At 41.8% G+C, this 283,383-nt stretch overlaps 1 protein-coding gene across 1 annotated transcript; it reads left to right on the top strand.

The window, feature by feature from the left end:
• The first annotated feature begins 95,809 nt into the window (after window positions 1-95,809).
• Window positions 95,810-216,282, top strand: PARM1 (prostate androgen-regulated mucin-like protein 1). Its single transcript, XM_062198674.1, has 4 exons — window positions 95,810-96,055; window positions 180,063-180,773; window positions 202,246-202,324; window positions 215,116-216,282. The coding sequence occupies exons 1-4, from the start codon at window positions 96,013-96,015 to the stop codon at window positions 215,198-215,200; spliced, it is 918 nt and encodes a 305-aa protein (XP_062054658.1). The 5' UTR covers window positions 95,810-96,012; the 3' UTR covers window positions 215,201-216,282.
• The last annotated feature ends 67,101 nt before the right edge of the window (window positions 216,283-283,383 follow it).

The following is a 283,383-nucleotide window of genomic DNA, read 5'->3' as shown; positions in this document are numbered from 1 at the left end:
AAATGAGATTCCAGCTATGTAATAATTAACTATTTCAGTTAAGAGTTATGTAAAAGCTGGAGAGTAAGTCACACATTCAAATGTCAAAAAGAGTGATTCTCATAGACCAGTAAAAACAACATCTGAAAGGACTAAGCTGTGTGGAAGTGGCTTGGGACCACAGAAAAGATGACCTAATTATTATGTTCATAAGGGGTCTATCACAAAGGGATTTGGTCCTTTGCTCTATGTCAATGTTTTGCCATACAAGGGCTCATCCAAAACTTCATAAGAAATGCATATTATGAAAAAGCTATGCATGACTTTCTAAAGTTTTTATCATAAGAGGAACTTACTTTCAGTTCAATTTTACATAGATATTTTGAAGTACCTTGGTATATGAATGAATTACACATACACACACACACTTTATAAAATTTTTAGTGTATTGTGGTTTCATTTTTTCTTCCAAGGATAACAAAAAAAAAGCTAGCTGGAAGTTATGAAAACTCAAGATGGGTGCAGAGATTTTAAAGAGAGTTCCAAACTCTTTGGATGAATTCAAGTGTTTTGATTCTATTCCAATTATACTCCAAGACACTAGAATGAGGGAGGGGTGGAGGAAAGTTCTTAGTAATCTATGTGAAATCAGTTCCAAAAGACGGAAACAAGGAAAAATATTTTAGTGATCCCCAAATGGAGCACATTTCTATCATAAATGATAGGTTGTTCAATGTCACAGCTTTTACCAGGTGGTTATCCCTAAGCAGAGGGAGCAGGGGCAAGGAGAAGGGGTGGGAGGGATGGAGCGAGGAAAGAAGCATTCAAGATAGACATCTTCAAATATTTAAAGAATTGTCAAACAGACTATAAGTTGTATCCATACTGGTTTGTCCTGGTGGTTCCAACAAGAACCTAAGGGCTTGGGCAGATGAATTAGAACTCAATATTTTTAAAAAAGATGTATCTAAAATTATAATGAAGGGATAATGGGAAATGATGAGTTCTTCAGAACTGGAAATGTCTGTGCTGTGTATTGTAAAGGAAATTCAAATAATTTCATCTCCCTCCTAACCTGGACATTTGGGGATCCCAAGACTAGAAGACCTCAAACGACCTTTTTTAATTAAGAAATGCCAACAAGACATGTGGAGATTTCTTCATTTAATGTAGCTTTACAGTGACCAGGTGATCACTAAAATCATTGTCTAAACTCTCGAGGGCCAGTGGTTTTTCTACTTACTACTTGTTTAATTCTTTATTTAATGGAAGGTTAAGCTTGTAAGTTTAAGATAAGCTGAAAATATGTCATTGTGAAAGTTAAAAGAAAAAATAAGAAAGAAAGGAGGAAGGAGGGTGGGGCCTAGGGTAGGAGAGGGAGTAGGGTGAGAAGTATCACTATACTCTTAAATCTGTATATATGAAATACATGAAATTTGTTCACCTTATATAAATTTTAAAAATTTTAAAAAGAAACCATTTCTGCTGAAATCTATCATAAACCTAGACATTTAACATGTGATCTTTAAAAAATAATTAACATGAAAATGCTGAAAAGTCCACATATTCTAGCTCATCCTTAAGTTGCAACTTAATTTAAAACTGATCATTTTGGTTTATGGTCCACAATATTCACACACTCACTGCTTCCATTAAAATGAAAAAGAAACGCTTAAGTGTTTTACTCCAAATCATGGTCTATTGGTCTCATAACACAATTTAACAATTTCTACGCTCTGTAGTCTATCAATAAAAGTACAAGCTGATATCAATTATCAAATAATTTAAATGTGAGTTACATAAGTTAAGTTTTGACACAGTCCAAAGCAGCAACTTGAAGCTATCTAGAATATATTTTTAAATGTATGCCACACAGAATGGAGATTTGACACAATGGTATGAACATAAGATGGCATTTAAATGAAGTAAATATTCCCATGAACAAAGAAAGAAAAAGGAAAAAAAATTTCTTTCTTTCTTTTATTTATTTATTTATTTTTTTGACAGGCAGAGTGGACAGAGAGAGAGAAAGAGAAAAGGTCTTCCTTTCCGTTGGTTCACCCCCAAAATGGCCACCACGGCCGGCGCTGCGCTGGTCCAAAGCCAGGAGCCAGGTGCTTCCTCATGGTCTCCCATGCGGGTGCAGGGCCCAAGCACTTGGGCCATCCTCCACTGCACTCCTGGGCCACACCAGAGAGCTGGCCTGGAAGAGGGCAACCGGGACAGAATCCAGTGCCCCAACTGGGACTAGAACCCGGGGTGCCAGCGCTGCAGGCAGAGGATTAGCCTATTGAGCTGTGGCGCCGGCCGGAAAAAAACATTTCTTATTTTTAAATTTATTTTGTTTATTTGAAAGACAGAGTTACAGAGAGAGACAGACAGACAGACAGAAAAAGAGAGAGAGAGAGGTCTTCCACCTGCTGGTTCACTCCCCAAATGGCTGCAATGGCCAGAGCTGAGTCGATCTGAAGCAAGGAGCCAGGATCTACTTCTGGGTATCCCATGTGGGTGCAGGGGCCCAAGGACTTGGGCCATCCCCTGCTGCTTTCCCAGGCACATTAGCAGGGAGCTGGATTGGAAGTGGAGCAGCCAGAACTTGAACTGGTACCCATATGGGATGCCTGCAATGCAGGCCGGGGCTTTAACCAGCTACTCCACAGTGCCAGCCCCAGAAAAAAAACATTTCTAACTACAGTCAATGCCCTAAGATAAAGGGTAAGATTCTAAAGATTGTCTATGATGAAGAGTTGTCATTGAGAGAGACTTCCAGCTGTGACAACAAATGACATTTGTAAATCATAATAACTTCTAACCGTTGTATCCCTTTCTTTGGGCAAACTGTCAAAATGGTAAAATCAATAGAAAATCTCCTACAGTGAGTAAAGTACTTTCAAATATTCATAATTGGAGATTTTGGCTTTTCATTATGCACTTTTTATTCATTTTGTATATTTTCATCCTTAAAACGTCTTGGAGACATCCATTCCTCTTGGTGTCTCTTGTCTTTGTTTTATGAATAATGCACAAATGAGTTTCATAACCTGAGTCTCAGTATCAGAATCAAGGCCTGTTGGGATCATATCCAGTACACAATCCAGCACACTGAATTCCTCTGTCGCCTCAGTACTGACACCTTCATTAATAAAACCTCTCGGGATTTGCAAATTGTCATGCCTATCAGGTCAAAGATCAGAAAAAATTATGTTCTCACTCAGAAATTACTTTGTGGAAGAGACTATGGTAAATAAATTAGAATATTTATTATTATTATTATTATTTTTGACAGGCAGAGTGGACAGTGAGAGAGAGACAGAGAGAAAGGTCTTCCTTTTGCCATTGGTTCACCCTCCAATGGCCGCTGCGGTAGGCGCACCGCGCTGATCCAATGGCAGGAGCCAGGTGCTTCTCCTGGTCTCCCATGGGGTGCAGGGCCCAAGCACTTGGGCCATCCTCCACTGCACTCCCTGGCCACAGCAGATAGCTGGCCTGGAAGAGGGGCAACCGGGACAGGATCGGTGCCCCGACCGGGACTAGAACCCGGTGTGCCAGCGCCGCAAGGCAGAGGATTAGCCTAGTGAGCCGCGGCACCGGCCTAGAATATTTATTATTAAAACTTCCCCTCAACCCTATCAATTTTTATACTATCAGCATTTCTCTCATTTTAAGGGTATATTTACAAGGCAGTCATTCTCAATTATCTCCTTTATTAACATCTAAAATACTTCTCCCTAAGAATAAAAGCGATGTAGAAAGTGTTAAATGTGGAGAAAGGTCAGGGCTCTGGCCAGAAGCTGACAGAAGCATGGGGCAGCCCCTCATACCCGCTGATAGGCACATGGAAGTCAGGGTAAGGTCCTATCTGGACCACCTGGATCTCTCTCCTGAGACTCCACTTAGCCTCAGGAACTCTCTCGTGACACCTTCCAACAGAGGTATGGAGGCAGGAGAGGGATGTTCACATGGGAGAGGATGACACTAACAAACTTCCAGAGTGGGTGCTAAATAAAATGCTGAAACCGGTACAGGTCGAGAAGCCAGGAAGAGAAATGCAAAGAAAAAGGAAAAAAGAACTTTTATCCTGTGTTTCCTCCACCAAAACTGTCCTCATGAAGCCCTGGTTGCCATTAATCCACTTCCTTCCCTGAGCAGAGTGCCTGGTCGCTTGTCCACTAAGCCTTTGGTCTTTATTACTGTCCCTAGCAGCCTCCCCTCTCCCCCCGATCATAAACCCTCTTCTTGGTCCAGGCATTTTCTTTGTTTTTTAATCTATTCCTCAGGCCAGGGTCACATAACATGCTGACTAAGGTTAATTACTTCATTAAGTCGCCTCCTTTCCTGATGCACGGTATTACTTTTATCACCTTCTGTTCAAAGATGAGCTGAATTCATTACCAGGATTTTGCGCGTGAAGGTCAGTTAAACTTCAAGAGACAGGGATAAGGAAAACCCACAGTACTACTGTTGAGTGATTTTCCCCAAATTTGATTCAGTTCTACCCTCAGTTTATCCCAGTGTCCACATTATCACACCCTGAGCACAGCTCCGCCTCCCTTACCCTGACGCTTCCTGTAAATTAGCCATCTTCAGCACAGAGAGACCAGGAGAGTCCTCTGCCCTCTTTTCTGGGTGTCTCCTTCACACTCAGAAACAATCATCAGTTCGTTTACTCAACAATAGGAGGTGGGAAGACTCACTTTGTGCCAGGTGCATTGCAGGGCTCCAATCATATCATATTAACTAAGACTTGGCTCTGCTCATAGAATGTACAACCTACAATAGAAAAACAGAAAAATGCATCAAACATTTTTGAGAAGTATGGTAAATAAAATGATAATAAGAATCAGAACAGTAAAAGTGACTAAAGTTTGTTCAAGCCTTACTATATGATAGCCACACATAACTTATAAGTGGATCAACCCAAGCCCTGATTTAAATTTGGACAATCTTATACATACCCTGGGACATTTAAGGAGACACAGTGATCCTGGATCCCCCTTCCTCAATTTGTCGCTGTGTTTGTGAATCCACCTGGCAGTCTCTGCTCATCACCTCTGCAGTGTGCACTGAGTAGTTACCATGTGCTACTCAGAAAATCCACTCCTCAAACTCACAATGTCAGTGGAGTAGAGAGCCAGGAGAAGATGCAACCCTACAAAGGCACATGTAGCCCTTAAGAAGGGCTTAAATAGCTTGCAGAAGGAGCATGGTGCAGTGGGTATGCATGTGATCCACAATAATGCTTACAGAGAGGTCACATGGAAGGGGTTTGCCTGACAACAAGTGGGAAGGACTTCTGGGCTGACATTCAGGACAGAGGGAATTCCCTGACACTCTCCTTTACACGGCTCTCTTTCAAAATCATCCTTAGAATCTTCTTCAAGAAGCATGCTCCTAACATGTGTGATGGTCAATTTTTTTGTGTCAACTTGACTGAGCCACAGGGTACCCAAGTACTTGGTTGAACATTATTCTGGGTGTATAGGGGGAAGGATGTTTCTGGATGAGCATTTCTGATTTAGGAGACAAGTCCTGGCTGCTCTACTTCCAATCCAGCTCCCTGCTAATGTCCCTGGTCAGCAGAAGATGGCCCAAATCCTTGGGCTCCTGCACTCATGTAGGAGACCCAGATGAATCATCTGGTTCCTGGCTTCAGCCTTGCCCAGCCCCAGCCATTGCAACCATTTGGGGAGTGAACCAGTGAATAGACGATTTCTCTCTCTCTCTCTCTCTCTCTCTCTTCTCTCTGTAATGCTGCCTTTCAAAAACATAAATAAATCTTCAAAACACAAATAAAGTTCCAAAATGTGTACATCATCAAATTCCACTTTAGAAAAGATAGGTCAGTAGGTTGCTTGACAGCCTCTACTTTCAGCTGGCTCATTCACTGAAGACCCACTAAAAAGCAGACTTCTGTTCCACAGGGATTCTCTTTAATTCACCTGGAATCCTTCAGTGTCATTCCATTTCCCAACAGTCCCAACACAAGTTAGAAAAATACACAAAGAAGCATTACGTTCTTAGTTATTCTTCAAGCTAGAACTTGTCAAACCTCATTGTGCATATAAGCCTCCCGGAGAATCATTTTAATGCATGGCCCCAGGCCCTGATAGCCAAGCTTCTGCTTTCAGAAGTCCCACATGGGACCCAGGATTCATGATCATGGACCCTGGGTGATTCTGATGCAGGTGCTTGATTCTCAGATCATGCAAGAGAGAAGATCTCCAGTCATGCTCACATCTCCGTTCCCAGGCTGGAGTTGTAAAAACTGTTAGGTTTCTACTACGGTTTCTCCAGAATTATCATCGATGTTCCCTGGGGTTCTACTAAGTGCCTTACTGATGTCTCAACCACGAGGGTGACAGTGTTAGTGAAGCTTCCCTGGCCTCCTGCTTCCTATCTTTCTTCTTCTGTTTTTGTTCCTTTCAACACTTTTTCTCACCTTATTTATCCCATTTCTCCCTGTTTGTGTTTATGAAGCTGACTGCTGATTCTAGGACTGTAGCTATTAAGGAGAAAGTACAGGATTTCCTTTTATCTTTAACTGCCTTTGGTTCCTACCAATGCATCGTGAAGAATTGAGCCATTGCCCAGAGCTCCGTGTCACTTTGTTATCATCAAAAAAAGACATGCGAACTCTTGAGACTCTAGTTAGCTTGGTCAATAGATTGAGAGGATTTCAGCTCATTGAAAGGATGAGCCTGGGGGCCAGCACTGTGGCATAGTAGGCTAAGCCTCCACTTGCAGCCCCAGCATCCCACATGGGCACCAGTTCTAGTCTCGGCTGCTCTTTTTCTGGTCCAGTGCCCAGCTATGGCCTGGGAAAGTAGTGGAAGATAGCATGGGAGACCTGAAAGAAGCTCCTGGCTCTCGGCTTCAGATCAGCTCAGCTCTGGCCATTGTGGCCATTTGGGGAGTGAACCAGTGGATGGAAGACCTCTCTCTCTGTCTCTCCCCCTCTCTGTCTATAACTAACTCTCAAATAAATAAATAAACCTTAAAGAAAGAAGAAGGAGGCCGGCGCCGTGGCTTAACAGGCTAATCCTCCGCCTTGCGGCGCCAGCACACCGGGTTCTAGTCCCGGTTGGGGCGCCGGATTCTGTCCCGGTTGCCCCTCTTCCAGGCCAGCTCTCTGCTATGGCCCAGGAAGGCAGTGGAGGATGGCCCAAGTGCTTGGGCCCTGCACCGGCAAGGGAGACCAGGAGAAGCACCTGGCTCCTGGCTTCGGATCAGTGAGATGCGCCGACCGCAGCAGCCATTGGAGGGTGAACCAGCGGCAAAAAGGAAGACCTTTCTCTCTGTCTCTCTCTCACTATCCACTCTGCCTGTCAAAAGAAAGAAAGAAAGAAAGAAAGAAAGAAAGAAAGAAAGAAAGAAAGAAAGAAAGAAAGAAAGAAAGAAAGAAAGAAAGAAAGCTGATCCTGCAGTCAGGCAGAGAGAACCTAGTGGGAATGTCTTAGTTCATTTTCTGTTGCTATCACAGGTGGCTTGATCCCGAGTTGTTTATAAAGAAAAGAGGTTTAGTTTAGCTCATGGGTCTGGAGGTAGGGATGTCCAAGACTGGGCACCAGCATCTGCTTGGCTCTCAGTGAGGGTCTTGTTCTCTATTGGCATGCATAGAAAAGAGAGAAAACAGAGGAATGCTTGCTTTGTAACCACCCATTCTCACAGCAACCAATTCTGTCTGGCAAGAGCAAGGACTCATATAAGCACAAGAAAGGCATCAATCTATTCATTTCCCCAACACCTCCCACTAGGCCCCACCTGTCCACACTGTTGCACTGAGAAATTAAGGTTCCAGCACATGAACTTTAGAGAAACATACTGAACTCATAGCAGAGGTCTTAGTTTTCATAAATCTGTGTTATACCCCTTTACTGAATCTGACTACACTTTAGTTAAAAAAAAATGAAGAAGTTCAAGTCTAATGGTCTAATGTGTCCATTAAAGTAAACTGGCTCATATTTGCTCTTTAAGTTAAAGAAATTCTGACCTTGAATATCTTTAGTTCTTGGGTGAACGTCTCCTGCCACTGGCATGGAGACGGCTGTCACTGCCACATTTGCTGCCACTCCCAGAACCCAACACTCACCTGTGCTTCATCTCGCATAGTTTGTGTATGGTGCTCATCTTATTGTTGCTTATTCCTTCAAGGTGGTTCCTTCTCATTCTTTTTTTTTTTTTTTTTTTTTTTTTGACAGGCAGAGTGGACAGTGAGAGAGAGACAGAGACAGAGAGAAAGGTTTTCCTTTTCCGTTGGTTCACCCTCCAATGGCCGCTGATCCGAAGGCAGGAGCCAGGTGCTTCTCCTGGTCTCCCTTGCCGGTGCAGGGCCCAAGCACTTGGGCCATCCTCCACTGCACTCCCGGGCCATAGCAGAGAGCTGGCCTGGAAGAGGGGCAACCGGGACAGAATCCGGTGCCCCAACCGGGACTAGAACCCGGTGTGCTGGCGCCGCAGGCAGAGGATTAGACTATTGAGCCGCGGTGCCAGCCCTCATTCATTATTATTCTTACTTTTGCCCCCAGGTCCACCCCATCCCCCAGGCACACCCACACACACAGATAGACACACACACATACACACATGCCACCACCACCACCAATACACCCCACGTGAGCTTCCTCACAGGGAAGCTCCCAGACTTGGCAAGAGTGGGCCCAGCGCTAGACTCATTAGAATGGCTTTTTGCTAACAGGAATAGGGGGAGAATTGGAAGGGAAGATTTGATGTGTATTTATAGAAAAATGAAGGGTTGGGGTGGGGTTTCTATAGATGTAGAAACAGTTTGCAGCCACAGTAGAACGATTCCTAGGCCCAGAGCAAGGGTAAACATGGGGACCCATCATCATGTGTCTAAATGCAATAAGCATCGAAGTCAACCTTGAAAGCTACTAAATGAAATACACCTTATCCTCCTGTCTTTCTTACATGCACTCACAACAACAAAATAAAACATTTCTGTGAAACTTTGCTCTGTTTCTGATTGGGGACGACTGAATTTGTTACTGAACAACTCTGAGAATTGTGGCGATGGCTCAATGCCATGTAATTGAATGGTAAAATGAAGGCATGCATAATTTATACATTATTAATATCAATCCTTCAAACTTATTTTTCCACAAATTTTCTTTATTTCTACTGTCATTAAAGTTATGCTGATATAATCAAGTTGTCCACATAATTTGAGTTCTGTTGACAGTTACCATCTAAAGGTTTAAAAAGTAAAGCATAATTATACTTCCAATGGAAACAATGGGTTTCTCCCCAATAGGCCAGTGTTAACCCTTATAGACTTGACTGGCCACATGTTTACCATGAACCTATCACTGTGGCCTGGGGGGAAGAAATGCTCTGATTAGTTAGCTCTGTGTCATCTCACAGTCATAGAGCCAAGGGGAAGGTCCCACCCCTTTCTTGTCACTCCTCCCCCCTTCCATCTTCATTCATCCCTCTCTTCCACCCACATAACAGAGGGACACAACAGGTAGTTTGGCTACAACTTAAGCAATGCAGCATTGCTATTGTGTTTTTTCTGCCAGTGTACACTTAATGAAAAGGAGGGAAAGGGGAATTTTTTTTTTCTGAAATAAGATGTGGTTGCAGTTTTGTATAAAACACATTCATAATAACATTTCAAAATGAGGCATATAATCATTATAAATCTTGCTCTATATTTCTAAAGTGTGCAGAAATATAAATATATGAAGCAACTTATATATGGGATGAAATTTATAGAGAAAAGCAAGAAGTTAAAGCAATGAATTCTAGTCAAAGAACAGGGGAGGTCTTGGCTCAGAAAAGGCATACAGGAGGCACCAAAACAGCTGTGTATATTCCATTTCTGAAGCTGGCGCCAGGGACATGGGGTGTTCATTGCCTGATTATTCTTTATTTTTATGTATATTCAAATATAATTTTGGGTACTTTTAATATTTAATTTTTGAAATTAAAGAAAAATAAAGTCTAGCATAAGTTTAATTTGACAATTTTGTCACCAGGAGTTACAGAGTTGAAAAGGAATGTGCTTTGGCTAGAATATCTTATTATTGGAGGAGGTATTCCAGAGGCCCAGGGCTCTGCCTTTTCTTCACTTTTTGCTTCTATTCAGCTGCTAGAACCTTCCCCCACTTCCATTAGTAAAGCTGGAACTGAGTGAATTGAGTGATAGCAATGCCACCATCCTGCCAGCAGTCTGATCACCACCTATGTCAGTAGAACTGCTCACTAAATCTTCACGAAAGGTGAACACTGAACCAGGTACCACTCCAGAGTCTGTGGAGTAATGCAGCTGAGGAAGAAGAAACAAGAAATCTCAGAGTGTGTTCTCTTCTGCAGGCTTTTTTTCTGATGCCCCTGTAAAGTCTGTGTGCCATGGGTAAAACACACAATCAAAAATCTCAGGTGCTCAGCACAGATGAGCCTGTTGTGACTGCACCTTTGTGTTCCCAAAGGACAGATACTGAATGATGACAGACGCAACAGGATGATATTTGGAGATGGCGACTTTGGGAAACAGAGGATGATGCCCTTGCAATGGAGTAAATGCGCTGTAAGAAGACACTAGGAATTTGATCTCTCTCTCTCTCTCTCTCTCTCTCTCTGTCTATATATATATATATATATATATACATATATGAATATATATAGAAATTTGAATATATAAAAATGTATTATATATATTTATATATAATACATTATATATAAAAATATAGAAATTTGAATGTATATAGAAATATATATAGAGAGAAATTTGATTCTCTCTCTCTCTCTCTCTCTCTCTCTCTCTATATATATATATATATATACACACACACATAGCAAGGCCATATGAGCACACAGCAGTGAGAAGCCATCCATCATCCATGAAGAAAGCCCTCCCCAGAAACTGAACATTATCAGACCTCGATCTTGAATTTTCCAGGCTCCAGAATGATGAGAAAATAAATTTCTGTTGTTGAGGCTATCCAGCATGTTGTTATTATTTACCCAGAGGACTGATATAATAACTAATTATATATTAACAGGCTAATTACATTAATGTAATGACTAATTCTACACTAATCCCATGACTAATAATAATGAAATCCTTACTGTTAATTAAACAGAAAGGGGATGTGTGATCACAGTAAGTGATGGCACAAAATTTCATAGTCCTGAATATACATACATCATCCATCAATAAAAAAATGCTGGTTTTCAAATAATTTTTGGGTAGCGTTTTTGTTGCATTTTATGTGTGACTAATCTCATTGGGAGGAAAATGAGATAGTTTGGTGCACAGCATGATTTCAGCCTTCCTGAAAGAGCTCAAGGGCCTTGGAGCTATGCAAATCCTCTTCCACCACTTGCCAGCTGTGTTTATTTAATCTCTGCTCATATGAGTTTTTGCACTGGTAGAACTGAAATAGTAATTTCTACCTGGAAGGCTGTGGTAAGGACCAGAAATAATCTATGTAAAGCAGCTAGTGCAGTGCCTGACCTACAGTTAGTATGCAACACCTGCAATCTCTCTTCTTGCTGCAAGGATTTCATGGCCGGTGGTGTAGTCTATTTCAAGCCCTCCAGTGTCCAGCCATCCTTATCACAGAGTATATGCCCAGAAATGTTTGAATAATGAAGAAATTAATAAATCAAGAAATGTATGGTTACTGGGGAGGCAGTAATCTCTTTGATAAGTTATCTTCCACAATGCTATTGACCTCTGATAACCCAAGAACACATGTGCAGCTGAGTGGATTGGATTTATTATCGCTGCAGCAAGGAAAAGAGTATATATGGGAAACCATGGAGCATCTCAGCGAGAGAGTGCAGAAGAATTTGTTGTTAGATTTGGGCTTTCTTTGTTAGGAAGCCTTGGAGGATGGTTTAAGGAAGCAGGGCTATGGTCTAGACTAGGTATTGTCAGTAAATGGGCATAAATCTCTGACTGGGTATCCATGACAAATCTCATCTAGATGGAGGGAAGACCAAAGTCAAGTGAACACTATAGCTGGTAAAGCAGCAACAGTCAGGGGACATGAGGCACAGTAGAAATGTTGTTCAGTCACTAGAAAAGAATTCCATTTTGATTTTCCAACTAGCAGACTGTGCAATAGTTTTAGAAATGCAAGAGGTTCATTGGAAAGCTGAGGGAAAGGGAGGATGCCCTTGAAGCCAAAAACAGAAGAAGCAGAAATGACAGAAAAAGGCTTTACACGCTGATGCTGACCCATCACTGCAAAAAGAAGTGGACAAGGAAGCTGCATTGGACCAGGAGAGCTTCAGGCAGCAATAAAGGTCTGACAGGTCTCTGCCAACCCAATGGGACATTCAGAACCACCAGGCAGAAACAGTCATTCCTTGTAAACTGCGCCCTCCCACTTCTTCTCTGGAGGCTGTCCAGAAACAGCACAGTCTCCACTCACAAGATTTGTTGACTCCTGAGGGCATGGCAGTGAGAGACTGTCACCCAGCCAACCACTCTGCAGCTGGAAAGCGACTTCGTCATGAGAGGGGATCCAAGCGGTCCATCCCATGGCTGCCATGGGTGTGCCCTAGGAGTCCGGGCTCTTCCTCAAGGTGCACTGCAGCCAAAGTGCAGTATCTCTGAGCACATTCCCTGCTTCAATGCTGGGTTCACTCCCACCAAGAAGCATTCATATGGCTCATTTTGTTTAGGAGAGACCCCAATACTGGAAAAGAAGTAAGGGAGGAAGCCTACCATCAAAGCGAGCAAATAGACCATCACAGTAGTATGGCTACTGGTTCCCCTCCTGATTGTTCAGGTGAGGAAAACAGTCTACAGTTCAGTGAAATCACTTGCCTACAGCCATTCTACCTGCTCATTCTCTTTAAGAAGCATCATCCCACAATAGACCCACCTACCTGGCTAGAAATTTTGTTTGTAAACATGAAAAGTTAACCATCTATTCAGATACTGTTAATCATGTCAGAGCTTAACAACCCATGAGGCTCCCCAGAAACAGCTTGTTAAATAAAATTCACACATATCACACCTTGCATTATACAAGACATTTTTAATAGCTTTGGATTTTCAGTCCATTAAACTTGCTACTGCTAAAGCACAGCCACAAATGTCAAGATAAAATTTTTCCAGAGGTCCTCTTTGGCTGGTTTTCTAGCTTTCCCAGGCTTCATATTTTTAAAGCTTAGTAGAAAATTCTGGAGCTCCTAAGTGGAACAGTGGTGTCTTGCATGTCTTAATGTCTCACCCTACTTTGGGTCATGGCCACGGGTCGTATATATCTTATAGCAAAAATTTCTGAGTTACTCACAGAGGTGATAGGAAAGTGTTTCCCTGTTAAGCCAGTCCTTTCATGTACTATTTCCTAGGAACCTCCGAATCATGGTTGTTTGTAGAGGACTAGTAATCTGTGCACATTTATCACACATCTATAGAGTTAAAGAATTAATTAGTAAATACTCGTAATCTCTGATGATTATCCCCTTAACAGTTTTTAAACAGTTCACTGTGTTTGAGAGACTCAGTAGTCAGACAAGGGAGAGTCAAGTTCCATTTAAGGGAGATGGTATTTCTACTTTCTCTTTCTGCTTTCTCACAACTTCAAAAAAAAAATCAAGTAATTTTGCCATGCTGATAAAAATAGCAGGCAGAAACCTAAATATTGTATGGAATAATATGCATGAAAAGCCCACTAGGCCAGGGACATCTGAAGCCAATGGTCAGCACAGTGTAGATTCCCTTGCTGTGCATATAACACTACCATGAACATTCCTGTTTCTTGGTGCCATTTCCCAGATCACTCACTTTCTCCTCCACCAGGTCTGCAAGAGAAGAGGGTACAGTTTGATAGTCTCTCTCCTCCCCTCTCATTGCATTACAAAAGGTGCTTTTTTGCTAAAGCATTAACCACTCTCTTAATGTATTATCTTTTAGGATCTTACTTATTAAATGTGTGTCTCCCCCACAAAACCATTGGATCCTTGAGGGCAAGAACTGTGTTTCCCTTGTTTTCTGCTATATTTCAGGGCCTTGTCTTTATAGAAGTTTGCTAAATACAGTTTTCTTCTTCAGACTCCAATTTAGGTCAATGTGTTCCCTTAGCTTATGATCCATGTTCAATCTGGCCCATGCCAGGTCTCCCTTAGTCTATCCCACTCATGTTTCCCACTCACAGTTAATTTATTCCCACTCACACTTCCTCTACCCCCATATGCATTTCTCTTACTTCCCATAAGACATAATCTGAGTGCACTTTGTACATAGTCTGCACTTGATGTCACTGAGAAATTATTGGTATTTTCTAATTTTCTGACTATGCAATGGTTACTTAGATTGTTACACATACTCTAAAATTATGTCACTTCATTTTGTACATACAGTTATGATTAAGGTAAGTTTTATGCAAGTGGAACGTACATAGCAAAAGTTAGGCAAGTCAGAAGTATACAGCTCAATGACTTCTCCAAGAGGAGCAGCATCCATGAAAAGCAGCATGGCCAGCACCCCTACGAGCCCCCTGGCACCTCCTTCTAGGCACTACCCTCTTCAAGCAAGAGTAGGCACTCTCCTGATTTTTAACACCACACATTCATTTTGCCTGTTGTTGCACCTTTTTAAACTGAATCATCTATTGTATCTTCTGTTGAGACTGGTTCTTTCTTGCAACATGATGTTCATGAGATTCATCCTTTGTTGTCTATAGTTGCACTTTATTTGTTCTTACTACTACATCATCTTCTATGATATGAATATAATTGGTCTATGTATTTGTATTACAATTGGATATATATGTTGTTTTGTTATGTGTAGTATCTGTACAAACAGAACATACACATGTATTAATATTTCAATTTACACACCTTCTATCCATTATCTTGGGAGCCAGTAGTCAGATGTGAAATTGCTGGGTAAGGAAGTATCTTTGTAGCTTCACTAAATTGTACTACACTGTTCTTCACAGTGACTGCACCAGTTGTCATTGTTCCCACCACTCAAAAGGATTACACGCTCTCCTTATTTTGTACAACTAATGTTATCTAATTTTCTAATTCTTGACAAAATAATTAATGAAAAGTGGTAGCTCTTCGTTATTTAATTAGCATTGTCTTGATTAACATGAAGTAGAGCATTTCTTTCTCTGTTTTGAGTACTTCGTTTATCTTTCAGTCATTCAGTTTTCTACCTCATGAGTTAACTACCCATATCTCTACTGTTCTTTGCTTAAATTTCCCTCCTTCCTATTGATTTGGATAAACTTTTACATGTACTAAATGTTAATCTCTTTTCAGTATTTAAAATATGCCCCTCTGAGTGTTAACTGTTTACTGTATTCCTTATGGTTCAGAAATTACCTAGTTAAACTCATTGGTGTTTTTGGTTTTTTTTCTTTTTTTGTATTGATATTTGAATTTTTAAGTCTTATTTAAGAATCTTTAACCTACTATTATATCAACAACGCCTTTGAAGTCTTATTTTTCATAATGAAATCTTGAATCCATTTCCTTAAGGCTGTATAAAGACTCTACAATTTTATTTGTTTCCATACAGTGAACACATTTGCCCTGATATGTAAATTGTCCTTGACATATAATAACTAGCCATATACATGTGGATCTGTTTCAAGACCCTACTTGTGCTCTAGTACTATACTACTTATAAAGAGTAACAAGAAAGGTGAATCCCTGCTCTTTGATTTTTCTTAGTTATTTTTGTTTTTTTTTTATTCATTTATCTATATAAATTTTAAGATTAACTTTTCCCTAACAGACCAAATAGTACTGCGATTGGAATTGCATTGAATTTATAGAATATTTTCAGACAATTTATACATTTGCAATATATATTTCTACTCTATGAATATGGTCCTTTTCTATATTTTACTTTAAGAGTTTATTAAACTGTCAGACTGTGGTTATACTATGGAGAAATACACAAGTATAAATCTTTTATAGGATTTTATAGGAAAGATCTTTTATAGGAAAGATATGTTTATCAGAATATCATCCTTATTTCTGTAAACTGTACACAGTGATTGTACCTATTTGTGCTTAGAGAACATAAATGTGTTGAAAAAAGCAGGAACAAGAAAGTTACAGATAAAGGCAGGTGTGGAACTGATTTCCAGATTCTTTACTTCCTGGCTATGGGAAGCTGAACAAATCATATAACTTCTTGTGCCTCCATTTCCAAGTCTCCCAAATAGAACTAATATCCACACTTAAATAAGATAAGCAACATACCTGATGCATGGCATGAATGTGCTCTCCTAAGAATTAGTCCCACATAAACACTTTAACTCTTTCGTTCTGCAGCTACCTAGAGGAAGGTGGCCTCATCTTTAGCACTCCAACCCCAGTCAGCTCTCACTCCCAGAGTGAGAAAATCAAATTTATTTGAGCTCAGAAGAAGGCCAAAATAGACATCTTTCCTTCAACTTCTGCCTGAATCACTCAAGTACTAAGTCATCAGGCCTTGAACACAGACGACTAAGACTTTAAGTACACATGTATCACTAATGTACACGTACAAAAGTCCCCTTCCTGACACCCTGGGAGAAGTCTGTGTGTTCCGTTCTTACCCATATGTGCAATTGTTTTTGGTATTTCATGTGTAAGTAAGTAGTTTTCCTACTACTATTTGTCACATTGTCCATTTGAATTCCTGCATTTATTTTTTGAGTTGCAGTTATATATTTGTGGGCTTATGCATTTGTTGTCTCTCTCTTCCACTAGATTATAATTCATAAGAAGTCTAAATGTTTCATTCATCATTATATTCAGAGGGTGTGCACCCTGCCAGGAGTATGTGTTTTATAAATATATGTTGAGTGGGAATGATGAAGCTTTTGATTAATTGAATATCTGAATCTGGACATCAATTGATTATCATCAGATAAAGGATATTTCCTCATTTGCAGATCCTGTAAATTAATACACAATATTTTTATATCTACATTACCCAAACAGATCCTTTGATTTTGCAACATAGGTAGAGATTTTAAATGGTGAAATTACACACAAAAATATAGAAACCATGGCTTCAATAGAAGGCAATTATTCTTCTTCATATCATTTATTTATAAGTATAGTACAACCATAATGTATATTTCTATGTACTGAATAGATATTCAATAATTTTTGTTAACCAAATAATTTAAGTTATCAAAATTTAGATTCTAACAAGATTATTACTAGGAAATGACAGCACAGTGTAAAGAGAAGAAAGTTTTGGACTCCTGATTATTAGATCTATAGGAATCTGTCAAGATTCCAGAAAATGTAAATAAGATGGATGCCTGGGTCATGATGTTTCTGGTGAGACATTAATACAGTAACTAAAAAAAATGCCATTAAATTTTCCTAACACACACACACACATACATACTCACATATAAAAGCTCAAATTAAGTTTCCTTTGGTTGTTGCATTTGTATACTAGGGAACCAGGCTTTGGGGATCTTAATTAGTGCAACTTTCATTTGAAAGCTGTGAATGCCAGGTACAAGGGCCTGGTGCAAGTGCGCCCCTGGGAATCCCTAAATTCCCACACCCTCTGAGTTATGGAGGTCACCATAGCAACATCTGTGTACATCACTGCTCCAGTGTGGATAGCCCACAGCTGCTAAGCCCTACTGGGGATCCATCACACCCTGTCTGGCTGCAAATTAAGTCACAGTTTTATTCCAGGCTTTCTGAGAATCTCTCAACCCTTGAGCTCATCCCAGGAGAAATAATTAAAGTCACACTGAGTTGAGAAGCATGTGGGACAGCCATATGTCATCAGCTATTTTATGGTTTACAATGACAGTCATTTCTGAAGGCAGCTGACTGCACCTGAGAGGCGTGGCCCCTTTGAGTGGCCCAGAGGAAAATGATGTCTGAGATTGAGTTATCTAGGCCAAGGAGGCTGAGCAAAGCCCCATGGTGCCAGGTCATTGATCACACTTTTTGTTAGAGGTCAGGAGCCTTTTCTGATTGCTGTGCCTTAAATTTAAGAAATACAGGATGCTACTCAGGTAGCTGGGTAAATGCCTCTGAGATTGACCAATTCTGAAAATTTTTGCACACAATTGAAAAAAAATATACACTATGAAGACATTCCAGTGGAGGAAAAGAGCTCCTATATGTTTTTCACAGGCTGCTACATTTAATCTATTGCATTATCTATTGTCACTGAAGAAATAGATATTAGCATGGTTTTCATTTCTCAGGTACCAAGATTGACATAGGCTTACTTATTAATTCCTTTACTTGGTTATACTGAAAAAACAAAACCATCCATATCTTCCAATGCATACATTCAGGTTGTACACTGCACAAGTGTGAATGAGGGTCTCATTAATATCATGAATACAAACTAATGTTCAAGAATACACGGATAATGTACAGATTCAGCCTATGAGCCAAATCTTAGATCATCAGGCAAGACCTCTGCCCACCACACACACAAAGTCACACATGTAAACTCACACTGGCACACATGGTCATGTCCACAGCTGGGCGAGAAGGCACCTACACACTCAGTAGCACCCATAGATGTGTATGGATGTACCTTACTGGAAGCTCAGTGTGACATTCCCAGAAGTCATATTTCTTGCCCCTTTTGCCCACCACTTTGAATCTTCATTCTCTACCTGACATCATGTCAGCCTGACCAAGCTCCTCAACCTGCGGTACCGAGGAACTGTGTAAATCTCTGGTGTCCAGTGTCTGTCATCTGATATCCAAGATTATTGAGTCATCCAGAGAGCAGATGCTTGTCCATGCATCCAGCACTGTAGCCTGCTGGAATCCAGATAACAAATATCTGACCAGTCAAAAACTTTTGAAGAAAAGAATATTCTACAGCATAACATCAAACAGAAAAGCCTAAAGAAATGAATTTTTGAGGACTTAATCTGAATGGATGCTTAGGAAGAAAGACACAGAGGGCTTGGTCAGCAGGCCATGTACACTAAGAGCCTGTCAGTGAGCCTGTGTCAAAGAAAGGAGAGGTGGGCTGTGCCCCGGATCTGGGGTGGAGATGGAACAGCAGCAAGTGCTGTGCCAGTGATGCCAGGTAGGCAAGCTGGGGCTGCTGGGAACTCAAGAAAGTGACCAAGGAAGCGATGAGTCCTTGAGCTGTCAGAAGCTTGAGTACTTGTTTAAGGTCACATCGACACAGGTAGCGCATAGGAGAGCCAAAACTTGAGCCCAGGTCCCTGCTACCCTGCTGGCAACACCTCCTGCTCCTCACATCCAACCCATAACAAGCCCACCTGGTCATCTCTGCTTTTATTCAGGATCTTGGATAAATAACTCCAGTTCCTTGCCCTCATTCTTTGTTGAAATCCACTCCATGTGACTCACCTAAACTAGAGAAAGTTTCAGAAAGTCTGATCACATCACTCTTCCTCAAACTCTTCCAGGGATTTCCACTTGCTTCTGAAATGGGATAGGCAGCCTTCCTTGGATCGACCCCCATGTCCTCTAAAGTTTCAGCTCTTGCCCCTGCCCTCTAACCAACACATGGAGGTGGAAACCCTGCACCTCTCAAACTGAAGCAAGAACACAGCCTGCACCTCAGCTGGTTCAGCAAGAGCATGGCTACAGCGCAGATGCCTACCCCATTCAGGACCAGTGTTCAGCAACAGAGACACCACAGGGCTGGAACCAAAACAATGGGTCTTGGGGACTGACAAGGCTTGGCAATGTCCTCTCTCCGCTTGGCCTATGAGACTGGAACTGGCCTTCTTGAAACCAAAGAAGACTTTAGGATTCTGTAACCCTTATAAGGGATAGAAGAATGGAAAACAAGCAATGGGGCAGAATGCCAACAGATCAATCAAAAAGGATTACCAAAATACCTGGGCGCCACCTTAATTAATCTGGTAAATAAACGGGGAGATTTGGTCTGTTATTTGTAAGAAGTTGATGAAAGAAATTGTGTTTGCTAGAGTATTAAGCATTTAGTAGGCGGGTGAAGAATATTACTTGTATTGAGGATCTACTCTGATAATTAGTTACCAAGCACCTGGAGTGTCCAGGGTACAGAAATACATGAGTACTAGCATTATTATTGACAAGTAGTAGTAGAGAACTCAAACAATGTTAATTGTACAAGTATTTGAATGGCTACACTGTTGAAAACTAGGTCAGTACGATTTTCTCAGTTCTCCTCGTAGGCAAATTAAAAAGCTGGACACCCTCCACCAAAGCACTGAAGTTGTGTCACTAGTATTATATAGGGGAAAGGTTACGTCAGTTTCAAGGAAATTCATGTCCCTTACGTAATAGCTTTCCCTAACAAAATAATATAGGCTTTATTCAAGTGAGTGAGTGACTGCACTGCTCTCATTTTGAAGTCAATCCCCTCCTCTATAAAAAGAAGGTAATGCCTACCTCACAAGCATTTTATGAGAATCAAATGAGATAATGTTTGTCAGCAGCACATAAACGTCAGATTTGTGACTATAATTGCTAGTTGGCTGCAGAACACACTCACTTTATGCTTTGAAAAGGCACCTTTGCGTGAAGTGATGTGCTTGGACGCCTCTGAGAGACAGATTAAGCAGACACCTGGGCTCCTTTTCTGACTGCCTGGCAACTGTGCAATGGAAGCAAGTTATGTGAATGTCCCATTCACAAAGTTTTGGCACGGTTTGGCATGAAATACACCATACAATGGTACAAACACTGTTTTTTACTTTGATCCTAGGGAAAACGTGGACTTCCCAGAGGCATTACTAAATCTGAGTTGATTGCACAGTGCAAAACAACTATGCTGACAATGCACCTGCCAACGTCGCTACAGTGTGTTACTCAAGTGCACATTAATAAAATTCTGCTACGTAAGTAATTCAATGGGAGGAATATTAAAGATAATTATGGATGGCTTTAGAAATCAAATAATCACAGGTTCTTTGCAGTTGGGATTTTGTGATGGGTTTTTATAATTTTTGTCTGTTTTTATTTTGTTTTCTTGTTAAACAAAATATTGTAACGCTTGAAGGGTTTCCCTACTGTTACCTTTAAGATATGGTTGCACGATTTACCTCTTTTGATTAGCTGATCACTGATTATTGTTTTAACCCAGAACAAATGATTCTCTGTAAAAGGTATATAGGAAAGAGAAATGATTCATATTTTAAGACAGCAGTAAATTTACACTTTCTACATAGATTCGCCTATAATGGGAAGGAAGTAAATGTTTTAAATAGTCATATAACCAGAACTTCACTGCAGAACAAGAGTTCTAGAATAGTGTGTCTGACAGCTAGAAACCCACGAAGCTAGCTGAGAGTCTGATCAGGGAAGGAAAGGGATCTGATGATCAAAAACAGAAATAGAAAAGAAACAAAGCAAATGGTGAATCTACATAGCCAAGCACTGACTCAATGAGGAAGAAAAAAGGAAATTAAATACCGAATGTAATTCTAGAATTTTTTTTTAAGATTTACTTATTTATTCAAAAGTCAGAGTTACACAGAGAGGAGAGAAAGAGAGAGAGAGAGAGAGAGGGCTTCCATCCGATGGTTCACTCCCCAGTTGGCCGCAATGGCTGGAGCTGTGCCGATCCGAAGCCAGGAGCCAAGAGCTTCTTCCAGGTGTCCCACAGGTGTGCAGGGGCCCAAGGACTTCAGCCACCTTGTACTGCTTTCCCAGGCTATAGCAGAGAGCTGTATCGGAAGTGGAGCAGTCAGGTCTCAAACTGGTGCCCTTATAGGATGCCAGCACTTCAGGCCAGGGCATTAACCTGCTGTGTCACAGCAACAGCCACTGTAATTCTAGAATTCTAAGTCTGGAAGAGTACAAGGCCCACTCAAGGAAAATGAGAAAAATCAGGAGAAAAGGTTGATTTTGAGGACAATGACTGTAAGAGATCTTTAGAACTTAGAGAATTAAAATGAGTATTAGTTGAGCTTACTAGAGTTAAGGGCACATGAGTTTATATGTGGACTTAGAATGCCTTAAATATGTAAATTCCAATACAATCCCATCAATGTGGCATGTACCAATGCCATCTCACTAGTCCAAGTGATCAATTTCAGTTCACAAGTGATCACACTGATAGGTCTAAGAGTCAAAGGGGTCACACAAACAAGACTAGTGTCTGCTAATACTAACTGATAGAATCAAAAAGGGAGAAAACGATCCATCATGGGAAGTGGGATACACAGCAGACTCATAGAATGGCAGTTGTCCTAAACAGCACTCTGGCCTCAGAATCAGCCCTTAAGGCATTTGGATCTGGCTAAAGAGCCCATGAGAGTATTTTAGGCATGGAAAGCCAAGACACTCTGGGAAAAAAAAAAAAAGACCTAAATGAAAGATCTCTGTGAGTGAGATCCCAGTGGAAAGAACAGGGCCATCAAAGGAGGTACCTTTCTCTGAAGGGAGGAGAGAACTTCCACTTTGACTATGACCCTGTCGGAATAAGATCGAAGTCGGCAAACTCAAAAGGCTTCCATAGCCTTGGCAACTCATGACTAGAGCCTAGGGAGATTACTGACACCATAAATAAGAGTGTCAAATTGTTAAGTCAACAACAGGAGTCACTGTGTACTTACTTCTCATGTGGAATCTGTCCTTAATGTGTTGTCCAATGTGAAGTAATGCTATAACTAGTACTGACACAGTATTTTACACTTTGTGTTTCTGTGTGGGTGCAAACTGATGAAATCTTTACTTAATATATACTAAATCGATCTTCTGTATATAAAGATAATTGAAAATGAATCTTGATGTGAATGGAATGGGAGAGGGAGTGGGAGATGGGAGGGGCATGAGTGGGAGGAAATTATGGGGGGGGGAAGCCATTGTAATCCATAAACTGCACTTTGGAAATTTATATTTACTAAATAAAAAATAAATAAATAAATAAATATGTAAATTCCAAGAGTGGGTATTGTGTCACAGTGTACTAAGTTAGCACCTGGGACACCTTCATCCCATAAGGGAATGCTTGGGATTAAGTCCCTTCTCTTTTTCTGGTTCAGCTTCCTGTTAATGTGCCTGAGAAGCATCAGATGATGTCTGGGTTCATGCTACCACCCACAAAGGAATCCCAGATGCAGTTCCCAGCTTCTGCTTTCAGCCTGGCCCAACCCTAACTGTTGCAGGCATTTGGGAAGCAAACCCCTCCCCCGTATGTATGTGTGTGTATGTGTATGCCACTCTGCCTTTCAAATGAATAATAAAATAAATAAAATATTAAAAATGAGTAATCTTCCAATAAAAGTAGAAAACATATGCACTTAGGCACATGCAAACATACACACAAAAATGTAAACATAAAGAAAAAATTATATAATTTTTCATGCATGTAAAGTTCTGATTGTAACTTTACCCATTTAACTTATATTCCTTCCAAGAAAAGAAAAACAAACGTTAATATTTCTTAACTTGCTCAATCTGCACAATATTTCTTAAGCAGTGACTCTGAGTCTTGCAATAATATGAAAGCTGGGGACACAAAGAGGAGGACAGATGGACTTTGCCCTGGTGGAAAATAGCAAGCACAAAACAAGAGGAAGTGCATGAACACACGGCACCATTCAGGAGGTGATCAGCAGCAGATGGAAAAGAACACAGGATACCACTGAGAATGGCTGTGCTCCTGGGAATCTTCAGAAGGGAAAGTCAAGGAAGGGATCTCTGGCAGCACAATCTTAGAAAAAGTTCTCGGATAAAGCAAGGAAATGAGCTCTGGAAGGAATGAGGCCTAGAAAGAAGGAGTGGTAGCAGCAAAGTCTCTGAGGCCAACGATGCAGAGAGTATGATTTGCTCACAATTCTCTGTCCTTCCCACACTCGCCATGGCTTCACCCTGGGCAGAATTTATTCCCCTTGCCCTCAACCAGCTGCAGGCTTGCATGGATGTCTTGGTTTCCATCCAATGGTATGAGATGACATGTGGCAAATTCATGTGCAACCACAAGTTTTTATGATTCTTCCATGATTTGGCTCAGCCCCCAGGGTTCCTACAGTCAGCCAATAGAAGAGCACATCCTGAGTGGCTTCCGGTTCTGGACTCAATAGCATCCACCTGAAGAGGACCTGCAGCCCAACACAGAGGTGTCCCAGCTGGTTATTATGATGATAAGGAACATGTTATATAAGAAATAGCTTTGTTCATATGCATATACAGATTTGTATAACTATACTTTCTTCTTTTTCTCTCCCTTTCTCATGCACACACACAGACACACAATTTTAATTATGATTTATGGGTACTTTAAGGAGTACAGACACTGAGTCTGTGTGACATACTCTAATTCAAAATAAGATGTTAGTTGCTATTAGCCAGAACTAAAAGGATGGGACAAGTGGGAGAGACACTACATGGAAATTAGTGCTGTATTTGTGTAAGAAGTAAAGCAAATATTTAAGATGTTATGTATGGACAAGTTGAACAAGATGTGCTCTGAGGAAAGGAGAGAGAAAGACCAGTTGGGGGAGGGAGATAATGTTGAATTTTATGTCTGTCATGTTCAAGATGATAGCAGGGTATTCTACAAAAATGAGTAACTGTACCCAAAGAGAAAGGACTGGAATAATAATAGCATTCACTGAATAGCAATTTTGAAAAACTTACTGGTTGCTGTGCATTGTCTAAGAACTAGATGTGTATTATATTGTTTAATCATGTAAACCCTCCGAAAAATCAGGTTCTCGCAGGGAGACTGGCTCAGGGTGTCACATAGCTTCCCGAGGAGAGCCAGGCTGCTGGAGCCAATCTGCTTCCAGAATAGTGCTGTAGAGGCGGGACGGAGGAGGTAGATGTGCATAGCTTTATGAACTGAATGTACTCTGGGCTACTGCTTTAGCCACAGGTGGATGGGCTTTCACTGGGACTATGCCAGTCATCTGCTTCAGGTTTGTCCTTCCTCCCCACCCACACTAGAGAAATGTCATGTTCTTATCACTCTCCTTCAATGCTTAAAATAGTAACAGACATCACGTGTTCACCAATTCACACACACAACAAACATGTGTTGGGCTTCACTGATGGAAGTGGCACATGCTAGGGGCAGGGGAAGATCCACGGGATCATCAAAGGTTCTCGTCTGTAGTGCAGTGCGATTGTAGTGACTGCTGCAATACAGGCGGCGTGCTACAACCTCCAGCACTGCCACTCAGAAAAGCAAGGGTGCTTTTGTTCTCTCTGATCAGCTACAATAGCATATATTCACCTCCTAGAACTGACATCCCCAAAATCACTACAAACCAGATGTCAACAGAAGTCAAGTGGTCTACAGGGTCATGCTCCTTCCCAAGGAAACTCTGTCCTTGCTTTTCAGCATCTGCTGATTCCTGGTTTGTAGCGGTGTAACTATCTCTGCCTCCCTCTCCGCGTGGCCTCCTTCTCTGTGTGTCTGATTGTGTCCTCTCTCTTTCTTATAAAGATGTTTGTCATTGAGTAACTGGGCACACCACACCCTAGAGCCAGGATGATTTCTTTTCCAGATGCTTTACTATTTATATCTACAAAGACCCTATTTCCAAATACATACAGCATTGTTGGTTTTAAGGTTCACATTCTGACCAAAAAAAAATTAATAATATGTTAGATCAGACTATATTCAAAGGAACAACTTTTTTTGCACATAGAAAAAACCCAGCTGGAGCTAACCTGAACCCAGGGGACTCACAGGAGCAGAAATGGCAGTCACATGAAGCAGTAGCCCAATGCTACTACTGTTTCTCCCTCCCTGATGCATGTTCGCCCTGGTCTAGCTCTATGTCAGCTGCGTTCTCTCCCTCCAAAGACAGCTCCTCTACAAGGCTGAAGTCAGGAACATTGGGAGCATAAGCACTCAGCACCTCCATCTTCACAGTCGGGAAAGAACAAGGCATGTTGTCCAGCTCCAGCACAGAAAATCCCAGGGAAGAATGGACTGTGCTGTTTTTTCCCAGAAAGACAGAGTTATCTGTGTAAATCTTGAAAACATGTTAAAAATGTTTTCCTCAGAACTCTCAAAAGGGATAGAAATGGCTGAGGCCATTGCCAAACTAAAGAGTCAAACAGAAATTTCATGACTTGGAATTTTTGATAACTGTGAAAGTGACTGTCATTCTTCTGATAAAGTGACAACTTAAGGCTTTTTAAAACATTAAGGAAAAAGCAAAGGGAATAATTAACTGGTGGGAAAATACAAGATCTTTGAAGGTGGGTAGACCAGCACTCTCTCTGGTAACCAAAGCCTGTCCCATGGATTTCTATTTTGAACTTCCTGGGTAGGACGTGAGTAGTATGTGGGTCACCAAGCATTTTCTGTAGAAAGCTGGTTAAGGCCAAGAGGCAAAATTAAATACATTATGCAGGCACTTACATAACCATTTAAAATATAATTATTTACAATTACAGAGAAGAAAAGATAATTTTCTTAACTCACAGATCATGCAAAACCAGATGGCAGAAGGCCAGAGCACAGTAACCCTGGGTGTTATCTTTCAGGCAGTAAGCCTACAGAGTCTCCCATTTAGGATTATTCTTGGTTCTGTTTAAATACACTATCAAGCAGCTTTAAGAATAGCTAAGACTGTGGCCATCATCTAGTGTAATTTGGAGACCCAAATATGTGAAGCAATCTGTTCTGGCCTATAACAGAACCCACACAAGAACAACAGCTGAGCCTCCTGATCCAAGATCCTTTCCTCTATTGCAAGGTGCTTGTTACAGATCCATTCATAACAAACAAAAGCAAACTACTCATTTAAATACCCAGCACCCCTGCCAAGTTGCAGTTGGCTCCAATTCAAAGATTGATGGGAATAACACGGCAAACTTGAGCCAAGAAATGTGACAGCTATGGGAAGGGAGCTGTCCCCTTTGAGAAGCGCAGTTTGTCAAGTCTGCAAGGAATCTAGTGCTACAACCTAGGACACCAGCCTCCCCAACCAAAAATGGCAACAACACCATTAGTTATGACCACAGTTAATGCTCTTGAACACTTACTTTGTGCTAAGCATGTGTGTGACATTTTATAAACATTCATTCACTGTTTTAGGATTCCCAAGAGGACAAAATCTTTGTAGATTTCCTTTGACACACCTTCAGGAGACAGGTACAGCCTGAATGTGTTGATAATACACATGGCATGACTCAATTTGTTTATCATGATCGGTGCTGGTTTTTGGAGCATGTAATTTATGACTCTGGCACCATAAATTAAAACAGGGTGGGTGTCTAATGCAGCACACAGAAATGGCGTTCCACCCATGAAGCACAAATGCTCAAAGGTGGAGTGCAGCCAGCGTGACATGTGAAACCTTACTTGTGATAACCTCCTGTGCTCCTTGATGTGTTTCCCAACACAGACACCTCCCCGACCCTCTCCATTGGGAGATCTGCTCTCTCATCTGTTGTGAACTTCCCAGAATTTCACTGGGATCCAGCACCTGGAACCAGAGATGCTCACAGCCAGACCACCATGGAAACAAAGCGTTGCTAAATGGATTTTGAAAATTCAAGCTTGTTTACTGGCAGAAAAGAGACAAATTAAAAAAAAAAAATCTTGGTTTAAGACAGTAAGTGTAGAAAAGTCAGCTTGAAAGTATTTTAACAAACCAGCAAAATTATTCTAAACTATTACAATAAACACTCAAGCACCTAACTCCTCTCCAGCTTCTCCATTCAGTCAGTCCACCCTGCCATGCCCTTCTTATGTCACTTGTGGTTTCCAGCCTTTATCCCTTCCAGCTACTATCACCACCTAGAACGCCTCTCCTCTATCCCAATATTGTAATCAGTGTATCTCTATTTTTTCCATCTAAATGCATAAAAGGGTTCAATGCATGTGTGGCAGTTGATAATGGCTGACCTCAGGAGGAAGAAGAAACAGAGACAAGTCCCCAAAGGACCATACCTTGCTTGAAAATTTCCCGGAATGGGGAATGGGATAAGCACGCTCCCATTTGAGACTCGCTAGTGTTTGTCACTGCTTCTCAACTTTGGCTGTACAACAGAATAAACTGGAGAGCTGAAAACAAACAAAAAACAAACAAAAAAATCTGGCCCCCAAGTCCAATTCCAATTCAACTGAAACAGACTCTTAAGAGGTAGTACAAGGGCGGTGCTAAGTTTAAGGGCTTCCAGGTTCTACCAAGTGTAAGAACCACTGACCTAAATTCTAAATTCTGCCTTATTCCTTGAGATCTCAGCTTTCGTAAAACTCCAGGTTGAGCATCAATAAATACTGCTTTACAATACCTTCTATTGAAGCCCTGGAGTCATATGTGTTTCAGAATTCAGAATTATTTTGGATACCTGTGTGTGTGTGTGTTAAAATATGTAACACTCAGAAGAGTCTTGAGCAACACCCATAATCAAACACATTAACATTCTGCAGCAGAACAATCATGCATACTAAGTGGGATAAATAAAGACTATAAATAGCCTTATCTTCATCGAGGTCAGGTTTTGTTTCCAAAGGAGTTAAGAAACATTTTTCCATTTTCAGAGCTTGGAGAGCTTGGAATTGTGCGTCATATATTGCAAACGTGGGTTAATCACGCACTCCCTTTACCCAAAGGATTGAAACTCATCACAAAGATGACTAACATGGAGATTCCACCCTTGGACAAGCTTACATTGAATTGGAGGAATAGCTTAAGAGGTAATGTAAACAACCAGCTATGGTCTGCCAACTTTTTTCAAGCCATGCATAGTACAATGATTCTTAGTTCTAGCTGTGTTTACTAATCACCTAGGATATTGTAAATATACTCCCATCACAGTTAACTCCCAGGATAATTAAATCAAAACTAGGGACCCAGGCATGTGCATTTTAAGCATGAATAACAAAGTTTAACATAATCATGAGACAGGAACGACCACTGGAAGAAAACAAGCAGACTGATATTTTAGAGCTGATTATTAGTCAAAGTGGTTTTGGAATTTGTGCTTTTGGATTTTGGATATTTGAGTACTTGGATGAAAAAGTAGGCTAGAAAGATATATAAAGCAATGAGAAGACATTTCAAAAGGAGAAAATTGGTTTTGCTAAAAAATAAATTGATGTGCTTTGATCTCAATCAGCACCTCTCAGTCACACTGGCCAGAAGAGAGATCCAGCAGCTGAAGGGGTTGCAGGAGCATCTGCCCTGCTTCTCCTGTTTCCCACATTTCCAGTCCTATCCCAGCATCACTTCAGGGCACTGTCCCTAACTCTTCCACTGTAAGGTTATAATTCATCTATTATCATTTAGGAACCTCTCATAAGTTATTTTAGCTACTGTAATTCCTCTTTGATTATGAATTAACTTTTTTCATGTTTATATATTGTCTCTCTAGCTAGATGGTATGTAAGTAGAGAACAGGAATTCTTTATATTTTGTTTTTTAAGGTTTTTTTGGTTTTTGTTTTTTTTTTTTTTTTTTTTTTTGTCTGTATGAAAGGCAGAGTAGCAGGGAAAGAGGGAGAAACAGGCAAAGAGAGATCGTTCATCTGCTGGTTCACTCCCCAAAGGATTGCAACTTCCACTTTTATTTTGTATTCAAATCATGGGCCTGCACTGAGACTGACAAGACCAGACACAATATAAATCTAAGAAAGTAAGAAATATACGAATGGGCATTTTTCCCTGGGGTTTAAAATTATGAATGTTCACCTTTGAGCAGAAAAGCACTATGAGAAATTTTTTTTAACTTTTATTTAATGAATATAAATTTCCAAAGTACAGCTTATGGATTACAATGGCTTCCCCCCAATAACTTCCCTCCCACCCACAACCCTCCCCTTTCCCGCTCCCTCTCCCCTTCCATTCACATCAAGATTCATTTTCAATTCTCTTTATATACTGAAGATCAGTTTAGTATATATATTAAGTAAAGATTTCAACAGTTTGTCCCCACATAGCAACACAAAGTGAAAAAATACTGTTGGAGTACTAGTTATAGCGTTAAATAACAGCACATTAAAGACAGAGATCCTACATGATATTTTTTTAAAAATAATTAATTTTTTATGCCATTTCCAATTGAACACCAGGTTTTTTTTTCGTTTCCAATTATCTTTATATACAGAAGATCGATTCTGCATATACTTAGTAAAGATTTCATCAGTTTGCATCCACACAGAAACACAAAGTGTAAAAATACTGTTTCAGTACTAGTTATAGCATCACTTCACATTAGACAACACATTAAGGACAGATCCCACATGAGATGTAAGTACACAGTGACTCCTGTTGCTGACTTAACAATTTGACACTCTTGTTTATGGCGTCAGTAATCTCCCTAGGCTCTAGTCATGAGTTGCCAAGGCTATGGAAGCCTTTAGGGTTCGCTGACTTCGATCTTATTCCAACAGGGTCATAGTCAAAGTGGAAGTTCTCTCCTCCCTTCGGAGAAAGGTACCTCCATCTTTGATGGCCCCGTTCTTTCCACTGGGATCTCACTCGGCAGAGATCTTTCATTTAGGTCTTCTTCTTCTTTTTTTTTTTTTTTTTTTCATGGTATCTTGGCTTTCCATGCACAGTAGCACAGTAACTTATTTGGCAAAGAAAAAACTGAAAGGAGCTTTTGAATGCTCATTCTGAATCCAGATGACTTCTGCTGTTTGGTGGCTAAAAGTAGCTGAATACACAGTCCTTCAGCAATGGAGGAGCAGCTTCAGCAGAATTACTAGATCTTAATTAGACTAACGGTTAACAGAAAGGGCGACAGTCGGGGTGAGCACTGGCATAATAGTCAAGACACCAACATCCCGCACCAGAGTGCCTGATTTCTATGCCCTGCTCCCATCCTGACTCCAGCTTCCTGCTAATACAGACCATGGGGGCAACAGGTGATGGCTCAAATTGTTGGGTTCCTACCACCCACATGGGACACCTGGGTTGAATTTCTGGCTCCCAGCTTCTGCCCACGCCCTTCTCCTGCCCCTGGCCATCATGGATGCAAGAATCCAGCAGATGGGAGCTCATGCTCTCTTGCTACCTTTACCTTTCTCTCTTGCTCTCCCTCTCATTAAGTAATAGATGAATAAATGGGTTTTAATATAAAAAGACAGCAGTCAACTTAGCAAACAAAACTGAAAAACGTAGAACACAGGCTGATATCAATGAAATCAGTGAGAGTCTAAAAGCGACAGCTTGAGTAATCTCTCTATCTAAATCACACTGAAGCACCTGGAACATGGAGAAAACTGCTGGGTATACTCTGAGATGTTAGAAAAAATCTTAGGTGATGGCACCACATCAGTAGTTACAGTGGCTCCCTCTGAAGAAAGACCTAGAATTGATGAGGGAAGACAAAGTAGGGCACAGCCAGAAGCAAATCACTACAGAAAAAAATAAGACAAAAATATCAATCTTTCTGTTTATGCATATGTACACACATATGGATTTTTTTTATAAAGTTTGAAATAGCAGTTGTGAATAGATGATAGATATTTTAGAAAAGAGCAAGAACAAACTGGAATCTGCAGCCACAAACTGCAAGCAGAAAACAGAGAGAGCAAATTTGGAGAAATATAGTTCAGCCTAACCACATTACACAGATGACCGTGAGAAAACCCCCAGCAGGGTTTTCATTTACGTTATTTAAATGATTTTAAAAGGAAATGATATTTTATTTAAAATTATCCTTTAAATTGTTTTAAAATCCAACCTAAATCATTAAAATGCCACATGAAATAGAAATTAGTAATTTATTAAGGCTGTTATGACTCTGATAACATCCAAACTGATCATTTGGATCAATAATCAAAAACCAGAAGAGATACAAAACCTGGATGTGTGAGAATATCTGAATTATTGAGCGAATTTCCTCAACCAAGGATAGCATCACAATGGCATCTCCTTCACAGTGGTCCATATTCTCACTCAAAGGCAAGATGCTCTGTGTGTATTCTGTAGGCACCCAAGTTCTGAAGTAGAATATTAATTCGCCACAAAGATGTTTATCTTCAGCAAACTTCCCATGACATTTGCATAGAATTCCTTTTCAACTAACTCTATACTTCTTTACTTCTCAAGGAAAATGGCACTTGTCAAAAAGGAGGACCCTATGCCTTCAACCAGCTGCTTTCTATCAAAATCAGCCTTTTTGTGAAACTTGAAATAAAAATATTGACACTTCTAGAAAGCTTCTTTAAATTGTGATCTGATAATCCGTTGTTAGTATTGCTTTTGTGCAGCCCAAATAGAAGTGAAGACTGCGTGATGATGGGGCAGTATGACGACAGGTCCAGTCACGAGACGTCATTGTATTCCTAGCGATTATTAGTATCCTGCACATTTATATAGCATTGACATATCAGTGTGAAGAGCCTTGAGTATCAGGTTTTCTGAGTCATGGATCAACACTCCTGTTGGTTTTGCCAAATTGTGAATTGTTGATCCAATCCTTCATATGTAAGCCCACCCATCCCATGGCTAACAGCCAAGGAAATCAGGCCATGGGCCCTGCATTTATGTTTATTTTAACCTGTAACAGGCAGCAAAGTACTAAGCACTTCATATACAGTATTTAATTTCACTTTCACAGCAAGCCAGTGAGGTAATTATCTCTGCATCACTAGGAAGAGAAGGGCTCAGTAACTTTTCCAAAACAGTCTGACTCCAAGGCACATGTGTGGCTGCTGTTATCATGCCTTCGTTTGTTCATAACACCCCAGAGTCTTCCTTGCCTTAGCAATAGAAACCAGTGTTCACAGGGCATCAAACTGTAGCTGATACTGGTCTAAATAATTGACGCATTCTAATTACTTCAATCTTTGAGCTAGAGACTACTATTACCAGGATTATAGGAGAGGTCTTCACAAGTTCATGAAAAATGTGCATCACCTTTTAATATTTTTCCAGAAATTTTTTGAAATACCCTTGTATACAAAAAGAAAGAGCCTCAGTGAATTTCCTGTAGTGAGCAAAGGAAGAAGGATTTGAATCCTATAGTGAGAAGAGGCAGAAGAGGGATTTGGATCCTGAGACAGGTTCAAGGCCTTATTTAATCTTCTATGTTATTTCTCAACTAAAATAAAATATCCCAAGGAAGGGCATTGATCTGCTAGCTTGAAGTTGCTTTATTTCTAGCTTTGCCCTCAATATACTTAATTGTCTCATGCTCTTGGTCCATTCCCACTTTCGAGATTGCTCTTCCCTTTGACCTTATCAAATTCAATTTTTCTTACTTGACCCTCTATGCCCTCTATGAACATGGCCTGTCAGCTTCCAAATAAAGGCATTCTTGATGCAAGGTGCAAGATATCCCACTTCAGTGCCCAAGGCCTCAACCTCTGGATCTGGTCCTTGCCTCTCATGAGCAGAATGAGGACTTGGGCCAGCCCAAACAGTACTCAGGTGCCCTGAGGGTGTCTCTTAGCCTCCGAGACCCCCACTGGCAAATCTCCAAAACAATATTTGTCAAGTCAAAGCATTGTTAACTTTACATTTTTGTTACTGTTTTATCTGAAAATAGTATTCTGTGTCAGTTGTATACTGCTTAATGTTAGAAATTTTGCTGGCAGGCACCGCCGTAGCTCAATAGGCTAATCCTCTGCCTGCAGCGCCGGCACACCCAGTTCTAGTCCTGGTCGGGGCGCCGGATTCTGTCCTGGTTGCTCCTCTTCCAGGCCAGCTCTCTGCTATGGCCCAGGAGTGCAGTGGAGGATGGCCCAAGTGCTTGTGCCCTGCACCCGCGTGGGAGACCAGGAGAAGCACCTGGCTCCTGGCTTCGGATCAGCGCAGTGCGCCAGCCGTAGCGCACCGGCCGCAGCGGCCATTGGGGTGTGAACCAATGGAAAAGGAAGACCTTTCTCTCTGTCTCTCTCTCTCTCTCTCTCACTGTCCACTCTGCCTGTCAAAATAAATAAATAAATAAATAAAAAGAAATTTTGCTGCCATATCACAGTACCTATCAGCCCTAACCTTGTCTAGTCACACATTTTGCTTCCGTTACAACATCCTATCTATGGCAATATCATAGCAAGAATAAGAATATAACACTGAAGCAGCCCAAAATTTAATTAGTATCACTTTTGCCTATGGAAAAATTCTGTATTTTATCTAAAAAAGACACTACTCCATTTTTAAAGCAAGTATGGGCTATAACTGCTTTCCTCCTTTTTGACAGAGATGATTTGTTTGTTAAATTAGTTTGAATGCTCTTTATTTATAGCATCTCTCTTTCTGGCATACTTACATACAGAAGATATTTGTATAGTGTAAGTTCTTAACTAATTACATTTTTCCTTAAAATTTTGATAAATAAGAAACATCAGAAAGTAGCCAAGTACAACTCAGCAAAAAGGATTGTGGCAGTTTCTTAAAGGTCAAAATGTCATTTCAGATCAGAGCAGGAGAGGTCTATGAAGAGTCTAAACTTGAAATCTGAATTCTGTTGTCCCTGATTTTCGTTACTCTGGCACTGATCCACTGCTTCACCATCTTACAAATCCTGATGACAATGACAGAACTTGACCTTGAGTTACAGTTCCCAAAGCTATCTGTAAAGTGAATATGCATTGGCTCTTATCTCCCAGGGAATGCTATTTGAAAGTATAATTCACTCATATAAAAGAAAGTAGCACCAATACATAAAACAGCTAGTATTTTTTGAATTCCTGACACATACCCAACACAAGAGGAAGAGCTACTCTATAACTAAAAATTTCTAACATTCCTTTTAACACGTTCTGTCTTGTATATTCATTTGTAAAGTCTGGTAAGATAATAGTCACATGAATGATTGAGTCCGTTTATCTTTGCACATTTATTTGATAAACAGATGCATAATATATGCCAGTCAACGTTGATTTCTGCTTCTCAGAAAATGAATAAGCAGCAACACTGACTTGCCTTAGCTAAGAATTCTGCAGAATTAATTTAGTAAAGATCCCTAAGGAGACCTATTTCTATCTAGAACTGGAAGACTCAGGGGAATCCTGTTTGTCAATCTAATAGCAACAGTGTTAGTGCCTGTAAGTGTGGAAGTCATAAACTACTCCTGCAATAGCCATTTAAGTTCTGTTGACCAAATGGCTAAGTGAAAAAACAGGTTAACCTTCTCATTATGAGACCCAAAAAGTGTTGATTGGGCCAGAAGGGAGGTCTGAAAATGATTTTCCTCTTGAAGCTGCCAGCTGGTGCCCTTAGAATAGACAAAAGTGACATACGGGTCATGTATATGGAAATTTGTCCAAATGTATTAAGCAAACAGATGTGAAATGCAAAGCTCCCTGAGAGGAATATCTTGTGGGTGGGTTTGGCTGCCACACAGCTGATCTCAGGACCCAGGGTAGCTATCCTAGCTCTCTTTAAGAAAATTTGTGAGATCCCCTCCCCCTTCTCTTTCCAGGGTAATCAAGTAATCAGACCAGCAAAGCAGTCTGCTTCTACCTTTCCATTGTACAATGAAAAATCTCAAAGCTGTGACTTGAAAATGCTTGAAGAAAGGAACTGTGTTCAATTATAAAGCAAGCTCTGGTTACTGCACATTATGCCTGGTGTCTGCTACCTTCTTCCACATCCCCACCAGCAACTCTTGACAGTGAACTATAAGCCTTAGAACAAATTAGTGTAGCTTTAGGGTCATGCAAGAAATAGCATGTGGTTTGTCCCAGCCACAGGACCCATTAGCAGACCTGGAAGAGAAGCTGCACACTTGAGCTTCCTGGATTATCCCTGCTCCTGAGAACAGTGAAGCAATTGTTCACAGGCCATCACATCAGTATGCTATAGGATCATGTTTAAGTTGCAAAGTTTGGGGAGAGATATGATATCTTAAAGGAATTTTTTTTTGCCTTGAAGGAAATTGACAGAGATACTCTACTATGCAGATAACCAAAGTTATAAAATATTTATGATTTGTTTCCTTTATGGTTCCAAAAATATTACATGCTCCTGCCTTTGAAAGAGGAAAACAGATAGAAAGCTAAAATCAAGATTGTGAAGTTTTACTTGCTTTTTAATTGCTTTCCTTTACTTCTTAATATATCATAAACATTTTCCCATGTCATGAAATACTCTTCTAAAGCATGAGTGAACAGTGAGTGCTGTGCAATGCTAACTTCAACAATCCCTATTTTTGAACATTTGGGGTAGTTCCAAATTTGCTGTTATGAATCACACTTTGAGAAGCTTGTTTATGCATAAATCTGTCTGCATATGTTTCTTTGAGGTACATTTATAAAAGTGACAGTGCCAGGTCAAAATATTTTAAATATTTTTAAATATTTTGGTAAGTGTGGTCAAATTCTGACAGCCACCCTAATGTATGTGCAACAGGAAAGGAGAATAAATCATCATGCTTTTGGAGTATTTACTGCCATGACCTGAACACAAAATGGCCAAACCTATGCTGTTAGAGAATTCTTAACTGTGAGGTCAGTGGCTGATCCTGCATGACCACCAGATGTCAGTCTAAAACAGAGCAAACCACACTGCTCTAGAAGGCAAGCAGCAGAAACCACCTAGTCATATATACGTGGACACCTTGTTTCTTCCACAGTGGGGCAGTTGTGCTTCTGCTAACAGCTCCTCAAATGGGTGCCTACCACTTACCAAGCCTTACACACTCTCAGAAGCAGCACCTGTTTCCAGGTTCTGCAAAGGCACAGTGTAGGCTACTCAATGCCATCTTCAAAAATTACCATGAGATCTGACCAACAATGGAAGGGTTGTTTGCAATGAAATGGTCTCATCAAAGTCTTTATGTGTCCTAAGTAACCATTTTGGCTACAATGTTATCAATACTTTAACCCAAGAGTAAAATGATCCACAGCTATCCCTCCAGTTTTAAGACATATGAAAAGTCAGACACCAACCAGGAATTACAAACGTAAGCTATCACATCCAAGGAGAGGGTTGTAAAATGAAGTTTTAAGGAAACAGTTATAAGGAGGATACTATTATTGCATTGGTTCAGGTTAAGATGCCAGAGCCTTGAATTCCTTATGAAAGACTAAAGCACAAGCCAGTAAAGCTTCAGCAGAGAGTATGAGGGTAGGGACCTCGTGCAACTTTGATGAAAAGAGTATTGATTGACTTTCTCAGAGGCAGGAGGAAACACGCTCAAGTCAAACAGAACCAGTTTTATTTTAGAAGATTTTTATTTATTTATTTGAGAGGTAGAGTTACAGAGAGAGGGAGAGACAGAAAGATAGGTCTTCCATCTGCTGGTTCACTCCCCAAATGGCCCCAACGGCTGGAGCTGGGCTGATCCAAAGCCAGGAGCCAGGAACCTCCTCTGCTTCTCCCATCTGAATGCAGGGGCCCAAGCACTGGGCCATCATCCAGTGCTTTCCCAAGCCATTAGCCGAGAGCTGAATCAGAAGAGGAGCAGCCGAGACATGAACCAGTGCCCATATGGGATGTCAGCACCACAGGAGGAAGCCCATGCTCCATTCCTTCCTCCTCCTCCTTCTCACATTCCCACTCTTAGATTTTACAAAGATCTATTTTCATTTTACTTAATGATTGTCTAGATAACTCTCTACACTTAGTAAAAGAGTTCAACAAATAGTATAAAGAAAAACAGAAAACAAACAAACAAACAAACAAAAACACTGTTCCTCGAGGAAAGAGACTATTTCACTCCTTAAGAGCCAAGAATGAAAGATACTTGACCATTTCCACAAAGTGACTTTGAGAACACTGAGAAAAATCAAATGCATTAAAAATCCTTTTTAAACAGCTGTTGGAATGCATATTTCAATAATGCAAGTTTTTATAAAGAGGATCATTATCTCCATACTGAAACTCTTTTTTTTCTTCCATTTTGCAAGTATGCACTTTCCCAGTTCTCTAACAGTTCTTCAAGCACCTAGTTCACTTGTCATTTCCCAAACAAAGCATCATCTGAGGTTCAGTATTCTGACAATGGCTCTCTCTTCTCCCCAAGCAACCTTGGATGTCACCATCCTGTGAATAGTGGTGACTTTGCACATCTAAATTCCAGACCAAACACCTCCTGGATACCTCTGCTCCAATGTTTCAAGGTCCTTGCAATAGCTAACATGTTCCTAAAGAATACAGTGATATCCTTTCTCACACTATACCATCAGGCAGGCCTGCTCCTCTCTCTGTTGTGATGATTTCCATAAATGATACTAAATTCCACCAACTGCTCAAGCTAAAACCCACACTTACCATAATTTCCCTCCATCTTGCTCAACCACAAGTAATGCTCCATCTCGCTCAGCCACAATATCTAATCACTGAGTTCGATGACTCTAGTTCTTAAGTTCATCACATTTTTCTTTTCATCCCCCACTTGTATCCTGTTACTGTATATGTCAAGCCTCATTGCTGCTGGCCTGTTTCACCATGACATTGTCCTGTCTGAGTGCTTGGAAAATGCATCTACAAATTCTACCACTCTTCCCTGCAAAAGATGGAACCCAGTTCCACTGCCTTCAAATATGGACAGAACTTTGTAACTAGCTTTTAATAAAAGTAGGGAAAGTGACTTTGTATGGTGGATTTACTAGAGTTTCACTGTTCTGTTCTGTGGAAACCATCTATGGATTGGATTAAGAGCCAAGGAACTGAAGCCTCCTGCCAGGAGTCAACGAGTTCAGAAGGCCTCTAGACAGATACCATAGGAGTCTTTAAGAAAATGGATCAAAGGCAGTGGGGAGGGCAGATTTTTCCCTCTGCTAGAATTTCTGGATCACACGCATACACAACAGCCACTGGCCAAATGTTGCCCTTTCCCGCCAGTTGCACTGGAGCTGCTCCTTGCATTGCTGCTAGGAAGATGGAGTCCCGTTTCAGCAGTTGCTGTGTTCGCACACAAGGGCCTCTGCAGCTGCTGCTTATGCCCAAAATGGCGCCCGCCCTCTCTCAGCCAGTTGCTGTGTGCTGTTGTAGCAGGGATTGGGTGAGAGAAACTTGCTCCTTTTTTTTTCACTGTGCGAGTATCCTGTCCCCCTTAGGGCTCCACGCTGGACCCACACCATGTTCTCCCTCTCGCTATATCACCATAGGTTGCTGCAGTCTGAGCTCACCTCTGTCTCCAAAGCTCATGCTCTCTCCAGCTCTCTACTGCTGGAGTCGTGCATTGTGTCCATATTCCTGTTACACATCCACACTTCCCACACAGGTCCTTGGCATTCCTCTTCCTTCATAGAATTTCCACTGCAGTTTTCTAATTCTCCCCTAAGAATGCACCTCCTACACTTTTTTATTTTCCTTTTTAACTCTAGCCTGGCACAGTACGTTATTCCCTGTTCTGCCATCTCCTTACCTGCCACACAAAGTGCCATATATTTGCTATTTCACAAATATGTTCATCTACTAGTGCTGCTGTAACAAAATATCATAGCCTGGATGGATTCAATGACGGAAATTTATTTTCCTACCATTTTTGGTACTGGGAAGCCAAGATCAACATGTCAGAAGATTTGGTTTCTCCTGGTTGGCAAATGGCAAAGGGAGGGGAGGCTGGGCATTATTATTATCTGCAATTTTTCTAGTGACAAAGATTGTGCACCAGGGAAGTAAGTGATAAAAACTATGGAAGTTTGAAGTTGCCATGATGAAGGGAAGAGGGAATTGATCAGAGATATATAAGCATGTTTCTAAATAATACCAAGGACCTTTGGGGCTGGAGACCAAAACTTAGCAGTGGTTCCAGTCTAGAGGATGGATTGCTTCATCTTGGAGCTCTCATCAGTGCTGGATGTTATAACAAAGAAGGCAAATGCTTAGATAACCCAAGGCCAAGGGTCTCCAGAGTAGAAGTGATAGATACAGATCCGGTGAGGAAGTAGAGTGTTGGTGAGAAAGTAGCTGAAGCTGGTATGATGGTCAGCATAGAGAAACTTTGCACTCATTTTCAACCCTCTTCTCTTTTGTGTTTGTTTCTGTTAAAACTGAAATGCTAAGTATTCATGTAATATTGCTATTGTCAGCAAGCGATCTAGGACTTGCTCCCTCATTTCTCTATTCTAAGCCCAACTTATTCTTTCATTTCTCTATTCTCTTCAAGGTAGGAAACTAATTCTATTATGAAGGAATCTGTAGGACGTACAATTTAATCTTTAGACCTTATAAAATAGATGGCTAACATTTTTTTGTAATAGCATAGCCAAAATAAGAACTTAAATAATAATCTCATAACTAGATTCACTTCGCCATCAGCGAAGTATACAGTAAGTAGAAAAAACCTCCCTTTCAGACCAAAGGGAAAGAAAGTTTTAAAGTGAGAATATAATTTTCCTCATGGGCATTGTCTACCTTAGAAAAACTACTACAGAACATGCCTGTGACTATAGACTTGTAGTTCAGGCCACCGAAGATTAGAGATGGGACATGGGCACTCCCTTGACTTGCATCCTCTGGTCTGCTTTAACACAAACCAGGAGGAAAAGAAAGCTAGGCATCAGAAGCAATGGGTGGCAGGCCTATTAATGGCTGATCTGTACAGTGATCTGCCCTCAAGGAGACCCAACAGGCCAGTCTACTGCAGTGGCTTTCAATGTGGTAAGCTGGGCTTCAGCAGAAGTCAGCTTGTGAAGAGCCCTGGCAGCTCTGCCAAGAGTTGGATCACTGGAAATGGACCTGCCCTGGAGTCGAAGGATGCCCAGGTCAGAGCCACAGATCTTATTGGCTCTAAGCTGAAAAGCCCTTCACTCAGCCCAACTTCCAAAGTGACCACTGCAGCTGAGGGGACGGCCAAGCAGAGTCAGCAACATTGCAGGCAGAACTGTAAATTTCTTGTTAGAGATGCCACCTGCCTTTACCTGGCCAGCTCTCCTCCCAGCCCAGCCAAGTAATGAAAGCCAACAGAGTGCCTTCCCCTAGGAGGTTCACACCTCCCTTAGGATATACCCCATGTGAAGAGATAGATAGGTCTGGGCCTCTTAACTTACAAGGCCTAAAGCCCACCAGATTATTATCAAGCCCCTTCTGTCAGGTTCTATTTGCCTCTCAATCAGAAAACTTAATTGTAGCTTAGACAGCACCTTTCTTAGCTCCTCTAATAATGACTCTGTCCTTTGTTCTAGACCCTATCTAGCACACTTGGGCCTCATTCCTTTGTAATCATAACCTCTACTCTACCACCAATGGCTCTACTCCCAACCTGTGTGTACTGATGGTCCTCTTCCCCACTTAATGCTGTATAATTGTTCAAACCTGGTAAATGCCACTCTTAGGATCATTGGTTACTATCCTCACTCTGTCTTTTATGACTTTGTCTAAATATGATCAGAGTCGGTAAACTTGGAAGGCTTCCATAGCCTTGGCAACTCATGACGACAGCCTAGGGTGGTTACTGGCGCCATAAACTAGAGTGTCAATTTGTTGGGTCAACAACAGGAGCCACTGTGCACTTGCTCCTCATGTGGGATCTCTGTCCTTAATGTGCTGTACATTGTGATTTAATGCTATAACTAGTACTCAAACAGTATGTTTCACTTTGTGTTTCTATGTGGGTGCAAACTGTTGAAATCTTTATACTAAATTGATCTTCTGTATATAAAGAGAAAAAAAAAACTGAAATCCTAAATACCATATTTCCCAGTTTTCTTTTCATCTGGAGGAGCTATCTCAACATAGTTCTGGCCAATAAAAACTTGAGGCAGGCTTTTCTTTCCTAATAAAAAGGAGTAGATATGGGGAGTGTGAATCTTTTTCACTTCCTTGTGCATCCTATTGGAAACATGGAGCAATCCATCCTGGTGGTGCAGGACATGTCTGTTAAACACAAGACGAATGGCTTGAGAATCAAAGCAAACAAGCTAGGGGTGTTGGAGAAGAAAGTTTGAAAATTCCCAGCTCCGTTGTAACATTAAGGAATGTGTTATGGCTTGAATTGTGCCCTCTCCCAAAATCCTATGTTGAAGTCCAAATCCCTGTTATATCACAAAGTGAACTTTTTGGAAGATGGGGTCTTTACACAGGTAAGAAAGTTAAAAACCACTAAGGTGACTCCTGACCCAATGTGACTGGTGTGTTTATACAAAGGGGAAATTGATCAGACACACAAAGAGACACGGAGAATATCATGTAAAGATGAGGACAGAGGCAAGAGTGATGCTTCTAGAAGCCAAAGGAGCCAACAATTGCTTGAAAAGTACCAGCAACTAGAGGAAGGATATGGAACAGTTTTGCCTCAACAGTCTCAAACAAAACCAATTGTGTCAATCTTTTTATCTTGAACTCCCAGCCTCCAGAAATGGGAGACAACAAAGCCCTATTGTTGAAATCGCTCAGTCAGCAATACTTGGCTAACCAGGCTTAGCAGATGAACACAAAGCATCTAAAACTTTGAGTCATCTGCTGTCTCTGAATTTTCTGCTACATGACAAAAAAAGGCAATTGTTTCTTTTAACCAAACTACTGGTTGAATTTTCTGTTTCCTATAGTGGAAGGATATCCTAGAAGATCCAGAATTGTGCGGGGAGGAGACTAAATCATAAGCAGGGTGAAAACTGAGATGAAATGGTTGGGCCAAAGTGAGGTCAAATTAAGGTCAAAGACAGATGCAGTTGGAGCGCAGAGGTTAGAGTGAAATGTAATGTAGGGGGTACAGATATATGTAACAATATGATCATCTGTGGATCCAGAGTGCTGCGGTTTAGATGATAAATATTTAAGCTAAGGGTATCAGAGAACTTTGAGGCCACATTGGTATATTATCAAAAGACATGGTCCCTGTTGTCACTCATGATGTGAGTGATGTGAGAAGATGACATGGGAAGATTGAGCCCACAGAGAAAGATCAAGACTAAGCAGACTTGAATGCCACCAAGGAATATGGTACAATCATCAAACACAATCTTACGATTATGTCACTTTGATGATTATTATTCCCTCGAATGAGGGAAGGGTTTTACTCAAATAATGAAAAGTAACAGTTTAGAATGGGTTATGATATCTGATCATTATTAGAATTACATCACTAACTCCAGGCTCCTTGGTAGATGAGATATGGGAAATCAAGTTAATTCAACTCAAGAGAGCTATAAGCGAAAGAATGACCTTGAATCATGCCCTCATCTCAAAATGTCATTGCTTGAATTATGTAAATAACCAATGCCAAAGCAAATTTAAAAACCTTAATTACTAAGCAATCCTCAAATTTGAAAGGGGTTTGATAGATATTGAGTTCAATCTCATACCAGTTTAAAGGTACTAGTCCATAAATTTTCATTTTAAATTGGACATGTCATCTGGTTTTAGAGTTATCCTTGGTTATATGACTGCATGTGAGAGAACAGGGTGAGAAAAAGGAAAGTTGATGACATTTTGTTTCAAGTATGTTGACTCAGCAGATTATTTTTAAATATGCCCAATTTAAACTCCATTTCCCTTCAAATTCCAGTCCAAAAGGCCTCTTTGCAAAGAAAAGAATTCTATGACTATAAATATACACTGACAAATTGCATTCAGAGTGCCTTAGAAAATAGGTCAGAATATCAGACAGCCAGCATTCCACAATTTGCAAAAGATAGTAGTAAGTATATGTTTACTACACATCATTTCACTCTTAACGTTTTGATATCTTACCATCGCCCTTGAGAAGAGAGTGAAAGAAAAAAAATGCAGCTTCAAAATGAGGCTGAATGCTTTGATGTGCTCCTGGCCTTTCAGAAATCTACCAGACCTGGACTGCACTGGGAATAGCAGCTCTTTGCATTGGGAAAAATTCTTGACTTAGAACTAAGTGACTGCACAAAGTGCATTACTATCGTCCCTGCCTCTTCCTCCTGCATCGAAACAAGGAAAAAACCTTAAAAGAAATTGATCTGAAAAGTGCTCACTGCTGGGAGGTGAAGCTGCTCTGGGTTTGCCAATTTGTCACCCTGACATTTTTTGCCAGATGAACACCAGCTCCCTGGATTTTACAGAGCAAGGCTGAGTGTAACAGACCTCCCAAGCTCTTAGCTGGAGAGCTCATAAACTTGGATACACTTTTGGATTGGATTGTTTTAAGAATAAAAAAGAAGGTACTGATTAAGTACGTACCAATTATGTGGTGGAGAAGGCTACCACAGGTTATAAATGCTGGAGTTCTTTTAAGTGAGAAATGCTCTCAGAAATCACTAAACTTGAGAAACCTCTTTCACTCCCATGGAAGCATAAAGGGTTAATATGACAAGGCAAACATCTCTGTTTATAGACAGTAACCAGTCTCCACAAAAAAGTAAATTTTATTTTTAGAGTGTCAAAAAATTAAATTACCCTAGATGTGATATATTTTCAGAAATACATGGTTCTGAAATGAACTAAAGCAGCTGATAGTTGCAACACCTTATAACTTTCTATGCTTTTTTATACCTGAAATTGGCTTTCCAGTCCCAGTTTTTATTGCAAAGAGAAATATTTGCCTGTGCATTTCAAGATAATTCTATCAGTTTACTACTCTGGTTCTTCTGCTTGATTTCTCCCCAGTTCATGGTTTTCTTCTTCCCTTAATGTCAGGTGGTGTCTGGATCTGGGGAAAGCTGATGTAGCAACCAAGCCCCAGTTTGTGGGGAAGTGGGGTGCATTGAGTCTCTGCTCCTTCCTCTATGATGGTGACACTTGTTAAGATGGAAGGAAGACTTTATTCAAGACTAATGCAAAATAGGCTTGTCATACGGGAAAAAATCAAGTTCAACTCCACATACAACAAGGACAAGTGGGGACATCTAGTCAAGGAATAAAAGGAGGATCTCATTAGACAGAAAATTACTAAGACAAGACACGAAAGGAACAGGGATTCTAGCGAACATGATTTAACAGAATTCCTACTTCCTATAGGCCAAGGACTTAAAACATATCAAAAGTGGGAATTAGGTCTGATCAGACATCAAGAAAAATGAGATATTAAAGGTAGGGGTATGACTTAGCAGGGTTCCTTACCAAGACTGAGTGGATTAGGCAGGCCAAAGGCAGGACAGTGACAAGATCAAGGCCAACTCAAAAAGAGGCCTCCAAGGTGGATGACTGAAGTTTGGTTGAGAAGGGAGCTTTTTCAGTTTTTGTCAACTTTACTAAGACACAGTACATCCTGCCTGGCCTTGGGTCAGTATCACTGTCCTCCCCACAGGTGCTGCTGAAGCCTTCAGCCCATAGCTTCTTCTACTTTGCAGTCCACTCATTTTATGACCTTCTAGTTCCAGCCCTGAGGACTTCCCTAGTGAACCACTTCTGCATATCCCATAGGGGCACCAGGACTCCGCTCTGCATTTGCGCAACACATTGGGGTACACAGGACCCTGGAGGGATGCCTTCATTATCAACCACCCAGCTGCCATTACTCTACCGCATGAAAGCCTTGAAATTTTCAAGACCAGCATTCTCTTTGCCTGTATTTTGGAATACTAGAAGTTGCCTTTTTTGTTCAAAAATGTCCCATAATTAGCCAGGGGATTCCACTCCTCTGGACTAATCATAAAAAAAAAAGCAATCACCCTATATCTGCCAAGCTTTGCCTCAGATTTATAGAGAATAACTGGGAAAAGCTCATCATGCCATTGAAAAAGAAGAAAGAAAGAAGAGAGCAAATGTTTTCTTCTCTTCTGGAAATATTTTCAATTGGCAAAATCACCATAGGGCTGGTAGACAGTTCATATATATTACATTGCTCTATATATTCATTTTTTCTACCTTTTTGTGAAACCAATGTTACTTATTCTGAAAATAGGGAGAGATTTTCTGAACATAACATTCTGTATGCATAATTTCAGCATATCATCTGAAAGGACAGGCAGAACACTGAAGTAGAGAGAGCATTTGTCAAGACATCAAGAGATCCAGGTTTTGTCTTAGTTCTGTCACGAACTAGCTGGATGCTCTTGGCCAAAGTATTGTACCTCTCTCAACTGTGGTTGCTCCATCTGCCAAATGATAGAGATCTGAGCATGGAAATTTCTTTCTCATTGTAATATTTCATGACTGTTAATGGGAGCTGGGCTTCTAGCTTGAGTGGGTGGACATGTCTGTGCATGTTTGACCAACCACTGTGACAGTCAGCCCACTGCACATTACACAAGGGCCCAGCTGCTTCTTGAAATAACTCATCCCTGAAGACGAGCAAGCCAGACCCTACAAAGCCTAGATTCACAGAAAAGTCAGATGATTAGTTTGAATGCATAACAGTGTTGATTATTATTATTTGCCTCCTTATCCATGTCTAAATTCAGAGAATAAAATAACTAATTGGTCAATAAAAATTGAAGGACAGAGTCCAGTGAAGCACTCTAAAAAATATGGAGTCAAAATTGTGTTTTGTGACTCTTTCAACAAACTGACACAAATAGAGAAGAAATTTCTCCACTTTCCTCCAGAAACAGTGGAATGCCAGCACTGAGAAGCCTCCAGTGCTTCGGCATTGTTGGTTGGTAAAGGTAAAGCTGCAAGCAGAAATTTGGGTGCCACCTGAGCAGGTAAGACAATTAATGTTCAATAAATGGTCCCCAGAACTTGGCACTGCCTAGCCTAACCACCTAAGTCCATGGGTTCTTAAATTATGTCCCCTAAGACTACCAATAATCTCTTAAAGAATTTGCTAGAAGCTGGAGGTGCTCAATGAGCTCGGACATGGTCCACAAATGTTGCTTTTGATGGCATAACACACTTTTCTTCAGGAAACCATCCCTCTCTCACTTTCATTCTTTCTAATTTGGACACAGCTCTCTGGTTCCCTAGCTTCATGGGGGCACAAGTCCTAAATTTGTGGATGAGATATGATTACCAATAAGAAAGCTTAGAATCAAAGAAAACTACATTAAATTTCAAAAAAAAATTCATACAGAAATCTGGTTGTGGTTCATTAATTGTGACAAATATGCCAACATGAAATAATAATAAGGGAAGCAGATGAAGGGTATATGGGAATTCTTTGTATTACTACCTCATTTTTTTCTTTTGTAAATTTAATTATTCTGAAATAAAATCTTAAAAAACTAAAAGACAAAAATAGGAATTAAATAAATATGTATAAATGTTTTTTTAGGGTTTGACACATGGTACATGCTGATTAAATAGTATTGATTATTATTTTTTCTTACAGTGAATAATCTGCTTACAATAAAGATGAAGTACTGGCTTTATTCTTATTTGCATGTGTACCTGTGTTCTTGGGTCTGTGCATTTTGTTTCAGGCTGAAAGGATTGGGTCTCAGTCATTCTGTGCTAAAATATTCCTGATATCCTTTAGCAAACTTGCCACTACTGGATCCAGAAAACCTCCAGATACAGTAGTTTTTGTGACAGTGATACCAGGATACTGCTCTGAATGTATTCAATTGGTGTGAACTTTGCTTCCCCACTACATTTTTTGTCAACCATTCTACCTTTAGGAGACAGTGTATTTCTGTTTTTAAATGAATCCACTGTGATGTAAGGGAAATTTCTTCAGGAATCAGAACAAGGATGGGAATGGATGTAGGGAAAATCCTGTCTTGTCCCAGTCCAGTGGTATAGGTGACATGGAGAATGAACAGAGAAGGAGAGGAATCAGGAGTCAGTTTTGCAGGCTTTGCAGAAACCCATCCCAGGCAGGAAACCTGACTGAGAAAGAGTATGACTTAATCGGAAAAGTCAGAGTTAAAGTACCTTGTGCCATGTTGTCTTTGTAGTTCTGGAGGAGACAAAGTATAGTGTGTCCACATGACAATAGTAACATGATACCAACAGAGTAAAAATGTTAGCAAAGCATATTTAAAGGGATAAGGAAGATGTGTAAGCCAGCACACCAAACTCTTTGGTTGTCATATAGCAGAAAGGACTAAGACAGAACTCAGCAGCCTAGCTGCACAGCATAACCTCAGAACCATTACTGAAACAAGGTACAACTCCCTCTGCCCCAATCTCTCATTCAAGAAACCCAGATTCACTCCACTGCCTAAAGGGTCCATCCACCAAAGCTGCCGTTTGCAGAAGGTCAATAAGCCACACAGACTAACTCCTTACTCAGTACCTCCATTGAGACATGGGACACAGGGCAGTAAGTCTTCCTGGGCTGTCATGGGAATCTCTTGTATGCACCTCATCAATGGGAAAACTAAGGAAATGACCATGTGGGAAGAAATGTAAAGACATAGGAGATCTCTTAAAAATGAGCAATGCAACTTTTAAAGTTTATGGTAAAATTTAGGAACATACCTCTAAGTGTTAGATTTCCTTCCTTTTGGTTCATAATAAAGACAATCTCCTTGCACACCTGAATGATAAATAAGGAAAATTTGTGAGTGAGTCCATATCACATTCTCTAGGAAAAATGAATTGAGATTTGCTTAATCAAAAATCCTACTACAGGGGCCAACACTGTGGTGCAGAAAGGCTAAGCTGCCACCTGCAGAGCCACCATCCCATGTGGGTGCCAGTTTGAGTCCTAGCTGCTGCATTTCTGACCCAACTTCCTGCTAATGTGCCTGGGGAAGCAGCAGAAGATGGTCCAAGTCCTTGGGCCCCTGAACCCACGTGGAAGACCCGGAAAACACTCCTGGCTCCTGGCTTTGGTCTGGTCCAGTCCTGGCTTTTGTGCCCATTTGGGGAGTGAACTAGTGGATGGAAGACATTCTCTCCTTCCTCTCTCTCTCTCTCTCTCTCTCTCTCTCTCTCTCTCTCTCATCTCTCTTTCTCTCTCTCCCTCTCTCTCTCTCTCTCTCATCTCTCTTTCTCTCTCTTCCTCTCTCTCTCTCTCTCTCTCTCTCTCTCTAACTCAGCCTTTCTTTTTTTAAAGTTTTATTTATTTATTTGAAAGAGTTTCAGAGAGAGGAGAGGCAGAGAGAGAGAAAGAGGTCTTCCATCTGCTGGTGCACTCCCCAGTTGGCCGCAACAGCTGGAGCTGTGCTGACCTGAAGCCACGAGCCAGGAGCCTCTTCCAGGTCTCCCTCGCAGGTGAAGGGGCCCAAGGACCTGGGCCATCTTCCACTGCTTTCCCAGGTCATAGCAGAGAGCTGGATCGGAAGAGGAGCAACTGGGACTAGAACCAGGGCCCATGTGGGATGCTGGCGCTTCAGACCAGGGCTTTGTGTAAAATGTGAGCCATAACATTGGAGATTGAAAACAGAAGGAGGGAGAAATGTAGGGAGATTGAGGAAGGACCAAATGACAAAGCAACCTCTATATAACCTCTACATAAGGGAAACAATGGAGCAAAATGTCCAGCTCCTAGTAGTAGAGATGGCCCAAGAGATTCTAAAAAGAGTGTAGGCTGGTGCCATGGCTCAATAGGCTAATCCTCCACCTGCGGTGCCAGCACACAGGGTTCAAGTCCCAGCCGGGGCACCGGATTCTGTCCTAGTTGCCCCTCTTCCAGGCCAGCTCTCTGCTATGACCCAGGAGTGCAGTGGAGGATGGCCCAGGTCCTTGGGCCCTGCACCCGCATGGGAGAGCAGGAGAAGCACCTGGCTCCTGGCTTCAGATCAGCGCGATGTACCGGCCACAGCGTGCCGGCCGTGCCAGCCATTTGAGGGTGAATCAACGGCAAAAAGGAAGACCTTTCTCTCTGTCTCTCTCTCATTGTCCACTCTGCCTGTCAAAAAAAAATTTAAAAAAAAAAGAAGAGTGTAGATATCATTCACATGGAATTATTCTCTGTGTGATCTTTTGTCATCACATCATCTCCAAAACTTTATAAATATAAACCACATGCACCTTATATTTTGAAGGAAATCGAGGAAGGAGGACAGAATTCCACATCTGGGCCTATGAAAGACATAGAAAACAAAATGGTCGTGAGAGATGAGGTGCAAGAAAAATCAAGTTATTGGAGTAACCAGGAAATTGGAATACGGTGAACATGAGACTGGAAGTCCATGCACTCTAAAGCAACAACAGCAATAACAATAAAACCTTGCCAAAGACAAAGCGTTTCCTCCGAGATGCACAAGAAGTGCATTTGAACATTGTTTCTTAAATATCCAAGGAAGAAGATCCGAGATTCCATCTGGAAGTCACACACTGGTCTCCACTAGCGGACCTTGAGTTCCTCATGACTAGAGTGAGGCCCTCAAGGGAAGGACATATATCTTAACATCTTTGCATCCAGGCTGCTTAGCAGAGTAAACGACAGGTAGTAATAACTGTTAAATAAATGAGTAAAAATTTGTGGATTTAAGAAACTCTATTTTATTCTAACAAGAAGCCCAGATAGCTTCTTGGTGGTATGAGAAAGTTTCAAAAATGCAAGGAGAAATGTAGAAGCAGGAGAGCAAATCTTAAATTTCACCTTCAAAGACCAGTAGCAGGACAGAGACTCATATATTTATGTCATGTTCTGCACTCAGAAAGTATTAATAATGAAACTGGGAGTCTAACACTGCAGTTATTAAGGAGAAAAAGGTAAAATACAGTGGGAAACGAAGTTCTTTTTAAAGACTATAAGAGTGTGCACAGGTTATAGAAAAAGAAATAATGACCAAATTGAAAAGCATAACCTTGTCAGTGCAGGGTCACTTAAGTAATTAATTCTTACATCACCTCTGTAGGTAACAACATGTCTGCAAAGAGGAACCCAGGGAAGGGAGAGGGGAAGCAGATTAAGCCAGGCTGTAACATTCTACAAGTCCAAGGTGATACCCAGATCTCCAACACTGGCAATGAGGAAATCAAGACCACAAAGAAAAGACTATTTTCTTAAAAAAAAAAAAAAGATTTATTTATCTATTTGAAAGTCAGAGTTACACAGAGAGTGAAGGAGAGGCAGAGGCAGAGAGAGAGAGAGAGAGAGAGAGAGAGAGAGGTCTGTCATCCGCTGGTTCACTCCCCAATTGGCCACAATTGCGCCAATCTGAAGCCAGGAGCCAGGAGCTTCTTCCAGGTCTCCCACATGGGTGCAGGGGCCCAAGGGCTTGGACAATCTTCTACTGCAAGGAAAGACCATTTTTAAAGCTCGGAAAAGGGGTTGAACATGTGGCCTGATGGCTAAGATCAGAGTACCTAAGTCTGACTACCTGGCTTCAGGTTCTGACTTCAGCTTTCCGCTAACACAGATCCGCAGGGGCTACAGTAACAGCTCTAAGTATTCGGGTACCTGTCTCCCACACAGGAGACCTGGACTGAGCTTCCAGCTTCCAGCTTTGACCTTGGCCTAGCCCTGGCCAGTGCAGGCATTTGAGGAATGAATCATCAGATAGGAGTTCTCTCTTTCCCTCTTTCAAATAATTTTTTAAAAAATGTTAAAAATAAATAAAGAAGATTCTCTACCAGCCTTCCTGAAATTATAAAAACCTGTTGACATTTTATTTCACTACCTACCTCTCTACTATAAGAAATTCATTTGGCATACATTTGCTATTTTTTTTAAAAGATTTGTCTATTTATTTGAAAGTCAGAGTTACACAGAAAGAAGGAGATTCAGAGAGAGAGAGAGAGAGGTCTTTCAACCGCTGGTTTACTCTCCAACGGACTGCAATGGCCAGAGCTGCACCAGTCCAAAGCCAGGAGCCAGGAGCTTCTTCCTGGTCTCCCACGTAGGTGCAGGGGCCCAAGGATTTGTACCATCCTCTACTGCTTTCCCAGGCCATAGCAGAGAGCTGAATCAGAAATGGAGGCGCTAGACTCGAACTGGTGCCCATATGGGATACCGGCACTGCAGGCGGCAGCTTTACCTGCTACGCCACAGCGCCAGCCTCTTGCTGTTGTTTTTAATATTAGCCTTCAGAAATTTTCAGAAGCATTCTAGAAAGTCAAGAATCATTATACTAGTAGTAAATTTTGATTTAAAAATAATACATTTCATACACCTAAGTTTTTTCAAAAAAATACATATATATATATATAAATATATAGTTCTGATGGAATTCAAAGTAATAAGCCTGAATTCAAAAAATTAGATTTACAGGCCACATTTATAACAGTAAAGCACTCTTCCAGACTAACGCAGAAAAACGAAGATTATGAAAAAGGTTTTTCTTCCCCTATAGAATCAGAGAAAGAAGAGCAAATTCCAGATGATAGAAAATATTGTCCACAAGATAGGGCTGGGGCATCAGGTGCACATTCAGCCACAAACTCAATTCACATACACATGTAACTTCAGGGCCAGCTTTTTTTACATAATAGGAAGAAAGATTAAATTTAAAAGTCAGTAAGGATTTTTTTTTTTTAGGAGTTGACATAGCATACACAATATATAAAAGCCTACCGTAAAGACTAGCTTATTATTATACCAAAATAAGTATTCAAATACATGTATTTAATGGGAATTACAAAAATCTTTATTCTACTCTCCTGAAAAAAATCAACAATGTTCCCACTTCTCATTTTTGAAAAAGGATTTACAATACTTGACACCAGATGATTTTTGCAAAGTGCTTTTAGAATCTGGGTAAGAAGATTGCTCATGGACACAAAGCACTGAGCATTTTTTCGCTTTCTTTTCTTAGTGCAAAAAAATAAAGATTCCATCCAGCCCATCACGTCATTTTATAAAGCCCAACAAATCAATGCTTTTCCTCCCCTTTGTATGCTCCAGAAGATTTCCAGGCAATTTTTCAGAAGCTGCTTGTCCTTCAGCTTAACAAGAGAACCTTCCTCCCTACCCAACTCATATCTGAGACTGATTTTATAATTTTACTGACTTTATGTCCATTGTCATAAATATCCTAAAACAAAGCTAAGCCACTGATTGGAACCTGTAGAAATAAACAAAGCCTGCTGAAATGAGAACAGACCCTTTACCCAGTGTTTGCCACTTCAAGGAATTCAGACTCCATAACTTACATGAAGCAGGGATTCAAAGATAGGCAAGGAAGTAGAAAAGCTGATAATTTAAAAAAGCAGGGCGGCACTGTGGCATAGCAGGTAAACCGCTGTCTGCAGTGCCAGCATCCCATGTGTGTGGGTGTCAGTCCAGCTCTCTGCTATGGCCTGGGAAAGCAGTAAAAGATGGCCCAGTTCCTTGGGCCCCTGCACCCGTGTGGAAGACCAAGAAGAGGCTCCTAGCTCTTGACTTCAGATTGGCTCAGTTCCAACTGTTGAGGCCATCTGAGGAATGAACCAGCAGATGGAAGACCTCTCTCTCTGTGTCTCTATGCCTCTCCTTCTCTCTCTGTGTAACATTGACTTCCAAATAAATAAATAGATCTTTTAAAAAAGGAAGGCTTTAAGGCCGGCGCCGTGGCTTAACAGGCTAATCCTCTGCCTTGTGGCGCCGGGTTCTAGTCCCGGTTGGGGCGCCGGATTCTGTCCTAGTTGCCCCTCTTCCAGGCCAGCTCTCTGCTATGGCCCGGGAAGGCAGTAGAGGATGGCCCAAGTCCTTGGGCCCTGCACCTGCATGGGGGACCAGGAGAAGCTCCTGGCTTCGGATCGGCGCGATGTGCCGGCCGCAGCGGCCATTGGAGGGTGAACCAACGGCAAAAAGGAAGACCTTTCTCTCTGTCTCTCTCTCTCTCTCACTATCCACTCTGCCTGTCAAAAAGAAAAAAAAAAAAAAAAGAAAGGCTTTTTTCTCTAATCTGATTGAAGATTGTTGGCACTGGAAGCTGGAGAAGGGATAACTAAAACCAGAACATTGCTTGTAATTAGTTTGAGGAACATATTTGGTTTACTCTGGTTCATCCTAAAGTGGAGGCCTAGGCCAAAAAAAAAAAAAAAAAGTAGCTGGTAGTGACTGACCCTGCCCTGACTATTGTGGAGAAATTGCTTTGGAGGTTTTAGAGGTTACAGGTCAGGGCCTGTATGGTTTGCTCACCAACTGTTTGTACAATACATTCAGTTTTTCAGGCCCCATTATTGGTTAGTCTCTCACTTCTGAGAAACCACTTCATAGAAGGCTAAGATCTAAATCTTCATTTCATAGGGCTCATCTCCCCACCTCCATAGTCAAGCAAGATCGCCTTGACATTTTTGCTAGATCATTATGGCAACCTGATGAGAGAGCAGCCATTCTGGGCCAAATGCAATGGACCGATGTAATGACCACTATGACAGAAAGAGGAACAATGATTAATTCCTAAAGGAAGCATGAAATCAGGAAGTCCAGTTGCCAAACCCAAGCCAAGAACAAATGAAATTAACCATGAAGATCAACCTTAAAGAATCAAGTAGCTTTTTCATTATAGTGATGTATATAACCTGTAATACCTTGGCTGTTTCATTTATATAAGTAGAGCGAGAAGTAGCAGTGGCACAGATGTGACCATGACTAGCCAAGAAGAAACCTAGGGCAATGTGATTGTCCATCACTACTCGTGCCAATGAATTGGGACTGATCTGCTTTCCATCTAAAGCACAGGTGATGTCATTAATAACTTCTGCCAAATTAGTGATAAGTTTCATGCATTATTTTTTATGTGTATGATTCCCACAAGTGGGAACACTACTTTAATTGTTTGCATAAATAACGAGTCAGTAATTTCCCAGGTAGAATACCAAATAATCAAAGGTGGCATTGTGTTGGAGCTTGTGTCTGAATCAGAATTTCCCAGGCTTAGTGATTTGTGGAATTAGAGCCTCTTTGTACAGACAAGTCTCAGAATACTATTCATAAAAGTGTATGAAGTATTGATTTGAAGCAAACAGGATGAGACATCCTCAGCATAAAAGAGGTATTATCCAGTAGAGGAACCTGGAGAGCCAGGAAAAAAAGAGTCATTCGTGGCACAAGGTCAAAATCAAGGTCTTACAGTAGTTGTGTTACATATATGTGTCTCTATTAGTCTCATAGGTGATAAACGTTTGATCCACCACAAGATGAAGGCTACCAAATCAAAATTTAGAATATATTAGCATCATATCAGTGGAAGAGATGGAGGTGGCAAATTCACAGATATAGTTGGTGAAGGTCATTTGCCCAAGCAGATGCAGGTGGAAACACCTTCAGCCATAATTTCCTATGAACTCATTTAATGAAACCAGAATTTACCTCAAAGGTTTTATCATGGGTTCCATGATAGATATAATGTCCAGGAATAAAAATACTGAGGTCAGTTGCTATATCCAGTGATAATCTAATAAAGGCATTAGAAAGGTTATATTCTGACATGATGGCTGTCATAAAAAGGAGAAAGAGAAAGCAGCATTAGGGACAGATTACGATCAGGGATTTATAGAAAATGAGAGAATTATTTTAAGCAAGCAGTGGAAAGCAGAAGAAATACTATATGGTTCTGATTCATCTTGAGGGGCACCTGCTCCCTACCTGGCTTATCCTTTTTTTTTTTTTCCATTTTCAATTATCTTTATATACAGAAGATTGATTTAGTATATATTAAGTAAAGATTTCATCAGTTTGTACCCACACAGAAACACAAAGTGTAGAATACGATTTCAGTACTAGTTATAGCATTAGTTCACATTGGACCCTAATTTAAGGACAGATCCCACATGAGAAGTAAGTACACAGTGACTCCTGTTGTTGACTTAACAATTTGACACTCTTATTTATGGCGTCAGTAATCTCCCTAGGCTCTAGTCATGAGTTTCCAAGGCTATGGAGGCCTTTTGAGTTCGCCGACTCCGATCTTATTCTGACAGGGTCATAGTCAAAGTGGAAGTTCTCTCCTCCCTTCAGAGAAAAGTACCTCCTTCTCTGATGGCCTGGTTCTTTCCACTGGGATCTCACTCACAGAGATCTTTCATTTAGGTCGTCTTCTTCTTCTTTTTTTTGTTTTGCCACAGTGTCTTGGCTTTCCATGCCTAAAATACTCTCATGGGCTCTTCAGCCAGATCTGAATGCCTTGAGGGCTGATTCTGAGGCCAGAGTGCTGTTTAGGACATCTGCCATTCTATGAGTCTGCTGTGTATCCCGCTTCCCATGTTGGATCTTTCTCTCCCTTTTTGATTCTATCAGTTAATGTTAGCAGAAACTAGTCTTGTTTGTGTGATTCCTTTGACTCTTAGACCTATCAGTGTGATCATTTGTGAACTAAAATTGATCACTTGGACTAGTGAGATGGCATTGTTGCATGCCACCCTGATGGGATTGTATTGGAATCCCCTGGCACATTTCTAACTCCACCATTTGGGTCAAGTCCAATTGAGCATCTCCCAAATTGTACATCTCCTCCGTCTCTTATTCCCACTCTTATATTTAACAGGGATCACTTTTCAGTTAAGCTTTAAACACCTACGAATAATTGTGTGTTAATTACAGAGTTCAACCAATAGTACTAGAACAAAACAGTGAAAAAATACTAAAATGGATGAAGTATTACATTGTACATCAGCAGTCAGCACAAGAGCTGACCAAGTCACTGTTCCTCATAGTGTCCATTTCACTTCAACAGGTTTCCCCTTTGGAGCTCAGTTAGTTGTCGCCAATCAGGGAGAATATATGATATTTGTCCCTTTGGGACTGGCTTAATTCACTCAGCATGATGTTTTCCAGATTCCTCCATCTTGTTGCAAATGATCGGGTTTCATTGTTTCTTACTGCTGTATAGTATTCTATAGAGTACATGCCCCATAATTTCTTTACGCAGTCTACTGTTGATGGGCATTTGGGTTGATTCCAGGTCTTAGCTATTGTAAACTGAGCTGCAATAAACATTAAGGTGCAGACGGCTTTTTTGTTTGCCAATTTAATTTCCTTTGGGTAAATTCCAAGGAGTGGGATGGCTGGGTTGTATGGTAGGGTTATATTCAGGTTTCTGAGGAATCTCCAGACTGACTTCCATAGTGGCTTAACCAGTTTGCATTCCCACCAACAGTGGGTTAGTGTCCCTTTTCCCCCACATCCTCTCCAGCATCTATTGTGGGTAGATTTCTGAATGTGCGCCATTCTCACCGGGGTGAGGTGGAACCTCATTGTGGTTTTGATTTGCATTTCCCTGATTGCTAGTGATCTTGAACATTTTTTCATGTGTCTGTTGGCCATTTGGATTTCCTCTTTTGAAAAATGTCTATTGAGGTCCTTGGCCCATCTCTTAAGTGGGTTGTTTGTTTTGATGTTGTTGAGTTTCTTGAGTTCTTTATAGATTCTGGTTATCAACCCTTTATCTGTAGCATAGTTTGCAAATATTTTTTCCCATTCTGTCGGTTGCCTCTTCACTCTCCTGACTGTTTCTTTTGCAGTACAGAAACTTCTCAGTTTGATGCAATCCCAATAGTTAATTTTGGTTAACTATTATTAATAGTTAATAGTTAATTGACTGCCTGAGCCTGCCAGGTCTTTTGTAGGAAGTCTTTGCCGGTCCCAATATCTTGCAGGGTTTCTCCAATGCTCTCTAATAATTTGATGGTTTTGGGTCATAGATTTAAGTCTTTAATCCATGTTGAGTGAATTTTTGTGTAAGGTGAAAGGTAGGGGTCTTGCTTCATGATTCTGCACGTGGAAATCCAATTTTCCCAGCACCATTTATTGAATAGACTGTCCTTACTCCAGGGATTGGTTTTGGATCCTTGATCAAATATGAGTTGGCTGTAGAAGTTTTGATTGATTTCTGGTGTTTCTATTCTGTTCCATTGGTCTATCCATCTGTTTCTGTACCAGTACCATGCTGTTTTGATAACTACTGCCCTGTAGTATGTCCTGAAATCTGGTATTGTGATGCCTCCGGCCTTGTTTTTACTGTACAAGATTGCTTTAGCAATTCGAGGTTTCCTGTGCCTCCATATGAATTTCAGCATCATTTTTTCCAGATCTGAGAAGAATGGATTTGGTATTTTGATTGGTATTGCATTGAATCTGTAAATTGCTTTTGGGAGAATGGACATTTTGATGATATTGATTCTTCCAATCCATGAGCATGGAAGATTTTTCCATTTTTTGGTATCCTCTTCTATTTCTTTCTTTAAGGTTTTGTAATTTTCATCGTAGAGATCTTTAACATCCTTGGTTAAGTTTATTCCAAGGTATTTGATTGTTTTTGTAGCTATTGTGAATGGAATTGATCTTAGCAGTTCTTCCTCAGCCGTGGCATTGCTTGTGTATACAAAGGCTGTTGATTTTTGTGCATTGATTTTATATCCTGCTACTTTGCCAAAGTCTTCTATGAGTTCCTATAGTCTCTTAGTAGAGTTCTTTGGATCCCCTAAATAAAGAATCATATCATCTGCGAAGAGGGATAGTTTGAGTTCGTCCTTCCCGATTTGTATCCCTTTAATTTCTTTTTCTTGCCTAATAGCTCTGGCCAAAACTTCCAGAACTATATTGAATAGCAGTGGTGAGAGTGGGCATCCCTGTCTGGTACCAGATCTCAGTGGAAATGCTTCCAATTTTTCCCCATTCAATAGGATGCTGGCCGTGGGTTTTTCATATATTGCTTTGATTGTATTGAGGAATGTTCCTTCTATACCCAGTTTGCTTAGAGTTTTCATCATGAAAGGGTGTTGTATTTTATCAAATGCTTTCTCTGCGTCTATTGAGAGAATCATATGGTTTTTCTTCTGCAGTTTGTTAATGTGGTGTATCACATTGATTGTTTTGCGAACATTGAACGATCCCTGCATACCAGGGGTAAATCCCACTTGGTCTGGGTGGATGATCTTTCTGATGTGTTGTTGTATTCTATTGGTGAGAATTTTATTGAGGATTTTTGCATCTATGTTCATCAGGGATATTGGTCTGTAATTCTCTTTCAATGCTGCATCTTTCTCTGGCTTAGGGATTAAGGTGATGGTGGCTTCATGGAAAGAATTTGGGTGGATTCCATCTTTTTCAATTGTTCTGAATAGTTTGAGAAGAAATGGAATTAATTCTTCTTTAAATGTCTGGTAGAATTCAGTGAATCCATCTGGCCCTGGGCTTTTCTTTGTTGGGAGGGCCTTTATTACTGTTTCAATTTCTGTCTCAGTTATGGGCCTATTTAGGTTTTCTATGTCTTCCTGGTTCAATTTAGGTAGATTGCATGTGTCCAGGAATCTGTCCATTTCTGATAGATTTCCCTGTTTGTTGGCATACAACTCTTTGTAATAATTTCTGATGATTCTTTTTATTTCTGTGGTGTCTGTTGTTACATTTCCTTTTTCATCTGATTTTATTGATTTGGGTCTTTTCTCTTCTTTTTTTAGTTAGTTGAGCCAATGGTGTGTCAATTTTATTTATTTTTTCAAAAAACCAGCTCTTCACTTGGCTGATTTTTTGCAATGTTTTTTTGGATTCAATCCTGTTGATTTCTTCTCTGATTTTAATTATTTCTCTTCTCCTACTAGCTTTGGGTCTGGTTTGCTGCAGTTTTTCTAGATCCTTGAGATGCGCTGAAAGCTCATCTGTTTGGTGCCTTTCCAATTTCTTGATATAGGCACCTATTGATATAAACTTTCCTCTCAACACTGCTTTTGCTGTATCCCATAAGTTTTGATATGTTGTGTTGTTATCCTCATTTACTTCCATAAAATTTTTGATTTCTCTTTTGATTTCTTCTATGACCCATTGTTCATTCAGGAGCATGTTGTTCAGTCTCCATGTGTTTGTATACTTTCTAGGGATTCCTGAGTTGCTAATTTCCACCTTCATTCCACTTGGTCTGAGAAGCTGCATGGTATGATTCTAATTCTTTTAAATTTGCTGAGACTTGCTTTATGGCCTAGTATGTGGTCAATCCTAGAGAAGGTTCCATGCACTGCTGAGAAGAATGTAAAATCTTTAGATGTAGGATTGAAAGTTCTGTAGATACCTGTCAGATCCATTTGGGCAATAGTTTCGATTAAATCTGCTGTTTCTTTGTTAATCTTCTGTCCGGATGATCTGTCTATTTCTGAGAGTGGAGTATTGAAGTCTCCCAGTACTATTGTATTGGGGTCTAAGTCTCCCTTTAAGTCCCTTAACATATCTTTTAAATAAACCGGTGCCCTGTAATTAGGCACGTATACATTTATAATAGTTACATCTTCCTGTTGAATTGAACCCTTAATCATTATATAGTGCCCCCTTTGTCTCTCTTAACAGATTTTGTGTTAAAGTTTATTTTGTCTGATATTAATATGGCTACACCTGCTTTTCTTTGGTTTCTGTTGTTGTGGAATATCTTTTTCCAACCTTTCACTTTCAGTCTGTATGCTTCTATGTTGGAAAGATGTGTTTCTTGTAGGCAGCAAATAGATGGGTTTTGTTCCTTAATCCACTCAGCCAGTCTTTGCCTTTTAAATTTAGTTTTCAATCCATTAATGTTCAATGTGATTATCGATAGGTAGTAACTTTGCCCTGCCATTGTCCCAAAGATATTTTCTAGTATATGCTTTGAGTTTTCTATGATCTTTTACTGGTAGGTTTTCTTCCTTTACCTTCTTTCATATAGATGACCATGTTTCTGTGTTTCTGTGTGTAACACATCTTTTAGCATCTTTTGCAGGGTCGGACGAGTGGTAACAAATTCTTTCAATTTCTGTTTGCTGTGAAAGGTCTTAATTTCACCATCATTCACAAATGAGAGCTTTGCAGGATATAATATTCTGGGCTGGCAGTTTTTCTCTCTTAGCACCTGGGCTATGTCTCGCCATTCCCTCCTAGCCTGTAGGGTTTCTGATGAGAAGTCTGCTGTAAGTCTAATTGGGGATCCTCTGAGAGTAATCTGGCGTTTCTCTCTTGCACATTTTAGAATCTTTTCTTTATATTTCACTGAGGTGAGTTTGATTACAACGTGTCGTGGTGAGGGTCTCTTTTGGTCATGTTTACGAGGGGTTCTGTGAGCTTCCTGTACTTGGATGTCTCTGTTCTTCTCCAAACCCAGAAAGTTCTCTGCTAGTATCTTGCTAAAAAGGCCTTCTAATCCTTTCTCTCTCTCCATGCCTTCAGGAATTCCTAGAACTCGTATGTTGGGTTTTTTAATAGTATCCTGTAGATTCCCAACAATATTTTTTAGATTTCTAATTTCCTCTTCTTTTCTTTGGTTTGACTGTATGCTTTCCTGTGCTCTGTCTTCTAAGTCTGATATTCTCTCTTCTGTTTCACTGACTCTGTTTTTAAGGCTCTCTAATGTGTTTGTCATTTGATCTATTGAGTTCTTCATTTCATTTTGATTTCTCTTCACTATCACACTTTCCTGTTCTACTAGTTTCTGCGTTTCATTTTGGTTCCTCCTTAAGATTTCATTTTCACGAGAGAGATTTTCTATCCTGTCCAATAAGGATTTCTGTAGTTCAAGAATTTGCTTTTGAAAACTTCTAAATGTTTTTATCATAAATTTTTTGAAATCCGTATCTTGCATTTCTTCTATCTCATCATCTTCATAATCTTGGCCTGGGGTGTTTTGTTCATTTGGGGGCATCATAATGTGTTCGTTGATCTTGTTCCCATGGTTTCTGTGTTTATTGCTTGGCATTTTGGAGGAATTCTTTGAATTATTTCCTTACAGTGGTTTTTTTTTTTTTTTCTTGTTATACTATGACTATGTAAGTGGGCTGTCTGCTATTGGAGTAGCCTTGGTGGCCTGAGATGTGTGAGGGCAGAGAGCTCTGCTTAGTTCTTCAGGGTTAGGCATTGTAGATCTCTCTCTCTCTCTCTCTCTCTTTATTTATTTATTCCTTTATTTTCAGGAGGGAAGTAATACCACACAGCTGAGCAGAATTGATGGTAGTTAGTTTCCAATCTCTGGCTTCTGTGGGTGTAGGAATCGTCTGCTTTTTTTTTTTTTTTCCCCACAGATCACCCAAAGTATCTGTGCTGTGCTCAGTGTGGGTTCGTTTCTCCTTCAGTTTCCCACCGGGTTGCTAAGGTTACCGAATTGTAGCGTCTCTGGAGAGTAGTCACATGACCTCCATGAGCACTCTCACCCCATCGTCTCTCTATTTTTTTCCCCCCACCTCAGTTCATTAGTTATGCCCTTTTATTAAATCCTAACCTCCTGGTATTTCACCTCCCCCTCCCCCCCAGTGTCAGGATTTTCTGTTTGACTTAGTTTGAGCTCAGCTCTGAGTTCACGTGCGCGGCCCTGTTGTGCACAGCTCTGACGTCATGCACAGCCCTGAGGGCGCGCACCTTTTACTTATATCGAGAATGGCGCCTGCTCTTTGTCTCTTGCACACCTTTGCTAGGTGGGCGGAGAGAGAAACTCGTCCGTACTGGCCCCACCCCCCACCCCTATTTCTTTTTCTTCTCTCCTGAAGTTAGTTTGGTGAGCTCTCCCTGCGCAGCTTCCAGCCCAGTTCCCTCTCTGTCTGCTGCTTCTCCAGCCAATGTCTCGGATTACTGAGCTCACCTCCCCCTCCAGTGCGAATGTGAAGATTCGGAGCCAGAGCTGTGAGCGTCCTTGCTCTCACCGCAGGTTGTCTGTGTCTCCTCCACTAGATCCAGACGAGTTTCCTCTGCATTTTTTCCCCTGGGCCTTTCCCTGTATTTACTGTAATTCCTCTTATATCAACCTCTCTTTCCCAGACTATCAATGTGCGACCTCACTATTCGCCATCTTGGCTCCGCCCCTCTACCTGGCTTATCCTTAAAGTTGGGTCGGCAATTTGCTCATGAAGATTAGCTACTTATAGAGGACCTCTGAAAATGCGCATTCTGAGAGCCCCTTTTGAAGTACTCTTCTAATTGTGTGGAATTCTGGTTGCTAATTTACTTTTGCAATGTGAACCCAAGAATTGACAGCCTGTAATTTCACTGTAAATGTGAAGAATACCTGATAAGCATCTCATTCAACGAAGTTCAAAAGTAATTTATTCTGCTGCCTCTCCCAGTAAAAGAAATCTATTGGTTGAAGATCAGAGAGGCTGCTTGGGAAGAAGTTGTAGGAGGGCAACCTTCTTCTCGGTGTTGAAACTGACTATAATGTAAATTCATTACAGTTTTTTCCATGTCTGTGTGCAATAGGATGGAGTCTAGTATCAGAGGTTAAATTCCTAAATATATGTGCTTTCCAGTGACCCATTCACATAGGTAGGACCAGCGTCCCCAAGGGAGTGGATTATTCAGCCATGAAGGGTATTGCAAGTACTTTGTCCATGGGAGTGAATGGATTCTGAAAGCTTTGTTAATTTAAATATGCAAATGACACCATTCCCTACAATTTTCCCAGAAGATTGTGAACAGCAGAAGCAGTATACTATCAGAGTAATGAGTAATGACTCACTAAATTCTTTTATAATAGATCCCAAAAATGTGTAGGTTGGTCACTTGATATAAGAACTGTTTTCTCCAAGTTGGATACACCAAATCTAGCTACCTTTTTTAGCAATTGTAAGTGCTGTTACTTTAAAGCAAGGAAATGTTGCTTCAACTCTTATCAGAAAATCAACAGGCAATAATTATGACATATTTGAAGGCTAAAGAGAATGGAAGTTGAATAAAGTCATCTGGTGGTGTTCAAATGGTCCTTAATGCTTTATTCCATGGCCACACTCTCCATTTACAGCTTCCTTGTGCCATGTTTTAAACAGGTGATACATGATCTGCAGCTATCTTTCTAATGTTTCCTCATCTCCATTGATTTAACACATCTGTGTCAGCATGAGTACTTTTATGGAGGTGTTTAACTAGTATCTATTTGAAATCATCTGATGGTATCAAACAGCTAACTTGACAGCACCAGAGATCATCTGAATGACACAACTGTATTTTTTCTTTCTTGATTTTCTAAATCATAAGCTAAATATCTGATTATTTTTTAATGATCTCTTAGAAGTCCTCCAGAGATTATTTGTCCCACAGGAATCTAGTTGAGATCATAACTGTGGTTAAAACTGTGTGCTTAATGCATTAATCAACAACAGCATTTCCTGGGCCACTCTACTAGCTCCTTGGCATGAGCCTTAACCTTTATAATAGCCCATTCTAGGAAGGAGGAATGCATTTCAAGTCCCTTCAGTTGGTGTCCATTCTTGACAAGGGTTTGGCAGCAGTGAGAAATTCTTCTCCAGAGTGTCCCAAAGTCATGTACTACTTTAAATGCACTACCTGCTAAATGCACAAATATTGACATGTGTTTTTACTTTCCAGGCTGGCTAGTTGATAAACTCCAGAAAGCCCAAGATAAATTACCATCTGATCTGATGATTTTGCCCCAGATAGATGATTATATTCCAATATAAAGGAGAGCTTAAATTAATGATCATTCATCCAAATTGATTACCTCCTGTTTTAGATTTAGTTTTGTGGTAGGACCCATCAACAAATAATGTTGCTTCAAAGTTCTCAATCAGAGTCTTTAATAAATCTAAGGTGAGGTAAAGGAGTTTTCTAACAGAGGCAAAACAATTGGGAGAGAGCCCTTCTTCAGGTGGGGACAATAGAGTGGCAGGGTGACACAACAGTGAGCTGCAATGTGAGAGGATGAGAGTGATGAAATCTCAGCAGTAGTGATGTCTGTACTGAAAAGGATCCAGGAGGGGAACCTTGGACTAGTTCAACAGAAGCACCCGCAAATAGTTTAGTGATCAGACCTTTGCAATCAGGTCCAGATAGAGGCTGTGGTAATAGCTATAAGATATCCATCTTGTTCATGCAAAAATGGACAAGGTATTTTGTAGTCAGGAATGCTATTGCGGCTTAAATTGTGCAATACACCTTCCTTAAAAAGTTAAGTTTAAGTCTTATGCCTTAATTCTCTGAATGTGACCATATTTTGAAATAGGTCACAGTAGATATTAGCAAAATTAAGATGAGGTCATACTTCAGTGGAATGCACCTTTATTTATTCTTTAATTTTTAAAATACATTTTTATTTATTTTATTAGAGAGAGAGAAAGAGACGAAGTTGCACGAGCTGGTTTGCTTCCCAAATGCCTGAAATGGCCAAAGCTAGGTCATGTCAGAGCTAAAAGCTAGGAACTAAACCCATGTCTCTTAGGTGGGATGCAAAGATCCAATTACTTGAGGTATCACCACTGACTACCAGAGCATACATGATTAGCAGCAACCAGTAAAGAGAAGCAGAACTGAGACTCAAACCCAGACACTCCACTTGGGATGTAGATATCCCAATTGGTGTCTCAACCATTGGAGTTTTCCCTTAGTCCAGGAAACTAGTATAAGAAGAGAAAAGAACACACAGTAAGAAAATGGTCAAATGACAGCAAAGGCAGAAATTGAAGTGACATATCTAAAAGACAAGGAATGCCCAAGACTGCTGATGATCACCAGAAGCAAAAAAGAAGCAAGAAAGAATTTTTTCTACAGGTTTCTGAGTGATCATGACCCTAACAACTTAATTTCACATTTCTAGCTTCCAGAACTGTGAGACATTAGACCTCTGTTATTTAAAACAACCACTCAAAGTACTTTTTGGTACTTTGCTACAGTAGCTCTCAGAATATAATACAGATGCCTAGAGTAGGAGACTATTGAAGATTCTACTTCAGATTATAGAAGACCCAGGCTCTTGGAGAAGGAGTCTCTTACTGAGGATTCAGTTGATCCATAAACAGGTGTAACATTCTCAGAAAAAGTTGACCCTCATTGAGTCAGGATCACACTAGCAAAGCCATGTTTCATTTCCTATATTACAAGAAGTATTTCAGGATCTTTATCTCATCTGAAAGCTATTTTTGTCTGCAGCTGCCTAGGCTCAAAAGTTTGGGCACCCATTGAGCAGAAAGTTTGATTGACTAATTTTTCCTGCAGAATTGTGTAAGCTGAACCTATTGAGAAGTCTATGGTGTTGGCTAGTGTTTATGCTGTGACCCAGGAAGGCAGTGGAGGAGGGCCCAAGCATGGGGCCCTGCACCCATATGGGAGACCATGAGAAAGCACCTGGCTCCTGGTTTCAGATCAGCATAGTTCTGGCCGTAGCGGCCATTTGGGGGGTGAACCAACAGAAGGAAGATCTTTCTCTCTGTCTCTCTCTCTCACTGTCTAACTCTATCTGTCAAATAATAATTAAAAAAATTATTGTGGCTATGACTACCCAAAATTTTGGCAAACATAAAATTTTTATAGTTTAAGAATCTGATTTAGTGGATGTCATGCTGGATCAACAGGATTAGTTGTAGTCCTAAAGGCCAACTGAGTTGGTTTTTACAGGAATTACTGGAAATAAGTATCTCAAAAATAATATTTCATTTAAAAATTTAATCTAATACTCAAGGTTCTTAACAACATGTTTTGTCTGTTTAAATGTGTTGTCTGTATCACAATGAATTTCTTTTTAAACTTTTATTTAGTAGATATAAATTTCCAAAGTACAGTTTATGGATTATAATGGATTTCCCCCCCCATAACTTCCCTCCCACCTGCAACCCTCCCATCTCCCACTCCCTCTCCCATTCCATTCACATCAAGATTCATTTTTGATTATCTTTATATATAGAAGATCAATTTAGTATATATTAAGTAAAGATTTCATCAGTTTGCCCCCACATAGAACACAAAGTGTCAAATACTGTTTGAGCACTAGTCATATCATTAATTAATATTGAACTACACATTAAGGACAGAGATCCTACATGGGGAGTAAGTGCACTGTGACTCCTGTTGTTGACTTAACAAATTGACGTTGAATATGAGTGTTTACAGTCCTTGCCTCTTAAGTAGAGGAATATTATTTTTTTTCTCTTCATACTATTTGTTGAACTCCTTTACTTAGTGTAAACTGAAAATAGATCTTTGTAAAACTTAAGAGTAGGAATGTGAGAGGGAGAAGGGTTGGAGCATGGGCAGGAGGGAGGGAGGATAATGGGGGAAGTGACATTATGTTCTTAAATCTGTATATATGAAATACCTGAACCTTGTATAACTTAAATAAAATTTAAAAATTAAACCAGCTATTTACTACATCCTTAAAAATATGAATGTCCTGGAGTCAGCATTGTGGCCTAGTGAGTGGGTTAAGCAACTGCCTGTGGGCACTGGTTGAAGTCCCATCCGTTCCACTTCTGATCCAGCTCCCTGCTAATACTCCTGGGAAAGCAGTGGGAGATGACCCAAGTTTAGTGGGATTTGTGCACAGGGATCAGACACCAAAGCCTTTTAACAAGAAGTAGCTTTTAATTATTTATGCTGGGATAAGGTGTAGGTGGAATTTTTATGCAAAAGCCTGAGCCCCAAAGAGTGGTATTTCCTTATGTATAATTTTAGCTCTTGTCACTTATGCATCTACATGCCTCTATTTGATTGGATTTTCTAATATTACATGGCTGCCACAGGAACTGACACAATAGTGCACATACCTACACAGTTACTGATGATTTTTTTCCACACACATATAGTGAGCTGTATGCTGTCTACAAGGCTTAACGTCATTGCTTGATGCTAACAAGCAAAATAATCCAAGTAGATAGTAATCCGACAGGCAAGCAAATAATAGCCACATTTTATTCTTAGGCAGGTTCCTCTTTTTCTTCTTCTGACCTTGGGAAGGCTTCTACCACAGCTTTAATCATGTTGGTTAGAAACAAGTATAATTAGAAGACAGAGGCCTCTACCACACAAGTACCTGGGCCCCTGCATCCCCATGGGAGACTCAGATGAAGCTTCTGCCTCTCATCTTCGAACTGGCCAAGTCCTGGCTATTGCAGTTATTTGGGGAGTGAACCAGAAAATGGAAGAATTCTGTTTCTCTCCTCGTCTCTCTGTAACTCTGCCTACCAAATGAATAAAGGAATCTTAAAAAAACAAAACAAAAACAAACAAACAAAAAACCTGTTTTAGGAATGTAATCATGTCAAAGGCATTGTTTTTGATATTAATAACTGAAGAAAAACAGGTGCCCCTGAAAGAACTTTCAGGGTTAGGAAACAAACTATAGAAGTCAAATTAATTAATTAATTTGAAAAAAAAAATTATGTAGGATCTCTGTCTTTAATGTGCTGTACATTGCTATTTAATGCTATAATTAGTAATCCAATGGTAGTTTTTTCACTTGATGTTGCTATATGGGCAAAATGTTGAAATCTTTACCTAATATATACTAAACTGATCTTCTGTATACAAAGAGAATTGAAAATGAATCTTTACATGAATGGAAGGGGAAAAGGAGTGGGAAAGGGGAGGGTTGCGGGCAGGAGAGAAGTTATGGGAGGGGGGAAGCCATTGTAACCCATAAGCTGTACTTTGGAAATTTATATTCATTAAATAAAAGTTTAATAAACCCCCCCCCCAAAAAAAAAGAAGTCAGGAGGAGCCAAATCAGGACTTTAAGGTGGATGCCCAATGATACCCATCAAATTCCTCACAAAATTGCCCTTGTTTGATGAGAGGAATGAGCAGCGACATTGTTGCAGTTGAGAATGACTCCAGGGTGAAGCTTTCCTAGGCGTTTGTCTCCTTTTCCTTAAAACATCTCATAGCAATCAGATGTTACCGTTCTTCAGTCCTCTAGAAAGCCTACAAGCAAAATGCCCTGAGAATCTAAAAACTGCTGCCTAGAACTTTGCTCTTGCATGGTCCACTTTTACTTTCGCTGGACCACTTTCAGCGAAGCCATTGCTTTGCTTTTTCTTTGTCTTCAGGATCAACCTGGCAAAGCTATATTTTATTTCTTATAATACAAGAAATGTTGGAGGATCTTGATCTCACTGGAAAGCTCTGTTTTTGTCTTCAGTTGATCTGGGCGAAACAGTTTTTGGCATCCATTGGGCAGAAAGTGTGATCGACTTTAATTTTTCCATCAGAATTGTGTAAGCTCAGAAAATTGAGATATTTGTGATGTTTATTATTGCTTCTGCTGCTCATTGTTTGTCCTCTTTAATTAGGATGTAAACAAGATTAATCTTTTCCTTGCAAATTGATGTAGGTGATTTGCTGCTATGGGGTTTAATTTTAATATCTCTCATCCCTTCTTAAAATGAATTATCTATAGCAAACTGCTGATTTCTTTGGGGAAGTGTCCCCATAAACTTTTATAAAGCATCAGTGACTTTACCATTATCCCACACATGCTTCAACATCAATTTTATGTTTGTTTTTGCTTCAATTTTAGCAAAATTCATGCAGCTCTGATAGGAGCTATTTCCAAACTAATGTAGTATCCTTCTTAGTTCCTCAAACTAGCTCCTGGTTTTACAAGTTATAACAAATTAGTATGAGCTCATTTTGGTGCAAATTTTTTATATCCATGCATAGTATCTTCAAACACATTTTTAACATGAAGTTCCTAAAGACCTTTTGAATACTGTCAGAACTTTTAGATATAACTTTATCGGTCACCATTGGTGATAATGGAGTTTGTAATTTATCAAAAAATATTCAATATAAAACAAGTACTACTTTATGATAGTTAATGCAAATGTATTTTATTCAAATATAAATCTCTAGAGTTTGTCTTTTTCTTTTCAACATGATTTGATTGATAATATTGTTGCATATTACTAAAATGATTTTCTATATCAGAATATCTTTTTGTTATAAAAAGTTAATGCTCAGAGAAAAAGAGAATGCTTGTGATGAAAATGGAGCATATGGAAACTTTATGATACTTCAGCAGTGACTTATAGAAAACTACTTGATATTGTCTGAATGTTTGTGTCCCTTTAGTACATAATGAGTACTTCAAAAAGTTCCAGGTAAACTATTATTTCGAAAAATAATTTTGGTCTCCAAATTTTTGAAATCTTTGCATAGTTTTTCCATAACATGCATTTCCATGAACTGATTGAAGTCTTCTTGTATGCATGAATTTAGAAAATCTTCTGTACCCAAATGAATATATCTTTAATTACATTTTCCATGAACTGTTTGAAGTCCCCTCATGTACTGAAAGCTCACCACCAATGCGATGGTATCAAGAAATGTGAGGCCTTTGAGAAATGATTAGGTCCTGAAGGGAGAGCCCTCATGAACGAGATCAGTGCCCTTAGAAAGAAGCTCCAGGAGCTGCCTGTCTCCTCTATGATGTGAGAACACAGCGTGAAGGCACCATTTTGAACCAGAAAGCAGGCCCTCACCAGGGACTGAATCTGCCAGCACCATAGTACTGTACTTTCCAGGCCCAGAACTGTGAGAAATGAATTTCTGCTGCTTGTAAGAACCCACCCCATCACTGTATCCATTTCAGCAGCCTTAATGGTTGTGAACACCACCTTTGTGACTTGGGACTGAACATGTGGGAGGGAATTTAAACTGAGTCTTCAATGATTTAATTTGTGAGTTTTTTTGGAGTTATACTTCCATTATTTGCCTCACAGTTTATTAAAAACTTTTATTCTGTGAAAACAAAAAAAAAATCAAAAGATTTTGATTTGGAGGCTGCGGCAAACTAACAAAAGAATAGTGCCAGGGGATTCCAAGAGGTGGAATAAGGAAAGGATGTACTGCTTTAGACTAGGGGACGACAGTAGCAAAAAAGTGGAGAAAGTGCATTCCCAGTGGAAAGTTGGAGAGAAATCAGCAGTGGAAAATTTACAGAGTGGATCAGCGTGGAAGTTGTGGACACAACACTTGATCCCTGCAGCTGACAGCCAGTCTGTGAGGTCAGCTGTAACAATAGGTCCTATGTTCATTTCTTATGAAACAAAACTGTAGCAGATAGCACCATATAAAAAAGGAAACACAAAGAGGACCAAAGGGGATGAAAAGAATAGCTTGATTTTAGTAAGGATGACAAGCAATTACAAACCAGTAAGAAAACCTGATTATCAAACTGTGTGTAAATTGCTGAGGAGTACAGCACAAAGACAGCTGTGAGTTCAGACCTCCTGAAAACTTACTGTGTTGGCATGAACTTGACACACATAGACAGAAAAGATTATGTGCCAGGGACATGATACTATGACCAAGGCTTTGTCCACAATATTGTAAGTACATACTATGTCTTGGTGGGATGTTAAGCAACACACCCATAAACAAATATCACCCAAAAGAGAACAAATTCTGGCTGTTCATGCAAAATTTACTGTAACAAAAGAGTCAGTACTATTACTAGCACATGTGTTTGGGAGAGACACAAAGATAGGAAAGGACTAGGAAATTTTTTTAGAAGATTTATTTATTTAAGATTCAGAGTTACAGTCAGACAGAGGAAGAGACAGAGAGAGAAAGTGGTATTCCATCCACAAGATCACTCCCCAAATGGCAGCAATGGCAGGAGCTGAGCCCATCTGAAACCAGGAGCCAGGAGCTTCTTCTGGGTCTCCTACATGGGTGCAGAGGCTTAAGCAGTTGGGCCTTCTTCCATTGTTCTCCCAGGTGCATTAGCAGGGAGCTGAATCAGAAGAGGAGCAGCTAGGATATGAGATGCGTCGATATGAGATGCTGGTGCAACAGATGGAGCTTTAACGTGCTATGCCACGGGACCAGCACCACTAGGAAATTTTATAATGATAAAATAAAGGGGTGGCTTCAGGTATCATCTCTATGGAGGGGGTTTGGATACAGAAGCTGGAGGAAGGCTAACTAGAATTAAGAAATATTACATGATTGGTTTGGGGAGCCCATTCACTTTCCTTGGTTGATCCTAAATTGATATATGGGCAAAAAATAGGGAAGCTGGCAGCCATTGATTAAATGTTGACTGTTCTGGATTGGTTGCTGGAAAGGTTGTGGATCAGAGTTCTGTTATCATATATGGTTTGGGCATTGATCCTATATATATTTGATATCTCAAACTAAATTATTTGTTTTCTTGTGTGATTCTTTATCCTTTCTTAAAAATAATTTGTTCTACTTAATACCAATGGTTGACCTATGTAATTAACACACAATTATTCTTAGGTGTTTAAAGTTAACTGAAAAGTGATCTCTGTTAAATATAAGAGTGGGAATAAGAGAGGGAGGAGATGTACAATTTGGGACATGCTCAAGCTGACTTGCCCCAAATGATGGAGTTAGAAATGTGCCAGGGGATTCCAATACAATCCCATCAAGGTGGCATGTACCAATGCCATCTCACTAGTCCAAGTGATCAATTTCAGTTCATAAGTGATCACACTGATAGGTCTAAGAATCAAAGGGATCACACAAACAAGACTAGTTTCTGCTAGCATTAACTGATAGAATCAAAAAGGGAGAGAACAATCCATCATAGGAAGCGGGATACACAGCAGACTCATAGAATGGCAGTTGTCCTAAACAGCACTCTGGCCTCGGAATCAGCCCTTAAGGCATTTGGATCTGGCTCAGGAGCCTATGAGAGTATTTTAGGCATGGAAATCCAAGACACTCTGGAAAAAAAAAAAAAAGAAGAAGAAGAAGACCTAAATGAAAGATCTCTGCAAGTGAGATCCCAGTGGAAAGAACGGGCCATCAAAGAAGGAGGTACCTTTCTCTGAAGGGAGGAGAGAACTTCCACTTTGACTGTGGCCTTGTCGAAATAAGATCAAAGTCGGCAAGCTCAGGGGGCTTCCATGGCCTTGGCAACTCATGACTAGAGCCTGGGGAGATTGCTGACACCTAGTAAGAAGAGAAAGAAAAAAAAAAAAAAACACTGTTTCTCTACTTAAGAGACAAGGGTTGTAAACAATAATCAAATCTCAAAAATGTCTATTTCACTCCAATACATTACATTTCAGATATTTTATTGGTTACCTCAGATGAGAGAATACATACACTATCTGTCTTCTTAGGACTGGCTTATTTCACTAAGTATAATGGTTTCTGGTTGCATCCATCTTCTTGTGAAAAACAGGATTTCATTTTTTTTTTACACCCAAGTAGTTCTCCATAGTATGTGTGTATGTATATATGATTTCTTTATCCAGTCAACAGTTGATGGACATCTGGGTTGATTCCATATCTTAGCTATTATAAATTGAGCTACAATAAACATGGGGATTCAGATAACTCTTTCAAATGCTTATTTCATTTCTCTTGGGTAAATTCCCAGGAGTGGGATGGCTGGGTCATATGGGAGGTCTAAATTCAGATTTCCTATGTATTCCATACTGTCTTCCATAGTGGCGTCACCAGTTTACATTTCCACCAGCAGTGGAGCAAGGTACCTTTCTCCTCACATCCTCACCAGCATTTGTTTTCTTGATTTCTGTATGAGAGCCATTTCATCTGGAGTTAGATGAAACCTCTCGTTGTTTGGATTTGCATTTCCTTGATGGCTAGTGATCCTGAGTATTTTTTCATGTTCCTCTGGTCCTTTAAATTTCCTCTTTTGCAAAGTGCCTGGAAAAAAAAGAAAGAAAGAAAAGAAAAAGAAAAAGAAAAACGCTTACTCAAGTCCTTTGCCCATTTCTTAACTAGATGTTTTGTTTTCATGTTGTTGAATTTATAGATTCTGGATGTTAACCCTTTATCATTTGCATGGTTTGCAAATATTTTCTCCAGTTCTGTTGGTTGCCTCTTCACTTTGCTGAGTGTTTCATTTGCATTACAGAAGGTTATCAGCTTGATGTAATCCCATTTGTCAATTTTGGCTTTGATTGCCCATGCTTCTGGGATCTTTTCCAAGAAGACTTTGCCTACCCCGATGTCTTGCAGAGTTTTCCCAATGTTCTCTAGTAATTTGATGGTATCAGGTCATAGATTTAGGTAATTGATCCATTTTGAGTGGATTTTTGTAGAAGGTGGAAGGTATGGGTCTAGTTTCATACTTCTGCATGGGGAGATCCAGTTTCCCCAGCACCACTGGTTAAAGAGACGGTCCTTGCTCCAGGGGTTGATTTTAGCTCCTCTGTCAAAGATAGTTTCATTGTAGATGCATGGACTGATTTCTGAAGTTTATATTATATTGCATTGGTCTACAAGTCTGTTTTTGTGCCAGCACCAGACTGCCTTGATTATAACTGCCCTGTGTTATGTCTTGAAATCAGGTATTGTGGGGCCAATGCTGTGGCACAGCTGGTTAGAACTCCAGCCTGCAGCACTGGCATCCCATATGGATGCTGGTTCAATTCTAGGCTGCTCCATTTCTCATTCAGCTCCCTGCTAATGTGCCTGGGAAAACAGCACAGGATAGCCCAAGTCTCCCTGCACCCACGAGGGAGACCCAGAAGAAGCTCCTGGCTCCTGGCTTTGGATGGACACAGCTCCAGCAGTTGTGGCCATTAAAGGAGTAAAACTGCAGATGGAAGACCTCTCTCTCTCTCTCTCTCTCTCTCTCTCTCTCTCTCTCTACCTCTCTCTGTAATTCTGACTTTCAAATAAATAAAAAAATAAATCTTAAAAAAAAAGAAAAACAAATCAGATATTGTGATGCTTCCAACTTTGTTTTTGTTGTATATGATTGCTTTAGCTACTCAGGGTCTCTTCAGTTTCCATATGAATTTTAGCATCATTTTTCCTAGATCATCAAAGAATGTCATTGGTATTTTGATTTGGATCCCATTGAAGCTATAAATTGTTTTCAGTAGTATGAACATTTTGATGATGTTGATTCTTCTAATCCGTGAACATGGGAGATTTTTCCATTTTAATGTCCTCTTCTATTTCTTTCTTTAGTGTTTTTTAATTTTCATCATAGGATATTTGGCATCTTTGGTTAAATGTATTTCAAGGTATTTAAAACTTTTTGGAGCTATTGCAAATTGAATTGATCTTATAAAGTTCTTTCTCAGCCCAGACATTTTCTGTGCATACAAAGGATACTTATTTTTCCATACTGATTTTGCATCCTGCCACTTTACCAAACTCTTTTATGAGTTCCAGTATTCTCTCTGTGGAATCTTTTGATTCTCCTATATATAGTAGCATGTCATCTGCAAACAAGGATACTTTGATTTCCTCCTTTCCAATTTATACCCCTTTAATTTCTTTTTCTTGCCTAAATGGCTCCTGCTAAACTTCCAGAACTATATTAAATAGCAATGGTGAGAGTGGGCATCCTTGTCTGGTTCCATATCTTAGGCAGAAGGCTTGCAGCATTTCCCCATTCAGTGAAATTCTGGCCATGGGTTTGTCATAAATTGTCTTGGTTGTGTTGAGAAATGTTCCTTCTATACCCAATTTGCTTAAGGTTTTTAACATGAAAGGATGTTGTATTTTATCAAATGATTTCTCTGCATCTATTGAGATAACCATATGGTTTTTGTCTTTTCAGTTTGTTACTGTGATGTTGAACCATCCCCACATACCAGGAATAAATACCACTCAATCCAGGTGAATGATCTTTCTGATGTGTCATTGGATTTGATTAGCTAATGTTTTGTTGAGGATTTTTGCATTGATGTTCATCATAGATATTGGTCTATAGTTCTCTTTCCTCTTGTATCTTTTTCTGGCTTAGAAATTAAGGTGATGCTGATTTCATAGAAGGAGTTTGGGAGGATTCCTTCCCTTCAATTATTTTGAATAGCTTGAGAAGAATTGGAATTAGTACCTCTTTAAATACCTGGTAGAATTCAAGAGTGAAGCTGTGTGGTCCTGGGCTTTTCTTTGTTTTGGAGGGCCTTTATTATTGATTCAATTTCCATCTTGGTTATTGGTCTGTTTAGGTTTTCTATGACCTCATGACTCAATTTTGGCCCAAGGACTTGGGTCATCCTCCACTGCACTCCCGGGCCATAGCAGAGAGCCGGCCTGGAAGAGGGGCAACCGGGATAGAATCTGGCACCCCAACCAGGACTAGAACCCGGTGTGCTGGCACCGCAAGGTGGAGGATTAGCCTGTTGAGCCACGGCATCAACCTGGCATATGGTTCTTTGTAGTAATTCCTGATGATTCTTTTGATTTCTGTAGTACCTATTGTTACATTTCTTTTTCAGCTCTCATTTTATTGATTTGGGTCTTCTCCTTCTTTTTCGGTTAGTTGGGCCATTGTGCATTAATCTTGTTTATTTTTGCAACAAACTCTTCATTTCACTGATCTGTAGTATTTTTTTATTTCAATTTTGTTTATTTCTTCTTTAATTTTTTTTTGACAGGCAGAGTTAGTGAGAGAGAGAGACAGAGAGAAAGGTCTTCCTTCCATTTGTTCATCCCCCAAATGGCTGCTATGGCCAGCACGCTGCACTGATCCGAGGCCAGGAGCCAGGTGCTTTCTCCTGGTCTCCCATACGGGTGCAGAGCCCAAGCACTTGGGCCATCCTCCACTGTCTTCCCAGGCCACAGAAGAGAGCTGGACTGGAAGAGGAGTAATCGGGACAGAATCCAGAGCCCCAACCGGGGCTAGAACCTCGGGGTGCTAGTGCCATAGGTGGAGGATTAGCCTAGTGAGCCGTGGCGTCTGCCTCTTATTTAATTTCAATTGCTTTCTCCTACTAATAAATTTTAGGTTGGTTTGTTATTGGTTTTCCATGTCCTGAGTTGCACTGACAGCTCTTGTATTTGGTGCATTTCCAATTTCTTCATTTGTGCTCCAATTAGCTATAAACTTTCCTCTTAACAATGCTTTTGCTGTATCCCATAGTTTTTGTGAAGATTTATTTATGTATTTGAAAGGCAAATTTACTGAGAGGCAGAGGCAGACAGTGAACCTTTCACTGGTTCACTCCCCAGATGGCTGCAATGGCCAGAGATGTGCCAATTTGAAGCCAGGAACCAGGAGCTTCTTCTGGGCTTCCCATGCGGGTGCAGAGGTCCAAGGACTTAAGCCATCTTCTACTGCTTTCTCAGGCCACAGCAGAGAGCTAAATTGGACGTGGAACAGCCAGGACTAGAACCAGCACCAATATGGATGTCAGCACTGCAGGCAGTGGCTTTACCTGCTATGCCACAGCACTGGCCCTATCCCATGAGATTTAATATGATATATTTTCATTCTCATTTGTTTCCAGAAATTTTTTATTTCTCTTCTGATTTTTTTCTATGACTGAACAGTTCATTTAGCAATATGTTGTTCAGTGTCCATTTGTTTGTGTATGATGTAGAGATTATTGAGTTGATTTCTAGCTTCATTCCATTGTGGTCAGAAGATTTTGATTATTTTGAAGTTGTTGAGACTTGTTTTATGGCCTAACATATGATCTATCCTAGAGGAAGTTCCATGCATTGATGAGAAGAATGTATATTCTGCAACTGTGGGGTGAAAAGTTCTATAGATATCAGTTCCATTTGGTCCTTAGTGTCAATTAGCGCTTTTGTTTATTTGTTGATTTTCTGTTAAGTTGCTCTTATATTGATGAAAGTGGGGTGTTGAAGTCCCCCATTACTATTATATGGGAGTCTATGTCTCCTTTTGGATCCATTAACATTTCTTTAAAATAGCCAGGTGACCTATAATTGCGTGCATATACATTTATTATAGTCACATCTTCCTGTTAAACTGACCCCTTTATCATTATCTAGTGCCCTTCTTCATCTCTTTTGGCAGTTATTATGTTAAATTCTATTTTGTCTGATATTAGGATGGCAGCACCAGCTTTTTTTTGTTTGGTTTCTGTTAGCATGGACTACCTTTTTCCATCCTTTCACTGTCAGTCTGCATGTATCTTTATTGGTGGGATGTGTTTCTTATAAGCAGAATATAGATCAGTCTTATTTTTAATCCATTCAGCCAGTCTGTACCTTTTAAATGGAGAATTGAGGCTATATACATTCAAGGTGACTATTGAACTACTTAACCTTTCCATTTTTCTATAAATATTCTTACTGTTTACTTTGGATTTCTTTTGTTCTTCTACTGGTGGATTTTCTGCCTTCTCATTCTTTCATAATGATGGCTATCTCTCTGTGTTTCTATGTGCAGCACATCCTTAATCATCTTTTGTAAGGTTGGATGAGTGGAAACAAATTCTTGCAATTCCTTTTTGTTATGGAATGTCTTTATGTCACCTTCATTCCTAATTGCGGTCTTTATAGGGTACAGTATTCTGGGTTGATAGTTTCTTTTTCTTAAGACTTGGACTATTTCTTGCCACTTTCTTCTAGCCTGTAGGGTTTGTGATGAGAAGTCAGCTGTGAATCTAATTGGAGATCCTCTAAAGGTGATATGGCATTTCTCTAGTGCATGTTTTCAAATCTTTTCTTTATGTTTTACTGAGGAAAGTTTGACTGCAATGCGTCATGGTAAAGATCTTTCCTAGTCATGTCTGTTAGGAGTTCTATGTACTTCCACTACTTGGATGTCCCTTTCTTTCTCCAAACTGGGAAAATTTTTTGTAATTATTTCACTAAATAGGCCTTCTAATCCATTCTCTCTTACCACACCTTCAGGAATTCCTAAGACCTGTATGAGGGTCATTTGATAGTATTGCATAAACCTCCAACACTGTTTTTAAGTTTTCTATTTTCTTCTTGTTTTTTTTTTCTGACTGTAAGATTTCTAAAGATTTGTCTTCTAGTTCAGATATCCTTTCTTCTGTCTCTCCAAGAATGCTGTTAAAGCTTTCCACTGCATTTTTTATTTGATCTGTTGAATTCTTCACTTCTAATATTTCATTTTGATTTCTCTTTTTATAGAAAACTTTTATTTAATAAATATAAACTTTTAAAGTACAACTTTGGGTTATAGTAATTCTTCCTCCCATAACCACTCTCCCACCCACAAACCATCCCATCTCCTACTCCCTCTCCCATCCCATTCACATCAAGATTCATTTTCAATTATCTTTATATACAGAAGATCAACTCTATACTAAGTAAAGATTTCAACAGTTTTCACCCACACAGACACACAAAGTATGAAGTACTGTTTGAAGACTAGTTTTACCATTATTTCTTATAGTACAACACATTAAAGACAGAAGTCCTACATGGGGAATAAGTTCACAGTGTCTCCTGTTGTTGATTTAACAATTAACACTCTTATTCTTGACATCAGTAATCACCCAAGGCTCTTGTCATGAGCTGCCAAGGCTATGGAAGCCTCTTGAGTTCACAAACTCTGACCTTATTTAGACAAGGCCATAACTAAAGTGGAAGCTCTCTCTTTCCTCCAGAGAAAGGGACCTCTTTCTTTGATAGCCCCATTCGTTCCACTGGGATCTCACTTACAGAGATCTTTTTGGGTCATTTTTTTTGCCAGAGTGTCTTGGTTTTCCATGCCTGAAATACTCTCATAGGCTTTTTAGCCAGATCCAAATACCTTAAGGACTGATTCTGAGGCCAGAGTGCTGTTTAGGGCATTTGTCATTCTATGAGTCTGCTGTGTACATTTTGATTTCTCTTTAAAATCTCAAGTTCATGGGAAAAAATTTCATTCATGTTATGTATCATTTTTTAGTTGGTGGATTTGCTTCTATTGCTTCTGAGTAATCCTATGATTAATTGTCTGAATTCCATTTCTAGTATTTCCTCTATGTCTTCAACTACACATTCTAATATTGAAATGGTGTTATGTCCCTTATTCTTGTTTCTTGAATTTCTGCATTTGCTTTTAGTCTTTTGTGGAGTTGATTTTTGTTTTCTCCTCTTGTAGTTTTTATCTTTGTACTATGCCTCTGTGGCTTAGTGGAATATCTGCACTTTCAGTGAGTACCAAGAGGTGTGTGGTGAGTGTGGCCAGGAAGCTCTGATCAGTGTTCCAGGGTGAGGTAAATATCCAGGTTCACACCCAAGATGGGCATGGTAGATCTCCATGCCTGGGTGTTAGTCCCTAATGTGTTCCATGCCACTGTATGAACCACACAAGTGATCTGTGTAGTCCTTACTGTGAGCATACTTCCCACCACAACCATCTGCTCTAAACAACCAAGGAGCTGTGCATCTGTGGAGCTGCATGCCATGATTGCCCAGAGACCCACCTCCTCCCTGCATCTTCTCATGTAACCACCAAGTCCCCACAGTCTCAACAGACAGGGCTACTACAGTCTCTGGGTGCAGAGGTTTCTCTTTCCTGCCAACCTGTCCAGTCAAGAGAGACAGATGTTCTCTGAGACAGCTCCACCTTGGCATCTAGATCCTAGGAATCTGCGGGGACCTCACTGTCCTAGATGGTGGCCCAGCCACCTCCCAACCTGGCTCAAACTCAGTGGGGACTGCAGATTGTTTCCTCCGCAATAATCTCTGGATCATACGAATACCCAAGAGCCGCTGGCTGAATGCCACTGCCATTGGTACTGTTGAGAAGATGGCATCCGTTCTCAGTCAGCTGCTCTACACGTGCACCAAGTCTTCCACAGCTCCCACCCATGTTGCCCACCTTTTCTCAGCAGGGCAGTGGACACTGTTGTGGAGAAGTTAGGGTGAGATAAACATGCCCCTCTACTTCCACTGAGTCCACTGGCAATCACTAGCAACTGCTAGCCCCTAGGATTCCAATCCAGTCGTATGCTACACTCTCCCTCCAGCTGTAACACCACAGGTTGCTGCAATCTGGTTTCATCTCCGTATCCACGCTGCCACCCACTCTGGCTCTCAGCTGCTGAAGTTGTGCTCTGTGTTTGAGTCACACAGGTCTATGGCATTCCTTTTCCTCTTGTAGGATTTCCAGTGCAGGTTTTTCTCCAATTCTCTCCTGATAGTGCACTTTCCTATGCTTTCTTTTTCTGTTTATCACTAGCCTAGCACAGTGTGTCATTCCCTAATCAGCCATCTTGGAATCCCTCATTTTCTGGTATTTTAAAAAGTAGAATAAGGCCGGCGCCACAGCTCACTAGGTTAATCCTCTGCCTTTCGGTGCCGGCACACCAGGTTCTAGTCCCGGTCGGAGTGCCGGATTCTGTCCCGGTTGCCCCTCTTCCAGGCCAGCTCTCTGCTGTGGCCAGGGAGTGCAGTGGAGGATGGCCCAAGTGCTTGGGCCCTGCACCCCATGGGAGACCAGGAGAAGCACCTGGCTCCTGCCTTCAGATCAGCGCGGCGCGCCGGCTGCAGCGTGCCAGCCGCGGCAGCCATTGGAGAGTGAACCAACGACAAAGGAAGACCTTTCTCTCTGTCTCTCTCTCTCTCTCACTGTCCACTCTGCCTGTCAAAAAAATGAAAGAAAGAAAGAAAGAAAGAAAGAAAGAAAGAAAGAAAGAAAGAAAGAAAGGAAGGAAGGAAGGAAGGAAGGAAGGAAGGAAGAAAGGAAGGAAGGAAGGAGAAGAAAACATGTTTTGAGCTTGATGGAGCTTATGTTGAAAAGTAAAGTTTAGATTTTTACTTTTATCTTTTAATTTCATTTTTCATAATCTAATAATCATAACCAAAAAAGGAGAAGTAAAGGATATAGTTGGATTTTAAACTTATTTTCTCGCAGTATAATAGAACAAGAGAGTTGAGCTTGGTGCGCCGAAGATTCTTCTTTCAGAGGACCGGTGTTGCAGCACAGTCACTGCCTGCAATACCAGCATCCCCTGGCTGAATCCTGTTGTAAGTCCCATCTGCTCCACTTCTGGTCCAGCTTCCTGCTAAAATGCCCAGGAAAGCAGCAGAAGATGGCCCAAGTACTTGGGCACTTGTCGCTCATGTGGGAGCTCCAAATGGAGTTACAGACTTGGCCATTGCAGCCATTTGGAATGTGAACCAGAAGATGAAAGATGACTTTCTCTCTCTCTCTCTCTCTCTCTCTCTCTCTCTCCCTCTAACTCTGACTTTCAAATAAAATAAAAATAAATATCTTTTTGAAAACAAAGATTTATCTTTAGCACTAAGTTAGATTGATAGTTCACCTTTCTGTAAAGTTTATTATATTCCAGATTCAGTTCTAGGCACGTTAACTTTTTGAATCAGGCAATTCTATTAGTGGTCAATAAGCTAGTTAACTGCCTAAATTCCACATAGGAGTGCCTGGATTCAATTCTGAGCTCCAGCTCCAAATTCCTGATTATGCACCTTGAGAGGCAAGTGATGGCTCAAGTAGTTGGGTGTCTGCCACCAACATGGTAACATCTGGATTGAATTTCTGGCTCCCAAATTCAGCCTGGCCCAGCCCTGGCTGTTGTAGTCATTTAGGGAGTGAACCTGCAGATGGGAGATCTCAATATGTCTCCCTACTTCTCTGTATAAGTCTCATTCTGTCTCTGATATAAAAAAATAATTTTTAAAGATATGAACTTCTTCAATGTGATTCTGATAATCATTATTTATTGAGTGTCTGCTATGTATTGGATCCATTTTAAATTATTCTCTCTTTAGTCTCCAAGAGAAAATGGTAAACTTGGTGCTATTTTTTTTCTTCTTTTTTTCACGAATAATCAGTGCAACTCTGGAAAGATTAAACAACTTGATTGTAAGTCCATGCCTTTTTTTGCTTTACCAGCCTTCCGTTGCTACCTCACTGCAAGTTGGGGGAAGGGATGAAGTGGGACTGTGGGGTCTGATGATAAGCAGGAGACCAGGTCAGGCAGTGTACTGGGGCTGAAGCCAGATCAGGAGTCTTGTCTCCATGTGCTGGGATGACACCAAGCCATGTAAGCCACAAGTGGGAACGCTGAATCCAAAGGCAAACCAATTACACCTTCAGGAACCAAGAAGCTCAGGCAGAAGCTGGATTACCAACCCCAAAAAGGGAAACCTGAGGTAGCCTCAGGTTTAAATCTCGGTTTAAGCCTCGATTTAAAATCTTGGATTGTTATGGCCAGAGTTCAGTGAAAGGGCCCAATAGAGAAGGAAGAATGTGCAGAGCTGGTGAGTGACCAACCACCTTGCTCAACGTCCATTCTTGTGTTCCAGACAAGGAAAAATCCGATTGTGTGCTCACAGAGCACCTAATAGAGGGCCTAATGGAATGCAGGAGCCCTTGAAAACACAGCTTTCAGAAGCAGTGCTGCTGAAGGCAAGAGTCAGGGCTTAGTAATGTTCTGGGTCCTGCCACTTGCTCGATGCGTGGCTTTGGAGAAAGCCATTGAGTCTCGGTTTCTTCATTTATAAAATAGAAAAAATAAAACCAAAACATTTTAATCCACCTAAAAATAATCACACCGACAAAAAGTAGTAACTAAAACAACAAATCTTGTCCTGTTGCTGACCTCCAGCCTACTTCTGGCCTAGGCTGCATCAAAACAGTGCTGTCTAAACAATCTGCTTTGCTGGAGAAAATAAATGCAATAGGACTGAGAACATAATGGGAATGTAATCATTAGGAGCTGTTGTAACTGTGGCTTTTGTTGTTATACACATAGGACCATGGAGAAAACAGGGAGACACCACCAGGCATAACTCTCAGGCAGGTGGGGATTCAACTGGTTTCTCCTAATTTTTACTAGATCTACTCCAGGTCAAAGAAAACTCAGCATGACTCTTTTTCAAGAGGCAATTTTTCAGCTGCTTTGTGCTTCTTTAAGTTTGAAAACTATAGTGAGATTCAGCACAGACACTTGCTAAATTGATTTTCTTCTTAGGTTCTGTGCCTGTTTTGTTTTGTTTTGTTTTTTATTTAATAGGTAGAGTTACAGAGAGAGAGAGAGTGACAGAAAGAGAGAGGTCTTCCATCCATTGTTTCACTCCCCAGATTGGGGCAACGGCCAGAGCTGAGCTGATCTGAAGTCAGGAGCAGGATAGATTTCAATATAATAATAATAGAGGTTTTATTTTAAAAAAGATTTATTCATTTATTTGGAAGGCACAGTTACAGAGAGGCAGAGGCAGAGAAAGGTCTTCCATTCGCTAATTCACTCCCCAAATGGCCCAATGGCCGGAGCTAAGCCAATCTGAAGCCAGGAGCCAGGAGCTCCTGGGTCTCCCATGCTAGTGCAGGGACCCAAACACTGGGGCCATCTTCCACTACCTTCCAGATCACAAGCACACAACTGGATTGGAAGAGGAACAGCTAGGACACAAACTGGCGCCCGTACAGGATGCCAGTACCACAGGCAGAGGCATAGCCTACTAGCCACAGTGCCAGCACCCTGTGCCTGTTTTATACATGAAGAAAACAACGTCCAGAAAGGTAATGATAATGTACAGATTTGATGAAAGAGAGATCTTAAGAAGGAATATCTTTAGATGATAAATATTTCTAGTACCCAGTCATTCAAGACAAAAATAGGTGAAATAGTGGCTTCTATCCACTGTCAGATGTTTTTTGTTCTCTGTGAGCTCCTATGGATGTACCTAATTCAAAATATCCTCTGCTTATAATAATTTTTTCCCAAAGAAATAAAGGAATTGAGAAGGATGAAGAGGAGAGGAAGAAGAAAATGGGATCAACATAACCAATTCTGGTTTCTGATTTAGAGATGTATTTATATGAAAAATAATAGGACAAAATATTTAAAACAGATGCTGCTGGGGAATCAGGGATGCATCACCGCCACACCAATCAAGGCTCCTGCTCAAGATCCATTGCTAATTAGCTGGCTCATTCCTAGCCTGCCACAGCAATAGGACAGCTTATAGAAAAAAAGATACAGGGAGCCAGGCGATAGTAGCCGCTCTCATTAACTTCACATTCCAGATCACACTGAACTAATGTCGGACTTAAAAGAACCACATGCCCAAAACCTCTAAAGATGCCCGTGCTTTAATTCGCTTGTCCACTAAAGAATACTGGAAACAATATAATATACTAGCTGTTATCTTTATGTTGCTGGATGCCATACCTGTCCCTAGTCCAAGGGCTTCTGCACATGCTGTTGTCTATTACGACTCTATGCCGACCCTGGATTCTCGGCCTTTGTCTGGTTATTTCCTTACCAAACTTTCAATTTCTTTTTTTTTAATTAAACTTTTATTTAATGAATATAAATTTCCAAAGTACAGCTTATGGGTTACAATGGCTTCCCCCTCCCAAAACTTCCCTCCCACCCACAACCCTCCCCTTTCCCGCTCCCTCTCCCCTTCCAATCATATCATGATTCATTTTCAATTCTCTTTATATACAGAAGATCAGTTTAGTATATATTAGGTAACGATTTCAACAGTTTGCCCCCATATAGCAACACAAAGTGAAAAAAAATACTGTTGGAGTACTAGTTATAGCATTAAATAAGAGTGTACAGCACATTAAAGACAGAGATCCTACATAATATTTTTTTAAAAAATTAATTAATTTTCTATGCCATTTCCAATTTAACACCAGGTTTTTCGATTCAGTATATAATTAGTAAAGATCTCATCAGTTTGTACCCACGCAGAAACACAAAGTGTAAAATACTGTTTCAGTACTAGTTATAGCATCACTGCACATTAGACAACACATTAAGGACAGATCTCACATTGGTTGTAAGTACACAGTGACTTCTGTTGCTGACTTAACAATTTGACACTCCTGTTCATGGCGTCAGTAATCTCCCTAGGCTCTAGTCATGAGTTGCCAGGGCTATGGAAGCCTTTAGAGTTCGCTGACTTTGATCTTATTCCAAGCTCATTTGCTATTTTGTTCCTCAAATGCCCCCAGTGGCTGTGGTTGGGCCAGGATTGAAGCCAGAAGCTGGAAATTCAACCCTAGTACCGCACGTGGGTGGTGGGAACCCAACTACTTGAGCCACCACCGATGCCTGCCAGGGACTGAATGACCAGGAAGGTAGAGTCAGAGCTGGCAATCGAATCCAGGTACTCCAACATGCAGTTGTTTTAGCCAGCAACTTGACCACTAGGGAAAACAATTTAATAAGTTGAATGTACAATGGTCATGTTGAGTCTATAGTACTGGCTACTGCACTAGCTATTTCTGCCCTGCTGAATAATTAATGTGCTTCAGTCTAGTGACTGCTGATGCAACAAAGAAGCAGCCAATCATTTCCTCACCCATGACCTCTCACATCCTATTGCCTCAGGGGGTAGATATTATGCTCATCAACCAAAGGCAAATGGGTTGACTCTTTAATTTACATGGCCTTATTTTTCTTCCAGACATCTGACTTGTTGTTATTTTAAGGATTAAGTGATATAGGACTCAATTTTTCTACAAAACCTAAACAGCTACAAGTTTTCTTTCTACTGTGTGTTCCATTTTGGATGGTAATAGCATTAAAAATGGTTGCATATGGATATTAGGTTTAGAATATTGCAGCCATCCACCCCATTACTCAAAGGGGTATGTAATCATTGGCTGATAAGGAAGACAGTTAAACAATTTCTGTCTGTGGGAGACTGTAGAGTCAATTTCTTTAGGCTTGTTAGTTTCCCACTTTGATGATAGTAGTGTCTGTTTTCTTCCTGGGAACTCCATGCCCAAGGAGTGAAACTGAACACAACATATTCAATCAGATGCATTCACTTAAAATTTTCAGTCTTGCATGGAAAGTCTTAGCAACTAAGAATGGATGAAGGTCTTCCTTCTTGAACATCCCTGGGGAATTTGCAGAGGAAATGTTCCTTTAGCTCTTGTCTATTTTCTCTGGAGGATCCCTGGTTCCAAGGCCTAATGTTCAACTTTTCTTTCAATTCCGAGATACCCAAATCCTTCAAATGAACTCTTATTTTTTTCTTTTTCACTTGAGCTAGCTAGAACTCATTTCTATGATTTGAAATTCAGGAATCTGACAGCAGATTAGACTTTAAGATCTGTGATCAAATAGTCATTCACAGACATGAGATTTCTAGGATTCAACCTGATGTCATTTTTTATAGTTTCAATAACTGAACAGTGCTATCAAATCGACAAAATGAAAGAAGCTTTGCCAAGTTTAAAGGATTTACAGCCATGTGAAGAGCCAACGAAATGCCAAATTCAGGCAAGTTGCCTGGGTGGGAATAAAGAAGTGTACTACAGGGGTAACACTTCACACTGCAGAGTCCTTGCTGTTCCTCCTGTATTGCACACAAGATCCCGCCATCACCCCAGCTAAAGTATCCCCAAAAGGTCTTAGGCTTTGAAATTTCTACAGTGGGTAAACAGATTTCAAACCTAGAAAGGTTTAGAATCAAGTATAAAAATATTTCAGAGAGTCAAATCCATAAGAACCCTAAAATTAAAGTAACATCTGCAATTTATTAATCTTTGTATATTTTGTGTTTATATACTTCCACTGCTTCATAGAGCATGGTCTGTGAGTATAGTCCTCACAATTATATTTTTAAATAAATATATAATTTAGATTAATGATTTTGACCAGAATGTTTCTTGTTTATATATTATATTTAAATGAATTTCAGAGCCACTATATTTGTGAATTTAATTTACTGGATTTAAATGAATTATTCAAGAATACAGAAAAATTCTTTTCTAATTAAGCCTGACAATAGAAACATCTAAAAGGAAAATAAAAATTAGAATTACAACTGCAATTTAAAATGTCTTAAATGATTAAGTTGCTCATATATGAGGCTGAATATTAGCCAAAAACTCAAGAATAATTTATAAAATTTGATTAACAAATATAATAAAACTTGTAAACAGAATATTGAAAATTCAGCATTTGTAACTTTAACAAATAGAATGATCTTTTTCTCCTAACAATCAAAAAAACTCACATTGACAGAATCTAATTTCTAAGCCAGTACGTTAATTGCAATGAAAATGTATTATTTGATCAGATAGTTTTGTTTCATTTTTCTCAGCCCTGAGATTAAACTTCTCCAGTGCTTTTCCAATAAATGATGTATCCTGAAGACCCAGATGAAACGATTAGGGTTTAAATTTATTTTCCTGGAGCAAGTGATCTGCAACACCCTCACAGACTGCCTACATCCAAGAGGCAAGAAGGAGGAAAAATTACACCCAATTAAAAGACGTAGTTATTATGGGTCTCCTGAGTTTGCTCTTGAAAAAAAGTCATTATGAAAGAACAAGCCTAGTCACTCTCCAGTCTCTTCAATTTCCTGTCCAGCCACATGTTCTCTCCTGCTCACACATGTTCCCACCAGTGTGATGCCTCACCCTGAGGTCTTCACCAGTGTCGAGCTGATGCCAGTGCCATGCCTGTGTGTGTCCAGAACTATGAGCCAAATAAAACTTTTATCTTGATAAAGTTGCTCAGTCCCAGGTATTTCAACATAATAATGAAAAATATAGTATAGTAAAAGATAAAAACCAAAATTTACAAGCAATTTTATTATACAAATCCATGCAAATCCAATTTAAAGGGGAGAAAGAAAGCATGTTTCAATCATGAATGTCTTTGATGAAGTCATACAAATAAAATTTTCATTTTATTAAATCTTGATCTTCAACACATATCCTTTTGAAAATCTAAGTAAATAAAAGGGAAATATACATAAAGGATTTTCGTTGCATGCTAGAGTTATATGGTTGTCTCAAGGAAATGCGCTTGTGTGATGTTTCGAGTTTTAAGCTTACGTAACCACTTTCTTCATGAAACACAATTTTTTACTTGAAAGAACAACTGACAGACAAACCATTGTTATTTACACTTGAGTGCTTATGAGGTATTTTCTCCATGAAGTTAGCTTATTACATCAAGGGAAACAATTGATAGTATTTGGTGCCAATGATAAGTTTCAAGCTTTCAAGAAAAAAATAAGAATTTTGGGAAATTTGCATCTCATTATTACCATTACTGCTTCCCAACACTTAACAGACCTTTCTGTTGATTTAGTTGCAGATATTAACAAATGTGGTCTTTTGCTACTGAATGACAAAATCCATTGAAATTCAGATGAACTTCCTAACTCAGTGAACCAATTTTTTTCATGTGGCCAATGTTTGATATTACAAAATCATGTATGGATAAAAATATTTTCAAAGTGCAAGATAGACCAACAGATTTTTTTTAATTTTTTTTTATTTTTTATTTTTTGACAGGCAGAGTGGATAGTGAGAGAGAGAGACAGAGAGAAAGGTCTTCCTTTTTGCCGTTGGTTCACCCTCCAATGGCCGCTGCGGCTGGCACATCGCGCTGATCCGAAGCCAGGAGCCAGGTGCTTCTCCTGGTCTCCCATGCGGGTGCAGGGCCCAAGCACTTGGGCCATCCTCCACTGCACTCCTGGGCCATAGCAGAGAGCTGGCCTGGAAGAGGAGCAACCGGGATAGAATCCGGCGACCCAACCGGGACTAGAACCCAGTGTGCCGGCGCCGCAAGGCAGAGGATTAGCCTGTTAAGCCACAGCGCCGGCCAACAGATTTTAATATGATAGAATATCAAACTGATGTTGACTTACTTTCAGATTCTACATTGCTGACTCTTAAGAAAATGCCTTGTGTTTAGTACTGTTGCAGAAGGAAAACCACACTTACCTGAGGGAGATCCTAAAATGTTCCTCCTACATAAATGTGCATTTAGGAGTGCAAATGACTCCTGAAATCAAAAAGTTTGAGAAATGCTAGCCAAGACCATGCATATATAGCCTTCTAGGGACAAGAATATTATCAGTGCCTTCAAATAGTGAGGAATCTAAATATTCTAAATATTACAATGAGGCATGAGCATTGTAAAAAGTGGGTTAAGCTGCTACTTCAAACACCCACATCCCATATGGGGATATCTGAGTTTGAGTCCTGCCTCTGCTTACCGTTCATCTTCGTACTAATATGCATCCTGGGAGGCAGTAGATGATGGCTTAGGTAGTTGAGTCCCTTCCATCCACATGGGAGACTCAGGTTGGGTTCAGGATTCCTGGTCCATCCTTGACTGCTAAGGGTATCTGGAGAGTGAATCAGCAGGTGGAAAAACTTTGCTATCTCTTGCTCTCTCCCTTTCCCTCTCTCTCTCTCTCTCTCCTTTTCTCTCACAGACATGCTTCCTTTAAAATAAAAAAGCCTAAACTTTAAATATCTGTATGATTTTACTATTAATCACAATTTTTCATCATTATCATAATCATTTCTTGCAAAAACAGCAAACATGTGTCAAAGGTCTGCTGTGTCTAGGCTCAATATTCTTTTTTTTTTTTTTTTTTTTTTTTTTTGACAGGCAGAGTGGACAGTGAGAGAGAGAGACAGAGAGAAAGGTCTTCCTTTTTGCCGTTGGTTCACCCTCCAATGGACGCCGTGGCCGGCGCGCTGCAGCCGGTGCACCACGCTGATCCAAAGGCAGGAGCCAGATGCTTCTCCTGGTCTCCCATGCGGGTGCAGGGCCCAAGGACTTGGGCCATCCTCCACTGCACTCCCGGGCCATAGCAGAGAGCTGGCCTGGAAGAGGGGCAACCGGGACAGAATCCGGCGCCCTGACCGGGACTAGAACCCGGTGTGCCAGCGCTGCAAGGCGGAGGATTAGCCTGTTGAGCCACGGTGCCAGCCTCAATATTCTAAATATTTTCTATGAATTTAACTTTTACAACAGCTCTTTGAAATAAGGTATGATTATCATCTCCATGACTCAGATGGAGACACTAGAGATTGCAAAAACTAAGTAATCTGCCTCAGGTCATGCAGTCAGTCACTGTCAAGGAAGTCTCACTCAAAAGTGTCTCTCACTCATACACAACATCCCAGAAGCAAGGCAAGAAGCCAGGTCAGTGGCCATCAACATACCTACCAGCTGCATCAGGTTTCTGAACACTGGAAATGTGGCTAGTCTGAATTCAGATGCCTTGCAAGCATAAAATATATACTTGAATTTGAAGAATTAGGATGGACAACAGTGTAAAATGTCTCAATGTTTTATATTAATTGCCTGTTTAAAAGATAAATATTTTAGATATATTGGGATAAGTAGATTATATTATTAAAATTAAGTAAATGTATTTCTTTTTCTTATTTTTTAAATGTGGCTACTAAAACATTTCAGTTTACATGTATGGCTTGTGTTATATTTCTGTTGGACAGTACTGATCTAATAGTGTCACTCCATTAAATATTATGGTACCTTTAATAAAAGTTTCCTTATGGGTATCACCTCCAAGAGGCCAGTTTATTCCTTCCTGAAATATTTTAAGGGGTTTAACCTTAATTCACATAAAAATTTGTGATACATGGTTTATTGTCCTCAAAGAGCTCATGTAGTTTCAAATAATATTATTTATATCCAGGAAATAATCATTTTTGGTCATGCCCTTTTAAAACTGCCCTGTTAAAGAAAATATTTGTTAGCTAAGTTCCAAATTTAGCCTTTTGCAAATATGGCACATCTGTCTTTAACCTTTTTTTGCATCAATATTAAATATAAAAGAATTAGAGTTAGGAAGAGTAAAACAAAGGGAGAAGTGTGGCAGATCCAAAGGAGATAATTTTTGCAATAATGCAGCTTGGGGAAAGAGAGATGAAGCCAACACAAAATGTCCTGGGGCCTTGAGGCTGCTGAATCCTCCCTTTGGGGAGGGGGGAAGGGTTGGGTAAGCGCTGTGGGGAACACGCCAGGATTTTACACAGCATGGAGTTGTAGCTGGAGTGGGATTACTCAGGGCAGAGCACAAGTCACACAGGTGCGTATGTCAAGAAAGAGCTGTGGCAGGTCCTAAGGCTCTCTCTTTGCATTTCAGGCTCCAAATTGCTTTTTTAAATTTCCCCCAAAGTTTCTCTGCAATATTAACTGGTATTTATTGGCATCCAGAACACACCACGCTTTTCCCATGTTTAATCCATACAATTTCCCAATAACACTATAAGGAAACTATCCTATGTCTGTCCCTCTATGGTATTTTGGAAGCATGAAACTCATCTGGCTTCTCAGGTTCAAAGCTAAAGGAATCTTGCTTCAGAATAAAACCACATGAAGTCTCACCCACCCCTGGTTTACATCATGTTTAGATGAGAATTTGTACTACGAGTCGTTGCTTAAAACAATCAAAATTCCCGAAAGGACACAATACTGCTGACCAGTTAAAGGATGGCCATGAGCGGTGCACACCATGCAGAAACTTGGACAGGAGCTGAACACACACCTCTCAGTCCCAACTTGGTTTGGGGGTTCTATAGAAACTCCTTCAACCCGTTTTGGGGTTGTTCTATCTCACACACACTGCCTCACCCAGCACTTTCAGCCCAGTTATTCTCTCTCTCCTAAGCCATGATGAAACAAGAGTCCACAAAGAACACTTCTATATCCTCAAATACATAACACTTATCATTAGCTCTAAAGTTTAATAAATTCAGGATGTCAAAAACTAAGTCAGCCAAGGGCAATTTTTCATAAAATGTTGAATGTCTACAACACTAGAAATTCATTTTAACAATGATAAAAAAAAAAAAAACTAGAAGTCAGTAAAAGGCAGACTTATGTAAGATTTTATCCCAGTGGAGTATTGTGGAAGAACCAAAAGATTCTGTGAAGAAATTGGCTTTTGCTATAAGGCACAACCAAAGGATTAAATGCAAATTCCATCTCCCACACTTCGGTGGAGTGTAAGCCCTCCTGCTATTATGTCTCATAACATCTTTTGGTTTCCTTGATTAAACTCTGTAAATAGCTCAGAATTCTTTTATTTGTAAAATTACTATAATAATAGTATCATAGCAAAGGGGAAAAGAAATTTCTTTCTACTCTTCATGAATGTTTGGCTGGAACCTCTCATGAGTAGTCCTCAGAGAGGTGGCTTTGAATTCGGCATAAATACCATTTTCAGTTGTAACAAAGAAGAGTGTTACCAGCCAGTTAGGAGACAGTCACCAGAAAAAGCTTGTTAAACAATAAGATTTGTTTTGCCTTCTCTACTGATCGAAGTCTCAAGTGATTAAGTCATTCTTCTCATCCTAGAGAGATGTCATACAGTTTCATTTCCAGATTTAAAAAGGATAACCTCTGCTCTGTTCTGACAGCTTATCCTATGGCTATTTATCAAAATAACCCTTATGCCAAAAAGCATATTTTGTGGTGACATATTCTGGTTTCCTATAGTATCAACCTCACAACGTATAAAATGTAAACATGAATATGCATACAATGATTTGAACCGTTCCTAACGCTTAAGAGATGACTTTTAAAAGTTCATGGAAAATGCATAGCATGAGAAAGCTGTTTGTGCTGAGGTACAGCTGCCACCTGCAATGCCAGCCTTCCATGTGGGCGCTAGTTCAAGACTCAGCTGGTCCATTTCTGATCTAGCTCCGTGCTAATGGGCTTGAGACAGCAGCAGAAGATAGCCCAAGAGCTTTGGTCCCCTGCAGCCATGTGAGAGACTCACAAGAAGCTCCTGGGTCCTGGCTTTGACCAGGCCCAGGCAATGCTGTTATGGCTATTTGAAGAGTGAACCAGCATATGAAAGATCTTTCTCTCTCTCTGTGTCTTTCAAATAAACAAAATAATTTAAAAAGAAAAGAAAAGAAATAGCTATTCATGGATTTCAAAACTTTTTTTGCAACAAAATAAGCTTATCTTTTTAAATTCTATTTTTCCATGAACTTCCATATGCTACTCTTATTGCAGAATCTCAATAAATATCTGTGGTTATTATTATTTAAAACATTTCACATAACAAATCATTGCATATATTTTTGCAACCCACTTCTAGAATACACGCTCCCTGATGGCAGAGACAAGCAATCGCAATGGCTCCTTGCTACCCAGTGCTACTGTGTATGGGCACAAAGAAATTGTGCTTCCTTGTTTGTTGAAGTTGAGAATGACCATTGGCTTGCTTCAGTCAATTTATATGAACAGAAGTGTCTTTTCTGGGTTAGAGATTTTGCATGCTGCATTTTTCTCTGCAATTCTCACTTCCCCTAATTCGGTGACTATGGAAGCAGGTTTTCCTATGCAGAATACCAGTGACTCTTGGTGTAAAGCATACTACACTGCATATTACAGAACAAGGTCAGCTCACTGTCCCTTACTCCCGATCACAATCTGTGGTTCAGGTGTTCTGAGAAGAGAAAGGATTGATTGCTGGTCAGCAAGGATGCAGAACATAACTCAAATCTGCCACTCCAATCGGCAATCTGGGAAGCTTTATGGGGTAGGTAGAGGGAAAGTTGGTAGGCAGAAATGCCCAATGAGGCAATTCTGAATGCGGGGTCCTGGAATCGGCTCAGCATGGTGAGATGGACTTTTAACTCATGATTCCCACGTTCAGTGGACCTCCTGCTTCTGAAAGGGCTCCTGTGCGTTTTAGTTCCAGTGGTCCCCTGGATTCTTTGGTTTCACTGGCTGGATTTCCCTTCTTCTGCACATGCCGTGTTGTATGACATGCAGTTCCATGTTTCCTTCTGCATACATGTGACCATGTCCTAAAAAGCAAGGACATAAAAAATATGATCAGGGGGCCGGCGCCGTGGCTCACTTGGTTAATCCTCCGCCTGCGGTGCTGGCATCCCATATGGGCGCCAGGTTCTAGTCCTGGTTGCTCCTCTTCTAGTCCAGCACTCTGCTATGGCCCAGGAGGTCAGTGGAGGATGGCCCAAGTGCTTGGGCTCCTGCACCCACATGGGAGACCAGGAAGAAGCACCTGGCTCCTGGCTTCGGATCGGTGCAGCGCCGGCCATAGCGGCCACTTGGGGAGTGAACCAATGGAAGGAAGACCTTTCTCTCTGTCTCTCTCTCTCACTGTCTATAACTCTACCTGTCAAATTATATATATATATATATATATATATATATATATATATGATCAGATCCATCTGTAATGCATACAATAGGAAACTTTCAGGAAAAGAATGGGAAAACGTTAAAGAGCATTTTGTGAGTTTGGAACATGAAGGGAAAATCCTCGTAAAGGGGAAGTTCCGCTAAGGAAAGGAACAATGTGACATGGGGAGTAATTTGGTTCCACAGTAGAAACACTGATGAGTAAGAAATTATCTGTTATTGCCTTAGCCTCTGACACTTTGGACCTGCCTATCATAACAGCATAATCTAGCCCACCCTGACTGTGGCAACCATTAAATGCCACAACCTCACAAAAGACCTGGCATACACTAAGCAATTAAATACGTTTTGACTAAATCAATACACTAAAAAGTTTTACAGAGCAATTTTAATTAAATAAATTATTTCAACTCAGTTGTATGTATAATCACACGTCTTGGGAATTTTAACTCATTAGTATGCAGGGATCATAATCCTTCGAGTTACCAAACCATTATCCTAGATGTCAAAGTTTGAGTCACACATGGTTTGCCCTCCAGAGATGCTGCAGTAAAGTTTTGTTGAATTTCAATTGCATGAATTTTTCTGTGAAGTCGTCTTCAAAACTTTTATTTCTGCCATAGCCATTTAACTTAAATCGCATTATTTAAAGGCATGGGTGCCTTGTAGACTATCCCTGCAGAACTCCATCTGTGTGCATTCCCTGCCTTCAGGACAATAAAAACCCAGATGCAGAAATTCTTCCTAATCCTGTAGATTGCACTAGAAACCAGAACATTCTCAGGGTCAAATGTCAAATACATTCAGAGACCATTTTTAACAAACTGAATCTGCAAGTTCTGTGGCTCAGGAGGTGGGAAGGAGGAAGGGCACTTGCTTGTAGTGTCTTCCATTTCTCATTCCAACAGGAATCAATAAATTTACTAAAAATAAAAATTAGGAGCCCTGTTGAGTCTGGTTGCAGAAGTGTGAGCAAGTCCTACAGGTGGCAATGGCGAGGTCAGGGAGAGGACTTGACCTTGCCATGGAGAACGTGATGGGGCTCCACGGAGTGGTACACAGAAAAAGGAAAGCTGCTCTTCATAGCTCCTGAGGGTATCATGCAAAACAGTCCTATAGGGACTCCTGCAGTGGCCACTCTAGAGAGGAGAGGACCATCGGGCTAAGAACAGCAGAAGCTGGGAGAGAACCTGGCAGCTGCTGTGACTGAGGGGTGAGCACCAAGCGTGTCTAAGGGGTGGCGTGAATGGGGAAGAGTTAAGGGCAAGGTCAGTTCCGATTGGCTGGCTTTGGAGCAGCCTTAGAGGGAGGAGAGCAGGGAGAATGCACCCGGGTGCCTGGGCAGGTTGGCAGTCACACTTCCCCAGTTGTGTGGCCTTGGGCAAGCATTTTATCCTCTCCCTGCTCCCATTTCCCGCCTTGAGAATGAGACTACGACAGTGCAGTTAGGACTACACACAGCAATCGGGTATTGGACGTCAGCCTTTGTTTTGACAAGCGGAACAAACTATAATATCACAGGCTATGGGATCTTGAGCACATCACTTTTCTTTGTCCCTTTGTTTTCTCATCTGTACGATGAAATAATAATTACTCTTACGCCGTAAGGTAGTTAGAACATATGATGCAACACCTAGTACAGTACCTGGCTTGGTTATCCCATGATCAGTGTTACCTGTCATTAGTACTCGCTGTTGGTTTAGTAAGAAGCTGAATAGGGCAGCAGACATGCTGGCTCAGGCCCTGGGAAGTGCAGTGGGGTTAACTGTGGGGGAGGGTTTCATATGCACTCAGGAATGTTTGGACAAATGAACTAAAACGTCTTCAGACTTGGAAAGAAGTGTGCTGGCTCTGAGAGGTGAGGCCTGAACCGGTACATGGCCACCTCCTTAAAGGCTGCAAGCTCCTGTAAGAAAAGCCGGGATGGATTCCTGAGGGCAGGGCTGCTCCCACTCTTGTCCCCTTGGGTCCCAGGGTAACGCGAGGAGCTCCTAACAAGTGCTGAATCCGATCATAGCTCCGAGCACGCGTCCTGACTGTCCAGCAGAGGCCGCCCTGGACCCGGGCTCCCGGGACCCGAGCGCTGGGAGCCGGCCAGGGGGTGGTCCCGGCGTCGCCGCTGGGTCCGGGTGGGAGGGGTTTGGCGGCGGAGGCGGCTTGGGACTGTGGTGACTGGGATGGAGCAGAAGCGCGCCGGGCGCCGGAGGACACGCAGCTGACGGTGCCGCGCTGCCTTCGAGTCGCCTAGCCGAGCCACCGGGGCCGAGCGCGCCCAGCAACCCGCGCCTCCCGGTTCGCACCGCAGCCCGCGGGGTAGAGAAAGAGCCGCCCGCGCCCAGAGCGCTCCGTCAGTCCCAGCAAAGTCCCCCATCGCCCGCGCTGGGCAGGGCACCAAACCCCCGGATACCATGGTCTGCAAGACTCTCTTCGCTCTTTGCATCTTCACCGCAGGTACTTGGCGGCCGCCCTCTCGGAGAGATCTGGGGCGGTGTGGGTCCCAGTGGCCGGCTCTGGGGGCCGGAGCGCGCGGGTGCCCCGAGTGGTGCCAGTCGCCCAGGGTGCGCGCGTACCTAGATTTCCGGCGAGGTGATCTTTGGCGGCCCTGAGCAGCGCTGGAGGGAGGAGATGACAAGGTCCCTTCCGCTGCAGCCCGCGTCCGCTCAAACTCCGGCGTTGTGGAACAGGTGGCTGGCTGAGCTGCGCGATCGAGCCCGGGGTAGGCGCCACGGCTGCTCCAGGCTTCTCAGGTGCTCAGGAACCTGCCAGAGTACGGAAAACCGAACTTCCTGCCGCGGGCCGGCCCTGGGAGGGATGAGAGAGCCGGAGGAGTGGATGGGGGCTCGTCCTCTGGGAAGGCGTCAGCCAGGGCTGCGCGTCCGCTGGGGCTGGACTGCGTTCCCCAAGCTTGGCCTCTCTGGTCTCCAGCGTCCCTTTCTAGTTTCGAGTGGGGATGATGCAGCACAAACAGCCCTCTGGGCAGCGGTGCTGGCCAGGGTAGAGCTCGGGATCACCGAGGCGATTTTGCCGGTCTGCCTTACGCCCTGGCCCCCAGTGGAAGAAACTAGTAATTTGGCTAAAACTAGCATCCCATCTATTCCGCCCCCTCCCCCTCCTCCCACACACACACTCCCACATCCACATCCCGCCTCCTGATGCCTCTCCCGTGTGCACCATGGGGGTCTCCTTAGGGAACCTGTGGCCCAGGGTGCTCCGCAAAGAAGAGCTGGAAACGGAGCGCGCAGCCTGGCAGGTGGAGGGGGGGTGGGGAGGCGGCTGGGGAGAGGTTCAGGACGGAGCTTTTAGTCTGGGCTTGGGTACCCAGGTTTTTCAGAAAACGCACCCGAAAGGGGACCTGTGGTGAGAAGTATCCCGGGTGCGCTGCCGCTGGGCTTTGCCGTTAAGGATGATCTTGGGCCGCGCTCTCCTCCGGGTGTTTTTTGTTGTTTATTTAATCCCCTTTGAGTTTCTTGGGTTCCTGTAATTGTGGGCAGGAATCACGACGATCCCTTGGAAAGAAGCTAAGGGTTTCCTAAAGTTTCCTAACTTGGAGTTGTCCGTGCTATTTCCTGTACTTGATGAACATTTGAGAAAGCCCCTTTTCCCTGCGGGGTCCACACGGTGCGTGGAGGCGCGTCCGCAGCTAGCCCTTGAACGCTCCCTGGCGGCGTGGACTGCGGAGCCGGGCTGAGAGCTTGGATGCGGCAGGGGCAGTAGATGTCCCAGGTTCCTGGCGCCTGGTGGCTCCCGCCATCCTCGAAGCAAGAGGTGCTTAGAAAAGGCCATGGAATATGCCTTTACTTTCTCCCTGCTAGAAGTCTTTTCACGTTTAGAGGCTTGTCTGTATTTATTTATTTAATGGTTTGAACAGCTCTGGTTGTTGGCAAAACCAGGAATCGCCATTAGTAAGCCCTGTAAGGCAGAGAATTTTCTTTTTGGCTCCGGAAGAAGCTGAAGATATCTACCTATGCATCCATCCAAGGGGCTGGTCAAAAAGTTTATGGAGATGCATACTATAAAGAAAACTATGCATGGTTTTACAAAATGTTTGCATCCAAATAAACGTCTTTAAATTCTAATTTTCTATGAATTGTGTGCTATGTGTGTGTGCATGTGTGTATATATAGACATATATGTGCACGCGCACACACACACACAGCAATCTTACAGTCTAGCCCCACTGTTCTGGGAGAGGAAATGTTTCTTCTCACCACCAGAGTGAAAAGGCTACTCCATCCCTACTCCACCTCATGTATGGGGGAATCTGAGCCAAGAGGATCACAGCTTCCCAGCTCTGGACCGCCGAGTCCCAGCAAAACCCTCTGCCTTTCCCTCTGGTTATATTTCCACCTAGAAGATCCCACACTCCTGCAGCACATGGGCGCTTCACCCTTCCCTCAGAAGTCTGTGTCTTAGAATCAATCTCCATAAGCATTGTTGCTGGAGCTGCTTGCACTCAATTGTCAAAAAAAGATAGAAAAATCGGCACAGATGCTTCCCGAGATTCTTGGCACTCAAAGGAAGAGGTTTTCGGAATCTCAAATATCATCATTCTAGAAAAAGTGTGTGTGGGGGGGGGTAAAGGAGAAAGAGGTGAGGGCTTATAAAGTGAACATGGCTTGGGTGGTCCTACAGCTCTTCTTGCTTCTTTGCTGGTTTCTTCTCTCTTTTTATTTCCCCTGCAGCTGTAGAGGCTTCAGTTTTTCTTTTCTTTTTTTTTTTCTTCTCTTTTTAATTTTTTATTTTTTGTGAAACCTTTAAGATGATACTTTTTTGAGCCAAAAACAGGGTTGGCAGGGCCCAATATTTTAGCTTCCCCCATCCACACAATATACAGAATCCATAGCATCTACTCTCCTCTCTGTAATATGCACTTGCAAAGATGTGTGCCTTATCAATGATTTCGCAAGGTCCCTACATTTATTCACTTGTATTTTAAAAAAGCAAGAAGAGAGAAACTTTGGATGGTCTTCAGTTCTCCAGAGGTTCACTGTGGCAGAAAACCAGCCCAGCTATTTCACATATCGTTCTCCAATGCCTTTTACACCAAGTACAAGGAAGGCATCCAGGACAACCATCTCCAAGTTAAAGCACAAACCTGCACCTCCAAGCTGTGGCACCAGAAGCAAGAAAGGAGGGAGGTTGCAGCCACTGGGTGGCTTCCATCCTCACCCCTCTCCTGCTGCCCTCTGAGTTCACTTCCTTCTTCATTCCCACGCCCTCTAGCATTCCATGGTCCAGTTTATTTAATAACTCCTTCCCTATGGGGCCAGCGCAGTGGGTTAAAGTCCCAGCCTGCCGTGCCGGCATCCCATATGGGCACTGGTCAAGTCCTGGCTGCTCCACTTCTGATCCAGTTCTCTGCTATGGCCTGGGAAAGTAGTGGAAGATGGCCCAAGTCCTTGAGCCCCTGCACCCACATGGGAGACCTGGAAGATGCTCCTGGCTCCTGGCTGCTGGCTTTGGGTAGCTCAGTCTGGCCATTGTGGTCATTTAGGGAGTGAACCAGCAGATGGAAGACTTCTCTCTCTCGGCTCTACCTCTCTCTGTAACTCTTTCAAATAAATAAAATAAATCTTAAGAAAAAAACCTCCCTCCCTGGGACAGCTGAGAGTTGTTCCTCTCAGAGATGCATAAAATAATATAATAAAATATAATAATAAAAGAGAAACACTTGTAGTAGTAGGTAAGAGAGGCACCCCGACAATCCTACTCTTCCCGCCCTGGATCTGCCCTGTGTTCTGCTCTCCCCTCAGGGACAGTGCATTCGAAGCCATTACCAGGTCCTCTGTACAGACTTATCGAGCCCCTTGGAGAGTAAGACCAGCAAAGCTAGATCCCCATTCTGCCAAGGGATCCTATCTGTGTTTGCATCTGTCACACGCTTCTCCAAGTAACTATCATCTCGAATGTTCATATCCTTGAATGAGCCATGGCTCTGTGCCTACTACTGTTTTGGTTCAGTAACCTTACCACAAGCATATCAAAGCAAACCAAAAATATATCATGTTTATACCAATAGCAAGGTCACCTGTGGTTTGTTGAGGGTGGCAAGGAACAGTTGCTTGCATTCCTTTTAGCTGGATTAACTCCTGTTCTCCTAAAATCTGTGCTGCAGTCAAAGACATGCAGGAAACCTGAACTCAGAGGTGTAATACCTTCCTTGTTATCTGACACATTCACAAAGACGGTGTTTTGAAGTAGTAAGCATGTAGATTCTGCAGATAGATTTGCCTTGGTAAAAGTCTAAGCTTTCCTAGTCATTAATTGTGAAATTTAGGCCAAGTACTTTAACTACTTGGAGTCTCCTTATCTACAAAATTGGAGGAATAAAACTTCACAAGATTATTGCAAGTATTAAGTGACTGAACATAGCTATAGTTCCAGGGACAGGGTAAATGCTTAATATGGTTAATGTTTAAATGTGATAGCAATTGTGGTTTCTACTATTCTTATTAATGAAGTTTACCATGTTCTGCACCTATGTTGTGCTCTCTAACAGCAGAGCTTATGCAAGGGTACTTTAAAAATTCATGGAAAATGAAAGTAAAAGCTACGTTTATTTTGGTGAAAAAATGTGGAGTCCATGCATTTTTTTCATAATACATATGTTCCATGAATTTTTTGAAGACCCCTCACATGTTTGCATTTGGATGATGTAAATCAAAGGTGTCAACTAATATTGCCTTGCAGTCGAAGCTGTGCTAGCAAACGCGGTATGGAAATTAAGAAAGCATTCCGCTGAGCCTACTAAATGCCTAATTTGAAGAGGTTGATAATGTTCTGTCTCCAATTTAGCACAGTAGTAATAAAAAAAATAAAACGGTGCTCAGGAACAGGTAGAGGGTAGGCGTCACGGAGGATTTCATTTCTTCTACAGAGCCGTTTAGAGACTGGCATATTTCAGAAGCCCTAGTCAGCTAAACCTTAAAGGTCAAATCCCCAAACCCACAACATTTTGGGTCTCAGATCACACAGCTTGGGAAAAGACAGGCCATTTCATCTGACTCCTGCAGAGTGGCTCTCTCCAGAACCCAGAGTCATCAATAATTGCCAGACCTGCAATTTCACTTTAGCATTTGGACCTGGTCTAATTGTGTTCTTGTTTTTATGAGGAAAATAGTGACCAAGTATTTATACTGCTTGAGCTGACTTTCTTTAAGCGAGAATTTTCCTTTGGAGGGTACAGCACCCTGTGGAAATAGCACAGAGTGACATTTTGAACATGTTTTCCAAAGGGATTGGCTGTCTCACACCTAAATGAAAGATGACTGTAAAATAAGACTGATTTGTGTATATAGTGCTTGAATTTTTTTTAGTTGCAGCTTAAATCATTTAAATGCCAGGGACTGATGTAGTATCAGATTTTCTGATGTGTGGACATTTCAGTGCTGATCATAACCTTGTATACCAGCATAGCCTGTTTCAATTCATCTATTTTAACATTGTTTGTAAACCTCAAGATTGTTGTCCCTTTATAACTCCTAGAAATCATTAGAATAAACAGAAAATTAGAGAATTCTTCCCATCTGTCTATCTCATCAGTGCAGGATGGGATAATGTCAATTGAAAATACACTGTCTTTATTTTCCTTTGGCTACCATTGCCAGATTTAGGAAATACAGATAGAAGTTGTTCAGTCAATTTGAATTTCAAATAAACAATGAATTCTAAATATGTTCTATGCAATATTTAGGACATGCTTGGACTGATTTATTTGTAGATTATCTGAAATTCAGATTCAACTGGTTGTCTTCAAAAAGTTCATGGAAATATGTGTATTGAAAAAAATGTGCATGGATTTCATTAGCTTTTTTGCACCAAAATAAACTTACCTTTTAATTCCATATTCCATGAACTTTTTGAAGTACTTTCATATTTTATCTGACAGTTCTACCCTGGGCCTTTCATTTACGTTCCGTCTAGGCAATAACTTTGACATAAGAATAGCTTTATTTTGAACTCTACCTCATGGGGCTTTTGTTTGTCCTACACCATTTTGTTAAAAATAATCTGTTCATGAGAAGACACAGAGATTTAAGAGCTGTTTTCTCTGTTAGCAACTACATGGATTAAGATTCAGAGGCAGCTCTCACTTCAGTGAAATATTTTGAATCTGATTGCAAACCCATTAATTGTACATTGTCCCAGGTTTCTGAATAATTGGTGGGATTTCTGTGGAATCCCTAGCTACATTGCCAAACCCTTTCTACCATTCCTTTTCTAATATATTATATGTATAATTATCTATATCATGGTAGAAATGTTCCTACCCAGAAGCTAGGACTGGAAACCTGGGGTCTATCTGGCAGCTGATTAAAAAAGAAAGTTACAGAGAAGGGTTGGACTTCAGTGCTGTCTTTTGTGCCAGGCTCTTAAGACATCATGCAAATATTAATTATGTAAGGTTTATATAATTTTTCTTGATACATTTGTTAGGTCACTTTAAAGCTGTGTCTATATAGAGTTTGAAGCAACATACTCGACAGAATTTTAATGCAGATGTAAAAAAAAATCCTTTGAACAATTGGACTGTGATGGAAGTTTGCACCTTTTATACCTAAGGCAAAATCTGTACCACCAAAGTGTTAAATGGGTTTAAAAAAAGTTGTGGGAAATTACCAGTGTGATATTTAGGAACCATGTCTATTTAATATAGAATAAGGTGAGTGGTAGAATGCGCGTGTAACTTTGACGATAGTATCTCTCACTGACATTCCAAATTCTGACAGCTGATTTTCTTTCCTCTTGAGCAAGAAAATAAGGACATGGGGACTTCAATACAGGTGTTGAACATGAAAGAGATTAGCTGAGAGGGCTTTGTGTTTTTTTGTTTTAATGGCCATGGTTGTAAACTTTTTGCTACCATTCAGACTGCCTACTGGTTAGAAAACATTATGATGTTCTTTCAGCTTTGTGTAATCCAGAAGCATAACCTCATTACTGACAGTTTATGAAGCACTCACTGTTGGATCCATAATAGATACTTACCGGTGTTGCCTGCCCTTTTATAAAAAATGATTTCAGTTTTATTGGGGAAGTTTTATGATCTGTCTTCTTCTGCTCTGGCTGCCATAACAGCCCAGCCCCATAAACTGAGTGGCTTCTAAACAACACAGACTTGTTTCTCACAGTTCCAGAAGCGCGGGCATCCAGGGGCAAGGTTCCAGAAGATTCTATGTCTGCTGAGGGCTTACTTTCTGCTTCCTAGAAGGCACCCTCTCATGATGTCCTCACATGGCAGAAGGGGCAAGGTGGCTCCCTGGGGCCTCTTTTGTGAGGGTACTGATCCCATCCATGCAGGCTCCATTCTCCTGATTTCATCACCTCCTGAAGGCTCCACCTCCTCATATCAACACCTTGGGGGTTAGGACGTCAGCATATGAATTTTGGGGGCTGCAAACACTCAGACAATAGCATGATCCCTCTGAAAAACGGCAGGTGGACATCACTTTACGAGTGGTGAACGTTTGATTGCTAACTCTGCACTCTTGCTTCATATTATAATTTGTACTCTATAGAAAGGACAGTAACAATTATTGCAAGGATAAAAGGATACTGTTTTTATTGGCTATGTAGAGGCTACTTGCACTGTCTACATATATTTAGAGAAACGTTTAAGGGCCCAGGCATTCTACTGAGTTCATGTAGTGTGTCCTATTAGGAGAGGATTTCAGTGTATCTCAGGATTATGACACAAGGGAGCCTTGCTGTGTCTTGTTCATCAGAGGGACCTAAAGAGATATGGTGGATTGAACAACTCTTTCTTGGGCTAGAAAAGAAGCAGGTTATTGGTGGATCATGTATTCTGCTGGCTCACGGACTGTCCTGCATGAGAAGCGATATCAAGGCATACACTGTCACTCATTCAACTCACAGGGAGCCTTGGTTGTGTTGTCTTAAAAATCACAATGTTAATGGAGATGACATTCAATAGGAAGGTGACATTCTCTTTCAGATTGCTTTTCAGACAAGTCTGAGCAAGAGAAAGGATGATCAGTTTTTAAAAGTAAATGATCACTCTTCATTGACATCCTAAGAAATGTTGGTGAGGGAGGAAGTGTGAGATCAAATTATATAGGGAGACTGAGTAAGCAATGGACAGTAGGAAGGGCCAGTGGCTGTGTGTAGACCGCATAGGAGAGGCTGGGGGTATAGTGTTGGAGGAGACAATGAAAATATTAGATGGCTGAATGAGAGGAAGTGATAATTGAAATTGTTTTTGAAGGGTGGGCATTTGGCCATAAGACACTGTCAAAGATCTGGACTTTCCTGGCTGTAGTTCCTGACCCCAGCTTCCTACTAGTGCTGACTTGGGAAGGCAATGATGATGGCTCAAATGATGTGGTTCCTGCTACCCCTGTATGTGAAACTGGCATTGAGTTCTCAGTTCCTGGCTTTAGCTTGGCCTATTCCTGGTCATCGTGGGCAATTAGCAAGTGAACCACTGGATAGCATGTGATGGAATCTCTGTCTGTCTGTCTCTCTCTCTCTCTCTCTCACTCTCTCACTTTCTCAAAAATTTCATCAAGTTTTACTTTTAGGGAAGATAATGGCTCTCTTCTCAAATTTATATGAAATGAAAGCCTACTGTAGTGACCTTTTTAATTTTGTGAAAGGTTACAGATTGAGTCTTTCAGATGAAAAATTGGTGATCCTTATGGCAGGTCATTAAGGTAGTCTCAGGAGTGTGAAAGGGGATGAAGAATAAAAAAATGCCCTGAGATGTCAGGATGAATTCAGCTGCATGGTTTGGATCAATCAAAGAGAGTGAACCAGTCTGGGGTTGCCCAGGTCTAGGCAGCCTGCCTAGAACTTCATTTGTGAAATTGTCCTGTTGTGAGTAGACTTTCCTTTAAATGCGTGCGTGAAGAGAAACCCAAGGAATTTGTGTCCATTTCCATGAGAAACATAATGTGTGGTAGAAGGAGATTTGGGTAGAGAGGCTAGCATGAATTGCCAACTCTGGAATCTCATTCTCCTCCTTTGTAAGATTATAATAATACACATTGAGTGCCATGTGAGTCAACATTCAACCAATGTCTGCCAAGTGTATACACCAGCAGATGACAGATTTTATTTTACTTCATTTGTCTACTTCCTTCTACTACATTATATAAGGTGCATGAGAGCAGGGATTTCAGCTTTTCTGTTCCCCTGATGGAGAACAAGAGTGAGACACATTGTGAATGCTCAATAAATACTTGTTCAATTATTTTTTAACTATGCATCTACATGTGCTAAAGACTGTCCAAGGCTCTGGGAATATAGTCTTGCATAAAATAGACAAAACTCTGGGCTGGCCGTCTTGTGCAGTAGGATAAGCTGCTACCTTAGATGCCATATCCCAGTACAAGTCCCAGCTGCTCTGCTTCCAATCCAGCGCCCTGCTAATGTGCCTGGGAAGACAGTGGAAGATCATCCAAGTACTTGGACCCCTGCCAGTCACATGGGAGATCCAGATGTAGTTCCAGGCTGCTGGCTTTGGCCTGGCCCAGCTCTGACCATCGTGGCCATTTGGGTAGTGAACCACTGGATGGAAGAGTTCTCTATCTCTGTTTCTCCTTCTCCTTTTCTGCCATTCAAATAAATAAAATAAGTTTTAAGAATTAGACAAGGCCGGCGCCGCGGCTCAATAGGCTAATCCTCCGCCTGCGGCACTGGCACACCGGGTTCCAGTCCCGGTCGGGGCGTCAGATTCTGTCCCGGTTGCTCCTCTTCCAGGCCAGCTCTCTGCTATGGCCCGGGAAGGCAGTGGAGGATGGCCCAAGTTCTTGGGCCCTGCACCTGCAAGGGAGACCAGGAGAAACACCTGGCTCCTGGCTACAGATCAGCACGCCGCAGCAGCCATTGTGGGTAAACCAACGGAAAAAGGAAGACCTTTCTCTCTGTCTCTCTTGTCTCTCTCTCTCACTATCCACTCTGCCTGTCAAAAAAAAATTAGACAAAACTCTACCCTCATGCAGTTTACATTCTTTGAGAATGATGAATTTCCTAAGAGGAAATCAACAGTTGACTCTATCCTAATTATCTCAAATTCAGCAAGTGCAAAACTGAGCTTCAGGACTTCCTTCTCCCAGGAGGCTATATTTAAGAAGCCTTCCCAGTCTCAGCGACTCCAGCCTTCTAATTGTTCAGAATGAAAGCCAGGAGTCACTTCTGAATCTTCTTTTTTCACTAAGCACCCTGCATTCAGTCCTTCAGGAAATAAACCTTTAAACTATATACACAATCCAATCACATTTGCCACCTCCATCACCCTTACTCTGGTCTTGACTACTGACATATTTCTCCTGGAATACTGCAGTGGCCTCCTCTAAGATCTAGCTTTTTCTTCCTAAGGTCTACTTTCCACATAACAACAGTTGATCCTTTGAAAGTGTATCAAAAGATGTCACTAATCTCTTCCAAGCCCTGGAATAGCTTCCCATTGCACTCAGATTGGAAGCCAAAGTTCCTAAAGTGACTGACAAGACCTCCCCACGTGAGTTGGTGCCCCATTTGTTCTTTTTTTTTTTATTTTTAACTTTTATTTAATGAATATAAATTTCCAGTATACAGCTTATGGATTACAATGGCTTCCCCTTCCCATAATTTCCCTCCCACCCGCAACCCTCCCCTCTCCCGCTCCCTCTCCCTTTCCATTCACATCAAGATTCATTTTCAATTCTATTTATATACAGAAGATCAATTTAGTATAAATACTTCAACAGTTTGCACCCACATAGAAACACAAAGTGAAACATACTGTTTGAGTACTAGTTATAGCATTAAATCAAAATGTACAGTACATTAAGGACAGAGATCCCACATCAGGAGCAAGCGCACAGTGGCTCCTGTTGTTGACCCAACAAATTGACACTCTAGTTTATGGCGCCAGTAACCATCCTAGGCTCTCGTCATGAGTTGCCAAGGCTATGGAAGCCTTCCAAGTTCCCCGACTCTGATCATATTTAGACAAGGTCATAAAAGACAGGTTGAGGATAGTAACCAATGATCCTAAGAGTGGCCTTAACCAGGTCTGAACAATTATACAGCATTAAGTGGGGAAGAGGACCATCAGTACACACAGGTTGGGAGTAGAGCCATTGGTGGTAGAGTAGAGGTTATGATTACAAAGGAATGAGGCCCAAGTGGACTAGACAGGGTCTAGAACAAAGGACAGAGTCATTATTAGAGGAGCTAAGAAAGGTGCTGTCTAAGCTACAAGTAATTTTTCTGATTGAGAGGCAAATAGAACCTGATAGAAGGGGCTTGATAATAATCTGTTGGGCTTTAGGCCTTGTAAGTTAAGAGGCCCAGACCTATCTATCTCTTCACATGGGGTATATCCTAAGGGAGGTGTGAACCTCCTAGGGGAAGGCACTCTGTTGACTTTCATTACTTGGCTGGCCTGGGAGGAGAGCTGGCCAGGTAAAGGCAGGGGGCATCTCTAACAAGAAATTTACAGTTCTGCCTGCAATGTTGCTGACCCTACTTGGCTGTCCCCTCAACTGCAGTGGTTACTTTGGAAGTTGGGCTGAGTGAAGGGCTTTTCAGCTTGGAGCCAATAAGATCTGTGGCTCTGACCTGGGCATCCTTCGACTCCAGGGCAGGTCCATTTCCAGTGATCCAACTCTTGGCAGAGCTGCCAGGGCTCTTCACAAGCTGACTTCTGCTGAAGCCCAGGCTTACCACATTGAAAGCCACTGCAGTGGACTGGCCTGTTGGGTCTCCTTGAGGGCAGATCACCATACAGATCAGCCATTAATAGGCCTGCCACCCATTGCTTCTGATGCCTAGCTTTCTTTTCCTCCTGGTTTGTGTTAAAGCAGACCAGAGGATGCAAGTCAAGGGAGTGCCCATGTCCCATCTCTAATCTTTGGTGGCCTGAACTACAAGTCTATAGTCACAGGCATGTTCTGTAGTAGTTTTTCTAAGGTAGACAATGCCCATGAGGAAAATTATATTCTCACTTTAAAACTTTCTTTCCCTTTGGTCTGAAAGGGAGGTTTTTTTTTTCTACTTACTGTATACTTCGCTGATGGCGATGTGAATCTAGCTATGAGATTATTAAAGTTCTTATTTTGGCTATGCTATTACAGAAAAATGTTAGCCATCTCTTATAAGGTCTAAAGATTAAATTGTGCATCCTACAGATTCCTTCATAATAGAATTAGTTCCCTACCTTGAAGAGAATAGAGAAGTGAAAGAACAAGTTGGGCTTAGAATAGAGAAATGAGGGAGCAAGTCCTAGATCACTTGCTGACAATAGCAATATTACATGAATACTTAGCAAACCGTTTCAACCCTTAGATAAGAACTTAATAAAACATTTACCGGAAGGTCCAATGCCTTCTATAAATTTTAAGAATCATGTATTTGAAAACACGTCTTAAATATCTAACATGGTGTAGTTTGTTTAACCAGTAAACTTAAGCACCACCATATAAAATGTTTTTAGTTTCTTTCTACCAACAAGTTTAAAACATATGATACACAGATTCAGGTCATACAAATTAAAATGTATCTTTGATTGATTTTAGCAGCTTAAATTTATGGACAATCTTATCTAAAAGCCATTTAAAATAAAACTCTTAATAAAATTTCCCCATGTGGACATACAATATGTACGCACATATAACATAGCATAATAGACCAATATCAAAATCCAAAATATCTGGTTGAACTAAGATTCCTTAAAATCATGACATAACATAGACCAAATCTGATCATTGTTACAAGGTGATTATTCAAGTCTTTGAAAATAAGCACATAGTTAAATAACCCATAGCTCTTCATCTCCTCCCTCTCTTTTTCCACTCTTAGATTTAACAGGGATCACTTTTCAGTTAAAATTTAAACACCTAAGAATAATTGTGTGTTAATTACTGAGTTCAACCAATAGTACTAGAACCACAACAACAACAACAAATACTAAAAAGGATAAAGTATTACATTGTACATCTAAAGTCAGGACAGGAGCTGATCAGTTCATTGTTGCTTATAGTGTCCATTTCACTTAACAGGTTTCCCCTTTGGCGCTCAGTTGTCACCGATCAGGGAAAACAAATGATATTTTTCTCTTTGGGACTGGCTTAATTCACTCAGCATGATGTTTTCCAGATTGCTCCATCTTGTTGCAAATGACTGGGTTTCGTTGTTTCTTACTGCTGTATAGTATTCTATGGAGTACATGTCCCATAATTTCTTTATCCAGTCTACTGTTGATGGGCATTTGGGTTGGTTCCAGGTCTTCGCTATTGTGAATTGAGCTGCAATAAACATTAATGTGCAGATGGCTTTTTTATTTGCCAAATTAATTTCCTTTGGGTAAATTCCAAGGAGTGGGATGGCTGGGTTGTATGGTAGGGTTATGTTCAGGTTTCTGAGGAATCTCCAGACAGACTTCCATAGTGGCTTAACCAGTTTGCATTCCCACCAACAGTGGGTTAGTGTCCCTTTTTCCCCACATCCTCTCCAGCATCTGTTGTTGGTAGATTTCTGAATGTGAGCCATTCTCACCGGGGTGAGATGGAACCTCATTGTGGTTTTGATTTGCATTTCTCTGATTGCTAGTGATCTTGAACATTTTTTCATGTGTCTGTTGGCCATTTGGATTTCCTCTTTCGAAAAATGTCTATTGAGGTCCTTGGCCCATCTCTTAAGTGGGTTGTTTGTTTTGTTGTTGTGGATTTTCTTGATTTCTTTGTAGATTCTGGTTATCAATCCTTTATCTGTAGTATAGTTTGCGAATATTTTTTCCCATTCTGTTGGTTGCCTCTTCACTTTCCTGACTGTTTCTTTTGCAGTACAGAAACTTCTCAATTTGATGCAGTCCCAAATGTTAATTTTGGTTTTGACTGCCTGTGCTGTTGGAGTATTTTCCAGGAAGTCTTTGCCTGTGCCTATATCTTGCAGGGTTTCTCCAATGCTCTCTAATAATTTGATGGTTTCGGGTCGTAGATTTAAGTCTTTAATCCATGTTGAATGAATTTTTGTGTAAGGTGATAGGTATGGGTCTTGCTTCAAGCTTCTGCACGTGGAAATCCAATTTTCCCAGCACCATTTATTGAATAGACTGTCCTTATTCCAGGGATTAGATTTGGATCTTTGGTCAGATATAAGTTGGCTGTAGATGTTTGGATTGATTTCTGGTGTTTCTATTCTGTTCCATTGGTCTATCCATCTGTTTCTGTACCAGTACCATGCTGTTTTGATAACAACTGCCCTGTAGTACGTCCTAAAATCAGGTATTGTGATGCCTCCGGCTTTGTTTTTGTTGTACAGGATTGCTTTGGCTATTCGAGGTCTTCTGTGTCTCCATATGAATTTCAGCATCATTTTTTCCAGATCTGAGAAGAAGGTCTTCGGGATCTTGATGGGTATTGCATTGAATGTATAAATTGCTTTTGGGAGAATAGACATTTTGATGATATTGATTCTTCCAATCCATGAGCATGGAAGATTTCTCCATTTTTTGGTATCCTCTTCTATTTCTTTCTTTAAGGTTTTGTAGTTTTCATCGTAGAGATCTTTAACGTCTTTGGTTAAGTTTATTCCAAGGTATTTGATTGTTTTTGTAGCTATTGTGAATGGCATTGATCTTAGAAGTTCTTCCTCAGCTGTGGCTTTGCCTGTGTATACAAAGGCTGTTGATTTTTGTGCATTGATTTTATATCCTGCTACTTTGCCAAACTCTTCGATGAGTTCCAGCAGTCTCTTAGTAGAGTTCTTTGGATCCCCTAAATAAAGAATCATATCATCTGCAAAGAGGGATAGTTTGAGTTCGTCCTTCCCGATTTGTATCCCTTTAATTTCTTTTTCTTGCCTAATAGCTCTGGCCAAAACTTCCAGAACTATATTGAATAGCAGTGGTGAGAGAGGGCATCCCTGTCTGGTACCAGATTTCAGTGGAAATGCTTCCAACTTTTCCCCATTCAATAGGATGTTGGCCGTGGGTTTTTCATATATTGCTTTGATTGTATTAAGGAATGTTCCTTCCATACCCAGTTTGCTTAGAGTTTTCATCATGAAAGGGTGTTGTATTTTATCAAATGCTTTCTCTGCGTCTATTGAGAGAATCATATGGTTTTTCTTCTGCAGTCTGTTAATGTAGTGTATTACGTTGATTGTTTTGCGAATGTTGAACCATCCCTGCATACCGGGGATGAATCCCACTTGGTCTGGGTGGATGATCTTTCTGATGTGTTGTTGCATTCTATTGGCCAGAATTTTATTGAGTATTTTTGCATCTATGTTCATCAGGGATATTGGTCTGTAATTCTCTTTCAATGTTGCGTCTCTTTCTGGCTTAGGAATTAAGGTGATGCTGGCTTCATAGAAAGAATTTGGGAGGATTCCCTCTTTTTCGATTGCTCTGAATAGTTTGAGAAGAATTGGAGTTAGTTCTTCTCTAAATGTCTGGTAGAACTCAGCAGTGAATCCATCTGGTCCTGGGCTTTTCTTTGTTGGGAGGGCCTTTATTACTGCTTCAATTTCTGTGTCAGTTATTGGTCTGTTTAGGTTTTCTATGTCTTCCTGGCTCAATTTAGGGAGGTTGTATGTGTCCAAAAATCTGTCCATTTCTGATAGATTTCCCTGTTTGCTGGCATACAAGTCCTTGTAGTAATTTCTGATGATTCTTTTTATTTCTGTGGCGTCTGTTGTTATGTTTCCCATTTCATCTCTGATCCTATTGATTTGGGTATTTTCTCTTCTTTTTTTAGTTAGTTGGGCCAATGGGGTGTCAATTTTGTTTATTTTTTCAAAAAACCAGCTCCTCGTTTGGCTGATTTTTTATAATGTTTTTTTGGATTCAATCCTGTTGATTTCTTCTCTGATTTTAATTATTTCTCTTCTCCTACTGGGTTTGGGTTTGGTTTGCTGCAGATTTTCTAGATCCTTGAGATGACTTGAAAGCTCATCTATTTGGTGCCTTTCCAATTTCTTGATGTAGGCACCTATTGATATAAACTTTCCTCTTAACACTGCTTTTGTTGTATCCCATAGGTTTTGGTATGTTGTGCTGTTATCCTCATTTACTTCCAGAAAATTTTTGATTTCTCTTTTAATTTCTTCTATGACCCATTGTTCATTCAGGAGCATGTTGTTCAATCTCCATGTGTTTGCACGTGCTCTAGGGATTCCTGAGTTGCCAATTTCCAATTTCATTCCTTTGTGGTCTGAGAAGCTGCATGGTATGATTCTAATTCTTTTGAATTTGCTGAGACTTGCTTTATGGCCTAGTATGTGGTCAATCCTAGAGAGGGTTCCATGTACTGCTGAGAAGAATGTAAAGTCCTTAGATGTAGGATGAAATGTTCTGTAGATATCTGTTAGATCCATTTGGGCTATAGTGTCATTTAAATCTACTGTCTCCTTGTTGATCTTCTGTCCTGTTGATCTGTCTATCTCTGAGAGTGGAGTATTGAAGTCCCCCAGTACTATTGTATTGGGGTCTAAGTCTCCCTTTAAGTCCCTTAACAAGTCTTTTAAATAAGCTGGTGCCCTGTAATTAGGTGCATATACATTGATAATCGTTATATCTTCCTGTTGAATGGATCCCTTAATCATTAAATAGTGCCCCTCTTTGTCTCTCCTAACAGTTTTTGTGGTAAAGTTTATGTTGTCCGATATTAAGATGGCTACGCCCGCTCTCTTTTCATTTCTGTTGGCGTGGTATATCTTTTTCCAGCCTTTCACTCTCAGCCTGTATGGATCATTGTTGGATAGATGGGTTTCTTGTAAGCAGCAAAAGGATGGGTTTTGTTCCTTAACCCAATCAGCCAATCGGTGTCTTTTAACTGGACAGTTCAAGCCATTAACATTTAATGTGACTATTGAGAAGGAGTAACTTTGCCCTGCCATTAGCCAAAGATACTTTCTAATATATGGTTTGAGATTCCTGTGATCTTTTGGTGTGAGGTTTCCTACCTTTACCTTCTTTCATATTGGTGACCGTGTTTCTGTGTTTCTGTATGTAACACATCTTTAAGCATCTTTTGCAGGGCTGGGCGAGTGGCGACAAATTCTTTCAATGTCTGTTTGCTGTGAAAGGTCTTTATTTCACCTTCATTTATAAATGAGAGCTTTGCAGGATATAATATTCTGGGCTGGCAGTTTTTCTCTCTTAGCACCTGGGCTATGTCTCGCCATTCTCTCCTAGCTTGCAGGGTTTCTGAAGAGAAGTCAGCTGTGAGTCTAATTGGAGATCCTCTGAGAGTAATCTGGCGTTTCTCTCTTGCACATTTTAGGATCTTTTCTTTGTGTTTCACTGTGGTGAGTTTGGTTACGACGTGTCGTGGTGAGGATCTCTTTTGGTCATGTTTATTAGGGGTTCTATGAGCTTCCTGTATTAGGATGTCTCTGTCTTTCTCCAAACCTGGGAAATTTTCTGCTAGTATCTCACTAAAAAGGCCTTCTAATCCTTTCTCTCTCTCCATGCCTTCAGGTACTCCTAGAACCCGAATGTTGGGTTTTTTAAGAGTATCCTGTAGATTCCTGACAGTATTTTTTAGATTTCTGATTTCTTCTTCTTTTCTTTGATTTGATTGTTTCCTTTCCTGTTCTCTGTCTTCTAAGTCTGATATTCTCTCTTCTGCTTCGCCCATTCTGTTTTTAAGACTCTCTAATGTGTTTGTCATTTGATCTATTGAATTCTTCATTTCATTATGATTTCTCGTCATTATCACCATTTCTTGTTCCACTAGTTGTTTCATTTCATTTTGATTCCTCCTTAATATTTCATTTTCACGAGAGAGATTTTCTACCTTGTCCATTAAGGATTTCTGTAGTTCAAGAATTTGTTTTTGAGAAGTTCTTAATGTTCTTATCAATTTTTTGAGATCTGCTTCTTGTATTTCTTCAATCTCCTCATCTTCATAATCTTGAATTCGGGTGTCTTTTTCATTTGGGGGTGTCATAGTGTCTTCCTTGTTCTTGTTACCTCGGTTTTTGCGTTTGTTGTTTGGCATGTTGGAGATATTTGGTTTCTTCACTGTGGTGTTTTTTCTTGTTACACTATGGCTCTATATTAAGTGGACTGTCTGCTTTCAGTGGAGCCTTAGAGGCTTGAGATGAGTGTGGACTGAGAGCTGTGTTTGGTTCCTCAGGGCTGAGGGTGTGTCAAAGATGACACTCCCAGGTTAGGTGTGGTAAATCTCTCTCTTTTTTGATTCAAAAGGGAAGTAATTCCGCACAGCTGAACGTAATTGGAGGTAGTTAGCAGGCAAATGATATACCCACAGGAGCCAGAGATCGGAAGCTCTTTCCCACGGACCACACAGGGAATCTCTGCTGCCCTCAGTGTGGGCTCCAATTCTCCTGAAATCTCCCACTGGGTTGCCAAGTTAGATGCTAATCTCCTGTTATTTCACCCCTCCCCCCAGAGTCAGGTGTTTCTGCTAGGCTCAGGGCTGGTGCAGACCTGAGGTCGCCCTGCTTATGACGTATGTCCAAAATGGCGCCTGCTCTGTCTTGCTCGCCTTTGAGAGGTGAGCGGAGAGAGAGAAACTTGTGTCCGTATCGGTCGCTTTTTTTATTTTTTTCCTCTCTCTCTTCTAGTTAGCCTGGTGAACTTTTCCCCACGAAGTTTCAAGCCTCGTTCCCTCTAGCCTCCTATTTCTGCTTCCCCGCTGGTGTCTCGGGCTATTGTGGTTCGGCTCACCTCGCGTTCCAGCGCTGGTGCGTTGAGTCTGCTGCTGGTGTCCCGAACTTGGGCTCCCACGCTCTCCACGCAGGTACACTGTGAATCACTAGTTCCGGAAGAGTTTCCTATGCTGTTTCATCCCCTACTCTTCCTTGACCCTGCAGTATCTCCACTTATATTAACCTGTCTCTCTCTCTGGACTAATCGTGTGCTCCGTTCCTATTCCGCCATCTTGCCGCCTCGCCCCATTTGTTCTTGAACCTGCTCTTCCTTCCTTTCCTTTGCTTACTCTACACCAATCACACTGACTCCTTTATAGCATGCAGCAGCTGGTTCTTCTGTCTAGCACATGCTTTCTCCAGATAACCAGATGGCTAAATCCTCCACCTCCTTAAAACCTTTGTTCCAATGTCATCTTCTCAATTAGACCTATTCTGACCTACATCTTAAAGTTGCAGTCAGTTTCACCTGCCAACACCAAATTCCCAGAGCCTCTTCCCTGGATCTTCCTTCTACTTTTCCTTTAAATGTGTTTCCCTGCCTCTTTCCATTTACCTCTTGCTAAAGCGCAGCTGCAAGGAAACCAGATTCTTGGTCTCTCCTGTTTTCTGCAGTATCCTCAGTTCCACAATACCATGGGAATACAGGGAGTACTCCAAATCTATTTGTTGAGTCGATGATTCAAATACATTGTTGAAGCGGGCAAAATAAAGATTTAATTCAAATTTCACCTCAGATCACCACCCAAAAAGTGAGATATTGGCAAAGTTGCTAACTAGCAGGCACCAATGTGGAGTGTTTGCAAATATCTTTTTCCAAAAAAAAGTCAGGCCTTTAGTCTTCATTGAGAATAGCAAAAGCTAAACTTAGAAATCTGTTCATTCGGAGAAATACACATACAAAACTCTTCTTAAAATGCAAGTGCCTTTTTTATGCCCTGGACATCATCTAAAAATAGCTGAAACTTCTGAAACTCTCTGGCAAATTATGAAAATGTCACCTTTGGGCTCAACTAGGAAAGAGAAAGATGCTTCCAACTTTGACTATTGTTAAGAATTTTCTGAATCACTAAAAATAGCTTGGTGATGAAAAGTGATCGGAGTCTAAGGGAAGCAGGACTGGTAGTTACCCAGTGAAGTCTGAAAAAGTTCAGTAAATTCAAATGCTAAATGTTGACCGTGTAAGTTAGTCACCAGTGAACTCAGGAGTTTCCTTGGCCTCACAGGCCCTGCATTCTCCCGTCCTTGGTGATTCTGAAACGCAAACAGTGTTTTAGCCCCAACAGTGGACAGAGGGATGGTCAAGTGCTGACTCCCCTGCAGGGCTGACACCCCTCCTTGTTGCTGGGGGTAACCTCACCCAAGTGGACATAGCCCCCGGCTTCATCATGCAAACAGGTACTCCTGATACTTTCTGACCTACTCAAAAATAAGAATGTTTAGTTAGGGAGTAGCTGCCAAAAACAGCATGAGTTTAAAAAAAAAAACAGGATACTTATCTTAAACCTTAGGCATCATGATAAGGTTTCAGATTATCTCAGCTTGAAGAGAAACTTATAAACAAACCAAAGAAGTGAAAAGATGAAACAGAAATCGTGGCTTTGCTTGTTCTGTGAGATTCACTGGGAAGGGCAGGCTCTCAGCCACCATGAAGATCAACCACTTGGACAGTCAGTAGAGGGGTGGCAAGGACACCTTGTGCTGGAAGAACACGGAAGCCTGTGTGGTGTGTGGTGTGACACAGGAGGATAGCTGGCCATTCCCTAGTTTCCTTCCGTGGGACAGGCCAGGTTCCCTGAATGGAGTGAAAGGCAGGGCCTTCCCTGTCACTGGTAGGAAAGAGAACACCACCACCAAGAGAAGACTCAAAATGCCCCACATCTCAAAGGCAGGTGCGACTGCCGAGCAGGAAACAATGACGACATCCTGAAAATGCATTTCATTGTGGAGGCTTGACAGAAGGAGGGGAAATGTGTTTTTTGAGTTTCAGAAAGCTACAACCAGATTTTGGGGGAAAATATATGTATAGATCATTAAGTAACAGCTGTGTCTTGTATAACAGTTTTTAAAACCCCCATTCAAGTACTGATTTTTTTATTGTTATGGAAACTATAAATGTATACACAAATAGACAAGAATGTATCTATCACTCATCCAGACCAGTTTCAGAGTTTTTATTTGCTTGTGCATTGTAGTTATTTAATACAAATAATTTTCATTGGAAACATTGAAAATGCTTGATGATAAAGTGTTGGTCGTATAAACCAGCTAGCATTCAATATTTATACCAGGCAATACCAAGGGAGTGCTTTTAAAAACAAATGATTCGTTATGTCCTAATGTGTAAAAGTGGTTACAATTTCTTGAACCAATTATCTTGTAACTTTATATTTCAGTATACATTGAAAAAGTAAGCTACAGAATAAAATATAAATTATGATGAAATATTGAAAACATTTGTATGTATGTGCCTGGGAGAAAAGGGCTTGGAAGGCTACAGTAGTTATTTCTGGCCTGAGCTTTGGGTCACTTTTTCCTCTGTTCCTCCTCTTCTCCTCCTCCCTCCCTCCCTGAAATTTTTTAGTATTTTGTATTTAAAAGTAAAGATATTATGACTATTTTACTCCCTCTTTAGCAAGGCAATGTAGCTATGGTAACCGCTAGGTGCCCATTTTGATCTGCAAAATCATTTTTTTAAGATTTATTTTATTTATTTGAAAGTCAGAGTTAACAGAGAGAGCTAGAGCCAGAGTGAGAGAAAGGTCTTCTATCTGCTGGTTCACTCCCGCAGAAGACTGCAATAGCCAGAGCTGAACTGATCCGAAGCCAGGAGTCAGGAGCCTCCTCTGGGTCTCCCTTGTGGGTACAGGGGCCCAAGGACTTGGGCCATCTTCTACTGCTTTCCTAGGCCATAGCAGAGAGCTGAATTGGAAGTGGAGCAGCTGAGACTCAGACTGGAGCCCAAAGGCGATGCTGGCCCTGCAGGCCAGGACCTTTACCCACTATGCCACAGCACCAGCCCCTGATCTGCAAAATCTTGATTCAAAAATTATTCTGACAAATCCCTCAAAAATAAGATCTTAGCAAAATATCTTCAGAAAGATTTCCAAGGCATCCTTGACATAATATGCAGGGGAGTTTCTGGGAAGGAAGTGAGTTAATGTAATACTACATTTTCTTTCCTTTTTTAAAATTTTATCTAAGGTATAAAAATTTCATATATTTCATATATTCAGATTTAGGAACATAGTGATACCTCCCACCTTACCCTTCCTCGCACCCATGCTCCTACCCTTCTTCCCCCTCCATCTCCTACTCCCACTCTTAATTTTTTCAAAGAGCTATTACTATGTTTCCTAAAACTAGAGTTCACATAATAATCATCAGTCACATTGAGTATCCTGAATTGTGTTTTAAGTGTCTCTGAGCTAACTGATGAGTATTTAGGGGACTTTGTTAGTCTTTTTATTTCTTCCATATTTGTCACTGAGGGGAACAATTGCATTATACATTATTCTAATTTTCCTAAACTGAAAGCTGCCAGCATAGATATGAAACAAAGAAAATATCCCCCAGAAGAATATATGATTTAGTTTTTCTATTGAAAGCATTAAATTTGTTACATCATCTTTTCAATGAAATAATCAATAAAATGTGGTTTAGGCAAATGCTGGTGGGTCCATTAGTAACATTCTATGACATTATCCAAGAACAACGCAGGTGCTCCGACTGTGGAAAGGGCTGGAGCAGACAGGACTAGAAGAAACTTTGAGGCCAACCCTTCATATTGTAGTAACACTTGCTACATTGCAGGGGAGGGTCACTTTTTCTTTTTTTTTTACAGTTTAGCCTTTCTGGGTCTCACACACTGCCACCCCATCCAATTCTCCCAACAACCCTATGAGAGAGGCAGTACAATTCCTATATTGCAGTGTTTGTCACTGAAGTTAGGAAATGAAGTAGTGAGCCACAGATCACACATTTAGTGAGGTACAGAGCTGGACTCTGAACCCAGGTGCCTGACTTTTTACCGAGATCTGCCCCCACTGCCTTAAACTGGCATATCAGTTGCTAAATTCTCTTATATAAATTTGGTCTCCAGAATTTCTCTCCACTCTAATTCTCTTCTCCATCCCCACAGCTATGGTCTTGGTTGAGAACATCATCATCTCTTCTTAACCTGTGGCCATCACTCCTCTATGCCCATCCAGTTCCTTCCACATTCTTTTGTCCAACTTTAGGAACTCAGTCCAGCCAGGCCAAATTGCCTGATCCCCTCCAAACAGGGCAGACGCAGACCCAAACCTGCATGCGTACTGCAGGTGCTCAGATCATAGAACGTTTCCACTGAAAGGAATGGAGCCTCCCTGAAGAAGTGGGTGATTCCAAGTTTGGGTTAAGCATTGCCTGAATCTGAGGCTGAGCACTTAGCCCAGTGGTTAAAACATGGTTTCGGGCATCTCTATCCCATATCAGAGTGCCTGGGTTCAAGCCCTTCCTCTCTTCTGACTCCAACTTCCTGCCAGTGTGTACCCTGCGAGGCAGCAGGTGATGGCTCAAGTGCTTGGGTCCCTGCCACCCTTGAGGTTAGGTCTGGATTGAGTTCCTGGCTCCCAGCTTTGGTCTGCCCCATACTCTTCTCTTGCAAAGATTTAGGGAATGAACCAACAGATGTGAGATATTTCTCTGTCTCCGTTTCTCAAATTTAAAAAAAAAAAAAATGAGTCTGGGATATCTTTTTAAACCAGAGAGCAGAGATTTTCTCAAGTGCTAGTAGGGTCCTGTCAAAAGGACCAAAAATCACATAATTAGGCTCTCAGAACTAGCCTAAGATGGGATAATTTGAGCACTGATGAGGGGAATGATTGAGATAGATTGAAACACATTCATGAGTTCATCACAATACCAAAATCAAAACAATGATAATACAAAACATATTGATCCTCACTGGAGGGTGGGAATGCTGTGTAAATTCACACATAATTTTGAAAAAAACAGGAAACTGGAAATAATTAGATATTTTTATTGATTTATTTTCTTCCGCCTGTATTTGTGAAGTGTCCCACTGGGTGATCAAATATTAAATGATTGGATGGCAGGTTGTCTCTATGGAAAGATTCCAGCTAATAAATGAAGTAGGCGTGGCAGGAATAGAGGGTACAATGCTGCAAACCTAATGAGGTGGTGGATCCTGGCACTCTTCGCCAGTGACTGCCAATATCATAAAGTGTGATATATCTAGATAGTCTGTCTCCTGATGGAAAAACACAGCATCCACTATGGAATGTTCTTGCCAAATTAAAAGGAACCTGTATCTGATTAAAGCCTCCACATCCAACAATCAAATTATAGCATATATAGAAGCCTGGAGAAGATGTTAAATAACACTATGGAAATGAAATCACCAAACTCCAGGCTATGGAAGACTCTATGGTATAAACAACCCTGTTTCTCCAATAAATGAATTGAAAGTGGAAAAAAAAAAAGAGACATTGAGAAAAAGATGGTCAGAGATGGGACAGATTTATAGTCTTAAAAGGAGATCTAAGAAACACAGAAACCAAATACAATCATGGAACTTATTGGATCCTGAATCAAACTAAATAATTAAAATAAATGATGAAGGTCTGGCATTGTAATGCAGGGAGTCTGCAATGCCTACATGCCATATGAGCACCTGTTTGAGTCCTGACTGCTCCACTTCTGATCCCGCTCCCTCCTGAAGCACCTGGAAAAGCAGCAGAAGGTGACCAGGGTGCTTGGGCCCCTGCCACCCACATGGGAGACCTTGATAGAGTTCCTGGTTCCTGGCTCCTGTCGCCCTGGCTGTTGCAGCCATTTGTAGGGTGGACCAGTGAATGGAAGATCTCTCTCTCACACACACACTCTTGCTCTTGCTCTCTCTTTCTCTCTCTGTCTCCTTCTCTCTCTGCAATCCTAACTTTCAAATAAATGAGTAAATAAGTCTTCAAAAATAAATGATGACATAAAATTATTGTGAGTTTGAACATTGGCTAGATATTTGATACAAAGATATCATTAGTATTTTAAGCATGGTGATAATATAGCCCTATTTCTTCAACAACTCTTGTCTTTTAGAGGTATCTACCATTATATTTATCAAGAAGTGCTGTGATGATTAGGATTTGCTTCAAAATAGTATGGAAGTAGGGAAATAGTTTGGCATATTATAGGACAAAAATGACTATGAATTATTACTTGTTGAAACCAAGTGAGAGGAATCTGGGTGTTCATTGTATTCTTCTCTCCCATTTTGTAGGTGATCAAATTTTTCCTTTATAAAAAGTTCTGAAGAATCTTCCAGACCGCTCCATTGCTTGCAGAAACAAATCCTAACTCTTCAGCAAGTGGCTTGGGATATGCATTACAGGCAGACAAAAAGGAACGAAGTGTAGGCAACTGAGCTGTGAGAGGTCACAGAAGCAAATAGCTCATTCTTGCTTGGAAACTCTTCCCCCGGCGGGAAACACCTGCCTCTTACCTGCCGGCCTCACTGCCTTGGCCCATACTGTTTCCTCTTTCTGGAGTACCATACTCCCTTCTCTGTCAACCAAAATTTTCTTCATCCACAATCAAAATTCCCCTGAAGCTGTCTGCACATGTGAACCCTGCTAGTCTTCCATCCTTCAGAGGGTAAGATTATGTCTTATCTTCATATCCTTCCTTTCTGTGCACCTGCACATACACAGTGGGCGCTCAGCTTGTCAAGTCAAACTCAAGAAACTGAGGCTCACTTGAGGGTATTTCAGGCATGGAAAGCCAAGACACTGTGGCAAAAAAGAAAATAACCTAAATGAAAGATCTCTGTGAGTGAGATCCCAGCAGAAAGAATGGGCATCTAAGAAGGAGGTACCTTTCTCTGAAGGGAGGAGAGAACTTCCACTGAGACCTTGTCTAAATAAGGTCGGAGTTTGTGAACTCAAGAGGCTTCCATAGCCTTGGCAGCTCATGACAAGAGCCTTGGGTGATTACTGACATCAAACAAGAGTGTCAATTGTTAAATCAACAACAGGAGTCACTGTGCACTTACTCCCCATGTAGGATCGCTGTCCTTAATCTGTTGTACTATGTGAATTAACGGTATAACTAGTACTCAAACAGTACTTTACACTTTGTGTTTCTGTGTGGGTGCAAACTGTTGAAATCTTTACTTAGTATATACTAAATTGATCTTCTGTTTATAAAAATAATTGAAAATGAATTTTGATGTGAATGGGATGGGAGAGGGAGCGGGAAATGGTGTGGTTGCAGGTGGAAGGGAGGTTATGGGGAGAAAAACCTGCTATAATCCAAAATTTGTACTTTGGAAATTTATATTTATTAAATAAAAGTTTAAAAAAACAAAACGAACAAAAAAAGAAGCTGAGGCTCAAAGGCGTGGACCTGAAGAGTCCCTCTGCCTTGTCCCCAGCCCTGCTCTCCTAAGATGTGAGGGCTTTATGGTGTCTGAGCATAGTGCAGTAACACAGAATGGCTGAAAGTGATGATTGTAGTGCACTGGCAGGTAGTAGCCTGTAGGACAAGTACATCTTGACAGAAAGAAGTGTCCTGTGACCCCACGCAGATGAGAAGTTGCCTAGTAAGAAGCAGTAGGAATGCACTGAAGAGTGAAAGGCCCCAGAGCAAACACAGAAGGGAGAGGTTGGAGGCTGTGGGATCCAGTTGGTTTGCTTCGCATGACTGCACACCAGCAAATGACATTTGGAAAGGAGTTATTGTTGTTAAGCATACAAGCTTGCTATATGGGGCCAACCACCCCTACCAACACATCCTTGTGTATTAAGATTTCAATCTAGACAAGTGAATGCAATAAGGATTGTCTTTGAAAATATCCACAGATACAGGTAACCAGTGCTAAGCACAGAGGCACTCTCTATAGGAAGTCTAATCCACCTGTGTCCTGAAAAATATATCAATTTATTTGGATTTGTACCTGATGGGCAAGGGTTTGAGTTGTGTTTGGTGCAGGGAGGTTTTCGTCTTCTAATATTTCAGTTCACAGTCTGACTTTGGAAATGAGTTGTCAAACTGGCCTGACTGAGACCAATAAATGTGAACTCGTGACAGCAAACATGTCCCTTAGAAATGAAAGATGAGGTCAAAAAGAAGCACTTCCTTGTAGTGGCCCCCTTGTCCTTGTTTACAGAATCTGCTTCTGCAACAAGAAAAGAAAATTACCGAGAGGACAGTTTTGTTACCCTCTTTTTGGTTTTTATGTCATCTAAAGGACACTTTTCTTCCTTTTAGCGTGGGACTCTAGGTATCTATTGTGTCTGTAACCAAGACTAGAGAAATTTAGAAGGAAATGTGCCCTCCTGGGTAGAAAGGGAAAACTTTCCTGCCAGCAAGTGTCTTGCTCTAGAACGTTACTCCCCACAAAGTGCTGTGAGCTGCATGTCCCTTTGAGCTACAGCAACCTGCCACGCTTGGGATATAGATTGACCATTGTCTGGGGTTCCTTGGGCTGCCATAACAAATGACTGCAAACCTGGGTGATTTACAACAACAGAGATTTATCTTCTCGCAGTTTGAGATCAGAAAGTCTGGCATCAAGGCTCCGGCACAGCCCTGTGCCCCCCAAGCTTCAGTGGAGACACTTCTAGGCTCCTTCCAGCTCCTGGCAGCCCCTGACACTCCTTGGTTTCTGGCAGCATCACTTCGCTCTCTGCCTCCATCTTCATGCGGCCATCTTTCCTCTGAGTCTTTCTGTGTCCATGTTTCCCTTCTGAAAGAACAGCTATCAACCAATCATGTTGGATTCAGCATGAACTCGTCTTAGTTTGATTATCATTTTAAGTGCCCTATTTTCTTTTTTAGAAATTTTATTTATTTATTTAAGGCAGAGAGAAAGAGAGAGGGGAAAAAAATCCCATCTGCTGGTTCAGTCTCCAAATGGCAGCAACAGCTGGATCTGCGCCAGGCCAAAACCAGGAGTCAGGCATTCCACCTGCATTTCCCACGTGGGTGCAGGGGCCCAAGCATTGGAGCCATCATCCACTGCTTTCCCAGGTGCATTAGCAGGGAACTGGATCAGAAGTGGAGCAGTTGGGATTGAAGCCAACACCCTGATACTGGATGCTGGCATCCCAAGTGCTGTACCACAATGATAGCCCAAAGCCCTATTTTCAAAGTCACATTCCTGGGTCCTAGGGCTTAGGGCTTCAACATATCTTTTGGGGGACACAGTTCACCCACAGCAATTATATTATCCTCACATCTAAACCATGTTCATGAGAGCTCTTCCCCCATTGGGTAAAGAAGCAGTCAGTAGTTAATTATGAATCACTTCCATTCAAAATAGCAGTTGCTATTGCCTCAAATATTTTTGGTTTACTTATTTATTTTTTAAAACAAATGTTGGACATCTTTTCTTAACTTATTTTCATGTATTTAAAAGGCAGAGTAACTGAGACAGACAGACAGACAAAGAAAGATCTTCTGGTTCACTTTTCGAATACCCAGAACAGCCAGGGCTGTGCCAGGCCAAAGCCAGATGCTTGGGGCTCAATCCAGGTCTCACATGTGGGTGACAGGGACCCAAGTCCTCAAACCTGCTGTCTCCCAGAGTGTGCATTAGCAGAAAGCTGATTTGGAAGCGATGTAGGATTTGAACCCAGGTACAACTTATTGATCTTGGTGGTAAAAGACTGGCTGAAACTGCTTAAATCTGGTGTCTCTCAATGTGAGTACTATAGGCATTTGTAAAGAAACATTTCTTCAACTTATGGAAACAGCATCCATGGTCACTGACCACTTAATAACACCCTGCAGGCATTGTGAGAAGCAAAACAAAAGAAAATCAGGAATTAGCAAAAGGAAGGGAGGGGAGGAAGGAAGGAGGAAACTGCCTTCACACTTTCCAAGCTATCAGACTCACTGAAAACCCACAGTCTAAATTAATGAGATTGTAATGAGATTGTTCCTCCTTTGAGCCCCTCTCATAAGGCATTGTATTAAGCAAGGCAGTTATGGTTATTCAGCCAGCCTGGCAACTGTAAGAGGCCTCTAGATGATTCAAGAACATTCTGGTTAGGACAAGGATAGCAGCATGGAATCTGTTTGGGGACCGTGTAGCGAATTCCAAGGCCACATTTCACTTCTCTGTCATATTTATTAGCATATCATTTACACTACTGTGCCTGTGGTAGTCAGGAGGGACATAGAAAGGGAGAAAAAGTCATAACAGAGGAAAACAGCCTCCTGCTCTTTAGTGTAGCTCATTGAAGAGTAGAAATGCTACCTTGCTAGTCAGTTTGGTGTTACTAACACAAAATACCTGCTAACTTCATAGAGAAAAGCCGTTTATGTAGCTCGGTTTTGGAAGTTGAAGGGCTGGGTGCCTGCATCACTCAGCTCTGTTGAGAGGCCTCTTGGCTCTGTCACAACATAGTGGGTGGTAATGGTGGGAGCAGCTTGCTGGGGAGTGAAGAAATCACACAGCCAGACACGAAGAGGGAGATCCAAAGACCTGGCTCAGGCATTCATTTTAATTTTTAGAGATGTATTTATTTATTTGATAGGCAGAGTGACAGAGAAAGAGAGGGAAATAGAGATTTTCTATCTGCTGGTTCACTCTCCAAATGGCCATAACAGCCAGGGCTGGGCTGAGCCAAAGCCAGGAGCCAGACACTCCATCCAAGTCTCCCATATGGGTGACAGGAGCCTATGTACTTGGGCTGTTGTCCACTGCCTCTCAGATGCATTATCAGGAAGCTGGATCAGAAGTGTAATAGCTAGACTCAAATCAGCACTGTGATGTGGAATGTGGGCATCCTGAGCTGTGGCTTTGCCCATTGCATCAGAACACCAGCCCCAGGCTCAGGGATTTATAACAACCCACTCATCAAATTCACTCCAGGAGACCAGCTTTCCCTTCTGAGGACATCTCCCTCACCTCCCTCTTGATTCCACCTCTTGATGGTGAAACAAGTGCCTGCATCAACACCAAGTTCCCAACATGAACCTCTGGTGGACAAGCCACATGCAAACCATAGCAATACCTCTCCTTTGTTTGTGTACAGGGAGGGAATGATCTGCTTCCTAAAACGCATCTTTTTCTCCGTCCTCCGTGATGTCTTATTGGATGTGGAAATGTAGGAGGTCACAGGTCTCTTTCATGGAAACATGCAGACAATATAACACTCGAGGGCAGTGGACTTCTACTTGCCCGCGTGAAAAGTGTGTGTGTGTTATGTGTATTTGTGAGTGCAATGTTTGTTTCCCTACTTTCTTACCTAGTTTGAAGAATTTTAGTCTCCTATAATTAAAGGTTAGGTGGCATTATAAAAATGTATTTTAGGGAAATATAATATTCAATGGATTCATACATTTTCCTGGACTAGCTAAAATTTACTTTCCCTATCCATAAAAAGTGAGATAGCCCACATACACTTAAGAACTGTAATCATATGCAACTGCCACTTCTGATTAATAATTAAGATGTTAAAAAATAATTAAGATGTTAACTAGGTAAACACAGACATCTATTTGATTTGATAGCTACCTGTTGAATGTTCTTTTAGAATCATAGCTTTCCTTTTAAGTTAGAGTGGACAGCAACATTTGAAATTAATTCTTTTCTCTGGAAAAAAATTTAATTTAACTCATATAGAAGTTGCTACTTAGTTTTGCTTATGTAGGTAAAGGAAATATTCTAAGAAAAGTGAGAGATCTACTGTCTAAAGGCTTTATTGATTTGGGTTATTATTTAAGGAACAAAAAAGTTTAAAGCTCTATACTAGAAAAGAAAGTCTTTGATGAGAACTGAGTTCATGCTGAGATAAAAAGTTACAAAGCAGGAGAACAGCCTCATTATATTTCTAAAATCCCAGGGAGAGTCGTTGTTTTGCCAAAGCAATGTGGTAAAACAACCTGGGACCCAACATCTGTGCCCAGGAGACTAGGAGTGAAGAGCTTTAGAAGCTTTGAATTTTTTCTGAAACAATTAAGATTAAAGGAGTTAACCAGGAAATCTGAGGTTACATAAGGGGTGAGCAGGTCGGCTAGCTCCTATATCTGATGTGGAGCACATGCTTGGAACGAGCAAACTTTTCCATGGAAGATCGAGCACTATGATAAATTCTTCCAGAATGAAAGAAGTGACAAGAAACATTAACGTTTGAAAAGCGATCCCCACTGTCGCAGACATCTGAGACCATCCCATTCTCTCCAGAGACGTCTGACTGAGGGAAGCAGGTGAGCCAGCTGGGGCTCCAACCCCGAAGGACCCAATGTGATGAAGAAGGGAAGTGGGTCATGTCTGGTAAAGCAGCTCGTCCGTCTCTACGGACAAGTCAAGCTGGCTGATTTGGAGGCTTCCAACTCCGCCGCGGCTGACCTGGTCACTCCACGACCTCCACTCCAGAGAGGGCGTAAGCTGCAGCTGGAGACTTTACATGACCCTTGAGGTGTCTATCTGGAATATACATATCCTTAGGAGCTCTAAGTTGCAGTTACCACAGTCAATTCTCAAAATTAGTGAGAAGAGAACCTTGACTATTCAAGCAAGAGCTACCCAGGAGCAACCAAAAGCCTTCTGAGATGGTGCATGAAGGGACAGGAGTTCTAAGGAAAAGACCCAGCTTCTCCGTGACTTAATCAGGGTGAGCTTTGGGCTTGGGAGAAGGCACAAAAAACATGAGCTAGAGATGTAAGGATCACTGGCACATGCCAGCTGATGCTTCACCAAGTCATTGCTAGTAGAAGTGAAACCATTTATCTTTCTTAAGCCATGCCTATTCTAGCCAAAATTCACCAACACTAGCAGCTTGGATTGGAAAGGGTGCCAGTGGTCTGTGCTGAGAACCTCCTGCAAGGTTTTCATCAACCCAGATTTGACCTGTGTTTGACTCAAAATGCCAAACCAAAATATGCTACCTTGCAATTACACAGAAAGCAGGGTGTGGATCAGACTTTGTTATACACACTTAGTGGTTCTACCTGCTCATTTTCTTTTCATTTGCAACACTGATAGCCCATTCTAGCATTATGTTCAGAAAACACCAACCAACTCTGCACCTGCAGACGGCAATTTCCACTGTTCATGATGACATTAGAAAAGTAACAGGTCCCAGATTCCATCTGCATGGAAATGTTGGTCCTCATCACTAAGGCTCCTAAATGTGAGAATTACACTGTTTATGCACTTCCTTGATTTCATTTTTACCAAAGTGCATTTTTCCTAGCATCCAAATTAAGTAATGCTTGATTTTTCTTTGTGATGAGGAATGAGGAAGAACGCAGGCAATTGGCTAGGAGCTGTGTAAATTCAGGAAACCTGATTAACAGATCAAAATTCATCTAAAAATTTAGGCTTCAACTACAGTGAAGTCTCCCTCTGGAAGTGTTGGGGAATTTGACTTTAAAGGGAGATCTGGATCCATTCGATCTGCTCTTTCTTGCCATACAGCAGTGAGTCAACATATGAATTCTATTCATATTGTGGAGAATGGATAAGATATGCATAAGCTAGTTTTGACTTCACAGAAATGATGAACAAAATGTTCTGGTAACTAAAATATTCCAAATAACTGAATTTATTCTGTATCTTGTAGGTCACAGGTTTTGAAAAATAGGGGCAAAACTTATTTAAAATTATATTTAACAGTTGTGATGAAACCACTGATACCCTTCAGGCCACCATTTTTCATCTGTTCAGTAAGAAGCTGAATGAGGGCCGGTGCTGTGGCTCAATAGGCTAATCCTCCGCCTGCGGCGCCGGCACACCTGGTTCTAGTCCCGGTTGGGGTGCCGGATTCTGTCCCGGTTGCCCCTCTTCCAGGCCAGCTCTCTGCTGTGGCCAGGGAGTGCAGTGGAGGATGGCCCAAGTGCTTGGGCCCTACACCTGCATGGGAGACCAGGAGGAAGTACCTGGCTCCTGGCTTCGGATCGGCGCGATGTGCCGGCCGCAGCGGCCATTTAGCCGCAGCGGCTAAAAGGAAGACCTTTCTCTCTGTCTCTCTCTCTCACTGTCCACTCTGCCTGTCAAAAAAAAAAAAAAAAAGGAAGAAGACGAAGAAGAAGAAGCTGAATGAGATGACTGTGAATATCTGTTCATATCTGTTCTTTACTATCTGAAACAGATTCTTAACCTGGGTTAACTTAGATGATCCACACATGAGCAACAGGAAGTCCCTAGAATCCCGAAATTGTATCAAACATGGTGAACATGCAGTTATATATATATATGTTGTCCCCCGGGGGAATATCCACAGATGTTATCCAATACTGGACTCCAATCAGGTTTTAAGGATTTGGTATTCATTCTACGATTAATTTGACCTCTAAATAATTTTGCTTTGAACATTCGTGAGTCCGCTCTGGATGTTGCTGTATGGGCTCAAGTACTCGTGCTGTGGCTTCCATCATGCAGATTGCTGTTGTGTGTGCTCATCTCACCCCAGGACCACCCTTGGAGGCAGGGATTGTCCTTTCTAGTCACAGATGAGGACAAGGAGGGACAGAGGGGCTCAGAGATGTCTCACTGAGCTGGTTGATGAGAGCCCTGGGAGCTGGCCTCCATGTTTTGGCTTCCTGGGCTGCTGTTCTTTTTATTACTGTCCATTATGAAGAGTGTCACATCATCAAAACCATTTAATGAACAAAGCTCAGGATTTGGACAGTAAACATTAGCAAAGATATACAAGTTAAAGGGAGCTCCCAAAACTAATCCATAACGGTGAATCAAGCCTGTGATTATAGAGTGGATTGAAAGTATGTCTTGGCAAAAATTAAGAAAAAAAAAACAAACAAACAGAGGATTGAGGGAGGCAGAGAGGGAAGGAGGGAAGTATGGTTATCTTCTTAGAACTTAAACTATGAAATACATGAAATCTGTTTTTCTATTAATTAAAAAATTAAAAAACCTACCACAAAGAAATCAGACTAATGACAAGAGTGAATTTCAACTTAAAAATGGAAAATACTACCATGGGCATGCAGTTCTTCATACTCCTGCTCCATAAATGCTAATGTTAAAAGTCACACAGCACTTTGTGGTTTCCATAGACCTTTCAGGTACAAGGTGGCCATCGATCCTCACAAGTTCTTGGCAGTCAGCAAATGACCCTAGTAAGGAGATTAAGATTCCTGGTGTTGGGGTGACATTTACATAAAGAAAGAGGCAGGACCAGAACTCAGTGCGGATCTCATGACTTGGCTTTCACTTGTTCGTTGCACCATGGCTGTTCTCCACAGGGCATTGGATAGGGGAGGGTGTACAGGCTGTGAGAGCCGCCAGGTAAGAGCATTTTTCTAGATTCATGTGTTGATGAAGAAACTGTCTGCTAAAGCCATTTCACAGTGAAAATGGAAATGGAAAGCTGTGGAAACTGTCTAAAGAATTTTTCTGAAAATCTTTCTCCATACCAAACAAAAAATGGACATATCTATGACCAGCAAGAAAACCACTCAAACTGAACTCCTCCTCAGTTGTAAATGTAGCTGATAGCTTTTTACAAGATTGTTTTGTGTGAACTTCCATTTTTTTTTCCTCCCAAAAGTAAATATGGCCTGATTCAAAACAGGGAGACTGTGGGCAAGATTTAAGACAAGAAAGACTTTTGGTGTTGCCTGTGTCTTATAGGCTTAATGCGAATTCTGTAAAATTGAAGCACAGAAATTATTCTCTTATCTGTAGCCAACATTAAATCTTTTTACTAAGAAGGTCTGTGACATTAAGTAAGTGGTAGAGATATTTTTATGATCAGGCTATACTGAAGACACATTAGAATGTACCAGGAGGTACACGATTTATGTACTTTTTATTTCAACTATGAGATTTACATCTGGGCATGGATTTATAAAATAATAGAGAGTGGTTTTCTGGTACAAAGGAGAGACTTATTCAAGTTTAACCAGTCTGGTTGTATCATCCCAGTGGTGGTGGAACAGCTCAGACAAGTTCTCATTACAAATTGGCAAAGAACTTGAGCTTGGGAACTTATGACCCTGTCTATGACCCATTATAAAGAACAAGAAAAGAGAGAAAAAGTTATTAAATGTAATAAGGTACCAACCATTGTATTGGGCATTCTACAGATATTTTCAGATTTAACCCTGCAACACCCTTGGAAGGCTGGTACTACTGATGTCTATTTACAAATGAGAAAACAGATTAAATGAGGGGCTCAGTAATGTTCCCAAAGCCACAGAGCTAGTGGCTCCCAACTTTGGACTCAGATCTCCCTGCCATTAAATCTGTGTTCTTTCTATTTTTCAATATGACTTGTCTGTGCTTCAATGTCTCCATCTTTAAAATGAGATCATTAAGGGTACCTTTTAGAACTGTTGGATTACAAGAGATTCATTGATCCAAAACAATGCTCATAAAAAGATATTTGATAAAGAGTCTAGTCCTACACTTCATTCTAGTAATAGTTCTGATTTTGTTTGATTTGTTTGCTATGTTGATTGGTCAGATGTTTTCTGTTTTGGTTCTTTTTTGTGTTTTGTGGATTTTTTTTTTTTTGAAGATTTGGGTCTATCTCAGCTTTTTCTAAAATGCAGAAGTGAAAAGAAGACTCAAAATAGAGGTGACTTTAAAGGCAGGGAGAAATTGAATGCAATTTAATCTTCCATTTGTCTAGAGCGAAAGGCTGCAGGGAAAGGCGATTTGGTGGTGCTGTTCTAGTCCCTTGGAGAATGTGTGGGGACTGACAGGTTTCTTGGTGACCCAAGGCCTTTGGGAACAATTTGAATGCCCCTTCACTAATTACCTGTAGTCTACTGGCTTGAGGAGGGGTTAAAGTAAGACAACAGTCAAGCTGCACCCTAATAGGCCTGCAAATGCTTCCAAGTGGCCTCTGTCACTGTAGGTAGGTAGCCCAGAGTACAGCTCAGACCTGGGGCAAAGAAGAACATGTGGACAGAAATTCACTAGAATTGAAAGGAAGTGGGAATATTTCTTTCCTGTAAATGATAAGCTGCTCCAAGGTAGCTGAGCAAGAACTGCTGTCTCAAAAATACTGATTACTTGTCTGTCTATTAATTTTATTTTGCCTGGTTCCCTGCCTGCAGAGAATGGGGCCCATTGCGTGCAGATGCGTGACATCTGAACCTGGGTGTTCCAACAGAAAAGAAAACATCTTGATAAGCTGGAGGTGCTGTAGAGGTTTGTGACTCTTCCTCTTACAAGGACATTTTTATATTTTCTATTCAGCAAACCTTGAATCAGTACCTTCTTTGGACTGGGGATATACAAACATACTTAAGGCCTAGCATTCATCTTGAATGTGCTAACAACCTGTGGGAGACCAGACTCGTACACTGGCCCCATAATGCAACCTGCTAGGCTCTGAGCTTTGGGTGTGAATGGGGCATAGAGGAAGCCCAGAATAGGCAGGGTAACTACTTTTCCTGATGTGGAAGCAATATTTGAGTTTGTTTTAAAGGATCATAGGAAATTGCCAAGTCAAGAAGAGACAGAGGGAGAAGCCACTGTAGACAAAGCATATGAAAAGGCACAGCATTCAAAAGGGGGGTTGTGAATAATATGTGAGAATTGGCTATAAAAGTGAGGCCCTTGACCAAGCATGGGGCCAGAGGGAAATATCTGGGCCACTAGACTGTCAATAGGCTAAAGCCCCTAGGTCTATTACTTCTGTGAGGTAACTCTAAACAACTCACTATTCACTCTGGGTCTTGTTTTCCTCCAATGGGCATAACACTGAGAAGGTTTTTGCAAAATAGCCCTTGGCATAATTCTAGCACATAGCTGTGCTCAATAAATGCCAGCTCTTAGTAGAATTTGTGGTAGCAATAGTTAATTATACAATAAAACCAATAGCATCATAGAACATAAATAATGCTCATAGTAGACTTCTCAAGGATCTTTTTTCAAAGAAAAATTCAAGAACATGGTTCCCAATAAAAATTTTTTTGTTAATGGAATTGTTCTGTATATTGTCCAACTCTGTAACCAATAGCTGCATCTGGCTGTGGAGCATTTGGAATGTGTATAGTGCACCTGAGGAACTGAAATTATCATTTTATTTAATTTGACTTACATAGCCCAACATGGCTCATGATTGCTGTATTAGTAGTGCAGGTGCAGGAGAGTCATGGGATCATAAGATCTTTTACATAAAAGAGAACTGAGAGATTGATATAAAGTCCTCACCCTCCCTTACTTCCAGCACTTTATAAACATGGATGTGGAGGCTCAGAGAGGGAAACTGATTTTCCTAGGGTGACCCAGTTAGTTAACGACAGACCCCGTACTGGAGCCAAACAGATCTGGTGGCCATGACAAAGTTCTCATTATCCTGAAGTCCAATTGGATTATCTGCTTGTCTTCAGAAAGTGCCTGTTGTCCAAGCATTATGAATCTGAATGTCCTTCTCAGTTACTTCTCCTTCCTCCACTGTGCACATTGCTACTCATTTAGTTCCTAATATAACAGACACACAGCATCCAGTAGATGGAGTAATTCATAACTCACTGACAGATCTTTTAGTTTCTGGTTTTGAAAAATGCTGATGGAAACATTATATTTTGGCAGCAGCTTATTTTGTACAAAATGCCCAGTGCCATTGTTTGCATTACTAGTACTGTTTTGTTGTTGTAATGCTAGTAGTAACCCTTGTTATTTGCCTAAGAATTAAATTTGTGTCAACAAAAATATCTTCTTATAACATTTACAAAAATAAGTCAATTCTTCATCATTATGGCCAGCGCCATGGCTCACTTGGCTAATCCTCTGCCTGTGGCACCAACACCCTGGGTTCTAGTCCCGGTTGGGGTGCTGGGTACTAGACCCGGTTATTCCTCTTCCAGTCCAGCACTCTGCTGTGGCCCAAGAAGGCAGTGGAGGATGGCCCAGGTGCTTGGGCCCTGCACCCGCATGGGAGACCAGGAGGAAGCACCCAGCTCCTGGCTCCAGATTGGCGCAGCGCCGGCCGTAGTGACCATTAGGGAGTGAACCAACGGAAGGAAGACCTTACTCTCTGTCTCTCTCTCACTGTCTATAACTCTCTCTCTCTCTCTCTCTCACTGTCTAACTCTGCCTGTCAAAAAAAAATTCTTCATCATTAGAAAATTAAGGCAATAAATTTAGCAGGTAAACCACTTAGCAGAGTCATTGCTGAAGAAGGGATGATCAAAGGAGTCAGAGAAGATGGCATAGTAGGAAGCATTGGGAATTTGTCTCCTTAACTAGACAGTAATTGCACTAGTAGAATCTGTCTGATAGAACTATCTTGGCACTACAGAGTCCATTAGAAACATTGCAAGTTCTAGGGGCTTAAATGGTAATGAGTTTTGGTCAATTTAATCTCAAAGCATTCTAGTAGCTACCTATTCCCAACCCCATGGCAGGCAGTGTGCATGTTGTCCAGGAGTCTCTTGCAGGTAGCTGCAGGAGCTAGAATGACCTGAAAGGACCTTACCATCCAAAACGTGTAGTTCTGTATTCTGATTACTGCTTCTGATCTTGAAGGTGCAAACACAGAAGTGGTCGTTTTTGCAACCCTCTCCTCAGTGTTATAAGCTTCTTTCCCATTGGCCAAAGCAATTTCTAGGGTACCTATTGGACCAGCACACTTCCTTTCTCTTTTGGGTGACATCTGTTTCTATTCTAAGACACTCAAAAGCAACCACATGTGTGGGGAATTCAGGAAGTTAAAACACATGCCCAGGGAAACATATAGGCTTTGAAAATACCTTATGTGTATACCTCAGGCTGACCAGAAGCACAGACAAAGCCTATGTGAATCAAAAACCAAAGAAACAGAATAATTAGCTAGCCCAGTCCTGGTGAAGGGGAGGCATCTGATTTCCAGAGTTATTATGCTATTAAACTAAAATGTACAGTTTTCAACCAAACAACAAAAAAACACAAAGCATGCAAAGAAACAAGAAAGTATGGCCTATTCAAAGGAAATGATAAATGACAGAAATTGTCCATGAAGGGGCTGGGACTGTGTCACAGCATGTCAAAGTCCCAGCCTGCAGTTCCAGCATCAGTTCGAGTCCCAGCTGCTCCACTTCTGATCCAGCTCCCTGATAATGCATCTGGGAAAACAGCAGAGGATGACCCACATGGGAGATGCAGAAGAAGCTCCTGGCTCCTGGCTTCGGATAGGCTCAGGTCAGGCCATTGTGGCCATTTGGGGAGTGAACAAGAGGATGGAAAACCTCTCTCTGTCTCTACCTCTCTCTGTAACTCTTTCAAATAAATAAAATAAATCTTTTTTTAAAAAAAAAAACAAAAAACAAATTGCCAATGAAAAAGACCTAATAGAGGACCTACTAGTCAAATATTTCAAAACAGCTATCATAAAGATGTTCAAACAACTAAGATGTGGAGAACATCAAGGAAACAATGAGTGATCAAAAAGGAGCTATCTAGGATACACAGCAGACTCACAGAATGGCAGATGTCCTAAACAGCACTCTGGCCTCAGAATCAGCCCTTAAGGCATTCGAATCCGGCTAAAAAGCCCATGAGAGTACTTCAGGCATGGAAAGCCAAGATACTCTGGCAAAAAAAAAAAAAAAAAAAAAGACCCAAATGAAAGATCTCTGAGTGAGATCCCAGCAGAAAGAACGGGCCATCAAAGAAGGAGGTACCTTTCTCTGAAGGAAGGAGAGAACTTCCACTTTGACTATGACCTTGTCTAAATAAGATTGGAGTTGGTAAACTCAAGAGGCTTCCATAGCCTTGGCAACTCATGACAAGAGCCTAGGGAGATTACTGACGCCATAAACAAGAGTGTCAGTTTGTTAAGTCAACAACAGGAGTCACTGCGCACTTACTCCCCATGTAGGATCTCTGTCCTTAATGTGTTGTACTATGAGAATTAATTGTATAACTAGTACTAGTACCTAGTTAACAATTGACACTCTTGTTTATGGTGTCAGTAATCACCCTAGGCTCTTGTCATGAGTTGCCAAGGCTATGGAAGCCTTTTGAGTTCGCCAACTCCAATCTTATTTAGACAAGGTCATAGTCAAAGTGGAAGTTCTCTCCTCCCTTCAGAGAAAGGTACCTCCTTCTTTGAAGGCCTGTTCTTTCTGCTGGGATCTCACTCACAGAGATCTTTCATTTAAGTTTTGTTTTTTTTGTTTTCTTGTTTTTTTTTTTCAAGAATGTCTTTGCTTTCCATGTCTGAAATACTCTCATGGGCTCTTGAGCCAGATTCGAATGCCTTAAGGATGCCTTAAGGGCTGATTCTGAGGCCAGAGTGTTGTTTAGGACATCTGCCATTCTATGAGTCTGCTGTGTATCCCACTTCCCAACCAATCATTACTTTAAATGTAAGTGGATTAAACTTTCCAACAATCAAAAGGCAGTTTGCCAGAATGACATTAAAATAAAAATTTGACCCAACTATCTTCTGTCTAAGATACACTTAAGATCTACAACACAGGCCAGTGCCGCGGCTCAATACGCTAATCCTCCACCTTGCATCTCCGGCACACCGGGTTCTAGTCCTGGTCGGGGTGCCGGATTCTGTCCCAGTTGCCCCTCTTCCAGGCCAGCTCTCTGCTGTGGCCAGGGAGTGAAATGGAGAATGGCCCAAGTGCTTGGGCCCTGCACCCCATGGGAGACCAGGAGAAGCACATGGCTCCTGCCTTCAGATCAGCGCTGTGCGCCGGCCGCAGTGCGCCGTCCTCGGCGGCCATTGGAGGGTGAACCAACGACAAAAGGAAGACCTTTCTCTCTGTCTCTCTCTCTCACTGTCCACTCTGCCTGTCAAAAAAAAAAAAAAAAGATCTACAACACAAACAGATTGCAGGTGAAAGGATAGAAGAAGATACTCACTGCAAATGATAACTAGAAAAGAGCAAGGGTGGCTATGAATAAGCCAGTCACAAAAAGAGAAATAGTGTCTGATTCCACCTCTGTGAGGCACTTTAGAATAGTCAAATTCATTGAGAGAGAAAGTAGAATGGTGGTTGCCAGAGGCTGGAGTAAAAAAGTATGGAGAGTAATTGTTAATGGGCATAGAGTTCCAGTTTTGCAAGATGAAAAGTGATCTATCTATCTGTACAAAGAAAAGTGATGGATATTGGTGATGGCTGCATAGCAATATAAATGTACTTAATATCTGAACTGTACACTATCAGCAGTTGGTAGATTTTGTATTATGTACATTTTAGTACAATGTTATAAAATGTATAATTGTTTTAAGTGTATATTATATTCAAAAGAAGTGAGCACACAACTCAGATACTTTTTTAATAACTATAAAGAAGAAAGAAATGGAATTTCTTAATAGGTGTAGAATTTCTGTCTGGGGTGTTAACATTTTAGAAATAGTGCTGAAAGTTGAAAAACATTGTAAATGTCATTTGTACAAAAGCTGTTTTTCATAATGCATGAAAAATGTGTATTTTCCATGTATAATACTCTTACTTCAAAAATAATTTTGGTGCTGAAATAAACTCATACTTTTAATTCTATTTTCCAAAAATGATTTTAAGTACACCCTCTCAAATATATCCCCCAGAAAATGTATATTAAAGATTTTATCACCAAATAAAGGAAGTGAAGATGATCATCTGACAGAAGGCTTTGTAGCAATTGGGGCAGTTGTCTATCTTTATAACTAAGGGCAAATTGCCTGAGAGACTTTTGTGGTACCTGATCTACACATGTATAGTTTGCTCTTTCTTCAGAGAGAAACTCCAGACTTTAGCTGTGAAAGTCTCTGGCTAGGAAATGGTACACTGTATCAGGGAGTTTGTGTGGGCACAGTAGATTTTCTACCTCATTCTCCTTCCTGAGATGTGGGTTTGGGTATGGAAGGATCAGAGATGTGTAGCTAAGGGAGGTTGGTTCAGGTCAGTTTTTATGAACAGTTCTAGTACTCTTCTATGACATTAAAGAGGTACTTAACTCTTACTTTCCTGAGCACTTCCCAGTGCACTCTGCATGGAGAATGGCATTCATAATCTTGACCTTGATCTTAACTTAGCCCTATCTGCTTGGTGAGAATACATCTCTCTGCTCCAGGCTGTCATCTGCAGTTCCTAGAACATTCCAACATGTCTGCTTTTCAGCCTTTGCTGCAATTTTCCTCTTGGCCAATGTACCTCATGCTCACTCAGGCTTCATATGCCCTGCCAATGCTACTCCCTCAGATAAGCATTCTCTGCCTCCAACTTTTTAAAAGTTTGCTCCTCTAACCCCTGAAACACACACACACACACATACAAACATCACATCCTTTCTTGATGTTTTCTTTATGACTTTCATCACAGTTTGTAATTAGATTTTATTACTTGTTTAATTTCCATCTCCTTCTTAGACTATAGATTCAATGAGGGTAAAGATTATATCTGCTTTGTTTGCTACCTTATCCCTGGGATCCAGTCCAGTTCTAGACACTTAACAGGAGCTTAGTAAATATCTGTTGATTTAATACAAAAATAAAAAAATTACACTAAAAGATTAGGACTAGCTGCTCTAGCAACTAAACACAAAGAATAATTTTTTATTGAATGAGTAAATAAAGAAAGTATATGCTCTCCTGAGAAGTCTAACCTAGTTTTTTTTCTTACACTTCTCTGAGAATTTTAGGGGTTTTGCCTAAGATCAGGAGATAAAGAGAGGGAATGACAAGCAACTAACATAAGATAATAAGTGAATTTTTTTATAAAACTCTGTAAAGTCCAGTATTTAAGATTTGGGTAAATTGAGCTCTGAGCCACCGATTCTACCCTCTCAGGTATCAGAAGGAAGACAATTTGCCTCCACTCTCCGGTTCATCTTGGATGAGTGGACATTGTCTGGAAGTCATGTATTCCTGACAGATTGTGGATGAAAATTTTCGAAAAATCTTCTGTTGTGTAGAAGAAAAAAGTTATTTCTGACTGGAAGTGTATTTCTTATTTACCGTCCTTGGCTCCCTTCTGTGCAGATGGTCCTCTGAAAGGCATGTGCTGGACGAGATGTTGGGTGTGCAGATGCGAGGGTGCAGGGGCATGGAGCTGGTGGGTTTCAGAAGCTGCTGGACAAGTGGAGGACACCAGGGCTGACCTTCCTTTGTAAAAATGATGATGCTTATAATAAGGGAGATTTCTATTCATCTATGCTCTGTTACAAACTATGTTACCTCATCCTCTACCTTCTACCACGGAATCCTTGGTAAAATTTCATACTAATGCCTTATTATTGGTCAGATTTCCGTCACTATTTCTGTTCCTATGAAGGAAGATTTGTTTTGGCTCCCAGTTTTGGAGGTTCGTAGTCCATGATTGGATGGCCCTGTTCACTGACCGTGTGTCTGTGAGGCTGAAGAATGGCTGTGGCAGAGAATGTGCAGAGAAACAATCCCATGAGAAGCCAGCGAGCAAAAGGCAGCTGGGCTCAGCTCGGGCTTTTATCATTGCCAGTCTCATAACAACTACCTCTCAAGGTCGTGTCCTTAACTTAAGACTTCCCACTAGGCTTACCTCCTAGAGACCAACATTGGATGACTTTGGGACTTGGCCATCTGCGTAAATTTGGGAGCCATATCCTATTCAAACTATAGCATCTATGGTAGTGGGTTTTAATTTCGACAGTCCCATTTAGTTTTGAAGAGTCCCATTCTATAATTAGTGAGCAAAGCCTACCACATTTGCAATATGCGGAACAACCAAAAATCATTACAAGAACATGATCATGCAATGAGGACACTTCAGTTCCATGGTATTCTTTCCAAATAGCCTGGACCCAATCTAATCATGAGAAAAGCATCAGATTAACCCAGGTGGGAGACATTCTACTGAATTCCTTACCATTTTCTCAAGACTGTCAAAGTGGTTAAAAACTAGGAAAGGCTGGGAAACTGTCACAGACCAGGGGACACTGAGAAGACATGGCAACAGAATGCCATCTGGTACCTGGACTGGATCCTGGAACAGAAAAGAACGTTGATGGAAAAGCTAATAAAATTCAAATAAAGCCTGAATTTTAGTTGTCAGCAATGTACCAATGTTGGTTTCTTAGTTTTGATAAAAAATAAGATGTTAACAGTAGGATAAATTGGGTAAGGGATATATTATAAATATCTCTACAACCTTTATATACATCTATAGTTATCACAAAAGAACTTAATTAAAGGTAAATCCTTAAACTAAAATAGTCAGTTAGAGCTTCCTGTTAAACTAGAGAAGCCAGTAAATGAAATAACTAAAATATTTTAAAAGTTCATTTAAACAGGGGCCAGCCTTGTGGCCCAGAAGTTTAAGACACTGCCTGTGATCCTGGCATACCATATCAGAGCACTGGTTCTAATTCTAGCTGCTCTGTTTGTGATCAAGCTCCCTGCTAATGTACAGGGGAGGGCCATGGAAGACGGCCCAAGTACTTGAGTCTCTGCCACCCACCTCTGCCACCCACGTGGGAAAACAGGATGAACTTCCTGGCTCCTGGCTTCAGCCTGGCACAGCCCCAGCTGTTGTGGCCATTTGAAAAGTAGAACATCTCTTTATCTCTATCTCTTCCTTGCTGTCTGTCACTCTGCCTTTCAAATAAATAAAATAGATCTTTTGTTACAAAAAGTTTGCTTAAACAAAATGATCACAAAAAGGATAACTTAAGTTCCCTGCTAAGCGGAGGGTGACATTAGTTTTCACCAAATCACCAAAGAGCCCTGACCTGTGGCTCCTATTGGAGCACAGACCTCATTGTGATGGAAAAAAACTTTGTGGGTACCATTAAAGTGATGAGACTTTACGCAGGGTTACTGCAACAGTGTCAAGACAATTGTAATATGGGAGAGATGAGACGCAGCTCCAAACACAACAATAGGGACAGTAGAGATTTATAGCCAATGAATAGGGTGAAGGGGTCATTGGGTGGAGAGAAGACAGCAGGGTAGGGGATTTTTTCTTTTTTTTTTCTTTTTTTAAACTTTTATTAATGAATATAAATTTCCAAAGTACAGCTTATGGATTACAATGGCTTCCCCCCAATAACTTCCCTCCCACCCACAACCCTCCCCTTTCCCACTCCCTCTCCCCTTCCATTCACATCAAGATTTATTTTCAATTCTCTTTATATACAGAAGATCAGTTTAGTATATATTAAGTAAAGATTTCAACAGTTTGCCCTCACATAGCAACACAAAGTGAAAAATACTGTTGGAGTACTAGTTATAGCATTAAATCACAATGTACAGCATATTAAGGACAGAGATCCTACATGATATTTTTTAAAAAATTGATTTTTTATGCAATTTCCAATTTAACACCAAGTTTTTTTTTCATTTTCAATTATCTTTATAAACAGAAGATTGATTCAATATATACTAACTAAAGATTTCATCAGTTTGCACCCACACAGAAACACAAAGTGTAAAAATACTGTTTCAGTACTAGTTATAGCATTACTTCACATTGGACAACCCGTTAAGGACAGATCCCACATGAGATGTAAGTACACAGTGACTCCTGTTGTTGATTTAACAATTTGACACTCTTGTTTATGGCGTCAGTAATCTCCCTAGGCTCTAGTCATGAGTTGCCGAGACTATGGAAGCCTTCAGGGTTCGCCAACTTTGATCTTATTCTGACAGGGTCATAGTCAAAGTGGAAGTTCTCTCCTCCCTTCAGAGAAAGGAACCTCCTTCTTTGATGGCCCGTTCTTTCCACTGGGATCTCACTCGCAGAGATCTTTCATTTAGGTCTTCTTCTTGTTGTTGTTTTTTTCCAGAGTGTCCTGGCTTTCCATGCCTAAAATACTCTCATGGGTTCTTGAGCCATATCCGAATGCCTTAAGGGCTGATTCCGAGGCCAGAGTGTTATTTAGGACATCTGCCATTCTATGAGTCTGCTGTGTCTCAGGGTAGGGGATTTTTTCTAAACCAACTTATCAGGCTTTTCTTTAAGGCAGCCCAAGGATTTATACATCACAGGTGGACAATGAGGAACTTGATCAGCTATCAGCTATCTCACTACACTGTGGATGATTGCTAAGAGTAGGCTAGATGGCCAAAGACAGGACAGGGGCCAAGGTGGAGGCCTAGCCAAGAGAAGGATCCAGAGAAATCTGAAGTTTGGTCAAGGATAGAGTCACTGTCATCACCAGTCTCACTAATACCATCTGATTCCAATTTGAATGGAGCCTATTCTACCAGCATTTGCCTAATAGCTTAACTCCTCTCCAGATGATTTGGTTGCAACCATAGTCTTGGCATGGTGCAGCCTGGCATCAGATCCCACCTGGGTTTCACATCTAGCATCTGGATTTTGGGCTGTTGGCATTACCAAGATTGAAGTTATATGAGCCAATTTCTTCCCAAGTTGATTGGTTTATGGGCCTACAGACAGCAAACGGCTGGTATTTGTCATATGATTTTGCAAATGACTTGGTACCTAGAACCCATCCGGCAGTTATTTGCCAGAGCCAGAGCCCTGGGAAATGTAGCTGTTTCCAGTCAAAAGATACTTATGAGGATGTAAGAACGTTCCATATAGTGCAAGCATGAATTCCATGCATCGGCCAACTTAGATAAAGATGACTTCCAGGAGGACCTTGTTTTCCTTCGTAGCAGTCCAGCGCATCGATTCACGTGAACACATCCAGGTGTGGAAGGCTTTGTGAAAACTGAAAGACTTGGCCTCCACTTTACATTACTCTTGGTGCAAGAGTGCCTTGGTTGTTTGTCATTTGGGTAATTCCTGGAGCAGTCTCTCCATCCCTGCAAAGTCAAGTGACGAAATGAGGGCAGCCGGGCCATTTCAAACAGGAGCGGTTTTGTTTTCACGGCCCATAAGCTGACCTAGAATGATCTTCAGGGGTCCCATTTCTCCACCTGGCTTTGGCTGTGGGGACGCCCTTGAGTCCTGCCTGCAGGGAGACAAAGTGTGTCAGGGGGAGTACTGACGCAGAGGTCTTGTGGGGGCAGGGCCAGTGGAGTTGACATTGGCACAGGGGCTGAGCTGGAGAAAATTTAAGTTCAAAGTTGTTCCTTATTTTATTATTTCTGTTCCAAAAAAAAGTTCAGAGGCTGACTCTCCCAACTCCATAAATAACTTCTAAAAGGACAGGAAAGAAGGTCATAAAATTTTACCAAACACACGTCTACCTGTAAGGTCCTCTTGTTCTGCTGTTATTTAACTTGGGGGATATTTTAATACGTGGAGAAGATTAAACAGTGGCTAGAATATTGGGTAAAAGGTAACCCTTATTAACAGGCAACACATGGGCGGATTGTCAGCCAGTACCGCAACGCTCTGGTGGGTGACTTAAGTGTCCCACCAACACAGTGGATAAAGCAGCAAACACAGAATTCTGTTGTCTTGAAAAATATTGGTAAGGAAATATAGGTGTTTCATTATTTCTGAAGTGTTTGCAGGTTTCTTCCCTCCTTTCTTAGCCAGCTTTCAAAATAAAATTAATGCATGTCTATGACTTCATTTCTTTTAGGCAGTTTATGATATTTAAGGACAAGCCAACATAATTTATTTATAGAATTTGATCCCATTTCTGTTTCTCTGTTTTGTCTCCTGCAAAGTAGAGGAAAAGAGCTTTAAATATATCAGAGAAATTAGACAGTGAACTTTACTTTCCCCCCAACTGCTGCAAATAAAATTAGAGCATTTGTCTCATGGCAAAATTAAGAGAAAAGAACATTGTATCATTTGAAAATCGGATTACAAAAACATCAGATCTAGATAATTAAGTTTGGACAGGTCAGGAAATAAGACAGTTGATTTATTCTGGTGTTAAGCTTCACCCTTTACATGGGTGCTATACTCTTTAAGACTTTTTGTACTTCCTGAATTCTGTGCATCTCAACTTCAAATGAAACTTAAAATTTCTACATGTCACACTCTGATTATCTGTCACTGTGCATAAAAGAAGGAAGAGATAGGAAAAATATCACTGGCACTTAGGTGAGCTGAAACAGCAGTTAATGGTGGATCCAGGCTCCATCCGTCTGCCATGGTCCTGTCTGGCTGCAGAGGAAAGGTTTAGGCTCAGTTGTTTCTCGTCCTTTCTTTTGCCAATAATCATCCTACCTATTTATATCTTCTGGTTGTTGATTTAACTTTCACTCAGAACAAGAGAAGGAGCTATTCCTTTTTCATCCTGTACTTCTGTTTCCCCATTCCTCAAAGGTACCAAAGTACATGATGTAATTTCTTCCAATTCAATTAAACCAAGCTTTGCATTTGGGAAGGTGCAAATTGAATCCTAGAAGCATCTGTAGGCTCCTTGTTTGTTTGTTTTTAAGTTATTCCTTTATTTAATTTTTTTAAGGATTCTTGGTTCCTATACATTCTGAGAGCAGTGATGATTCCCCAGATATAAGAAATGCTTGGAAAGACGTTAGCAGATTATGAGCTGGTTTGTCAAAGTGATTCATGCTCCAAAACAGAAATAAACTCCCAGACAGAGAAGCTGCAGGGGCTGAATGTAGGCACACGGTCAGTGATGCTTTGGCTGCCAGTCTCTCCATGCCAGAAACTGCTGTGAGGGCAGGAGACTCATGGTGTGTGCACAGGGTCCCTTCTGATGATGAGGTACAGGGTGGGTGAGGGCAGATGACTCCCCCTCCCCCGCTGCTCCCTCTCACATTCAGGAGTCTCCAGAGGAACCCATGCTCATAGGTCTCTTGTGGGAATCCAAGCCCCTTTCCTGCCTGTGTGAGGTCTTAAAGGGGGGTTGCAGGCTCTCGGAGGAGAAGCCAGAACCTAAACTTAACATGCAAGAAGAGACCTGAGTGCCAAGGAATATAGCACAGCACCCAGGATGTTTCATCAGCCAAGTTGCCGACAACCAATCCTGAATCTTCATCCAGTTGCCCCGTGCCCCTAATGTTAGCACCACTGGTCACCCACTGGCCCTCTGCAGCCAGGGGAAGGCAGAGAGGGGCACAGCCTCACGTTTCATCACAGGGGCTGAAGTCCCAGCTTGCTGTGAAGACAGCTTTGTTTCCTCCCCAACATGGGCAGCTCAGCAGCTCTCTCGTTTTTGGAATCTTCCGTCTCTTTCTGTCACCCACAGGCAACAATAATATGGCCAGGAGCGGTGTGGTTTTGTTTGCACTGTCCATGCGATTGCGGAAGCTGATAGTGCACTGTACTCTCATCTGCAGGGCTCGCAGGTGAGCTCCCAGCCTCCTCACCGGCTCAAGTGAAATCTGGATGCAGCCTTCAGTCGTTGTCTAAGTTGTGGACACACTCAGAAAATCAAGGCAGTGTACAGCCAGATGATCTGGCTGAGGGGGTCGGCATCTCCACTCACACGTGATCCAGCCACAATGCTGGGGTGGGAACACCAAGTTAAAGGGCTCAGCCTCCACTGATGTAGAACCAGAACCCACCCTTCCCCAAGCTAAGTGTGACATTGACAACATGCAGTCAATATGTGCACAGGATCTGGGGGTTTCTGAGGCACCAGCCAGGTGAGACAGCCCAGATCATTCTCTTCGAAACCTGACTTGCACTTTGATGCCAGCCAGGCCAGGGGAGGCACTGCAGAGGGAGCTGTCCTCTCCTGTGGCCCTGCCTCACTCTCCAGTCTGAGGAGTTCCAGGCCAACAGAGGCTGGACAGCCCATGTCAGCCACTTCGTTCTTGGTGTGGCAAACGTCCACAACTGAAGCAGTGTCACAGAGCTGGGGGCAGGGAGGGGAGGGGTGGACCTTAGTGTTCCCACTGTAGGATGGAGGGGAGAGCCAGAAGATCACTGGGCCCCTGCCCTGTTACAGGGAGCCAAGAGTGAGGCATCCACTGTGACCGGGAGGAGTATCTAGCAGCCGGTCATCTGGCACACGGATCAGCTTCTGTGCAGATTTGCTGAGCGCATTTCCAGTCCAGGGGCACTGTCTTTCCCGCTGGCAGGCCTCCACCCCGGCTGCTTCCAACCTGGCTGCGTGTGCTCAGGGCGGCAATTTAATTTTATGTCATCATAAGTAAAACCTAATCAGGAGGCAAATGCTCTGCAGACGAATTCAGTTCTGTTTGCCAGAGCCAGAGATAAATCCCTGGGAGTGAGAGCCACGTGGTGTGCAGGGAGCCAGCATGCAGGAGCCTGAGTTGTGCCTCTGCTCTTGCTTAGCTCAGTGACTTTGGGGCGTCGCCCAGCCTCTGGAGTTCAGCTTTCTCATCTGTGAAGGACTGAGGAGGGAGCATTTGGGAGCAAGTGACTCACTACGTGTCATCAATGCTAAGACAGCCTCTCTCTTTTTAATTTTTCCTTTTTCTTTTATTGTCATTTTTTACATTCGCCACCTCTGAAACTGGGACACATCTCAAAATCAACGGCATATCATTGTTGATTAGCAGCATTGGCCATTTCTTCATAATGGGATGTAAGGGTGTAGAATCGTCGGTATCTTGTGGACTGTCATGTTTCTGGGCCGGGCTTGCTTATCTGAAAACAAAGCAAGTGGCAGGAGCTAGTTCTTGGCCCCTTGCTTTTCCAAGGCTCCGAGCGCCATCGCCTCCCTCCCCTCGCGAGGAGCCAGCTGAACCTTCTAATGAACATGCCGCTCATCTTGATCTCCTCTGAGCCTAGGCTAAGTTCTAGGCTTTTTCAACAGAAAATCCTCAAGGTTTCTGAGAAGCCAAAGACATTGGAACATACTCCTCTGCAGCACCAATTAACTGGCCTGCACCTGCCCCTACCAGGACCATGAGATGCCTTCTATGGGGAAAAGCCCAGTGGTTTTATGTCACGGATTTATTTTTATTTCACAAATAGCTCCTGGGGTCACTGTGGGCCATGGATGGGGTTGTACAGTGGAGAGCAAGAATAGTCACACCTTGTGTGCTCTGTCTCTGAGCAGGGAAAGAGTGAACACATTGAATTCTTGAGTCAGGTACATGGAGCAGGGCTTCCTGCCCTAGCTTCCAAGGAACTGTGGAGATCGAGGGACTGGGAGCTGTAGGCAGTGCCACAGGGCTCAGGAATCACCTGAGGGCCTGAAAGATCTGGATCTACTGTTGAGGATCCCTGCTTTTTGCCCTAATGTTGGATTTGTTTTGTTGTGTTTACAATGTTTAAAAAAAAAATCTATTACAACACTTCCCTTTCAACTGTCTTCAACCACTTGGCTTCGAAAGCTTGCTGTGTGTTTTGTCAGAACCCCTCTGTTTAGCACTGAGTGGTGCGCCTGTGTGTTTCACCACAATCAGGTAACTGCACAAAGAAGCACAGTTCTCAGTGAGAAACCTGTCTGAATCCTTTGCCTTTCAAAATTCTGTCTTTTAGTGCAGTTCTTTGGTAGCATTATGTAAGCTCTGACATTCTGCTGCAGTTCGCTTGCTAGAATCAAGAGCTGTGTCTGGGAGATGTGTCTTGTGCTTTCACGTGCTTGTGAGAACTCTCCACAGTTCCTTCCTCCGATCAGCAGGGACCTTAAGAAAGGAACAGGTGCAGTCAGGGCCCCGTTAGAGAAGGTGCTCTGACTTAACTGGCAGTGGTTCATCCATGATGACGCCATCTTGATGATGCCCGCGAGTTTCCAGGCAATGAGGTGAATGAGAAGACGGGAACAGGAGGCTCGAGGAAGCTCTGGAAGCTGCGGGGATGCATGGGAGGAGGCGTGGACTTGAGTGGAGCAGATGTGGGTGAAATCATGACTCCGCTTCTTATCTGCCGTGAGACCTGCAGTCCTCTGAGCCTCCTCATCCTAGTTTGCAGATCCGAGTACTGAGACAATTCCACCGCACCATGGGAGGTGTGGACTAGCACCCAAGCTACACCTAACTTCCATATCCACGACAATACAGTTCCGCTCATTCAAGCTCAGGTGACATGGGGACATATGAGGCTTTTGTTTCCTATACTAGGCTGGCAGAGTTTTCATACTCTTCGTGGAAAGAACTGCAACCATGGCAGAGGAAGGTGTAGAGTATGGAATCATTGTTGTGAACTCCCAAAGTGTGGCCCTCTGAGCAGGACAGCACCCAGGACTGCTTTGGGCTGAATTGTGCTCCTCCTCCCCTCCATGCACTTCAAAGTTCATATGTTAAAGCCCTTAATAATGAGCTAGTTCTGGAGATCAGGCTTTGGGGGTGCTTACATTTAGATGAAATCATAAGGAAGAGAATCTTATGATGGGACTAGTGCCATTATAAGAAAGAGACACCAGATCTCTCTCTCTCTCTCTCTCTCTCTCTCTCTCTCAATGCTGTAAGGACACAGCCCAAAAGCAGTGCAACCCCGGAGAACAGTGTTTAGAAGAACCTGTGCCACCCAGACCTCACACTGCTAGTCTCCAGAAATGTGAGAAAACAAATCTGTGTTTCAGCCACCCAATCTATGGTATTTTGTTATAGCAGCCCAAGCGGTCCAACACAGGCAACACTGGACACAGCAGCTGCCCTGCCACCTCCCTCCCCCTTGTCAGTGAGACTGCCCAGCACTGCCCTGCTCTGAAAACTAACTCTGCCACTGCATGTCCATCGAGAGACATTTGGCACATTTCCTCCACCTAACCTTTGAACGTCAGTGCAGTCTTTCCAAAGCTGGAACCAGCAGATAAGGGCCTCTAGTTTGTGAAAAATGGCAGCCCCTCTCTTTGATGCACTAAATTCTGGTGCATCATTCAAAAAAAAAAAAAAAAAAAAAAAGGAATTTTCAGCCTAGCTTCAGAGTTGAATGAGTTCTGCTTAGACATAGCCAGACAATTTCCCGTTTCCTGGTCATGCTAGATTGTGACCTCTTTTTCGTTTTCTGGAAAATGAAACCAAAACATGGACATGAAGCTCCACCCAGAAGTAGCTCAGTGATTTTAATTTCCTTCGTGGACTTTGTGAGTTTTGTGGGAAAGGGAGGGAAGGTGAAAGACATAATTGTGGCTGTGAATACAAAAGAAGGAATATTCATTACTAGGCTTTGGCATTTCTCCAAAGCATAGAATTCCACATACCGGAGAAGTTTGTAAAGTCAACAGATTGAGTTGCCTTCCACTCAATGTGTTGTACTAATTAGATTAGTATGGAGAAGAGAGAAACGAAGGGCCAGCACTTGGTGCATCAGTTAAGACTCTGCGTAGGGTGCTCAAATTCCACATAAGAATGTGTGGATTCAAGTCCCAGGTCTCTTTCTAATTCCACCTTCCTGCTAATGCTCACCTTAGGAGGCATGAGGTGATGGCTCACGTACGCAAGCAACTGCCACCTATGTGGGAGACTTGAACTGAACCCCTGGCTCCTGTCTTTGGCCTGGTCTACCCCCAGTTATTGTGGAAGTAAACTAGCAGATAGTAATGTCTCTCTATCTCCCCTTTTCTTTCTCTCTATATTTCAAATAAGTAAAAGTAAATAATAAATAAAGAAAAAAGAGACAAGTAATAGTAAATGGTAACCTAACAACCTCTATATAACTACATAATCAACACTCTCAATTGGTTTGCATATAGTTTTCTTTTTTATTTAAATGAGCTTTGCATTATTATAATTATAGCACACAGATGTAGAAAATTAGATAATTTAGACATACAGATTTTTTAAGAGCTATTCCCATCATCAAAGACCACCCTGTTCAATCTTGCTTCTTAAGTACGTTTTTCAAATGAAGCTGCCAACTCCTGGAATTAAGGGCTGCCACCATGCCACCACTGGTGAATGTGGATTCACTGTAGACACAATGACTCCGAATTTCCAGAGCTATTGTCCAACAAGTTCAGTCCAACTTTAAAAGAAAGAAAATTCTACAGCAGTCTCCCCAAAGATATGCCTGAATTAAGTTGCCTGTATTCCAAGACACGTACAGCTTAGTTCTAATTCTTTGTCTGCAGAGGGTCATCATAACCCCTTGAGTCAATCAGCTCACTATTTAGAGGAGTTCGCTCTCCGACCCCGCAAAATACACTTGTTAGACCTGTGCATCTTTTCTTACTTGTCCATTAACGCTGTAATGGGGGAATGAAGTCAGATCCCCATTGCTTTACCTCACCAGCTCCATATACAAATAAATTGTTCCAAGGACCAGAAGCTCGCCTGTGTCTACAAGGAAACTCAGAATCTGATGTCAAGTTACAGGGAAAACTAGAGGATTGATTGCAGTTCAGTCCCAGAGCTGATCTTCCCCATGCCTCACATCCCATAATATCCATGGCAGATCTCAGTGTATAGCGGATTATGCCAATGGTCACTGAACACGATGTGGAAATAATAAGGTTTTTCAAAAAAATAAACTCTCGCTCCTTTTCTGGAGGGAATTTTTGGAATCTTAACTCATTCCTATTTTTGAGGGAAATCTTTGTCACATATTCTGTTCTGATCTGAAGCGAAACAGACTGGGCGTCATTCTTTCATCTCTGGATGACTCAATGTGCTCATCACAGAATCTGGGAAGCCGGTGCCGTGGATAGCACGGCCAGCTGGAAGACCCCAGTAAGAGCTTCTCCTGCTGTCCTGAGAGCCGGCTTTGCTGGTCACCCTGGGTGGACCTAGTTTTGATCATCCCTGTCAGTGCTTTCGCTCTCTTCTGCATCTTCAGCAGCCCATAGCTCTCTTCCACTGGTTTCTCTCTTTCCCTCCATTTCCTTCTTCATTTCCTCTCTCCCTTTCTTAGCATTGGCCCTGGATACTTTGCTTTCACAGCAATGCCAGTGCCTGGACGCTCCTGGATGCCACATTTTTAGTTCCTTTGGCTTTTCTTTCCTCCTTATCCCTTCACCTTTCAGTATAACAGCACTCCAAAACCTGTTGTTGTCTTTATTCTTCATGCCATGGACGTGAGTCCCGCTGGTTTTGTGCACCTGTCTCCTGAGAGGCTGTCTGGCCCATCAGGAGTTAACCTCTTGGTGTGACTTACCAGCATCACTTCTATAGTGGAAACCATTCTGCAGTCAGCTGGGATCAATACAGGGACCTGTGGGCTCTCTAAATTCCACATCAACCACACTCTTGTTGAAAATAATGATTTGAAAATTGGAGATCTCCTTGTGTAACACCTCAAAGCTGTATTTTACTAAGCAGTAGCTGAATGCCTTGAATCAGGTTTTAACAACTTTTTTCATGCCCTGGCCTGTATAGAAAATGATGATATTTGCGCAGCACACTGGGGTAAAAGAGATGAAAGTGACCAGCTGCACCAATGGCTCAGGGCGTGGATGCCTACACACACACACACACACCTGTAACATATTCTTGGCACCATGTCGGGGAGCCTGACATGAAGAATTGCCTTGTTTCCAAAGAAACAGAACTCCTTTGAAGAATTAATCACTGTGTGTCATAGGTGTACCACAAAGTTCACCACTATTTAGAGTATCACCAGGTGTTCCTGAGGCTCAGAGAGTAACAAAGTTAAAAGCATTAAGTGTAAGTATAATTACTTAAATTTGCATTAATACAGCACAATTCTGTGTTAAGTGATCTATGTAGATTATCAGCAAGGAACTCCAGTCTCACCAGATTCAGGGTCAAATTCAGCCCTCAGCCTATTATAGTTCAACCTGTGAATCGAAAACAGCTCTGATTTTTTTTAAAAGGTCATGAAAGAAAAAGTGCACAAAGAAGAGATTAAAAAGAGACCTTTTGTGGCTGCAAAGCTTACTATTTACCTTCTAGCTCAGAAAAGGCATGCCAACCCTGTCACAGAGGGTGCCAAGGGGTGACAAGGATCCCCCAAAAGATCCAAAGAACATCAGTAAGTAAGCAAAAGGCCGATTTGCCAATGTGCCATGGATGCCAAATGCAGGCCATGAGACTCATCAGATCAGAGCAAGACAGTTTTCATTTACAGCACAAAACAGCAGGAGCATGGCGTGGTGGAGCCCAAATGGTGGCTATGCAGGCAGCTACACTGTAACTGAGGAATCTAGGACCAAGGGCTCAGCACCTTTTACAGCAGGCAGTGAACAAGCCAGGCTCTTTCCCCTGGGGAATGAGTTATCAGACGGCAGTCACTCTGTGTCACAGCGATCTACTGAGCCTCTGTATTCTGGCACACTCAGCAAGGGTGGGTACCCACGTGGACTGCCCTTGCCAATATGGGTAGTCCATGTCATCCTCGCGTGATCCTGTGGGGGAGGCAGGACTATTATCCTATTTTACAATCAAAGAAGCTAAGGCTCAGTGAAAGGAAATTAACAAAATAACTTGCTTAAGATCAAAAGTAACTTGCCCAAATTTGCTTAGCTAATAGATGGTGAGCAGAGATCTAGACCTGATGGGTCAGAATGCTGAGCCCCATGAACCTACAATTGTCTCATTTCGTTCAGCAAGACGCCAAGAACTACAAGGACTAGACTTAAATTATACACCTGGGAAAATAGCACATTGTCTTGCTTTCTTCTTTTAATAAGCAATAATGCTGAGATTTGGCATTTTTATAATGCACAGGGCCTGTGATGCATAATAACCCATTTGAAGATTTATGTATATGTAGGTGCCAACAAAGCTTGCCAGAAACTTTCCCAGTAAAAAATGAATTTGGCTGGGTTTTACCTTTCCCACTTGTTTTGCAAACTTTTTTTTTTTTTTTTTTTTGCCATTTGAAAGGCAAAACATAGATTTAATTATCTTTCTCTAGCTACTGCTCAAACTGCCTAATTATGGCAAAAGCATTAATTGCAAATATTAAGAGCAGCAGCTCACGATAAATATTTCCTCGTGATTTAACCAGGACCATAAATTAAATGAAGATGCAGATAAATCTTTCTTCAAACTCTTTGTACTCTCTCTACATCTCCCCAGGAGAGTCCCTGATTTGTATGGCTAGTATGAATGTAGGTGTGAACACGGCCTGTGCCTGTGTGACTCTGTGCAGAAAACTAACACCAATAGCAGAGGAGATTTCTGGAAATAAGAATGTGAGCAAAGGTACATGCACTCCTGGCGATGGCCATTTACACAACGGATCTGCAAATACAGGAGGCAGAGAAGTTGCAGGTGATTCTTGGGTTGCAGGCAACAAAAACTTCTGAAATGTTTAAACAATTGAAAAAAGCAAAAAAAGTTGAAAAATTGAAAAATATTTCAATGAAAGATGTTGGCCTTCTTGATGCATCCATGAGCAGAAAGTTTAGACAGGTCACAGGCAAGACCAGGAAGTCTCTCACAGAGGAAACAAGTGGCTCTGATCTATAGGATCAGGTGGTCTCTCACTCCTGCTCTGCTGCTCCAGGGCATGGTAATATCATGGTCAGCAATCTGGGCTCTGGGCTCAGATTGATAGAGTCCTATCCCTGCTCTGTTACTCAGTATCCTAGACTATAATCACTGCAATTGAGTTCTATGGGAACTAAATTAATACAATAACCAACACATACAAAATCCTCATATTATTTGTGTTTCATATTCGCATCACCCATTCCTATTTGAAAAATGTTCTTCACTTTGTCTTCATGCACATAGGAAGATGCCCTCTCCATCTAAATGTTGATTCTGGCAGACTGTTTAGTGACTCAGTACCAAATATAATTTCCTACAGGAAGGAATCTGATTGGTTCAGCTTGTGGTAAACCAACTACCCTTGGTCCAATCAGCTGTGATTGGAGACCAGGATTACAGCAGGTGGGTGTGACCATGGGAACTCATTCTTTTCTTAGTTGGAAGCATGGATTCTTAGAAAGAGAGAAATACAGAATGTTCATAACACTTGAATCCATTATAAATATGGATAGTTATTAACAAGAGATATTGAATGTTCTATAAGTTGTCTCTATAAACTGTAGTTGTATTAGGGAGAAATGTGTGCAAATGAAGCCCCATTTCTCTGTTATCTAAGAGGATCATGTGGTAAAATCATTTATGATGATTCCTTTCAAATCTGAAATAATGAGTACACTGGATATTCATTTTTATATTTAAAAAACAAAGTATTTGAGCAGTTATTTAAGACATTATGTCCTTTTGGGACTGGCTTATATATGTTTTCCCTGATCTGTGGTACATAATAGAGTGCCAAAAATGTAATGCATAGGAGTGAGATTAACATTCTGAGATTCAATGATTGTTTGTAGCCCTTGTTGCTACGGTTGAGGAACAGTGTTTTTTTCTTCTTACTTTTTGTTGATGTAGGGTTAATCTTATGAGCATAAAGTAAACTTAAATTAGATCATTGTAAAAATTAAGAGAGGAAGGAGGAACAAGGGTGGGAGCGTGGGCAAGAGGGAGGGTAGGGTGGGAAATATCACTATGTCCCTAAATCTGTATATGTGGAACACATGAAATTTTTATATCTTAAATAAAATTAAGAAAACAAAAGAAAGTCTCCAGTGGGTAGAGAAAGAGTGGATATTCGAGGGCAATATAATTTTAGAAGGGTACAGAGGTCACAGTCTATCATTTGAGAATAAAATTTGTACTGGCTTTTTTTTTTTTTTTAAAGATAGATTGTGTCAAGGCAAAGAGATGAAATTGTAAAGATTGAGTTTCACACTCCGTTAGCTTAATGCCTTCTGAAGAAACGAAACTTGACAGAATCTGTTGTCTGTGATTTTTATTTTTTATGGCTGATCAATAAGTACAGACTTCTGTTCTGCTTTGAAAGGGAAGAAAGTCAAATGAAGCAAGTTAGTAGTTTGTAGGCTATTAAATGATCTGTGTCATCCTTTCAATTATCTCAAATACGAACAGAGCAGCAGTATCCTTCTGATTCTTGTTTGCATTACTTCTTCAATTCAGAAAAGATTCCATTTCTGTTCAATTCAGCAGTTATTGGGTGACATGTGAGACCCTGGGATAAGCCCTGTGAGTGATGTCAGGAGGAATGAGATGTGACCTGTTCTTTGGGGATCTCACTGTGGGAGAAATGGCCGTGTGCACAGTGGACACAGTTGCCTGCTGTGGGACACAGGACCATGTGTACAAAGCATATATTTACACAACTGTGCATACAGTGGACACATTCCTGCGCTGTGGACAATGTACCTGAGTGTGAGAGAGAGGACCATGTCCATGGTATACATATTTACACAGTGAGGGGAGAGATGGCTGGATATCAATGGACATATGTACACCACTGTGTAAATATGAGAGGGAGTGATGGGAGACATATGGGAGCAATGACCACACTTCAGTGAACTCTGTAACATGGAACTTTGCAAGTCATATGCACCCATTCTTGCTAAATGAATGAGCTAATTTGTGCAACAAGACAGGATGATAGAAGTACTGTTGGACAAATATAAAAAATGTTATGAAACTATAAAAGATAAAGAGTCACTCACTATTTAAAAACAAAAACTATGTGTCAGACATTTTAAGCATTAACGCATGGCTATTGCTTTTCATTAGAAACATTGAGAAAATGACATGAAGGAGTTGGCATGTGTGGTAGATGTCAAAATTCATGTTTATAGGTTTGAACACAGGCAAAAGTGAGCCTGAGAGAATTCCAGAAGAATACAGAACTCAGGCTGCAGATGGCGGGTGTGTGGTGAGGCAGTGTAGCTAAGATTACAAAGGTAGTTTGAGCCAAAGTGACTGGGGAAAGGGCCTTTGGGGCTGGAGGATTTGGTTGGACTTAGTTCTGCGGACAGTGGAGCTGTTGGAACTTCTGAGGTCATATTAACCGATCATCTTTGCAGGGGTGTGAGAATAGAGAGGAAAAAAACAAAACATTTTTCTCTACTCTCTCTTACCACTCAATACCACAGCACTTCCCAAAATGTGTGGGAATCTCTCCCATCAGTAACCAAACATTCTTTTCTCCAGCAGTTTCCAGGAGATACCTGGGTATCCTCTAATGTGCTTCAATTCTGGCACTGTCTACCTAGAGATATTGTCAGATCCCATGTGTCAAGGGCTCAGCACCACTCCACTGGCCCTACTTCAGACACCAGTCTCAAGAAGTAGGTTGTCACGTGCACTGCTGACCAATCAGCTATCAATCAATGTCCCCACAGTCCCATTGTGTTAATTTGCTAGAGCAAATCACAGAGCTCAGAGCAACACTTTTAGCAGTTTATTATAAAGGATATTACAAAGGACGCTAGTTAAGAGAACAGCCAGCTGAGAGCTTCCATGGCCCCTCTGAAGCTACCACTTTCCAGGAACCTCCCCAAAGCTGTCCCCTTTGGGCTTGTATGGAAGCTTCATTAAACAGACAGAACACTGGACATTGGTGATCAACTCAACCCTCTAACCCTGCCTCAGCCTTTCCCATGACCCTCCCTACCCCATCCAAACCTTAGCTAGGGTTTCCAGCCACAAGGCAGCTCATTAGCATTCAAAAGACACACTCAATCACTCTAGAGATTTGGGCATGGCAGGACATGACATGAAGACCAAACATATTTCACAAAATCACAAGGGAATTCACCCTGCAGTGCTGTGTAGGATGAATTACTGATGCTAGAGGTGATGAAGCCTTGCAGCTAGGGAGCAGTAATGAGAATATAGAGAAAAAGATGATCATAAGAAACATTAGAGGGGTAGAATCTATAACGTAGAGGAGACATCAAAACATGTACAAGTGTTGGAACTAGAAAAAATACCAGATGAACATAGTAAGAGACCAAGGGGTCAAAGACCAAGGTGCCAATTTGGGCTACAAGTTTACCAGATTAGGAGATTGAAGGCAGCACTGATAAAAACAGAGACCACTGGGGAAGGATCAGATTGTCAAGGAAGATAATTTTGGATGAACTGGAAGTAAGAGCAGAGTATACACATGGAAATGTGTGTGGCAACTCATTGCACAGGGTTTTGAATTCAAACTAGCCAGGCCTGGGAGCCACTGCAATAGATTCTAACAGGAGTGACTTACCTATGAAATAGTAATTTCATTGATATCTTCATCTACAAAACCAGTTCTTCCAGCTGGAAGGAAAAGAGTTGTGCAGCTACAGTATAAAAAGGGATTAGTGATCTCCTCCAGAGTACTGTTGGCCTCAACACAGCACAGAGCTGGCCAGAGATGAAACTTAGATATGCAGGCACAGCACCAGAAACAACAAGTGGGCTCATGCTCTGCCCATGATCCAAGAGACAGGGACTTAGCACCCTCCAGAAGAAGTCTTCAAAAGTCACTAGTTGCTACAGACTGAATTGAGAAGACTGAGAATCCTAACAGAGGGGGAGGTTAGAAACTAGGGAATTGGCCAATATAATGCATGTCAACCAAGCATACTCATTAGGATAATCCAACGAAGATTACCAGATGACAAAATTTTTCACCTGCTTCACCTTTCAACTATTTGCTAAATGAATGCCAGTTTGAGGCACTCTGGTATTGTAAAGTTGTCACCCAGTATTTGACAAGGACAGTTGCTGCAGCCATAAGACTGGGAGTCATTGGGAAAGGGAGTTCCAAATGGCATTGCTAGACAAGCTAGATATGGAGAAAACAGAGACAGGAGAAAAAAATAAAAGCATGACTATTTCGGAAGCATAAGAAAGAAACTTCACAGCCAATCCTCCCAAGAAACCATATAAAGAGTAATATACATATAATTTCAGCATACACATGACATTGTGCTAGGTGTAAAAGAAGTTAGATAAGATGGTTTCTGTCCTCTGGAGACACTGTCATGGCTATAAGGGACATATGAAAAGTTTTGGGGGTAAACTGTGTTATAGGTCACTAGAGCAAAAGAAACATGTCCACTTTTGAACATGATAGAATAACATAGACCAGATTTAACTTTCTATTTTAAAACACTAAATAACATCAGACACAATATATGAATTAGTGGCTTTCCAACATTTGACAACAGGCAGCTTTCTCTAAAAGAAGGGAAACAAACAATGAGAGCCCTACAATTAGCTCAACTTGATACTGGGACAAGGGTTTCCAGGCCAGTATGCAGGGAAGAGGAACTGAAGCAGAGCCAGGCAGTCTGCCTGAGTTGGACAGGCAGAGTTCTGCATTTCAGGAGAGAGGGGAGTAGCTAGGATTCTCAAAGCAGACCACAGAAGCCCGGAGTGAGTGCTCAGAACGGAAAGAGATTCACGTCCCAAGCTGAGTACTGCATGCTTGTGTGGAACTTCCTGTAGTTGAAGCAAACATTCACTGTAAAGGAGTTGAAAGAATAATTCCTGACATTCATTCTGGACTGGAAATAACTCATGCTCCCTGGAAGCAAAGGGGAGAAACTTTGTAATACCTGGCACATGGAGTTGAGTTCTCAGAAAGCTGTGACCAAAGCAGAGCTGCCAAATTAGCAAAGGTTGCTGTGGTCTCCACGTAACAAAGCTTAAATCCAAGCTGGAAGGGCAGATATTTCTGAGTCACTTAACCATGCCATGAACAAAATTCAAGAACAGATAAAATATTGCAAAAAAAAATTAACACCCAACAGCATAAAGTCATAATACATATCACCTAATCAAAAATTACCAGGCAAGGGGCCACCATCATGGCCCAGCTGATTAAGCTGCTGCTTATAATCCTGGCATCCTATATCAGAGCACTGGTTTGAATCCCACCTCCTCTGCTTCCAATCTAGCTCCCTGATAATGCACCTGGAAAAGCAGCAGAAGAGGGCCCAAGAGGCACCCACATGGGAGACACAGATGGAGTTTTAGGCTCCTGACTTTGACCTGGCCCAGTCCCAGACATCTTGGCCTTTTGGGAAGTCAACCAGTGAATCAAAGATGTCTCTGTCTCTGTTTCTCCTTCTCCTTCTGTCACTCTGCCTTTCAAGTAAAATAAAATAAATCTCAAAAAAATTATGAGGCATGTAATGAATCAGTAAAATAAGACCCATAATGAGAAGAAAACTCAACCTATAAAGCCGGATCAAAAAATTGATACAAATGAAAGAATTAGTAGAAAAGAACATTATAATACATAATAAGTCCATTCCATATGTTCAAGAAGGTAGATGAAAGCAATAACATGTTAAGGAAACATGAGGGATATTTTTCTAAATATCCAAACTGAATGTCTAGAAAGGAAAATTACAACAGCTAATGTGAAAAATGCACTGAATGGGATGTTGAAACCCAGACACTGCATAAAATAATTTATGAGTTTGAAAACAAAGCAACAGAAATTTTCTAAGATAAAACATGAGAAAAAAGACCAAAAAATACATAAACCAACACTTAATTGTTGGATAACTTCAAGTGGACTAATACATATATGCCCTCAATAGAAAAATGAATACAGAAATTGACCTAGTTGCTGAAATTTTACCAAATTTGATGAAAAGTAGAAACCTAGAAATCTAAAATCTCCCACAAACCCAAATAAAATAAACATGAAGAAAACTGTATCAAGACATAACTTTTTAAGATTTACTTTATTTATTTGAGAGTTAGAATGACAGAGAGACAGAGAAAGAAAGGAATCAAGAGAAACAGAGAAGAGCAGAGAGAGAGAGGAGAGAGAGCTCTTCCATCCTCTGGTTCACTTCCCAATTGGCCACAATGGACAGGCTGGTTCAGACAAAAGACCAAAGACAAGGGCCTAGAACTTCATCCTGGTCTCTCATGTGGGTGTCAGGTGCCCAAGTACTTGGACCTTCATTTGATGTTTTCCCAAGAGCATTAGCAGAGAGCTGGTTTGCAAGCAGAGTAGTCAGGACTCAAACCAGCACTTTGTGGGATGTCAGCATTGCAAGTAGTGGCTTAGCCTGCAGCACCACAATAACAGCCTCTGCATCAAGGCACATCAGGAGAAGCACCTGGCTCCTGCCATCGGATCAGCGCGGTGCACCAGCCACGGCGGCCATTGGAGGGTGAACCAACGGCAAAAGGAAGACCAGATTTCTCTCTGTCTCTCTCTCTCACTGTCCACTCTGCCTGTCAAAAAATAAAAAAGAAAGAAAGAAAGAAAGAAAGAAAGAAAGAAAGAAAGAAAGAAAGAAAGAAAGAAAGAAAGAAAGAAAGTTCCTAATGCAGCCCAAGGAAAAGAAGCACAATGAGCACAGAGCCAGAGATGGGAATAACAGCAGACTTCTCACTAGAGACAATGCCAGGGATAGGACAGTGAAACTCCACTTCAAAGTACTGAAAACAGAGATAACTTTAGAATTCTGTGCCCCATAAATATAATTTTGTAGAAACAAAGGCAAGGTTCCTCAGACATATAAAACCTGAAAGAGTGCACCATCATCAGACAACTAATGCAAGAAATTCTTCAGGTAGCAAGAAAAGACACTTAGGTAGAAATTTAGATCTCAACAACGGAATGAAGTGCTCCAGGAAATCTCTTCTTAAAATGAAAGTAATAGTGTGTTGTGAGCTTTATAAATTCTGGTAAACCAAAGTAGCCATCAGCTTCTAAATTGTCCCTAATGATCCCCACTTTCTGATGTCATCTCTTTCCTTTATATGTAGGATAGCCCAAGAGACTTACTTCTAATGGACAGAATACAGCATGAGTGATATCACTTCCAAGATTATGTTATAAAAGACTGTGACTTCCATCTTGCTCCCATTCTTCTGTGCTCCTACTTGCTGTCTCACTTGAATGAAGCACTCTACCATGCCATATTCTTCAGTATACAAAAGTCCACCTAGCAAAGACCTGAGAGTGGCTTCTGGGGAGTAGCCATGAAGAAACTGAGGGACCTGAATCCTGCCAACCACCATACGAAGGAGCTTAGAAGCAATTCATTCTCTGCTTCAGCCTTGCGATGACTAAAGTCTTGGCTGACAGCTTGTTTGCAGCTTTGTGAGAGAGCCTGAGAAAGGGTCCAGCTGAAATTCACCCCAATTCTTGACTCACAGAAACTGTGAAATAATCTGTTTTTCAGCTACTAAGTTTGGTTATTTGTTATGCAGCAATGTAAAACTGACACACCAGGAGTCAGGAAATGGAAGTATATTTGGGGATGAAATAAAATACTTTTGACCTTATTTTTTAATATATCTTTAAAAGAGCATTGAGTATTAAAGGCAAAAATAATAATTAGCTATGATTTTATAACCACTAAAGAAGGAAAATATATGAACATTGTAAATTTGTGATGATAGATCAAATTGTTGTCTGGGGGCAGGACTGAGTATGAAGGGTAGAATTACAGGGGGGCATGGAAAATTTTTTAAAATATTTATTTATTTATTTATTTGTGAGGCATAGTTACAGAGAGAGGTAGAGACAGAGAGAGAAGTCTTCCATCCTCTGGTTCACTCTCCAAATGGCTGCAATGGCTGGAGCTGAGCCAATAAGAAGCCAGCATCCAGGAGCTTCCTCTGGGTCTCCAGGACTGGGGCCATCTTCTACTTCTTTCCCAGGCCATTAGCAGAGAGCTGGATCAGAAATGGAGAAGCCAGGACTCAGACCAGTGCAGTGCTGCAGGCAGAGGCTTAACTTTTGGGGGTGATGGATCTTTTCCTTATCCTGATTGTGGTGATGGTTTCGTGGGAATACCCATATATCCAATTTTCTATGTTTTGTATACTCTAAATTTGTGCTGTTTATTGTACACCAATTATAGCTTAAAAATAAAAGTATAAGGAACAGACTATAAAAGTTTAGAGAAAAGAAAAATCAACATCACTCATCACTTGTAACTGTTACAAAATACTTCGTAGAAGACAGAGGACTTAGCAGTCGTCCCAGGCTTTGATAAATGAAAGAAGAAAGGTAGGAAGGAAAAGAAAGCATCCCCCCAAGGCCAAGGGGCCAGAAATGGAAAGGTTTCTGGAAGGAGGAATAAGTCAGAGCCCACCAAGGAGCACATTATAATTTTTGAAGAAAACAATCTTCCTCTCTGTCTTGCAAGGATAATTTCTTCCTGAAAACCCCCATGAGGCAAATTCCTAAAAGTCCAAAACATAATTACAATTAATTTCAGGAGATGTTGATGTATCCCGAGGCCTGCAATTAACCTGCTACACTAAAACAACACCAAATGCCCCTAAAGTGGAGGCTTTCAGTTTAGTAGATGACATTAGTTGTCAGGGCATGGCCTTCCAGTGTAATTTCCCCCCATGAATTATTCTGCAATACGGCCGAATGCCTTTGTTCAGCTCACTTATGGCTGTTACATACCATACACTTAAGCTTTCACTGTCCTCTTTTAGCCCACAAAAGACAAACAAATCAATAAAGGCAACACAAATTATGCATAAGATTGTCACGATTGTAAGCTTGCAAGCCAAAAACATGGGTAACACTTAACCTCTGGGAAGATGATTTCATAGGGGCTGACGTTTCCTGGCTCTCGGATTCTTGAGAGGGACACACAACACAAAACAGCTCTCAGAAATATGAATAGATACTGTGTGAATGCCTTGAAAAGTTAAATCTCTGGAAATGAAATACCCTGAGAGTCCAACTGTAATAAGAAGTAAAAAGGCCAGCGCCGCGGTTCACTAGGCTAATCCTCCGCCTATGGTGCTGGCACTCCGGGTTCTAGTCCCGGTTGGGGCTCCGGGTACTAGTCCCGGTTGCTCCTCTTCTAGTCCAGCTCTCTGCTGTGGCCCGGGAAGGCAGTGGAGGATGGCCCAAGTGTTTGGGCCCTGTACCCACATGGGAGACCAGGAGGAAGCACCTGGCTCCTGGCTTCGGATTGGCGTAGTTCCAGCTGTAACAGCCATTTGGAGGGTGAACCAACGGAAGGAAGACCTTTCCCTCTGTCTCTCTCACTGTCTAACTCTGCCTATCGAAAAAAAAAAAAAAAAAAAGAAGAAGAAGAAGAAGTAAGCTAAGCAAATATAAGTAAGACAAGGCTAAGGAAGGATTTTTGAATGCCAAGTTAAGGATGTTTTACTTAACTTGGAGGTTTATAAGATCTGGAAAAAGAGAACGACATCATAAAAGATGTCTTAAAGATTAATCTAGAAATATGTGCAGAGTAAAATTAGGCAGAGGAAGAAACAAGGTACAACAGCCCTTTAAGATGGCATCACAGAGTAGAAGGGGTAGAATATAATGAGATGGTGTATAAAGGAAATGGCAGACCAATCTCAAACACATTTAATAATAAACATGCTCACGTGCTTATATGCCCAGCGCTGTTCTAAGTGCTTATGAGAGCTAACTGCCTGTTGGCTGTGCATTGAACATGGAATGTGTGCCATTATTAACCCTGCTTTACAAGAGAGTTGAACAGGGTTGTCTGGCTCCAGACTTCCAGGCCTGCTCTGCACCCATAGGGACCCTCCAATAGCTACTGACAACGTCAATAGCGAAGGAACCCTGCCCAGGACAGAGCCCCCATGTATTTACTTCTCTCCTCAGCCACTCTCTTAGTCCAGGACAGTGTCTTCTCTTGCAGCAGCCTCTGGCTGCCTTCCCTATCTCCAGACTTTGCTGTCTTCTATCCAGAGTTCTCTACCTTGACCAATGTCATCTTCCAAAAATGTAAAATTGATCATATCACCTCTGGGTTCAAAATCATTGGAATAAAGACCAAAGTTCATTTGTGTCTTACAAGATCCACTGTAACCTGGTCACTGATGATCTCTTTAGCCTTGTCTCTTGCCCATCCATTCTTTTCATTCTAGGTTCCAGACATTAGACTTTATGCTCTCCCACTGCTGGGATGTGGGATATGATGCTCTTTGAGTCATAAATGTTTTCCCTTCTCTTGTTCATGTCCTGCTGCTTACTGGCTCAAGTCCTACTTGTTCCTTACATCCAGTCTGAGAGGTCGCTTCCTTTAGAAAGTCTTCTCTAACACTCTGACCCACATCTGCCCTAGGCCCCTCTGCAATGGGCTTGGACACTGCCCCATGCCAGCACTGAGTACCATTGTACGTGCCAGTCTCTAGCAGAATAATCGACTCTGTCCACTAAGTCGTAATCTCCTGGAGGGCAGTGACCTTATTCATTATTTTAATTCCAACACTTAGCATAGTCCCCAGTACATGGTAGGTTCTAAATAATTTTTAATGGAAGAATAAATGAGAATTAGATTTAACAGGACATTGAAACAATGGGTAAGACAGAAATCATCAAACTTTCTTCAAATACATTAGACCTGACTAGAACCATTGACAAAATCAGGAAGCATTTAGGAAAGTTATTTTGGAGGTTGGTGATTGGTACTGCTTAGTTTAGACTGACCTGTTGAACTTGGTGATAAAATGTCACCCAAAAAAAAGTGGTCTCTGTGCAGCTGGAATGCTGGGATCAGGGCTCATTTGAGAATAGGGCTGGAGATTCAGATTTGCTAAATCCTGGAGATTTTACTGCTTTTCACTCAGGGAATTTTGCTTTTCTCCTTTTGCTCAGTCATGTTGACCTGGACCAATTGTTGCCTTATTACCATGAAGCAGAAATCAAAATTATGACCGGGCATTTTTCTTTCCATGCTATGTGCATGATCATACATAAAAGGAGAGCTAATCTTCTCTGCATCTTTCAGAAAGTTTACTTCTATCCGTTGCATTGCGTTGTTACTTGCTTAGGTACGAATGAAAGGGCGGATTTCAGAGATAGAAGCCAAAGCTGAAATGCTGTTGATTCAATTACACAGCAAATAGAAATGCTGTTTCTAATCTTGCAAAGAATAATTTTAGCTTTTCCATACATCATTATTGGATAAGGATTTAGCAAAAGGTAGATTTTCTGGATGAAGACTGTGAATGCAATTACACCCCATAACCACACCAAAGCTCTGCCTGCAGACACGTGACTAGCAGTCAATAAGTGCTTTTAGCGTGAGATGTGACTCTGTTGTGTGAAAAGCTGCCTCAGCTGGAGGGAGATGTGTTAATAGCCAGATGGTAGATAGTCCCTGCCCAAGGGTATGTGAGCATCTAGTAACCATCCTATGACCCAAAGATGGCCCACCCATTTCCTTCTGGGTAGTTATAAGAGGACTTGTGTATTTGGCTAGATTGAAAATGTCTTTCCTTTCTAATGCATCACTTAGAAGGGTGTGTGTGTGTGTGTGTGTGTGTGTGTTTTCACAGGTAGGATAAAATTTTACCCCTGCAAACATAGTGTTTCTCCTTGGTAGCCTCCATGTCTATAGGCTCCTCCTTACAAAAAGACCTGAAAGATTATTGGAATAGCAAGGCATACCTCAGCCCAAACCCAAGCCTTGCCTCTTACAAACTCTTACACTTTGGATTAGAATTTGGACAAGGGAGAGGCTACTGGCAGAAATCAAGAGACCCAGAAGAGCGGGTTTAGTGAAAAAAAGAGAAAACTAGATGCAGACTTAACTTTGAGTGTAAAACTCAAAATAAATTTGGAAATGGAGGAGAACACGTGGCTAGATATTTAGGTCTGAGAACCAGCTTTAAAATGAAACCATGCAGTAGAGCTGACTCTGCCTCCAATGAGGCGTGTGTGTATTTAGGGTGTCAGTGTATAATCCCTACATTGCCCGAGGGAACATTGGAATTAAAGAAGTGGTTCATAAAGTTAAAAATGGGAAGTTGTTTTTTGAATAATTTTTCTAAGCAGCAACACTTACAACTACATTTTTGAAAATTATACCAAAAGCAAAATTATTCTTAGCAGAGTTGCCAGCAGAGTCAATTTCGATACAGTTTCCACAATTTGCCGGAGTTAGCTCATGTCGCCAATTCTGTCCTTCCAGATTGATGTGCTTAACAGCATCTGTCAGCAGTGGCTGTAGAATGGCGTTTTAATGGATCCTGCAGATTTTCAGCCTAATACGCTAAACCACCAGCAATGTCAGTGACACCTCCCCAGCTGGTGTGGCTGGCGCTTTCTTTAGTGGAGGTGGCCATGGCTGCAGGGGGTTGGGAGTTGCCAAAGGGCAACAGCAGCTGGGGGTTGTTCCACAAGTAAAACACTGAAGGTGATGTTTATGCAACTGCACTACCCAAGTGGTGATTTATGTTATTTTAAGCAGAGACGCAAACCCTGTAAGGAGAGCAAGTTGCTTTCTTCTGGAGTAGTTTAGTGAATGTGTTAGGTGACAAAAGCATAAGAGTCTGGAGTTTTAGGCAAATTAAAAATCTGAAAGCTTCTTACACAGGTGACAAATTGGGGTGGAGGAGAGAATTAATCACATTAAATGAGGATTCTCCATGGAGTTCTTCAAACAGCCAGTTCCCCTTGTCACCTAAAGGAGTTGATGAAAATTTATTACCCACAACATCTCTTACACAAAAGCATGGTTCCCCATATTGATTTTGGCTGATATAGTTCCTTACGGGCAACATCTTTGCAAGGGGGATTGATTTGCTCCTACAAAATTAATAGGTTATCTTAACACCATATCTTAGTCTAGTTTGTACTGCTATAAGAGAATACCAACTACTTGGTAGTTTATCACGACCAGAGGTAATAATAAGACTGGCAAGTCCAAGGTCAAGGGGCTGACTTCAAGTGAGGGCCTCCCTGGTGCCTCATCCCATGTCAGAGGTGGGAAGGCAGGGGGGCATGTATGCATGCACATGTGTGCACCTGAGCAGCGGGGAGAGAACCAACAAGGAGGCTAAACTCATCTTTGTATTGGGCACACAGTCCCACAGAAACGAACACACTTCTGTGGTGATGGCATTAATCCATTTGTAAGGGCAGTGCCCTCAACCTAATCAATCACCTCTTCAAGGTCCCACCCGTCAACACTGCTGCATTGAGGATTAAATTTCCTACTCAGGACCTTTGGGGAACACGTTCAAACCATAGCACAGCTAACCTGGAAATCACATGTGTCCCAGCTCAGCTTTGTACTATTCACTTCTTTGTGGCAGTTACAAGCGTGGACATGGTACTATAACCTCTCATTGGTGGCTTCCCATTCTCCAGCCCCCTTGCTTTTAATCAAGAAAAGACTGGGGACAGGATTCCTACTGCCCTGGGGTTATTTGCCTATCTTTTTTTTAGATTTATTTATTTATTTGTTTATTTATTTATTCAAAAAGCAGAGTTATAAAGAGCAAGAGAGAGAGAAGGAAAGAAAGAGAGAGAGAGAGAGAGGTCTTCCACCTGCTTGTTCACTCCCCAAATAGCCACAACAGCCGGAGCTGAGCCAATCCAAACCCAGGAGCCAGGGGCTTCTTCCGGATCTCCCACATAGGTGCAGGGGCCCAAGAACTTGGGTCATGTTCCATCGCTTTCCCAGGCCATAGCAGAATGCTGGATTGGAAGAAGAACAGCCAGGACTTGAACCAACGCCCATATGGGATGCAAGCACTGCAGGAGGAGGCTTTACCCACTACCCTACAGAGCCAACCCCTATCTGCCTATCTTTAACAGCATATCAATATTTGGAAAGCGATTCATGAGGAAATGAAACACAAAGCTCTCTCCTGGAGTCCGTGGTGATGAGTTGGATCCCAGACACAGCTGTAGTTCCATAGACAGCCTGTGTTCTCCAGCCAGCCTCAGCTTTGAAAATGACTCCTCTGAGCAGAGAAACCAAGTGCAGTTTTAAGGGTCCCTAATGGGAAGCAGGGTTGTGATCAGAGGAACTGGGTCTCAATCGGCAGGAGCAGCTGCTCCAAGAAGCTAAGGCCTCAAGATGTGCAAAGCCAGATGGAGACTTCAGAGCTGCAAATCCTGGAGCAAATTCAGAGCTGCAAATCTGGCCTGCAACCCTCAGGAGTAGCAATCATTATGTAGCTATCTACGGAGGTCAGTGATCTTCAGATTCCAAGAACTGTAAGCTTTAAAAACTGGGGTTTAGGAGACCAAATAAAAGGCAGAAAGAGCTGAAAGGTAGAAGACATAAATCAATGAATGCCATACGTTGACTGGTCTCTTTCTTAGTCACTTTCCAATCCCTTTTACCTAAGCACATCCCCGCCCTTCCAGCTTGATTAATAAAATTGGTGATCTGTATGGAGAAAAAGCTGGTAGAGAAGGAAACACGACTGTCCCAGTATCAGCAGCCTTGAGACACGAGGCATCAACATACATGAGGCAGAATGGAGTTGAATCGCAGCCGGGAATGGAAAGGCTACGTGAAATATAAAAGTGTGTTTCTCCTATATGCCTTCCTCTGTATCATTTAGATACCAGGGTGCCCTGCTCATAGCAGACATGTTGTACATGGTTGTTGAATTGGATCAAAACAAAGTCTAATACAATTTTCTTTATTTGAGAGGGAGACGAAGAGAAATCTACCATTCATTGCTTACCCCGCAATAGCCCACAACATCTGAGGCTGCGCTAGGCCAAAGCCTGGAGGAAGAATTTAATCTGGGTCTTCCTCATAAGTGGTGATAACCCAACTATTTGTGCCATTACCTGCTGCCTCCCAGGTAAACATTGTCAGGAAACTAGAATTGGGAGCAGAGCTTGGGCCTGACCCCAGGCACTCTGCTATAGGTTGTGGGCATCCCATGCAGCATCTTAACCACTGCTCCAAATGCTCACCCTAATCGAATTTTTACAAGGTGAGTATCTAAATGATACTTAATATTTTTAAATAATGTGAGTGGCAGGATGCCATTCCAGTGAGTGTATTCTAGCTTATACCCTGCAGCATTGGCAAGGGCAGGCCAGCGCATCGGAAAACAGCAAGGTATGCGTCCCTGGTTATTGGTGACTTGTTTCCTCTGCTTCCTAAGCCTCTTGGAGCCACTCAGCCTGGCGCCTGTCATTTCATGCCTCATTTTGAAAACTGCCCCAGAAGGTTCTGCACTTTTCTTTAATAAGGAGAAAAATAACAAATGTCATTCAGCTGATTCCTTTTCCTTCCTGATGTGTTCTGTGGGTGTGAGAGGCAGCTCAGCTTTCACCAAGCATCAACCCGAGAGGACCTCGGGATGCCGGAAGGCCTGGCTGCCAATTGCTGTGCTGAGGAATATGGCCAGCCCTCCATGCTGGAGACACAGCTGATGCCATGAGGAGTGTCGTAGTCAGTGCTTTGTCACCATAACAAAATGCCCTAGACAGGCTGGCTTTATAAAGAAAAGAGGTGTCCTTAGCACCCAGTTCTGGAGTTTCAAGGGCATGATGCCTGCATCAGCTCAGTTCCAGCAAAACCCCCTCTTGTTGACATCACATCATGGCCGTCACAACAGGTGGCAAAGGAAAAACATGAGGGAACAAGTGAGCACATCTCCAGAGAGGAAGCAGAGAGCAAGAGAGCGCCAGGCTCAGGCTTTTATCGCAACCTTCTCACAAGAGCTATCAAGTGGTGGCACTAGAACTACCTTAGTCTCTTCCCAGGTCCTGTCCCAAATGACCTCAGGAGCTCCTGCTTGGCCCTGTCTCAGAAGTTCCACCTTCCAATATCACCATCCTGGGGACCAAGCTTCCAATACATGGCCACTTGGAGGACACACCACATCCAACCCACAGCAAGGGGTAAAAGTGCCCCTGTGGTAAGGTCTGAAAAGCGCCTTTGGACAATCATTAGTACATTAAAGAAGATGAGGACATCTGGGCCAAGCTTTCCATTAGACAGAGGTCAGCAAAATAACCTAGAATTTACTGAGCTGTTACTTTGTGCCAGGCATTGTAATAAGCTTTTTACATGGTCTATCATTTATATTAGAAGTAATGGAAACCCCGGCCGGCGCCGTGGCTCAACAGGCTAATCCTCCGCCTTGCGGCGCCGGCATACCGGGTTCTAGTCCCGGTCAGGGCACCGATCCTGTCCCGGTTGCCCCTCTTCCAGGCCAGCTCTCTGCTGTGGCCAGGGAGTGCAGTGGAGGATAGCCCAAGTGTTTGGGCTCTGCACCCCATGGGAGACCAGGAGAAGCACCTGGCTCCTGCCATCGGATCAGCGCGGTGCGCCGGCCGCAGCGCGCTCCCGCGGCGGCCATTGGAGGGTGAACCAACGGCAAAAAGGAAGAACTTTCTCTCTGTCTCTCTCTCACTGTCCACTCTGCCTGTCAAAAAAAAAAAAAAAAAAAAAAAAAAGAAGTAATGGAAACCCCAAGATATATGCTGTTGGTTTAACAGGAAGTGTGTACAAAGGCATCCTAAACCCAGCTTAACAAATTAATAAAAGAGAAAGGATCTTCTTCTGCCTCACTTTTGTCACCCTTAGTGGACTGACTGTCATCCTTGGCTTCCCAAAGTTGGCTTCTACTCTACCAGATATCACTTCTGCATTGACAATATGCAGGAGAGCAGTGAAAGTTGTCACCAAGACAGCTATCCTGTGTTATTTATTCTTTTATAAAGATGCAGAAGCTTCCAGAAGTCTGTTAGCCTATATTCCATCCATCTCACTGTGTAGAACCAGGAAATATTGACAGCGCTTAGCTGCAAAAGAGACTAGAAAAGGGGAGTTTTGCTTTTCCAGTCCCAGTAATGTGACAGACAAGAAGGATATTGGAAGGGGCTGTGGGATTAGCAAAGCAACAGTGTCTGCCTCACAAGGTTTATTTCATTCTTACAACAGTGCTTACAATGGAGATACTTTTTGATCCTTGGTAGAATGGAGGTACTTTTTGATCCTTGGTTTGTGGATGAGGAAGTGTTTTGTAGCGTGTTGGAAACTTAACCAAAGTCATACAGCTAATATGTGGTTTGCTTATAGTTTTAGCCATTGTAGGCAGCTTTATGGTCTGGTGGTTAAGGTGCCCAACTCCTAGCTGCCTAGGTTGAATCGGAGGTGTTCTACTTCCTATTTGTATGTGTTGAGAAGTTACTTAGTCTCTTTATACCTCAATTTGTTCACTTATAAAATGGGACTATCAACAATACTAACCCTAGGTTTATTATGAAGATTACATGACTTAGTATCTGTCAATTACTCAGAATTTAGCATATAATAAGTATTATAAAAGTGTTAATTAAGAAGCTATGATGCAAGCAACTTTATTTTTAATAGCCCTAAACTAAGAACAACCTAAATGTCCATCATCAGTAGAATGGGTAAGTAGATTATGATATATTTATAAACTGGAATACAATTCAGCAATGAGTCAACAGCACAGGTGTTCCCTACTGTGAGTGAGGGAAAGAATCTGGAGAAGAGTATGCACCATACAATTCCATTCATGTGAAGTTCAAATATAAGTAAAACCAAACTACAATGATAAAAGTCAAAGTAAGCATTACCTTCTTTGTGACATGAGAGACGTTTCTGGGCTGCAGACAGGGCCTGTGTCTTGATCTCAATGATGTGACATAGGTAAAAATTCATGAAGTTGTACAGGGTTCTTCAAAAAATTAATGGAAAATATGTACTGTGAAAAAGCTTTGCACGGATTTCAAATCTTTCATACCAAGATAAATTTATCTTTTAATTCCATTTTGCCGTGAATTTTTTAAGAACCCTCATACACTTAAGATGCGTGCATTTGAGGCCAGCACTGTGGTACAGCAGGTTAAGCTGCTGCTTGCAACACCAGCATTCCATACTAGAGTACCAGTTTGAGTCCTGGTTGCTCCACTTCCCATCCAGCTCCCTGCTAATACTCCTGGGAAGGTAGCAGAAGATATCCGAGTGCTTGGGCCCCCACCACACTTACGGGAATCTCAGATGGAGTTCCAGCTCCTGGCTGGCCTGGCACACTCTTAGCAGTTGTGGCCTTTTGAGGAGTGAACAGCGATTTGAAGACCTCTCTCTCTCTCTGTCTTTCTCTCTCTCTCTCTGTTTCTCTATCTCCGTCTCTCTTTCTCTTTGTCTGTCACTCTGCCTTGCAAATGAATTTTTAAAATTTTGTAAAGCTGATGTGTGCATTTTACTGCATATAAGCTATATTTCAATTTTAAAAATAACTAAATGTAAAGAAAGACACCAGGAAACACTGACTGGCATGTTGGATGGAAACCCATAGAAGACAATGGTGGCAGGGAAAGAAAGGGACACATCATCTTCATCTTCTCTCAGAAAGCCCTTGCTGCCCTTTCCTCCCTCAGAGGAAACGTTCCCTGGGTTGATTCCCAGCTGCAGAGATGCGTGGGTGCTGAAGCCATCCCTGCCCTCTTCCTGTTGCTGGATGATCAGTGGTGGACTTCCGTGGGGGAAGCCAACAGGAATACAAGACCTGATTGTCTTTCTTGGATGTTATCCTGTAATTGGTCGAAGCGCTTCGTAATTCACCAGCAGGAATGTCAGTGTGCACCTGCCTGGGTTCTCCCTGAGAATTGTCCTCCCAGAGGCAGACTTTCATGCAGTTGACCCCTTAAATAGCTCCAGCTCTCTGTGGAACAAGGAGACACGGAAGGTGCTTGGAGGGAGCTGGAGACATAAAGTAGGAAGAGACGTGGCAAGTGCATGTAGGATTTGAAGGCAGTGGTGCCTTAGCCCTCTGGGCAGTTCTAAGGCAGGAAAAGGTCCTCTGAAGGAAGAGCTTCAGCATCAAAGCCAGGCAGTGTCAGGGGCTTTGTCAAGTCCTGTTTCCAGGTGCCATGGGGCTGAGAAGAGGCTTACGACATGGCCTTTGCTAAGTTGGTCACCCATGAATCACCCCAAGGGTCACCTGCATTCCCTCCCTGCCCTCTGCTTAGGAATTTGTGAAAATCCTGCCAGAAAAGTGAGGCATGGAGAAGGAGAGACTGCTCCCAATACTGCTTGGGAAATGTGCCCAGGTCCGTCTCCATCCTGGGGACTGCAGACCCAGGCTCAGCTCTGCCCTGCACTGCACCAGATAGCCCCAGAGTCACAGGCCAGGCTCCAGGCATCCTAATTTGTACCAGTTGCACAATGGGACATCCTCCGTGTGGGTCTCTCTGTACATTCTTTCCCTGGCCCCACATGTTGAGGCTGGGCCTGTGGAAGGGAACCTGGCATTGTCTTAGTAACTGAACAAGGCCTCGGGTCCTTGCTCACCTGACTGCATGTACCCAGAGCCACTGTCAGCCACAGGGTGATCAGAGAAGTGACTTGCCCTCCCTACACTGCCTCTCTCCACTGCCCTGCTCTGAAAAACCCCAGCATGGCACTCTCAAAACTTCGGGTATCTGTTGGCTTCCTTGCTCAGCATGGCTTCCTGGGGCCAACCACAACAGTCCCCCCTACCTTAAAAGGGGGGAATCCGACTCATAAAGATGTCATGTCGCTTCTGAGAAAAAGAAAGAAAATGGTATAATTTGTATTTCCTCAGGAAGCATAACATTCTTCACCAATGTTATTTTCTCATTATCATTCACAGCACCACAGGGAGCCTGGTGATATCATTAGTACTGATTTTATGGATGGAGAAATTGAGTCATATACCAGGTCTGCAGGTTCCGACTCAGCAGCTGGAAAACAGAAGCTCTTTCCTCTTTTAGACTGAATTATATCTCATTTCCATAAACAAAATATTTAGGAAACTATGGCTTTTCTCCTTCAAGCAAGTGACTTCTTAAACACTGTTTTGTGGATTTGGGGCACACACTTGCTGTCTAGACATACAATAGTTTTCAAATACCATATGGTTGGACCATACTCTGATTAGAAGCCTCAACCAAGGACAACATAGAGAACATCGATAGGTGTATATGACCTAAACCATGGCCTTATTCAACCTAAAAGAACACTAAGACCTCATTTTAAGTCTCTCTCTCTCTCTCTCTCTCTCTCTCTCTCTCTCTCTCTCTCTCTCTCTTCTCTCTATCCTCTCCCTCTCATTGAAGTTCTGTCCATTCAATGATTCAGTGTCGGACTGTTCAGATGACCTATGCTTGGTGCTCGGAACAACTGAGAGACAATCGGCATTTCTTTTTTTTTTTTTTGACAGGCAGAGTTAGTGAGAGAGAGAGAGACAGAGAGAAAGGTCTTCCTTCTGTTGGTTCACCCCCCAAATGGCCGCTATGGCTGGCGCTGCGCTAATCCGAAGCCAGGAGCCAGGTGCTTCCTCCTGGTCTCCCATGTGGGTGTAGGGCCCAAGGACTTGGGCCATCCTCCACTGCCTTCCTGGGCCACAGCAGAGAGCTGGACTGGAAGAGGAGCAACCAGGACAGAATCCAGCGCCCCAACCGGGACTAGAACCCGGAGTGCCAGCGCCGCAGGCAGAGGATTAGCCTAGTTAGCCACGGCGCTGGCCTCAGCATTTCAACAGTTGGTGACTCTGATCTATATCACTCATAAAGGGAGAGAAATCCTTGCAGTCTCCACAAATAGCAGAAGTCTCTTTCAAGGTCCATCCAAAATTTAATGTTTGCTGGTTGCTTTTCCACTGTGATGACCTAGGATATAAGCCACAGAGCACTGGCGTTTTCCAATGAAGAGAAAACTCCATGTTTTTATTCAATGAATATTTATCAAGCACCTTCTGTATGCCAGGTCCAAAGACAAAAAGGACAAGCCATAGTCCTTGGTATCAAGACTCCCAGACTGATGGGAGACAGGCATGGGGAGGAATTGTGGCTCAGTATCATGTGCGTTACAGTTAGAATCTGAATCAGGTGCAGTGGCCCCACAGAGGAGGTGAGGTTCCAGGTTTCTTGAAATTGAGATGGCAAGAGGGGAGTCAGGGTAGGAAGAGTAGCAGGTGTGAAGGCAAGGAGACAGGTAGAATAGTGCAGGAACTCCAGGATTCCAACTCACAAAACCACAGAGCTCATGAGGAATGGAGAGGGGAGGCCATGGAAAGTGTGATATGCTGTGCTCAAGAGCTCGGGACTTATCCTGAGGACATCAGGGAGCCTGTGATAGGATCAAAGGAGACAGGGAGGTGCACACAGACAGGGAACTCTTTGAGGATCACTCTGGTTGCCAACACTAGGAACTGATTAGAGGAGGTTCAAGCAGACTGGTGATTTATTGCCATCCAAAATGGGGCCTCAGAAACACCCTGGCATTTTGATATCAAAGAGTGGTTAAAAGGTTAGACCTGAAGCCACACAACTTCAAGTGCAAGCTTCCACTGTGCCATGTACTAACTGTGTTATCTTAGGGGAATTGCTAAACTTTTCTGAGCATTTTAGCATTTATGAAATGGAGATGATAAGAACACTTGCCCTGTAGAGAGTATGGTATGATTAAGATGACACATGTAAATTTCTCAGGGCACAGCTCTGCACGGAGTACCCAGCCTGTTCACCCATTGGTGGTTGTGTGGCATAGCTGTCAGCAATTACTCAGCATGCAGACTTCAGCAGCTGTGGGGCCAGGAGACCACAGGCGACACTCCCAGCTGAGCGGGCCTAGAAAGAGAAGGCTCAACTGCATTTTGATCAGGTTTCACCAAATCTGCCAAAGCTTTGACCCATGTTTTGTCAGGTACTTGACAAGCCAGGGGCAAGGAAGGACATGGCCAGGGAGGAAATACAACAGGTCAGCAACTCAGGTAGGTAGTCTGACTTCCTGGGATCCTGAGCATTGCACATGGAATCCTGGGGAAGGTGACAGCTCAGGGCACTCTCTCTCCTGGATTCCTGACTCATAGCCTCTCTACCCAGCTATGCCTATAGCACTGGGAGAACTCACCCACTTGTCTTAGCTATCAGCCCCCAGATCCCTCCTCTAGCAAAGCAAGAATCCAGGGATTGAACCAAACACCAACTCTTTCACATATCCAAGATGTAAACCATGATACTAATCTCCCCCATAAAGGACAATACCTATGGAAACCAATAGTTTTCTGTACAATTTTATTTTCTTCAAAGCAACAATCTGTCAGTCATCCTTGCAACAGGAAAGCTAGAGCCTGACCAGACGTCAGGAAAGACTGCTCCTTGTAAACTTGCAAGGAGGAATTTCCCATGAAGTCGATCATCACACACTTGACTTCACATCTGAACTAAGCCTAAGACATCGCCCTTCTTGCCACACTCTACTTCACATATATGGGCCTGTCACTATCTGCCAGTGTCACTATTTTCAAGCAATGCTCATTCGCCTCTAATTGAGAGAAGAATCAGTTCAATTTCCCATTGTGTTAACTCTACCATGTTCTGAATAGAAGAGTAACACTCACTGTTTTCATCAAAGGCAGATGGGAAAGTATGTGGAGACACTACATTTTTTTTAACTTGTTCAGCTGCTCTGTCACATGGGAGCTGTTAAAGTAAGTTCTACCAGGTTTTTTGAGGCTGCGGCACTGTATGTATGTTGATGTGGTCAGTTATGACAGCCCAAGCAGACTAAGAGAGCAAGCATTCTCTAGAATTCTCACAGCACGTTAGCCTTGGCTATCTTCATGCTCAAAGAATAAATATCCTTATGCAATCAGAGCAAGATGGAACATTCCATCAAGAAGGAGAAGTATCTGACATAGTGGTTAAGGCATTTATTGGGATGTCCACTTCTCATGTCAGAGTGCCTAGGTTCTAAGCCCAGCTCTGTTCCTTATTGCAGCTTCGTATTAACATGTACAGGTGATAGCTCAAGTGGTTGAGTCCCTGTCACCTACTCTTGGCTTCTGGCTTCTACCTGGTCCAACCCAGTTTGAACAATGAGGTAGCAGATAAATCTCTGTTTCTGTGTCTTTCTTCTCCCTCTCTGCCTTTCAAATAAATAAATCAAATTTTTAAAAAAAATAGAAAACCAGAGGCTTTATGGGCTTTGTTCAAGTGAAGATAACCAACATTGTCACACAATTTCATGCATTGTTGATTTGTTAGGAGTAGAAACTGCCTCAACTAGGCTGTGAAGTGTTTTAAATAAGTATGCAGTAGGTAGCCATGGGGAATGAATGATCATCCCCAGTCCTCTCTGGAAGCAGGCAAGGTTGGAATTATAAACACACATTCATAAAAATTTAACAAGAAAATGGATGTCCCCAGCAGCAAAACCAATTCTTGGAACATGTCACTGTAATGATCTCCATGGTACATCTTTCAGCTCCTCTAGAAATGACAATCAGGTATCTTAAGTGGCATCTTGTACACTCTTATCTTTTTTGAATCAACACAACTGTCATCGCTTCTGTGACTTTTCTAAAGGTCATTTGAAAATGACACTTGTGTATTTTCACAATGTGTGGTCCCCATGCAGAACTTACTAATCTTTTCTCAAGGTTCCTATTGCAACGTGGCTTCATTTTAACAAAGCATTTATCACTTCTTATTATAGGGATCTAGATACCCTTTCCTTCCTTCCACATGGTGAACTCTCTTGGAGAAAAGTCACAGGCATGGAAGCTACTCAATAAATACTTAAGTGAATGAATGAATGGATTGGGCTCCTTTGTATATCACTAATTCCCCATTTATCTCAGACTCCCAAAGACTCTTTGACTCAGCCACAGACTGAGGCTCCTTCTGCCTCCATCTGCCTATCTATTATATGATGCTATGAATAGTAGTTTCACATTTTCATTTTTTTTGCCCCCAGAGTCTTTCATCAGTCATAGAAGTTGCCAGAATGTAGGGCCAGTAAGCTCCAAAGGTCACATATGAAGAGCCAGTATTTCAATAATATTTGTCCCAGCTGCTATTTTGTCCATACTTCAAAGATTTCTTGGTTTATATTCATTCTGAAACTGTTGAGAGCTCACAGCTGCTAAAAGACCACCAAAACAGCATGTGGCCTAAGTTGTATGTGGCCTAAGTTGGGAGGTCCACCCTCCAGTTTATTAGAAAAATAACTCGCCTGCAGCTTATAGTATTGACATTTTGTATAACACCTTTTAAATAAAATAAAACCAATATTTTTATAAAAACCCAAACGTTAAACTCAGGACAGACTCTGTAGCACAACTCTCCATCAGCTTCTGACTGAACTGTGTGTCGGAAAGACGAAGGGATCAGATTTTATCCTGAGTCCCTGAGAGCATCACTTGTGGCCTTCGCCCTCTTCCTCTGTCCTGGTATCTTGCCCCTGTTTTATTCCTTCCAGATCTTTATCATGACTGCTTCTACCTGTGGGTTCGTCCTGCGAGGCCCACACTGTCGGGATGGTGAGGCAATAGCATTTTTCGACAAGAAGCACCAGAGACAGTTTTGGTGAACATATCCATTATTAACAATCAGGCACAGACTTTTAAAGGGCAGGCAAAGGAGAGTAGCAAATTCAGGGTAGCAACACTAATTCTACAGGAGAAGATACTGGTGCCACTATGCTTTTCCAATCAGTTTGAAGGTCATTTAGCTCACTTAGCCTTCCAGGTGGACTTATGGGTCTGGGCCACATCCAGGAGCCGTTTACCTAGTTGACAATTACAAGGCCCTTCAACAGGAAGCGGGGGTGGGGGAAATGTGCCTGGGGTCCCTGCCGCCTGCCAACAGTCAGGTCATGTGTGGCTCTCGTGTGCTGAGCCCCCAAACAGGGCCTTTCCCTGGAGGCATGGCTTGCCATGCCCTCTTAACCTCCTGCATGGGCTAGGCAGGCAGTCTCCCTGCCAGGCACAGGATCACCCACATCTACCTATGTACAACCTCTAAAGAGATCTCCTCGGTGTATGTTAGTTACATAGCTGAAGACTAACACGATTTCAGTCATAGGCACACGTCATGGTGGAATGACAAAGAATGAGACCCATCTTGCCCTCAAATAACATGAAGTATGCAGCCCCTTCTGAGGCGGTGACAATGGATGTGGCCATGAACAAGTCATATGTAGAACAGGGTGGAGGAACTTTGGAGTACTTACAAACAAGGTTCTTAAGTTAGTCCTTCCTTCCTTTCTTCCCTTCTTCCTTTCTTCTCCCTTCCCTTCCTTCATTCCATCCTTCCTTCCTTCATTGAGCACTTTCTATGTCAGAGGCACCATCCTAGGCTCAGCTGAAACTACAGTGAACAAGATTGGGCCTCACACCCTCACTAACCTGACATTCTAATAGGAGTCGGAGCAAATAGTAAAGCACACAAATATGTAATTTTAGGAAAACACTATTAGCATAATGAAAACAAAAATTAGCAGAGTATAGTTGTTCATCAAAAAAATTAAAGATACTATTAGCATATGACCTAGCAATTCCACTTCTGTGTATATATCCCAAAGAATTGAAAACAAGGACTCAAACTGATGTTTGTGCACCCATTTTCTATGCAGTATTATCCCACATAGCCAAAATATGGAAACAACTCAATTATACATTAGTGGGTAAATGGATAAACAAAATATGGCTTATACATACAATGGAGTATTATTCAGCCTTGAAAAGGAAGGAAATTCTGATACACCCCATAACATGGATGAAATTTGAGTATATTACACTAAGTGAAATAGGTTTTTCAATAAAAGAACAAATATTGTATGATTCTACTTGTATGAGGTACCTAAATCATCAAATCCATGGAGATAATAATAGGATATGGAATAGCCATTTCCCAGGGCCGGGAAAGGTAGAATGTGGAGCTCTTGTCTAATGAGCATAGAAGTTGAGTTTGGGAAGACAGAAATGTCCTGGAGATGGATGGTGATGATTACTGTACAACAATCTGAATGTACTTATACCATTGATATGTTCACTTCAAATAGTTAAAATAGTAAACTTATGTTACATTTACTTCATCACAACAAAAGAAAATCTTCAAAACTGGTTCAAAAATTAACCAAAGGGCTGGAATAGCAAGGAGATGGAATAGCTGGAATAGGAGGAGATGACATTGAATAGATACTGATCAGAACAAGGAAGAGAGAATGGACAACAGGAGAGGAATAATTTTTCACTTTGTTCTCAATGCCACTGAATGCTTTTAGGTGTTTTCAACCAGTTAAAGAACAAGATATTATGTATCTTGAGAAGATCATACCAGCTGCCATGTGAAAGGTAGACCAGAGGGGAAGGAAACAGACTAATTAGGAGACATAATGCAGGCATCTAGGCCAGCAACTGTAGTGGTGCAGGTGTCACAGAAATAATGAGGAAGAGGAGAAATACAGTTGGATTGAGGTTGTATTTGCAAGGTAGAGTCCTTAGGACTCACTAATGGATTTGATGGGAGGTGTGAGGGAAAGAGGTAAATGAAAGATGCTGTCTTAGTTTTAACTTAGTGACTTAGTACACGGGGGTTCCCGTCTACTGAGATGGGGATGATTGAAGGAAGGATAAAGGGCTTGAAGAGACGATCAAGAGATATGTCACACAGGGAGTGAAATCATAAATCCCTCCTCCATCTATATAGTAGTCCATGATAGCAGTAGCATATATTAAAGAATGAATGAATGCAATTGAATAGGAATGGAGGGAGCAAGAAGGAAGGAAGAAAACTAGCTCTAAACTTTGCAAAATACAAAGAGGATGGGCCGGCGCTGTGGCGCAGCGTGTTTACGCCCTGGCCTGAAGCACCGGTATCCCATATGGGGGCCTGTTGGAGACCCGGCTGCTCCACTTCCAATCCAGCTCTCTGCTATGGCCTGGGAAAGCAGTACAAGATGGCCCAAGTCCTTGGGCCCCTGCACCGGCGTGGGAGACCCAAAGGAAGCTCCTGCCTCCTGGCTCCAGATTGGCTCAGCTCCGGTCATTACAGCCAACTGGGGAGTGAACCATTGGATGGAAGAACTCTCTCTCTCTCTCTGCCTCTCCTCTGTGTAACTCTTTCAAATAAATAAATAAATCTTTAAAAAAAATACAAAGGGGAACATTTGGCAAAAATGATATGATCATAATGCCCCCAGGCTAGAATTTGGGAGAAATGGATTGCAGTCTCAGAAAATATTTCCAAACCTTAGATAAATCCTTCTACTTTTTTTTGGTTTGTTTGGGGGACCTCCCTCTCCCTCCCCCTCCACAGGAATGTGCTGACACATTTACTCACCCCAGCTTGCTGGCCTATAGCTCTTGAATCCCTGCGTATGCCAAGGAATAGCCCAGAAGAAAGAACAGCCACTCAGCTCCTCCAGCTTTGCAGTGGGGCGGGACCAGAAGTCTCATAGCAGACTCCACCTTCCTTCTTGCCAATCATCTACACCACACACACACGTCACGAAGCACAGGTTCCTCACTCTCCCATCAGTGTCTCCCGTGCTCATACAGGCCCTCAGCATCCCTGGCAGTGTTGTGGGACTGGCCCCTCAGCAGTCCAGATAAATTTTCAGAAGTCAGTGAGCCCAGAGGACCTCACACTCGAAGGATGCTGTGTTTAGCAAGCCAGGGCCAAGATTCATGCATTCCATGTATGTATCAGCTGGTGTTGAGCTGATGGACCCACTAAGTGACTGACTGCTCCTACTGAGCATCACAAAGCAAGGGCAGAGCAGTGACTGGAAGGAAAATACATTTAAGTCACCTCATGACTGGAATGGGTGCTATGCAAAATGAGAAATGTGTATGAAATGGGTGCAGGGCAATGCCCTTGCCCCCCTCTCCCCATTCTATGTGGGTTTTGAGTATTAACCTCTTTTCTACTGTCTCTTCCACAGGACTGAGGGTTCAGAGTTTGCCTACATCGGCCCCCTTGCCTGTTTCTCTTCCATTGAAAGTGACTCCACCGCTCACCATCTGGACTGCCTCTCCACAAAACAGCAGTGCGGTCACTGCCCCCCAAGCCAGCAGCCCTCATGGCAACTCAGACCTCCCAGTTACAGCCTCAGTCCCCACCTCCACACTTCCCAAGAACATTTCCTCTGAGCCCAGAGAAGAAGCAGTCACCAGCACAGCCTCAAAATGGGAAGGCACAACCCCAGACTCCTCACCTCCCGAGCTCTCTACACCAAGCAGTGGAAACCACTCGCTGCCTGTCTCTGAGGGACCCAGCTGGGGCACTCCTCAAACAAGTGTGCTGACCACGGAGTCACGGTCCTCTGCTGAATCTTCCGCAGCCAGCTCCCCTCACACTCCGGCCTCATCGCCTGCATCCCCATCAACCTCACCTCCTGAGATTCCTCCTGCCTCTGTCACCGTGGACCACAGCTCCACCGTGACCATCCCCCAGCCCACTGGAGCTCCAACTACACCAGAGTCCCCTACAGAGGAGCACGGCTCTGGCCATGCACCCACTCCACAGCCCACAGCAGAGCCAGTGCCCCAGGAGGGTACACCCCAAGAAACTGAGTCAGGCATGGTGATGTGTGAGTTTGAGACCACCACTCCTTTTGTGATTATGCGAGAAGTGGAACATGCCTTGAGTTCAGGTGAGTCTGTCTAGAAAACTCTGGTGTCTAGGTGACACCAAATCAGTGAAGTCAATCAAGCACAATTGGTTAAGTTTGGATTTCAGAGCGCTACACTTGAATGGAATTATGGCTTGGTACAAATTTCATTTTTGGTCACTTAATAATTTCTATCTGATATAATAGTATTCACTGTTGTCAAGTAAGCAAGTGAGACTGGAGAGCAAAAGGACTCAGCAACAACATTAATAGAATTAATAGGATTTAAGCTTTGGTCAAGCTTCCTACATTTCAACTCTGACTCCTGACCTTGGGTAAAATCTTTCCTCTTTTTATGCTCTCAGTCTTCCTCACCTGTAAAATGGGAGTAAAATAGATCTTGCCTCTGCAGTTCTTTTTTTGTATTTTATTTTTTTCAATTTTTATTTAATAAATATAAATTTCCAAAGTACAACTTTGGAATTATAGCAGCTTTTCCCCCATAACTTCCCTCCCACCCATAACCACCCCATCTCCCACTCCCTCTCCCATCTCATTCTTCATTAAGATTCATTTTAAATTATCTTTATATACAGAAGATCAACTTAACATACATTAAGTAAAGATTTCAACAGACCTCTGCAGTTCTTGTTGAGATTAAATGAGATGATGTATAAAGCTCTTAGAACAGTTTCTGGCAGGGAGTGAGTGTTCAGGCAATATCAGTTATTATACTGCTCAGTGTTTACCTCCTGGAAGCCAGTCAGAGTGGAGCATGAGTGGAGAGAACTTGCTTATCCTTTATAGCCATTGATGTATTTCATGAGGAAGATAATGCATTTTACTGGACACTGCATTTGTTTTCTTCTCTCAGCAGCCCTATAAAGTCAGTATTATTTTTATCTTCATGTTTCAGTCCTGGATACTAGGGTGGAGAGAAATGTAGGGTCTTTTCTGAAGCCCTGTGCATTGGACATTGGTGTGAAGACTGTGAATGTCAGTGTGTTGGGCAGGAAAGTTTCCTTGGGAGCATTTGACTAGCAGGCTGAGCAGCAGCGAGGTGTGATGCCCAAGGGGGAGGCAGCAGTGGAGCTGTAGCCACCTCCCTGGGTGGCCCTGGGAGCAATATGGTCTGAGAAAGGGGCGTTCTGGCCAGAGCCAGCACAACCACCTGGGGTCAAAGGAATGGCTGTCACTGAAGAAAAACCAATATGTTTTCACAAATAATAACTGTGCTGGATGGTAGAGATGGGAAGAGATAGAACTAAAATAATGAAGACATGAACTCCTGGAGGAGTGCAGACTATGATAGGGAAGGAATCCAAAGAATTCCAAATTCTAATCTCAGGGGCTCAAGTGCCAGTGAGGATCCCAATAAGAAAAAAGAGAGATCCTCAAAATGGGTAGAGAAACCCATGACAAAGCCCTGATTGGGTACAGGGGAAGCACAGGGAGTCTTGAGAGCAGGGCTGTTGTGGGACAGGCCTAAGACAGTAGGGGAAGTAGTAACAGAGCCCAGAAGGAGGGAGTCCTATAGAATAGACTGTAGGGGCAGGGTCAGTGACGCTCAGTTGAGGGCCACAGCTAACCCAAGGTTAACCTCCTTGGAGTTAAGGGGATAAATAACCTGTTCTCCCTCTCCCCAACCCGTCTGATAGACATCCAGGAGCCAAGGACAAGGGGACCCACTGGTGGGGCCCATACACATCAGCAACCTGGACTAGTCAGAGGGCCAGTTGGAGAAGAGCGGAGGTGAAAGGAGATTACCTATTGATTAGCCTGTGGAACTCAGTTCCTGTTAGTACCCTGTTTATCCCTCCAGACTAATACTTAACCACACGTCCATCTCTGGCTCAGCCTCAAGCCCTGCACCCATGTACCCAGTAGGCAATAATGCCTCTGACATACAGCAGGTCTGTGGAGCAGAGCAGGTATTGACAATGACACAATGTCTCAAGGATTCTTTCTAATAAAGAGGTCATCCCAGTGCAGCTGTGGCCCCATGGCTTCTCTTCCCTGGTTCAGGTCCTCACCACCATGACATGCACAGCTTCCTCCATTGTCTAACTGGTCTTCCTCTCTTCCCTCTCTGCCCCCTGCAGGACACCCTATCATGGCAAAGTGTTCCCAAGCACGAAGTCTGAGCTTGGCGCACATGGATATCTGTATTCTGACACATCTACTCTTTCCTACAAATGCCCGAGTTTCATAGTTTGGAATTTCCCAAACAACTCTATTCCAATACTTTGGCTTTTTTTTTTCAGACCAGTGTCTTGATTTCTTCAACTTCAAGCCAGCAGTTTCAAGATGAACAAAATTAGTGGCACTGTTGGATCATGAACCTTTGCCATTTTAGGGAATGTATATACAAGGGGAACTTGAAATAAATGAATGAATCTAGGAGGGAAGCAGTGCTTGAATGACTGGGGAGAAGATAGTAGCAGCTTAGAGGGAAATCACTGATCCAAGACAAGCACATATTTCACAGACCGAAGAAGATGTATCCCTTATTAAATAAGATTACTTGCAGTGTAACTACCAGGAACCTCTGATTGATGCAAATAAGTGTAAGACCTGTCCTTTGAGACTCTATAGTTCAAGCAGAGATAAAGGGCACATACACAGGTAACTGAATACAGCTCCTTAATCTCTAATCTGAGAATGAGCCTAGCTGACTGGAAGGATCTTTGGAGCAGTGCGATGCAATCTGTTCATTTCAAAGGTGAGGAAACTATGTCCCAGAAGTTTGAAGTGCTTCAAACCAAGGTCATGTGACTTGCTGGCAGATCTGGGCCCAGAGCCCAGATGCCTAACTGACAGTCAGATCCTCTTTAACCACCCAGCCAGCAGCCCCAGCAGCACTCTGAGAGAGTGTTTCCACAGGACTATTTTAGGATGCTCTTGTTTAGAGATTCTTGTGCTGCCTTTCGTAGTGGCAGTAATAACACCACACTGCCATGTGTCATTTTGCCTTGTTCTGTGTGAACAAATCAAGTTTCCATTAACCCAAGGCCATACTCTCTCAGCAAATATCTAAACATCATCACCAATGAATAATTGAGAAACCAGGTAAATGTTATGCGTACTCAACTTGACCGGAAGGATTAGAGAGGTCTCTATAGGGAGCTAGGAATGGAGTTGCAGAAACTTAAGGGAATTGGGGTACAGGAAGAGATAAAAAGGACTTGGCCAAGCAGGTTCAGTTACTTGGGCACAAAGATAAGGAACCAGAAGTAATAAATGCCATCCCTGCCTGAGTGCAGAAGCCACTCAGAAGCTGTGAGCACCAAAAATGCTCTTGTCTAGGACTCCAACACCCTCCACATCCTGGGTCTGTTCTTGGTACTCAGACCGGGGTTGCCCAACCTATCAGAAGCATTCATTCCAAATGACCACTGTCCTCCCCTGTTTCTGCACTCTGCAGAGGTCAAGCAGCACCTCTGGGACATGCTCTCTCTGCTTTGCACTTGCCTCGCTGGCTGCTTCTTCTGTGCCTGTGGCCTTGCTTCACCCCCTCACCTCCTGCTCTGCACCGGTGAGCACCCTAGGCACAACCACCCTCCTTTCTTTCCATCCCTGCATACTCACACTCCCCCTCTCCTCTTATCTCCCCTCTCACCCCAGACATGAACTACTCCACTCATGACTTGAGATGCTGGTAACTCTGAGGTGGAGAATTCTGTCCCTGTTTTGTCTCATTGAACTAAAGCTATGTCCTGAATATACGAATGAATGAGTAAATCATCCAGTTCCAGAGAAGTTAGTTACATCTCAGCCTTGGTTTCCTCATCAGCCAGAAGGAATCAGGACAGAATACACCTGATTGGATTTTCATAAGGTTTATAAGAGATAGCAAATGAACAGTACACTGGCTATTGACCAATGGTTTTGCTTATTTTTCTACTATTATATAGTTTTATGTTCACTATTTTGACTTTGAAATTATCATCATTATAATGATGACATTCACCATTATGAACAGTGCCTACCATCTTCAACAAGCATTTATTGAGCTTCCACTATGAGCCAGGCATCTGGTGAGGTCCTAGGGACAAAGCAAGAGTAATCCAGTCACTTCCTTCATGGGGTTTACAGGGTAGCATGCACCTTGCACAGAAAATAAACTAGTTTGCTGAATCCCAGGCTGCATGGAGGGAGACACTGAAAATGAAATAAGAAAGAAGATTTCAGGACTAGAGGATCCTACAGTTAGGAAGGTAAGATGATGAGCTGAACTTGGAAGTCCATTGGCTGTTACTAAGGCCTTTTAACCAGAGAATAATATGTTGAGAATTATATTTTAAGAGTATTTGGGAAGGGAATATGTAGGCTAATGTACCTTAGCTGATACCTAGTTTTAATTATGTCATTGTCATTGATGGGAGGAGTCACTTAACTACTCCAACCTTAGGGGTCTTAGCTGTAAACTGAATACAAGAGACAATTCTTCAGGGGCTTTTGGCTCACCATACTATAATTGTTTACTACATTTGTCCTGTGCAGAAAAAATGAGATTCATATTCATGGGAGGTTTACTGAGAATATGCATGTTCCAAGAATCTGGCTCTCAACGGACACAGGTAATCTGCTCATCTGATTCTCAGAACATTCCAGAGAGGTGAGCTCAGCAGTATCTGTTCTACATGGGTCCAGAGAGATTAAGTGACTTTCTCAAGTTCTCACTTGAGTGACCAGGCCAGGATTCAAATTCAGTTCTCCTGACTGATCCTACGTCATGTGTTCCTGCTGCTCATCCATCCTACTTGAATAAGTAGAAATACAGAATCGGGGGGAACCGAAGGCCTCCAATACGACTGTGGAAATGAGCTAGATGGGGTGTTGCCAGCTGTCCTCAGCTGGGTCTAAGGGGTGGAGCTGCTCAGAGGGAGGAGAAGCTGTGGTGGTAGCAGCCATCTGAAGTCAGCTGTGCAGCACAAGTGACTTCTGATCGATTTTCATTTTTCAGCTTTTGTTTGGCTTTCCGAGAAAGAGAGAAAGATGTAATGTGTTAACTTCGGGTCATCTTGTGGTAGTAAATCAGAGCTGTGCAGGGTGGAAACTATAACTGCAGTATGCTTTTGGCTCCCTGAACTAAACAGAATGGTGCTGTGTGCAGTTCAGTGCTCAGTAAATACTAGGGATGAACCGACATTACAAACCAAGTTACACACACAACACTAACAGTCCTCACATATGCCAACTTTTAGGATCATAGCCACTTCTTAAATACGAATTTTTAAAAAGGGGAGCAGGCATTTAGCTTCGTGGTTCAAATGCCCATGTCTCACATCAGAGCGCTTGGGTTTGATTCCGTTCAAACCACTATCTATGATCATTTTTCTATTCCCCTCTTTTCAATTATTAATTTATTTTTATTACAATCTCAAAATTGAGAATTTCTCAGAAGCTTTAATTGCGTTTGGTTTGTGACCAAATTCGCAACAATCATTTCCTCTTCTGTAGTAAGCTTCTTCTAGTGCTTCCCCTTGGACGGTTTCCCATCCTTGGCCTCATTTTGATGTACTTCTTGACTGGTTGGATGAGGTCAAGTAAGTTTTTCAAAAAGAATCGGTTGGTGAAACAGTTTTGGAGTCTGTGGATATCACAGAATTTCATTCAGTGGCCTTCACAGACAGAGAGCAGCCTGCCTGAATGCAGCTTCTCTTCGAGCACAGTATTTTCCCTCAAAGCTCTGTAGCGGGAGTAGATGTTAAGCCTAGCAGTTAGCACACCTATGTTCTGCATCAGCTGCCTGGGAGCTATACCTGGCTCCAGCTCCTGACTCCAGCTTCCTAAAAATGCAGACCCTGGGAGGCAATATTAATGGCTCAGTAATCTGGCTCTTTTCACCATGTGGATGACTTGGGTTGAATTCTTGGCTCCAGGCCCAGCACAGCCTAAGGCGTTTCAGGCTTTTGTAGATGAACCAGTGGATGGAAGTGCCCTTTCTCTCTCTTTCTCTCTCTCCTACCCTCTCCCTCTACCTCTCTCTCTCTCTCACTCTCTTTCTTACATCTATCTATATCTCTCTCTGCCTCTCAAGTAAAATTTTAAGAATAAAAATAAATAACGAGATTATAATCATTATTGGTTGCCAAGTACATTCTCTTTTGTCTATAAAATCCACTGGTCTTATGGTATCGTATACTTTCCATTACAAAGAGAAAGACACACAACTGTAAAACTTGGTGAAGCCCTTGAACTTTACTGTCTAAACCCCACTATTTATTCCTTTTGAACTGTGTGAATAAATACCCTTAAATAGAGGGCAGTAAGCAGGCACGGGCATGTAGACAACTCAGTGTGTGCACTTGCAAAGGGCTTCCAGCTCTACAAGACATCCTTAACCCTCAGGATGAACATGGATTTGAAAAAAGAATTAACTGGTAGAAAAGATGGAAGAACTGCCTTAACTGTATATTTATAGCAAAGTTTCAGTAGTGAGAAATGAATATTGAAGTAATTTCATGACCATATTATTCAAAAGATGTATTAAAAATAGATTAAAGGGGAAAATAATGATTTTATGTAAGAAATAGTTGCAAGAAGACCATGTAAAACATGTCAAACACTTCCAGATTAGATTCTTCTAGAATTCCCATAACATATCAGAAAATCAATAATCCTAAAAAGCATGGTAGTTCAGGCTCAGTGTTACAGATGTTAGAACACTATGTGTGTCGACGTATGGTCGTCTTACAGTGATGGCAGCATCATGTTTTTGGTTACCTTGTCCACTCCCTATCTCCTCCCTCCCCATAATTGTGCACTGTTGCTTTTGAGCTCCTAGTCACCTCCAAATTCATCCCTTCCTCTTCATTCTCACTCTCAAGTCAGAGCTCCCACAGTCCCAAAGTGCAAAGTCTCCCTTGGTCTCCTTCCCAAACTTAGCTCCCCACTTTGCCCATTCTCCACACAGCAGGACATACAAGACCTTATTACCACCAACATCCCAGCCCCTTGGGAGCTCTCACCACTCTTGGAGTAAAGGCCCCATTCCTTCATTTTACAAGGTCATCCCCAGCCATGCCCCTGACACTCTGTGCTACCCACTCTCAGGTCCATGAACCTGCTCATCTTCCCCTTGACCCAGGGTCCTCACTCATTCAGGTGCTTCTGCCTGGAACTTTCTCACATCATATCACTTCACCCGGCTAATTCCAACTTAGCCCTCAGGTCTCAGCTCAACTGTCACTTGTTTTAGGATACTCCTTGAGGGACCCCCTAGTCCAGTTCTGGTCTCCCACTTACAAACTGTCACAACTCAGTTGGATCCCTTCTTCCCAGTGCAGGATTACACACTCCCCCTGTGTGGTGCTTTGTTCATTGCCTTCTTGCCTTTCTGGGTCCATGAGGGTGAGGGATGGTCGATTGTGGCTTACAGAGATATCCCCAGGATGGAACCACGTCTGACTCAGTGTAGGCACTCACTGTCTAGTGAGTGAATGAATCAATGCACAAATGACTTTTCACGATAAATTTTCAGCTTTGACTTGAGAATAAAAAACCTTGAATACTCCCTTCCACCCCCACCACGTGCACCTCCTCTGCTACTCCGTCATCTCTGTAGACCGCCCCAAGGGCTTGCTGCTGCTGCTCTGGGTTTCTGCTATCCGCACTCCCACCACACCTCTCTCTCCCCACCACTTTGACCCCGTTATTAACTCCCCTGTGGACTTCAGGGCTGCCAAGTTTATAAACTGTTATAAATCCTCACTCATAGTTTTTTCATTTGTGTCCAATTCTTTCCACATAAGCTCAACCTCCAAGCTTGCTAGTGCCAAGTAACTTGCACAAGCAATGCCAACTGTCAGATTCTATCTTACTTAAAAATTATTTTAAATTCTCATTTCTACTTTTTACATTTCTCCTTTGGCTTACTTTTGCTATCTAAATCTTCATCAGGTTTTGAAATATTTCCAAAATGACACATGAAAAACATGTGTCAAGGTAATGAAATCAGCTAGTTACCTTTTATGTTGTAGCAAGACAACCCCATCATATATTTTCATTTTCATGGTGCCACTTTCTATTGCATTTGAGGAGCTTCTGTCTCCATGGATCATTTTTTTGTTGTTGTTGTTGTTTCAAATACTTTCACCAATCATATGTGACTCAAGTGATTTTGGAAATGCTTCACTGAGAAAGTGGGGTTTAGCTAACAAGCTCAGCTGGTATCATTAGTGAATCAAGGGCTTATTGGCTCAGTGGGAAAACTGATTGGAATACGCCTGGTTCCATGTCCAGGATGCTCTCTTAGTGTAATCACCCAACACAGAAGAGCATGTCTTTTCAGTTACAAAACAACCTTCAGGGAAGCAAGGATGGATCAGCACCAACTCATCATCTTTATCAGAAAAGGATTAAAAATCTCATGCCCGAGAGGTGAACAAGGAATACTGCATTAGAAGAGCACAGTAGTTCAACTGTGGTCTTTCTACTTTTTATTGTTGAATTCTCTATTTAGTGGAATCTTAAGTTTTTGACTACAATGTGAATTAAAATACATTCTCAAGTTTATTAGATAAAATATTATGTTAAAAATCATCACTCTATGTTAAATGCTACCAAATTGTTATAACTTTTAAAGATTTATTTTGTTTATTTGAAAGACAGAGTTACAGAGAGAAACAGAATTATTTATATATGTGTGTGTGTGTGTTTGTGTGTGTGTGTGTGTGTAGAGAGAGAGAGAGAAAGATCTCACATCCCCAAATGGCTGCAGCTACTGGGACTGGGCCAGGCCAAAGTCAGGTGCCAGGATCTTCATCCAGGTCTCCCATGTGAGAACAGGGGCCCAAGGACTTGGGCCATCCTCTGCTGCTTTTCCAGGTGCATTAGCAAGGAGCTTGATAGGAAGTGGAGCAGCCAGGACTCAAACCAGCACCCGTATGGGATGCCACATTGCAGGCAATGGCTTAACCCTTTATGCTACAATGCCAGCCCCTGTTATCATAAACTTTTTAGGGATGTTTCAAATCTGGACATATTACTTACCCCAAGGAAACCAAGCAGTGATTACTGTCCACTGTTCTTGCCTTAGGAAAAACATAATAAGAAGAACACATGGATACTGTCATCCTCGTGTCTTGTTTCACAGATCCTAGAGAAGAAAAATACTGAGAAGAGACAGCATTTTCTTTAACAGCCTCTTGCTTTTATTGTGAGACTTCTGGCCTTGCCAGGGTGAGCCACAGGCTCAGAGATGGAGTTGAACTTATGTTAAATTCCCAAAATGAGGCCCACTGCAAACACTTCGCCATATTTTCATGTGGAGAAATCATGGAATCCTTTCAAAGCCAGGTTCTGAGAAGGCAAGAATGTCAGTAGCAGTAGAGCTTTGGCATCAAAGTGCTGGGTTCAAGTCTCACCAAGCCCATTTGGAGATGGAGATGAGCAGGTTTATTAATCAGGGGATGTCTCATTTTCCTCAGCTCTGAAATGAAGGGAATTGTTGAACTGTACCTGCTCTGTGAGATTCTTACTCGGATTAAGTAAAACAAATACACCATGTGGCTCTTACGTAGTTAGCACTAAATAAATCTTAGCTATTATTCTTATGTTGATTTCTTAACTCTCAATGCAGACACCAGCAAGAGTTTTGGCTCTTCTAGACTTCAGTTTTCTTGACCTGAAAATTCAGACTTTGTAAAATGCTTTAAGACTCCCAAAGGGATTATGACTGAATATTAGGCAATAAAGATTCCATTAAGTACCTGCCTACAGCACAATACAGAAAAGGATAATCCAAAGAAGGAGAAAAATAACCATGTTCACATTGCAAACAGTAGCACTTCCAGAAAACTTGGGAAATCCAAAAGAGAACAGTCCTTGTGAGTTGGAGGGAAACAGAAGCTGGGCTATGGATTTAGCCCGAGTTCTAACATCCCCTAGGCATTGACACTTGACGCCTAGAAGTTGCACTCTTCCCTTAACTTACATCAAAGTTTGGAAATTATTTTTCTTTCCAGTTTTTTGAACTCTAAAGTCCTGTGAGCCTGAGTCCAGGATAAAATAAGACCTGGCAGACACAATATTGAAAAGCACATAGCTACGTGGCAAGGCTACATGTAGCTGCTGGTTCCTAGGAGCTCCCCACAACCTTGGGCCTGCAGTAACTGTATTGGTGTCACTGCCCTGAGCCAAGGTGTTGAGATAGGAGACGTGAAATCTGTGACTATCTGTTTCCCACCCGTATTCTATGGTAACAACAATAAACTTGCACTCTGTTCAGCAAGCACAGTTAGGACTCTGACTTAGATCCTGAGAATTCCTCCCCTCCATTTTTTTGCTTCTGGCCTCTGAACCAAGAAATTACCAGTGTGAAAAATCTTACCTGCAGAGGCTGGTGAACCCCAAAGGCATCTGAACCTTCTGGGGGACTGGATGCTTTTCCACAAAGACATGTGCCAGCAGTGTTGGAAAGAAGGATGGGAGCATCCAAAGCTCTTCCTAGAAGCCCAGTGTACTTCATACCACAGATGGCAAAAGAAAGCTGGGATCAGGGAACCCAAACAGAGGGTTAAATTCTGAATGGGAAAGATGTCTCATTTGTGTTAGAAGATATTATAATTGTAAGGGTAACCAAGAACTGTGTCACTATGTGCTCTGATTCACACTCATTACAAACCTGTGCTCTCCATGCCCTTAAAGTATGATTGATGTGGCCCTCTGAGAGAGAGAAGCTAAGGATGAAGGAAAAGTGCCTGTCTATGTGAGTGCAAACCTTTTATTACCTTAATCGAGATTCATCTTTGTAGTGTAGTAGAGAACTCCAGAAAGTTCATGGAAAATGAAATAGAAAGATAATTTTACTGTGGGACAAGAGTTTTGAAATCCATGCCAAATTTTCTTTTATGATATGTTTTCTACACACATTTTGAAAACTCCCTCATATGCATGTATTGCAAAAAAATTTGCACCAAAATAAGCTTATCTTGTAATTCCATTTTCCATGGACCTTTGGAAGAATCCTAACACATTTTTAACTCTATGTTTTTCAGATTCATAAAAATGCTATTAGATAAAAGTAAAGCTAGTCCCCAAACCAGACCTTCTGATTATATAAAATGGGAAAGTCTAGATTTGGGGGATCCTGCCTCAAAAATGAATCCTAATTCTGCCCCCTGGCTAGCATTTAGGAAGGAGGGTAAACATGAGGTAAAGGACTCGGGCTGTGATTACAGTGATCTAACTGTAATGGAATTTGTCTCTGCCACTATGTGTGAAGAAATGACTAAGTAGCAACTCAATGATTGAAAGATCTTGGAGGTAGAAGGAAGAAGGACTAACTTACAGAAACAAGTTAAGCTGTTTGCATTAAAAACACTTCTGTAGCACATTTGCATGCAAGCTGTATGGCTCATAAAGGAGCTTTCTTTTTGCATCATAACTACTAATAAGGTTCAACCAAAAATAGCTAAGCTTCAGAAGAAATCAGAGTTATTTTATGAATTACTTATTTTGGGCCTAGTTAAATGCAGAAGTATAATTAGGTGTTCCCAGCTCTCAGGGATTTTGAATCTGGACAGCAGGCAGAATGTGCTTACATAAAACCATTCGTACAACAGTGTATTTCATATGTCTATATCTTGCATATATAATATACATAACTACCCACAGCTACATATGCCAGTATGCATTATATACTAGAATAAATTAGCTAAACTGTGCCACACAAAGTAAAAGCAAACATCTAGAAAAAGAAAGCCCAAGATAGCAGCCATCTTCAGGGATGGTATCCAAGAGGTTGGACTTGGGAAAGTTCTTGGAGAAGCAGGTGCATCTGCTTTTCCTGTGTTGCCTGTTCCCCACATTACCTAGCCCCAACCTGACACCATCTCAGTTTCCTGAGTTCTCCATCTGAGTCCTAAACCATTTTCACGTCCCTATTAGTTTCCATTGCACCCTCTTCTGTAGACTGTGGTTCTAGTTTTGTCACTGCCGTAAATTGTGTGACCTTGGGAAAGCCATTTAGTCAATCCTTAGGTATACGAGCCCCTCAACTTTTCAAGTGAAAGATTGGGGCTGTACAAAGACCTTGACAGCCCCATCTCCCCAATTTGTGGTGAATTAAAAAGCTTTTGATCTCACTGGATCCTCCTAACAGTGCTGAGAAGTGGTGGGGACAGAACGTGGTCCATTTGGGGGATAAGGACAGCAGTCAAGGTGCTTCTGTCCTCAAGCTGAGTGCTGACCCCTCAAGTCCAGAAATGTTAGCAGTCTGTTCCCCCTTATGGTTCCACCTCAAGCCTTCTTGCTGCCTGTCCACCTCCTACCCCTCCTCCAGAGAACAGCCTCATCCTAACCTCTTCCCAAGCCTGCCCCAATCTTTTGCAGCCCACCTCCCTCAATTGCAGGCAGAAGTAGAGTGGGGTACCACCCATCTCTATACTTACCTACCTGCCTGCCAGCACTCCTACATGCTCTTGCACCCTCCTGCATGCTTCCCAGGGCCCGACACTTGTTTCTGCATTTGGATGGTGAAACCACGGGGCTTCTACTTGTTGCTTCTCTGTACCCTACAATGTCCTAGCTAAGGAGGGATCCATGGAACCGATTCAGAACAGGCTTGTAGGATTGATCTAAGGTAAAGAAGGAGAGACAAGCTTAATTCTCCCAGCAGAGGTAGAGAAGGAAGAAAGTAAAAAAGTAAAATACATGCAGAAATCAAAGAAGCCAAGGCCAGAAGTCAAAGCAACTTTCAAAAATAATATTAGGATTTCCCTCCTCCTCCGCCACTTAGGGTGGTGGTATCCAATTACTGAGGCTTTCTTTTTATGCCCTGGGTTAGTTTTTTTGTTGTTTTATTTGACAGAGTTATAAACAGTGAGAGAGAGAGAGAGAGACAGAGAGAAAGATCTTCCTTCCACTGGTTCACCCCCCAAATGGCTGCCACAGCCAGAACTGTGCTGGTCCAACCAGGAGCCAGGTGCTTCCTCCTGGTCTCCCATGTGGACGCAGGAGCCAAGCACTTGGGCCACAGCAGAGAGCTGGACTGGAAGAGGAGCAACCGGAACTAGAACCAGCACCCATATGGGATGCTGGCACCGCAGGCGAGGATTAACCAAGTGAGCCACAGTGCCGGCCCCAATCCTGGGTTATTTAATACATAGTCAGAGCTATAATATGTAGGCATTCCACATCAAAATCATACAGACAGGCCGGCGCCGTGGCTTAACAGGCTAATCCTCCGCCTTGCGGCGCCAGCACACCGGGTTCTAGTCCCAGTCAGGGCACCGATCCTGTCCCGGTTGCCCCTCTTCCAGGCCAGCTCTCTGCTGTGGCCAGGGAGTGCAGTGGAGGATGGCCCAAGTGCTTGGGCCCTGTACCCCCATGGGAGACCAGGAGAAGCACCTGGCTCCTGCCATCGGAACAGCGCGGTGCGCCGGCCGCAGCGCACCTACCGCGGCAGCCATTGGAGGGTGAACCAACGGCAAAAAGGAAGACCTTTCTCTCTGTCTCTCTCTCTCACTATCCACTCTGCCTGTCAAAAAATAAAAAAATAAAAAATAAATTAAAAAAAATCATACAGACAAAAAAAATTGTGTATGTAATGAACATAAGCAGATATTTTTACTGTCATTAGTCCCTAAACAATATAATGTGCACCTATTTATATATAATTTACATTGCATTCAGTATTTCAAGTAATAAAGAGATAATCTAAAGTATACAAAAAGATTTACATAGCCACATGTAAATACTACACCATTTAATATAAGGACTTGAGCATCTGTGGATTTTAGCATCCACAAAAGATTCTGAAAATATTCTCCTGTGTATACTAAGGGGTAATTGCACTGCAATGTCCAGCATTTAGCAATTATTTTAGATTATAGCACTTGCTAGAAACCAATGACATGGGCCAGCTTACATTGCTATTTTGTGACTGTTGTTGGCTCCTAATTAGTCCTCTCCCAACTAATTTGAATTAATGAGCTTTGACTCACCTTCACCAATGCCTACCAGAAGACCCTAAGCACCACACAGTCCCATGTTAGGCCCTGATTCCTAGAAAGTCAACATAAAGCAGGCGGAGAATGGCAGGTTTCATCTCATAGTAGACAAAGACTAACACCAGAGCCTGGGATGCAGGAGAGCCCAGTGGGTGATGGCATCGACTCTGGAGCCAGAGCCTTCATCCCATTTCTTCTTATTACCAATCCTCTGCCTTTGCACCCTTAGCATTGCTCTGCCTCAGTTTCTCCATCTGTGAAAGGTAGATAACAAGAGTGCCTACCTTAAAGAATTCTTGTGAAGATTAAATGAATTGAAATAAATGAAGTTCTTGAAGCAGTCCCTGGCAGAGTAAGGAACAGGCAGGTGTTAGTTGCCACAACCTTTATTGTTGCTTATGACTGCTGTTAGCATTCTCACTCTGGAGAGGAAGGAGCTGCGGTCTGATACTATTGCTGTGAAGATGGAAGCGCCTAGCAGAGTAAACAGCAATGTGAGCACACTCAGAGCTTTAACTGTAAGCCCCTTGCCTCTCCAGCCTCACACTCGCCTCTTCCAACAATCTGCAGACACACCCTTTGAAGGAAAGAATTCTTTTGAGACAAAATGATGCTTTCCTCTTGGTGACCTTCACCAAGAAGCTGCCACACACTGCAGTTGCCACCTGCTCCCCTTCTACACTTCTTACCTAACCTCTGGAGCAGCAAAAGAAAAGAGCAAGAATGTTCAAAACAGTCAAGAGGCCGTTAAAGAACTCCTGTCATGACAGATCAGAGGCCGACTCATGTACCCAGGAACTTGGTCAGGTCCTTACGCTGCATTCTACAAAAGCTGATGGTGAATTTTCCAGGAGAATGTAGTTCAGGAGTCTGAGCAATGGACAGGAGTGAGACACTCACTCTTTCTTCATCACCTGGAAATACCCCATAGCTAGTTCCTCCATCCCCAGGCCTCATGGAGCTGCCACAACTTTGACAAACAGCCTGATCAAGCTCTTTCTCTCAGAGGCTGTTCAAGTTCACTCTGTCACATACTTGTGTTTTCATCTTTTTTTTTAAAGATTTACTTTATTTATTTGAAAGACAGAGTTACAGAGAGAGGTAGAAACAGAGAGAGAGAGAGAGAGAGGTCTTTCATCTGCTGGTTCACTCCCCAGTTGGCCGCAATGGCCAGAGCCAAGCCGATCTGAAGCCAGGAGCTTCTTCTGGGTCTCCCTGCGGGTGCAGAGGCGCAAGGACTTGGGCCATCTTCCACAGGCCACAGCAGAGAGCTAGATCGGAAAAGGAGCAGCTGGGACTAGAACCAGCGCCCACATGGGATGCCTGAGCCTCAGGCCAGGGTTTTAACCCACTCTGTCACAGTGCCGTCCCTTCACGTTTTCATCTTGCATAGAACTGGCACATAGTCTTGCCAAAGAGGCCCCAGGAAACGTTTCCTTCATAGTCAATGGCAGACACAAGGAAATCTCTCAACAAGAGGGTCTCCAGAGTAGTGGAGGCTGGGGACACTGCTAAACCAGGGGGACAGGCAGGCACTTTTAGGTGGAGTGAGGAGAGGCAATGTGGACATGAGTGGAGCCTCTCTGAGTGTACAATAAGGAGAAAGTGCACCTGTCTGTGGTCTGAGAGGTCTGAGAAGCCTCGTCACATGTGGGTGGGGAGGAGACCCTTAAAGTGATTCTGTTGTGGTCAACAGGGGTCCCTAGTAGTGTTTTTCCAAGTTCTTCTCTCCAGATGCTGAAGGAATTGGGGAGATGTAAAGGTGTACAGGAAAGTGGGACTTATTGGAAGGGATAGCTCACTTTCAGACCTGAGCTCAGGCACTCAGTTATATTTCTTATCTGCTTATCCTGTCTCCATGATGAAGAAAGGGCGGTGCCCCCACCCACCCCTACAGGGTAGGGTATGCTCTAATTGAATAGTCAAAGGAGGTATTGCACATGGTGATCTCCAGGAAAGTGTCATGGCTTCTTTCTGTGGGGCTGCAGCATCCACATGGTCATCCTGGCATCTGGCGCATGATGGGAAGTGAAGCTGAGGTGCATGATGGGGAATGGGCATGTGAAGCCTGCAGTCATGTTGGATTAGCACAGAAAGGGGTGGGGATTGTGCAGTGTGGGGCTGAAGCACAGAGACTGCTGGCTGTTTCTCAGTTCCTCCTCTCTAGCTCCCTGCCTGCCCACATCAATACCACAGTTTATGCCAGGACTGTCACAGGAGGCAGAACAGACCAGAGCCCAAGCAGGGAACTGATGACCTCTAGGGCTGCATCCTGCCTCAGGGCTATAAAGGAGTTGGGTGGTCATGAATTGTGTCCAGCCAGGAGCTTGGCCCTCTGGGAGTTTGCTCTGACTGCTTCAGGGATATTATCTAACCCCATTCAGACAATTTTTCCAAAGTAAACTTCCTTCCATCCAATCACCTTGGTCACCCATGGAGACTCTCAGGGACACGAGGTGAAGGGCAAGGGGCTAGGGTGCTGGACCTAGATGTAGTTATAAGAGTGGGTTCTCAGGGAACACCTGGAACAAGGGATTCCAAGGTGAAGATGCAGAGAGCCTATGCTAAAAATAAAATCTTAGTATAGCACTTAGAGTCAAATATTTCAGTTTCCATTTTCTTTTCATCGCCATTACATTTTGGGGGGTGGGCATTTGGTATGGCACTTAAGACACTATTTGGAATGCCCACATCCCTTTGGAAGGCCTGAGTTCAGTTCCTGGCTCTACTCCCAATTCTAGCTTCCTGTTAATGCACACTCTGGGAGGCAGTGGTAATAGCTCTAGTAGTTGGGTTCCTGCCATACACATAGGAGACCTCAGTGGAGTTCCTGACTGCAAGCTTTGACCTGGCCGCACTCTAGCTGTTAGGGGCATTTGGGGAGAAAACCAGCCAATAGGCTATTTCTCTGTCTCCCATAAATAAGTAAAAGTATTTTAAAAATAAATAAAATACCTTTTATTTAAAATAAATATAGAAAATATATAAAAATATAAAATATTTTAAATAAAAAGTATTTTAATATTTTTTTCCATTTATTAAACTTTTATTTAATGAATATAAATTTCCAAAGTACAGCTTATGGGTTACAATGGCTTCCCCCTTCCCATAACTTCCCTCCCACCTGCAACCCTCCCCTTTCCCGCTCCCTCTCCCCTTCCATTCACATCAAGATTCATTTTCAATTCTCTTTATATACAGAAGATCAGTTTAGTATATATTAGGTAAAGATTTCAACAGTTTGCCCCCATATAGCAACACAAAGTGAAAAAAATACTGTTGGAGTACTAGTTATAGCATTAAATCACAATGAACAGCACATTAATGACAGAGATCCTAAATAATATTTTTTTAAAAATTAATTAATTTTCTATGCCATTTCCAATTTAACACCAGGTTTTTTTTCATTTCCAATTCTCTTTATATACAGAAGATCGATTCAGTATATAATTAGTAAAGATCTCATCAGCTTGTACCCACACAGAAACACAAAGTGTAAAAATACTGTTTCAGTACTAGTTATAGCATCACTGCACATTAGACAACACATTAAGGACAGATCCCACATGAGATGTAAGTACACAGTGACTTCTGTTGCTGACTTAACAATTTGACACTCCTGTTCATGGCATCAGTAATCTCCCTAGGCTCTAGTCATGAGTTGCCAGGGCTATGGAAGCCTTTAGAGTTCGCTGACTTTGATCTTATTCCGATAGGGTCATAGTCAAAGTGGAAGTTCTCTCCTCCCTTCAGAGAAAGGTACTTCCTTCTTTGATGGCCCTGTTCTTTCCACTGGGATCTCACTCGCAGAGATCTTTCATTTTGGTCTTCTTCTTTTTTTTCTTTTCCATGGTATCTTGGCTTTCCATGCCTACAATACTCTAATGGGCTCTTCAGCTGCATTTATTTATTCAGTATTAAGTAAGTGATTTAAATACATGGTGTGAGCTAGAGACCGTCTGATGCTTGGAGTCCACAAGAGACAGCGAGAATTGTGGGACTGCTGTGCTTGGAATCTGCCTGCCAACACTTATGAACCCAACACCGAGTGTTTGACAGAAGGAGACACAGAGATCCAGGAACACACAGAGACAACCTGGCCACGCTGAGAAAAAGGGGGAAAGAAGTAGCTGGTAGAGTAATGATTGATAATGCAAAACCTAACTGAGATAGTCTTGTGTTCACAGGCTCAATCATTTACCAGCTGTAACACCTTCATTAAGCTCTTCATCTCTCCTTCACTTCCTCTTTCATAAAATGGCGATATCCCCCTCATCCCATAAAGGAAATTGCATGAGAGCTGTAAATTTCTTGGCACAGCGCCTGTCCAGCATAGTCACCTGCAAATGCAAGCTATGATTATTGTTTAGCGCCTTCCTTCCTCTTCTAGGCTGTTACCCAAGCGGGACCCTGAGATAGTCCAGACTTCAGGGAGGCCCAAACTTCAAGGGGGCTTTGCTTCATGGATCTTCAACAACCCTGTGGGTGAAATGTGTTGGTGCAGTGGAATGTGCTAACACAGTGGAACATTCTTGTAGCTTGGCTTATAAAATAGATCCATTTTCTCCAATTCTGTCTGTGATTCTGCCTGTTCCTGAGCATTTCAGGCTGAGTCACGCCTATTCTGTAACTCGCAAATCCTAAGGAGGAAGAGCTTGTATAACAGGTTCCCTCCCCAGCACCCTCCAAGCACGCTGCCCAGCAAGCATCCTGCACCTTCTTCACAGGCAGAGCCCCCCTGCTGCCAGACACACCTTCCTCAGAGGAGGAAGAGGGAAATTCCGGTTTCTTTGAAGAGAACTCAGGAGTAATGACATTTGTTTTCGCAAAGAGGAAGTAATCGTTTTCAGTCACCGCATGAACATGCTAGGTTAGCTCAGTAACTGCCCCACCACCACCACCACCATGTGCTCAAACTGTGGTGGCCTCCGGGGTGGAGCTTCCCAGGGCTGAGGTTACCACCCTTACCTGATGGCAAGCTCAGGCCGCAGGCTCTCCCAGCCTCAGAGCTGACAAGACTTCTACTTCCGGAGGACTTCTGCTCCCATGGCTGGCCCCCTGTGAGAGGAGCCCGTGGGTAGCTGAAGAGTTAATAAGGCAATCTGAGTCCTCTGTTTAAGTGCAAATGTTTGCCATTATACCTCTGGGTCTCTTACTGGGCAGTCCCATTCCAGCTCTCAGAAGTGCCCCTGTGCCCACCTGCCCTCAGGGGCCACTCTTATACAAAGTCACTTGCTCATTCCAGCTCTGGACATATAGGTGGACGGCTTCCATGGACAAGGAAGGTGGCCCCATTTGCAGAAAGCTAGACAGCTACCACCACATTGAGAAGTGGTTACTCTACCACTAGCTATCACAAACAAATAAAAAAGCACTGGAGTTGGTAGCAGTAAATAAATAAATTCCGTGAATCACAGAGTTGGAGGAGATCCAACTGCTTAGAGTTAGAGAGGAAATTTGGGGAAAAGTCAAACTATGATTTCCTATATGAAACTATCAATAGGAAAACCAGCTATATTTCTTATCTTCTCCAGTTTTTTTAAAGGGACAAATAAAATTAAAAGATCAGTTTTTCAATAGCTTCTAATTGCAAGAACTATATCTTTTTGAATCTCAACACACCCCCATCACCTTGCCTTGTGGTTATAAACCTCCTTTCACAAACTCTTAGAAGGGCTGTTAGGAGGCTTCAGTGAACTTTGAATTGTTCTAATTTCAGCACACTCAGGAGGCCAAGAAGCTAAGAGCAGCCTTTCAGAGTAGGAGTGGAGGCTTTTTATAAGGGAATCTGACCTCATACTTTCCCTTTGTGACCCAATCTGCACATTTGAGAATCAGTGCCTCAACTCTATCTTTGCAATTCTGAAAAAGGAAAGATAATTATACTGATGCAGCTCGGAAGGATTCCAAAAGCAAAAAAAAAAAAAAAAAAAAAAAAGGATATGCAAGTGCTCGTAGTGTGCAAATGCCACAATGATTGAGTATGGTCAGTCAGTGTAGACATGTCAGTGTAGACATTTCATCCTAATATTAGCAATGATCTTCTCTGGTTCCTTTAAAAACTATAACCAGCTGGAGCAGGCAAGTGTGATATTGCCTTCTCTCACCCAAGACTTTTAGAGAGCTGCTAATGAGTGTTAAGTAGCTTTGCTTTTTACCTGTGCTCTAATTCTTCTGGTGGAAGAAATAACAAAAAGAACAATAAGCAAAAGCTATTCATAGGAAAGGGAAAAGAACAAAAGGAGAGGTGGCCAAGCAATCTGCAAATGATAAATCTCCAAAAACAATAGGGGCACCCTGGGGTCTGAGAGGTGGGAATCAGTCACAGAACCACACACTGTATAGTACTTGAGATTGGTGTGTGTCACACCTCATAATCTCCTTCAAGTCCTGTGAGGTAGTTAGGGATAACTCAACAGCTTGTGGCCACATAACTAATCATGGTTGAACCATGCTCGAGTCCAACCTTCAGTCTGCAAATCTCTCCTGCTTTTTCCAGTGTGTAAGCTGAGTCCCATTCATTTGTTAAAGTAGTGTGCAATTCCCCAGTGGCTTGAAACAGGAAGCTTGGTTCCCTAACACCAGCTTGAGTGCTTAGAAGTCGTTCTATGTAGTAGGAGATAAGGCATTTCTAAAGTGAAATAAAACGGAAGTGTGTACATTATTAGTCCAAAGCTCACACAAAAAGAGTGCGCTTCTCAACAGAATTCAGAGGCAGCATGGTTATTCCTACAAGGCTGGACGCTCAAGGGGAGGGGGTGTTTAAATGCCCATTGTAGTTGATTTGGGCACCAGGTTTCAAACTACAGAATAAAACACTGATGTAACTTTAAAATTGTACCTGTTCATTTCTGCAAACAACAAAAAAATTGTGTTACCTCCCAGACTTGACCTTATTTTTACACCAAACTTGACTTTTATTCTCCACAACCAACTTCCCATTCAAGGATGAAAGCTGGCCATGCTTCTCAAAGAGGAGTTTTTCCAAAAATGCATTCACTGGATGGCACCGCTCAAACTGGCCCATCTCCCAAGGAGACCCTTTTGAAGCAGGCACTACTGATAGAGCTGTGAGGTTCTGCTTTATTAAAAAACCCGCTGCATGACTTTGAGTGACCTTTGAGTAAACACCAGTCTCCCGATGTTTCACAAGTTATAGGAAGATAAGCCAGAGCCTATAAAAGAAGAAAACAGTACATCAAGAGATTTAGAATCTACTACTCCTACAAACAATGCCAGCAGCAGCAGGTGGGTGGCATTCTTAGAAAGGTAAAGAAATATTACTGTGCACTGGTCTCTGACTTCCAGGCCAGCCAAAAGACAAGTATGGAAGTAAATCCTGACCATTTACCAAACCTCGCCCGCAGAGAAAGGTTTATGGCAGCAGAATTAAGACCCTCAGTTTTGTTCCAAGTTCCAGTGCCAAGTTCCCTGAAGGTGAATAACTTTTCCCTCTTCCAGAGAAAAGCTGAAGGCAGGCAGAGGTGAGTGGTAGGCATGCCACAGTCGTTAAACTCTCTCTTTTCTCTTCCTTCCATTGGCTTCTTCCTGCACAGGCAGCATCGCCGCCATTACTGTGACTGTCATTGCCGTGGTGTTGTTGGTGTTTGGAGTGGCCGCGTACCTGAAGATCAGGTGAGACACACTTTCACCTTCCTTAAAAAGAAAGGGATTTCATTTTGCTGGGCTCCAAGCTGAGCGCTGTGCTGCTGAAAGCAGATTTCTTAATAATATCTTTGCCTTCAGAAACATTGGCAAAGGAGTACAAATGGCTGATACCCGCCACGCTTTGCAGGCAGACACAGTCCTCTCTGAACCTTGGCAAGGTGGAGCAAATAGGCTGCAGTAGAAAATGGTGATGCAATGAAGCAAGAGTCAGCCTGGGGTCAGGAAACAGCCCGGGACCCTCTCCTCATCCCTCGCTTCATCATCCCGGGAGAGCCGGGCCACCCAAGACTTGAGTTTTCTCACCTGTGTGATGGAAGAGTGCAGAGAGGCTGCTAGTCCCTAACTACAGATGTTCTCAAGAGTGGTCTGCAGATTTGCACCCAGTTTGTTAATGACATTCTCCCTGGTTCTGATGCAACAAGTGAAAAATGTTAAGTGTAGCATTTTCCATAAAACTAGGTTTTTTGCCTGAGATCATACCTTCATAGTTTGGGGTGATTTTTTTTTAATTTTATTTATGTATTTGAGAGGTAGAGTTACAGACAGAGAGAGGGAGGGACAGAGAGAAAGGTCTTCCATCCACTGGTTCACTCCCCAAATGGCTGCAATGACTCGGGCTGTGCCAGGCTAAAGCCAGGAGCCAGGAGCTTCTTCTGGGTCTCCCACATTGGGGTAGGGGACCGAACACTTGGACAATCCTGAACTGCTTTCCTAGGCCATAGCAGAGAGCAGGATCAGAAGAGAAGCAACTGGGACACGAACCAGTACCCATATGGGATGCTGGCAGCACAGGCACAGGCTTGGAAACCAAACACGAGAATATACCATGCCCGGGCCACTGTGGTGCATGTACACACACAGCACCACCACCACCACCACCACCACCACCAGGGCTGAGATTCTTCCTCAGGGAGCATCCAACTGCCCTCCCTTCCTATCTATCCTTGGTCCCCACTTGGAAACATTTGTCATTTCCCATGTCCATGCAGATGTCTTCTCTCATCTCTTGTGGTCACCCCAGCCAGTCCAGAGCAGCTGCTCAGAATGTCTCCCCTCCTCCTTCCCTTTGATCTCCAATTGTTTGTTCTAAATGTGCACCAAATCGATCTAATGAGGGTGTCCAGATTGGAGAAGGCCTTGTAACGTCATCTGCAGCCAAAGTGCATAGAACAAGAAAGGCCAGTTTTCAAAGAGAAATTAGAACAGAAACTCCAGTGTGACCTGTGTGTAAAAGCCTTTATAAAAGCATCCAGAAGTTTCTTTCAGATTAAAAAGCAAACCTTCCTGTTCATTAAGTCTGCATTTCCTTGAGCACTGAATTTTATAAATTATGTCTTTCTGAATGCTACCTTTCTCCTTCTTGTTTAATGACTAGTTTATCACTGCAGATATGCAGCATTTTAATTAGTAGCTAAATGGGCTTTTACGAACTACTCTGGGAACCTCACTCCCACTTTGTAATGAAGTAGATATGGAAAAACTCGTTCTGCCTCACCCTCAAAAGGGACTTACAGATAAGTTGTAGCCATTGTTGGAATCCTCACTGGTGAGTTTCTGAAAGGCTTTGTCACCAAAAACAACCTCCCCTGGAGTATGGTACGCTATAGAAATACTTTCTTCTTGCTACTCACTTCCCAAAAAAGTCATGTTGAAATAACCCAAAGGACTTTCCCTCTTGACTCCAAGAAAGAATTCAAGTTTACCATCTCCAACCAACAGTGACTAGAGGCAAACAGTAGAATAGTGATCAGGAATTTAGACACCAGCCCTGCTCTTTCCCCTTCGTGGTGCTGTGACTTGGGCATGTTATGGAGAATATCCAACCCTTGTCTCCCTCAGCTGCAAGTTAAGGACAGTAATTTTAATTGCTGAGTAGTATTGTTGGGAGAATTAATGCGTAGTGTTTCCCAAGAACATTGCACTACCAAGGTCATCATCGTCATCATCAAGGTGATAAACTGGAAGGAACCATGGTAAGATAGGGTAGATGGATACATAGATACATGCATACACAGTTACATAGACACATGGCTAGTCAGTCCTGGCTAGATAGATGGACATATATATACAAACATACACAGATGTGTAGACACATAGACAATGAGACTGTCCTGGCTGGGAAGATGGATACATAGGTGCCTGCATACACAGTTACATGGACATAGGATAGTTGACGAGCACCAGCTCTGTGCCAGGCTTTTTTTTAAAACACTGGGATCATGTCACTGACAAGGCACACTCCTGCCATCACAGAACCTTCTCTGCTTGGAAAATTTTGTTAGCACATTGTTAATTTTTTTTCTAATCTAATGAGTGCTAATTAACATAGTATAAAAATTTAGTTTTAAACTACATTTTCTGCAGGCCCTCTCAACATGAGATAAATTCAGTGAATGAGTAAATTGAATGAGTAATTGTTTCCTTCCCCCATATAGGTTCTCTCCCCTAAATGCAGGAAGGTCCACAATGATATAAATATGAGGAGTCTAAGAAGTTCACGCAAAAGGCATATTATAAAAAAGAACTCATTGACTTCCATTTTTTAAAAAGATAATCTTATCTTTTAATTTTATTCTCTATGAGCTTTCTGAGTTACTCTGGCATAAGGTTGCTATTTATCTACCATGCTGCTTAACGTTTGGCACTATAAACTTGAGCATGGATAAAGTGATCAGAATCCCATTTTAGAAACCCCCTAAGGAAAACCCCTTTCTGCTCTTCCCTTGATTATTTTGGAAAAATGATAACATAAGGAGGTTAACAGCTCTCATGAATCTCAAGGCTCTGCTTAAACCCCTTCAAGTATAATTTTGCCAGATTCTTGGAAAGCCCCACTAGTCATTCATCAAAAAATATGGTTGTCTCTATTGATGTGTGTGTGTGTGTGTGTGTTACCTAAGGGTAAGTTTTGCCTTGATTAGAGATTTATTCTGCCTTTATCATTCCAAATTCTGAGAACAATACCATGACAAGAGATCTGTTGTCCATGGTCTTTTAGCTCACTTAGCTAGAGCAGCTAGTGACTGAAATCTTAGCTTGAACAGGAACCATTAGCTTCTGGCCTACAACCCTAGGCTATATCCTGGGCCAGCCAAGTACCTGTAAATATAAGGGGAGGGTTTATTTGAAAAGACAGCCTTGGGGTGGGTGTTCATCACAATGGTTAAGAAGTCAGGGGGCCGACACTGTGGCACAGACGGCGGTTCGAGTGCCAGCTGCTCTACTTCTGATCCAGCTCCCTGCTAATGTGCCTGGCAAAGCAGCGGAAGATGGCCCAAGTCCTTCAGCCCCTGAACCCATGTAGGAGACTCAGAAGAAGCTCCTGGCTCCTGGCTTCAGCAAGGCCCAGCGACAATCATTGCAGCCATTTTGGGTGTGAAGCAACAGATGGAAGACTTTTCTCTTTCTGTCTCTACCTCTCTCTGTAACTCTACTTTTCAAATAAATAAATAAATCTTAAAAAAAAAAAAAGTCACCTGTGATGCCCACATCTCATATCAAAGTGCCTGGGTTCATACCCCAGCTCTGCTTCCAATTGCCCCTTCCTGTTAATGAGTACCCAGAGGGGATAGTAGGTGATGGCTCAAGTGGTTGGATCCCTGCCACCTGAAGAGGAGACCTGGATTGGGTTTGTGGCTCCTGTTTTTGGTCTGGTCCAGTCACAGCTGTTGCAGCCCTTTGGGGTGTGGACCAGCAGATGAGAGATATCTCTGTTTATATCATTATGTGTGTGTTTGTGTGTCTTCACCTTTCAAATAAATAAAATGAATTTAAAAAAAAATTAAAGGAATCCTCACAACCAGAAAATCTTGCTAGCTCTCCTATCAGCAGCTCGATACTTTCATCTTGGTTTAGTAAACTTTTTAACCACTTGTTTTTCACAGTCCTGTTCTCCTGGAACCCATGACCTCTAGTTCGGTCGTCGTGTCCTCTGCCCAGAAAACCACCTTTTTGTAACCTGAGCCACTTTGGGATGTGGCACAAAAATGAACTGCCCTGAACCCGCCAGCCCCTTCTCTGCAGTTGAACCCCTGCTTGAACCAGTAGCAGCAGGAAGTAGAGGGGAAAGCATGAGTTTCACAGCCAAGTTCAATACTAACCTTTCTGCTTCCTGCTTGGGTGACCTTGGCCAAATTATAATCTCCACAATCCTGAGAGAGACAGAGATGGACAGAGGCAGCTCCCATCTGCTGGTTCACTCCCCGGGGCTAACTTCAGGAGACAAAACACAATCCAGGTCTCTCCTGTGGGTTTCAGGAACCCAACTAGTTGAGCCATCACTGCCTCCTCCCAGGGTCTGTATTGGCAAGAGCTGGAATCAGGAGTCAGAGTCAGCAATCGAACCCAGGCACTGTGATACGGCACATGGGAGTCTTAACCATTAGACTAAGTGCCTGCTCCCCCACCTTTTTCAACCTGCAAAAGCAGAGCTAATAATATGTAATTTTAAAGGTTGCTTTAAGGATGAAATGAAATAATGAGTACAGCATTCTCTGAGAGACCACATCGTGTTGGTTAAGAACACGCACTCTGGGGCAAGTTTCTTAATTACTCTATGTTCAGTTTCTTCATTTGTAAAGCAGGACAGCGATAATAAGAATAATACACCAAACCTAACATCGTTAGAAGAACTAGTCATCAGGATATATATCAACACTGAATGGCTGTTTCCAGGTGAGGCTGACACAAGAGCTAATGACTGTGATTGCTGCAATTGTTGTCAGAACAGTGCTTAGCACACATGGTAGCCACCAACAATAGACCGTGAGTTCAGAAGAATGGTCTACATCATTGCCACTCCCCTTCAGCAGACATTAGGCATTCAATGGAAAGGGGAGAGGGGAAGAAGGAGAAGGAGGAGAAAGAGGAAGTTTGTGCAGCAGCTCAGCTTTCTAACTGCGTGCTGACCACAGGGTGGGCTTCCATATTCACTTGGCCCTTTCGGTGGGCTCCTTCTCAGTGTCTGTAAAGGTGCATCCATCCGTGCTGTATATTCATTAATAGAAACGGTCTCTGAGCAGTCTTTATTTCGGGGCTTGGGTGCGACTTTAAAAGAAAGCACCAGCCCTGCCTGCCTCTTGCACAGGGTGTCTTTAATTAGTGATGATTGAAGAATGAGGTAAGTCGAGTTTGTTTTGTTTAACTTGGCTCAAAACTCTTCAGCCACAAGATAATCTCCCTGTGCAAGACACGATATCAGCTACAGCCAGTGATGTGGATGTTGCTATAATTAGGTGTGCTGGTAGCCTAGACAGACAAAACGGGCTGTTCCCTTCACAAAAATAAATGTGATATTGATTTACAGACACAACAGGCCTGGCTCTTAGGAGCATTTTTAGAAGTCACCTATTTTGCTTTGTATCTCCCAGCGATGACATTTTATACAACTGAATTCCATCCTATTGTTGGTAGGTTTAAGGAGAGTAGGCCCAGCCACAAGGGCTAAGATCTTCTAGAACTTTTTACCTACAGATAACATTTTTTTTCAGCCTTTGAAGTTCTGAAGTTCAAGTTTACTTGACTTTCCACCTCGGTGGTTCTCAGACTTAAAAGTGCACAGGAACCAGGGGGAGAGCTTATTTAAAACACCATTTCCTGGGCCTGGGCCCCTGGATTCTGATTCAGTAGGTCTGTGTGGGGCCCACACATCTGTATTTCTAAGCATCGCACAGTGGGTACCAGTGCTGCCTTCCAACGAGCACACTTTGACCTCACCCCCTAACACTCCAAGCATACTTTGCCTGAAAGAATTTGCAGATGCATCTGCTTCTGTGACTTTGAACATGCTGATCTTCTTATCAGAGGTTCCGCTCACCCTTCTGTATCTGCAAATTCCAAGTTGTCCAGATCAAAAGAGACTTTTTTGGGAAGCCCCCTACACTGCCGAGCCCCTTGCTGCCCATCCCTCCCTCATTTCACCTCCTTCCCTGCACTGGAATCAGCGCAGCATTCTCTGCCAGTCTCCTTCATCGAAATGAGAGTCCTTGCCAATAGTTACCCTATCATTAACATTGGATGAGCAAAAGGTTCTGGCCAGGGAAGTTTGGGGTGCAGTAGCAGTATCTGTTCATTCCAAATCAGAAAGAGCAAGTTTGGAGAAGCCATGGAAATCTATTAAACCACACAGACCTTCACTGGTTAACTTGTGACACTGAACTTATTCCCAAATAGGTAGCTGTGCCAGTTTTGCATAACCTTTTCCATGATGAGTATCTACAGGTAGTAGGGTGCTTGGCAGATAATTTTTAAAAATAAATAGAAGAAGGTAAATTTTATCTGCCCCTCCAAATTCAAGGTGATTCTTTAAAGGGAAGTTTGAAATTAATAGATTGAAAAAAAAAAATTTGGACTGTGGAAAGAGAATTTTTTTTTTTGAGATAACATTTTCATTTATATTAGTCAAAGGCTTAATGCTCCACTAGACAAAGAGTTCAACACAAACAAAAAGCAAAAGGATCCTAGTTCAGCAGGAACACGGGCAAGGACCACAAGCAACAATCAAATGGAAAGATATCAAATTTAGTAATATACAATAAACTTTAAGGTAGTTACAGATCATCAAAACTATAGTAGTATATAATTCTAACAGTGGGATTTTGAAAATGAATATTTTCAATATTTTACTCATTGAGATTTGGCTGGAAAGACAGGAACTAGTAGGGTCCTGAGTTGTGACACAGATTCTACTACTAACTCGCGGTAGTAACTATGGGCAAATAAATTGACCATTTTTTAATTTCAAAAGTAACAACATTTTTTAGTTTCAAAAGTATGGCTCATTATATTGATCTTTTGGTTTTAACAAATATACCATAATTGTATAAGAAGTTGACATTAGGGATGCTGGGTGAAGGGTATATGAGAACTCTTTATACTGTAAATCTGTAGATATGACATCATTCCAATTTAAAAATATATTTTTACAGAGTATGGTCCAGGAGGCCCCACACAGATGTGTTGGTAGCTCTTGCCGCATTATCTGTGCACCTGCTGCACCTTCTGTCTCTGTGATTTGCTCAAGCATCCGCATAGCTCAGCCACATGACACATCTGTCATCTCCTCTATATGTCTACTCTAAAAGCACCTTAGTGAGCCTTCCCTGATCACCATATTCAGAATTACAATCCCTACCCACTTACAGTTCCTTTTCCCCCTTACCTGTTCTTTGTTTCATTTTGTCCATTGCACTCACTACCAACACCTACATTATTGTTTGTATTTACTTATTGTCATCCCATTGGAATGGAAGCATCCTAAGCACAAGGATTTTGATCTGTTTTGCTCACTGATGTATGTTCCAGGTCCCACAATAGGGTCTCTTAGATAGTAAGCTGCCAATGAATAGTTAAGTGAAAAGGACAGGAGGGGAAACTATCACCAAAAAAAGAGAGCCATCAATGGAAACAAACAAAAAACGGAGACAGTGACAGTGGTATGCAACAGTTCTGCTCATGGATGATAGGAGTCCAAGGCTTACACATTGATAGCCAATGAGCTGCAAGTTCAAGTGTGTTTTCCCAGCACTAAGCCATGGCTTCATGATCTTCGCATCCTTCCTATCCCATGATGAGTACTCACAATTGAGAAGTGAGGCTTGGGCCGGTGCCACAGCTCAATAGGCTAATCCTCCACCTGCGGCGCCCGCACCCCAGGTTCTAGTCCTGGTCGGGGCGCCAGATTCTGTCCCAGTTGCCCCTCTTCCAGGCCAGCTCTCTGCTGTGGCCTGGGAGTGCAGTGGAGGATGGCCCAAGTGCTTGGGCCCTGCACCCCATGGGAGACCAGGAGGAAGCACCTGGCTCCTGCCTTCGGATCAGCGCAGTGCGCCGACCGCGGCAGCCATTGGAGGATGAACCAACGGCAAAGGAAGACCTTTCTCTCTGTCTCTCTCTCTCACTGTCCACTCTGCCTGTCAAAAAATAAAAAAAGAAGAAGTGAGACTTGAATGACCAAACAGGGGATGACTGAGAGGCATAATCATGAAAACAGAGTCTTGATAGAGAGCTAGCCTTGACCCTGGAAAAGGAAGGACTATTTTCCAAAAGATGTTTTGCTTCAACACAGTTAAGAGTGAAACACCTCATTCATTTTCAAAGACAATTCAGTTTTTATTAAGTATTAATGCTGCATTATCTTAAAATACGTACCATTTTTCAGTAGTAGAGAAGGGCTTAAATCACAGGTGTCACAACTGGATCTACCAAGTGTCACCAACAAGGCAACACCTTTTGGGGTAGGAGTGGGGAGTACTGCTTTCTAGAAGAGCAAAGCTGCTAGAGAAGGAAATCAATGAGCCAACGACTGAAGGGAAAGTATTTCTTGTCTTACTCATCGGGTTCTGCTTTTAGCAGCCTCGTTCATGCAATACGGTAGAATCCATCTGACAGCGCCGTGCCATTGATTAGCCAGGGCTGTGGGCTCTGTGCTAAGTGCTTTCAAGCCACATCATTGCACAGTGGTTTGGCCATAATTCTCCTTATCCTTCCTATCTTTAAAAGTCAAAATGGTATCTTTGGCCCATGACATTCTTTAATGAGTTTTTGGTTGTTGTTTTTTGTTTTGTTTTGTTTTGTTTTCACTTTACCACAGTTTCTTTGTACAATGAATTGCCACAAGCCATTCGAATCTTTGCTGGTATTAACCAAGCAAACTCCATATCCACTTACTTATATGCTCTTGAAAATAAGCAGTTACTTGCAAATATTTATAAAATAACCATGCCTCAAGAGTAACATACTAGGTGTTCAGGTAATTAGAGAAAATTTAAGATGTAGTCTTTCCTCAAGAAATTTACTATCTACAGGGTGTCCAGGCATAGCAAATAAAGAAAACCTAGCTATGCTGGATTGGTGTCCATCATTATTAAGAAACTGAACAAACTAAATTTCATCAACTCACTAATGATATCGTTTGTATGGATTACTGTTTAAATTGAAATTAGATGAAGCAATAATGGCATATAGTCAGAAGACCTTAGATTTAGTACCGACTCTACCATTAAACAGCATTGACAAAGCCATCTAAATGCCTTGGGTCCTGTTTTCCTAGTGCTACCAGTGGGAGGATTTGGGAGGTTTTTATTATTGTTATTATTATTCTCTTACACTATCCAAATGCCAATCTGAAAACCTCCATTTCCATAAAAAATGTGCCATGATTTAAGAAGTTCTGGATTAAAATGTGTCTGCCTTACTCTTTCTACAATGCCAGCAGGTTTATTCAGACCTGACGTAAGTCCCAACACACCCACTTCTTCTTGTTCGGGCTCATGAATGTATTAAAATAAGCCCTAAAGGTCCTATGCATTGCGAGTTTTGATTTATCCATGTCTCTTGCATTATCTAAGTGAAGACACTTAGCATTTTACTCAACTCACTGCTCATTCAAATGGGAAGGCAAAGAAAAATGACAGTAAAAATCAGTCTTTTTCTTTTATTTTACTAGTCTCTGTTGAGTAGATTTAGCGTTGACCTTATAGTCTAGTCTAAAATCACCATAGGCAGTAAAACCTGACAGTCAGAAGATTTTTAATATTCTGATCCCACTCCAGCATAATAATTCAAAAATTCAAATAACAAAAATACAAGAAACTGGTTTTATATTGTGCCAGGGGCATAGTTTTAGGCATTCCTGATGGAAAGGAAGTTCATTATTCACTCAGTGCCCTTTGTAAGAAGGCAGATTTACCATGTGCTTAATTTTCCTCATAATAAGAATTTAAAAACAATATTGCTCCAACATTTATTGTACATTTACTTTGTATCAGGCCATCTAATATGCATTACTGCATTTTATACTCCCAACAACCTTAACACAATTTTTTCTTAAGAACTTTTCCCTCAGCCTGCACTGTGGCACAGCAGGTTAAGCTGCCACCTGCACAGCAGCATCCCATATGGGTGCCTGTTCTACACCCAGCTGTTCCTCTTCCAATCCAGCTCCCTGTTATTGTGCCTGGAAATCAGCAGAGGATGACCCAAGTGCCTGGGCTCCTGCAACCCATATGGGAGACCCAGATGGAATTCTTGGCTCCTGGCTTCTGCCTGGCCCAGCACCAGCCATTTGCAGCCATTTGGGGAGTGAACCAATGAGTGAAAGATTCTCTCTCTCTCTCTCTCTCTCTCTCTCTCTCTCTCTGTAACTCTGCCTCTAAAATAAATAAGTAAATCTTAAAAAAATAGCTTTCCTCATTTTATAGATGGAGAAACAGTAGGTTAAAAAAAAAAGATATTCACAGACATACATCCATTGACCAAAATGACATTTCATGGGAATGAAATTGCATGCTAGAGATAAATGTGCTGTGAGACATTAAATTACCCCACAAAGCTGAAGCAGCGGTGCCTTATCCATAACAGAACTTGTTTATCACAAAGATGTCTGCCAGCTGTTCGTAATAAGTCAGGCTGAAATGTAGGCTGGCTCCCACGCTGAATGCCCAGGATTTGACTTGTTCATTCTGTAGCTTCCACTTCCCAGCCATCCTGGTAAAGGATTCAATTGGCACTGGAGATTTTACATCGAGAGGAGCATTGGCCATAGACAGCTTGTGACCTTCATTTACCAACACCAGCTCCTATTTCTTGTAGATCAACAAAACAATGGCCTCTGTGTTGCTGTCTGTGGTCCCTCCCCTCCCCACACCCACAGAAACGAACACAGGCCTGTAGGGAAAGTGAACATCTCCGCGTTTCCAGGTGTACAGATGGGGTCAGCCGAGGCAGGCTTCAGGCCAGAAACCAGAGTCCTAAGGGCTGCATCTGGAGTCACAGCAAGGGCCTGATTCTGTGCGAAACAGCATCTCCGCGAATTCCTGGCAGGTGTGAATCTGCTTCAGGGGAGCAATAGCAAGTCTTGTAGTAACAGCAACGCTTTGTGTGCCTCTCAGGTTGTATTTCCATTTGATTTAACTTTTACATCTAATGGAGAAAAAGGATAGGGAGAGTGAGCCTGTTGTCCTGCACTCCAGCATCAAGTGATTTCCAGTGGCAAAGTATAGTAAGTTGCATGCTAGCTCAAACCACGGAGGCACCAGATACTCGTTGGAAACATTCTTCCCATCCTGTCTTTAGTGTTAAAGTGATGGTAGCCCTCTCTAGGAAGTTCCCATCTTGTAAACAGGTTGTTGGTTTTGTTTTTGTTTTTGTTTTTGTTTTTTGGGGGGGTGGGGGTGGGGGGGATTCAGTGTGTGTGTTTTTCAGTCACTGCTTGTTCCACCAACATTTATTGAGGATTTATATGCCAGATATTCTTGTAGGTGCTGAAGATGGATTCAAGAATTTAAAAGATAGGCAAATAATCTGTAACCTCCCAGAGCTTCTAGTCTTAGGGAAGTAAGACAGCAACAAAATAAGCCAGTGAATTGCACAGTGCGTTAGAAGGTTATGAGTGCTATGAGAAAAGTCAAGCAGGGGGTTGTGAGCTTAAATAGAGTTGTCAAAGAAGCCCCTCCCCCCAAGAAGGTGACATTTGAGCAAAGACTTGAAGGAGTAAGGGAGGGTGCTATGTGGAGGCTTGGAGTACAAGTATTCTAAGCCAAGGAACAGTAAGTGCAATGGCCCCAGACATACAGGCAGGGCAGACATAAAAGTGCAGAGTAGTCCCAGGTGGAGGGAGCCAAGGGAGCAAGGGTCTATAATAGCAGCTGGTGTGCTCTGAAAAGTAGCGGGAGCCAGACTCCAGGATGCTTTGTTATTCTTTGTAAACCATTGTGAACTTTTACTTTTTGTGAGATGAGGAGCCCCTGAAAGGTTACCAACAGAGGAGTGATGAGGATCTGACTTCAGTTTCATTTTTAAGATTTATTTATTTATTTGAAAACAGAATGGCAGAGGGGGAGAGAGAGAGAGAGAGATCTTCCATCCACTGGTTCATTCCTCAAATGCCCACAAACAGCTGGGGCTGAGCCACGCTGAAGCCAGGAGCCAGGAATTCCATCTGAGTCTCCCATGTAGGTGGCAGAGGTCCATGGACTCCGGCCATCTTCTACTGCCTTCCCATGTGCATTAGCAGGGAGCTGGATAGAACACTAGCATTGCAGGTGGAGGCTTAGGCCACTGTGCCACATGCAGGCTCCTGACTTCGGTTTCTTATAAAAAAGGATGCTAGAGTGAGAAACAGATTCCCAGACTGACCCACCAAAGCCCGTCTAACCCATCTAACCACTGAACTAAGGGGTTAATCAGACTCTGGGAACCTGAGCTCTGAGCACTAGATGTAGATCTAGGAAGCAGGGATTTGACGGGAGCTCAACTGAATGACACTGGATGCATCAGTTACCATCTCTGAGCCCCCTTTTCCTCATCAGAGAAATAGTGCCCCCTGGCTTTATTTTGAGGATCAAGCGAAAACTGAGTATAGAAGCACTTTATAAAAAGCCCAACTGTGACTGTGCCATTATTATTTCAAGGAAAGTTAAGTCCAGGACCTAAGTGAGAGGGGGAACACAAGCTTCCCTTTCCACTCCCTTCTTACTAAATCACCATGGGAACAGAACTTCCTGCTCCTTCTCCAGCGCTGGAGGGGGTGCAGAGACAAGGACCCAGCTGATCTGGTAGAAAGCTTCTTCCGGCTGGGACAGTCACAACTCATGGGGTATTTGGTGGGCTGTGCCCCTGACTGCAGCCCCCTATATTGCTAAGGGGTTGACTTAGGGGCACCAGCTGACCTTTCCCTGTCATTAACCCACAAGCCTTCCAGGTCGGGCTGCCGTGGAACCCTTCTCCGAGTAATCTCCCCATGCCTGTTTCTTCCCCACCAGGCATTCCTCTTACGGAAGGCTTCTGGACGACCACGATTACGGATCCTGGGGGAACTACAACAACCCTTTGTACGACGACTCCTAACAGAGGACCTGGCCCAGGACACGGAGTAACTGTGCTTTATTTATAAGTGCTTACCCAGTAGAATTAATGAGTACCTGACACGCATTGAACGACAATCTTAAGCCCTGTTTTGTTGGTATGGTTGTTTTTGTTTCCTTCCCTCTCCTCTGGCTGCTACAACTTCCCCTTTCTGGTACCAAAAAAAAAAAAAATACCTTTATTTCAAGGTGAGTGGAGGCTGATTTGGGCCAACCTTGTACCAGCCAGGCCAGAGCACGCCTCTTCAGCTCCCACTGCAGAGACTGACTTTGAGAAGGACTGAGGACGAGGGATTGGGTTGCTTTGTTGGGCATTACTTTTAAGGGAACTTTTTGTTTGTGGTGTTTTTTAAACTTCTACATAAGAAATGACATGAAATATTAATGAGGGGAAAGGAACTAAGTCTTGGAGGATTTCACGTGAGGAAGCAGGAGGTTCTTAGAGTCCTCTTTAATCTCTGTTCATCTGGTTGTAACTCACAGGATAGCTGCGTGGCTCTGCAGCTGAATTCCAGCTTCTTAGCTGCCTAATTAATGAAAGATGAAAATGGGAGGTGCCCTGGAGGAAGCCAGCAGGGCAAGGGGCTGAGGAGCAAGTTACTGTCAGGTCTCCACATGTCTTCTACCTGTTCCCCCCTCCAGGCTGCCTGGATGCCCTTTGTGTTCAAAGGCAGCTGTGAGCCACGCCCACAAGCTTGCAGCAGAGCTGCACATCCAAAGGGAAGCTATGAGAAGAGCTGAGCTCTGGGAGACAAAGGGAGCAGCATGTGAAGTGAACACCCAGTGGGGAAGGCATGGAGGCTGGAGGGAGGGGAGGAAGTGCACCTGCACTGAGAACCTCATTAGGCCAGTGGGAATCAGCCCTCAGTCACTGTCAGAGACATTCATGGCTTAGAAAAGTCCATACGATCCTTGCTTTGTACCACCCAAGTGTCTGGTTCATTGCCTTACTGTTGATTGGATCATGGCTGTAAACTGTTGAAAGAGAGAGAGAAAGACACCAGACTCTCTGTAATTACTTAGCAGGACATTTCCATAGGAAATAAACACCAGGATTAGTCCGCCTTACTGATTCTTCCCTTGAAACAATGAGCATCCATGGACATACCATCTTAACAAACCACACACAAATGGTGAGATGTGAGAAAGAGCCGTTCACCTTTGTAGGTAACCTTCTCAACCAGGGGGTGACATTGCCTCCCCACCTGGAGACGTTGTTGATAGTCATGACCCAGGAGTTCTCCTAGTAGGTGGAAGTAAGGAATGTAGCTGAGCAGCCTACCATGCACAGGGCAACCCACACCAGCAAAGATCCATCTGGCACCAGGTGTTGACACCACAGGGATGCAGGAGCTCCAACATATGGCAAGGCCTGTGGTGGCAGAACAAGACACTCATGGATTAGTAACGCTTTTTATTTTTAAGAAACAAAATGATACAGTAACTTTTTATCTCCAAAGTGTTTGGTTTAGTAGTCAGTGGGTTCTCTTTGGCATGCACTGTTGCCTTTTATCTCTGTATTTGTAGACGGCATTATTTCACAGCTACAATTGTGTGCTCCCCTACATCTGATACCAGCAACCGACATCTTAGGTCCTGTAGTAGATGTAGGTGCCTCTAGTAGAGAGCACACATTGGGCCCCAGATCCAAACATGCCACATCATCCTACACTGTCATCAAGCACTTGAAGCTGGATCAATGTTTATTTCTAAACTTGGACCTTGCTGCCCTGGCTGTTGTGTTTATAGAAATTTGACCTTCAGCTCATCCTCATGCTCACTGTGGCCTAGCAAAGTCTTCACATGAAAATCCATTCCAGCTGAGCATTGCTAAACCTCTCGGGTGTCAGGGATACCATAGGCAGCACCACCTTACACAGTTATTCCTAAACTATGTAAGTGTCAAGTGAGAATGAACAATCCACCAGGGGCATTTTACAACAAGAATTATCATTCCTCTGTGCATTAAAAACAAAAGCAAAAAAATGTGGATCTTCTCAGAAAAAAAAAAAAAAAAAAAAGGACAAGGGTGCCCCTTCTGGTCCGGTCATACTTGGTCAAGGCAATCGTCCTTCTTCCCCAACCCCAAAGCCCTTTCTAGGACTATCCACTTGACAAAAGATAGGAAAATTAAAAAAAGACATTCCATATGTTGTGGATGGCTGTTTTTCTCCCTTGGCCAAAAACATTTTGATAAAACATCCATGACAGCCAGTTGGAGAGCGGCTCACCTGGACGTTACTCTTGCAGTAAGTGCTGGGTCAGAGGCACTAGCCTCCTCCCAGGAACCATGTCCTGCTATGGACCTGAACTCAGCAAGACTTTTTCTTTCCCAAGGGTTGCTATTCTGCACAAGTGCAAGATGGCTTTTTGCTCATACGACTGGTGAAAGGAAGGCTCTGGACCTGAAGCAGGTGGCAGCCTCCCACAAAAACGTCACACTCTTGTTACCTTAGTGTCAAACACCTAAGAGGAGAATCTTGTTTTACCAAATGTATTTTTTCTGCTTTGGAATTGGCCAAAGAATTTTAGCAACTGCATTCTATAAATGTTACTTAAACATACACACACACACACACATTGGAAAATATGCTGAAAATGGAAATCCTTACCTCAGGGAGAGTCTGTTCAGATCTACCCAAGGGGAATGGCGCCAGTGGATCCAAACATCTGCCTCTCATCCAAGGATGGGCTGAGACAGAACCCTTTGGAGAGGATGTCAGAGCCGGAGGGAGGCATACAAGTGATGGATGAGTGGGTTTCAGTTTTGTTTTCTCTTCCCGAGGGAATCCCCTGCCCTCCTTGCACGCCGTGTCTTTCTTTCTGAAACAAGGGTGAAGCTCTCCTCCTGACCTCACCTCACTCTACCTCACAGATACATTGTGAGGACTAATAAAATCGTGTCTACAGTATTTTCAGTTTCTGGAGAAAAATATTTATAGACATTCTAAGTATTGCAAGATCTACAAGTGATCTCAGTTTCTTGTTTGCTGTTATGCTGGTGTGTTGTTTTCCCTTACTTTATAAAATGACAGTTCTGTTTTAGCCACATCAGACAGCTGTTACAGCTCTGGACAACTTAACCCCCAGAGCAGCTGGCTGTACCTGGACCACAATAGTTTCCATCTCCAAATGAAAGGAAGACCCAGGATACGGGTCTCACAGGTTCTTGAGTCAGGAACCAGGGGTTGGGGTAACACAGAATGAATACCCAAGCACTAATGCCGATAGATCACTGGCCCTTGCCATTCTGAGGTCTTCTGGATTCTTTGTGGAGTTGATTGTGGTTTGGCGTCACCTGTTTGATCTTCATCTTGCTTGCAAGGATGCATGGTTCAGTCCCTCATATCTGGGAGATGAATTTTGCAATTAGACCAGATGCTAATTTGCACGTTGGTTCACCTTCTTTGCCTTTACCCTTTTTTTTTGGTGGGGGGGAATAGGGGCAAATGAATGTACCATTTCAACCTTGATTTTAAAAGTGCTCATTGATATTGGTGATAGTGCTAACCAGGAGATCAATACCAGATTTCTTTCTTGGGTTGAGTTAGCCAACGTCATTTCAAGGTGGAGAGATGTGCAACTTCTTTGATATTTGATGTTGTTGTATCTGACATATTGCATACCAATTACATTAATTAAAATTGTTAAAAGCTTGTGTCTGGCTGTGGTGACTCACATTTTGATGTTTTATTATTCAAACTATTCTGTTTATATACTCAGTACCATTCATATTAAGTAGCTCTGACATGTTATTCAAGAAATTTATCTCACATCAATAAATAATATTTTCCATAGAGCAGGGAGGTCTCTCTGATCTTGAAACAGAATTGAAGAATGTCAGAACTGAAGAAATTTTCCAAGCAAGGATTTTACTCTCAAACATACTTCTAAAGTAGCTGTAAAAGTAAACACTTTAATTCAGTGAGTAGATGCTGATAGCCAGTCAAGCTGGATTAAGGCACATTGACATTACCAGTGCATTTGACACTTGCTTAGCTCCCCTTCAACACATAAAATCCCATGTTCTTATCCTTACCTGACAATTAAATAGCAGGCAATTTCAGTCATCTAGAACATAATTGCAAACCCTATAAGCTAATCAAAGATTATTCTAATTCTGAAGGATAGAGAAACTGCAAAACCCAAGTATTTTGCTCCATGGGAGAGGAATGGACCATCTGCAAACTAGAATTTGGACTTAATGATAGATATAAACTCGAGATCAAGCTTAATGAGTTGAGTTACCTGGCTTCTGCTGCATGGAGACCTGACTGTGAAGAGTCACGACAAAGCGAGAGGACAAGCATGACACAGACAATTTTCAACTGATTACTTGGTTATTCCTTGAGCCTTTCATGGACACAAAAGCAACTAGCAATGCCATTATTCCAAGTGTGTCAGAATGGGATTGATCAGAAAGCACTTTAAATGTACATGGAAATGAGAGGCCCAATGACAATGTGCAGTGTTTACACATTACGTACTTTTAGATCCAAACCCAATTTTTTCTGTTTTTCAAATCAGATCCTAATCTTTTGAGATTATTTAGAAACCAATCGGCGATCTGTGTTCTTTTAAAATTCAATAGCAGTCACTGGTAACTTCTGATGGAACGCATTGAATTATAAATGACACTTGAACAGTGTTGATTATATTGGGAAAAACCTGGAAGAGCTGTGACTGCTTCCCTTATAAGATCTAGACTATAGAACATACTTTACACACCAAAATGTCCAAGTCAAAAAATGTCCTGAGTTTCTATCTTAAGGAAACTGTTGAATAATTACTATAAAAAAGAAAGGAACCTAGCATTCACTGGGGAGCACAGGTGCCTGTGGGCATTGTCTTACGTACCCTTTGCATCAGCTTTTCAGGTTATTACACAGTCCCACTTAACAGATAGGAAAACCAAGTTTCCGGATACTAAATTCATTCATCCATATGCTGAAACCTTCCATGAACTCTACAATGTATACAATGGTCCATGCTCTCCAAGTATTTAAACTTTAGTAATTGGCAGAGGTGAGATTCAAAGTGATCATTGATCCCTTGAGCCCTTGGTCTTTTACCCAGAAGGAATTGGGATCTGTTGGAAATATAGCCTGGGCTGACCTTCCACTCCCTGAAAAGTCCTCTTCCACAATTTCAAGCAGTCTCTAAATTGCCTTCCATGTGATTTAGTGCAAGCCCAGTCAATCCCCAAGCCCCTGTCTCCTGCCTGGGAAAGTTGGCTGATTCCCACTGCCCTGCCAGGCTTTGTCCTCTGCCAAGGGGTAGATTGCCTTCCCTCTTGTCCTGATGAGCATGCCCACTCATGAAAGTTTAGCCTCCCTTAGTCTCATGGTGCTCTTCGTAGGAGCCATATATGAATCCATGGCCTCCTGGGCTAGGGATGCTATCTCTGGAAACACTCTACACTCCTACCCTGAGGCTGTATTGTTGGCCCAACTTGTCTTTCCTTGGAGTAACGATAATAATGTCAGCTTATTCTCTCCTAGCACTTACTATGAGCCAGACACTGTTCTCAGCACTTAATATCCCTGAGCAGCAACTATAATTAATGTCCTCATTGTACAGATAAGGAAAATGAGTGTCACAGAAGTGAAGGAACATGCCCAAGGTCACACAGTGGTGGGAACAAATTGAAATGCTGACAGTTGGTCTCCAAGGTTCATGTTCTGGACCTTTCCCAAGCAGAATTGTCCCTCCATGCCAGACATTCCGGACAAATACACTCTGCAAGCCACCAGCCAGTCCCATCAATGTGGAGCAACCTGAGGCCAAAGCTGGGTATCCCATGCAGAAGCAAGATCCTCTCTAAAGATAACTTTCTATTTATTTATTTATTTATTTGAAAGGCAGAGCCACAGAGAGGCAGAGGCAGAGAGAGGGTTCACTCTCCAATGCAATGACTGCAATGGCCTGAGCTGCACTTATCAGAAGCCAGGAGCCAGGAGCTGCTTCTGGGTCTCCCACATGGGTGCAGGGTCCTAAGCACTTGGGTCATCTTCCACTGCTTTCCCAGGCCATAGCAGAGAACTAAATCAAAAGTGGAGCAGCTGGGAAACCAGTGCCCATAAGGGATGCCAGCACTTCAGGTGGTGGCTTTATCCTCTATGCCACAGCGCTGGTCCCCAAAGATAACTTTCTAGGGTGGACAAAGGTACCCATTTGAAGGGCAGGTCTGTGGGCCAAGTGCAGTGGCTTGGGGTCTTTTGACACAGCAGGGCTCCCAGAACTGGTGGTCTGGCACTCACTGAGATATCCCTATGTACATCCTGGCGCTTCCAGTCAAGGTCACCGACACAACATCAGTAGATTCCAGGCTGACCCTTCCCTTGTCACCAAGTCTACACAGCAGCTATAATGAGACAGTCCAGACTGTTGACTTGTTCTCCCGCTAACTGTCCCTTGGCACTGGGACAGTCATTCCTACAACAGACATGGCTGAGCAGAGTGGTGAAAGTTAAAGTTGATCATAAACCAGGTGTCGTCAAGTAGTGTGAGACAAAGATGCTTGCCTCCAACACCTATGCCAGGTCATTCAGCCCCTGATATAAGCATCCATCAGGAAGAATGAAAACAAAAGCAAAGCATGGCCACGTATATTCCTGGAATACGTGTGAAACTTTCAGTACATCGTTAATGATAGACCTTGGAGTCCTACACAATTTTTGGAGGAGCAGGAGAAAAAAACTAGCTAGGGAAGCCAAAATCAGGTAACTGCTGGAATTCTATGCTATCTGGAAACTATCACTATCTCCAACTGCAATAGGAAAGCAACTGGTTCTTAAGAACTCCCTGGAAAGCCACAGCTGCCTACACACCTGATGGCAGTCATTCCTGAAGACTAGCTTTGCCTCTTGTCCATCTTAAAAGCCTTTTCTGAGAACCTCTCATGGCAAACAAACCCTAGTCAGAGCCATACAGGAGAGGGGATTCCAGGAGATACCATTTCTGGCTTCTTTGTGTTGCAAAAATTTTAGAAAAGTGCTGCCAATGCTAAGTAAGATAAGCAAATGATCACATCTTATGTCTTCACCCGGGATTAGAACTCCCCCCAAAATACAGACAAATGAACAAAAGAAAAAAGGAGACAAATAAAAAAGAACAGAAAAGGATCGATAGAGGGAGGGAGGGAGGAAGGCAGGAAGGCAGGGAGGGAGGGAGGGAGGGAGGGAGGGAGGGAGACAGACAGGCAGGGAAGCAGCCTAGCTCACAGTGTATAGAACATGTTAACTACCCTCCCCTTCCCAGTTTTGTCATTCTTTGCTCTCGCCTTCCCCATCCTTTCAGCCTATCACTCTACTCTCACACAAAAGAAAAAGGAAAACGTGGGGGCAAAAATAGAGGAGATCTCGAGCCACTCTCAGCACTCAGCTTTGTGCATGCAGAGCCATGGGTCCCTCCACAGCCCATCCGCCCAGCTCTCCTGTCTCTGAATCGTGCATTCTTTAGGAAACCAAACACTGATGGAAAAAGAAGACCTGCTAAGAAGAGGGGAGGACAGGAAGAGCAGGGTGCTCTTTACCAAGTGCACCTTCAAATTTAGAAGTGCCATGAGCCATTCCACCCACCCACACACCCACACACACACTCCACAACCCACACACACACACACACCACAACCCCCCACACACACACACACTCCACAACCCACACATACACACACACACTCCACAACCCACACACACACACCCACACATACACACACACTCCACAACCCACATACACACACATACTCCACAACCCACACACACACACAATCCACATCCCACACACACACACACCCCACAACCCACACACGCACACACACACTCCACAACCCACACACACACCCACACACTCCACAACCCACATACACACACATACTCCACAACCCACACACACACACAATCCACATCCCACACACACACACACCACAACACACACACACACACACACTCCACAACCCACACACACTCCACAACCCACACACACACACACACTCCACAACCCACACACACACATACTCCACAACCCACACACACACACAATCCACATCCCACACACACACACACACCACAACCCACACACACACACACACACTCCACAACCCACACACACTCCACAACCCACACACACACACACACACTCCACAACCCACACACACACATACTCCACAACCCACACACACACACCCACACACACACTCCACAACCCACATACACACACACACTCCACAACCCACACACACACACACAGGCACCACAACCCACCAATCCACCCATCATCCCCCTCCTATGAGGAAATTCCAGGCTGCAGATGGTTTTGCTGAGCCACTGATAACAAGCCCAGAGCTGATTTGCACTGAAATGAACTGCACTTACAGGATGCCTAATCCCAATGGCAATTAATCTCAGGTCCTGAGGCCCAGGGACTCTTTGAGGGATTGGCCTCTCCCCTCCCAAACATCCATTTCTGGAAAGCAGCCAAACTCATCAAGCTGTTCTCAAGGGCACACAGCCTGGAGCCTCGGCCCGTCCCTTTCTGAGGGTTCCTGCTTAACGGGGCTCCGGGCCTCTCTGTGTGGGAGTGCACAGGCTGGACTCTCTGTCTGCCATAGGCCAGTTTCAATGCTCCCTTTCTGAGTTCAGACACATCCTGGAGCAAGCTTCTTGGGCCCTGACTTCCTGAGGCATACCAAAGGCTGGCAGGTGGCACTTCAATAGAAAAAGGCACCATCATTCCGAGTCTCCCTGATCTCCAGAAACGCAGGCGGTTGTTTCCTTGAAAAGTAACAGGTTCTCAATATGATCACAGCCAAATCTGTGAGCACAGAACTGATCGGCTGGAGAATCTGGCACCTTTTTCATCCTCTCCCGCTTGGTTCCCTCTCCGTACTTCAGACACTGTATGTGTGACAGAGGGAGCAACAGGAAATGCAAGCTGACACCTGCCTAGTGGCACAGGGGAGCTGAAGCCACCGTTTGCTCTGATAAAGACCTCATGAGTTTCTCTAAAGAATGGACAGTGACATAATGTACATAAGTGGAAGCAAAACATTCATTCCACAAATAACATTCATATACACCATCTAAATATGTGTGGTCTTCAGAACATTCATGGAAAATGCATATTATGGGAAAAAAACTGCATGGATTTCAAATTTTTTGGCACTAAAGTAAACTATTTTTTTCTGTGATCTTTTTGAAGTGGCTTAGGCATTGCATACAATATCTACAATGAAATAAGATGTAACCCTTCAGATAACACTCATTCTCCAAATGCTGTCAATCTAATACTAAAGCAGTCCAGTCTTTGCTTCTGTAGACAGCAAAGCGTGCATCAGGAAAGCAAGGTGCAAAGCATGCTGGGAGCACAGAGGGTGTATCCAAAGAGCCTGAGAGCACCTGACAGGTTTACTTTCCTCTTCCTTACCCCCAGATGCCTCCCTTGTTCTCCTGCCTCCTCCACCTGCCTGCTCAGTTTCCTGGGTCTGAGTGCACTCTCAGGGCTATCCCTTTGCAGATCCACCCTTTGCCATCAGTCCCAGATTTCATCTTGGAAAACTTTCTAACTGCCCTCTTTGAACCAGGAGTACTGATACTGGTTTAAATGAGGCCTGGGCTGCTCATCACTGGATAGTCAATTTACCAGAGATGAGAGCTGACGCAAGGAAATAGGTTTGTTCAAGAGCCCAGCATCTTGGTGGGTGGGGTGGAAGGTGGGGAATGGACCTTTTCAATCCCAAAAATGCTCGTTCCCCTTTTGCAAGCAGGAGGATCCTGAAAGAAGACAGGGGAGCTAGGGGAGATTGCCATTTAGGTTTCTAGGGTCAGTGTTGAGGCCACTCAGTAGGTTTTTCTTTGAAGTGAAACTTGGCTGCTCTGGGCTGGTGGTCCTAGATCCCTCCTTATCTGAGGTTAGCCTCTGAAATTCTTGGGTCAGTGTCACAAGATTAGCAGCTAGTTCTTGTTAATCAAATTGTGAAAAGGGAAGGAATATTTGTTTTCTTTTTATTTATAACTTTTATTTTATTCAATTAAAAGGTGGAGGGACAGAGAGAGGAGAGACAGAGACAAAGAAAGAGAGATCTTCTATCCCCTGGCTCAGGCTCACTCCCCTAATGGTGGCAATGGCCAGGGCTAGGTCATACTTGTTGAAGGCAGGAGTCAGGAGCTCCTTCCAGGTCTCCCATGTGGGTGGCAGGGGTGCAAGTACCTGAGCCATCTTCTTCTGCTTTCCTGGGCACATTGGCAAGGAGCTGGACTGGAAGCAGAGCAGCCAGGACAGAAACCTAGAGGATACTATACAGATGATATATAGGTGAGTGACAAGCAGTGGCTTAGCCCACTGCACCACAACATGAGCCCCAAGGATGTACTTTCTTGACAGTTGTGTCTGTGTAGCTTGTCACAAGGTTAGAGTGTGAAAAGGAAAAGGAAGTTGTAATCAGTACTGCTACAGCACTGGTTCTTCCCAGCTCGCAGCACGCCCATATCACACCCCCTTCCAGCCCTTGCTATTCCCCCCAGGCCCAGCTGAACCTGAGGGGTGTGTGTCATGCCTCTAACCATGAAGAGGAGAGAGTAAGCTCCCTCTTCATCTTACCACACTGTTCCTCAATGGTATCGAAAGGGCTGCAGGGCTTTTCCTGACGGTGTTCTCTGATGGGAGGTTGAAGAGGAGAGGAGAAACGGCATTCGCTGAAGGCCTGCTGAGTGCTTGCTCCGTGAGGAGGTATTGAGCGCTTGTCGGAGGGCAGGAAGCTGAGACTCAGACAGTTAAGTGGTTTTCTCCTGGCCACAAAGTTGAGAGTCAGAGTCTGAGAGTGGACACTCCACCCAGTTGGTTAGGAGCCCTGTTGGGACACCTTTTGCCCCACATCAGAGTGTCTGATTCCAGGCCCAGTGCTGGCTTCTGAATCAGCTTCCTGGTGAAGTGGATTCTGGGAGGCAGCAGTGAAGACGCAGTTCATTGGGTTCCTGCCTCCTACATGGGGGACCTGGGTTGAGTTCTTGGCTCATGGTTCTGGCATGGCTCAGCATTGGCCATTGCAGGCATTTGGACAGTGAAAGAGCAGATGAGAGCATCTCTCTCTCTCTCTCCCCTCCCTCTCCCTTCCTCTCACTCTCTCCCTCTCTCAGTCTCTTTTTCTTAAATTTAAAAATAAATAAATAAAAAGACAAAGTCCAGATTTCAACCCTGGATGCTTTCACTCCAAAGTCGTGTCCTGTCTAGTATGAAAATGTGTCTCGGGGCCAGCATTTGCATAGCAAGGTAAGTCTCTGCCTGCAGTGCCAGCATCCCATGTGGGCACTAATTCAAGACCTGGCTGCTCGATCCTACTCCCTGCTAATGCACCTGGGAAAGCAATGGAAGATGGTCCAAGCTCTTGGGCCCTTGCACCCATGTGGGTTACCCAGAAGCTCCAGGCTCCTAGGTTCATCTCAGACCATTGTGCCAATTTGGGGAGTGAACCAGTGAATGAAAAATACTCTCTCTCTCTCTGTCTCTCTCTTTCTCTTTCTTTCAAATAAATTTTTCAAAAATCTTTAAAAAAGAAAAGAAAATATGTCTCAAACTGTAAATTTGTATGCAAATCACTAAGGGTCTTGTTAAAATGCAAATTCTGATTCATAGGTCTGGGGCAGGACCTGGATTCAATGGTTGCTGTAAGCTCCCAGGTGGTGCTGAACCTAACGCCCCCCACCCATTTTGGGGCAGCACGGCAATATAAGATACAATCTTCTACTTACAACCCCAGGTAAACCCTAAGGACCCAGTTCTCAACAGAGGTCATATTACCACCTCTTCCCACAGGGCAACAAAGTGTGACCCACTATTTTGTCTTTTTGAGGAGTCTATCTGACTCATGGAGTCATTGGCATTTAGAATCTGGGAGTCAAGGATGAAGTAGTCCTGGCTAATTTGCGCAGGACAGTTCTGCACACTACAGAATTCCCCGTCTAAAACTGTCAAAGCATCCCCATCCAGGAACACTGAACAGCGGCCTGGGAGAGTGCACCTGCTGCCATACACAATTTGTCTGCCTTGCTTCCTTTACTTGTTCTTGGTCATTAGAAACCTCAGCTCTGCCCTGCAGCTCTTCTGCTCCAAACTTGTCATCACTGTCAGTTGCCCAGCAGGACACCATTGCACACACAGGAGGACATGTTGAAGTCTTGTTGCCTGCACCTCCAAGGTATCAGCAAAGACACCAACAAAGGTCGGTCTAATCAGAGAGAGCTGTGTTCACATATTTTAGGGCACCCTCAGAGGGGACATGAATACTACTATTACACAAACTTGGACATTTTAGGACAGCATGTAGGCCAGTTGATAAATTCACAACATACTGAACTCTGTGAGAATTTGAAAAGATAAAAGTGGGAGAAGAGCTGATCTATCCATGTGTCTGCTATGTCTCAGGAACTGGGCAGATTCTTGACAAATAGTTGGCTCATTGGATTCCTAGCATGGAATAGTCATTACAAATCTAGATCCTGTTGCTAGTGTGTTTAGTTTTAAAATGTGGCTCAGTTCATTACCAGTTGTGCGACTTTGAGAAAATTATTTAACTTCTTCATTCTTCAGTTTTTTATCTATAAAATGGGATAGTATGGTGTCTGCTTTATTAGGCTGTTATGAAAGTTAAATGACTTAATACTTGCAGAACCCTTAGGACAGTATTTGGTTCAGAGCAACAACCATAAATGTTCTTGCTAAATAAAATGGCCACCTAAGATAAGTTATTTTTCTCCATTTTACAGATGGGAAATTAAGGATTACCCAGTCAAACACAGCCACAATTTAGTGGAATCTGATTGATCATACCAACAGATGCTGACAGCTAATAGTCACTGAGTACTATTCTAAGTGTTTTACTAAAGTCAACAAAGTTCAGTAGAAAAGAATTCAGGACAAATGGTAGGCTTTATGTCAGGATGCAGCTTGCAAACTGGGGAAACACAGCCTTTCCTGGAGCTGAGTAGGAAGGGAAGGAAGAGCTGTCTTAAGGTGAGAAAGTTCCCACATCCTAGTCCAGTGTGCTATGCCAATGAGAGGTGCAGTTTGCAGGGAGAGCTCTGGGTCCTGATTGGTTGAGTTTTAAAACTGCCTGCAGGTCACAGTTCATCGGTCAGGTCTGGGTGGTGAAATGGGACTTTCCCAAAGCTCATTATCTTGGCAGTTGAAACAGGAATGAGCTTGGGCAAGTATTGTAATGTGGTTTTTCCAGAAACACTGAATATAACAAGAGTACATGCGTGACCTCTGGTCAGCAAAGGGCTGCCCCATTTAGAATTTTATTCCTACTTAGCCGCTTAGGATTCTCCCCGAAGGTTCAGCTTTCCCCAGAGTTTACACCAGCTCTACTCAATCCTCACAATCACCCTCAAAGAAAGGTAGGCTCACCCCCATTTTGCCATTGAAGAAGCTGAGTCAAGACGAGGCTGTGGTGATGTGTTTGATTAGTGGTGAACCCAGGACCTGAGTCTGAGAGTTTGTGCCAGGAGCCCAAGTACTGGGGTTAAAAAGCTCAAGCTTTAACCATTTCCCTTCTACTCCTGTGGGCCTTCTCCTGGGGGTCCAGCCCCAAGCCAAGCAGACAGTAAGTTAAAAAGCAGGGTCACAAGGCTTATTTTTTTTTTATTTGATCATGTCATTTTTCTGTTGAAAATCCCACAACTGCTTCCTGCTGCATTCGGGTTAATTTTTAAATTCCTTTTTTTAAATTAAACTTTTATTTTTATTTAATGAATATAAATTTCCAAAGTACAGCTTATGGGTTACAATGGCTTCCCCCTCCCAAAATTTCCCTCCCACCCACAACCCTCCCCTTTCCCGCTCCCTCTCCCCTTCCAATCACATCATGATTCATTTTCAATTCTCTTTATATACAGAAGATCAGTTTAGTATATATTAGGTAACGATTTCAACAGTTTGCCCCCATATAGTAACACAAAGTGAAAAAAATTACTGTTGGAGTACTAGTTATAGCATTAAATCACAATGTACAGCACATTAAAGACAGAGATCTTACATAATATATTTTTTTAAAAATTAATTAATTTTCTATGCCATTTCCAATTTAACACCAGGTTTTTCCTTTTTTCATTTCCAATTATCTTTATATACAGGAGATCGATTCAGTATATAATTAGTAAAGATCTCATCAGTTTGTACCCACGCAGAAACACAAAGTGTAAAAATACTGTTTCAGTACTAGTTATAGCATCACTGCACATTAGACAACACATTAAGGACAGATCCCACATGAGATGTAAGTACACAGTGACTCCTGTTGCTGACTTAACAATTTGACACTCCTGTTCATGGCGTCAGTAATCTCCCTAGGCTCTAGTCATGAGTTGCCAGGGCTATGGAAGCCTTTAGAGTTCGCTGACTTTGGTCTTATTCCGATAGGGTCACAGTCAAAGTGGAAGTTTTCTCCTCCCTTCAGAGAAAGGTACCTCCTTCTTTGATGGCCCCGTTCTTTCCACTGGGATCTCACTAACAGAGATCTTTCATTTAGGTCTTCTTCTTTTTTTTCTTTTCCATGGTATCTTGGCTTTCCATGCCTACAATACTCTCATGGGCTCTTCAGCTGCATTTATTTATTCAGTATTAAGTAAGTGATTTAAATACATGGTGTGAGCTAGAGACCGTCTGATGCTTGGAGTCCACAAGAGACAGCGAGGATTGTGGGGCTGCTGTGCTTGGAATCTGCCTGCCAAAACTTGTGAACCCAACACCGAGTGTTTGAAAGAAGGAGACACAGAGATCCAGGAACACACAAAGACAACCTGGCTTATTTTTAAATCAATAACTCCATACCATATCTTTATCTGCTTGTTGGATCAATTATTGGTAAAGTAGCATGTGAAAGTAAACCTGCAGTTAAGGGGCCGCTGCCATGGCACACTAGGTTAATCCTCCACCTGCGGCGCTGGCATCCCATATGGGTGTCAGGTTCTAGTCCTGGTTGCTCCTTTTCCAGGCCAGCTCTCTGCTATGGCCCAGGAAGGCAGCGGAGGATGGCCCAACTCCTCGGGCCCCTACACCTGCATGGAAGACCAGGAAGAAGCACCTGGCTCCTGGCTTCGGATCGGCGCAGTGCTGGCCGTAACAGCCATTTGGAGAGTGATCCAATGGAAGGCAGACCTTTCTCTCTGTCTCTCTCTCTCACTGTCTGTAAACTCTACCCTTCAAATAAAAAAAGGAAGAAAGAAAGTAAACCTACAGTTAAATCTCACTTCTGCCCATGTCTTCTTTTAACATCCTTGGGCACAGTAACTCCACCTCTTCCAGCCTCCAAATCCTCACCTAAGAAGTGATGCCACAATACTTGATGGCATCACTATTACCCACCCCAAACATGAGCCTTTGTGCACAGGTCTCAGTAAACAGTCACCTTCATCTCTTCCTTTCTCTGTCGACACAAAGAATTTAGAGAAACTGGAATGAGAAGTGTAGATATCGTTGACACATGATTTATAATAAAGTTAAATGTTTTGAATAACAGCCAAAAGATCCCTTTAGCCTTGGAGTTTTATAAGTTGGAATTTTGTTCCTAAAAATTCATTTCACATTTCATATCATTCAAATGCCAAATGGCAGCCGGAGTTGTGCCACAGTGTTAAGCTACAGTCTGTAACACCAGCATCCTGTATCAGCGTGCTGGCTGGAGTCCCAGCTTCTCCACTTGAGATCCACCACCCATTCTGATGTACCTGGGCATGCAACAGAAGAAGGCCCAAATAATTGAGCCTCTGACACCAATGTGGAAGAACCTGATGGAGTTCTTGGCTCCTGGCTTCAGCCTGGACTATTGTGGTTTGGGGAGTGAACCAGCAGAGAGAAGAGCTCTCCTTCTTTGTCTGTCAATCTGTTTCCTCCCTTTCTCTATGTTGCTCTGCTCTTCAAACAAAATGAATAAAATACCCTAAAAAGTAACACATAAGATATTTTTTAAGAGGCCAAATAATCAGGAAACAAAATCCCCCACACTTTGAATACACATTTTGACAGGTATAATTTAGTAGGTAAAACCAAACACATAGTATAAATTTACATTTGAAACTGTCTGGTGGCGGGGGTGGGGGGGGATGGGATATAAGGCTGAATTGTTTCATTCTGAAAATGTGAGTCCCATGGACCAAAGATGCCTTCTTTCCTGGTGGGTTTCTTAGTAGCCCAAAGTCCAGCACTTTTCATTTCTCCAGAAACTTGAAAATGTTCAAAATTTGAATTTCTTGAGACCAAATTTTCTACTAATGAGTGACTGAACATGAATGATCAGTTCTAAGGGAGGGGTTTCAAAGGGGACTCCTCTTTAATTGTCTGCCTCCTTTTGAGCATCACCAAACACCCATCTCGAACAGCAGGCTTCATCTGAGGAGCCCGCTACCTTCTTGGAGAAGATTCCACATTTTTTTATCAGCCATTCAGCTTCCTCTGAACCCTGCTAATCTGCCAGCCAGTTCTCTGCTGATTGAGCAAACCATCCTTCACTTCACTTACCATTCTTTGGTGATTTCCTGGGTTCTGTTCATAAAAGTTTTAAAAAGAGACAATATTAATGTTTTTGCCAAAATGTTTAGCTTAGTTCAGGGATGTGCTCTTTAGCCAATCATGAATCCTTTTCACCAAATTTTTTCACTTCTCAAATCAGCACATCACACCATCTTATCACAAATTATTTGCACTGACTTTAAGAACACATAGTTTCAGTTGATAGGAAATCATAAAAATGCTTTATTCTTTATGGCTAAAGGCTTACTTACCGTAGGTCTTTCTAAGATTGAACTTTTCAAGTTAAACTACATGCCTGTTTCCAAATATACCATTAATCATGTAGGATGCCTTTACTCAAAATGGAATTCTGACCTCCTTAATAATCCTACTACCATTGCTTCTCTCAGAGCTAGGAAAAGATTCCCGGGCTCAGTTGAGTTATTTTTGGCAGTAAGTAATTCCACATCCCAGAGATGAAGTTCTTTGCATAATCAAGCTTTAAATGTCAGTTGTAGTTTGGAGTAATATTAAAGTGTTTCTGACTTTTGAAAAGCTTCCAAATATCCTTAAGTCATTTAATCTTTTCCAGGAAGTCAAATAAAAGCTGAAGTTTTGGTGATTCCAAAGAGGATCCCAACACAAGATCATGGGTGCTGCGTGCTATATCTGCTCATTTAGTCCCGAAATACATAGCCTGCATCCAGAGAAAATAGCCCAGCTATTTGGAAAAGCTGAAGTCACAAGCTTGAATAGCTTAAACAAGCAAAGAGGAGTCATAAAGTATCTTTATAGCCCTCTATAAAAGGCATATTTACATATAGCTTATTTCCAACCCAATACTCTGCCCAATTTCATTAATTGGCCCTTCTAGGAATTTGGGAGATTGGAGCACAGAATAGTTTTGTAAGCACTGACACTAAACAAGACCCTCACATTTCAAGATTGTCAGTTCTGCATCGTGTAAAAGACATAAGGAAGATGGGAAAGCAAGAGTCATTGATCTGGATGACATAAACAGAGCAGATCCAAAAATATTCAGGCCTATAAACATTTTTACAAAAGAAACAGTATAAGTACTACATGTACATACGAGGATATTTTCGACTTTGCTAGTAATTTTTAAAATTCTGAATAAAACTGATATACTGTTTTGCAAATAAATTTAGACAACAAAAAATAATCTCACTTTAAAACCAAGTTATCCAATAGCAGAAATGCTTCAATGAAGCTCTTATGTCATATATTTCCAGAGAGACATAAATTGGCACAAATCCGTTATACACCAAAAACCAAGAATCATACTCCAAAATAGGGATTTGTGTGCAGGAAGGCTATTTGGGGGTGATTGGGGTGGGAGGAATAGGACTATTTGGAGAATAAATTGAAAAGCAATACAAGTTGCAGCAAAGCCTCAGCCACTCCTACAAGGAGCTCTACGAATCAGTGTCTCAAACTGGTAAGGGGTGTAGATTTTCCCGCCTATCTTCCACACAAAAGGGGCATAACTTTGGGCAAACAAGCTCTCTACAGATCATAGAAACTTCTGGAAAAGGACCTCTGTAGAGAGCTATCTGCCACTAACACTCCCCCAGTTGGCAGAATGAATGAGCATCTGCCAGATTATTTAGGTGGTACATCTTGATTTCCAAGAGACAACTCCTGCACATCTACATCCACTTCTTTCAGATAATACATTTTGGGAGAAGCTCCTCCTTTATTCTGGGGCAATCTTGAAAGAGGAAAGTGAAGAAGAAGCAGTAACAACCATTGATCTCCCCTATCCCCCATCACAATTCTGGCATCCCTTGGCCGGCGCCGTGGCTTAACAGGCTAATCCTCCACCTTGCGGCGCCGGCACACCGGGTTCTAGTCCCGGTTGGGGTGCCGGATTCTGTCCCGGTTGCCCCTCTTCCAGGCCAGCTCTCTGCTATGGCCCGGGAAGGCAGTGGAGGATGGCCCAAGTGCTTGGGCCCTGCACCCGCATGGGAGACCAGGAGAAGCACCTGGCTCCTGGCTTCAGATCAGCGCAATGCACCAGCCACAGCGGCCATTGGAGGGTGAACCACACACAATTCTGGCATCCCTATACCCTCAACTACCATTTCTGCTGTTCTTGGTGGCTGGAAGCTGAGATGGTACCAACTCTCAGGATAGCCAAAGACCACTCGCTGGTCTTCTGAGGCCATGGTTACTGCCTTGACTGTTTACTACCAAAACTAGGAAAAAGGTTAACAAGAACAACCCAAGTGGATCACCTGGGTGCCAAACTTGTTCTTCCTTGCCCCAGTTTGCTCCACAGCAGCTGATAGCCAAGGTCAATTATTCCTGCCACTATGGTGATGAATGTTTTTATTTGCTTGTTTGCTTTTTTGCCTCTCTGTCTCTTAGGTAAGTCTTTGAAGTGGCTAGCAACAACTTTTCCTTTATAGCATCTTGCTGTCTTCCTGGGTGGAACCATTCCCCAATCTCCCCACTAAGAACCAGGAGCAATAAAACATCAGAACACAGTGGCTAAGAGAAGGAAAGCACAGATTTCCTGATCGGGCCATTTGGGCTGATGGTAACCAGGGTCACTGATGCTTTCTCTTACTTTCAGGACCTGTGTATCCTATATTTTGAGAACACACATATACTACTTCCCAGAGGATAGTATCCCATCTGCACAGGCATCCTCTGCAGATGAACCTCAGCTGAACCTTCTACAGACTGTTCTAGTCTCTTTCAGTCCAGTAGCCTTTGGATGCTGGAGTATTTGACATATGTGGCCCACTGCTACACTTCCTTTGCTATATAATGAGTCTCTTGGTCCAACACAGCCTGGACTTACTGCAAATCTTTTTCTGTTCTGGGCCTCACACCAAGTTGAGAGTCTTATGCAACCCAGTATATGGGTTGAAGCAAATTCTCAAGTATGCATGGCCGGCGCCGCAGCTCACTGAGCTAATCCTCCACCTTGCGGCGCCGGCACACCGGGTTCTAGTCCCGGTCGGGGCACCGGATTCTGTCCCGGTTGCCCCTCTTCCAGGCCAGCTCTCTGCTGTGGCCAGGGAGTGCAGTGGAGGATGGCCCAAGTACTTGGGCCCTGCACCCCATGGGAGACCAGGAGAAGCACCTGGCTCCTGCCGTTGGATCAGCACGGTGTGCTGGCCGCAGCGCGCCAGCCACGGCGGCCATTGGAGGGTGAACCAACGGCAAAGGAAGACCTTTCTCTCTGTCTCTCTCTCACTGTCCACTCTGCCTGTCAAAAAAGAAAAAATAAAAAATAATAAAAAAAATAAACAAATTCTCAAGTATGCAATGCACTGTCTCTATAAATTAAAGACACCTATCAGGCATTATATTCCTTCTTGGTAATGAGAAATTCAAGATATAATAATCTTTCCCCAACTTTGGAGAGATCAGTCCAGCAAGTTTGAGACCATTAGACTGAAAATTGTATTGATGCTGTGGGTCAAGGAATCTCCTTCCTTAGGGTTTATCCAGAAACTTAGCATCTTAAAGCAACACTCATAGCAGGCAAAAAGACAAACTGATATCAAGGCTTCACAGTTCCACAATGCCCAGTAGAACCCCCTCCCACCAGTTTGATGAATTAGAAATCCAGACAGGTTCAGTCGAATTCTCTGTTTAGAATTTCACAAGGCCGAAGTCAAGGTGTTGGCTGCACATCATCCAGTTGACTACTGCTAAAATGTTTGACAATTACGCCATGACCACATGCCACAGTCTAACTCTGTTCTATCTACCTTTGGTAGATTTTATTTGCTGCCCAATTTTTTGAATGATATATTGAATATGATACACTAAATAACCACTTTCGTTGTTCCCTCTAAAATTAAAAACCAGTGGCCTACTTGGTCAGCAACTGCTCCTTGGATGTAACACATCCCATGGTTTTACCTTCAGTAGTATCTCCTCTTTTACTTGCTATAAATGCAACTGGTCCCCTTCAGTACTAATTTCAGTGCATGTTTCTTACATATTTCATGACTTACAAAGGTACTATTAGCAAAATGAGCATAAATCCCCCCATCACGGATTTTCGGAGTTAAATAAAACAAAAAGTTATGAAGCAAGATTCCTTCATAGTTGAGGGAACTTCAAAAAAATTATGGAAATGCATGTTATGGAAAAATATGCACAGATTTCAAAAAATTGCACATCAAAATATCTATGTATTTTAATTTCATTTTCCATAAATTCTATGAAGTACCCTCAAATAATTTGACAAATATTAGAATCTAATTTAAAACTTTGAATCTCTATGATTTTATTGAACTGCAAAGTACAATATTGACTATTATTATGCTCTTGTAACAGTAATAGCCTCTTCACATTGTATTTCATTTTTTCTAAGCAATATACAACAGGCTTATTTCATAAAGGATTCCACCAAAGCTCTTCAAACATGATATTTATCATTTTACTTTGTGTCTAATTTTACAGGATTCTTGGAATTTTTGTGGTAAGTGCTCACTTTTCATTATGGGCAGTGCTACTTTAAATTACTCCACATCTATGTTGCTCTCTTCTTTGCCTTCAGTGACAAAACTTATTGGCATTCTACTTAGAACTATCTTTTTTGTGCTTATTCTTTGAAAGCTGATTAGTTTGCTATGGAGTTCCTTTCAAAAGAAACTGTCGGTTGCCTGTAAAATGTCCATTTTCACCTTCTTTCTCTCAGGGCCTCAGATTCTAGGTGAGCCCTGTGGTGCTTGATAGAAAACTACCTGCCCACCTTCCTTCCAGCTCTAATTGTCATGTGACTAAATTCTGGTCAACAAGGTATCAATGGATGTGTTTGCATGGGACTTACAGGCAACCTTCTTGGAAAGGAATATCTATCTTTCCTTCTTTCTGTTGGCTACATTGGGATTGCAATGTTTGGAACTCCAGAAACCATCTTTGACCGTGAAACCACACAATAAGATGGTAGAATAAACAAAAAAGAGCCTAGGACTCTGATGACACTTTGGGACCACTCTACTATCCCCAAACTGCTTACCCCCAAACTTCTTTGAGAAAGAGAAATGACTCTCTTGTTCCAGTCAATGCTATTTTAGGATTATTTTATATGTAGCTGAAATTATCACTAGTAGGTTTATTATTGTATTTGTTTTAAAGAAGCTTCAAAATTTACTGTGAGTTTGCACCTCCATGTCATGACATTTTGCAATGAACAATGCATTATTATGAAAAATTAAATTGTCAGTCCAGTAACACCCAAATCCCAGGTATTTGTTGTTATACTTTTTAAAAATACCTTTTTATGCAAAATTATCATTCTCTTGGATTTACTTGCCCCACTTTATGGAAATTCACAATGTATATTCATTATACTCACGTTCTATATTTTGGAATTCTGTTCACATACTCTAGATTATAATATTTATGTGACTTTGTTATCATTATTCTTATACTTCAATAAATCCTTTTAAAGCTTTGAATCATTTTGAAAAAGTTGGGAGACAATGGAACAAAGAAAATAAAACATAACAAAATAAACAACAAGATCAAGTAAAGCACAATAGTAGAAAGGGACTAGGGAAAAACACTCGACTTGTCAGGTTTCTAGGTATGATCACTTACAGTGGCCTCACTCAGGTGTGAATTGGATAGAGAGCTTGTAAGGGCAACAGCAGTAAAGCAGAATGACAATGGTATGCAAGCACAAAGGTCTGCAACCACACATTGGAGAAGCTTGCCTCTGTAAACTATGTAAGACAATGACAAAGAAGGACATTAATCAAGATATTGAACCGCAGTTGAAGGCTAAGATAGCATTCAGAGATTTTAAAATCTATAATGTCAGGTAAAATCTACTTTTCAACTTTCTGTAAGAATCAAATGCTGGGGTGCAATTCAAAGAAAGTGACTGTGGACACACAGAGGAGGATGAATGGCCACTCTGGCCAGGGAGGTGGGATTTAGGCTGAAAGATTAAAATCTGATAACCTGCAGACCCTACTCTCTCCAGACTTTCAAAACCACTCTCAAGTGAAATGGTTTTCCATGTGAATATTTGGGGAGAGCATTACCATATGTGCATCCTTTTATCATAAGTGCTCCATGGTCACTCAGATCTCCCTCCTGTTAATGCATGGGTCTCTGCACTTTCAGCCAAGAAGCTGAAGCAAAGATCACAGGCCCTCCTATCCCTTATTTGAGCAAATACAGGTGTGGGAAGGAGCTGGTGCCTAAATTTTTAAACAAGTCTTGCCTGTTCCGTTTATTCTAATTCCCTAAGTGGTCTATGGCAAAATCTGTCTGCCTGGAGAAGTGACAATGAACTTTCTGGAGTATAAACCCACTGTGAACACTGTGGTAGAAGTGAACCAACATCAGCAGGAACAGCTGATTCACATGGTCTTTTTTGTTTGTTTGTTTGTTTGTTTCAAGATTTAATTATTTATTTATTTGAAATCCAGAGTTGCAGAGAAGGAGAGGCAGAGGTAGAAAGAAACAGAGCTTCCATCTGCTGGTTCACTCCCCAAATGACCACAATGGCCAGGGCTGGGCCAGACCAAAGCCAGGAGCTGGAAGCTTCATCTGGGTCTCCCATGTGGGTACAGATGCCCAAGCACTTGGGCCATCTTCCACTGCTACCCCAGGCACATTAGCAGGGAGCTGGATTGAAAGAGAAGCAGCCAGGTCTCAAACCTGCGCCATATAGGATGCCATCACTGCAGGCGGCAGCTTAACCTGCTACACCACAGCAATAGCCCTGCACATGGTCTTTGACACAAGCAATGCTTTTACAACATTTTGGCTTGTTAGGAATGCAACAGAATGTCTCTGAAGTCTATAATTAATCTTTCACTGCAAATTTATGAAACATATACAGACAAAATAGTCATAGCTTTTCCTATAATATTGTCACTTTCCAACAACTTTTTGATAAATTGCTGGGACAACCAGCAATCTTAGGAGTCCATTTAAGCCTCCTGGAGCTCTGAAGGGGAAATATCACAGTGAGGGAGTGAGATGACAGCAGAAGAACCAGAGAGTACTGAAAAGGCCATTCTGGTGTAAAACATTGGCAAGAAAGGGCCCTGATAGCCAGTGTGTGGCACACACACGCACAAATGATGTCTAAAAGCAGAGGATCTTCTGAGTTCATCAGGAAAACTGTAACAGCCTGTCTGTGGGTCCATGGCAACATGAGCATAGTAACTAAGCTTAAATGACAGCTGCCCCTGAGAGGGGATTATATATATATATATATATATATATATATATATATATATAAAATCCTGTTATGCTTTACAATTTCTGACCTCTGTTCTAATCCTAACTTCAAGGAGGTAAATTCTGAACATTCAGAGAAAAACATTTTTCTGCAGAGCATAGCTTCATGGGTGTGAGCTTGGGGGATATGGTGTGCTGAGGGATCTGGGAAGCACAGGGCTCAGGATTCCCTCCCACTCCTGCAAGCCCACTCCTGGTCATTTCTGGAGAAGGGTTAAACCAACTCCCTGAGCACAGGCGGAGGAACAAAGAGAATGAATTGAAGGCCACAAACAGAGCTGCTGCATTTGGTTGTTCCCAGTAGTGCCCTGCACAGCTGCTAGGTGTCATTCCAGTGTCCCCCATATCAATGTCACCCCCTGGGGCTGCACAGTTGGTTCACACTGGCTCTAAAGCCCTCAAGACTTAAAATATCTTCTCCGGTCCAAACCCAATGCCAAAATCCCACTACTCCGGAGTTTCTTCAATCATATATGAAAAGTCTTTGCAAAGTATGCAGAACTATGCAAATCTAAGATATTTTGGGGAGGACATTATTATTTCCAGTAGTTAACGTATCATGTGTTCCCTAGAGGAACTCACTAACATATCAGCCCATTCTATGAAGTTGATCAATTGATAGAACCTTTTACAGAACTTAACAAGCATTAAAGAAGTCTCCAAACCTAAGGCACTGGAATTACGATAGTGAGTCCCTGTCTAAAGAGGCAGTCCAAGGGCCAGCACTGTGGCATAGTAAGCTAAGCCTTCACCTATGGTGTTGGCATCCCTTATGGGCTCCAGTTCATGTCTTGGCTGCTCCTCTTCCTATCCAGTTCTCTGCTATGGCCTGGGAAAGCAGTAAAAGATGGCCCAAGTTCTTCAGCCCTTGCACCCTCATGGGAGACCCGGAAGAATTCCTGGCTCCTGGCTTCAGATAGGCCCAGCTCCGACCATTGTAGCCATTTGGGGAGTGAACCAGTGGATGAAAAGCCTCTCTCTCTCTGCCTCTCCCTCTCTCTGTAACTCTGCCTCTCAAATAAATAAATAAATCTTAAAAAATAAAAAAGAGACAGTCCAATAAGTAACAGAGCCCCAAAAGAATAAAATGAAGACAGGTATTACAGCCTGAATGTCTGCATCCTCCCAAAATTTGTATGTTGCTATCTTCATGTCCAAGGTGACAGTATTTGGAGGGAGGTCCTTTGGGAGGGGCAGAGGTGCTACGGTTTGCATTAGGTATTCCCCCAGTAAAATGTGCATTGAAAACTTAATCTGCAGTGCAACAGCTTTGGGAGTTTGGGCCTCCTGGGAGGTGTGGATGTCATAAGGGCTCCTCTTTCATGAATGGATTAGTGCTGATTATAAAAGAGCTTATTGAGGCAGCAAGTTTCTCTCTCTCTCTCTCTCTCTCTCTCTCTCTCTCCCTGCTGGGTGATGCCTTCTGCCCCGTCATGATGCAGCAAGGAGTCCCTGCCCAGGTGCCGCCTCTTGCTTTTGGACTTCTCAACCTCAAGAACCATCACCCAAAGAAACTTGGGTTCTTTAGAAATTGCCCAGGGTCGGGAGTTCTACTATAGCAGCACAACATGGGCTGAGACAGGAGGTGCCCGGGTTGTGGAGGCAGAGCCCTCGTGAGCAGGAAGTCGCTCGCACTCGCACCACGTGAGGGCAGAGCAGAACTGGCATCCGTGAGGAAGGGCGCCCTCAATGAACGTGTATCTGTCAGGGCCTGCATCACGGACTTCCAGCCTCCAAGACTGCGGGAAATAAATTTCAGTTCTTTCTAAACCACTGAAATGCACTATTATCTCATAGCAGCCAGGATGGATGAAGATCCAGGTTTTACAGGGGCGAGAGAGTCCTGCTGAGCCTGGGTATGGCACTGAAGCTTGGGGACCAACCAGCCACGGCACAAGGTCTGAGATCCAGAGCATAACCCAGGTGAGAGGAGCCCCAGAAGATAAATGGAGATGCTGAAAGGAGACTTCAGCACCTGAACAATGCGTCTCTCTGCAGTCACAACCTCCTTCTGGTTTACTCACTCACTATCTCCTCTGACACCCATGCTTGTCAGATTTCAGTTTGTTAAAATAAGAACTGAACGTCTCGGCTCACTCAAGCGGGACTGTTAAAAAGATTGATTACATGTTCAGATCTCCTTGAGTTTCCTCTGCTGAGAATAAACAGCCTTCCCACTCTCTTTGCTTCATAAACTTTTAGAAGATCGACAATGAAAAACAACCCTCCAGTTACTAAGAGCAATTTCTGCCTCTTGTCCCCCGGAATGAGCCTTGTCTTCCTCCAGAATCCACGGTTATCTTACAACTGTCTCCCCCCGCCCCCTGACACGGGAGATTTTCAGTTCCTTGAGCGCAGTGCCAGCATCTTATTCCCCTTTCTTTCCCCATTGCTTAGTAAGGAACATGATGAAGGCATTTACACTACACCAAAATCGAAGTAAACACTGTTACAGTTGTGCTGGAAGCCTCAAGAAAGGAAAGCAAAACTGGGCCAGACATTTGGTGCTGTGGTTAAGACATCACGGGGGACCCCTGCAACCCGTATCAGAGGGTCTGACTTCCAGTGCCAGCTCTTCACTCTGAGACACAGCAGGTGATGGCTCAAGTACTTGGGTCCCTGCCATCTGTGCAGGAGACCGGTATGGAGTTTCCAGCCTCTGCTGTTGTGGGCATCTAGGGAGTGAGCCAACAGGTGGGGAACTTCTCTCTCTTTCTATCTCTCCCTCTTTCCAATAAAATTAAATACTTTTTACAAAAGATTTATTTATTTGAAAGGCAGAGTGACAGAGAGAGAAAAGGAGACAAAGAGAGAGAAAGAGAGAGATTGAGAGAGAGAGGTCTTCCATCCACTGATTTACTCTCCAAATGGCCACAACCACCAGGGCTGGGCCAGACCGAAGGCAGGAGCCAGGAGCTTCTTCTGGGTCTCCCACATGGGTGCAGGGACCCAGACATTCAAGCCATCTTTTGCTGCTTTCTCAGGCACATTAGCAAGGAACTGGATTAGAAGTAGAACAGCCAGGACTGGAAATCAGAGCCCATACAGGAAGCCAGCATTTCAGGAGGTAGCTTTACCTGCTATGCCACAATGCTGGCCCCAACATAAAATATTTTTATGGAAGACAAGGAAGCAACTTTTATTAAGAAAATTTTAAGGATCTGACCCTAAGCACCCAGTAAACTTAACAGGTAATTTCTGCTCAAGAGATAGGAGAGGGGACTTATTTCCACCTTTATCCCAGGGTTCTGGCCCCCTGGAGATACAGAAACACAGGTTTCAAGTGCGCAGGTCTCTCACACCACAGTCCACAGAGAAGGGATGGCAAGATGGTAGGAGAAGGGAATTAACAAACAAATAAGCTAGATCCGAGACGGCTGAACTAGCTGAAGCCACACTGCAGCTGGGCTGGGATATGAAAAGAAAAAAAAATTAATAATAATAATAACAATAATAACACGTTTCCAGGGATCTGACAGAAATTTTGAGTGGAGACGTAACAGAAAGAATGAAGACTCCCTGGGACAGTGAGGAAAGATGACAGAGACATAGTGGAGACCTGCCATGTTCACAGCCAGCTGGGAGTCACCATCTTACCCAGTCAAGGTAGGAAGAAGTTGCTGTGCCCTGCCAGCAGCGGCTGTAGCTGAGGGGACACTTCACAATCACCCACTGACTATAACTTCAGCCGTGGGAGCTGACTGGGGTCTGAGCAACTGCAGGGCTCCAGGAAAGAAAGCCACATTGCCTCCCTCCCCTCCCCACCCCCACAGAGCAGCAGGCTCCAACTGTGAAGTCATGCACCATGGATCTCTGCACCGCTGCGACCAGAGAGAGCGGAATCAGAGTAGTCAGGGCAGCTTGTGGGTCAGAGGGCAGATCCCCTGCATCCTGCAACTGTGTGAGTTTTGGGGTATTCTTCTCATCACCACATGGAGTATTTTCTAAGCTAGACCAAATATTAGGCCACAAATAAAATCTCTATAAATTTAAATAGATTTAAATCATGCCATGTGTCTTCTCAGACCGCAAAGGAATTAAGCTAGAAATCAAAAACAAGAACAACAGAACATTCATAAATACATGGAAATTAAACAACATGTCACTGAGTGATCAGTGGGTCATTGAAGAAATTAAAAAGGGAATCAAAGACTTTCTTGAAATAAATGAAAATGAAAACACAGCATATCAAAACTTGTAGGGTATAGTGAAAGCAGTAATAAGAGAAAAGTTTACAGCATCAAGTGCTTACATTAAAAAAGAGAAATTTCTCAAACAAATGATCTAGTGATGCATCTGGAAGCCTTAGGAAAACAAGAGCAAACCAAACTCAAAATCAGCAGGAGGTGAAAAATAATAAGGATCAGAGCAGAAATAAATAAAATTGAGGGGCCAGCACTGTGGCATAATAGGTAAAGCTGCTGCCTGTGGCACTAGCATCCATATGGGCACCAGTTCAAGTCCCTGATGCTCCACTTTTGATCCAGCTCCCTGATGATGTACCTAAAGCAGTGGAAGATGGCCCAAGAGCTTGGGTCCCTGCAGCTACATGGGAGACAAAAAAGAACCTCCTGGCTCCTGGATTCATACTGACCCAGTTCTGGCCATTGTGGCCATTTAGGGAATGAATCAGCATATGGAAGATCTCACTTTCTTTTTCTTTCTCTGTTTCTCTCTCTCTTTAACTCTGCCTTTCAAGTAAATAAATAAATAATTTTAAAAAGGAAATTGAAAGTAAAAAAACAGTAAAAGGATCTGATTTTTGAGAAGATAAACAAAATAGACAAACCTGTGGGCAGACTAACAAAGAAAAAGTGAAATAAATAAAATTAGAGATGGAAAAGGAGATGTTACAGCCAACATCACTGAAATACAAAGGATCATAAGAAAGTACTGTGAAAAACTGTATGCTAATAAACTGGAAAACTTCAAAAAATGAATAGATTCCTGGATGCACATTATCTACCATGATTAAATCAAGAATATAGAGAAAATCTGAGAAGACTCATAACAAGTAATGAGATCAAAGCAGTAAATAAAAGTCTTCCATTAAGGAAAAGTACAGGACCTACTGACTTCACTGTTGAATTCTACAAAACAGTTACAGAGAAACTAACTCCAATACTTTTCAAACTATTCCAAAACATTGAAGAGGATGGAACTCTGCCAAACTCTTTTTATGAGACCAGCATCACTCACATACCAAAAATGAACAAAGACACAACATGAAAGGAAAACTGCAGACCTATATCCTTGATGAACATAGATGCAAAGATTCTCAACAAAATACTAGCAAACCAACTCCAAAACCACATCAAAAAGATAATACATCATGATCAAGTGGGATTTATCCCACAGATGCAAGGGTGGTTCAACATTTGCAACATTAACAGAATGAAATGAAGAACAAAAACCACATGGTCATTTTAATTGAAGTGGAGAAAACATTTGATAAGATTCAGCACTACTTCGTGATTAAAAAAAAGGTCTTTACAAATTAGGTGTAGAAAGAACATATCTCAAAATTATAAAGGCTATATATAACAAACCAATAGCCAATATCTTACTGACTGGGGAAAATTTGAAAATATTTTTGTCTACTTTTACCACACTTACTTAATATAGTGCTGGAAGTATCAGCAAGAGTATTTAGGGAAGAGAAACAAATAAAATGCATCAAAATTGAAAAATAAGAAGTCAACTTATACATGTTTGCAGATGACATGATGTTGTACACGGAAAAACCTAAACACTCCACCAAAAAGCTGTTAGAATTGATAAACCAATTCAGTAAAGTTTCGGGTTACAAAATAAACATACAAAAAAACATAGCTTTTAAATAGTAATAAACACACTGAAAGACAAATTAAGAAAAAAAAATTGTATTTATAATAGATACAAAAAATAAAATATTTAGGAATAAATTTAACTAAAGAAGTGAAAGTGCTCTACAATAAAAATTATAAAATATTGATGAAATAAACCAGTGAGAAATGGAAAGATATTTCTTGCTCATAGACTGGAATAATCAAATCATTCAAATGTCTATACCACCTAAAGCAACCTACAAATTCAATGCAATTCCTATCAAAATACCAACAATGTTTTTATAGAATTTTTTTAAAATTCTAAAGTTCATATGGAATCACAAAAGACCCAGAATAGCCAAAGTGATCCTGACCAAAAGAAAATGAAATTGGTCAGGAAAGTAAAGAGACAACCAATAGAATGGGAGAAATTATTTGCAAACTATGCAACTGATAAAGGATTAATAACCAGAATACATAAAGTGATCAAAAAACTCAACAATAGCAAAGCAAACAACCCAGTCAAGAAGTGGGCAAAGGACTTAAACAGACATTTCTCAAAAAAAGAAATACAAATGGCCTACAGACACATGTAAAAATGCTCAGGATCACTAGCCATCAGGGAGATGCAAATCAAAATCACAATGAGGTTTCACCTCACCCCAGTTACAATGGCTCTCTTACAGAAATCAACAAACAACAAATGCTGGTGAGGATATGGGGGAAAAGGTACCCTAATCCACTGTTGGTGGGAATGCAAACTGATAAAGCCACTATGGAAGACAGTTTAGAGATACCTCAGAAATCTGAATATAAACCAATGATATAACCCAGACATCCCACTCCTGGGAATTTACCCAAGGGAAATAAAATCAGCATATGAAAGAGTTATCTGTACCCTCATGCTTATTGCAGCTCAATTCACAATAGCTAAGATATGGAATCAACCCAAATATTCATCTTCTGAAGACTGGATAAAGAAATAATGGGATATGTCCACCATGGAATACTATACAGTGGTAAAAAAAATACTGTCATTTGCAACAAAATGGACACAACTGGGAAATGTTACACTTAGTGAAATAACCCAGTCCCAAAAGGACAAATACCATGTGCTTCCCTTGATCTGTGGTTACTAATAGAGTACCTAAAATATAAACTATAAAATGAAATTGACACTTTGAGATGTGATGACTGAACAACCCTTGTCTTGACTGATGAGGAATAGTTTTTTTTTCATACTTTTTGCTTTTTTTAAGATTTACTTTATTTATTTGAGAGACAGAGTTAGAGAGAGAGATAGAGACAGAGAGAGAAAGGTCTTCCATCCACTGGTTCACTCCCCAGTTGGCCGCAATGTCCAGAACTGTGCTGATCCGAAGCCAGGAGCCAGGAGCCAGGAGCTTATTCTGAGTCTCTCACATGGGTGCAGGAGCCCAAGTATTGGACCATTTTCCACTGCTATCCTAGGCCACAGCAGAGAGCTGGATTGGAAGAGGAGCAGCCAGGACTAGAACCGGCACTCATATGGGATGCCAGTGCTTCAGGCCAGAGCTTTAACCCACTGTGCCACAGTGCCAGCCCCTTCATACTTTTTGTTGAACTCTTTAGTTAGTATAGAGTTAATCTTATGTGTATAAAGTTAACTGAAAATAAATATTAGTAAAAAATACGAATCAGAATAGGAGAGGGAGGGGGAAGAAGGGTGGGAGTGTGGATAAGAGAACGGGTATGGTAGGAAGAATCACTATGTTCCTAAAGTTGCATTTATGAAATGCATGAAGTTTATAAACATTAAATGAAGGGTTTCTAGGGGGAAGAAACACAATGAGATATCGCCTCATTCCTATCAGAATGGCTAAAATTCTAAACACAGAAAGTAACAAATGCTGGGGAGGATGAGGAGAAATGGGAATATTTATACATTGATGATAGGAATGTAAGTTAGTGCAGCCACTGTGGAAAACAGTGTGGAGATTTCTTTAAAAATCAGAAGTCAACTTGCAGTATGGTTCAACAATCTCTCTGCTGGGTATATACCCAAAAGATGAACATGTTGTATCAAAGAGATCCCTGCACCACCATGTTTATAACAGCACTGTTCACAGTAGTCAAAATTGGGAACCAACCAAGGTGTCCAGCATCATATGAATGGATAAAGAAAATGTGATTAGATAGATAGATAGATAGATAGATAGATACCACACAATGGAATATTATTCAACTATGAAAAGGAATGAAATTCTGCCACTTCCATAAAAATGAATGCAACTGGATGACATCATGTTCAGTGAAATAAGCCAGATACAGAAAGACAATAACACATGTTCTCCCATATATGAGAGCTAAAATTAAAAAAAAATCAAGCAACAAAAAGAGAAATTCCTATGTATCACTATTGCTGCAAATATATATTTGTCAAATTTTGTTTTATAACTTTGTTAAACCAGTGGTTAAGAATGTTATACTACTCTAGTTTAAATGATAGGTGTAAAAGTCATTGTATATGGGTAAAATGATCATCTTTCCATTAGATTGGTTTTTATAGCTCTTACGTACATTATAGCTAAACTAGGGTCATTTTACTTTTCACTTGTTGATCTCTTTATTTAGTGGAGGAATAAACTGTTAATTGTAATGTTAGTTAAAAACATGTTATCTTAAAAACTAAAAAAGAAAGAAGGAAGAAAAAAACAGAAATGAAGGATGAAGGAAAGAAATGAGGGAGGGAGGGAAGGAAGGGGGGGGAAAGGGAACATAATTATATTCTTAGAGTTCTATTTATAAATGAGGGAGGGAGTAAGGGAACATCATTATATTCTTAGAGTTCTATCTATAAACTACATTGTTCTCTTAGTACATTAACATGAAAAAAGAGTAATAGAAAAAATGAATAGACTAGACAGCATGCACATGTGAAACACTGGTGTTTATTTGAAACTGCAGCCCAAACTAAAATAAGTAAAATCTCCCTTTCCCATTTGTAAGAAAATTGATGTATAATTACATTAAACATCCTTCATTTGGGGTTGGCATTGTGGCACAGAGGGTTAAGCCACCACCTGCAATGTCAGCATCCTATGTCAGAGCAGCAGTTCAAATCCCAGCTGCTCCTCTTTCAGTCTAGATCCCTGCTATTAAGGCTGTGAAAGCAACAGAAGATGCCCCAAGTACTTGGTGGTATCTTACTGCTACCCAAGTGGCAGACTCAGATGGAGTTCCTGGCTCCTTGCTCCATACTGGCCCAGCCCCAGCCATTGCAGCCATTTGGTGAGTGAATGAATAGACAGAAGATACCTCTCTTTCTCCCTGTCTCCTTCTCCCTCTCCCTCTGTTACTCTGCCTTTCAAATAAATAAAATAAGTCTTTTTAACAAAGTCCTTCTCTTGTGTGAGATTGCATTTCAAGGGTGAACCAAGGGCCCCAACCTCTTTAAAATTATTCTCTTATATAACTCCATAAACTTAAGATCATAGTTAAAGGGCAATCTTTGTAATTCCTCAGAGGAGGGAAAAGTGTTTCAACCCAATGCCAAAAGGAATCAACTGTAAATGGAAAATAGCAGAATGTGTTCTGTTTTCTGTATCAACTCGGTAAAGCTGAAATTGTATTTTCCAGAATCCTTCCTTATGTTGGTATATTGTTAGGACTTAGAATTGGTCAAAATGGACTCTGCTTGGAATCGGAAGGTGGAAAGGAAACAGCAGCCTTGTTCTCCCAATGTCATCTGTGCAGATGTGGTGACAGGCACAGAAGCCAGGGGAGCTCACATTGTTTTATCCCTCTGTGCTCAAAATTGAGCTCTTTTTCATGACTGCTCTGCTATTTAGCAGAGATCTCAGGTCCATCAACACATATATGACTGTGAATCCCAACAGCAGAAGAAAGAAATAACTGGCATCAAGGCTAAGGAGTCCAACCCAGTAATTAGTGGCGTGGGTAAAGGGCTACATTAGATGGGGAAGTGTGCTGGGCACACAGGGCCACCTCCCAGAGCCCTTAAGGTAGGCACAGCTGCTACTCTCTTTTACAGATGAGGAAGCCAAGAATGGGTGCTGCCTCTGAGTGACTAAATCAGGATAAATAAGTCTGCAAACACCCAGGTTCTTAACGGGCAGACCACACAGCCTGAAGCCTGGAAGAGCCACATGACTTTCCCATACAATAGAAGAGTGGGGCAAGAGGGAAGATGATAAAAGAGAAACGTAAAGGAAAACAAGGAGGACACGTAAGGGGAGAAAATAAGAAGCCATGGGGAACTGGGAGGGAAAGGAAGGGGGATGGTAGGCGAGCTCCATTTAATCCAAACCATCTCTTGGCTACCTACTCTGGGCCTGGAACTGTGCAGGCTCTGGGCCCATGAGATGGACAAGTCTCCTGCTCCTCCATGCTTTAATTCCAGCAAGGAAGGCAGACATCAGTGCACACATTCAATAATTGCTGTAGACACTTTATTTAAAATTTCTTTGTAAACTGTATGACCCATCAGTGGACATTTTAATTTCTACCCTGAATATGAGTGCTTGACTAAGATCCGGACAGCCCTAATCAGGGGTGGTAAGTTGTCATTCCAGAGGTAGCTGCCATAAAGCTATAGTTTCCTTAATATTAGGTAAATAGCAGGTTTATTGTTTAGTACAGCGGATGACATAGAAGATTTTTCTTCGGTCAAATAAATAATTTTCCAGTTATATGGAATGACTAAAAATATTGTTTAGGCACACTCATTCTTACATAACCAAATATAGAAATCTGGAAAACCTAATAGCTTCATCTTCTGAAATGGTAACGTAAGACTTGATTCTTCTTTTGATATCACCTTCTTCCATTTGAGTAATACTGGATCCTGATTCAACATGTAGCTGAATGCTACTGCTAGAATAATGTTTATATATGCTTCAGTTTAATCCTTTAATTAATGGCTTGTCTGGGTGCATAAAAACACAGAAAGCTACAAACAAGCAGTCTATCAGTTTTATGTCTGCTCGATGATATTAATGTGTAGAATCTGTTTTCAGATTTGCCCAGTGAGTACTGGAGGAGAAAATACAATACTGTAAATGTATAAGTTGGCCTAGGTCATTTCACAGCAGTAATTAATTTGAAATGCAAATGCCCTAAAGGAGAAATACAGGATAGCATGGAAATACATGATATAAATTCTAAGAAGTCACTTCTGAGTAAACTGAGTCCACAGAGGTGACAATGGGTAATGCAAGAAGTGGTCACACCACATAGGGCCTCCTAGGTTAAGATTTTAACCAGATGGAATTAAAACAGGCAGAGGGTGCCGGCGCTTTGGTGCAGTCAGTTAATCCTCCACCTGCAGTGCCAGCATTCCATGTGGGCACCAGTTCTAGTCCCGGCTGCTCCTCTTCCAGGACCGGGAGGAGGCTCCTTGCTCCTAGCTTCAGATGGGCGCAGCTCCAGCTGTTGCGGCCATCTGGAGAGTGAACCAACGGAAGGAAGACCTTTCTCTCTGTCTCTCCCTCTCACTGTCTGTAACTCTACCTGTCAAATAAATAAATAAAATCTTTAAAAAAAAAAAAAAACAGGCAGAGGAATGTAGCATTCCAAAGGAGAGACTAAAAGAGAGGATACTATGTCCAACACACAAATCCTGTCCTTTTGACAACAGAAACCAAACCAAAAGGGAGAAGCTGCTTGGAGCAATTTGGCCTTGGCCAATTTAGATAAGTCTTCCAGCCCAACAAGGAAGAACCCTCGCTTTTGTTGAGTTCTTCTGACACTTTAGCTTGGTCCTTGGGTGTTATAGATATTGGTCTTGTCTCTTAGGTACTGATGTGCTTAACCTGGAATAGGATTGGTGAGATTCTTTTGGGTAGTACCATGTTTGGCAATGGTGTTTTGTGCCAGTGCCCGATTAGCCCACAACTCCTCAGTGAACTGCAAACCTCGTTCATCTGCATAATAATTTCCTTTGCTGCTTCCTTTATAAAAAAAATCATGAGCCATTATGCACATAATTAAAGCAAGCTTAACAAATGAGGGCCAGGCTGACAAGAATCAGATGAGAAGGTCAAGAGAAATTAGCATCTAGGCCTGTCTGCTAAGCACAAGGCCAATCTAATACACACTGTCTCCTAGGAGCAAGACTCCATGGGGACTTCTACTTTGCATCCGTGGCAGTCAGGTGTCTCGGAGGAAACTCGATTTGATTCCAACCAGCCCTTTCCCTTCTACTGCTCTCCTTTTCCTCCTATCTTCTCAGAGAGGACTATCTGGCTTGCTTAGTATCAGAATGTTTTGCAACACGTCTTCTGTCTCTTTTCCCTCTTATCCAAAGACAAGCACCCATCCCAATGAACCTTCTTTTAAAACTAATAAAAATAAGCAACGTTCTTAAATCCTAAGAAGTCCAGTGATAAGCTTTATGGAGACTAATACATCTTTCTTTAAACAATCATTCTCTTTGATTACAGAGTGGCTAGAGTAAGGCAGAATTGGTAAATACTTGTTCTCTCAGTCTTGTGCAAACCCCCAAGGATGTTCTTCCTTCTGGTGCTGGTGTGTGTATTTTGTATCTTAGCATCTTACATAGATTCTGGTCAGTGTGCATCCCTGTGAATGAATGTCCCAGCTCTTGGAAGGGGTGCTGTCAGTCATCTCGGGAGATGTCATGCTCTTTGACAACAGGAGGGTCACGATGAATGACACTGCCAATGTTCCAGTTCTGCCCAGCTCAGGCTCTGGTGCTCAGGGCCTTGCTATTCACTGTGTGGTCTGAGAAGCAGCTGGAGTATCTGGAAGTTAAACAGAAATGCAGAGTCTCAGGCCACACTCCAGACCAATTGAGTCAGAATGGACATTTTAGCAAGATACCCAGATAACTGGTTTCTGCATTAAAATCTGAGATGCAAGAACACAGGGAATTTAATGGAGACTCATGCAGTTTGGTTTCTTCTCCAGAGATATCTGGCAGCCTTCCACTTTGTTTGGGGTTTGAAGAAGGATTCCTACCCCAGAATTACTGAGATGGCCAAACATCCAAACCTACTAGTGGACACATGGCATCACAGCAGTTTATTAGTCTCCTACACTCATAGCACAGAGATTGTGGCCACAGAGACTGTACTCAGGAAGAGAATGAAAGGCTGTGGGAGGCAGGCTGTTTAGCATCAAGAGGGTAAACCAATGGAGGGGTGTGATTGGTTTGTTTAAATAAAATCTGCAGGCAGGCAGGGACTGGAAGCCCTTACTCATGGATAAGTAGGAACTGATCCTGGTCCACTTGATTAAGAGGGCTCTTTGTCTTGGAGACCTTAGGTGGACTTGGGGTTAGGGTATCTAAGAGCCACACTCCCCCATATAACATTGAACCCTAAGTGTAGGCCTTACCCTACACTTGGACTGCATGGGGAAGTCATTGTTCCAAAGTACTTGCTGGGGCAGGCATTTGGTGCAGCAGTTAAGATGCTGCTTGGTGTTTCCACATTCCATTTCTAGGTGCTTAGGCTTGAGTCCCAGCTCCACTCCCAATTCCAGCTTCCAGCTAATGTGCACCCTGGCAGGTAGCAAGTGACTACTCAAGTACTTGGATCCCTACCACCCACATGGGAGACCCAGACTGAGTTCACAGGCTTCTGGCTTTAGTATGGCTCAGCCTCAATTGCAGTCATTTGGGGAGTGCACCAGCAGATGTGAGATCTATAAATTTTTTATAGTACTTACTGACTCCACAATCTAGAACCAGATGCAGATAATCACAAAGAATAGTGTCTGAACTATAGAAAATGCTCAATAAGTGTGTATCACTCCTCAACTCCTCTCTACCCCCAGTCTTAGCCATATAATAAACACAGTCTGCAATGATTAATATACAACGAACATTACCCAAATCCCTACCATATGTGAAGTGGTATTGATTGATTTCACAGACATGATCTTATTTAATATTTATCCCAATACTGTGACTCAGTTTTATAGATTGGAAAACTGCAGAGGGTTTTACCTAGACAAAATGGACTCTGTTGTGTCATTTCCCATTATGGCATTAATCAATGCCAGTTGTGGTCTGCTATAATAAAATATAATGATGATCTAGCAATGCAGTAGAACCTTCACAGCAGCATAGATGTCAGTCACAATTGTAAGAAACCAATAGTAGGAAAAAAAAGCTGAATTTATTTGACTAACTCTAATAGGAAGAGCAGAGAAGATGGAAAGGTATAAAATGTTTTAGACTTGGTTTGCTAGGCTGATGCAGATGAAATCTGACAGTAACTAGAAGAATACTTGAGAAATTAATAATTGAAAGAGACAGTCTAGGGGATAAAGTAACTATCAATTTTTCTAAGCTATCTAAGTTCTATCTGATTAATTTAGACCATCAAGAGTCATGCATCAGGACTATATCTTTTTGGTTCCCAGAAGAAATGCTCTCCCTGATTCATGGTTAGAGTCAGCATAGCAGAGTGGTTAGGAGTTCAGACTCGAGACACAGACTTCTTATGTTCAAATCTCAGCTGTTGGCTCTCTGGTTATGGGAATCTGGGGGCAATCATTTAATTTTTCTTCATTCCACTTTCCATCTGTAAAACATACAGCCATAGAAATATTGCCTGAACCTTCAGCCTTTAGCTGAGACAAAATATCCTTGTTCAAGGAAGATTCAGTTCTTCCCTGAGTTTTCTGCCTGCCAACTTTCCCTACGACCTTCACATCTGACATCTCTACCGTCAATGAGCCTACTCCTTAACAGAACTCTCCTGCCTCTTGATAGATGGATATTAAATGATTGATTGATAAATGATTTATACATAGAAAGATAGTATATAGATAGGTGTCAGATAAACAGATAATAGATAATATATGATTGATGATATATAGATATATGGATAAATGATGGATAGATAGGTAGATGGAGATATAGCTAGATACCCTATTGCTTCTGTTTCTCTGTTCACTTGACTGTCCAAGTAACAAGGTTGAGAAGGCAGCTACTAGCAGGAAGAAAAGCATTGCCATTTCTTGGGACATGCAATAAAGAATTTTCAGAAGGGGCCTCCAAAGAGGAAGAGAGAAAGAAAGTCTGTATTCAACCTCCACTCATGCCAGGAGTACACAGCTGTCTAACAGATATATCCATCCATTAAGAAGTTTTCTAACCCTTTTATTTCTCTTTCTCTATACTCTCTCCCAACCACATCAGTCCTGGTAGGGATAGAAAACCGTAGTAGCAAAATGAGAATGGAAGGATGGAAACCTATTGTAGAAAAGTGGTGGGGGGTGTGGGGAGATGGGACAATCTACCCCTTTCCCTGCTTTCTAGCCTCAAGAGAATGATCAGCCAGGGAGAAGCAGCACCTTAAACCAAGTTCAGAGCTGGGATTATTACTTGAGGTTAGATATCTTAATTTCTGAATTGAAACTGTGCTATACAACTATTTCTTAATGTTATTGTGTAAAAGTAGACAAGCAGGGAAATACTTTCTCCATGGAGTGTATTTTAAATAGAAATAAAAATAAAATCAATATGCTTTTTGGACACATCCCCCAAAGTCCTGCTTACTCAGAGTACCAATTACACAAGCATTTCTCTTAATGTTTTTAAAAAAGCCACTACTAGAGTTTTAATATCAAATTTATAAATATTTTCATGTCTACTGTAACTCCTACTTGAATGTATTACCTGTAACACTATATAAGAGTGTCTTATATATTAGGATTTGTGTGATGAATTCTTCCAGGAATAAATTTGGCATCCCGAAAGGTTAATTTTATAGGAAAATGTCTTTTTAAATTTATAACAAAAATTATGTTTCCTTTATTCCAATAAAATTGATTACCCACCAACTATTTGTTCAATATATGCTAACAAATAGCAAAGTGGATACTGCTTCTGCCCTGTGAAGCTCACTGACTAGTGGAGGAAACCATTACTAGATAAATCAATATAGAATTAGAAACTTCAATAAACACTTAATGACAGAGGATTACAATTTACATCCACAAACTTGGATACTGTCCTTCTGAGCAAGTGACATTGAAGCTAGACCTGGAGGATGGCTGAGAGTTAAGTAACTAGAGAGAATCAGAGAATAGGAGAAGAGCTTGGAGAAGAGATTAGCATACCTCCCAGACTGTGAAGAAAGTCCTGGGTTTGTTCAAGAAACTAGGGTGCATGTGAATGGGAGAGTGAAGGAGGAGGAGGCTGGGAAAGCAAACAGTTCCCATGTGATCATTATGCTTTGTATCCATGGTTCCAAATAGCTCATTGAATTCCATAAATAGGTACTGTTATTATGCATCCATTAAAATCATAACAATAGAGGTAAACAATTTTTCAGTGTTGAGTTTCATTGAAAATCCAGTGTCTCAGGCCTCAGAGGTTTAGGAAAAGACATGGTTTGATTGTGTCCTCTCCGTCTGTAGTGTAGAGAATGTTCTTAAGGTGGGTAAGTTAAGAGAGAAGTTATCACTGGGGTCTAAGGGAGATAATGGTGGCTTGTGGGGTGGAGAGGCCTAGGCTCCCAGAGTGTCAAGGTTTTCACTTCACCTTTACCTTCGCAGCTCTCAACTCGACTCATCTCTCAACCCATTCTCCCCCACCCCCACCTGCTTCCCATTTAGCACTTGTATTCAACCAACATAAATGGTCACTCTCTTCACTCCCCCAGAATTTGGCTAGGCACCTACAAAAAGGGAAGATAGAACAACAACAACAAAAAAAAAAAACCCAAAAAACAAAGCACAGACTATGGCACTAAAACCACAAATAAGGGATTTTAACCACTGGGCCAGTAATGGATTGGCAAATCCTAATACAGGTCTTAATGACAGTCTTATCAAGGCAATACATTATTTCCAACATAATAATGCCTTTACTATGAGAATTCATCATCCAAATATTAGCATAATATTAAATTTTAAATATATTTAAATGCTAATGAATCTAATTTATCACTCAAACATTAAATAATAACGGGAGGGTTTGTCTTAGAATCTCAGTGGTCTCCTGTACTGTTTCTAAAGATATTCCACTCATTTCACCACTGCTATGTAGTCCCAACTCAGATAATGTCTGTCCTAGCGCCAGAAGTTGCACAGTTCCATAAATCAGACAGACAAGTACAACAGAATGTCTTGGCAATGGGCTCTGAAGCATGCCAGAGAAACCTGCCTTAGAGCTGGAACAAACTTTAAATTATTGACTTACAGAGGAAAGCGAAAAAGAATGATTCCTGAGTTTCTGACATGAGCAACCAGGTGGATGGAGTTAGCATTTATTAAGATGGCACAGACGAAAGGGGGCAGATCAAAGAGGATAAGCACGCTTCAGACATGCCAAGTTTGAGATGCCTGTGAGATATCTGGGTGGGGCTATCTAGTCAGCAGTTGTGTACATGAATCTGAAACTTAGAAGAGAGATTCAGGTTAGAGATAGAAAAATAATGCTTGAGTTGCCAGTTGGAATATACATGATGTATAAAACTTTGTTCTGAATGAGATAAGTGTAAAGTGAGCAATAAAGAAAGCTGAGGACACAGTTCTAAGAACCACATTTAGAGGCCAGGGTCAGAGAGGAGCATACAAGAGACAGAGGAGTGGCAATAAGAAAGTTGAAAACCAGGACTATGGTGTCATGACTCTCAAGAAGAAAGCAGTTTCCTCCATATTTTCTTTTAGGACACCGATCTCATTCTCAGTTTTGATAACTAATGTACCCATTTTTGGTATATTCTGATACTGATATTTCTCCACCCTCTGTTGGCCTGTGAATTTTCACATTTCACTAAGTTTGCATGCCCATGTCTTCGTTGTATTGCAGGCAACATGAATTATGTTGACCCATTTCTCAGAACAGCAAAGAAAGATAAGACCCAAGGGTCTGCCAGCTGGTCAGACAGGGGTGGGGACCACCCCGCACATGGACCATATAAGACCCATTAAATCATTTAGTCTACACTGCTAAGGCAACCACAGACAAGACTCAAAAATTCAACAAATCTATTTAAAAGGCTAATTTTTAAGTTGATAACTTTGCCTGGCCCACAAATGATGTTAGAAATATCCAAATGGCCCTTGGCAAGAAAAAAAATTTCTCCATTCCTAAGAGAAACTTATATGCACAGGACCTACAACTTCCATACCCAAACCCCTACACTGAACATTTGTGACTGTAAATGAATGGAGAAGGGCTACAAGCGAGTTGTTGGAACTCAAAATATGAATGATTTTCAAAACAATGAAGTTTGGAGGAACATCTCTTCTACTAGAGTCTTATCATTTAAAATCTTCAGCCAGATTTTCAAATGTTTATATGCTCCATAGTTTTCTGGAAAAAATAGTCTCAATTTGGAGCACAATCTGACATTAAGCAAATAATTTAGAGGGCCTCTACTTGCTACATGGAGATTGACAAAGCAAAAACAGGAAGTATCCATTCAGAATTCCTAAGATTTTTTTTAATTTATTTTGTTTAAGGAATAAAACTTCAAGCATTTACTGTATACAGATTTGGAAACATGGTCCTTCCTCCCCCTCTTCCTCCATCCCACACATACTCCCGCCTTTCTTCCTCCTCCCTCTTCCTTTCCCATTCTTATTTTTTACAGAGATCGATTTTCAGTTAATTTTTATACTCATAAGATTAACCCTACACCAAGTAGAGAGTTCACAGATTAATATGAATAAAAAAAGACATAAAGAACAAAAACAAACAAGAAAAAGATTGTTTTAAAAAGAAAAGTAGACCATTCAAATCATTTCCAAAAGCCTTTTAAAATCCAGAAAAATTATTGTGAGTTTAACGTTTAACAACATTCATGGAAGTTACTGGGTTGGTTATATCTCAAATACATTGTAGAGCTGAATTACTATGTGAGGTATGTATCTTAAATAATGTTATAAGCAGTCCATGATAGTCAAATAGAGGTGCCCAGAATTTGAATTCTCCACAAAAAAGAATCAAAATAACAAGGAAATATTGCTTTCAAGATTTCTAAGGGAAATTACTGGAAATCAGCAAGGGAGGCACAGGAACCCCACAGGAAATAGAGACCCCATATGACAACATAAAGAGGAGAACAAAATGCATCTGCAGCCACAAATCCAGTCCCGTGGCCAAGGTAAATTCCCATTACAATAGGATGGGTAAACAGGAGAGCCCCAGGAGACCCTATCTCCAGGCATTCCCAGCATCAGCAATCTTAGCTCCAGAAGGGATCTGCAGGCATCACAGGTCTGAAGCCCAGCAAAGAGATTTGCCTACAGTATGTACAGTAGCTTTGCTTCTGAGAAGGAATTCACATTGTCTGCTCCTCCAAGCCCATAAAACACAAGCTATGGCCACTGTCAAAAGCATCCTGTTTTAAGGGACAGAAACCCCTGAATACTCTCCACATGCTTTAGACCCCACAGATATTCCACTACACTAGCAAAAAAGACTGCAGCCTTACAAATCTAGCTAGACTCTGCAGCAATGGAGACCCCATCACCTCAGGCTCACCAGAGTCCGGCACTCAGCAGGACAGATAATGCACCTAGGCTCTTAGAAGCAGGGGTCTGTGCTTCCAAAGACTTGAGTTTGTCCCCTCATGGTTCCTTCTTCCAGCGCAGAACACACTACCCTGGATACTGCCTGGTCTTGCGGCAGCTCCCTCCTTGAGCCCACTCCAGCTTGGGTAGGTGTGGGCAGGTATGTACACACATCCCATACTTGCACCCAGCACTGCCACAACCCAGACCAGCACAACCAGGATGTGCAAATCCCTGCTGGAACTGACAGGACCTCCCCAATCCTCTGCTGCTGCGATCATTGATTACGCTAGAAGACTATACAGGGAGACTACACTTTAGCATCCAACTGGAACAAAAGTCAGTGTAGCTTACTAGACTGACACTCCAAGACAAATCTTCAGGAAAAAGTCTTCAATCCATTAAAGTCACTCGTTAAAATTGTTAGAAACAGTTGTGTACCAGATGCACAAATATCAACATAAGGACACAAGAAGTATGAAAAAGTAAGGCAAAGTGACAGCCAAAAGGAAACACAATAATGTTTAAGTGTTGGACTCCAAAGAGAGGAAAAATTGGCAAAAATGCCTGACAAAGAATTCAAAATCATGATTATAAGAACACTCAAAGAGATACAAGAGAATAGAGATTGATAGTTAAATGAAATTAGAAAATCATTGCATGATATGAATGAGAAATTCAACGTACAGGGATCTTAAAAAGAAGAAAGTAGCATTGTTTCTCAGTTTTTTGACTAGGATCGGGTGTAAAAAAAGAAGAAAGTTAGGAATGAAGAGCCCAATAAGCCAAATAAAAAAGATAATTGGAAGCCTCAATCGCAGACTAAATCAAGCAAAGGAAACAATTTTTGGCATGAATGCTTGTCTTTTGAAATATCCCTACCATATCTAAAAAAAAAGAAAAGAAAAATGCTAAAAGATTGAAGACAGACTTCAAGACATTAGAGAAACCTTACTTGAACAAATAATTGAATTCTGGCATTCTCTGAGGGCAAAGAGAAGGCAAGAAGCTAGAATAGGAATTAGATTCAGGAATCAAACCCAGATACTTCACTGTGAGATGTTGGTGTCTTAACTAGTAGGTTAAACACCTGCTTCTAAATCCTATGTTTCAGGGTGAGAAGCATGAGCCACAACAAAAGTTAGCATGGTATAGTCATTTCCAAGGACAAGAGAAGTGCTCCCACCTAATCAGGTTTGCATTTTTGAACACTACATCACTTATGACAAATTCCACTTTCTTCACTTCTTTTTCTTTTTGTTGGGAACATATCTTTGAAAAGTAATGCGAACATGTGGGTGTTGGCCATTTGCATTTCCTCTTTTGAAAAATGTCTATTGAGGTCCTTGACCCATCTCTTCAGTGGGTTGTTTGTTTTGTTGTTGTGGAGTTCCTTGATCTCTTTGTAGATTCTGGTTATTAATCCTTTATCTGTTGCATAGTTTGCAAATATTTTTTCCCATTCTGTCGGCTGCCTCTTCACTTTCCTGACTGTTTCTTTTGCAGTACAGAAATTTCTCAATTTGATGCAATCCCAATAGTTAATTTTGGCTTTGACTGCCTGTGCCACTGGGGTCTTTTCCAAGAAGTCTTTGCTGGTACCTATATCTTGCAGGGTTTCTCCAATGTTCTCTAATAATTTGATGGTGTTGGGTCGTAGATTTAGGTCTTTAATCCATGTTGAGTGGATTTTTGTGTAAGGTGTAAGGTAGGGGTCTTGCTTCATGCTTCTGCACATGGAAATTTAGATTTCCCAGCACCATTTGTTGAATAGACTGCCCTTGATCCAGGAATTGGTTTTAGATCCTTGATCAAATATAAGTTGGCTGTAGATGTTTGGATTGATTTCTGGGGTTTCTGTTCTGTTCCATTGGTCTATCCATTTGTTTCTGTACCAGTACCATGATGTTTTGATTACAACTGCCCTGAAGTACGTCCTGAAATCTGGTATTGGGATGCCTCCGGTTTTCCTTTTGCTGCACAAGATTGCTTCAGCTATTTGAGGTCTCCTGTGTCTCCATATGAATTTCAGCATCATTTATTCTAGATCTGAGAAGAATATCTTTGGTATCTTGATTGGTATCACACTGAATCTATAAATTGCTTTTGAGAGAATGGACATTTTGATCATATTGATTCTTCCAATCCATGAGCATGGAAGATTTTTCCATTTTTTGGTATCCTCTTCTATTTCTTTAAGATTTTGTAATTCTCATCATAGAGATCTTTAATGTTCTTGGTTAAGTTTATTCCAAGGTATTTGATTGTTTTTGTAGCTATTGTGAATGGAATTGATCTTAGCAGCTCTTTCTCAACCATGGCATTGCCTGTGTATATAAAGGCTGTTGATTTTTGTGAGTTGATTTTATATCCTGCTACTTTGCCAAACTCTTCGATGAGTTCCAATAGTCTCTTAGTAGAGTTCTTTGGATCCCTTAAATAAAGAATCATATCGTCTGCAAAGGGGGATGGCTTGACTTCTTCCTTCCCAATTTGTATCCCTTTAATTTCTTTTTCTTGCCTAATAGCTCTGGCTAAGACTTACAGAACTATATTGAAGAGCAGTGGTGAGAGTGGGCATCCCTGTCTGGTACCAGATCTCAGTGGAAATGCTTCCAACTTTTCCCCATTCAATAGGATGCTGGCCATGGGTTTTTCATAAATTGCTTTGATTATATTAAGGAATGTTCCTTCTATACCCAATTTGCTTAGAGTTTTCATCGTGAAAGGGTGTTGAATTTTATCAAATGCTTCCTCTGTATCTATTGAGATAATCATATGGTTTTTCTTCTGCAGTTTGTTAATGTGGTGCATCACATTGATTGATTTGTGAACATTGAACCATCCCTGCATACCAGGGATAAATCCCACTTGGTCTGGGTGGATGATCTTTCTGATGTGTTGTTGCATTCTATTGGCCAGTATTTTATTGAGGATTCTTGCATCTATGTTCATCAGGGATATTGGTCTGTAATTTTCTTTCAATGCTGCCTCTTTCTCTGGCTTAGGGATTAAGGTGATGCTGGCTTCATAGAAAAATTTGGGAGGATTCCATCTTTTTCGAATGTTCTGAATAGTTTGAAAAGAATTGGAGTTAGTTCTTCTTTCAATGTCTGGTAGAATTCAGCAGTGAATCCATCTGGTCCTGGGCTTTTCTTTGTTGGGAGGGCCTTTATTACTGTTTCAGGCACATGAAAAAAATGTTCAAGATCACTAGCAATCAGGGAAATGTAAATCAAAACCACAATAAGGTTTCACCTCACCCCAGCTAGAATGGCTCACATGCAGAAATCTACCAACAACAGATGCTGGAGAGAATGTGGGGAAAAAGGGACACTAATCCACTGTTGTTGGGAATGCAAACTGGTTAAGCCACTATTGAAGTCAGTCTGGAGATTCCTCAGAAACCTGAATATAACCCTACCATACAACCCAGCCATCCCATTCCTTGGAATTTACCCAAAGGAAATTAAATTGGCAAACAAAAAGAGGTCTGCACCTTAATGTTTATTGCAGCTCAATTCACAATAGCTAAGACCTGGAATCAACCTAAATGCCCATCAACAGTAAACTGGATAAAGAAATTATGAGATATGTACTCTATAGAATACTATACAGTAGTAAAAATAAAAATGAAATCCGGTCATTTGCAACAAAATGGCAGATGCTGGAAAACATCATGCCGAGTAAAATAAGCCAGTCCCAAAGGGACAAATATCATATGTTTTCCCTGATCAGTGACAACTAACCGAGCACCAAAAAGGAAACCTGTTGAAATAAAATGGACTTAATACTATAGGTTGAATTCTGTAATTAATACACAATTATTCTTAAGTGTTGAAACTTAACTGAAAAGTGATCCCTGTTAAATATAAGAGTAGGAATAAGAGAGGGAAGAGATGTACAATTTGGGACATGCTCAATCGGACTTGCCCCAAATGGTAGAGTAGAGTTAGAAACATACCAGGGGATCCCAATTCAATCCCATCATGGTGGCATGTACCAATGCCATCTCACTAGTCCAAGTGATCAATTTCTGTTCACAATTGATCATAATGGTAGGACTAAGTGTCAAAGGGATCACATAAACAAGACTAGTGTCTGAAAATACTAACTGATAGAATAAAAAAGGGAGAGAATGATCCAACATGGGAAGCGGGATACACAGCAGACTCATAGAATGACAGATGTCCTAAACAGCACTCTGGCCTCAGAATCAGCCCTTAAGGCATTCAGATCTGGTTGAAAAGCCCTTGAGAGTATTTCAGGCATGGAAAGCCAAGACATCCTGGAAAAAAAAAAAAACACCTAAATAAAGAATCTCTGCGAGTGAGATCCCAGTGGAAAGAACGTACCATCAAAGAAGGAGGTACCTTTCTCTGAAGGGAGGAGAGAACTTCCACTTTGACTAGGACCTTCTCAAAATAAGATTGAAGTCGGCAAACTCAAAATGCTTCCATAGCCTCGGAAACTCATGACTAGAGCCTAGGGAGATTACTGACACCATAAACAAGAGTGTCAAATTGTTAAGTCAACAATAAGAGTCACTGTGCACTTACTCCTCATGTAGGATCTCTGTCCTTAATGTGCTGTACATTGTGATTTAATGCTATAACTAGTACTCCAACAGTATTTTTCACTTTGTGTTTCTGTGTGGGTGCAAACTGTTGAAATCTTTACTTGATATATGCTAAACTGATCTTCTGTATATAAAGAGAATTGAAAATGAAACTTCATGTGAATGGAAGGGGAGAGGGGAGGGTTGCGGGTTAGAGGGACATTATGGGGGGGAAAGCCATTGTAATCCATAAGCTGTACTTTGGAAATTTATATTCATTAAATAAAAGTAAAAAAAAAAAAATGAAAAAAAAGAAAAGTAATGGGAACAAAAGCTTGGACCCAGGGAGGAGAACATCGGCCCCAGCAGACCAGGTGAGAGAGGATTCCATAGACTTACATTGCTGCGGATAATAGTGGGACTGAGAACTTGGTGAATAGCTTTTTTTTAAGATTTATCTATTTATTTGAAAGGCAGAGTTACAGAGGCAGAGCCAGAGAGAGAGAGTGGGGTCTTCCACCCACCGGTTCACTCCCCAAAATGGCCAGAATTGCCAAAGCTGAGCTGATCTGAAGCCAGGAGCCAGGAATTTCTTCCAGGTCTCCCACATGAGTACAGGGGCCCAAGGACTTAGGCCATCTTCCTCTGATTTCCCAGGCCATAACAGAGAGCTGGATCAGAAGTGGCGCAGCTGGGACTCGATCCGGCACCCATATGAAATGCCGGCACTGCAGGCCATGGCTTCACCCTTTACACCACAGCACCAACGCCGGTGAACAGCTTTTGAAGTTCCACATGAGCCCCTGGGACAGGAGAGGTGGAAAGAGAAAAATAAATAAATAAATGAGAAGGTGGCACACCTCTCTACCCTTCCCCATCCCCCACCCTGCTACAGCAGAGACCTGCAGCCATCTGGGAGAAGCGTCACATCATTTTTTGGGGGGATGTAGGCAGGTGGCTGCTGCCCCCACTTCCCATGTGCCTGCCCAGCAACAGTGGGGGTCGCCTCACCCCCAACCCAAACAGCAAAGGCCACACAATTCAGAAGAATTCCTTTTCCTTCCACACAAGTTGTACCATGCCAGTTGCCCAGCAACAGGAAGGAGGGGAAGCCCCACCTATGGGACTCACCTACCAGCCTACCACCATTGCAAAGTTAGCGGAGCTACACTGGGTGGGGGTTTTGCCTGCTAGAGAACCACAGGCCTAACTAGAGGAAAAAAAAACCCACCCTGGGAGCTGAGTCTGAGAAAACAGTGACTGCATAAGAGGAGACGAAGTGTGGCTAGGCCCTGGGCAACAACAGAGCACTTCTCTACACCTCCCGAGCTCCTCAGCTTCCAACAGCAGCTCATAACAGAGGGAACCGTGCTCACAGAGAAGACTCCACAGATCAAATGAGCAGTTCGTTAAGCAGGGGAGATGAGTGCTAGCACACCAAGGGCTAACCCCAGGGTTTCCCACAGCTGTGAGAAGGGCTGGTCACAACGCAGAGGTGACCATTCTCTTCCTCCAGGTAACCAGAGGAGAGCTACCAAGCCCAACAGGGGTCTAACCTTGGATATTTGCTCAAACCCTAGAATACTGAACAGAGCACCCAGGTCACACCCAGCACACACCTCTTGGTATTCACTGAAGGTATCGATGTCCCACTAAGCCACAGAGACACAAACTAAAGATAAAAGCCACCATAAAATTTTTAAAAAAAACTATACAAATGCCAAAAAACTAAGGAAAAAGTGTAATAAGTAAGACATTATGAAACTCTCAAAGGAACACTACAACATTTCAATATTAGAAGGAGAAGATTAAGAGATTGAAGAAATCCCAGAAACAGAATTCACAAAGTTAATCATCAAATTACATAGAAGCAAACTCATGAACTAAAGAAAACTATGCACCTTTCTCGGAATCCATGCTTTCCAGGTGCCTGCAGGCCTGCTCACTTTATAAAGGAAGTACATTTTCCTCTCCCTTCACTGTAGGTCCAGCCACATGACTTCTGTGGCCAGGCTGATGGGGAAGTAATCGTTAGTCAAGTTCCTCAGAGGCCTTGCATGCTTTCCAGTGGCCTTGTTGGACCTCTGCGATCACCAGGAGAAATAAAGTCCAGGCTGGCTCAGTGGTTCTAACAGGAGTATGAGACATGTAGGACAGAACCGTCTTACCTGGCCTTGCCTACAACACCCAACGAGATCTGATCCATAGACATAGAGCTATAACATAAGTGATTCCTGTTGATAGCCTCAGTTTAGGGGCAGTCTGTTTCTCAACAGTATCTGAACACTGCAAATGCTATCAACAGATGAAGTTGATGTAACTCATGCTACTCGCATTTAAATGGCTTGTTTCTGCAGCTAAGCCTCAAATGCCATTTCTGAGAAAATTACTAAAGCCATTACTGAGAAGTAGTAGAGTACTTGTTGTCTTATATCTGAGGAGGAGCCATTTCAAGGAATCTCCTTATTTGATTCCTTATCTATACCATGGGCCTTACTAAAAAACTCCAGAAGGAGATGTTAAACACAGAAAATTTGTGGTTTTTACTCTATTTGTTTTTTTCTCTATTCCAAATCTGTGCCATCTAAGGAGATAAATTTTACTCTGATAAATTTTTTACTCCCAGTTTAATCCTATGCCAATTAAATATCAAATTTTATTAAATTAGGCAATTACTTATTTTTCAGAAAGCAAATTACATGTTTTGCATCAAAGTGCAAAAATTTTCACTTGTTCCTTATTTTCCCACATTCAGTTTTTGCCTTCATTTCCCTGGCCAAAATTTGAGTCTTTTTTTAGGGCTACTATCTACTCTGCTATGCTTATGCTCTGTAAGTAAGTGCTTCCCAGGTCAATAAATGAGTTTTCTGAGTGTTCTATCCTTCACTTCCCCTTTTTCTTGTCACTTATCATATTGCAATTTCCAATTGCAATTCCTGACACATACCCGGTCTTCACTATTTATGGGAGCCTGTTATATATAAAGCAGTTTCTTGTACATAGATGTCACCTCCAAAATATTAAATAATAATTGTGGTAATTTTCCATCGGTAGCAATCTCAGCTAGATGCAAAGCCATTCATTCAAAGTGAAGGCTACCTCATTTATCAATAAGTCCTCAAGTAGCTGTCTCCTTCTACATTCACTCTTCTATATCATCATTTGAGTAGTCTGTATTTTCAGGCTTTCAATAAAATTACTATGAAAAATTAAGGTAACAATAAGGCAGGTTGAGAAGCAGTGGTCCCTTCTTAGAAAACCTATCATAATATGGTGCATATTAATCATCATTCTTTGTATGGAGGATTTCTCCCACTCCCACGCCAAATCTCCACACACACAAGTCCACTAAACTTTACATACAATTTTAGATGGTCATTGGATCCTAAGGTTAAAATCTTGTAGCCAAGGGAAAAATTTCTACCCCAATGTTCATGGCTTCCAGAATTTTCTCCAACTATAATTCTAAGCTGTCTCACATCTCCAAAATTCTCTAAAGCAAATTCCAGGTAAATTTAATTACCCCAAATATTTTTTCAGTCTACATTCCCATGCCTTAGAAAACAAAGGTAGAAATCAGGCGTGCTGGATTCCAATTAGCTAAGGGACTTTATGGTGTCAGTTGTACTTCCTGAAACTCAGTTTCCACTGATACAGATTGAAGGAGCTAGTTTTGAGCAGTGTTCCTCAAAGGACAATATGTGAACCTTTGAGTTAGTTGGTACACAATCCATTATTTTTCACTTTAAGGATTATGTGTTTCTTTTCATGTGATTTGGAGAAATGTTTTTAAATTTTGTATTTTGCAACTTATAAAATTAACATAACATATGCTACACCTAAACTAATTTACAGATATTTTTATGTAAGACAAAGTGTTAAAAGTGAGTGATCTAAAATCTATTTAGAGCTATAGTCAACCTCTGGCTATCTGCCTGCCCACCCAGTCATGTCAATGAATCTAGATTTGTCCACTCTCAAATAAAAAAATAAAATGTGTTTAAATATCTAGTAAAAATTATAGATGATGTAAAGATGTGGTAAAAATTAGCAAGAATATGTGCAAATCTAGAGAGCAAGGAGCACTGGACCAACTGATCTCCAAGGCCTGTTCTAGGCCACCACAGTTCTTTAACTTAGCCTCTCTCTTCAAAGAGAACTTTGCTCCCAAAGCTGAACATAAGCTACTCTCCAAGAGACACAATGGAAGGAGATCAGAAGCATGTTGCTTTATTCCCAACAAGGGAAAAAGATGAATTTTTAAAAGCATTTTCTATTTTGAGATGGAGACTAAGGGAATTTTATATGAGTTGCCCAAGATCCACCAGGAAAGTGTTGCTGAGAACAGAACCCAGATTTGCTCCCTTGGGACTGGCATTGACAATTTTGTTGGGACCAACTGATGGCATAGTTATGACTAAAAACATAAAGGAGCACAATTTTTTTCTTAATGACTAACACATACACATTCAGATTCAGATAGAAACTGCAGCTGCTTCCTCCAACTACTCCAAGTTTGATGAACAGATGGCAGGCTTCCTCTGGGAATGGAAAGATTTAGGGCTGCCTCACAGATTGAAATTACATAAAGTTAGCACACCAGGAGCAGTGGGTATTGGACTACGAATACATTCAGGAATTGCTTCAAAAAAGGGCTGGGCCTTATATGGTGTTCATCGTTCATGACTACAGTTTTTTTGTACGGAAAATATTGATGATTCAGAGACCCACTATTATTCAACCTATAGATATCCATGGATGGATGGACAGATGACAGATTAGATAGAAAGGTAGGTAGATAGACAGATGATACATAGGTAGATAGATAAATAAATAGAGTCAGACAGACAAAAACTCTGAATAGATGACAGTTTCCTCTGGATGAGTTTTCCCCAATATTTTGAGATAAACATCCTAACATCTTCATCTTTATGTAAACCTAGGTCTTAGGAATTGGTAGCTATTTCCTTCCCTGATTGCAATCTAAAGACTTTTTTATTATATGTTGCTATTCCCTAATGTAAAACAGAACCCAAGAGGGAAATAGGGACTTGTTGTTTAGTGGGTATAGAGCTTCATTTTTGCAGGATGAAAAAGTTCTTGAGTTCTGTTGCATATCAATGTGAACATATTTAGCATTACTAAATTGAACACCTAAAAACAGTTAAGATCATTTTTAAAAAGTCAGACTCAAACTGGGAAGCACTGAGTGTTCAATCTGGAGAACCTCCAATAATCTTGGATTGAAATAAACCCTGCAAAATCAAAAGAGGGGAAATAAAGCATATGGGCATATGGCGTACAGTCAAAGCCACATCAAGCTAATGCCCTCTGGAGATAAACCTATTAAGAGGAGCATAAGGCAGGACAGAATCATCAGTGGGTGATAGAAATTGTCAGGGGAAACAAATTTGTAAGGGTCCCTTACAAATGACATAGCAACATCACACTCCAAGGAAATCACATATTTCAGAGGAAGACTCTGCTAACACAGTCTGGACGAACATAGTCAGTCAGTGGAGTCTTGATAAACAAGCAGGACAGGCTCATTCAATCACCAGGTGGGATATAGTCCTCAGCAGGCTTATCAGGAGACCCCTATTGGGTCTTCACTGTCTCCCCTCCTTCACCCACAACTTCGCCACATAGTTCTCATTCCTAAGAAAAATACCAATGCAAAAGGTCTCTGGATTTTTGGAAAGATTTATTTATTTATTTATTTATTTATTTGAGAGGCCGATTACAGACAGAGAGACAGAGAGAGAGAGAGATCTTCCATCTGCTGAATCACCCTCAAAATGGACTCAGCTGCCAGGGCTGGGCCAATCCAAAGCCAGGAGCCAGGAGTTTCTTCTGGGTCTCCCACTTGGGTGCATGGACCCAAGGACTTGGGCCATCTTCTACTACTTTCCCAGGTCATCAACAGAAAACTGGATTGGAAGTGGAGCATTCAGGACTCAAACAGGTGCCCATAAGGGATGCTGGCACCATAGGCAGAGGCTTAACCCACCACACCACTGTGACAACCCCAAGAAACAAATTTTAACCAGTACCCTTGAGAGTCAAGAGATTTAAATTCTAACCTTATAATTTTGATTAACTAGCAGTTCCCTTGAAAAACTCCTTCCTTCTCTCTTCCTTTCTCTAAAGCCAGAGCTAGACAACCTGAGGTCTAGGATCTCTTCCTGCATCAACAATCACTACTTCATAGGGTTAAGGATCAAGACACCTAGGTACAGCTGTCTCAGGAAACACCTGCATCTCTATTGAATGGGAAGGCTGGCAGGACAAACAGAAACCTCTGCACCCAGTGAATGTGGGAGCCTTGTGGGCTGAGACTGTGGGGGCTCAATGGTTACATGAGAAGGTGCAGGGAGTAGCTGGGTCTCTGGGAAATCGCCAGGAATGGCTCCACATGCTCACTGTGCTTATAGTGAGGACTGCACAGAACATTTGTGTCATACATATGGTGGCACAGAACACACTAGGAGCTAATACCAAGACATTGAAATCTAGCACGCCCAACTCGGATATTACATTGGATACTCTACCTAGAGCTCTCAGGCCAAACCTACCACATTCCTTTTGATATTCACTGAAAGTACAGACTTACCACTAAACCACAGAGATATAGCTCAAAGATAAAAGCCAACAGAAGAAAAAAAACAAAAATGAACCCACAAATGCACAAAAACAAACACAGATTTTCAAGAAACAAGAATAAGGGAGACATTATGACCTACCCAAAGGAACATAACATTTCAATATTAGAATGTGAAGATGATGAGATTGAGAAAATACCAGAAATGGAACTCAAAACATTAATCATAGGACTACTCAAAAACAATCAGAAGCAAATCCATGAACTAAAGAAAACCATACATGATATGAATGAAAATTTTTCCCATGAAATTGAGATTTTAAATAGAAATCAAAATTAAATACTAGAAATGAAGAATTCATTAGAATAAATTAAAAATGTGATGGAAAGCCTTAACAGCAGACTTGGTGAGATAGAAGAAGCAATAGCTGAACTAGAAGACAAATCTTTGTAAATCTTACAGTAAAACTGAAAAAAAAAACTATGATGAAAACAGAAAATTTAAAAACAATTGAAGATTCATGAGATACTATTGAACAATCAAAATACAAGTCTTAGGAGTTCCTGAAGGTGTGGAAAGAGAGAATGGATTAGAAGGCTTATTTAGTGAAGTAATTACAGAAAACTTTGCCAATTTGGCAATGAAAGGGATGTCCAAGTAGTAGTAGAACACAGAACTCCTAACAGACATGACCAGAAAAGACATTCACCACAACACATTGTAGACGAAGTTTCCACAATAAAACATAAAGATTCTAAATGTCCATGAGACAAATGCCAGATTACTTTCAGAGGATATCCAATTAGACTCAGAGCTGACTTCTCATCAGAAACTCTACAGGCTTAAAAGAAAAAAACTGTCAACCCAGAATACTATACCATGTAAAGCTCTCATTTATGAATGAAGGTAAAATAAAGACCTTCCATAACCAACAGAAATTGCAAGAATTTGTTGCATTCATCCAGCCTTACAAAAGATACTTAAGGATGTGCTACACTCAGAAACACAGAAAGATAGCCATCATTATGAAAGAATGAGAAGGCAGAAAATTTTCCAGTATAAACACAAAAGAAATCCAAAATAACAATAGGAATATTTATGGAAAAAATGGCAGGACCAAGTCTTTTCTTATCAATGAATGTAAATGGTCTCAACTCTCCAGTTAAAAGATACAGGCTGGCTGAATGGACTAAAAAACAAGACTCATCTATTTGCTGCCTACAAGAAACACACCTCATTGTTAAAAATACACACATATCAAAAGTGAAAGGAAGGGAAGAGATAATTCATGCTAATGGAAAGCAAAAAATGTTAGATGTTGCCATCCTACTGTCAGACAAAATAGACTTTAACACAAAAACCGTTATAAAAAGAGGGTCACTCTATAATCACTAAGGAATCAATTCAACAGAAAGATGTGACTATAATAAATGTATACGCACCCAAATACAGAGTGCCTGGATATTTAAAAGAAATATTAATTTATCTCAAGGGAGTCATAGACTCCAATACAATAGTAATTAAGGACATAAACACCCCACTTTCTTCAATGGACAGATCAACTAGACAGAAAATCAACAAAGAAACAGCAGAGATAATTGACCCTATGGATCAAATGGAACTGACTGATATCAACAGAACTTTTCACCACATAGTTGCTGAATACGTATTCTTCTCATCAGTGCATGGAACCTTCTCTAGGATAAGCCATATGCTAGGCCATAAAGCAAGTTTCAGCAAATTCAAAAAAAATCAAAATTATACCATGCATCTCCTCTGACAACATTGGAATGAAGCTGAAAATCAAAAACTCAAAAAACTCTAGATCATATTCAAACACATGGAAACTGAATAACATGTTCTTGAATGAATAGTGCTGCATAGAAAAAAACAAAAGAGAAGTCAAAAAATTTCTGGAAGCAAATGAAGACAATATATCACATCAAAACCTACAGGATAAGGCAAAAGCAATGTTAATGGGGCAGCATATAGCAATGCCTACATGAAGAAACTGGAAAGGTACCAAATAAATTTTCTGTCAGCGCATCTCAAGGACATGGAAAAACAACAAACCAAACCCCAAATTAGTAGGAGGGAAGAAATAATTAAAGTTGGAGAAGCAATAACCAAAATTAAAACAAAACAAAAAAAAAGGTCAGTAAATGAAGAACTGTTTTATGAAAAAGTAAACAAATTTGATACACCATTGACCAAACTAACCATAAAAAAAGAAGGAGAAGCGCCGGCACACCCGGTTCTAGTCCCAGACGGGGCACCGGATTCTGTCCCGGTTGCCCCTCTTCCAGGCCAGCTCTCTGCTGTGGCCAGGGAGTGCAGTGGAGGATGGCCCAAGTGCTTGGGTCCTGTACCCCATGGGAGACCAGGAGAAGCACCTGGCTCCTGCCATCGGATCAGCGTGGTGCGCCTGCCACAGCATGCCTACCGTGGCGGCCATTGGAGGGTGAACCAACGGCAAAAGGAAGACCTTTCTCTCTGTCTCTCTCTCACTGTCCACTCTGCCTGACAAAAATAAAAAAAAAGAGGGAGAAGACCCAAATCAATAAGATAAGAGATGAAAAGGGAAATGTATCAACAGATGCAAGAGATATAAAAAGAATCATCAAGAATTACTAGAAAAAAAACTTTATACCAAAAAGTTGGGATAACTAGAAGAAATGGATAGATTCCTAGACATGTACAATCTACCAAAATTGAGTCAAGAAGATATAGAAACCTAAACAGACAAGTAATCAACACAGAAATTGAATCAGAAATAAAGACCCTCCCAACAAAGAAAAGCCCAGGACTGGATGGCTTATTAATGAATTCTATCAGACATTTAAAGAACTAATTTCTTCTTTTTTAACTTTTATTTAATGAATATAAATTTCCAAAGTACAGCTTATGGATTACAATGGCTTCCCCCTCCCATAACTTCCCTCCCACCCACAACCCTCCCCTCTCCCGCTCCCTCTCCCCTTCCATTCACATCAAGATTCATTTTCAATTCTCTTTATATACAGAAGATCCATTTAGTATATATTAAGTAAAGATTGCAACAGTTTGCACCCACATAGAAACACAAAGTGAAAAATACTGTTTGAGTACTAGTTATAGCATTAAATCACAATGTACAGCACATTAAGGACAGAGATCCCACAGGAGGAGCAAGTGCACAGTGACTCCTGTTGTTGACCCAACAAATTGACACTCTAGTTTATGGCGCCAGTAACCACCCTAGGCTCTCGTCATGAGTTGCCAAGGCTATGGAAGCCTTCCAAGTTCGCCTACTCTGATCATATTTAGACAAGGTCATAAAAGACAGGGTGAGGATAGTAACCAATGATCCTAAGAGTGGCATTTACCAGGTTTGAACAATTATACAGCATTAAGTAGGGAAGAGGACCATCAGTACACACAGGTTGGGAGTAGAGCCATTGGTGGTAGAGTAGGGGTTATGATTACAAAGGAATGAGGCCCAAGTGTGCTAGACAGGGTCTAGAACAAAGGACAGAGTCATTATTAGAGGAGCTAAGAAAGGTGCTGTCTAAGCTACAATTAAGTTTTCTGATTGAGAGGCAAATAGAACCTGACAGAAGGGGCTTGATAATAATCTGGTGGGCTTTAGGCCTTGTAAGTTAAGAGGCCCAGACCTATCTATCTCTTCACATGGGGTACATCCTAAAGGAGGTGTGAACCTCCTAGGGGAAGGCACTCTGTTGACTTTCATTACTTGGCTGGCCTGGGAGGAGAGCTGGCCAGGTAAAGGCAGGGGGCATCTCTAACAAGAAATTTACAGTTCTGCCTGCAATGTTGCTGACTCTACTTGGCTGTCCCCTCAGCTGCAGTGGTCGCTTTGGAAGTTGGGCTGAGTGAAGGGCTTTTCAGCTTAGAGCCAATAAGATCTGTGGCTCTGACCTGGGCATCCTTCGACTCCAGGGCAGGTCCATTTCCAGTGATCCAACTCTTGGCAGAGCTGCCAGGGCTCTTCACAAGTTGACTTCTGCTGAAGCCCAGGCTTACCACATTGAAAGCCACTGCAGTGGACTGGCCTGTTGGGTCTCCTTGAGGGCAGATCACTGTACAGATCAGCCATTAATAGGCCTGCCACCCATTGCTTCTGATGCCTAGCTTTTTTTTCCTCCTGGTTTGTGTTAAAGCAGACAAGAGGATGCAAGTCAAGGGAGTGCCCAAATCCCATCTCTAATCTTCAGTGGCCTGAACTACAAGTCTATAGTCACAGACATGTTCTGTAGTAGTTTTTCTAAGTTAGACAATGCCCATGAGGAAAATTATATTCTCACTTTAAAACTTTCTTTCCCTTTGGTCTGAAAGGGAGGTTTTTTTCTACTAAAGAACTAATTTCAATTCTTCTCAAGCTATTCAAAAACAGTTTAAAGTGAGAAAATCCTCCCAAACTCCTTCTATGAAGTTTATATCACCTTGAATCCCAAGACAGAAAAAAGATACAACAAAGAAAGAGAAATGTAGATCAATATCTCTGGTGGACATAGATGCAAAAATCCTCAAAAACTACTAGCCAATCAAATCCAACAACATATCAGAAAGATTACTCACCTGGACCAAGTGGGATCTATCCCTGGTATGGAGGGATGGCTCAACATTTGCAAATCAATGTGATATATCACATTAACAAGCTGAGGAACAAAAACCATAAGGTTATCTCAACAGATGCAGAGAAAGCATTTGATAAAATACAACATACATTCATGATGAAAATAATAAGCAAATTAGGTATAAAAGGAACATTCTTCAGCACAATCAAGGTACTCTATGAAAAACCCACAGCCAGCATCCTATCAAATAGGGAAAACCTGGAAGCATTCTCAACATTGCTATTTAATATAGTCTTGGCAGTTTTAGCCAAAGCCATTAGGCAAGAAAAAGAAATCAAAGGGATAAAATTGAAAAGTAAGAAATCAAACTATCTCTATTTGCAGATGACATGTTTCTATATATAGAGGATTCAAAAGACTCCACCAAGAGATTATTGGAACTCATAAAAGAGTTTGGCATAAAGTGGCAATATATAAAACCAACACAGAAAAATCAACAGCCTTTGTATACACAGACAATGTCATGGCTGAGAAAGAACTTTTAAGATTAATCCCTGGGACTGGTGCTGTGGAGCAGTACACTAATCCTCCGCCTGCAGCACCAGCATCCCATATGGTGCTGGTTCTAGTCCTAGCTGCTCTGCTTCTGATCCAGCTCTCTGCTGTGGCCTGAGAAAGCAGTGGAAGATGGCCTGGGCTCTTGGGCCCCTGCACTCAAGTGGGAGATCTAGGGGAAGCACCTGGCTCCCGGCTTCGGATTGGCACAGCTCTGGCCATCTTGGCCAACTGGGATGTGAACCAGCGAATGGAAGACCTTTCTCTCTCTCTCTCTCTCCCTCTCACTGTCTGTAACTCTACCTCTCAAATAAATAAATAAATAAAAATCTTTAAAAAAAAAAAAAAAAGATCAATCCCATTCACAACAGCTACAAAGAGAATTAATACCTCGGAATAAATGTAACCAAGGATGTCAAAGATCTCTATGATGAAAATTACAAAACACTAAAAAAAGAAATAGAAGTGGGCATTAAAAAAATGGAAAAATTTCCCATGTTCATGGAATGGTAGAATCAATATAATCAAAATGTCCATACTACCAAAAGCAATTTACAGATTCAATGCGATACCAATCAAAATACCAACAATATTGTTTGCAGATCAAGAAAAAAATTATGCTAAATTTCATATGGACACAAAAGACCCTGAATAGCTAAAGTGATTTTATACAACAAAAACAAAGCTGGAGGCATCACAATATCTGATTTTAAGACATACCAAGGCAGTTATAATCAAAACAGCCTGATACGGACACAAAAACAGACTTTTAGGCCAATGGAACAGAATAGAAACTCCAGACATCAATTCATTCATCAACAACTTACTTATCTTTGACAAAGGAGCTAAAATCAATCCCTGGAGTAGGGACAGTATAAATGGTGCTGGGGAAATATGAAAGTAGACCCCCTACCTTACACCTTATTCAAAAATCCACTCAAAAGGGATCAAAGATATAAGTCTATGACCTGAAACCATCAAGTCATTAGACAACATTGGGGAAACTCTGTAAGACATTGGTATAAGCAAAGACTTCCTGGAAAAGACCCCAGAAGCCCAGGCAATCAAAGCCAAAATTGACAAATGGGATCGTATCAAACTGAGAAGCTTCTCCACTACAAAAGGAACACTCAGCAAAGTGAAGAAGCAACTTAAATGAATGAGAGAAAATATTTTCAAACTATGCAACTTATTTAAGGCTTAATATCCAGAATCTATAAAGAGCTCAAGAAATTCAATAACAACAAAACAAACAATTCAATTAATAAATGAACAAAGGAATTGAACAGGCATTTTTCAAGACAGGAAATTTTAAAGGCCAATAGACACTTGAGAAAATGCTCAGGGTCACTAGCTGTCAGGAAAATGCAAATCAAAACCACAATAAGGTTTCACCTCACCCCAGTTGAATGACTCTCATACAGAAATCAGCAAACGACAAATACTGGAGAGGATATGGGAATAAAGGTGCCCTGGTCCACTGTTTTGGGGAATGTAAGCTGCTACAACCACTGTGGAAGACAGTATATAGATACATCAGAAATCTGAATATAGCCCTACCATAAGACTCAGCCATCACACTCCTGGAAATTTACCAAACCAAAAGAAATCAGTACATGATAGAGTTACTTGTATCCCTATGTTCATTGCAGCACAATTCACAATAGCTAAGATGTGGAATCAACCCAGATGTTCATCAACTGTTGAATGGATGAAGAAATTATGGTATACACTATGGAGTACTACTCAGTTGTAAAAAAATGAAATTCTGCCTTTTGGAAAAAAATGGACATAACTGGAAACCATTATGCTTAGTGAAATAAGCCAGTCCCAAAATGACAGATATCATGTATTTCCTGATCTGAAGTAACTGAGTACATGAACTATAATGAATTGGAGTAAAATAAACATTCTGAGATTTGATGATTGTTTACAGCCCTTGTCTCTTCTATTGAGGAACAGTGCAGGGGGGGTTCTTTTTTTTCATACTATTTGTTGAAATATTTTACTTACTGTAGGGTTAACTGTATGATCGTTAAGTAAATTGAAAATAGATCTTTGTAAAAATTAAGAGTGAGAATGTGAGAGGGAGGAGGATTATGGGTTGAAGCATGTGTGGGAGGGAAGGTAAGGGGGGAAATGTCACTATGTTCCTAAATCTGTATATAGGAAATACATGAAACTTGTATAACAAATAAAATATTTAAAAAGATTAGGAAAATGCATTGTAGTATTTGATGTGCATCTCATGTTTCCCATCTGTATAATATGCTACCTGACACTTTATAAAGAACACATATCAAAATTATTCCTGGGGAGTATTCAGCCTATTAAGTTGTTTTGCAAAATATGTTGCCTTAGGCATTGAGGAAGAACAAATGTTGGGAAATGACATCTGCTACAGATAACACAGTAAAGCGTCAGCAGCAAAAACATATATACATGTACATACCTAAATACATTTACACATTTAGAAGAAGGTAAGAGATGCAATATGCATCTATAATGAAGGGAATTGAGAGAGTGTTATAAAAAGCATAAGTAATAGCCTGACTTACAAATAATCCAAGACAAAAATGGGAAACAGAAAAAGATAAGAAGCACTATTATTTCTTGGGAAATTTAGGGAATAAAAGCAAAAAGCATTTGTAAAACATTCAAGAAATCATTTTGCAGAGGCATTAAAACATGACTGTCACTATATGTTAGATAACTTGAGCCAGGAATCAGTGCAACCACTAAATTATGATCACTATTCTATTCCCATCTTTTAATTTGTTAATTTATTTTTATTATAGCCTTAAATTTAAGAGTCTTTCGAGCACTTTGATTGTATTTGGTTGGTAAGCAAATTTACATAAATTATTTATTCTTCTGTAGTGACCTTTTTCAGCATTTCCTCTCTGAGCCATCCCCATTCTTGTTCCCATTTTGATTTACCTCTTGACCAGTTGGAGGATGAGGTCAAATTCATTTTCAAAAAGGATAGTTTGGTGGAACAGTTCTGGAGTACACAGATTGCAGAGGCTATCATCCTGGGACCTTCCCATCCAGAAGGTGCCCGGACTGCATGCTGCCTCTCATCTCGCAAGCTTTTCTCTCAAAACTCTGTTGCTACCTTCATTGTCTATTAGCTTTTGGTGTCTCCAAGGAAAACATCAAAAAAAAGTCATCATTTTTGTTCTTCCTATTGTTATTATTTTTTTCCTCCATTCTTGCTTGAGATTTTTTTCCCTTGTTCTTGTAACACTTCAAAAGTAAAAGAGCTGGTGTTATGGTGTAGCGGGTTAAGCTGCTGGCTGTGATGCCAGCACCCCTTATGGGTGCTAGTTAGAGCCCCAGCTGCTTCTTTTCCCATCCAGCTCCCTGCTGATGTGCCTTGGGAAATCAGTGGAGGATGGCCCAAGTTCTTGGGCCCCTGACACCCACGTGGTAGACCTGGAAGAAGCCCGTGGCTCCTGGTTTTGGCCTGGCCCAGCCAGCTGGTGAACTAGCATTTAGGTAGTGAACTAGCAGATGAAAGAGCTGTCTCACACACTCTCTTTTTCCTTTCCATCTCCTTTTCTCTCTCTCTCTCTCCCTCTCTATAATTCTGTCTTTCAAATAAACAAATACATCTTTTAAAAAGTGAAAAAATAAGGCTAGCTATCCAGTTATGTACTATACACACAAAGACACACACACACACACACTTTGATACTGAATTACTGTTGCTGAAAATTACAACACCCAGGATCCAATGAGGCTTGGTTTTCTCTCTAATTTCCCTAGTCTTATTCAAGGATGCCATACTTCTCAAGACTCAAATCACTGTCTCAGTTCCCCAGTGCACCTTGTCTTTCTGTTTCCTAGAAGTCTCAGGCTCTGAATACACTCAGAAAGAGCAGGGTGAGTTTGGAGAGGTATAATACACTGACTCTTTCTTTTTTTAATATTTATTTTATTTATTTGAAAGAGGAGGTATAGACAGAGAGAGAGGACTTCCATCTGCTGGTTCACTCCCCAGATGGCTGCAACGGCCAGAGCTGTGCCAATCCAAAGCCAGGAGCTTCTTCCGGATCTCCCACATGGGTGCAGGGGCCTAAGGACTTGGGCCATCTTCTACTGCTTTCCCAGGCCATAGCAGAGAGCTGGATTGGAAGAGGAGCAGCCAGGACTAGAACTGGCGCCCATATGGGATGCCAGTGCTTCAGGCCAGGGCTTTAACCTGCTGCACCACAGTGCCAGCCCCTACACTGACTCAAAAGCAAAATCCATGAGTAGGAATAAATAGCCAGTTACCTTTTTTAAAAAATTCTGCAACTTTTGTCCAGTGACCACACAGTGGGAAAGAGACAAAATCTTTTCTCTTCTTTCTAATAGATAATAGTTTCAAACATAAACTAAACAAGTCATTCATTCTCTCTCTCTTTCTCTCTCTCTCTCTCTCTCTCTCTCTCTCTCTCTATATATATATATATATATATATATATATATATATATATATATATATAGTATAGAATATTGAATGAAAGACCAACCGGTCATGGTTTCAAATTTTCAAATTATCTAGTCAATGAATGCACAAGTCAAGTGGAGTAATGGATGGATGGATGAATGGGTGTGGGGATTAACAGAGATAGAGATAGAGATGAGAGGGGGGAGAGAGAGAGAGAAACTAGAAATATCCTCAGGGGAGAACTTCAACTAATAGCAACTGCATTCAAATACAGAATGCCCCAGCTTCTCTGACCCAATTTTTAGGTGTGCCAGACATGATTCCTCAAAGGGTCTCCAGCAGAATTTAGAAAAGTGCCCACAGGTCACTACTCTTTTCTCCTACTTTTTCACTTACATTCATTTGCTCATTTTCCTACTCTTTTATTTACAGTTACTTCTTCTCAAATAAGTTACTTGTACCAAGTCTTTATCTCATAGTTGCTCTTGGGTACATACAAACCAAGACTCAAATGCAATAAAAATACTGTGTTAATGATCTTTATGGTGGTTTGGGATAAAAAGAAAACATTTCCAGGCCAAGACAATAATGAAATATCATTATTCTTCAAATGGCAATGTCATTTCATATAATAAGGGATCTTGTTAAAGTTCTTGTTCCTTATGTCCCCCTCATTCTTTGTTGATCTCTGCTCTATGTGCATGAGTTAATTAGAATCATCCTCTCATCCATGTCCTTCTCTTATTCTCTCATTTCTCCCTCAACCAGTACACAGAAAGGAGTTTCTTCCCAGAATGCCTTCTAGTGCTACCAGCAGATGGAACCAGCCAATGAGAGACTGGCTGATAGCTAAACCTAGATGTCTGGAGGTCTGGAGGTCTGGGTTATTTGCTTTTACCCTCTCCTTACATGTCAATATTAAGTCAATACAACCTATCCACAAGGGTTTAACCACTATGAACTACTCATTCACCATCAAGTTTAATTGCTGGTTTACTCTGACCTGAAAGAGACTATTGGGTTCTTTAGAAGAACTGTGTCTAAGCAGCCAAAACCTTAGGCAAAGTTACACATTGTTGAATGATGTCTACAAGGCAGTGCAAGGCTCTCTTGAATGATTTTTCACATTTGCATATTTTAGGGCCACTCTACAGTTTTCAATGACTTTGCTTTGCTGCTTCAAAGTCATATAGATTCCTTACTCTACGAAGAACAGAAGCAAAACCACTGTTCAAGTATTCTTTAGAAAGTTGAAAGTGGGAGATGGTATACGAGAAGATGAAGGGGGTCCTGGAGGATCCAGACACATCTGGAGAAAGTTGTCCCAGTCTGTCCACAGTCTGTCATACTGCCTGGGGCCCAGGTCTTGCTGTTACTGCTCTTTGGTCTGTGAAGAAGCAGATGGCACACATGGAGCCTTTTCCTATCTTTCATTTGCTTGCAACAAAAGCCCTAAAGCTCTGGCTTTGGACTAGAGTTCCCGTGACTAAGCTGCATAATCCACTTGCCTTTGAGATTCAAGTTCAAATGAAGGTCACCCCAAAGTCAACCAAACACTTCCCAGGATGTTCAGGAGGTGATTGGCCTAAGGGATGTTGAACCTCAGAAGACCCTGCCCAGCACCAAGGAAAACCTTGCCCAGTCACATCTAAAGCTAACAGCCCCAGTGAACATGAGGATGGGACTTTGGTCTGCTCCTTCTGGAGATTAATCATGCTGAATAATAAAGAGAGTTTATAAGAGAACTGTATGAAAGTGAAATGTACTCAGTTCCTAACATCACTGTGACCAAACTATGACCAAACGACCCAAGGACATTGCCCAAGATGGCCTGCATCCCTTCCAGTTCTTTCATCTCAACACTCAGTTCCAAAGCATACAGTAGCCTCAGATCAAATTTTCTCCCTTACAGAGTCTTAGACATGGGTATGCAGTGACAGCATTAAAATGGCAAGACTATGAGAGTGACATTCTTACATTTCCCTCAGAAAGGAGGCAGTGATAAGAAATGATTAGAAAAAAATGTTTCCTTTTTTTCTTTGTTTTCTTTCTTTTTCTTTTCTCTTCTTCATACTATAGTTGAACTCTTTATGTAACATAGAGTTAATCATATGTATTTAAGTCATTTGGAAAAAGATCCCAGTAAAAAATAAGAGGGTGAATAAGAGAGGGAAGAGGTAGTCTATAACTGCAAAGCTGTATAGTTCTGCATACAGTCCAACAGACTTACTTCTAAGGGCACAGCCTAAAAACTTGTCATGGGACTCCAAATCCATTAAAATTGGTGGTATAAATGCCATCTTAACTGTTAAAACGATCATATTAAATGTTAAAGTCAACATACAGATATATTTAAGTGTAAAAGTGATCATATAAATAATATCAGTGCCTGGTAATAATAACAGACAGAATTAAAAAGGAAGGAAAGTTCAATATGGGAAGCAGTCCACACACAAGACTCCTAGAATGACATTCGCTGTAAATAGCACTCTGACCTCAGAATCAACCCTTAAGGCTTCCTGGTCGGGCTGAAAGGTCTGTGAGAGCATTTCAGGAATGGAAAGCCAAGAATCTGTGGCAAAAAATATCCTGCAGGAAGGATCCCAGTGAGACCTCAGTGGAAAGAAAGAACCATCAAAGGATGTACTTTTCTCTGATGGGAGGAGAGAACATCCACTTTGCTTATGCCCATGTCCAAATACTGATGGAATCTATGATCACAAAAGGCTTCCACAGCCTTGGCAGCCCATGGCAAGAGCCTCAGGTGATCACTAATGTCATAAATAAGAGTGTTAATTGTTAAAGGAACAACAGAAGTCACTGTGTACCTACTTCCCATGTAGGACCTCTGTCCTTTATGAGTTGTACTATGAGAATCGACTTCAAATCTTGTTCTCAAACTGTACTCTATATGTTGTGTGTATGTGTTTGTTTGCAAACTGTTGAAATCTGTGCTTAACATGGAATTGGTCCTCTGTATATAAAATAAAACTAAAAATGTACCATAAAGAAGAAGGGATTGGGAAAGGGAGAGGGAGGTGGGATGGGAGGGTGGGTATGAGGGAAAGAACCACCATATTCCTAAAGTTGTACCTATGAAAAATGCATTCATTAAATAAAAACTTTAAAAAAAGAAGTGATTAAGTGTCCCATTTTAGGGTCAATGGGTTTGCAATTCAGTAGCAAATGATAATTAACACTGGCTGAGCATTAACCACATAGCACTATTCTAAGTGCTCTATCTTCAGGGGCACATTGTCTACCACAAGTTACCCCATGTCATATGCCCTTCTTATAGAGTGATGCTGACCCTCTTTTTGCTGAGTTGTAGTATCTGTGTTCTTTCTTGTTGAATCAGAATGGATCTTTATGATTGCTTTACTCAACAGCATATTGTAGACAGGATCCTGTGTAACTTCTGAAGCTGATTCATAAAACATGATATACTTCCATGAAGTTCTATCAACACAGTAGCTCTTGAGGCCAGCACTGTGGTGCACTGGGTTAACGCCCTGGCCTGAAGCGCTGGCATCCCATATGGGCGCTGGTTCAAGACCCAGCTGCTCCACTTCCCATCCAGCTCTCTGCTGTGGCCTGGAAAGCAGTGGAAAATGGCCCAACTCCTTGGACCTCTGCACCCACGTGGGAGGCCCAGAAGAAGCTCCTGGCTCCTGGCTTTGGATCGGCACAGTTCCAGCAGTTGCAGCCAATGGGGGAGTGAACCATCAGATGGAAGACCTCTGTCTCTCTCTCTCTGCCTCTCCTCTCTCTGTGTAACTCTTTCAAATAAATAAATTGAAAAAATAAAAAAAAGTAGCTCTTGGAACCCCATCTCCTTCTTTGGAGGAAGTCCAGGCCATAGAGAGGTCAAGTAGAGGTGTTCCGATAGAAAGTCCGAGCTAAGGTCAAGGTGGTTTCAGCCTCAGCCTTCACCTCATGGCAACTCCCTAACAGGCACTGAAGAACTGCTTTGCTGAATCCAATCAGCTGCTAAAACCATGAAAGATAATAATATACTGAATGTTGTCATTTTGAGTCACTGACTTTGGAGTTACTGCACAGTCATGGATATTTGGAGTGTATTATAAACTTTTTTTATCTGTATTAAAATCCAATGCAACAGGTATCATTACCCTTACTTTACAGACAGATGGAGAAAACGACAGCACTGAATATCCCAAAGTTAGTGGCAAAGTTTGGTTTTAAACTCAAGTAATAGGACTTTCCAGAGTTGATGCACTTCATTTCTATTCTACGCTTCTTCTCTTCCCTAGAAAAAGACTCTAAGAGCCAAGAAAAATGAAAAAAAAAAAATCACTTTTGCAGAGGTAGAAGGGGAAGAGTCATTTTCTCAATCAGGCAGAGAGCATACATCAAC

Source organism: Lepus europaeus, chromosome 8 (genome assembly GCF_033115175.1).
Source record: "Lepus europaeus isolate LE1 chromosome 8, mLepTim1.pri, whole genome shotgun sequence".
In the NCBI taxonomy this organism is placed as follows: domain Eukaryota; kingdom Metazoa; phylum Chordata; class Mammalia; order Lagomorpha; family Leporidae; genus Lepus; species Lepus europaeus.
This window is presented reverse-complemented; position numbering and strand designations above follow the sequence as displayed.

What these genes read in the sequence shown, in the direction of transcription:
- PARM1 (XM_062198674.1), top strand. Translation starts at nt 96,013, where the DNA reads ATGGTCTGCAAGACTCTCTTCGCTCTTTGCATCTTCACCGCAG. An exon ending in TCTTTGCATCTTCACCGCAG is followed by an intron (nt 96,056 to 180,062) that starts GTACTTGGCGGC and finishes TCTCTTCCACAG; the next exon opens with GACTGAGGGTTCAGAGTTTG. An exon ending in GGAACATGCCTTGAGTTCAG is followed by an intron (nt 180,774 to 202,245) that starts GTGAGTCTGTCT and finishes CTTCCTGCACAG; the next exon opens with GCAGCATCGCCGCCATTACT.